Here is a 235,275-nt window from a genome sequence, read left to right on the forward strand (position 1 = left end):
CAATGGATGACTGAATTCAAACTGAAGCTTAATTCAGAAAAAACAAAATTTTTTGTTGCTTTGCCACACCCACTTGACACTAAAACATCACTGTGCATCATTAAACGTAGTTATCCCATCCAACCCACTATGAAGCTATTGGGTGTAACATTGGACCAGAGTCCAACCATGAAAGACCAGGTAGACTCCTTAGTTGGAAAGGGTTTTTTTACTCTCTGGAAGCTTATTAGAACACACACATTTAATAGTGAAGTGGAGGTTTTTTGATCGATGAAAGAAATCATACACCACAGTATGATAGGGAGAAAACATATATGTTCCCTAAGTGGTGAATCTGAGATCTTTTATTATCAACTTGTTGTAGTACGTGTTCAACTAGATTATTGCAATATCGCCTACCTGGAAATTTCCCAGAAGAATATGCGGCGATTACAATTGGTGCAAAATGCGGCAATCAAGCTAATTTTGGGGTTGAAGAAGTTCGTTCATATAACACCTTCCTACCATCTTCTACATTGGCTACTGATGCAGGCACGAGTGAAGTTTAAGTTTGGATGCTTTTGCTTTAAGGCATATTCGATTTAGCCCCTAAATATATAACTGACCTCTTCTCTTTCTCAAACAACAGACATAAGAGAAGCTCACACTCGAATTTTGTTTCCCCATCGGCTAAAGGATGTAAATTTAAAAAAACACCATCAACATCTTCTCTCACATCAAGCGGCATTATGGGGCAAAGATCTGGAACAATTGCTCACGCATACTACTTATGGGGAATTTAGGAAGCACCTAAAAACATACCTGTTCCTGAAGTATTTAGGCAACTCATCTGTACAATCCTACTCTACAATAACTGAGCTCTAGCGCTGTTAATAACTAGCTTCTAACCTTGTTAATTCTAATTAATGTGTAACATCTTTTAACCATTATAAACCGCATTGAACTTCACAGTCCTGTGGTATATAAACTGTTATTATTATTATTCTCTCCTACTTCATCACAACACCCCACCTGCCTCCGACCCCTCTCTCCTGTACATTTAATTAGATGGCTGACCAGAGGGATGCCTACTCCCTCTGGCCAGCTGGCCCGCCTTGTCCAAAATGGGCCTTCCCCTCCCGGTGCATAGGAGGGGCCTTATACAACCTAGGCCAATCAGAGCCTCAGGCCCCTCCCCGATGCATCCCAGAATGCACCGGGGAGGGGAAGGCTCATTTTGAAGAGGATCCTGCCATTTCCATGCTGTATAAAATATCATCTTTTCATTTCTATTGCAGCTTCAGAAGAGTAATCGGGGACATAAGAACATAAGAACTGCCCTCACTGAATCAGACGTTTGGTCCATCCAGTCTGGTGACCCGCACGCGCGGAGGCCAATCTAGGTGTTCCTTGATGGAGACCTAGGTGTTCCCTTATGATGACCATATTTAGCCGTATCCCTCAATGTGATTTGCAAGGAGGTGCGCATCCAACTTGCACTTGAATCCCATAATGGAGGTTTCCATCACAACCTCCTCCAGGAGAGCATTCCAAACGTCCACCACTCGCTGTGTGAAACAGAACTTCCTGACATTCGACCTGGGCCTGTCGCCCCTCAATTTCAGCCCGTGCCCTCTTGTCCGAGTCTCATTTGACAATGTGAATAACGATGCTTCCTGTTCTATTTTGTCGAGTCCTTTTAGTATTTTGAAAGTCTCTATCATATCCCCTCGCAGTCTTCTCTTCTCAAGGGTGAACAAGCTCAGTTTTCCCGAGGCATTCTTTGTAGCTCAAATTTCCCATACCCTTTACTAGCTTCGTGGCTCATCTCTGCACCCTCTCCAGCAGGGTTATATCCTTCTTTAGATGAGGAGACCAGTGTTGGACACAGTACTCCAGGTGTGGTCTGACCATTGCTCTGTAAAGCGGCATTATGACATCCGCCGATCTACTCGAGAGACCCTTCTTTATCATGCCCAACATCCTGTTGGCTTTCTTTGCCGCCGCTGCACATTGTGCCGACGGCTTCAGGGTCCTATCAGTACCCCCAGGTCTCTTTCTTGTTCGCTCTTGCCCGTCACACCTAACATTTTATATTCATGTTCCCTGTTCTTTGTGCCCAGGTGCATCACTTTACATTTGTCTATATTAAACTTCATCTGCCACTTTTCTGCCCACTTCTCTAGCTGGTTCAAATCTCTTTGGAGTTCTTCGCTGTCCATTTGTGACCCCACTGACTGACATAGTTTTGTGTCATCTGCGAACTCGATTATATTACTCGTTGTTTCCTCTTCCAAGTCATTTATGAATATATTAAATAAGATTGGCCCAAGAACTGAGCCCTTCCTGGCCACATTGCTGTATGTAGGACATACCCCTGAAAGTTCTTGTGTGTGCATGTAAGGTCGTCTTATGCTGTGAAAATCTTTACACTCTTAAAGCTTGACCTCCCCCCCTCCCCTTCTATTTAAACTGCTGAGATCCCCTCATTTCTGGGAGTAAACAGGGCTAGTGTAGCTTTTTCTGTAATTGGCTCCAATCATGGTCTCTGCCTCTAAATGGAAACAAAACAATTCTTATCTAATTTTCAGTATAAAAGTAGAAACGGATTCCAAAGACATTAGTTAGTTTTTATTATTATTACAGGTTTACTTTGTGCAATACAATATAAAAAATATTTTAATAAATAAGTTCCTTAGAATAGTTTAATACTGTATTAATGTCCATACCAGACAAACCACAGGAATATAATACTGCATTTCAGCTAAATCCAAGATCTCTTTCAGAGTGATTGGAAGCCAATTGTATAATTGTTCTGCTGATGTGGACAGGGCATTCCTGTGCTATATAGCAGACTCAGTCAGGGTCCTCCAGAGGAATCACATTTTCCCCGTGGGTTGGAAGGTTCTGTTAGATTTCTACTTTCAGTTTTGGTCGGGAGGGTTGCAGCTCTCTGTTCAGGGCTCTCAGTTCATTCTTTACCTGTTGGCTCAGTTGCTCATTCCCAAACAGCCTGCAGGAGAAAGAGAGGAGACAAAGGAGAGGAGGGTGTGAACATAGTCCCATAACTCCACACATGGGTTACAAGAGGAGACTATGGACGCTGTCTGCAGGAGCAAGACAGAGGAGAGAAAGGACAAGAGTGCATGAATATAGTCATAGTAGATGATGGCAGCTAACAACTTGTATGATCCATTCAGTCTATCCAACAATATAAACTCATAAGGTACTATATATACAGGGTGATACTACATATACAGGGCACTGACTGTAGAAGTCTGCTTGGCTCTGACCTTGTGCTCCAATTACTGAAGCTGCCATTGAAACCCTAGTCCAGCCCACCCAAATCTGTCCAGCCATGAAGAGACGGCTTGGGGGTGATATGATGGAGGTCTATAAAATAATGAGTGGAGTGGAAAGGGTAGATGTGAATCACTTGTTCACTCTTTCCTAAAATACTAGGACTAGAGGACATGTGATGAAGTTACTAAGTAGTAGATGTAAAACAAACTGGAGAAAATATTTCTTCACACAATGTGTAATTAAACTCTGAAATTCATTGCAGAGAATGTGGCGAAATCAGTTAGCTTAGTGGGGTTTAAAAAATGCTTGGATCCTAAAAGAGAAGTCCATAGGCCATTATTGAGATGGCTTGGGGAAATCCACTGTTTATTCCTAGGATAAGCAGCATAAAATCTGTTTTACCACTTGGGATCTAGCTAGGTACTTGGGACTTGGGTTGGCCACTGTTGGAAACGGGATATTGGGCATGATGGACCTTCAGTCTGTCTCAGTATGGCAAGTCTTATGTTCTTATGATCAGGGCCATAGAGGTCTGCCTGGCACTGGCTTTCCTTCCCAATTACTGGACTTGCCATCTAAACACTGCTAAGGTTTAGTTCTATTCTTTACATACACGATTCCTTTGTGTTTATCCCACACGTTTTTGAATTGTATAACTGTTTTCATCTCCACCACCTCCCACAAGAAGCTATTCCAAGTATCTACCACCTTCTCCATGAAAAGTACTTCCTACCATTATTCTTAAGATGGCCTCCTGCAACCTAACTTCATGTCCTCTGGTTCTACTGCTTCCTGTCTCTAGAAAAAGTTTGTTTGTAGATTACTATCTTTTAAATATTTGAATGTTTGTATCGTATCACTCTTCAGGCCATCAAGTTTCTTGTATGTCTTGTGGCACAAACCCCAAAAATTTTCTATACTTTTCTCTGAACTACTTTGGGCTAGATTCACTAACCTGACTCTCCGTGCAGGCCCGACCAATTCATGAAACAAAAAATTACAATGAGGGCGATTGGAGGAACGCCGCCCTCCGACTGCATGGATATGCTTTCCCTGTAGATCAGGGGTGTCGAAGTTCCTCCTTGAGGGCCGCAATCCAGTCAGGTTTTCAGGATTTCCCCAATGAATATGCATGAGATCTATTGACATGCACTGCTTTCATTGTATGCTAATAGATCTCATGCATATTCATGGGGAAATCCTGAAAACCTGACTGGATTGCAGCCCTCAAGGAGGGACTTTGACACTGTAGATGGTCTGTAGATGGTCTGTGTATGCGTTTAATGTCCATTTTTGCTGGGTTGTTGGGGTTTTTTTTTAAACTGGCCCTGACTCTCCTGCTGTCCCAGGGAAGGGCAATCCCCGGCGGCACCTTACATTATAGCAGGGGATTTAAAATCAGCCAATTACATTACTGACTTCTATTCCGCCTGTACCTTGCAGTTCTAGGCGGATTACATCAGAAGATAACTGACATTTCCAGGAAAAATTACAATTTAGGGAGCTGGTTACATAATTGAGTCTTGGGGAGAAATTATAAGATAGGTAGAAAATTGAGGATTACATCAGAAGAAAACTGGACATTTACAGGGAAATTACAGTTTAGGGGGCTGGTTACATAGTTGAGTCTTAGAGGGGAAATTGCAGGAGGAGTAGAGATTTGAGGGGGAAGGACAAGAGGGGAGTTAATATTAGTGTCAATTCGTGACTCTCCTGCTCTCTGCCGCCCTTCCCTGTTTTAAAACCACGGGCTCACACTGTGGGGAAAGGCGGCAGAGAAAAGGAAAGGCAGGATGGCAAGAGCAGGGCTTGGCTGGAAGGGGCAGAGAGCACAGCGGCATCACCACGTCATCAGCAGTGCACTGCCATGTTGGTGCTTCCATTGAGGACACAACAATCATTGAAGCCTGTGTCTACCACCAGAGCCTGGGCTCATTCCCCAGCACCATCAACCCTAGGTGCGACTCTCCTGCTCTCCTAGGGACGGGCGATCCCCAGCGGCACCTTACATTATAGCAGGGGACTTTTAAGAGCAGGTAATTGACTCTTCTGCTCTCTGCTGCCCTGCTTTAAAACCACAGGCTGGCATTGCGGGGAAGGGCGGCAGAGAGCAGGAGAGTCGAGGCAGCAACAGCAGGGCTCAGCTGGAAGGGGCAGAGAGCAGAGCGGCAGAGATGGGCTGCAGAGCTGGGATTTCAGGCCAAGGACAGTCGGAAAGGACATTTTCAACTGGTCCCCAGCAGTCGCTTCTTGGGTTGGTCGGCCAGCCCAGTCGGTTTCAAAGATTTCTTTTTTTTTAATTTATAAATTTATTGATTTGTTACAAAATAACAACTTAGACAATAAACAAATTAAAAAAATACATCACACTAAAAAGAAATTATCTTATCAAGTCCGCATTATTATGGGGGCTGATTGACCTGTAAGGGTCTCCAAGAAAATAAAGAAAAAAAAAGACAAAAACTAGATATATCTCATAACCTCCTAGGTCAGGCTAATAAACATTCTAATTTCAATCATTCTCAACCTCTGTATTAGTTACAGGCAATATATCTAATTTAGGTTTATCTTGAAGAAAAGTTTCTAAATGAGCTGGATCAACAAAAATATATCTAGTATTCTGATATGTCACCAAACACTTACATGGGAACTTAAGAAAAAATAAAGCTCCCACAGCTTGTATCGGGCGATGGTGCGTCCACATCTGGAGTACTGGGTCCAATATTGGTCGCCGTACCTTAAGAAGGATATGGCGTTACTCAAGAGGGTTCAGAGGAGAGCAACACGTCTGATAAAAGGTATGGAAAACCTTTCTTATGCTGAGAGATTGGAGAAGCTGGGTCTCTTTTCCCTGGAGAAAAGGAGACTTAGAGGGGATATGATTGAGACTTACAAGATCATGGAGGGCATAGAGAGAGTAGAGAGGGACAGATTATTCAAACTTTCAAAAAATAAAAGAACAAGAGGGCATTCGGAAAAGTTGAAAGGGGACAGATTCAAAACGAATGCTAGGAAGTTCTTCTTTACCCAACGTGTGGTGGACACCTGGAATGCGCTTCCAGAGAGCGTAATAGGGCAGAGTACGGTACTGGGGTTTAAGAAAGGATTGGACAATTTCCTGCTGGAAAAGAGGATAGAGGGGTATAGATAGATGATTACTGCACAGGTCCTGGACCTGTTGGGCCGCCGCGTGAGCGGACTGTTGGCCACGATGGACCACAGGTCTGACCCAGCGGGAGGCATTGCTTATGTTCTTATGTTCACAGCTAAGACTCGAGTCTTAAGTTGCAGAAACTGCTTTCTCCTGTGTTGCATCTGTTTTGAGACGTCTGGAAAGATATTAATCTGTTGACCACAAAACAAGGCATTTTTGTTTATAAAGTACAATTTAAGGATAGCTTGTTTTTCTATTTCAGTCCTAAAGGTGACCAATAATGTTGCTCTTTTGGCTATAAAGTCTTTTGATGACTCTAAGAATTGAGAAATATTTAAACTATCAGGTAACACTAACAGATCTTTTCCCCCCTCTTCTGAAAGCATTTTGGAACCACTAGGTATATAGTAAAGATTATCCGGAGAAAAAGTTTCTAACTGAGTATAACAAAGAATATCCTTCAAGTACGGTACATTTTTAGTAATTCCAATGGGGAAAGATAATGAGATATAGGAAAATTCAGAAATCTGAGGTTCCTAGATCTTATAGCATTTTCCATTTTTCCCATCTGTAAGTGTAATAAAGTATTATCCTTCACATTAGATACAGCACAAGATTGCATTACAGAGACAGATGCTTCCATTTTATCCAATTTCTGTTCCATTACTGCCAATTGAGAATCATACTCAGCCACCTTACTACTGTCCCCTGTAATGAATTCTAAATTCTATTCACTACTGTCCATACATCTTGAAGTGTAACAGTTTTATTGCCCAACTCGGGCCTAGTAATAGGCCCGGTAGGCATTGAAACAGGAGACACTGAAACAAGTTGTTTTCCCATTAAAGATTTTTGGGAATCCAGCTCAAAAAGTCGTGCAGAGGTTGAGTCTGAATCAGATATGGAAACAGAGTCATCCTTCTCTAATGTTAAAACAGGTTGAGGTGAAGGCATGGGTTCGCCAGATGAGAGGGAGGCAGATTGGGATTGCAAATCAATCTTACCTTCAACAAATGTTCCTAGAACCAGGCAAAGGTGGTGAGCCATTGGTCCTCTTATATTAGATGAAGGAATAATCTTAGCCATCCGTTTGCCCATACTTTCTCCCAACTGCTCCTTGCTCCTCCTGGCTCCGAAGGGGCTCCAAAGGGGCGTGTCCAAAAGAAAATTGGACTATGTTCCGCGGTTCACTCGGGTTTTAATCCTGGGAGAGAGGACCTCCCCTCCTGATCGGCAGGGGTGCCTGACTGAGAGGAGGAAACACCGGCAGGCTCAGTCAGCCCTCTGTTCTCTCAGCTCACTTGGGTTTTAATCCTGGGAGAGAGGACCTCCCCTCCCGATCAGCAGATGCCGGGTGGTGGCTGCAGGGGTGCCTGACTGAGAGGAGGAAACACCAGCAGGCTCAGTCAGCCCTTCAAAGATTTCTTTAGTGAATCATGTCCCTGCCTACTTTGCATGCCATTCCCCTCATTTGCATGCATGGATCGGAATCGGATTGGTACAGAGGTAAGTGAATCGGGCTGGAGTAAAATCGGGTCACAAACCGATCAGTACACGATTGGTTTGCTTAGTGAAACTAGCCCTTTGTGTTTTTACATCCTTAGCAAGATACAGCCTCCAACACTGAACACAATACTGCAAGGGGGCCTCACCACCAACTTGTACAGGGTCATCAATCCCTCCTTTCTTTTGCTTGTTGTCCTCTCTATGCAGCTCAGCGTACTTCTGGCTTTGACCTCAGCCTTGTCACATTGTTTCGTTAGCTTGAGATCCTCAGCCACCATCATCCCAAGGTCCCTCTCCTGATTTGTGCTTATTAATTTCTCACGTCTTAGCTTGTGTATCTCCTTTGGATTTCTGCATTTCATATATCACTCTACACTTCTTCGCACTAACTTCCCATACAAATTACAAAGAAGAGATAATAGGCGAAAGTCAAAGAAGAGAGACGGCAAGAGTAGTTTGGCTTCCTGGACTATGGGATGATTTTCCAAGGGCTGCTGAGCAGAGATGGTGTGCATCTATCAATGAAGAGAATAAGGCTCAGATTTTGTATAGGACACCTTATATAGAATCGGGCCTAAGGCTGCCTATAGTAAACCTGATTCTCTAACCGACGTCCATGTTACAGATGCCGGTTACAATATCGGGTAGTTGTAGATGCGGCTGCTAAGCTTATTGCGGCAAGCGATCTCCCTGCCATGATACATGCTGTGGCTGCCTGTCCCCCCCCCCCCGAACGTGGCAGGAGGGATACCCAATCTCTCCTACCTTGAACCCCCCATCCCTCTGAATGAAACCGGTAGGAGGGTGCCCAGTCCCTCCTGCTGGAAACCCCCATCCCCCCATAGATTCCATGGCCCCTCACTCCTCCTAATCTACTTTCCTCTCCGGACCCCCCTTCTAACCTGTAACAAAGGCCGGACGGATGGGTATTCCCACCATCCGGCTGGTCTGCCTCCGTCGGAATGAGGTGGGCCTGCCCCTCCCTGGTGCATTGTGGGAAGCACCGGGCAGGGGCCTAAGGCCTGATTGGCCCAGGCGCCTAAGGCCCTGCCCATAGGAGGGACTTTAGGCACTTGTGCCAACTAGAATCTTAGGTTGGCCCAGGATCCTAAGGTCTCGCCCATGGAAGGGGCCTTAGGCATGAGAAAACCTAAGATTCCGGTTGACCCAGGCACCTAAGGCCCCTCTTAAAGGCAAGTACAGTACTTAGACACCTGGGACAAACAGGCCTTAGGCCTCTCCCTGGTGCATCTCACAATACACCAGGGAGGGGCAGACCTGCCTCATTCTGATGGAGGTGGGTCTGCCGGCTGGCATCATTACAGGTTAGGGTAGGAGGTCTGGGGGGGTTGCGGAATCTACAGGGGGGTGGGCACCCTCCTGCCAGTTTTGTTCAGGGGGTGGGGGGTTCTGGGAAGGAGGGATTGGACATGCCTCCTGCCATATTTGCTGTGATGGGGGGACTGGTGGCTGCAGCTGTCGCCACTAAACTTATCACGGCTTTTCTCAAAAATGTAAGCCTCTCTCCAACTTTGGTATCCCAAGTCCTCAAAATCTCTTCATATCTGGCTTCCCTAGTCCTCTAAATATTCTTCATTCTTCGACCTCTAACCCTTTATTGTCGTTCCTTCCTATTACATCTCCTGTAAACCGTGCCGAGCTCCACGAACGTGAAGAAGATGCGGTATACAAACCTAAGGATTAGATTAGATTAGATTAGATCCCTTGCCATGATAAACTCAGCGGCTGCATCTATTTACAATGTAATCCAGCATTTTGCTGGTCTACATTGTAAGTGTCTCCCGCTAGCCTTTGGCGAAGTGTACGGCTGCCTAGGTTTACCTAAGGCTACTTTCGGGGAAAACAACGCCCACGCCTAGCCTTTGGCGAGCTTAGGTGGGCTTGCGGGCCTCCCTAGGCTCCTGGAGGCGCCGCCAATGTAGGTGGCCTGCCTCAGGAGCTTTTTTAAAAAAAACCTGTGTTCCGATTGGCTGGTTAGACAGCAGTACCGCTGCCTACAATCGGGACGCCATTTACAGACTCCAGGCCTAAGTGTCCAGCAACAGACTGGCTAGCCTACTATAGAGGGCTTTAAAGTAATCCTTGGGGCTGGGTGATCCATACACCAGGTAAACATAAGCCCTCAGGTAAGTGAAGCAGTAAATACCTGTACAGAAATGGGAAAAAGAGGCAACATCTGGAAAGCAGTTCCTACTAATGCCCATGGTATAGGACAGGGGTAGGCAATTCCGGTCCTCGAGAGCTGGAGTCAGGTCAGGTTTTCAGGATATCCACAATGAATATGTATGAGATGGATTTGCATCACTGCCTCCTTGATGCAAATCTATCTCATGCATATTTATTGTAGACTAGTCTTATAGCCCGTTACATTAACGGGTGCTAGAATATATGTGTGTGTCTGTCTTTATTTCTTTCTCTCTCTCTCCTTAGCCACTTTCTGTATGTCTGTCTGTTTTTCTTTTTCCTTGGCTGTCCACCACCACCCCTGGCCTGCTTCCCCTGTCCATTCTCCCTTCCTTTTACCTCCCCTGTGTCCACCACCACCCCGTCACTGCTCTCCTTATCCAGCAGCAGCCCTTCTCCCTTTGTTTTACCTCCCCCCTGTCCAGCAGCACCTCTTTCCTTTTCCCCATAGAACATAGAAACATAGAAATATAGAACATGATGGCAGAAAAGGGCCACGGCCCATCTAGTCTGCCCACACGGCCCACCCCCTAACTACCTCCATGAAGAGATCCCACATGCCAATCCCATCTTTTCTTAAAATCTGGCACACTGCTGGCCTCAATTACCTGTTGTGGAAGATTATTCCAGCGATCAACCACCCTTTCGGTGAAGAATATTTTCTGGTGTCGCCATGAAATTTCCCACCCCTAATTTTCAACAGATGCCCTCTTGTTGCCGTGGGTCCTTTAAGGAAAAAGAGATCCTCTTCCACCTCGATACGGCCTGTGACGTATTTGAACGTCTCGATCATGTCTCCCCTCTCTCTGCGTTCCTCGAGTGAGTACAGCTGCAACTTACTCAGTCGTTCCTCATACGGGAGATCCTTGAGTCCTGAGACCATCCTAGTGGCCATTTGCTGAACCGACTCAACTCTCCGCACATCTTTTTGATAATTCGGCCTCCAGAATTGTACACAGTATTCCCCGTGTCCAGCAGGCCTCCCTTCCTTTTTTTTCACTCCCCCCTGTCCATCAGCACCCCTTTCCTGCTCCCCCTGTCTAGCAGTAGGCCTCCCTTCCTTTTTCTTCCCCCCTCCTACACGGAAAGAACCCTATGCGCATACTCGCGCGTGCCTGAAACCGACTCCTCCTGGCAGCCGCCGCGCGGGCCTGAAACCGACAGCCGAAGGCATCCTGGAGTCCTTTGTAGCGCATGTGCACTCTTGCCGCCACAGCCCAACAGATCAGGGATCAGGGAACATGTGGCGAGAGTGCACATGCACGCTTAGCGTTTTATTATTATAGATATCCTGAAAACCTGACCTGGTTCCGGCTCTCAAGGACCGGAATTGCCTACCCCTGGTATAGGAAATAAGGTTCTGAATCTAGAGACTGATTTAGATTTAGGAGCAGTCAGAGACATGGTTAAGAATATAAGAACATAAGAATTGCCACTGCTGAGTCAGACCAGTGGTCCATCATGACCAGCAGTCCGCTCATGCGGCGGCCCTCTGGCGGACTGCTGGGCATGATAAGGATGGAAACACTTTGGGCTAGATGCACTAAAGATGATCGGTAAGATCGTGTGGGTCTGCTCCAATCCAATTTATGGCCGATTCAAAAAGAGCTATTCATATACTAAAAAGTTTGCTTGCAAATTATTCACGTGGAGGTTTGTCATAATTTCTGTTTCTCCTGACCGATTGATGGCTGTGGGAGCAATTCTCACACATGCACAGAGCCGGCAGGGGAAGCGCCCAAAGCAGCCTCCTGCCACTCAGCTGTTCAGAGCAGGAAACTTTTTTTTTATGGGCATAGATGCTATGCATGTTACACACACACACACAATATCTGCCCCATTACAAAAAAAGAAAAAAAAGCCCCCCCCCGATGATGGCTCTTCCTAACAAGCCCTGATGAATGCAGCACCAGGAATCTCCCCCCACGCTAGCGAAAATTGGCAGGAAGGATGCTCATTCCCTCCTGCTATGCCGCTTCCCCCGCATGAGAAAAATTGACAGGAGAGATGCCTGTCAATGACACGGTAATAACATGGCAGGAAGGATTCCCATTCCCTTCTGCCACCAAAGGACCACCATTGTGCCAGGTGCCCCTACCCTTCCCCCTTCCCTCCCCCAAAAAGGCAAGAGGGATGCCCACTCCCTCCTTCCACTGGAGATCTCCTGAAACCCCCCCAAACTCTCCCCCCTTATCTTTCAAGGAAGTTAGGAGTAGAGAGTTGCGCGGGGACAGAAATCCCACCCGTCCCCACCCGTCCCTGTGAGGAAACCCACCTGTCCCCACCCGTCCCCGTGAAGAATCCCCTCCGTCCCCATAAACTTCAGAAATAGTTATTTCATTTAATTATGCTACTGAATTAAAGGCTCTGGTAGAAACCCATTTACAAATAAGCAAAGAAACTTTATTAATTTGGAAATATTAATTGGGAAGAATACATACTTTGTAAACGGGTTTCTACCAGAGCCTCTAATGTTTATACATTTTTATCAACACAACTAATATACTACTTTATCCTGAAGCAAAAAAAAGAAAAAAATATAGAATTTTTTTCCTACCTTTGTTGCCTGGTTTCTGCTTTCCTCATGTTCTTATTCAATTCCTTCCATCCACTATCTCTCTTCATCTTCCATTTGCTCTATTACTGTGCCTCTCCCTTTCTCCCCCCCTTCCAAATTGGTCTGGCACCCATCTTCTTCCCTCCACTCCCTCCATAGTCTGGCATCTCTGTCTTCTTCCCTGCCAGCGTCTTCGCCCCACTCTCTCTTCCCCATTTCCCTTCAGCGTCTTTTCCCCACTCTCTCTTCTCCATTTCCCTTCAGCATCTTCTCCCCACTCTCTCTTCCCCATTTCCTTTCAGCGTCCTTCTCTCCCCCATCTTCCCCATGTCCTGTCAGCGTCCTTCTCCTCCCTCTGTCTTCCCCATGTGCTTTCAGTATCCTTCTCCCCCTCAGTCTTCCCCATGTCCTTTCAGCGTCCTTCTCCCCCCGTCTTCCCCATGTCCTTTCAGCATCCTTCTCCCCCCTCTGTCTTCCCCATGTCCTTTCAGCGTCCTTCTCCCCCCTCTGTCTTCCCCATTTCCTTTCAGCGTCCTTCTCCCCCCATTTTCCCCATGTCCTGTCAGCGTCCTTCTCCTCCCTCTATCTTCCCCATGTGCTTTCAGTATCCTTCTCCCCCCTCTGTCTTCCCCATGTCCATTCAGCGTCTTTCTCCCTCCTCAGTTTTACCCATTTCCCTTAAGCGTCTTTTCCTCTCCACTCCACCTTTCCTCCCTTTCTCCATCCCTGCCCCTTACCTTCATGGCACTTCCCCGCCCGACCAACAATAGAATAGGCCCGGTCCGACAAACCTCCCTGCCCTGAATCCAGCTGCCGTAAGAAGGTAATTTAGATTCGCGGCTACAGGGCAGGGAGTTTTGTCGGACCGGGCCTGTTGTCGGTCGGTCGGGGGAAAGTGCCACGAAGGTAAGGGGATCTTCTGGCCAGCTCTGCACCCCCTCTAAGGCTGCCCCAGGGCGGACCGCCCCCTCCCCCCCCACCCTTGGTGCGCCACTGCCTTTGAATTTTTCCTACCTGCCCTGCCGCAGCATACAGCCGACCGGAAGTCTTCCCGATGTCAGCGCTGACGTTGGAGGGAGGGCTTTGCTTAAGCCCTCCTTCCGACGTCAGCATCGTGGAAGACTTCCGGTTCGGCTGTGTGCTGCAGCAGGGCAGGTAGGGAAAAGAAGACAAGCCTCACGGCTCGAGTGCATCCAACCTCGCAGGAACCCCGCAACCCTAGGGTGCGTCCCCAAGGGATCCCTGCGATCCTAGGGGGCATCCCCACGGGATCCCCATGACCCAAAGGGGGAACCCGCAGGATCCCTGCGGGTCCCGTGGGATTCCCGTCATCCCCGTTCCCGTGCAGCTCTCTAGTTAGGAGCAGGAGTGATGCTCAATCCCTCCTACTCTGAGGGCCGCCCTCCCCGATGCATCATGTGATGCATGTGGAGGGGCCTAAGGCCCTGATTGGCTCAGATGCTCAGGGCCTTACAAAACCCAGACAAACTGCTGGGTTTTGGAAATCCCTCCAGGCCCCAGACAGTCATCTACAAATAGGACCTGTTCAGATTTTCCCGGGTGTCTGCTAACCCTAGAGATGTGTGAGTGTGTATGTTTACTAGTGCCATTTTGGACTGGTACGGCTCAATATGTTGGGGTATGCAGGATCCCTGTATAGAAACAGGATCACTCACGTTATCACCCTCAGATGAGAGCAGTTTCGGATCAGTTCAGTCAGGAAGGGCAGAGACAGATTGGTGAAGTTGTTCTTGGAAAGACCCAGGTATTTGAAGATTTTGTTGGAGCTGAGAGCAATGCTGAGATATTGCAGAGACAAATCTGTCAGATTATTTTCTCGCAGCCTAATAAAAGGGGGGAAAAAAGGAAGCATAAGAGCAGAGCAACACTCTGTGCACTCTTCCCTCCAATCTAAGCAACCCATTCTCCTTTTTTTGAGTACAACCTTTCTTCCATGTTCCTTCCTGGTGGTTAAAATCTTAACCGTCCTTTCCCTCTATGCCAGCAGCATTACATTACATTACAGTTCCTATATAATGCTAATATTCCCAGCAAGAACTGGGCATATACCATGATCCCCAGCAAAGTACATTCATTGATACACAAAACATTCTTCAAATGAAAAAGTTTTCAAAGATTTATGGAATAAACCATCTAATGCTCTAAGGCAGTGGTTCCCAACCCTGTCCTGGAGGAACACCAGGCCAATTGGGTTTTCAGGCTAGCCCTAATGAATATGCATGAAGCAAATTTGCATGCCTATCACTTCCATCATATGCAAATCTCTCTCATGCATATTCATTAGGGCTAGCCTGAAAACCCGATTGGCCTGGTGTTCCTCCAGGACAGGGTTGGGAATCACTGCTCTAAGGGGCTCATAATAATTTAAAAAAAAGTCTAAAAAATGGCCTAAATGGGTACTTGGACGATAAAAAAGACTGATCGTCCAAGTACCCATAATCAAAGCTGGTTTTAGACATATCTAAAACCAGCTTAGGCCTTTCCCCTGCCTCCAAATGCATAGAGCAAAAAAAGGCGTTTTTAGAGGCAGGGAAAGGGCGGGGTGGGCGGGCCGACCTACACCTAGGCGTACAGCAGGTATAACCAAATGTTTAGGCAGGCTGTCTAGTTGGTACTCTTATGTTTTTACTTAGACCAAGTCAAAACAGGTATAAGTGCCGAAAAAGGGGCCGCTGAGCTGATCGCTGCAGCTCAGCGGCCCTAGCAACCTGCCTACCGCCTACTGAAACTATCGTGGCAGGAGAGATGGCTCATCTCCCCTGATGGTGATCCTCACCCCAAAGTTCCGCGGTTCAGAGGGGGGTGGGCGATCACCATCACGGCAGGAGAGATGAGCCATCTCTCCTGCAGTGATCAGCTGTCCCCTGCAACTCGATCCGGGCAGGAAAGAGCCCAAGCCCTCCTGCCCGGAGACACTGCGAAACCCCGACTACGATCAGGGCAAGAGAGAGCCCAAGCCCTCTTGCCACGGTGACACTGCGAACCCCCGACTACGACTGGGGCAAAAGGGAGCCCAAAGCCTCTTGCCCCGGTGACACCACGAACCCCTGACTACGATCAGGGCAAGAGGGAGCCTTCAACCTCTCCCTTAGTACAGGCAGCGTCCCGTTGGACTGGAGGACGGCTAACGTCATTCCACTCCACAAGAAAGGCTCAAAGATGGAGACAGCAAACTACAGAATAGTGAGTCTAACATCGATAGTGAGCAAACTAATGGAAACTCTAATCAAACACCAATTGGATAAAATCCTGGATGAAAAGAATCTACGAGATCCCCGACAACATGGATTTACTAAGGGGAGATCATGCCAATCCAACCTGATCAGCTTCTTTGATTGGGTGACGGAGAAGCTGGATATTGGGGAGTCCCTAGACATCGTGTACCTGGACTTTAGAATTCCTATGAGCGCTGGAGCAGTTACCGTTGCTGCTGGCGCTAAAACCCGCGCTACGCATTAGGAAAGGAGGGGGACAATTACAGAGAATGGGGTAACAGAAAATCAGGAGGGTTCCAAAGAACAGAGGGAATTTAGGGACAATATTAAAAGCTAACAAATTATCATCGAGGAGAAATGTACAGATTCCGTGGCAGTGTCTCTAGGCAAACCAGATGGGACAAAGGGGGAGGGGAGCATAGTGGGGGAAGTCAAGCAGTGGTGTAATTTTATCCATATATAGCTGTTCATATGTCTGTACGTTATCATTCCTTCACTCTGAAAGATTAAATTAAAAAAGCACCACCAACTTGCCAGCTAAATTAGATTATCACCCCCTTACAGCATCTCCCGAACACATTTAAAAACCAACCTACTTGGAAGATGGCTCTCTCAATGTTCGTGACAATAACTCTGGATTGTAAAACCATTACAGAAGCTCTGAATTGACTCCTAGTCATTAGTTGCGGTATAGAAGCTTTCAATAAACAATCTCCTCCTAGTAATTATGTTCTTTTAATCTTTTGTAAATCCACTTTGAATCCCCTTAGAAATAAGGCAGAATAGAAGACATTTTTAGCATAACGTGGTACATAGACAAAAGCGCGCGATGACAAAGGCGGAAACACACCAAAGAAAAACAGTATTTTAAGGGGCTCCGATAGGGGGTGTTGGTGGGGAACCCCCCACTTTATTTAACAGAGATCGTGCTGGCGTTGTGGGGGGTTTGGGGGGTTGTAACCCCCCTCATTTACTGGAAACAACTTTTTCCATCTTTTTTAGGGAAAAAGTGAAGTTTTCAGTATAATATGGGGGGTTACAACCCCCCACAACGCCAGCGCGATCTCTATTAAGTAAAGTGGGGGGTTCCTTTAAAATGCTGTTTTTCTTCGGCACGCTTCCGCCTTGCGCTCAGTTGTCTGCGCTGGGTTGTCGGCGCGCCTTTATCGGCGCACGCTTTTGACCTGTCACCGTTAAAGCCATTATTGAATACATGTTCCTACTTATCTCTAGCAACCTGTTTTACAAAGTCACGCTAGCAGCTGCCGCGCGGCAACATTCCCAAAGCCCTTTAAATCTCTATGGGCTTCGGGCCTGTTACCGCACAGCAGCCGCTAGCGTAGCTTTGTAAAACCCAAACTCCTACCATCACTGAACTGAAAATCAAAAATACCAAATACCCAATACAACCCGAACTAAAACTCCTAGGAGTTACGATAGACAGATGTTGCACAATGCAGCCCCAGATCAACAAAACAACCCAGAAAGCTTTTCTAACCATGAGAAATCTCCGTAAAATCAGAAAATTCTTTGACCAAGCACAATTTAGACTAATCGTCCAATCCCTAGTCTTAGGTCTGCTGGATTATTGCAACTCCCTATATCTTCCTTGTCCAGCCACTATGATAAAACAACTCCAGACCATACAAAACACCGCCCTCAGATTGATCTACTCACTCAAAAAATATGATCACATAACAACTGCCTTCTTAGACTCTCACTGGCTACCCATACAAGCACGAATCCAATTCAAATTCTACTGCCTGATATTCAAAGCATTACACGGCTCTTCCCCCTCCTATCTAAATAACCGCTTAAACCAAATCTCCACCTCAAGACACAGAAGAACCTCGAACCCTTTCGCCTTCCCCCCACTCAAAGGCACACAACGCAAGAAAATGTTTGACAACCTTCTAGCAACACAAGCAGCAAAACTCAACCATTCCATCTCCAATCTTATGACAATATCAGACAACTTCAAAACATTCAGAAAAGAAATCAAAACCCTGCTTTTCAAAAAATTCATCCAAATATCTTAACCCCTCCTCTCTTACCTCCAGAAGATTCACCTACCTTCAGATAACCTTCCCCCAAATTACCCACCTTAACACCTTCCAATTAAACAAATACCATCAATAGATTGTAACCTACCCTCTCTAACTGCATTCCATATGTATTTTTCATACAGTTCTTCACAGTCAGTTTAATTTCCATCCTATAAGTTCATATAGAATTTTTCTTTTTTCAACCATCTTTATTTTCTCTTCTTTATTAATTTCCAGGTACTTTAGTTAGATTGTGAGCCTTCGGGACAGTAAGGGAATTTTTTAAGTACCTTCTTACTTCTCATTTATAATCTTAATGTATATTTTCTTCAAACCGCTTAGAACCTAACGGATGTAGCGGTATATAAGAAATAAATTACATTACATTACATTACATCTTAAGTTGGTCTCTAGAATATTTGCTCTTATATCCTTCCAGTTCAAAGATTTTTATTGATTTTAATAAACAACAAATGTAATAGAAATATAAATGTTAATTTCCTTGACAGGTGCTCTTATATCCTTTTTTCTGAGAAAAGGTAGCTAATTTGTTAGTTAATGGAACTGTATTGTCACTTATTAACTCCCTCTTTTCTAAGCCCAATAGCGCTGGCCAACGCATTAAATGCTCCAACGCCCACAGGAGCAACTTAGTAAAGGGGACCTTGGTTGTCTTATTTAAATCTGGGGTCCTATTACCTACCGGAGTAGAGCAATAGGTCTGCTTTGCGCTGATGTGTCTAATGATTGACCAATTTCTTCCTTATATCTATTTGCAACAGTTTTATTCTGCACTATCTGTAAGTTTCTAGGCGGATCACAGTTAGGTACTCAAGCATTTTTCCCCCTCTGTCCCAGGGGGCTCACACTCTATCTAATGTACCTGGGGACAATGGGAGATTAAGTGACTTGCCCAAGATCACAAGGAGCAGCTCGAGGTTTGAACCCCCAACCTCAGGGTGCTGCGGCTGTACCTTTAACCACTAAGCCACACACACCGTTAGACCCATTTCCCTTTTCGTATTCTGTAAACTTGTTTTAAACTACATACTTCTGATGTAAACTGAGAGGATTTATGTTCCCTAAAATTCCCTCTTCGAATTATAGCAGCTAATATTATTTCAATAATTAAGGGGAGAGAGAGTCTATTTATTCCACATGACAACTATTGAATTAACCTTCAACTAAAAGTAATCCCTATCAATTTTATCTGTTGTTCAAATTGATGATATAAATCTTTTTCTCTTTTTATATTACTTTTTCCATTAAATTGTGAATTGTAATAAATAATGATCCAACCATATTACTGGAGTCTACCCCAGGTCTTTATCTTCAATATTAAATTCCTGTTGCAAAGTACAAGCTAAAAAAAAAAATCAAGTTGATGCTCTTTCTCATGTAAACCCTAACTGAATGGCATTCAATACTATCAATATTTTGACAGTTGACCTACTATCGAATTTAACTAAGCCAATCAGGAAGAAGACATTTTCTCTTTTTTTCCTTTCATCAGGTGTAAGTATTGATGGTGATAATTGTATTATGTAGAATATAAGGGGGGTGGCATAACCAATACACTTTTAGTTAAGACTTTAAAAGACTAATATTATATGAAAGCTATAGCTGAATAATTCACACACAGCAAAGTATAAACAGCACAGCTAGCAAAGTACATATTTTTCCTTCATAGAACAAAATATTTTGGTTTAATGTCTGGAGCCATAACATAAGAGGCCCTGAAAATGAGCTAAAAGTCACACTAACGTATCTGTTTATAAAAACATTTTTTTTCCAGTAGTTTAGATGGTTTAGAGAGAAAAACACATCAAAAACATATTTTTCTTCCCTTTACATAGTTAGGGGAAATATTGATGAGTTGGAGTTATAGGAAATCATGTGATTGTTTCTGTAAACTATTCTGCAATAGAAGCGAACACGTCTGCAAGGTCAGCGTGACCTCAGTAAGCATGTTGTCCACTTCATTGCTGACAGGGGTGAGACAATAGTACGTGATGAGTTAAGCTATTGTTGCTAAGGAAGTAAAATTTAACCAGAAACCATATGACTTGCATAAAACCAATAGAATAGTATGTTTAATAATTTATTAATTCCTGTCATTATCCCCATAAAATGGCTAGTCACCGGCATTTGAGAAGTCTTTCTGACGTCCCATTATTTTGGAGGATGTAGAAATGCTTCTCAAAGCTTTGACTATTTAGCTACACTTGAGTGTAGAATTCTTTGATCTCCTCTGAGACAGAATTAAGAACTGAGGAATATATGGAAGATTTGGGAGGGGGGGCATGTATGTAGCCTGTCCACATAGTTTTCTCAGCCCAACAGTATTTCTGCAATCACAGTATGGCTGGAAAACATTGTCTCACCAAACCTGTTGCCCAGGTTACAGCTTCTGTCTCTGTGCAGACAGAAAATGTTACCCAAGCAGAGGGGGTGGTTCCAGTGGTGTAGTAAGGAGGACTGGGGGGAAGACCACCCAGGGCACCATCTTCACTGGAGACATTGAAAAGCCGCCTGTTTACGGCCTTCAATAACTGACCTCATCGAAACCCAATATGCTGGTATAATTAATATATATTTTATTAACAATCAATAACAGGTTACAAGAGCAAATCTTTACAGCATATGGAGCTGACAGATAGTATGCCTCAAGCCTGGATGCCTGTCCTCTTCTCATAGCCAAAAGAGCTATCTTTTATATGCTTCTGATAGCCCAAACCCACATGGGTGTTTATTACATTTTACATTTTCATTGGTCACTTACACACATCATTACATTTATTAGTTTATTAATTGGTCAACATTATCTGTGTCATACTGTACGCACACACTGTTTACTAAATTTACTACCTGTTCCCGTCAAATGCCATTTTAATATCAAATCATCAATTTTGAGCAAAGTTTCCAGTAAGGATCCGCCCATTTCAGGATGTATCTCGCAAATTCTGTATTTTTATATTCTTGGTCAGGACATGTCCTCATCCTTCTTATGTTCACTTCCCTGTTCTTATAGCACTACAGCAGAAGAGGTACCAGTTGCTATGTGAAAGTATAAGTTTCGCTTGACTTGCTTATTTTAGCATAAGTTTCGCTTAGCTTGCTGATTTCAGCAAGCATAGATTGTGCAAAGGCTAACAGCTTTGGCCAGAGCATTCTCAGCTATCTTAGGCCTTTGGTAGTGTTTATTGGCCTATTATTCTGGGGGATTTTCAGGGGGGGCTCTGTCTTCACCTCTAATCTCATAGAGGACTTAAAATCTTCACCTGTATACCTGTACAGGACTCTCTCTCTTCCCCCCCCTGCTTACCTCCTTAAACATTTGCCAGCACGAACAGCATCTTCCACTTGCTGCTCGCGCTGGCCTCAGCTCCCTTCTGATGTCACTGCCTGGACGCACCAGGATGTGATGTCAGAAGGGATCTGAGGCCAGTGGAAGATGCTGCTTCTGCTGGTGAACATTTCAAGAAGTATGTGGGGAAGAGTTTGGGTTGCATGACATGGCAATATAGAGTGCTACCACCCTGGCTACTAATCTCCCTCACTATACCACTAGGTGGTTTCATGTGCAAGATGTCTTCTGTTTGAATTCCTCATAAAGGAAGTGAAGGAACTGAGAGAGGAAGTGGCAAGGCTTAAAAGTATCTGCGGGAATGAGAAATACATTGATGAAATGTTTCATGAGGCATCAAAGATTTCTAGGCTATACTTTGTGCTAAACAGATGCCGTTAGCACAAGACCCGACAGGGAACTTCCATATTTCATTGGAGCTGCATCAGGGATCTTGTTTCAGCTAAAGCAAGATCCCTGACGCAGCTCCAGCAAAATACGGAAGTTCACTGTCGGGTCTTGTGCTAACGGCATCTATTTAGCACAAAGTATAGCCTGTGCTTGTTCCAGGTCTTTGGGGATATGGCAGCAACGGTAGCACTTTACAACAGCTAAGTGTTTGTGTTTTTTTGCCTCCAACTGCACTCTGCTGATTATGAACTGTGCCTTTGTGATATATTGAGTCTTTCCCAGCAATTGTTAAAACGGCTTTTTGCACCATTTGATTGGAAGAAGAAATAGCTGATTGTTTGAATATCATTTAAGGAAGTGGAGTTTTTTTTGAACCCATGAAGCCCATCTGAGGTTTTTTTCTCCACATTTTTCTTCTTCATGTTCTTTTCATTTATTTTTTGATGCATGATTGTGTGTGTGATTGGCCCTTATATATTTCTTCCTCTTCTGTGCATTTAGTAAATAGGGTTTGGGGGTAAGTGCATGGGGGGCTTATGGAAATTAGTGACTATAGCGTATTATGACAGGGACCTGCGGATGGCAGAGGGGAGACCCGTGCTCATTCCCACAATCACAAAAGTCAGGATGGTTATGTGGTCTTATTCCCAATTTCACTTCCCCCGGTATCTCCCCAGGCATGCCAGAACACTTGAGAAGGAAAATAAGACTGGTTTATTAGCATTTAAAAAAAAAAACCACTGACAATTTCTTTTTGTCAGGATATCAGGTTTTCAGGATTTTCACACATAAAGGCCAACAAGAAAACAAAGTCCAGCAAAACACTTTGCAAAAGAAATTCACAGAGTCCCTCTCTGCTTTAGCAAAATTACAGTTCTCAACCACCTGAGCAGAGCTCACACTTCTCAGTTCAATTGACTCTGTTATGGCAGACAGGTTTAAACCAAAGAAAAAAAAAAGTTTCACAAAAAAAATGCTTCTCTGTCTTTCCCAGCTCTGACCTTAGCAAGGCAGGCTTTTTGGCTATGTCAGCGTCCAGCACTACAGAGTCCTTACTGGTAGCTTTTAAACAGAGTAAAGTTTTCTTCAGAGAAAAAAAAAAACGTTTAGCAAAAAGTTCACAGGAAGCACAAAAGTTCCTTCCCTGGGCTTTATCCTTATCAGTTAATTAGCTTTAAACAGTCCTTTCACACAGTAAAGCAACAAATAAAAAATCATATCAGCTTCAGTCCTTTTACAAAAAAAAACCAACAACAATGTTACTCCCAGTCCTCCATCTTGTGACACTGTTCAAAAGTCCATGCTTTCCTCAGCATTATCCGGCAGTTCAAAAGCCGGCTGCCAGTCCATACTTTCCCCTTGTGGGTCACAGACATCCTTCTCTGAATCCAAGTCCAGCATTTCAATATCAGCAACTTCTACCAGCTCCTGCTTGCTCTCAAGCAATTTTCTTAGCAATTCCACGTTTGGCTTCCTGGGCTGGTCCCTTCCTCTTTGACTAGGTGCTGCTCCCCCTCTAGCAAGCAGGGCTGCCTCCTAATGTTCTGTTCTCCAGGGCCCTTCCCCCTCCCTCTGGCTGGGACAGGAGAAGATGTAAAGGGACCTGCACACTTAAACTGGGACTCAGCTTTTGCAGCCTTTAAAGGGGTAGTTTTCCCTCTAGCACTTCTAAATAGGTTCTGTCTTTCTTCCCTTTCTAAGCTGCCGGTAGGACAAGACTCATATTCCTGAGGTTCAGGCTTGGGGTTGGCAGAGTCCCTGTCACAGTATGTATATTGAATTCCTGGTGATTTAACTTACTCTCTCATGCTATTTTGATTTCAATTACCCCAACATTGACTGGTTTAATTTCACATCAGGGAGTGTTAGGAAGGTAAAATTCCTAGATGTCATAAATGACTGCTTCTTGGAGCAACTGGTCTGGGAACCAACAAGAAGGGGAGCTATTTTAGATTTGGGCCTTAGGAGTTAACTGTGTTGGGTCCACTTGGAAACAGTGATCATAACATGATCAAATTTGAGCTGATACCTGGAGTGACATCACAAAATAAATCTGCTGTAGAGGTATTTAATTTTCGAAAGGGAGACTATGATAAAATGAGGAAAATGGTTAAAAAGAAACTAAAAGGTTAGGACTGTAAATCAGGCTTGGATGTTATTTAAAAATACCAACATGGAAGCCCAGACCAGATGTATCCCATTTATTAGCAAAGGTGGAAAGAAGAGAAAACATGAGCCGGCATGGTTAAAAAGTGAAGTGAAAGAGGCTATTAAAGCCAAAAATACCATCCTTTAAAGAATAGAAAAAGGAACCAAATGAAGAAAATAAGAAGAAACACAAGCACTGGCAAGTTAGATGCAAAGCATTGATAAAGACAGCTAAGAAAGAATATGAAGAGAAACTTGTCAAAAGAGACAAAAACTCATAACATTTTTTTTAGGTACATCAGAAGCAGAAAACCTGTGAGGGAATTTGTGGAACCGTTAGATGATCAAGGAGCAAAAGGGATGCTCAGGGAGCATAAGACTGAATGAATTCTTTGTTTCGGTCTTTACAGAAAAAGATATAAGATGTAAGGGGTGCCCACACTTTCTTGGCTTGCGAGCTACTTTTAAAATGACCAAGTCAAAATGATCTACTAACAATAAAATTTAAAAAAAACCACAAAGCACACTGTACGCAGAGAAAATGTTAATTGTCATTTATATTTGGGGGGGTTTCAAAGAGGTGAAGGCAGATGACTTTAAAATATACAATGTCACTTCAGCAACAACTATACAAAAATAGACAAATATACCACCTTCCTTTTTACTAAACCGCGATAGTGGTTTTTAACAAAGGGAGCTGCGCTGAATGCCTAGTGCTGCTCCTGACGCTCATAGGCTCCCTGCGCTAAAAAATGCTATCGCGGTTTAGTAAAAGGGGGCCATTGTGCAAAATATAGACAGCAGATATAAATTCGGACACATTTTGATGACTAAATTTAAAATAAAATCATTTTTCCTACCTTTGCTGTCTGGTGATTTCATAAGTCTCTGGTTGCATTTCCTTCTTCTGACTGTAAATCCAATATTTCTTTCTTTCTGCCTCCAGACCTCATTCCATTCCCCAACCATTTCTCTCTGTCCCTCCATGAGTCCAACTTTTTCTTCCTCTCTCACTGCCCCTCCTCTTTCTTTTTTTTTTATTTTTATTTTAACAAGTTTTATTGAATTTTCACAATGGCAAATATACCAGATAGCCAAATCCCCACCCCAAAATATAAACAGTCATACTGGTACTCTTCAATATAAGGCAATACTCTCCAACCCAAAATTTCCCCCTCTCTTTCTTTCTCTCTCTCCCTGCCCCCCTTTCTTGCTTTCTTTCTTTCTGTCTTTTTTTCTCCCTGCCCCCTAAGCCACCGCCACCGATTTATTTATTTATTTATTCAATTTTTTTAGCCCATCCTCCCAAAGGACATCCATAAAATAATCCAGACAGAACAGAGATGACATAATTTACATAAATTACAATATAGATATGACAATAATTTATAATATAGACATGACAATAAAACATATGTACTAAGTAGCATCTGGTGAGATTAGTTGGTGTAGGTGTGTTGACTGAGTGGCATTTCTGGGTGAATGACTTTAAGGCGCTAGGTTAGTAAAGAGGAAGGTTTTCACGGTATTCCTGAAGTTCCAGAGTCCATCTAGTGATCTGAAAGATGAGGGGAGAATTGTGTGCCAAAGTTTGGGTATGAAATGTGAGTTGGAGCGTTTGCAGGCTGTTTCAGTTTTGAAGGAGTGGCCAGGAGGTATGGTCAGTTGTTTTTCTCCTTGAGACCTCAGTGGTCACTTTGGGAAGTAGATTTGTAGTTTAGTTTTCATGTAGTACAAAATTGTTTCATGGAAGGTTTTGAAAGCGAGGACCAGGGCCTTGAAGGTGCAGCATTTTTGAATAGGCAGCCAGTGCATGGAGCAGTGCATGGAAGCTAATGCAGGGGTAACATGGTTGCGGAGGCGATACGCTAGCCTCCAGCGACCACAACATGGTATGGTTCAACATCAAGATAGGCTTCACTAGATCAAACACAGCAATAAAGGTCCTCGACTTTCGGTGCACTGACTTTAAACGCATGGAAGACTTCGTCCATCAGGCGCTACAAAACCAAGCTGAAACCAATAATGTAGAGGCTATGTGGTCAATCCTGAAATGCACCTTGCATGAGGCAACAAACCGCTATACAAAAACAGTAAGCAAACGACGGAGGAAGAACAAGCCCCAGTGGTTCTCTGCAGAGATCTCGGATCTTGTCAAGGAAAAGAAAAAAGCTTTTATTTCCTACAAGCAAACAGGAAACAGGGTGACAAAAGAAGACTATCTGACCAGGTCTAAAGCAGTCAAAGCGGCAGTCAGAGAGGCCAAGATTCAAACAGAAGAACATCTAGCGAAAAACATTAAAAAAGGGGATAAATCCTTCTTCAGATACATTAGCGACAGGAAACAAAACACAGATGGGATAGTACGCCTCAGGAAAACAGACGGGACCTATGCAGAAATGGATTCTGATAAAGCCAAACTACTAAATGAATACTTTTGCTCAGTCTTTACCTGTGAGGCGCCGGGGACCGGTCCACAACTGCAGGCAAGGCAAACCTCGGAAGACCCGTTTCAAAATTTCAAGTTTACACCCAGCAGCGTCCATGGCGAGCTATCAAAACTCAAGGTGAACAAAGCCATGGGACCGGACAATCTACACCCCAGGATTCTTAGGGAGTTGTGTGATGTCCTAGCGGAACCGCTATCCGTGCTGTTCAGTCTTTCCCTAAGTACCGGAAAAGTCCCCATGGACTGGAAAACAGCTAACGTCATTCCATTGCACAAAAAAGGTTGCAGAACGGAGGCTGCGAATTACAGACCGGTGAGTCTCACCTCAATAGTGAGCAAACTCATGGAAAGACTTATTAAACACGAATTAGATACGATCCTGACCGAGGAGAATCTACAGGATCCCCACCAGCATGGATTCACAAAGGGAAGGTCCTGTCAATCCAATCTGATCAGCTTCTTTGACTGGGTTACAAGGAAACTGGATATGGGGAAGTCTCTGGACGTCGTGTACTTGGACTTCAGCAAAGCTTTTGATAGCGTCCCGCACCGCAGATTGTTGAGCAAGATGACTTCAATGGGATTGGGAGTGACATTGACGACATGGGTCAATGACTGGTTAAGCGGTAGAATCCAGAGGGTAGTGGTTAACGGTACCCCCTCCAATACATCGGAGGTGACCAGTGGAGTGCCACAGGGATCGGTCTTGGGACCGATCCTTTTCAACATATACATAAGAGACCTGACTCAAGGGCTTCAAGGTAAAATAACACTATTCGCCGACGCCGCCAAACTATGCAACATAGTAGATAACAGCACCTTGCCCGACAGTATGGAACAGGACCTGCTCTTATTGGAACATTGGTCCTCGACTTGGCAGCTAGGCTTTAATGCCAAAAAATGTAAGGTCATGCACCTTGGTAGCAGAAACCCGTGCAGAACTTATACTCTAAATGGTGAGACCTTAGCTAGGACTAGGGCAGAGCGTGATTTGGGAGTAATCATTAGTGAAGACATGAAAACTGCCAAGCAGGTGGAGAAAGCTGCATCCAAGGCTAGACAAATGGTGGGATGCATCCGTAGAGGTTTCGTCAGCCGGAGGCCCGAAGTCATAATGCCCCTGTACAGATCCATGGTGAGACCTCATCTTGAATATTGTGTTCAATTCTGGAGACCACATTATCAAAAAGATGTGCGGAGAATCGAGTCGGTTCAGCGAATGACCACCAGGATGGTCTCGGGACTCAAGAACCTCCCATATGAGGAAAGACTGAATAAACTGCAGCTATACTCGCTCGAGGAACGTAGAGAGAGGGGGGACATGATTGAGACTTTTAAATATATCACGGGCCGCATCGAGGTGGAAGATGATATCTTCTTTCTTAAAGGACTTCGACCACAAGAGGTCATCCGCTGAAAATCAAAGGCGGGCAATTTCATGGCGACGCCAGGAAGTATTTCTTCACCGAAAGGGTGGTCGATCATTGGAATGAACTTCCATTGCGGGTGATTAACGCCAGCAGCGTGCTCGATTTTAAAAAGAAATGGGATATGTATGTGGGATCTCTAGCCGGGTGAAGTCTGGGGGTGGGTCATTAGCGTGGGCAGACTTGATGGGCTACAGCCCTTTTCTGCCGTCATATTCTATGTTTCTATGTAGGTTTTTCAGAAGGCAGATTGCAGCGTTTTGCACCCTTTGGAGGCAGGAGAGAGTTTTGGTAGGCAGGCCCACTAGTAGAGTGTTACAATAGTCTACGCAGGATAGTACAAAAGCATAGAGTAGTTGGGCAAATTCAGGTTCTGAGAAGTATGCACATATGGTTTTTAGCTGGTGGAGGTAGTAGAAGGAAGATGATACTAGTTTGGACACGTGATCTGTCATTGATAAGTTAGAGTCATGAGTTACTCCTAGGCTTCGAATGTTGTCTTTGGGTGTAAGGGTGTTTGTGGCCCAAGAAAAGGACGGATGGGGGTATACACATAGATTTTTGTGGATCGAGAGAAGTTCTGTCTTGGATTCATTTAACTGTAACTTGTTCCCGGTCATCCAGGTCTTTATTTCAGTTAAACAAGATTGGAGGTTGTAGATTTGTGTATCTTGGTGACGGTCTAGGGGAAGATAGAATTGTAGGTCGTCAGCAGAGTGGATTCTGATTCGGTGTTTTCCTGCTATGTCCAGTACTGGTTTGACATAGAGGTTGAAGAGGAGAGGTGATAGTAAGGCTCCCTGAGGCACTCCATAGTGGAGTGGTTTGGGTTCAGATAAGGATTTTCCTAGTAGGACTCTCTGCGATCTGTCGGTCAGGAATGAAGAGAACCATTGAAGTGTGTTGTCACGGATTCCATTAGACTTTAGCCTGAACAAGAGGAGAGAGTGGTCGATGGTTTCAAAGGCAGCATTAAGGTCTAATAGTACCAGCAGTGCATCATTTCTGTCATCTAGGATTTTCCAGCAGTCATCTAGGATGTCCAAAAGCACAGTTTCTGTGTTGTGGTGTTTCCTGAAGCCCAATTGTAGAGGGTGGCGTTTGTCTCCATGAAGTCTTGCAATTGCGTGAGTCATGTCTTTTCCAATATTTTTGAGATGAATGGGAGGTTTGAGACAGGTCTGGGTTGTCTGGGTCCATGGTTGTTTTTTTCAGGAGTGGTTTTACTATGGCAGATTTCCAGTTCCGTGGAACTACACCTGTTGTAAGGGACTCGTTTATTAGGGATAGGATGGATTCCAGGAATACCTCATTTATGTTCAGGAGTGTAGTGGAAGGACATGGGTCCAGGATCGAGGTTGTGGGGCGTATGGAGTTGATTATGGTTTTGAGGTCGTTGTGGGAGATTGGTTTGAAACTGTTCAAGGTTTCCGTCTTGAGTGGATTGTCATCTTGGGTGGTCACTGGGATGTATGGGAGTGCTTTGGCCTCTGAGTCCAGATTTGCGCGTATCTTTGATATTTTGTCATGGAAGAAGATGGCGAGGGATTCGCAGTCTAGGTTCATTTGCTGGGAATACATTGGACCTTGGGATGAGAATAGGTTTTTCGTTATTGAAAAGATGGCCTTGGGACCTTAGGTAATAGAGCAGTGAAATGTGCTTTCTGTGATTCATGTGTGGCTAGGTTGTAATTTTGCAGCAAGTTTTTCCAGGAGAATTTGTCCTAGTCACTGAAAGTTTTGCGCCAAGTATTTGCTGCTTTTCTGACTCTCTTTTTTTGTACTCTCAGGTCTTCTGTAAACCAGGGTGAAGAGAATGGTCATAAGTTAGGTTGACTTTTGCTAGGTTCTCAGAGTGTTTTAATGCCTGAGTGTCAGGTCAGTACCTTCTCTTCTAGGGAGTTTGTGCTTAGTTGTAGTTTGGAGGTGCTGCGGGAAAATGTGGTTGGGTTTACTGACTTTGGGTCGAACGTAATTGTTTCCTGGGAATTTGTTCAGTCTGCTGCCTCTTTAACTCTGGTGTGCAGGCCGAACGTGATTATATGGTGGTCAGTCCAGGGGACCATGATGTTTGTCGGCGAGGATGTTTTCTGGTCAATTTGTGGGCCATCTGGGAGAAAGATTAGGTCCAGTGTGTTTCCAGAGGAATGAGTGGGAGAGATGACTTGAGTGAGTCCCTGATCTGACAGTGTTTTGATGAAATATCGTGGGGCGCCCATGACTTCTGGGTAGTCCGCGAAGTTGAGGTCTCCTAGGACTATGATTTGTTTATGGTTTACGGACAGGTTGCTTATAATGGTTAGCAGTTCGTCGAGCAAAGACATAGGAGAGGAGGGTTCTCTGTAGACTACTATGATCGTGATTTTTTTGTCGTGGCCTATTGAGAAAACGAGGCATTCTAGGTTTGGTAGTGTTATGGAGTGTATTTGGCATGGGTTTAACTTGGATTTTGTGATTGCTGCCACCCTTCCCCTCTCATGTTGGGACGGGAGCATGCCAGTACTTGGTAGCCTTGAGGGCATAATGCATCCAAGGTGGTTCCATCATTGTCTTTGAGCCATGTTTGTCACTAATAGGAGGTCCCAGTTGTACTCTGTGATGGTGTCTGTGAGAACGAGGTCTTTGTCGTTTACGGATCTGGCATTCACTAGGGCTGCTGAGATGTTGTGTGCAATGGGGGTGTATGTGTCAGTTTTGATCTTTATGAGGTTGTGGGTATTGATTGTTTTGGGCTTTGTGCGGTAGCAGCTTCTTAGGTCTCCATATCGGCCCTGGCCAGTGATGGTGGGTATGTGGTATACCATCACGGGGAATATGAGTGTGATGGCTAGAAGGGGGCAAGGTGTATTGACTTGATTGTGAGTGACACGGTCGAGTCTGAGCATGGTTTTTGGGCTGGTCCTCCTTGGGCCACACAAGGCCATGCAGATGGCCTTTGGGGGAGATGCACTTGCTTGGCTGCCCTTTTTAGGGCTGAAGGGGAAAGCACTGTGAGCTCTGGGGAAGAAGTGGAGAGAAGGAGTCAGGAGATGGATGTTAGGGAGATGAAGTCACGGTGCAATGAGGGGGACTGGCTTCCTTCCCCTCAATGTGTTGAAGAAGAAGGTGACTGCATGCTGCAACAGGAGCCCTGTGTCCATCGGTTCTCCAAACTCTGAGCACGGTATAGCTGGTCCCAACAGCAGTTCCTCTTCAGCCATTTCACAATCCTGCCCATGCTATGGTTTCTGAGGGGGTGCTTCCCCTCAGCTTCCTGTGGCTCCTCCTGCCTTCTGTTCTGACTCCCCTGTTGCTTCAAAGCTTTGTCCTTAAGTAATTCATTGTCCTACCTTTTATCACCTTGGACTCCAAGCACGGACCTCTCCTTAAAGGAACAGGCTCCATTTTAACATCTGGAACCTTAGCTGGTTTAGTACAAGTTTTATTCTGACAAGGGACATCCTGCCTAGTGGGACATTTTGGTGTCCTGAAGCGGTTGTCAGCATAGCTATTGCTAGCAATCAGCATTTTCAGTTGGCATAACTAATGTCAGCAAAGGCCTATGGGAAATTATATCAATCTGACTCTGGGTGAAAGTCTTTATATCAAATCTTGTTTTTTACCATCATTATCTCCTCTATATTTTAGGGTCGCAGTTTGCTATTTATAGTTTATTTACAGTACATTTGGGATAAGTGTGAATGCTCATTATTTCCATAAGCATTGTACATAAGATAGTTGGAGCACTACGGGGTGCTTCCGGGTTCAGGGTTGACATAATGATTGACAGTATGAGTGGGTTGGGAGCCTTAGTGTAATATCCTTACATGCTGACGTATCACGCTGATTGGCGCGTGATAACCTTTAAATAGTTCATTCGGCATGTAGTTGACGTTTGCACCATGAAGAAACCGGCTTCAGATAGCAAAAATTGCACATAAGTTTCAATGGTGAGCACCTTCCTCTAGATTGTACCATTCATAGATTTTTAATACAATAAAGTGAGTATCTTAATTATTTTTTATAATTGGTTTTGTAGTTTTCATGTATATTTATTTTCGTTTCAGAGCTTTCACCTCCAGTTTAACTGCTTCTGTTTGTCGGTTCCCTGACGCAGGTCCGAAACGTGGCACGTCGGAACCAGTTACCTTTTCTAAGTTAAGTGAAAGATTTTCAAAACTTTACAGTTACCATCAAGTTAAGCATAGCTGTAATAGCTAGCAGAATAACAGTTAAATTTAAATCTGGAGCAAATTCGTTTGAACACTGCAATGAATGGATGGTGAGGCGGAATATTATGCCTTCATGTCTCTGAGCAGAGTTTCATACGATATATGTATTGACAAGTACAATGTTTAAATTTCATGATTGGTTTTCATGAAGTGACCTTGAATGAAGTGACTTTCTTTTTATTCAAACATTGCTCCTTAGTCACTCAACAGTACTAATTCAGTGATTGAATTCTGCTACCCCTTCATTATATTTTTTGGCTGAGACCACATCCAGGTCGGCATTCCTCATTTCTGTTTCCAATTCCAGGATCTTGTTACCCAGACTATGGGCGTTGACGTACATAGCCTTCCATGTTGTGTGTTTGTTACGTCTCAGTGGGGATATTCCCGCTTTAGCAACTAGGACACCTTTAGCATTATTCGCAGTGGGCCCTCTCGACAATCAAGGAAAGAAAGGGGCAATTAAGGAGGATAAGCAAGTTGCCGATAAGTTAAATTCATTCTTTGCCTCTGTCTTCACAAATGAGGACATTTCAACAGTGCCAGACACAGGAAAGATATTTACCAAAGGCATAGAAGAAAGACTCAAAACAGTAAATGTAACGTTGGACATGATATACTTTCAGATTGACAAACTGAAAAGCGACAAATCCCCTGGACCGGATGGAATTCACCCGAGGGTATTAAAGGAACTTAAGGTCAAAATTGGTGAATTGCTACAATCTGTGGCTAATATGTCAATTAGAACTGGGCAAATACCAGAAGACTGGAGGATAGCAAATGTTATCCCAATTTTCAAAAAAGGATCAAGAGGTGATCCAAGGAACTATCGATCTGTGAGCCTCACTTTGGTTCCTGGGAAGATAATTGAAACACTGATTAAAGACAACATTGTACATCATTTGGAGGATTACAACCTAATAAGGGCTAGTCAACACGGATTCAGGAAAGGGAAGTCATGTTTGACAAATTTACTACAATTCTTTGAGAAAGTGAACAAACAAGTGGATAGTGGAGATTCAGTGGACATAGTTTACTTGGACTTCCAGAAAGCGTTTGACAAGGTTCTGCATGCAAGGCTTATGAAGAAACTACTAAGCCATGGAGTAGGAGGAGAAGTGCACAGATGGATCGGCAAGTGGTTGGAGAACAGAAAGCAGAGGGTTAACATAAATGGGAAATTTTCGGATTGGGAGAGGGTGACTAGCGGAGTGCCCCAGGGCTCGGTTATTGGGCCTATCTTGTTCAATATTTTTATAAATGACCTGGAGGAAGAAACAACTTGCAATATAATAAAGTTTGCAGACTATACAAAACTATGTCGGGCTGTTGACTCTCAAAGGGACTGCGAGGAACTCCAGAAGGATCTGTACAAGCTAGAAGCATGGGCAACAAAGTGGCAGATGAATTTTAACATAAACAAATGCAAGGTGATGCACCTAGGAAAAAAAACAAAGAACACGAGTATAAGATGTTGGGGGTGACATTAGCAAAATGTGAACAAGAAAGGGATTTGGGGGTACTGATTGACAAAACCCTAAAGCCTTCGGCACAATGTGCGGCGGCGGCGAAGAAAGCAAACAGGATGTTGGGCATGATTAAAAAGGGGATCACGAGTAGATCGGAAGATGTAATAATGCCACTTTATAGAGCAATGGTCAGACCGCAATTGGAATACTGTGTCCAACAATGGTCTCCATACCTCAAGAAAGATATAATTCTGCTGGAAAGGGTACAGAGGAGAGCCACGAAACTTGTCAAGCGATTGGAGAATTTGAGCTACAAAGAGCGCCTTAGGAAATTGGGATTGTTTACCCTCGAGCAGAGAAGACTGAGAGGGGATTTAATAGAGACTTTTAAAATAATAAAGGGATTTGATAAAATCGACCAAAAAGAAGCATTGCTGACTTTTTCGGATGTGACACGGACAAGAGGTCACAGACTGAAACTGAGTGGCAGCAGGTTCAGAACGAATGTCAGGAAGTTCCTTTTTACACAGCGCATGCTGGGAATTTGGAATGCTCTCCCGGAGGATGTTGTGACAGAGATTACTGTTCTGGGATTCAAGCGCAAGTTGGATGCACACCTTCTTGCAAATTGTATCGAGGGCTATGGTATAACCGGGTCTCCAATCAGGAGTACTTAAATGGGCCGCCGCGTGTGCAGATCACCGGACTGGATGGACCTCGGTCTGATCCGGTGAAAGCTTTTCTTATGTTCTTACCCTCCCTAGACCCAGAGCTACAGCATGTACCTGTCCCGGTCTCCCCAGACCCAGAGCTACAGCGTGCTCCTATCTCAGACTCGGAAATGTGTGTACCCTGTGGGGGTATTCCCGCTTGGGCTACTTGAACTCCTTTAGTACAATTTGCAATGTGTGTACTCTCGCTGGTCCCAGGATTACAATGTGTACTCCCCCTAGACCCAGATTTGCAAGGTGTACTCCCCCTAGACCCAGAATTACAATGTGACCTAGAATTATAATGTGACCCAGAATTATAGTGTTTATTTACCCCAGTATCAAAAGAGTATTGGCAGTTTAGCTCATCAGGTAGGTTGTTTGTGCCCGTACCCTCCCCCAACTTACCTAGTTTAAAGCCCTGTGAAGTAGGCGGGCTAGACGGTGTCCAAGGACGTTCTTCCCTCTTCTGGTCAGGTGTAACCCGTCTGGTCTCTGCAGTCCTTGCAGTGCCTCTCCATGGTCCAGGAACCCAAAGTTCATCTCCTTACACCATCCCTGCAGCCAGTCGTTCGCCCTCCGGTTGTGATCCTCCCTGGCACTGCCCTTGCCCCTCACTGGGAGGATCGAGGAGCAGATCACCTGCGCTTCCATCCTCCTCAGCTTCTCACCCAGGGCCCTGAAGTCTTCGGGTATTCTCTCCGGGGTGCTCCTGGCAGTGTCATTGGTTCCGACGTGGATGAGAATCATGGGGAAGTGGTCACGGGGTTTTAGTCAGGTACTAGTGACCTGGATTTGCCACCATGAGAACGGGCTACTGGGCTTGATGGACCATTGTTCTGACCCAGTAAGGCTATTCTTATGTTCTTAGATCTGGTTCAGTGGGTGTGAGTAGTTGCACATCACCAGCATACATATAGAATTTTGTGTCCACTGACTGAAGCAGCTCAGCCAGAGGCTTAAGGTAGATATTAAATAGAACAGGAAACAGTATGGACCCATGTGGCACCCCACAATTCAGCGCCCAAGTTAATGATGTGCTGTCGCTGAACAGACCTAGTTCTTGTCTATCTGGCAAACAGAATTTGAACCACTGATACCTGTTTCTTCCAGTCTTAGTATCGAGGTGTGTGTGTTTTTGCTGTACCCCTGAATTGTGATGATGGGGAGCCACAGTACCGTAGGTCTGGTGGGGGACTCAGAGAGTGAATAGGAAGGTCTATCTGCTACTGTTACTGCTTGTTATGAGTCATTTGCCCCTAATAAAATTGCTGGGCCATGTATAAACCAAAGAACCCAAAGGTTTGGAGGCAGGGAGAGGAACCCAAACATATAACAATATTTATTAGTATCCCACTGCGGAGTCCAACACTCACCCCAGTCTCTGCAGCTTGCACATGGGATTTCTGAGTGCCCCTGAGAGCAGCTGGATACCAGAATCTTCCAGCCTGTTCCTGTCAAGCCTGGCAAAAAGGAAAGAGAAGAACCTTTAGAGCCATCGGTGTCACAATCAACAACTCCTGAGCCACACGGGAAGGCTGTGCTCAGCAGGGACATGTTTTCTTGATCTTTACAGAAGATTTGGACAATTTCTTTGTACGTTAGGAACGTGAAACCAGGTGAGAAATCAAAGTTCAGTCATTAGCTTCACACCCAGCACTTTGTCCAGGTTTTGAATAGCTGTGTCGGGGCAGGGAGGAAATCCGCGCCTGTTCCGCTGTCGTGTGATGTCACCACATAGCATCCGCAATTCATAGACTTCCTCCCTGCTCGACAAGAGCAGGCAGCGGGGGCGTGGCTAGGGTGGGATTAGGGCAGGGATGGGTGGAACTAGGCGGGCCTAGGGGGCGGGGCTGGGGGGGTCACAATCCTACTGCTAGGGAATAGAGGAATTTGCCCTGGAAACCAGGAAGAGGAGAAATGCAGTTTTAATGGTTTGTTACTTCTATAACGGAGGAAATGGCAACCATGAGAGATGGAGGGGAAAGGTGAATAGGCCGCCCTAGTTCCTTTTTTTATAAATTTATATTCCACATATCCTACAATTCTATGCGGATTACAAATTATTCAGGTACTCAAGCATTATTCCCTACCTGTCCTGGCAGGCTCCCACTCTATCTAATGTACCTGTGGGGGTGTCCGGTCAAAAGCGCGCCGGGACAAAGGCGCGAGCAGACAATTGAGCGCAGCGCGGAGGCGCGCACCGAAGAAAATTACTGTTTTTAGGGCTCCAACGGGGGGGCGTGTGGGGGGGAACCTCCCCACTTTACTTAATACAAATCGCGCCGCGTTGTGGGGGGCTTGGGGGGTAACCCCCCAAATTTTACTGAAAACTTCACTTTTTCCCTGTTTTTAGGGAAAAAGTTAAGTTTACAGTAAAATGTGGGAGGTTACAACCCCCCAAACCCTCCACAACGCCGGCGCGATTTGTAGTAAGTAAACTGGGGGTGCTCCCCAACAAAAACCCCCATCAGAGCCCCTAAAAACAGTAATTTTCTTCGGCGCGCGCCTTTGTCTTCCGTGTTGTTGTCTATGAACCACCTGGGGGTAATGGGGATTAAGTGACTTGTCCAGAGTCACAAGGAGCAGTGCGGGATTCAAACTCACAACTTCAGGGTGCCAAGGCTATAGCTCTAACCACTTCGCCACACACTCCCACAAAGGAGAAACTCTGGGAAGGGTTTCCATGGTGTCTAATTATGGATATATATATAGAGAGAGAGAGTCTGCTGGAGGGGAAAAGAGTGTACCTCTCTCAGAACAGCTGCAGCTGAGAAAAGGGCTCCAGGTGGAATTCATGAGGAAAGACCCAGGGCACTGCAGTGAGAGCAGGAACAAGCTGACATGGTCACTAGCTGCTGCAACTTTTTCCTAAGGAATTTTTTTGCCATGTATCTTGAAACCTTAATTGCAATTTACTGATAATCCAAGTAATGAAGTCCAACTGCAGTCTTTGATTTTTGTTTGTGTAACAGGAAGAAAAAAATAATATATTTAAAGCAGAGAAATTGATGAGAAACATAGAAACATAGAAATAGACGGCAGATAAGGGCCCACGGCCCATCTAGTCTGCCCACCTTAATGTCCCTTCCCTACCTTTGCCCTGTGAATAGATCCCATGTGCCGATCCCATTTGGCCTTAAAATCAGGCACGCTGCTGGCCTCAATCACCTGTAGTGGAAAACTATTCCAGCGATCAACCACTCTTTCAGTGAAAAAGAATTTCCTGGTGTCACCTCGTAGTTTCCCGCCCCTGATTTTCAACGGATGCCCTCTTGTTGTCGTGGGACCCTTGAAAAAGAAGATATCTTCCTCCGCCTCGATGCAGCCCGTAAGATACTTGAACGTCTCGATCATGTCCCCCCTCTCTCTGCGCTCCTCGAGCGAGTATAGCTGTAATTTGTCAAGCCGTTTTTCGTATGGTAGATCCTTGAGTCCCGAGACCATCAGGGTGGCCATTCTTTGCACCGACTCCAGTCTCAGCACATCCTTGCGATAATGCGGCCTCCAGAATTCCACATAGTATTCCAGGTGGGGCCTCACCATGGATCTATACAATGGCATAATGACTTCCGCCTTACGACTGACGAAACCCCTTCGTATGCAGCTCATGATTTGTCTTGTCTTGGACGAAGCCTGCTCCACTTGATTGGCAGTCTTCATGTTCTCACTGACGATTACCCCCAAGTCTCGTTCTGCTACCGTTTTTGCTAGGATCTCGCCATTAAGGGTATAAGACTTGCATGGATTCTGGCTGCCCAGGTGCATAACTTTGCATTTTTTGGCATTGAAGTTGAGTTGCCATGTCCTAGACCATCGCTCCAGTAGGAGTAGGTCATGCATCATGTTGTCGGGCACTGAATCTTCGTCTGTTGTGCATTTGCCCACTACATTACTCAGTTTGGCGTCATCAGCGAATAATGTTATTTTACCTCGAAGCCCTTCTGCCAAGTCTCTTATAAAGATGTTGAATAGGATTGGGCCCAAGACTGAGCCCTGTGGTACTCCACTAATCACCTCCGTCATTTCGGAAGGGGTGCCGTTCACCACCACCCTTTGGAGCCTACCTCCAAGCCAGCTCCCAACCCATTTCGTCAATGTGTCACCTAATCCTATAGAACTTATCTTGCTCAGTAACCTGCGGTGTGGTACGCTATCGAATGCTTTGCTAAAGTCCAGGTACACGATGTCCAGGGACTCCCCAATATCCAGCTTCCCCGTTACCCAGTCAAAGAAGCTGATCAGGTTGGATTGGCAGGATCTCCCCTTAGTAAATCCATGTTGTCGGGGATCCCGTAGATTCTCCTCATCCAGGATCTTATCTAATTGGTGTTTGATTAGAGTTTCCATTAGTTTGCTCACTATCGATGTTAGACTCACTGGTCTGTAGTTTGCTGTCTCCATCTTTGAGCCTTTCTTGTGGAGTGGAATGACGTTAGCCGTCCTCCAGTCCAACGGGACGCTGCCTGTACTAAGGGAGAGGTTGAAGAGCGCGGACAGTGGCTCCGCCAAGACATCACTCAGCTCCCTAAGCACCCTGGGGTGCAGGTTGTCCGGCCCCATTGCCTTGCTAACCTTGAGCCTTGACAGCTCACCGTAGACACTGCTGGGCGTAAACTCAAAGTTACTAAACGGGTCAACTGAGCCAACCCTTGTCTGTAGCTGAGGGCCGAGCCCTGGCGCTTCTCGGGTGAAGACTGAGCAGAAGTATTCATTTAATAGTTGGGCTTTTTCCGAATCCTTTTCCACATAGTCTCCGTCTGGTTTCCTAAGACGTACAATCCTGCCTGAGTTTTTTCTTCTATCTTCTAGTGCTGAGGGGCTGCAGAGGTAATGGGCCCATCCATTGAACCTGTAGAGATGAAGGACAAAGTCTGCAGCAGGAAGCTTTGCACAGAACTGCAACTCTATCACTTAGAGAATTGTATGTGAGCTACAGGAGAGCAGAGAGCTTAAGGCATAGGATAACCAGACTAGAGAGTTGTGTGGGGACAGAAATACCACCCGTCCCCACCAGGATTCTCTCCGTCCCCACCCGTCCCTGCCAGGATCCTCTCCATCCCCACCCGTACCCGTCAGGATCTTCTCTGTCCCCACCCATCCCCGCAAGGAATTACCTCCATCCCCGCCCGTCCCCATAAAAAGCAGCAATTACTTCTGACAGGATCATCAATTCCACAGTTTCTTTTGTGTTTCTGCTGCTGTTTTCCTTGTGGAATCTGTTTGGTGGAACCCTTTTTTTGTTTTCTGTTCAGGTAATTAACTTATAAACCCTCTCTTTTACTAAGGCTGACATGTCCATTATATTATATGGATGAACCCTGCTTCCAAAGCCTTCCATCCCCATGGGAGTCCTGTGGGCCAGAGGGGGGTCCTCGTGGGATTCCGGGGGTTGGGAGGATTCCCGCAGAACCCGTGGGATTCCTGCAATCCCCATTTCCGTGCAGACCTCTAAACCAGACGTCGGGATATTCCCAGACATGTCCTCTTTTTAGAGGATTGTCTGGATGGCTTTTCAAAACCCAGCACTTTGTATGGGTTTTGAAAAGCTGTTTAGATCGGGGCCGAGTCTGGCGGGCATCTGCGCATGCGCGATGTGTTGATGTCACACACCTGCGCGCATGCATGCTACATCATCACATTGCATCTGCTAGACTTGGCCCAAAGAGACGAGATTTGTGTGGGACTGGGGGTGGGGCCAGGGGCAGAAATCGGGCAAGGTCACACATCCTCTTTTTCCAGATGCAAAATCTGGTAATGCTATTAAGGCAGCATCAGGAAATGGGGGCTGCTGAGTGAAAGTTTCTAGGTCTGCTCTGAAGTTTGTCTGTGTGTGTAAAGAATGGATATTTTTTTGAAGTAATATTTCCTGTAAATGTTTGATTTCATGAGAAATGCTGCAGATTAAACCTGCTTATGAGCTGTTGAGCTGAGGTGAGTACTGAGAAGACTGTGAAGGAGATTTCTAGAACTTTTAAAGTATTTCAGAATTTAAACTGGATTTTTGTGACTCATGTTGCTAAAAGGAGGTATTAAGTACAGTCATGGTAGATGGGCTTGCGCACTTCTGAGAAGTTTCATTACCAGCAGTGGAGATGTCAGACTAACAATGTACCACCCATCTGGGCAGTGTTGGAGGTGGAGGTTTGCGTTTGAAGTGACAATGATAACATCAAATTTATACTGTGCAGAAGAAAGGCCCAGCAATCTAGTTTTGTATTCTGCAAAGAAAACTTGATGATGATGATGATGATGAGACGACGGTCCCTACCAGGGAAGAGCTGACCATCACCCAGTATTTGTGAAACTGATGGATCAAAGCCACCAGGACGTCCTGATGCTGATGGATAGAAAAGGGAGATCAGAAGCTGTAAAGATATTCTCAAAATAGGAACGTGGAACATATGAATCATGAATCAACGAAAACTGGAAACTGTAAAAAAATCAAATGGAAGAACAACAAAATTGATTTGATAGGGATCAGTGAATTCAAATGGACTGGACAGGACAGGGCTATTTTCAATCAAACAAGCACTGGATCTATTACTCTGGTCATGAAACACATAGGAAAAATGGTGTGGCATCTGGGATTCTAGGACGATCACACATAAGAAAATGTCCCTTGGTCTTAGTAAATGTAACCCTGGCATAGAGCTTGATCAACTACAATGCTTGAATACCTGAATAATTTTTCGGATATGTGGAATATAAATAATTAGATAAAATTAAATAAATAGTGTGACAATGAGTAAGCTGTTGGGTATTTCATGCCGAAGCACAGGAGTGAGAGTTCTTTACATTGTTCCTGAGGAAGGACTGTAACAAAACATTTTGTCAGATGGAGAGTTTGGCTCACACAATCTAGATAAGTTCTTTACCTTTGGTCTTTGTCTTACAAAACATTTCTTTATATCATCATTATCTTTGTATTCGCACTAAATTTTCATTGAATTCTTCTTTGAATATTATCCCAGTCCGGAGAAGAACAACTAAAATGGTTAAAGGGCTGGAGGAGTTGCCGTACAGTGAGAGATTGGAGAAACTGGGCCTCTTCTTCCTTGAAAAGAGGAGACTGAGAGGGGACATGATCAAAACATTCATAATATTGAAGGGAATAGACTTAGCACAGAGATCTCAAAGTCCCTCCTTGAGGGCCGCAATCCAGTCAGGTTTTCAGGATTTCCCCAATGAATATGCATTGAAAGCAGTGCATACACAAAGATCTCATACATATTCATTGGGGAAATCCTGAAAACCCGACTGGATTACGGCCCTCAAGGAGGGACTTAGCAGATAAAGACAGGTTGTGTACCCTCTCTAAAGTAGGGAGAACGAGAGGACACTTGCTACAGCTGAAAGGGGATAGATTCCGTACAAACGTAAGGATGTTCTTCTTCACCCAGAGAGTGGTAGACAACTGGAACGCTCTTCCGAAGTCTGTTGTACGGGAATACAGCCTCCAGGGATTCAAGACAAAGTAGGACAAGTTCCTGCTAAACTGGAACGTACACAGGTGAGGCTGGACTTATTTAGAGCACTGGTCTTTGACCTAAGGGCCGCTGCGTGAGCGGACTGCTGGCCAAGATGGATCACTGGTCTGACCCAGCAGCGGCAATTCTTATGTTCTTATGGCTACATTTGGATACATTTAAAATGTTTGGGAAGTGGCTACACAATTGTATATTTATTTATTTCTTCCATTTGTGCGTCGCACATACCTATACAAGCTCTTGGCGACATTACAGAGGAAGGGGTTAGAAGAGGGTAACATAGAAACATAGAAATAGACAGCAGATAAGGGCCTCGGCCCATCTAGTCTGCCTACCCCAATGACCCTCCCCTACATTTCTCTGTGAATAGATCCCACGTGTCTATCCCATTTGGCCTTAAAATCAGGCACGCTGCTAGCCTCAATAACCTGAAGTGGAAGACTATTCCAGCGATCAACCACCCTTTCAGTGAAAAAGAATTTCCTGGTGTCCCTGTGCAGTTTCCCGCCCCTGATTTTCCACGGATGCCCCCTTGTTGCCGTGGGACCCTTGAAAAAGAAGATATCTTTTTCCACCTCAATGCAGCCCGTGAGATACTTGAATGTCTCGATCGTGTCACCCCTCTCTCTGCGTTCCTCGAGTGAGTACAGCTGCAACTTATCCAGCCGTTCCTCATACGGGAGATCTTTGAGTCTCGAGACCATCCAGGTGGCCATTCTCTGGACCGACTCCAGGCTCAGCACATCCTTACGGTAATGCGGCCTCCAGAATTGCACACAGTATTCCAGGTGGGGCCTCACCATGGATCTATACAATGGCATAATGACTTCAGGCTTACGGCTGACGAAACTCCTGCGTATGCAACCTATGATTTGCCTTGCCTTAGATGAAGCTTGCTCCACTTGATTGGCAGTCTTCATGTTCTCACTGACGATAACCCCTAAGTCTCGTTCTGCTTCAGTTCTTGTTAGGATCTCGCCATTAAGGGTGTAAGTCTTGCATGGATTTTGGCTGCCCAGGTGCATGACTTTGCATTTTTTGGCATTGAAGCTAAGTTGCTAGGACCTAGACTAGCGCTCCAGTAGGAATAGGTAGTGCATCATGTTGTCGGACATTGAATTTATGTCTGTTGTGCTTTTGCCCACTACATTGTTTAGTTTGGCGTCATCGGCGAATAATGTTATTTTACCTCACAGCCCTTCTGCCAAGTCACTTATAAAGATGTTGATTAGGATCGGGCCCAGGACCGAGCCCTGCGGCACTCCACTGATTACCTCCGTCATTTCAAAGGGAGTGCCGTTCACCACTACCCTCTGAAGCCCACCTCCAAGCCAGTTCCCAACCCATTTCGTCAATGTGTCGCCCAGTCCTATAGAACTCATCTTGCTCAGCAACCTGCAGTGTGGTACGCTATCGAATGCTTTACTGAAGTCCAGGTATACGATGTCCAGGGACCCTAGGGTGAATTCCGTCCAAGCCCGGAGATTTGTCAGTTTTTAATCTATCTATCTGCTTGTGTACGTCTTCAAGGCTTACCTCCATGGATGTTAATTTTTTTGCTTGATCTCCTTTGAAGATTTTTTCAGGTTCTGGCATGTTGGATGTCCTCTTTTGTAAATACTGATGAAAAGAACATGTTTAGTCTATCCGCCACTTCTTTTTCCTCCTTCACCACTCCTTTCCTATCTCCGTCATCCAGCGGTCCCACCTCCACCCTTGCCGGCTGCTTCCCTTTAACATATCTGAAGAATGGTTTGAAATTTCGTGCTAGCCTCTCTTCATAGGGAAGCTCTTGGAAACAAGAGCTCCTGGGCGGCCCTCGAAGGGAGGAATGCGGGCCTAGTGCCTAACCCTCGGTAAGCCTAAAACCCTCGTGGAGTATAAGAGCTCTGGTGGAACAGACACTCGGCTTATTCCCCGATAGGCGGTGAACGGACACTCGGCCTAACCCTTTGGGTAGGCGGTGCAGGGATCGTGACAGAGCTCCAGTGGAACGGACACTCAGCCTATTCCCCGATAGGCAGTGAATGGACACTCGGCCTAACCCTTTGGGTAGGCGGTGCAAGGAGCATGACAGCGCGCCTTAGTAAAAAAACCAACAGAGACAGAGGGTTCACAACAAATCACTCAGACAACTCAGAAGGGAAACAAGAAATGGAAGCCCAAGGAAGTCAGAAGATGAGCTTTCCAATCTTCTGTACCGGCTGCAATACATATGACTACCTCCCTTTGGGGATTCGGGCATACATTTGCAGTTGGTGCATGGAGCTGGATAACTTGAAACAGCAAGTCCGGCTACTAGAGGAGTGATGGAACTAAAAGAACTCCTCACCTTTGAAGATAGAATCCGCGAACAGAAGAAGTTGCTAGTGGAGTTCAGTGCAAACGAAGAGGTCAAGGAGGTAGAAAGATTCATCGAGGAAGCTCACCAGCAACATGTGGAGATCACAGGGCTGGAGAACTGTACCCAAGCAACCCAGGAAGCTGGCCTGGACAAGAGGGGAGAAGACACCCCTACAAATTCAGAAGAAACTAAAGCTGAGATAGGGGATGACCGTACATCAGGAGAAAGAGAAAGAACGCATGAAGACGTCCCCCCACACAAAGAGCCGAAAACAACTTCAAGCGTATCGCAGGAGGAAGAAGATTGGCCCTACACCATGGATGTGGATTTACGACCCCCAAGGAACCCTCGAATAAAGAAGATGGGGATCATCGTAGGAGACTCCATTATACATCATGTGGACAGCCACACCACAGGAGGGAGAGAGGATAGAATTGTCACCTGCCTGCCTGGAGCAAGAGTGAAAGATGTGGCCAACAGGATCTCCAGGATCATAGATAGCGCAGGGGGAGAGGACACTGTTGTGCTTATCCACGTGGGAACTAACGATGTGAGCGGACGGAAGTATGACAGGGAAGAGATGAAGGGCCAGCTCTGCTCACTCAGAAGAAAACTGAAGATCATGGAGGTGAAGGTGGCTTTCTCCAAGATCCTCCCGTTACCAAGAGTGGATGAAAAGAGAAAAGGGGAATTGCAAGCGATCAACACCTGGATGAGATGATGGTGCGAAGAGGAAGGCTTTGACTTTGTGCGTATCTGGACGGCGTTCTGGGGAAAAAGCAAGTACTACAGAAAGGACGGACTACATCTCAACAAGGAAGGAGCAAGAGTATTGGCAGGCAACATGAAGAGGGCCGTTGAGAAGGCTTTAAACTAAAGGACAGGGGAAATCCGACAGTCGACCACCAGTCGATGGCCCAGGAGACAGGATGCCCCGAAGAAGGAAATACGGACAACTACTCAGACACAGGAGGGGACGAACACAAAGTAAATAAGGGAGACAACACAGGAGCAGAAAAGAACACCGTGAAAGAAACAGTAGAGACTGCTAAGCTTAGAAAGTCCAAGAAGGTAACACAAAGGGAACTCAAATGTATGTATACCAATGCTAGAAGTCTGAGAAACAAAATAGGAGAACTAGAGACAATAACAAGACACGATGAACCGGAAATCATTGGCATAACAGAAACATGGTGGAATGATGAAAACCAATGGGACACAGTACTACAAGGATACAAACTATACAGAAGAGATAGAGTTGGGCAGAAAGGTGGAGGTATTGCCCTATATGTTCAGGAAGGAGTAGAATCTGTTAGAGAGGCTACGACAGAAAGGAAAGAGAAGCTGGAGTCCCTCTGGATCAAGATTCCTAAACACAATGGCGCAGACACAAAAATTGGCCTTTACTATCGACCCCCAGGACAGACAGAGGAGACAGACTCAGAAATGATAGAGGAAATTAAACAAGAATGTAAGACAGGTAATGTAATAATCATGGGAGACTTCAATTTCCCGGGGATAGACTGGAACCTGGGAACCTCGAACTGCGACAAGAAGGCCAAGTTCCTGGAGGCGCTAGGGGACTACTTCCTGGAACAAATGGTGGGAGAGCCGATAAGAGGAAACACCACCTTGGACTTGGTCCTAAATGGCATTACGGGACCGACAAAAGAAGTAGAAGTCACAGTCCCGCTGGGGACAAACGATCACAACATGATCAACTTTAAACTCGACATCGGGAAAGGGAAATGTACCAAAACCTTAACCACGACCTTAAACTTTAAAAAGGGAAAGTACAATAGCATGAGAGCCAAGGTGAAACAACTGCTCAAAAAAAGATGGACAAAGTTAAAACGGTATGGTCCCTACTGAAAAATACTATCACGGAAGCACAAAATCTCTACATTCCGCGGATTTCCAAAGAAAGGAAAACTAAAGGCAAAGGAGAACCAGCATGGAGAGGCGTTACAAGGACTTCTGGGACCAGACGGACTCCACTTGACCAGCAGAGGTAAGAACATCTTCGGACACCGACTAGCCCGCCTGCTTCGTAGGGCTTTAAACTAGGTAAGTTGGGGGAGGGTACCTACTCATGTACTGGTGCGGAAAGGAACTATCCTGATGGGATGAGTCGACACTCTGCTTCCAAGGTAAGGGCACACATAGCAAACAGTTCTCTAGGAGCCACACAGACTCAGGTTGAAAACGCCTTACAGCGACCTAGCAAACACAATGTGTGGAGGGCCATGTATATTAATGCTCACAGTTTAGGCAATAAAATTCTAGAGCTGGAAACTGAAATAAGGGATGCCAACCTAGACGTGGTGGCAATAACTGAAACATGGTTTACGGACTCACATGGGTGGGATATGACTATACCGGGATACAATCTACTTCGTCGTGACAGAGAGGGCAGGTTAGGTGGTGGGGTAGCACTATATATTAAAGAAGACATCAAAACCACCAGGATCACAGATGTCAAATACACCGGGGAGTCCCTCTGGGTTAACCTTGCAAGAGGTGGCAATAAATGCCTGTATCTTGGTGTGGTATACAGACCCCCAAGACAAATGGAAGACATGGACACGGAATTAATTGAGGACATAGAGAATATCACTCTACGGGGCGACACTGTACTGCTTGGGGACTTCAACATGCCTGATGCAGACTGGAACACATTTTCAGCAACCACCAGTAGCAGCAAGAGGCTTTTGGCCTCCATAAATGGTGCACAACTAAAACAGATGGTAACGGAGCCCACTAGGGCCCAGGCGATCCTTGACCTGGTACTCACCAATGGGGAAAGCGTCTCAGAGGTCTTGGTAGGAGATACGCTAGCCTCCAGCGACCATAACATGGTATGGTTCAACCTTAGGAAAGGATTCCCTAAATCAATCACAAAAACAAAGGTACTTAACTTCCGGGGCACCGACTTCACACGCATGGGAGATTTCGTCCATCAGACGCTGCAGGACCAAGCAGAGACCGGTAATGTGGAAGCTATGTGGTCGTACCTGAAATCATCCATACACAAAGCTACTAATCGCTACATAAAATCGGTAGACAAACGGCAAAGAAACAATAAACCCCAATGGTTCACTGAGGAGATCTCGCACTTCATTAAGGAGAAGAAAACAGCATTTCTTTCCTACAAACGTACGCAGAGAAGAGAAACTAAAGTAGAATATAAGACCAGGTCTGCAGCGGTCAAAACAACAGTTAGGGAGGCCAAACTTCGAGTGGAAGAAACTTTGGCAAAAAACATTAAAAAAGGGGACAAATCTTTCTTCAGGTATATTAGTGATAGGAAAAGGAACACAGACAGCATAGTACGCCTTAGAAGACCGGACGGAAACTACGCAGTGGCGGATTCTGAAAAAGCGAAATACTAAATGAATATTTCTGCTCAGTCTTCACCTGTGAGGCACCGGGACACGGACCACAGTTGAAGGCAAAACAAATTGCGGAAGACCCGTTTCAGAATTTTGAGTTCACACCTGAAGACGTCTACAGCGAGCTGACAAGGCTCAAGGAGAACAAGGCCATGGGACCGGACAATTTACACCCAAGAGTGCTTAGAGAATTGAGAGATGTTCTGGCGGAACCGTTGGCCGTGCTCTTCAATCTCTCACTAAGCACGGGGAAAGTTCCGTTGGACTGGAAAACAGCCAACGTCATTCCTCTGCATAAAAAGGGTTGCAAGGCTGAGGCTGCGAACTATAGACCGGTGATTCTCACTTCAATAGTGTGTAAACTCATGGAAACACTAATTAAGCATAAATTAGATACGGTCTTGAATGAGGTGAATCTCCGGGACCCCAGTCAACATGGATTCACCAAGGGTAGGTCCTGCCAGTCCAATCTTATCAACTTCTTTGACTGGGTAACAAGAAGGCTGGACTCGGGAGAGTCCTTAGACGTCGTATACCTTGACTTCAGCAAGGCTTTTGACAGCATCCCACACCGCAGACTGCTGAACAAGATGGAATCGATGGGATTAGGAGTAACACTAACTGCATGGGTTAAAGATTGGCTAAAGGGCAGACTTCAGAGGGTGATGGTTAACGGTACCCTCTCCAAATCATCGGAAGTGACCAGCGGAGTGCCGCAGGGCTCAGTCCTGGGTCCACTCCTCTTCAACATATTCATTAGGGATTTGACTCAAGGGCTTCAAGGTAAGGTAACCTTATTCGCTGATGATGGCAAACTATGCAATATCATATATGGCTACAATCTGCAGGATACTATGGAACAGGACCTCCGTACTTTAGAAAGTTGGTCCTCTGTCTGGCAGCTGGGCTTCAATGCCAAGAAATGTAAGGTCATGCATCTCGGAAATGGAAATCCATGCAGAACTTACACCTTGAATGGAGAAACTTTGACCAAGACTACGGCAGAACGAGACTTGGGAGTGATCATCAGTGCAGACATGAAGACTGCTACTCAAGTGGAGAAGGCTTCATCTAAGGCACGGCAGATGATGGGTTGTATCAAGAGAAGTTTCGTCAACAGGAAGCCTGAGGTCATGATGCCATTATACAGAGCCATGGTGAGACCTCATCTAGAATACTGTGTGCAATTTTGGAGGCCACATTACCGTAAAGATGTGCTCAGAATTGAGTCGGTTCAGCGGATGGCCACTAGGATGGTCTCGGGGCTAAAGGGTCTCTCGTACGAAGAGAGACTGAACAAATTGCAGCTCTATACTCTCGAGGAGCGTAGGGAGAGGGGAGACATGATTGAGACATTTAAGTACATCACGAGACGGGTCGAGGTGGAAGATGATATCTTTCTTCTCAAAGGACCCTCGAACACAAGAGGACATCCGCTCAAACTCAGGGGAGGGAAGTTTCGTGGAGACGTCAGGAAGTACTTCTTCATGGAACGAGTGATAGAGCATTGGAACAAGCTTCCAGTACAGGTGATCGAGGCCCGCAGTATCCCAGACTTCAAGAATAAATGGGATACCTATGTGGGATCACTGCGAGAGTCATATCAATGAATAGGGTCGCTAGGATATAGACTTAATAGAGCAGGTCAGTAGAGTTAAGGGGGCCAGTAGACTTAAAAGGGGGTCAATGGTATGGGCAGACTTGATGGGCTGTAGCCCTTATCTGCCGTCATCTTTCTATGTTTCTATGTTTCTACTAGAGAGGTGAAGGAAGCCAAAAAAGATAAGAAGGACTCTTTTAAAAAATGGAAACGCACGAAGACAACCGAAGCTTGGAACAAACACAAAGATGATCAGAAGAAATGTCACAAGGCGGTGAGGGAGGCCAAAAGGGACTATGAGGAGAAAATAGCACAAGAGGCCAAAAATTTCAAGCCCTTCTTTAGATAAGTAAAAGGGAAAAAACCCGCAAAAGATGTGGTGACCAGGGAAGAAAAGGGTACATCAAAGAAGACAAACAAATTGCAGACAGACTAAATCCTTCTTTGCGTCTTTCTTTACGAAGGATGATACCATAACAATACCAGAAGCAGTGAAAGTGTAATAGAGGATAGCCTCATCACAGTAGAGGTAGACTTGGACCAGATATACTACCAGATCGACAAACTTAAGTGACAATCCCCTGGATCCCCTGGATCCCCTGGATCGGATGGAATCCATCTGAGGGTCTTGAAAGAACTGAAGGTTGAAATCGGAGAACTATTGCAAAAACTTGCCAACCTGTAAATTAGAACTGGACAGATACCGGTCGACTGGAAGATAGCAAACGTCACGCCAATTTCCAAAAAGGATCAAGAGGAGAACCGGGCAACTACAGACTGTGAGTCTTACATCTGTCCCTGGAAAGATGGTTGAAGCACTGTCTTAAGATAGCATAGTCCGGCACTTGGATACACACGAACTGATAAGAGCCAGTCAACATGGCTTCAGGAAAGGGAAATCATGTTTGACGAATTTACTTCAATTTTTTGAGACCGTGAACAAACAAACTGATAGTGGAGAGCCGGTGGACATAATATACTTGGACTTCCAGAAAGCGTTCAACAAGGTTCCACATAAAAGAATTCTCAGGAAACTACAAAGCCATGGAACAGAGGGAGATATACTAAGATGGATAGGCAAATGGCTGGAGAACAGAAAGCAGAGAGTGGGCATAAATGGGAAGTTCTCAGACTGGGAGAAAGTGACTAGCAGTGTAACCCAGGGCTTAGTACTTGGGCCCATCTTATTTAATATTTTCATCAATGACCTAGAAGAAGGAACATCCAGTGAGATCATCAAGTTTGCAGATGACACAAAGCTATGCTGGGCAATCAGATCACAGAAGGATAGCGTGGAACTCCAGAGTGACTTATGTCAGTTAGAGAAATGGGCGGAGAAATGGCAGATGAAGTTTAATGTGGAAAAGTGCAGAGTAATGCATTTAGGAAGAAAGGAACACGAGTATAGAATGTCAGGAGCAACTCTGGGTAAGAGCGAACAAGAAAAGGACCTGGGTGTACTGATAGATAGGGCCCTGAAACCGTCGGCGCTATGTGCGGCAGCGGCAAAGAAAGCAAATAGAATGTTAGGCATGATAAAGAAAGGAATCACGAGTAGATCGGAGAAAGTTCTAATGCCACTTTATAGAGCAATGGTCAGACTACACTTGGAATACTGTGTCCAACATTGGGCTCCCAACCTAAAGAAGGATATAAAACTGCTGAAGAGGATGCAGAGATGAGCAATGAAGCTAATAAAAGGTATGGAGAACTTGGAATACGAGGAATGACTGAGTAGACTGGGATTGTTCTCCCTTGAGAAGAGGAGACTGCGGGGGATATGATCGAGACTTTCAAAATACTGAAAGGAATTGACAAAATAGAGCAGAAAAAAAAGTTATTTACAATGTTCAATGTGTCACGGACAAGAGGACATGGACTGAAGCTGAGGGGGGACAAGTCCAGGAAAAATATCAGGAAGTTCTGCTTCACGCAGCGAGTGGTGGACACCTGGAATGCTCTCCTGGAGGAGGTTATTGTGGAATCCACCGTTCCCGGATTTAAATGCAAACTAGATGAACATCTCCTTACGAGAGGTATAGAGGGATATGGGTGACTAGAATTATGCCAGGTGTACATCTGGCTGGGCCTCTGCGTGTGCAGATCGCCAGACTTGATGGACTGATGGTCTGATCCAGAGATGGCAGTTCTTATGTTCTTAAGACAATGGAGGGCAGGAAGATACAGGAGGAGAAGAGGATACAAGTGATTAGGTGTCAAATAGATGAGTTTTCAGTTTCTTCCAGAATTTGGTGTAATTAGGTTCCATCCTGGTCATTTCAATAAGGTCATTCCAAGTTTTTACGCCTAGAAAGGTGAGCACAGTTTATTTAATACACTAACATAGGGAAAGTGTTAATTGATGTACTAGATGGCGTGTGTTGACTTCAATCAGCCAGTTATAACACCGCTGAGAATTTATTTCCTCAGATTGGCAGAGATCTGCGACTGACTTCACTTCCCCTAATTCACATATTTATATTTATTCAATTATATTTACATTTTCATTCACTATATCATTGTGTGCCATCTCCCAATATACTTAGTGAGGATTTTATTTTGGTTTTGCAAATATTTTCCTCCCTACATTTAAGTGGTCTTTTTTTTGTACTAGCAAGGTATATGTCAAACCATGTATTTTAGACCTATTAACCCTGTCAGCTATCTTTCAAATCTGTCTGTTCTTTATGGCAACCTCGTGTTCTAATTTTCCTATTTTGGTAATAGCCTTATTCTGAACCATGTGCTCTTGAATAACTGTCAGCCTTGCCACACTTTCTACTTTAAGATATGCTGCTTGCCCCTGTCTCTTTGCTACTTGGGGTTCATCGCCCTTATTTTCTTGTACAACGCTTAGAACTTTATGATTAGTGTTTTATCAAATTTTTAATAAACTATGAAACTATAAATCTGGCTGCTCTTTGGGATTCTAGCAGATATGTGTGACCTGAATTGGCCACTGTTGGAAGTAGAGAATGACATGGGGATCGTTTACCACAGTAAACTGTGGTCACTGCAGTAAATCTGCAGTAATGGGGATATTTGCAACTGGTTTACTACAGGAATGGGGCCAAGACCTTTCACCGCCCCGTGGAAGCGGTGAAAAGTCTTGCTCCTGTGGTAAAAAAATTGCACCCATATTAGACTTGGCATCTCCTCCCAAGCTCATCTTGGGCCTATTTTATATTCAGGAGCCAGCCATGCCATGATGAAAACAGAAGGAACCCAAAACCAAAGCCTGAGACCAATGTAATTTGAAGAATAAAATTACCAATCAACAAAAGATAGAAAAAAAAATTATTTTATATTTTGTGATTAGAATATTTCAGATTTGAAATATGTATCCTGCTAGAGCTGGTATTAGACATAACTGGGGATCGCAAAGCCCAAGCTGTGCTTCTTTCGCTTCCAGCTGGCTTAGGGCTCTCTCTCTGACCAGTAGGCAGTTGCTCTAGTTGCTCTCCCCTAACACTATTCCTACCATGTGTGACTGAAATATTCTGTTAGCTTGATTTTTCTATGTAGCATTCTGTAGTAACTTGAAAGGGTCTAGAGAAGAGCGATTAAAATGGTTAAGGGGTTGGAGGAGTTGCCGTACAGTGAGAGATTAGAGAAGCTGGGCCTATTCTCCCTTGAAAAGAGGGGACATGATCTAAACATTCAAGATATTGAAGGGAATAGACTTAGTAGATAAAGACAGGTTGTTTACCCTCTCCAAGGTAGAGAGAACGAGAGAGCACTCTGTAAAGTTAAAAGGGGATAGATTCCGTACAAACGTAAGGAAGTTCTTCTTCACCCAGAGAGTGGTGGAGAACTGAAATGCTCTTCTGGAGTCTGTAATAGGGAAAAACACCCTCCAGGGATTCAAACAAGGTTGGACGAGTTCCTGCTGAACCAGAACGAACGCAGGTAGGGCTGGTCTCGGTTAGGGCACTGGTCTTTGATCTGGCGCGGACTGCTAGGGGCAATGGACCACTGGTCTGACCCAGCAGCGGCAATTCTTATGTTGCAAAGATCTGCAACATGACATAAACACGCTTGAGAAATGGGCTACGACATGGCAAATGAGGTTCAACGTGGATAAGTGTAAGGTGATGCATTTCGGTAATAAAAATCTTATACACGAATATAGGATGTCCAGGGTGTTACTTGGAGAGATTCCCCAGGAAAGAGACTTGGGTGTGCTAGTCAACAGGTCAATGAAGCCATCCGCACAATGTGCAGCGGCGGCAAAAAGGGCGAATAGAATGCTAGAAATGATTAAGAAGGGGATCACGAACAGATTAGAGAAGGTTATCATACCTGGAATACTGTGTCCAGCACTGGTCACTGTACATGAAGAAGGACACGGTACTACTCGAAAGGGTCCAGAGAAGAGCGACTAAAATGGTTAAGGGAATGGAAGAGTTGCTGTACAGCGAGAGATTAGAGAAACTGGGCCTCTTCTCCCTTGAAAAGAGGAGACTGAGAGGGGATATGATCAAAACATTCAAGATACTGAAGGGAATAGACTTAGTATAGACAGGTTGCGCACTCTCTCCAAAGTAGGGATAACGAGAGGGCAATCTCTAAAGTTAAAAGGGGATAGATCCGTACAAACGTAAGGAAGTTCTTCTTCACCTAGAAAGTTGTGGAAAACTGGAACGCTCTTCCGGAGGCTGTTATAGGGGATTCAAGACAAAGTTAGACAAGTTCCTGCTGAACCGGAACGTATGCAGGTAGGGCTGGTCTCAGTTAGGGCACTGGTCTTTGACCTAGGGGCCACCGTGGGAGCAGACTGCTGGGCATGATGGACCACTAGTCTGAACCAGCTGCAGCATTGTTATGTCCTTATACATGTGATACTCTATGCAGAAAACTGGATAGCCCCCATCTCACTGCTGGACTGCTGCCACCAGCATAATATTGGTAATTTGTTAATTAAGTGGCGATCACAAAGACATGGTTCACGGAGAACCATTGACTAGGATGTAGTTACTCCAGGCTCATCTGTTCAGGAAAGACAGGGTAGGAAGAAAAGGAGAGGGAGTAGCAGGGCCGCCATCAGGGCAGTACTACCAGTCCTGCATTCAGGGGCCCGGAACTGACAGGGGGCCCGGGCTCCCCCAGGGTCCTAGGCCACAGTCTAGGGAGGGGGCGGGCCGCCCCAGGTGCACAGGAGAGAGCTGGACGGTGAACCCGCGGAGTTCAATACATCTCGAGCCGCGAGGCTCGTCTTCTATTCCTACCTGCCCTGCCACTCACATATAGCCGATCGGAAGTGTTCCCCGATGTCAGCGCTGACGTCGGAGGGAGGGCTTAAGCAAAGCCTGCCCTCCGACATCAGCGCTGACGTCGGAGAATACTTCCGGTCGGCTATTTGTGCGCGATAGGGCAGGCAGGAAACAGAAGACAAGCCTCGCGGCTCGAGCTCCATTTTGCTGAGAAAATTGCAAAAATGGGCTGGGAGGCAAACGCGGAACACAAAAGGGGGGAGGGAGTGCGTTTTGGACACAAGGCATGAACTTGGGAGAGAGGAAGGGAGGGAAAGAGATGCTGAGGTGGGGGAGGGAATGTGTTTTTGGACACAAGGCATGGACTTGGGAGAGAGGAAGGGAGGGAAAGAAATGCTGAGGTGGGGGAGGGAATGGGTTTTTGGACACAGAAGGCATGGACTTGGGAGAGAGGAAGGGAGGGAAAGAGATGCTGAGGTGGGGGAGGGAATAGGTTTTTGGACACAGAAGGCATGGACTTGGGAGAGAGGAAGGGAGGGAAAGAGATGCTGAGGTGGGGGATGGAATGGGTTTTTGGACACAGAAGGCATGGACTTGGGAGAGAGGAAGGGAGGGAAAGAGATGCTGAGGTGGGGGAGGGAATGGGTTTTTGGACACAGAAGGCATGGACTTGGGAGAGAGGAAGGGAGGGAAAGAGATGCTGAGGTGGGGGGAGGGAATAGGTTTTTGGACACAGAAGGCATGGACTTGGGAGAGAGGAAGGGACGGAAAGAGATGCTGAGGTGGGGGATGGAATGGGTTTTTGGACACAGAAGGCATGGACTTGGGAGAGAGGAAGGGAGGGAAAGAGATGCTGAGGTGGGGGAAGGAATGTGTTTTTGGACACAGAAGGCATGGACTTGGGAGAGAGGAAGGGAGGGAAAGAGATGCTGAGGTGGGAGAGGGAATGGGTTTTTGGCACAGAAGGCATCGACTTGGGAGAGAGGAAGGGAGGGAAAGAGATGATAGTGTACACGGGGAATAGAAGAAAGGAGAATTTTTGGTCATAGGGAGAGAGTGAGGTACAGATAGTGGCATACCAAGGTGGGGGAGGGTGGGGGGGCGGTCCACCCTGCCCCGCCCCGGGTTTATGTCCCAAGGGGGTGCACAGCTGGCCACCCTCCAGTGTTCTCCCTAGGCCGGCAAACTGCGGCTCTTTAGCCACTTGAGTGCCACCGCCGCCATCGGGAACAGGCCGGCGCCGAGTTCTCCATGCTTTTCCCTGTGGGGCCGACCAACTCTCGCCACTTGTGTCAATTCTGACGTCAGAGAGGACGTTCTGGGCCAGCCAATCGCTGCCTGGATGGCCTAGAACGTCCTCTCCGACGTTAGAATTGACGTTGGGTGGCGAGAGTTGGTCGGCCCCGCGGGGAAGAGAAGCAGGGCAAACTCGGCGCCGGCCTGTTCCCGATAGTGGCAGTGGCAGCCTATTCCCCAGTGGCGGTGGCAGCATTTTCCCAATGGTGGTGGCATAGGGGAGGGCAGGGAGAAAGAAAGAAAGGGGGCAGGGTAAAACAAAGAAAAATGGGGCACGGAGAGAGAGAGAAAGACAGACATACAGAACGAAAGAGGGTGTGGAGAGAGAAAGAAAGAAGGGGGCAGGGTGAGAGAGAGAGAAAAACAGACATACAGATAGAAAGGGGGTATATAGAGAGAGAAAAAGAAAGAAGGGGCAGGGTGAAACAAAGAAAAAGTTTGGGGAGGGAATGAGGTCTGGAGGACAGGAAGTGCAACCAGAGACTGATGAAATTACCAAAGGTAGGAAAAATGATTTTATTTTCAATTTAGTGATGAAAATGTGTCTGCTTTGAGAATTTATATATGCTGTCTATATTTTGCACTATGGCCCCTTTTACTAAACCGCAATAGCGTTTTTTAGCGCAGGGAGTCTATGAGCGTTGAGAGCAGCGTGGGCATTCAGCGCAGCTCCCTGCGCTAAAAACCGCTATCGCGTTTTAGTAAAAAGGGAAGGGGAAAATTTGTCTATTTTTGTATAGTTGTTACTGAGGTGACATTGCATAAAGTCATCTGCCTTGACCTCTTTGAAAACCCGCAGAATATAAATGATAATTAACATTTTCTCTGCATACAGCGTGCTTTGTGTTTTTAAATTTTTATTGTTGGTAGATCATTTTGACTTGGCCACAAAGGTAAGGGGGAGGGAGGGGAGCTGCTGAAAGACATTTAGTAATCCTTGCAGGCTTGACTCTGCAGGGAATTATTTTTGTAAAATCATGTTTTGTTATGTGACTGGCATTATTTAGACTTTAATTTCTATGAATGAATAGAATGAAAATGATATAAATTACTTGCTTGTTTTTATGTGCGTGCGCTGAAGGAAAGTGGAGAGAGAGTGGGCTGAGGACGCTGAAGGGAAATGGGGAAGAGAGAGTGGGGAGAAGACGCTGATTTATAAATTGACAATTGTACAGAATATTGTTTCTTTTTTATATTCATCCATAGCTGCATGTTAATGATGTGCTCCTATGCACTTATTTATCATCATAACATATACATCATCATTAACATGCAGCTGTGGATGTGTAAGGACAGGCTGAGGAGGATGGATGGGAAGGAAGGAAGGTGCACATATTAACATATACATTTTTAACATGCATGATGCAGCTATAGGCAAGCTGAGGAGGATGGGATCATACAGATGTGTATGTTCAGATATGCGCTCAGATGTATAGTTTTTTCTGATATATTTATTAAGCTTACAGTATTTATAAAAACACATTTAATACTTGTTACAAAAAATATTGTGCAATTGTGATCTACTTCTGGCCTACAAAGGTCAAAAGAAATCCTTAACTGAGATTTTACATTCAAAAGTGAATTATAGCTACTAGCACTATTATTTATTAGTTATTTATTATGCAGATGTTTGTTAGTTTGTTATTAGTTCAGTATTAGACATATGTTAGTTTAGAATAGATAGGTATAGATTAGTTTAGTTTAGGTTAGGTTAGGGCCCTGCTGAAAGAGTCTACCTTGACGTGGTTGCAGGCTTACAAATATTTTGGTCAAAGAGTGCGGCGACAGAGAAAAGTATGTGTGTATTCGGCCCATAGAAGAAGGGGGGGAGGGGCGGGGGGGGGAAAGGGGTGCGTGGGGGGCCCAATAGGATTGCTCAGTAAGGGGCCCAGAAATTTCTGATGGCGGCCCTGGGGAGTAGCGCTATATGTTAAAGATCATATTAAAGCCACACAACTGCAGGATCTGCAGGGCACAGAAGAGGTACTGTGGATCAATTTGGAAAGAGGGAATGGTGAATATATTTACATTGGTGCGATATACAAGCCTCCTTCACAGATGGAAGATGTGGACAGAGATTTAATAGTAGACATTTAGAATATATCTAAAAAAGGGGAAGTTTTACTAATAGCTAATTTTAACATGCTGGATGTTGATTGGGTATCCCTATTGCGGGGTCCTCTAGAAATACAGAGATCCTGGATTCTCTACAAGGAGAACTGTTCCAGCAGTTGGTAACAAGAACCCACATGGGATGGGGTCATACTGGACTTAGTGCTTACAAATGGGGAAAGTGTTACAGTGGGTGATCATTTGGCATCCAGTGATCACTGCATAGATTGGAGCCCACCGGGACAGACAGGGAAAATGCTTGAGTACCTGATTGTAAAACCGCTTAGATAACCTTGATAGGCGGTATATAAAATCCTAATAAAACATGAAAAACATATTAAGATGGGTATAGAGAGAGCTCATTCAAAAGAAAAGGTTCTAAACTTTAAAAAAACTAACTTTGTTCGGATGGGGATTTTCATTAAGGAATTATTGTTTGGATGGGAACGTCTGGAAGGAGTGGAAATGTGGTGGGCGATAAACCTTTTTGTGAGGCAAGTAAGTAAAAGTAAGAGGAAAAGAAGGTTGCTTTAGTTCTCAAAAGTAGTAGCTGAGAAGGTAAAGAATAAGAGGTTAGCTTTCATAAACTACAAAAGAAGAAGGAAGACGGGAAAATATCTTGAAAAGTTAAGAAAGGCTGGTCATGTAGTCAGGAAAGCAAAGATACAAATGGAAGAAAAAATAGCTGACACAGTAAATCGGGAAGACAAGACAATTTTTAGATATATTAGTGATAGGAAGAAGTGCAAGTGTGGCATTGTGAGACTCAAAGGTGAAAGGAAGAAATATTTAGAAGCTGATAAAGAAAAGGCTGAATGCCTTTCGTTCCTAACCAAATTGTATTTCCTATCCAAATTGTATTTCTAACCTTATTTCCTTTTGTCTCCTGTCTGTCTGTCTGTCTCATTTATCCCTTTTTAATATGCCAATTATTAGTTGATGTTTCTTTGTAATTGCTTTCTTTTCATAAGTATTAATAGTATTGTTAATGGCATTTTTATTATGTTCATACTCTTTTATTATATATATTGTAAACTAGCTTAGAAATTAGATAAGCGATTAAATCAAATTTTAATAAAACCTTGAAACCTTAACAAATATTTCTGTTCTGTGTTCATGACTGAAGCGCCAGGAGCAGGACCATGACCACAGAAGACAAATATGAATAGGGATGAAGGACCCTGATTGATTTTCAGAGGGTTGTGTTTGTGAGGAGCTAGCTAAAATAAAGGTAGACAAAACGATGGGGCCGGATGGTGTACATCCGAGGGTGCTGAAAGAACTTAGAGAAGCTCTGGTGGCTCCGCTGACTGACCTTTTCAATGAGTCTCTAGAGTTGGGAGTGGTACTAGAGGACTAAGGGCAGAAGTGGTCCCTCTCCACAAAAGTAGAAGTAAGGAAGAAGTAGGGAATTATAGGCTGGTAAGTCTGACTTCTGTGGTAAGCAAATTAATGGAAATGCTTTTAAAACTGAGAATGGTGAAGTTTCTGGAATCTGGTGGATTACAGGACTGAAGGCAACATGAATTCGCTAGAGGTAGGTCTTGTCAGACAAATCTGATCAATTTCTTTGATTGGGTGACCAGAGAATTGGATAGAGGGAGTGCGCTAGATGTGGTGTATTATATTTTAGCAAAGCCTTTAACAGTGTTCCACACAGACGTCTAATAAATAAACTGAGTGCCCTCGGGATGGGTCCCAAAGTTACGGGCTGGGTGAAGAACTGATTGAATGGGAGATGACAGAGGGTAGTGATCAATGGAGATCACTCTGAGGAAAGAGATGTTACTAGTGGTATGCCTCAAGGTTCTTTTCTTGGGCCTGTTCTTTTTAACATTTTTATAAACAATATTGCTGAAGGGCTATCAGGTAAGTTTTGCCTCTTTGTGGATGATACCAAATCTACAATAGAGTAAACACCCAGGATGGTGTGAATAACATGAAAAAAGACCTGGCAAAGCTTGAAGAATGGTCTGAAATTTGGCAGCTAAAATTTGATTGTATGTAATGATCTTAAGGTGGCCAAACAGGTTGAAAAAGTGACGGTGAAAGCTAGAAGGATGCTAGGGTGCATAGGGCCAGTAGAAAAAAGGAGGTATTGATGCCCATATATAAGACTTTGGTGAGACCTCATTTAGAATATTGTGTACAATTCTGGAGGCCGCACCTTCAAAAAGATATAAAAAGGATGGAGTCATTCCAAAGGAAGTCTACTAAAATGCTGCGTGATCTTCATCATAAGGCGTATGGAAACAGACTTAAAGATCTCAATCTGTATACTTTGGAAGAAAGGCAGGAGAGGGGAGATATGATAGAAATGTTTAAATACCTACATGGCGTAAATGCGCATGAGTCAAGTCTCTTTCATTTGAAAGGAAGCTCTGGAATTAGAGAGTATAGGATGAAGTAATCTAAGGAAATACTTTTTTACAGAAAGGGTGATAGATGTGTAAGAGTTGATGGAGACAGAGACTGTGTCTGAATTCAAGAAGGTGTGGGATAGAGTCTCTTTCATTTGAACAAAAGCTCTGGAATGAGAGGGCATAGGATGAAGTTAAGAGGAGAAATCTAAAGAAATACTTTTTTTACAGAAAGGGTGGTAGATGTATGGAACAGTCTCCCGTAAGAGTTGGTGGAGAAAGAGACTGTGTCTGAATTCAAGAAGGCATGGGATAAGCATGTGGGATCTCTTAGAGAGAGGAAGAGATAATGGTTACTGTGGATGAGCAGACTGGATGGGCCATTTGGCCTCTCTCTGCCGTCATGTTTCTATGGTTTTAAGTTGCTGATGAAGTAGAGGTATGTATACTAAAGATTATAGTCAAATAATTTTTATTAAAGTCAAACAATCAAATACAACACAGATTCCATCAAACTTTTGTGGAAAGAAAAAATGGAACCCCCTATCCCTTCCCTCCCTCCCCCCTGTATACTAAAGATTATAAGGTTTTGCTCAAGGACCTAAAACACTCTATTGCTAAGAGCTAATTATTGGTGGATGAAGATGCCCTAACTAAACCTTCCATCCTCCTAATCTGTTTAAAAGCCTATAAATCAAAGCTAGGGCTGGGGAGGAGCAAATGAAATCAAACAGAGATTTATAGTAAGTGCTAGTTGTGCTCTTATCTGATGTTATCTGAAACAGTTCAGTTCAGTTAACTGCCTTGTTAGCAGATGAGCCATTCAGTCAAACTCACTGCAAATCCTGCAGGCTCTTCGAAGTCAGAATGAGATGAACAAAGCTGGATACAGACTGTGCCGTGAAGGCATTTCTGGAGAGGTCAAGCTTCAGAAGTGAGGTGTTGTCTTTGAGAGCGGCACAGAGCTCCTCCGCGCAGGCATCTGTCAGGCTATTATCCCAGAGACTGTCAAGAGAAGAACAGAAGCACAGTAAGGGGTGGGGGGCACAAGGAGGGCAGAGTGCCCTGGCGCCATTTTGGTGGAGGCACTGGCATCTCTCCTTTTCACCCAGGAAAGGTTCAGCCAGGATTAAAGAGGTATGGGGGCACAAGGCACAGCGATGCCATGCTCTTCTGCCCCAGACACAAACTCCCCTCACTACGCCACTGCTGACTATCCAGCTTCTTACCCAGGTTACCAGATTCAGAGTCCTGGCCTGTTTGTTTTGTAATTTTTTGATGAGTAGCTGGGAATTGAGCAGGGAGAAGATACACCTCATACTCTCTGGGCTGAGTGACCTTAGGAGAAAACATGTAGTCTCAGAGGCTAAAAATCTTTCTTTATATCCCCTGCTCAGTCTCTAGTAATTTGATCTTATTTATTTATGTAATTAAAATATTTATATCCTTCTCTACCTGACAGTTCTTCTCTGTTCTGTTTATTTTGACATCTAACTCTACACAGGTATTCACCTCCTACCCTTTATACTAGTCTTTTCTTCCTCTTCTGTTTATTCTAGCCTCTAACTCAGGGGTGCCCAAATGGTCGATCGCAATCAACCAATAGATCGCAAAGGCTATGCAATTCGATCGTGTTGCCTTTGCAATCTTGTTCTTCCTGCCTCCCCGAGCCAGGCCAGGCACATACAAGCGCCGGACCCATAAGCCTTCACCTCTGATGTCAATTCTGACATCAGAAAGGAAGTTCTGGGCCAGCCAATTACTGCCCGGCTGGCCTGGAACTTCCTCTCCGATGTCAGAATTGATGGATGCACCTATACACCACCCTCCTTGATTATGACATGAAAAGAACTATCTCTTCTGTCAGTTTCAATGAATTTAATAATAGATCCACTGCCAGAACACACAGATCTAACTTTTATTCTAGAAGAAGCTTCAAACCCAAACCTAACTTCCTACTTGTAGCTGTCCCACCTTCTGAAACACAACCTACACAGGTGGGAGGGATATTCCCAAACTTTATAAGCAAAAAACTATGGGTGGACACCACAGATTTCAATGTAACCTGGAATGGATGGATTCTAGCCACACAAGGTATTTCTGGCAATATTCCAGAAAAACTACAAATCAGACAAACCTTTTATTTTGCTGGAATGAACCCCAAATTTTAATTTTCTCTTTGTTACAAGGGGGGCTGCGCCCCCCTTGACCCCCCCCTAGGGCCTTTGGCCCCTAAGGTTAATAATCAACTCTGAACCCTATGAATTTCTGGGGACAGTGCTCAAATACCCCAGGGGGATTATTCCACCATATGTATTTGTTTATTCTTCTATGTAAAGCAGGCATTCTCTGCACTGCATTCTCAAATGTATACCATTCTTGTGCAAAACAATTACTTGTAATAAAAAGCCTCTTTGCAACAAATTCTGTAAAGCCTCCTTTTATGGGTACCTGGTGTGGGTATCTATCCCCCTTGTGTGTGTGTGTGGGGGGGGGGGGTAGGGGAAAGGCTTGTGGGCCCAGTGCTTGTACGTGCCAGGCCTGGCTCGATGAAACAAGATGAAATTGGCGTGCTGGCTTGAGGGAGGCAGGGAGAGAGAAAGAATTGGGGAAGTGGAGAAATCAGCGTGATGACTTGGGGGGCAGGGGGAGAGAGAGAGAAAGAAAGACAGGCAGGCAGGGGGAGAGAGAAAGAAAGACAGAAATCAAGAGGGGGCAGGGGGAGAGAGAAAGAAAGAAGACAGAAAGAAAAGGGGAGGGGCAGAAAGAAAGGCAGAAAAAAAAAGAAATATTGGATTTACAGAAGAAGGAAATGCAACCAGAGATTCATGAAATCACCAGACAAAAAGGTAGGAAAAATGATTTTATTTTCAATTTAGTGATCAAAATGTGTCCATTTTGAGAATTTATATCTGCTGTCTATATTTTGCACTGTGGCACCCTTTTACTACACCACGATAGTGTTTTTTAGCGCATCGAGAGCAGCGCAGGGCATTCAGTACAGCTCCCTGCACTATAAAACTGCTATCACGGTTTAGTAAAATGGGAGGGGGTATATTTGTCTATTTTTTGTGTAGTTGTTACTGAGGTGACATTGCATATTTTAAAGTCATCTGCCTTGACCTCTGAAAAAACCCCCGAATACAAATGATAATCAACATTTTCTCTGCATATAGTGTGCTTTGTGTTTTTTAAAATTTTATTGTTGGTAGATCATTTTGACTTGGTCATTTTAAAAGTAGCTCGCAAGCCAAGAAAGTGTGGGCACCCCTGCTCTAACTCTTTACCCTAGTGACTCCCCATTCCTAGACTCCCCTTCTTCTTCAGTCCTCTCTCCTCTGTTTAGTATGTCCTATCCCTTTACTTGGGTATTTATGCGCCTCTTATCTTAGCTGCTTCCTTCTTATTCAGGCCTCTTTGCTATGTTTATTCTGGCCACTAACTCTATCCCAGTATTCACCCTGCTCTTATCCTAGTTTCTCCCTTCTTCCTCGTATCTCTCTTCTGCTATTTCTGACCTTGAATTCTTTACCCAGGTATTTACCTCTCTCTTATGCTAGCTTCGCACTTCTTCTTTCGGTCCCTCTGTTCTGTTTATTCTGCTCTGTAATTCTATGTATTCACCTTCCCCTTCTTTTAAGGTTCCTCTCTACTCATTCTTACCGCAAGCTTTTTATTTTGCAATTGGGATGCCTCAATGCTTCCAGCATGCGTTTCACACCCAAGTCTCCAATCTGGTTGGATCCCAAGCTATATAAAGATAGACAAAATGAAAGCATGAGACGTAAACTGATAGTAATATATCTTTGACAGAGCAAAATAGAGGCACAATTCTCCCAACACAAAATGTAAATTAATCCATCTACAAACTTTTAGCCTATGTGAGCAAGTTTAGCATCATTTACCATTTAATTGTAAACCGCTTTAATTTTTGTGTAAAAGGCAGTATACCAAGTTTAAAATAAACTGTAAACTAACCATTAGGCCTACTCCTCCACTCTTTTGGGATCTTGCTAAGTATTTGTGACCTAGACTGGCTACTGTTGGAAATAGGATACTGAGCTTGGTTTGACTCCTCAGAGGAATTGCTATATCTGAATTTAAGAAGCATTGGGCAAACACAGACAAGTCAGTGTGTGTTCTAAAAGCTAGCCATAGTATTTAAATTAGGCAAGAATGCTCAGCATCTTTATCGAGACAGGGAGTATTGCTGAACGTCCACTGGAACCATCTGTTGATTTCTGGATACTCTGATGCTCAGGAGGTCTTGCAGCCCATCTGCATATTCCAGCATTCTCCAGGGTGACTCACAGGTCATCCTAATTCACTCAGGATCTCACTCTAGGTGCCCAGGGATCCCACCGGCCAATTCCCAAGTGCTGATGAGATCTTGCACCCTTCTGCATATCCTTCCTAGCATTTTCCAGAGTCCACGCCAATCCACTAGGGCCTATGCTCCAGGTGCCTGCATCAGAGGAAAGGCTTATGGGTCAGGGGGCCACATGTATGTGGCATGCTCCTTAAACTTATTGAGATTAGTGAATGTCTTATTATGCCCCCATTTTTGCTGAAGGGAGCAAAGTTGCTTTTTGATCAGGGTTAGCTTTGCAGAGTACCATGGGTTCCCCATTTAATTTTATTGAACGCTTACAATTTATGATTGGCGTTTTATCAAAATTTTAATAAACTTGGATAAATAGTAGTAGCAATAGCAGCTTGCCTTTGCACCATCCAGTCAGCCTGTAAAAATATTCAGTGGCATTATCCAGATAGAGCCTGATGAGCCCTGTCCTTCCGACACACCTAGCCAGTCAGACTTTTAGGATATCTACAATGAATATGTGTGAGGGAGATTTACATACCAGGAAGGTAGTGTAAGTAAGTGTCTCATGCATATTAATTGTGGAAATCCTGTAAACTTGACTCTCTGGCTGTATCCTGAGGACATGGTTGAGAACCCTGAGCCAATACAATTATCCAGATAACGGACACTTATATCCAGATAAATGCCAGGTACTGTTGACCTGAATTGGCCACCATGAAGTTGGGCTACTTGGGTAGATGGACCATTGGTATGACCCAATAGGGCTATTCATATGTTCTTAAATGCCTTTGAATGTCAGGCCCAGATGATCTCCAACTGAGAAGAAGGGATTGTAGAGCTAGGTAGTTTGTAATAATAATAATAATAATAATTTTATTTCTTATATACCGCTATACCATAAGTTCAAAACGGTTTACAACAAGAATCGTGCAGTGAGAGAATGCAGTGATTACAGCAAGAGACATGTTTACAACAAAATACATATGTTTGGAACAGGATACATAAGATTAGGGCGGCTTGCAAGAAGATACATGCAATGAGAACTCAGGATGTTTGCAACATGAAGCAAATGTTTTAGATCAGGTTACAGTACGAAATGGTTTAGAACAGTGTACAAGAGATCAAAGCTGTTTACAGGAAGATATTTGCAATGTGAATAAGAGAGGATTACAGCAATATACGTCGAATAGGGGAAGGGTGAAGGGAGAGAAAGGGCTTTCAGGGAGGTAAAATTGGCAGATGGGGAGAACTCAGGTTGCGTTAAAGAGACGGGTCTTCAGTGATTTTCTAAAGTCAGCGTATGATGTGGCCTCGAGTATTGGTTTTGCTAGCCATGTGTTCAGTTTAGCTGCCTGGAATGATAGCATTCTGTCTAGGTACTTCTTGTAGTGACATGATTTCAGAGATGGGTAATTAAAGAGGTTTGCTCTTCGAGAGGTCTTATTTGGGCAGTTGGTGAAGAATTGGAAGACGAGGTAAGTTGGTAGCATCCCGAAGACTGCTTTGTAGCTGATGCAGGCAAACTTGAAGAGTATTCTGGATTCTACCGGCAACCAGTGGAGTATTTGGAAGTATGGGGTGATATGTTCCCATTTTTTTAATCCGAAGATGAGTCGGACTGAAGTGTTTTGGATTAAGCTTAGCTTGTGAAGTGTCTTTTTATAAGCTCCCAGATATATGATGTTGCAGTAGTCCAGTGTACTCAAGATGGAAGCTTGTACGAGTAGTCGAAAGGATGATTCATCGAAGAATTTTTTGACGGTGCGGAGCTTCCATAGTGTTGAAATATTTTTTTTGAACATTAGATCTGTATGCTTTTCTAGGGTTAGATGTCTGTCAAGAGTAACTCCTAGTATTTTTATAGATTGGGCAATTTCGTAATCTCGGCCATTCACGTGAATCTTGTTGTCTTTTATCTGTTCATTGGGAGAAGTCAGGAAAAATTTAGTTTTTTCTGTGTTCAGTTTGAGTTTGAAGGCCTTCATCCAAAGTTCTATTTGGTTTAGGGTATTGGATAGGAGATTAATGAAATTCGGCGACAGATCGGATAGTGGTAGCACAACAGTGATATCGTCAGCGTACACGTGGAAGTTGAGATTTAAGCTCTGTAGCAGATGTTTCAATGAGATGAGGTAGATGTTGAAAAGGGTCGGTGACAACGGGGAGCCCTGGGGTAGTCCGCAGTTGTTATTCCAGCTGAAAGAGAATTTGTCTTCTTTGAATACTTGATAGGATCTGAGTTCGAGAAATCCCTGGAACCAATTGTGAGTGTTTCCTGTGATGCCTATTGATTCAAGACAGTTCAGCAAGATGGAGTGGTCAACTAGGTCGAAGGCACAGCTTAGGTCCAGTTGGAGAATCATTGCATTGGAGCCTTGACTGAGAAGGGAATGTAGATAGTTTAGAAGAGAGGCCATTATAGTTTCAGTGCTGAAGCCGGGTCTGAAACCAGATTGGTTATTATGCAGTAGATTGAATTTGTCTAGATAGGTATTTAGATCAGCATTTACCAGGCCTTCCATTAATTTGGCAGCCAGAGGGATGTTTGCGACGGGTCTGAAATTGGAAATGTTGTTGGATGCTTTTTTTTTGTTCTTTTTTATAGGAGTTATAACAATTTGGCCCAGGTCTTCTGGGAACTTGCCAGCGGATAGTTGTAGGTTGATCCAGTATAGAAGTTTGGCTTTGAAGTTAATGGGGGCAGATTTCATCACGTTTGGGGAGCAAGGGTCCAATCTGCAATATGATTTGGCGTATTTGTTGTAGTACTTGATGAACGTTTGCCAATCAGTCCTTGATGTTTGACCAACTCATGTCGGCTTTAGAAGAGTCAGGGTCCTGGGGGATAGCGTAGTTCCAGTGGGAGTCTTGGGTGCTTGGTAGGGCATGTCTTGATTTTGTTATTTTTGAGTTGAAAAAATCGGCCAGGTCGTCTGCTGTGATCGTGGATTCTTCTACTGGGTTTGTGTAAGGGTGGGTATCGTACAAGTCATTGACTAGTTTGAATAGTTTGTTGCTGTTTAAGGAGGTGTTACCTATAATGTGGGCGTAGAAAGTTTTTTTCTTCTTTATGATAGTGTTTTTGTAGTTTTTTAGCATTTGGCGCCAGGCATTTCTAGACTCTGGTGTTCCTAACTTTGTTCATTTCCTTTCTAATCTTCTTAGTTCTCTCTTTATCCCAAGGAGCTCTGGATCAAACCAGCCCGATAGGTTTCTAGGTCTAATCCTTCTTTTCTTCAGTGGGGCCATTTCATTTAGGATTTGGGTGCTGGTGGCGATCCAGGAGTTCATGAAGTGATTAGGATCCTCGTCATGGTTGTGGATAATATCGTAATGAGACCAGAATTCTATGGGACTGAACTTGCCTCTGCTTGTTTGAAATAGTGTGGATTTGTTCTTAGCTTTCATTGTAGTTGATATCTGTTGCCATTCCAGCTCGAAGTTTCATATTTTGTGGTCAGACCAAACAAAGTGAGTCTGACCAGGTTTCTGATATCCATCGGATCATAGGATTTGATGTGTTTATTGCGGTCAGTGATACTATGTCCAGTTGGTGGCCTTTTATGTGGGTTGATACCGGAGGAGAGTGAGTGAAGCCTAGTGAGGTTAGAAAGGACCAGAATTCAATGGTCTCTGGTAGATCTGGATTCTCTAGATGTAGGTTTAGATCTCCGCATAAGAGGTTGTAATGTCCTCTTAACGAATTGGTTAACAGGAACTCCTGAAATTCTTCTTTGGCTGAGGACCATTTTTGAGGGGGAATATATGCCAGAGTGATAGTTAGGGAGTGTGGATAAGCCGGCGCCTGTGGATATAGTAGGCTCCGGTTCAAGCACACAAATACTCACGCCGACGTGCTTCCATAAAGTTGGAAGTCCTGCTGGTCTCAATGTTCATTGGTAAAGCATGAAAACAGAAATTCAAAAGAGTCAGTTTTAAAGTTCATGCTACAAGTCACTTTTATTGTGGGCTTATATTGGGAGCCAACTTCCCTTCAGTCTGGACTCCAAGTCACCAATACAAGTTCCCAAAAACAAAACCAGAGTTGATGAAAAACAGTATGTCTCAGCTCTCATCTCCATACAGGTAAGTAGCCAAAACCCTTTACACAAACGTTTGTCATCAGTGGCCAAGATAAATCTTCAAAACAATACTGTTATCTTCAAAAAGAGAGGCAGTTAGCAAGGTTGCTATTAGCACTGCCTGTAGTGCTGTATCCAAGCCTGAGAGTAAAATAGGCTTGGCCCCAGCCAGCTCCAAAGGAGTTGGTGGGGGAGGGGAGTAAGCGAATCCACCAAAATATCTGCTAACACAGAATGCCCAAATGGCCCCACAATCCCATCCAGATGTACAGTGGATTCTCCCCACACTTACTTCCTCATTCTTCAGCATTCAAACATCAAAAGTAAACTTAACAGAGCAGATTTCTCCAATTAAAGAAAAACGTTTTTTCTTTTCAAAAGTTCCCTTACAGGGAGAAGTGCAGCACTGCTCTCTTTCTTCCCTCAAGTGCCAACAGCTGCTGTGAAGCAAACCAAACAATTTGCTCACCTGAGCTGGAAGAAAAAAAACCCAAAAGTTTCACAAACATGTATCCTATTATTCTTCCATAGGCATACCTTCAGGACAAACTGCAGATTCCTGGCAATCCATAAATTCAAGCTCTGCTTGCTGGTTAGTCTCAGGGTCAGTATCAAACTCTAGCATTTCCACATCAGTAGAGCTGTGAGGATCAGGAGCATTGTCCTGGATACCTCCTTCCTGAGCAGGCTCAGGGCAGACTAACTTTCTCCTCCTAATAGCAGCCTCTAAAGTGTTCAGCCGCCCACACCCTGCTCTCTGAGGGGGAGGAGCTGCCTGTACACTTTGCCTAGGTTTTCTCGGCTTGCTGATTATCTCCCTCAGCTGAGAGTTGGAGGAGGGAGGGAGGTTCCAAGGAGACTGCCCAGGGCCCTTCTCTTCACTTTCCTCTCCTCCCTTACAATCAGCATTTTCCAGTTTAAAGGGAAATGCAGCTATTTCCCTTCTCCTGGTCACAACCCTATCCCCATGATTCGCTCTCTGTATGACTGGGCTGGCTTTAGTGGGAGCCAAACCCGGTACAGGCAGAGCATCGGGGATAGGATTGTGACAGGAGTCAGCTAGAAGTTCTGAATGAAGCTTTAGAGAAAGGATTTCCAAGGTGGAGGAAGATTTAGAGCTTAGTATGGTGCAGTTTAAGTTATCCTTAAAGATTACAGCCAGTCCACCACCCCTGCCTCTTTCTCTTGCTAAGGAAAGAATTTTGAAGTTAGGGGGGAGGCATTCTTGGATGATAATGTCTTCGTCCGAGAGTAACCAAGTCTCCATTAGTATGACGAAGTCAGGGTCGATGTCGGTGAGCCAGTCGTGAATTAATTGGGATTTGTTCCTCATGGATCTTATATTTAGGTAGGAATCTCTGAGGTTAGAGTAGCATAGTGGGATAATGGGGGGGAGATGGGAAGGAGCTAAGTTTTTTAGTACTTGGGTTTTTTGGTATATGGTCTGGAAGGTCTGTGGAATGTGTCAGGATTGGGATCTCTGAAGGGGTGGGGTCTGGGTCATCAAGGGTTACCTTGATTTGTGTTGGTGAAGGTTTGGGCTTGAAGTTATGTGTAGAAGAGTAGGAGGTGGGGGGATGGAGTAGGTAGGGGGGGGCGGTTGCCTTGCATCTTGAACCAAGTAGGTATAAGGTAATAAGTAGTATGCACATGCTGTGGTGAAGGAGCACCATGTTGTTGCGGTAGAATTGCAGTAGTGCGAGAGCCGACTAGTGGCTTATTTGAGAGAGGGAGAGGGCGTGTTGGCGGGATACTGCAATAGTGCAGTGACTTACTTAGGAGTTGTGAATGAACAAGCTGATTCAACAGAATACCGGTTAAACGATAATACAGTAGTGAGTAATCTGCCGTGGAGACAGATGAACAATAATGTATTGTTTATAATCATACATAAGTCATGCCGCACTTGGCCGTCTTTTTGGCAGATAATTAGACATTGGTCATGTATCCAATAGGTTGTCCTTGAGTACCTAGATGTTTAAATAATAGTCATGCAGTGAAAAGATTGACAGTGAGTAGATATTTAGACATTTAACTGAGTAAGGAAATAAGAAATAGGTCGGGTTGCTGTCACCTGACTTGGAGTGCGACTGGAAAGGTCGGGAGTTCAGGAGATCAAGGAGTCATTAGATTCTTGTGGGCGCAGGCCGTTTCATTGTCATGCGCCTTCGTCGGCGCGCCGAACGACAGCGCGCCATTGGCGCTGGGCCTTTTTAGCCTTCTGTGTCCCGGCTGGTTCGGGGGGGGGCGGAGCAGGGCTCCCACGCTCCGAAGATGGCCCCAATCTAGCTGGCTGGTGGTGAGGTGCAGGCGCTGGGCCTTTTTAGCCTTCTGTGTCCTGGCTGGTTCGGGGGGAGGGGTGGAGCAGTGCTCCCACGCTCCGAAGATGGCCTCGATCTAGCTGGCTTGAGAAAAATGACCATTTAACCCTAACCTCAGTTTTCTATTCGATAATCAATTCTTTATCCACAACTGAACTTGAAGTACCAGTACCTGTATGTAAACTGCTTTCAGTGTAATAAAACTACAAAAAGGTGGTAAGCAAGGCCCAGTCCCTTTCCCTTTCAAAGTTTTGTGTGTTAGTACCAATATTTTATCTGTCTTTCCTATATATTACCATATTTTTCGGGCCATAAGATGCACTTTTTCCACCCCCAAAAAAGGGTGTGGAAAAGGGGGTACGTCTTATGGGCCGAATACACTGTGCCCTCCCCGGTACCTTTTGTAGTGGTGGTCCAGCGCGGTCTCCAGGACGGCTGCCTGTGTCTTTAGCTAGCAGAGCGCTGCAGGAGCACGACCTTTGCACTTCCTGCCTGGTCCCACGCCGCTCTGTGATTGGCTGCAGTCTGAACCAAATTTTTTTTACTTGGTTTTTCCTCCTTTACGGGTGGGTGTGTCTTAGGGTCCAGTGCGTCTTATGGTCCGAAAAATATGGTCATTTATTGTTACTATTAAGCAACCCCTCCCTGAGACTGTCGTAATTTGATTTTTATAATTCAGTATATAATTTTAGTCCTCCCTCCCCCACTCCCCTTAGCATTCTCCTTTCCTGTTGTACATCAACAATAGAAAAATTAAACAAATTATAGCCCTGCTTTCCACAAGATATAGCTTGAGCTGCCTCTGTACCCTTAATAAGCCCTGCATCACCCTTTCCTTCAGCCTTCAGAGAGCTTGTGATATATATATCATTATCTTTCAACAAAACCTTACTCTAACCAACAAAAAAATGTCTAGAGCTCCTTAAGAACCCGTCAAGTAGCCTTATTAAACAACAAATATCCCTATCTCAGCCAAATCCAACATCCTTCCACATACCAAACAATGCAGAACAATTTAATATCCCAACATACCACATTCCACAGTGTATATGAAACCCACAGATTCCACTGTCTACACACATCTCTGCCTTATCCTGCTTTGCCTACAGCCAGGGATAGTGCTCTCAGAGGTAGGGGACTGCCTACCTATGAAAAAGGCACCAGAGATGTAGTACTAGTCCCTTAAACCCTACATTTCTACCCACTGCTGGGGCTGGTCATTCAGGGCAATCATTTCCATGATGCACAAAGTCACCACTTTCAGTGCTGCCTATTACTTTCTATCAGTTGAGACGAATGCTTCTGCCATATGACTTTTGATCTGTGGCTCAAGCATTGCTACTAGCGTGACTTGATTATTGTAATATGCTCTATCTAGGTCTGCCTAAAGCTAAATGTAAAGCACTACAAAGCTGATGAATTCGGCGGCAAGACTGATTGTGGGAATACCAAGGATAGCGCATTCTTTGCCTTCCTCTCAATTAAAGGATGCACCCATAAGAGATTCATCAACAGACTCCTACCCTACCAAGCAGCCTCCAAAGATCCCTAATGGAGCCAACTGGTCCGAACATCAAACTCTTACATGCACTTCAGATCCTAAAAACGCTCCTCTTCCCTACACAGGACGACCCATCTTAAATTTTCCATGAAAAGACTCCCAACTCACTGACTCTCTATTCCACATAGTTGCTCTAAGACAGTGTCCCGCAAACTTTCTCAAGCTGCGACACAGTAAAGGTAGTGGTTGTCATTGGGGACTCTCTTCTACAGGGAACCGAAGGACCGGTATGCAGACCAGATCTACAATCAAGAGAGGTCTGCTGTCTACCAGGAGCCAGGATCCGGGATGTGACCACCTGCGTAGGAAAAATTATCAAGCCCCAAGACCACTATCCGATGCTCCTCATCCATGTTGGGACAAATGACACAGCCAGGAACTAACCAGAGAAGATACCGGAAGACTTTAGAACCCTAGGGGAGAAGCTGAAACAGATGGAAATACAAGTGGGTTTCTCCTCCATCCTACCAGTAAGAGACAAGGGAAGAGCTAGAGAAGAACGGATCAAGAGGGCAAACGAGTGGCTGTGGGAATGGTGCAAAAAAAATGAACTTTGCTTCTTGGACCACGGAGAGACACTGCAGGGACTGCAGGGACCAGATGGGCTACACCTAACCAGAAGAGGGAAGAACGTCCTGGGAAGACGTCAAGCTCACCTACTCCGGAAAGCTTTAAACTAGGTGAGCTGGGGGAGGGGACCCACTCTCACACTAGTAGGGTAAGTAACTCCATCTTGGAGCCTGAGGTAAGTAATCACGCGAGTACTGATAGGAATATTGAAAGGGACACAGGCAACACTAAGAGCGGCAAAGGCATGATTGAGGGGAACAAACTATCTAAGATGAAAAACACTCCAGGCAAACAGAAAGAGTGGACGGCCATGTACGCTAATGCCTGTAGCTTGGGCAATAAAATTCTGGAACTGGAAACAGAAATAAGAAACGCTGACCTTGATGTGGGGCAATATCAGAAACGTGGTTCTCGGAGTCCCATGGATGGGATATGGTTATACCAGGATATAACTTACTCCGTCACGATAGACAAGGCAAATCAGGAGGCGGAGTAGCTCTATACATTAGAGAGGACATCAAAGTTACTAAAATCACAGACATCAAGTATACAGGAGAATCCCTCTGGGTGAACCTTGCCAGGGGCAACAACAAATGCCTATATCTTGGTGTTGTGTATAGACCACCAAGACAAAAGGACGATGCGGACCAAGAACTAATTGAGGACATTGAGACCATCACACTGTGAGGTGAGATGGGAGACTTCAATATGCCTGATGTGGACTGGAACAAACTTTCCGCCACAACCAGCGGCAGCAAAAGGCTACTAACCTCCATACGAGGAGCACACCTCAAACAGATGATGTTTGAACCCACCAGGGATCAGGCGATCCTGGACCTGCTGCTCACCAACGGGGACAGTATCACAGAGGTATCAGTGGGAGAAGCTTTGGCCTCCAGTGACCACAACACAGTGTGGTTACACCTAAAGAAAGGAACCACTAGGTCAAATGCCTCGACTAAGGTCCTAAATTTTAAAGGAACTGACTTTCAGTGCATGGGGGACTATGTCTACAAAGCGCTGCAAAACCAGAGCACGACGGTCAGTGTGGAGGTACTATGGTCGGTTCTGAAATCCACCCTACAAGAAGCAACCAACATTTACATAAAATCCGTAAGCAAAAGGCGCAGAAAAAATAGACCACAGTGGTTCTCTGCGGAGATTTCAGAACTAACATAGTAACATAGTAACATAGTAGATGACGGCAGATAAAGACCCGAATGGTCCATCCAGTCTGCCCAACCTGATTCAATTTAAATTTTTATTTATTTTTTTTCTTCTTAGCTATTTCTGGGCGAGAATCCAAAGCTTTACCCGGTACTGTGCTTGGGTTCCAACTGCCGAAATCTCTGTTAAGACTTACTCCAGCTCATCTACACCCTCCCAGCCATTGAAGCCCTCCCCTGCCCATCCTCCTCCAAACGGCCATACACAGACACAGACCGTACAAGTCTGCCCAGTAACTGGCCTAGTTCAATCTTTAATGTTATTTTCTGATTCTAAATCTTCTGTGTTCATCCCACGCTTCTTTGAACTCAGTCACAGTTTTACTCTTCACCACTTCTCTCGGGAGCGCATTCCAGGCATCCACCACCCTCTCCGTAAAGTAGAATTTCCTAACAAGCAAAAGAAGAAAGCATTCATAACCTACAAACAATCGCAAAAGCTGGAAGCTAAAGAAACCTATCTGGCAAAATCTTGAAATGTTAAGACAGCAGTCAGGGAGGCCAAACTCCAGATGGAGGAAAATATAGCAAGACAGGTTAAAAAAGGGGATAAATCCTTTTTTAAGTACATTAGCGACAGGAAGAAGAACTCAAGCGGTATTGTGCGCCTAAAAAAACCTGATGGTAACTTAGTGGACAAAGCAGACAAAGCAGACAAAGCAGAACTACTCAATAACTACTTCTGCTCAGTCTTAACCTACGAAGCGCCAGGATCCGGACCTCAGCTACAGTCAAAGGGGTGCTCGGAGGACCCTTTCCGGGACTTTGTGTTTACCACGGGCAATGTCTACCACGAGCTATCCAAGCTAAAAGTGAACAAAGCTATGGGCCCAGATAATCTACACCCCAGAGTACTTCCAGAATTGAGAGATGTCCTAGCAGAACCATTAGCCGACCTTTTTAATCTTTCCCTAAGCAAGGGAAAAGTTCCCTTGGACTGGAAAACTGCCAATGTTATTCCACTCCATAAAAAGGGATGCAGGTCAGAGGCCGAAAATTACAGACCAGTGAGTTTCACATCAATAGTATGTAAACTTATGGAAACGTTGATCAAAAACAAATTGGACACGTTTCTGGTTGACGAAAGACTAAGGGATCCCCACCAACATGGATTTACTAAGGGAAGGTCTTGTCATTCCAATCTGATAAACTTCTTTGACTGGGTGACAAAAAAGCTGGATAAGTCCCTGGACATCGTGTATTTACATAAGAAGTGTCTCTGCTGGGTCAGACCAGAGATCCATCATGCCCAGCAGTCCGCTCGCACGGCAGCCCAACAGGTCCAGGACCTGTGTAGTAGTCCTCTATCTATACCCCTCTATCCCCTTTTCCTTCAGAAAATTATCCAATTCCTTCTTAAACCCTAATACCATACTCTGTCCTAATACGCCCTCTAGAGGCTCATTCTAGGTGTCCACCACCCGCTGGGTGAAGAAAAACTTCCTAGCATTGATTTTGAATCTGTCCCCTTTCAGCTTTTCCGAATGCCCTCTTGTTCTTGTAGATTTCAAAAGTTTGAAGAATCTGTCCCTCTCCACTTTCTCTATGCCCTTCATGATCTTGTAAGTCTCTATCATATCCCCTCTAATTCTCCTCTTCTCCAGGGAAAAGAGCCCCAGTTTCTCCAGTCTCTCAGTGTATGAAAGATTTTCCATACCCTTTATCAAACGTGTCACTCTCCTCTGAACCCTCTCGAGTATCGCCATATCCTTCTTAAGGTACGGCAACCAATATTGGACGCAGTACTCCAGATGCGGACGCACCATCGCCCGATACAATGGCACAATAATTTCTTTTGTTCTGGCTGTAATACCCTTCTTGATTATACCCAGCATTCTATTAGCGGCCGCTGAGCACTGTGCCGACGGCTTCATCGTCTTGTCCACTATTACCCCCAAGTCCCGTTCTTGGGTACTCTCAGTCAATAACATCCCTCCCATCGTATAGCTGTACCTCGGGTTTCTGCTTTCCACATGCAATACTTTACATTTCTCTATATTGAACTTCATCTGCCATCTCGTCGCCCATTCCCCTAGCTTGTTCAGGTCCCTTTGTAATTCTTCGCAGTCCTCTTTAGTCCGAGCAGCACTAAATAGTTTGGTGTCATCTGCACATTTTATTTGTTCGCAGTTCGTCCCTATTTCTATATCATTTATAAATATATTGAATAGCAGTGGTCCGAGCACCGACTCCTGCGGAACACCACTCGTGACCATCCTCCAGTCCGAGTAGTGGCCTTTCACTCCTACCCTCTGCTTCCTCCCCACCAACCAATTTCTGATCCATCTGTGTACGTCTCCTTCCACCTCATGGTTCTTCAGTTTCCGAAGTAGGCGTTCATGGGTTACCTTGTCAAAGGCTTTCTGGAAATCTAAATATACAATGTCTATTGGGTCCCCTTTGTCCATCCGTTTGTTAATTCCTTCAAAGAAGTGCAGTAAGTTCGTTAGGCATGATCTCCCCTTGCTTGTGGTTAGAAGTTTATTTCTTTCAAAATGCTCATCGATGCTGTCTTTTATCAGCGTTTCTGCCATTTTTCCCGGAACCGAGGTCAGACTCACCGGTCTGTAGTTCCCTGGGTCACCTCTCCATCCCTTTTTAAAGATGGGTGTAACATTGGCTATCTTCCAATCGTCCGGGATCACGCCTGTTTTCAGGGATAGATTGCAAACTTGCTGTACCACAGGGCTCGGTCTTGGGCCCGATCCTATTTAACATCTTCGTAAGAGACTTGGCTGAGGGGCTTCGAGGACAAAATTACATTATTCGCCAATGATGCCAAACTATGCAACATGGTAGGCAACCGCACAACAGATAAAAGCACAGTGCCCGACAAAAGCTCAATGCCCGACAGTATGACGCAGGACCTACTCCTGCTGGAGCAATTGTCAAAGACTTAGCTGCAAAAATCCATGCAGGACTTACACCCTAAATGGTGAGATCCTAGCAAGGACTGTAGCAGAACGTGACTTGGGGGTGATCATTAGCGAAGACATGAAGACTGCCAATCAAGTGGAGAAAGCTTCATCCAGGGCTAGACAAATCATGGGCTGTATCCGTAGAAGTTTCGTCAGCCGTAAGCCTGAGGTCATAATGCCGTTGTACAGATCCATGGTGAGACCCCATCTGGAATACTGTGTACAATTCTGGAGGCCGCATTATCAAAAAGATGTGTGGAGAGTTGAGTCAGTTCAGCGAATGGCCACCAAGATGGTCTCAGGACTCAAGGATCTCCCGTATGAGGAACGACTGGGTAAGTTGCAGCTGTACTCACTCGAGGAACGCAGAGAGAGGGGAGACATGATCGAGACGTTCAAATATGTCACAGGCCGTATTGAGGTGGAAGAAGATCTCTTTTTTCTTAAAGGACCCATGGCAACAAGAGGGCATCCATTGAAAATCAGGGATGGGAAATTTCATGGCAACACCAGAAAATATTTCTTCACCAAAAGGGTGGTTGATCGCTGGAATAATCTTCCACAACAGGTAATTGAGGCAAGCATCGTGCCAGATTTTAAGAAAAGATGGGATTGGCATGTGGGATCTCTTCATTGAGGTAGTTAGGGGGTGGGCCATTAGTGTGGGCAGACTAGATAGGCTGTGGCCCTTTTCTGCCGTCATGTTCTATGTTTCTAGGGCTATTCCTCCTCCTTTCTGACCTGTCCTGGTGATAAAGTTTGTACCCCGGCAGTGCTGTATCCCATTTGTTTTATTCATTCCACCATGTTTCGGAAACCCCAATGATGTCTATGTTCTCAGTTTTGGCCATGACTTCTAATTCCCCCATTTTGTTCCTTAGACTCCTTGCATTAGTATATATGCAATTTAGGTCCTGGTATTTTTTTTGTTTTCACTTCCTTTCGCTGTGCTTCGAATTTTATTTTCTTCTCCTGTGCTGCAATCCTTTTATCCTCCTCTTCTGAGTTAGTCAACTCCTGTGTTTTGCCCTTTGTCTCTTCCCAGCATTTTTCCGCCTTAGTATCTTCACGGGATACCTTCTTCCGAATCGTCGACACTTGGTCAACTGTCGGCTTTCCCCTTCTACTTAGTTTAAAGCCTGTTCTATTCCTCTCCTGATGTTGTTTGCTAGAAGTCTAGTTCCCGCCTCGCTCAGGTGCAGTCCATCTCTCCTGAAGAGCTTGCTCTTACCCAAAACGTTGTCCAGTTCTTCACGAAGTGGAACCCCTCTACTTCACACCATCTCCTCATCCATGCATTTATTGATTGTAGTTCCGTCTGCCTCTTCACATCAGCCCTCGGTACTGGTAGGATCTCTGAGAACGCTATCTTCTGGGTCCTCATCTTCAACTTCCTTCCCAGGATCTTGAACTGTTCTATTAGTGCACTTCTTCTGTAGTCTCTCCTGCTGACATCATTTGTCCCGATGTGGATCATTATTGCAGTCTCTGACGTCTCTGCTCCTTCCAGGATCTCTCCAATTTTGTCCACGATGTCCTTTGTTCTCGCTCCTGGGAGACAGGTCACTAGTCGATCCTCTCTCCCACCTGCTATGTGGCTGTCTACATTCCTTAGGATTGAGTCTCCAACTAGGATCGCAGACTTTCCCTTCTTCAATTTTCGCTTCAGTCGCAGGTCTGTGTCCTCGGAGCGCTTTACCGCTTCCTCCCCTTCCTGTGGAGTTCTTCTATGGGCTTATTCTTCCTTGGAGTCCAGCTGCTCTTGTCCTCTATTCCATGCGGGTGTATCTTCGTCCTTCCTACGATGTTCTTGTTCTTCCACCCTCCTGTAGGCCTCTTCGATGGACTCCTTGAGCTCCCTGACTTGTTCCTCGATGTGCCTCTCTCTCTCTGGGTCTTCAGCTGTCCTGAGCGGGTCTTCTGTCCTGAACGTGTCTTCCGTGATGTAAAGTCCCTCCAGTTCTTGAATACTGTACTTCAGTCGACTAACCTCCTTCTTCAAGCTTCTCAGTTCCTTACATCGACTGCATATATACGACTGCCTCCCAGAGGGGAGGTAATCGTACATATAGCAGTCCGTGCAGTACACTGGGAAGCTCATCTTCTGGATTCTATCTCTAATTAATGTATCAGTGCCTTTTGCTCATGTGTGGGTGTGCTCTCTTCTGTACCTGTTTCTTCCTTGTGTGTGTGTGCTCCTTCTGTGCTTGCCTCCCCCTTACCTTCTGTGCCTGTCGCTTCCTTGCCTTGCTGCCTTTTGGTTGTGTGTGCTGTCTTAGCTTTACCTTACCTTTCCTGTGTGTGTGTGCTCCTTCTGTGCCTGCCTCCCCCCTTACCTTTAGTGTCTGCCGCTTCCTTACCTTGCTGGTCTGCCCTGGTGTCCTTGATGACTTGGCCTTTCTTGAGGCCCTTCGAAAAGGCACTCTTGCTAAGGCGAGCGCCTTTGCTGCTTGCCTTTGCCGCTCGCCTTTGCCACGCGCCGAACGGCTGTACGCCGTTGGCTCCTTCCTTTTTAAGGGGGAGCTAGGCTTCCGCGTTCTGGTGATGTCGGAGGGGTGGGTGGAGCTATCTCTCGCCTCTGCCCCTCTCTGTCTCCTGCCTGCCTCGCTCTCCGCTCTCCTTATCCTGACTCTCCACTCCTGATCCCGACTCCCCGCTACTGTTCAACCGCCTCCCGACTCTCCTCTCCTTCTCACAGCCTTCACCTCGCCGTTGGCTCCTTCCCTTTTAAGGGGGAGCTGGGCTTCCGAGTATATAAAGATTTATGTTATGTATTAAAGCAATTACATTGGCTTACAATACCACAAATAATTTGTCATAAAGTGTTATCTATGGTGCATCAGACCTTATATGGGTCAATTCCTTTAAGTTTCCACATGCTCTGGAAGATATATCAGCCCGGTAGAAAATTGAGATTTGAAGGAGGGATGAGAATGATCTCCATGAAGGAAAATAATGTTTGGTATGTAAGATCTAGAGCAGAGGTAGGCATTTCCGGTCCTCAAGAGCCACAGGCAGGTCAGGTTCTCAGGATATCCATAATGAATATATATGAGATGGATTTGCATACACTGCCTCCTTGAGATGCAAATCTGTCTCATGCATATTTATTGTGGATATCCTGAGGACCGGAATTGCCTACCCCTGATCTAGAGCATCAATGCTTTCCATAGCTGGGGTGAGACTTTGGAATTCCCTCCCTGTTCGTTTCCTGAGGAAGGGGCTATTGCCCTGAAACCCTGCCGTGTTGAAAGAGGACAGCACCTTAACTTTGGTCTTTGATCCAAAAAAAGCTGGACTCTGCTTGCTACTATTTGACTACAGAACCTTTATTCAGCTAAGTAACTGGAGGGACACGTGACTAATTTTTTCATTCTCTGGTCAGGTCAGTGGGTTAGGCATTCGGGGCATTGCAGGACAGTGAACCTTTTGTCTTCCACTTTTATATATATTTATTTATTGCACATTGTTTGCACTTGACTTGCACTTTAAAGCACACAGGAGCACCCAGATGATGGTGTGCGGCTGGCAGTGAGTGGTAATCTCTGCTCAGTGGCCACCCAGATGGTCTCAGGACTCAGGGATCTCCCGTATGAAGAAGGACTGGATAAATTGCAGCTCTACACACTCGAGGAATGCAGAGAGAGGGGAGACGTGATCGAGACGTTCAAATACCTCACGGGCCGTATCCAGGTAGAGGAGGATATCTTCTTTTTTAAGGTCCCACGGCAACAAGAGGGCATCCGTGGAAAATTAGGGGTGGGAAATTGCATAGCAACACCAGGAAATACTTCTTCACCGAGAGGGTGGTTGATCGATGGAATAGTCTTCCACTACAGGTAATTGAGGCCAGCAGCGTGCCTGATTTTAAGACTAAATGGGATCGACACGTGGGATCTTTTCACAGAGAAAGGTAAGGGAGGGTCATTGGTGTGGGCAGACTAGATGGGCCGTGGCCCTTATCTGCCGTCACTTTCTATGTTTCTATGTAGTTTCAAGTTTAATCAAGTTTAATTTTCATTTGATGAATCGCTTATAACAATATCTAAGCGATGTACAATTTAAAAAACCATCAGAATGTGGTAGTACATTTAATTTACAAAGGTTAGACAATAGACAAACAGATTGGACAAACGGGAAAGAGTGGGAAGGAGGGGGAAAGTTACAATTTCGTTATTTGTTAGAATTTTACATCAAAAGGAAAGCACATTGGGTAATAATGGGGCAAGATAAGAAAAAAGAAAAGAAAAGAAAAAAGGATGAAAGAACCTAAGATGTTACGTTTCATGAATCAAATGCATGTTGAAATAAATATGTTTTTAAAATTTTCTTAAAAGAGACGAGGTCTTTTTCGCTTTTAATAAAATTTGGAAGAGAGTTCCACAGTGTGGGGGCTTTCACGGAGAACATATCATTACGTCTTGTGCCTATGATTCTCAGCGAGGGGACTGGCTTTGCTATTCTAAGCACTAGAGCTGCTCTTTGAGTCAAGTTTCAAGTTTATTACCTTTTTAATATACCGACCATCAACAGGTATCTGGCTGGTTCACAGTAAAATTATTAGAAAGAGAAAAGAGTCATAAATATATAAGGACGATGGGTGAACATCAAAAACATAACTTGACAGACATGAAAGTGAGGGTAAGAGGGAAAGGAGGGGAAAAATTACAGTCGTTCTTTAAAGCTTTCAAACTCACCCTGAGGGTGCTCCTTATCTTAAAAATTTAGATTAGAGTTTTATATATTTTTTGTGGAGCATAGGGAGTTAACTTTCCTGCAATGTCTTAGAGCACACCCAAATGATATTTTGATGTTTATGTGTGAGACATGAAGGGATTTTAAACTTGATGTTATGTTGAGCATAATTTATTAGAGTGTAAATAGAAATAACATGTGCAATGTATATTATTTGATGAAATATTTTTTTATGTTTTGTATGGAACCTGCTTAGGTTTAAGCAGTCTAGAAATTAAAAAAAGTAATAATAATACTTGGTCCAAAATACTGATACTGTACTGTAACTTCCTTAGAGGGGCCTCGGGGCTGCTTATCTGCCATGTGGGTGATGGAAGAGGCTATGGTATCGGCCTGAGAAATGGGCTTCCTCTTTTCTGTGGGTTTCCTGCTGCTGCTACTTCTTGTGTAGCTTGCCATCTCCATCCTTAGAGAGACATGAGAGGCAGATCTCTGATGATTCAGGGGTAGGAGGGAGAAGGGAGCTATGATAGAGACGTTTAAATACCTATGTAATGTCTCTTTCATTTGAAAGGAAACTTTGCAACGAGGGGGCATAGGATGAAGTTAAGAGGTGAGAGGCTCCGGAGTACCGTATTTTCACGCAAATAACACGCACCCGTATAAAACGCGCACACGGATATAGCGCGCAGAAATCACGATGATTTGCACAAAAACTTTGATATACCGCGCTCACGGGTATACCGCGCATGCTGCCCGACGCTCCTTTCGCCCGCCCTGACTTTCCGTGCGCTGTCCCGACTCTCCGTTCACCCCCCCTGACTTCCGTGCACTGTCCCCCCTTGAAGGTCTGTCCCCATCCTGAAAGCCTGATGCCCCCCCCCCCCCCCCGACGTCCGATACATCCCTCCCCCCCCCCCCCGAAGGACCGCCGACTCCCCAACAATATCGGGCCAGGAGGGAGCCCAAATCCTCCTGGCCACGGCGACCCCCTAACCCCACCCCGCACTACATTACGGGCAGGAGGGATCCCAGGCCCTCCTGCCCTCGACGCAAACCCCCCTCCCCCCCAAGAACCTCCGACCGCCCCCCAGCCGACCCGCGATCCCCCTGGCGACCCCCACGACCCCCCCACCCCCCTTCCCCGTACCTTTGGTAGTTGGGCCAGAAGGGAGCCCAAACCCTCCTGGCCACGGCGACCCCCTAACCCCACCCCGCACTACATTACGGGCAGGAGGGATCCCAGGCCCTCCTGCCCTCGACGCAAACCCCCCTCCCCCCCAAGAACCTCCGACCACCCCCCAGCCGACCCGCGATCCCCCTGGCGACCCCCACGACCCCCCCACCCCCCTTCCCCGTACCTTTAGTAGTTGGCCGGACAGACGGGAGCCAAACCCGCCTGTCCGGCAGGCAGCCAACGAAGGAATGAGGCCGGATTGGCCCATCCATCCTAAAGCTCCGCCTACTGGTGGGGCCTAAGGCGCGTGGGCCAATCAGAATAGGCCCTGGAGCCTTAGGTCCCACCTGGGGGCGCGGCCTGAGGCACATGGGCCCAACCCGACCATGTGCCTCAGGCCGCGCCCCCAGGTGGGACCTAAGGCTCCAGGGCCTATTCTGATTGGCCCACGCGCCTTAGGCCCCACCAGTAGGCGGAGCTTTAGGATGGATGGGCCAATCCGGCCTCATTCCTTCGTTGGCTGCCTGCCGGACAGGCGGGTTTGGCTCCCGTCTGTCCGGCCAACTACTAAAGGTACGGGGAAGGGGGGTGGGGGGGTCGTGGGGGTCGCCAGGGGGATCGCGGGTCGGCTGGGGGGCGGTCGGAGGTTCTTGGGGGGGAGGGGGGTTTGCGTCGAGGGCAGGAGGGCCTGGGATCCCTCCTGCCCGTAATGTAGTGCGGGGTGGGGTTAGGGGGTCGCCGTGGCCAGGAGGGTTTGGGCTCCCTTCTGGCCCAACTACCAAAGGTACGGGGAAGGGGGGTGGGGGGGTCGTGGGGGTCGCCAGGGGGATCGCGGGTCGGCTGGGAGGCGGTCGGAGGTTCTTGGGGGGGAGGGGGGTTTGCGTCGAGGGCAGGAGGGCCTGGGATCCCTCCTGCCCGTAATGTAGTGCGGGGTGGGGTTAGGGGGTCGCCGTGGCCAGGAGGGTTTGGGCTCCCTTCTGGCCCGATATTGTCGGGAAGTCGGCGGTCGTTCGGGGTGGGGGTGCGAGTGGTCCTGCCGGGGGGGGGGGATGTATCGGACGTCGGGGAGTCGGCCGGGCAAGAGGGCTTGGGCTCCCTCTTGCTCCGATCGTGGATGCGGGTGTGGGTGGGAGCGCGTGCGAGCGGTCGTTCGGGGTGGGGGTGCGAGTGGTCCTGCCGGGGGGGGGGGATGTATCGGACGTCGGGGAGTCGGCCGGGCAAGAGGGCTTGGGCTCCCTCTTGCTCCGATCGTGGATGCGGGTGCGGATGGGAGCGCGTGCGAGCGGTCGTTCGGGGTGGGGGTGCGAGCGGTCCTGCTGGGGGGGTGAATCGGGCGTCGGGCGGGGTGGGAACTATGTTTTAAAACTTTGGTATACCGCGCTCACGCATATAACGCGCGAGGGGTATGCGCGGTAGGTAAAAACGCGTATAACGCGCGCGTTATATGCGTGAAAATACTGAGGAAATACTTTTTTACAGAAAGGGTGGTAGATGCATGGAACAGTCTCCCAGAAGAGGTGGTGGAAACAGAGACTGTGTCTGAATTCAAGAGGACCTGGGATAGGCACGTGGGATCTCTCAGACAGAGAAAGATATCATGATTACTGTGGATGGGCAGACTAGATGGGCCATTTGGTCTTTATCTGCCATCATCTTTCTATGTTTCTATTAGGCACGTGGGATCTCTCGGAGAGAGAAAGAGATAATGGTTACTGCAGATGGGCAGACTAGATGGGCCATTTGGTCTTTATCTGCCGTCATGTTTCTATGTTTCTATTAGGCACGTGGGATCTCTCGGAGAGAGAAAGAGATAATGGTTACTGCGGATGGGCAGACTAGATGGGCCATTTGGTCTTTATCTGCCGTCATGTTTCTATGTTTCTATTAGGCACGTGGGATCTCTGGGAGAGAGAAAGAGATAATGGTTACTGCAGATGGGCAGACTGGATGGGCCATTTGGCCTTTATCTGACGTCATGTTTCTATGTTTCTATTAGGCACGTGGGATCTCTCGGAGAGAGAAAGAGATAATGGTTACTGCAGATGGGCAGACTGGATGGGCTAACTGGCCTTTATCAACCGTCATGTTTCCATTAGGCATGTGGGATCTCTGAGACAGAGAAAGAGATAATGGTTACTGTGGATGGGCAGACTAGATGGGCCATTTGGTCTTTATCTGCCGTCATGTTTCTATGTTTCTATTAGGCACGTGGGATCTCTCGGAGAGAGAAAGAGATAATGGTTACTGCAGATGGGCAGACTGGATGGGCTAATTGGCCTTTATCAACCGTCATGTTTCCATTAGGCATGTGGGATCTCTGAGAGAAAGAGATAATGGTTACTGTGGATGGGCAGACTAGATGGGCCATTTGGTCTTTATCTGCCGTCATGTTTCTATGTTTCTATTAGGCACGTGGGATCTCTGGGAGAGAGAAAGAGATAATGGTTACTGCAGATGGGCAGACTGGATGGGCCATTTGGCCTTTATCTGACGTCATGTTTCTATGTTTCTATTAGGCACGTGGGATCTCTCGGAGAGAGAAAGAGATAATGGTTACTGCGGATGGGCAGACTAGATGGGCCATTTGGTCTTTATCTGCCGTCATGTTTCTATGTTTCTATTAGGCACGTGGGATCTCTGGGAGAGAGAAAGAGATAATGGTTACTGCAGATGGGCAGACTGGATGGGCCATTTGGCCTTTATCTGACGTCATGTTTCTATGTTTCTATTAGGCACGTGGGATCTCTCGGAGAGAGAAAGAGATAATGGTTACTGCAGATGGGCAGACTGGATGGGCTAACTGGCCTTTATCAACCGTCATGTTTCCATTAGGCATGTGGGATCTCTGAGACAGAGAAAGAGATAATGGTTACTGTGGATGGGCAGACTAGATGGGCCATTTGGTCTTTATCTGCCATCATGTTTCTATGTTTCTATTAGGCACGTGGGATCTCTCAGAGAGAGAAAGAGATAATGGTTACTGCAGATGGGCAGACTGGATGGGCTAACTGGCCTTTATCAACCGTCATGTTTCCATTAGGCATGTGGGATCTCTGAGACAGAGAAAGAGATAATGGTTACTGTGGATGGGCAGACTAGATGGGCCATTTGGTCTTTATCTGCCGTCATGTTTCTATGTTTTCTATTAGGCACGTGGGATCTCTCGGAGAGAGAAAGAGATAATGGTTACTGCAGATGGGCAGACTGGATGGGCTAACTGGCCTTTATCAACCGTCATGTTTCCATTAGGCATGTGGGATCTCTGAGACAGAGAAAGAGATAATGGTTACTGTGGATGGGCAGACTAGATGGGCCATTTGGTCTTTATCTGCCGTCATGTTTCTATGTTTCTATTAGGCACGTGGGATCTCTCGGAGAGAGAAAGAGATAATGGTTACTGCAGATGGGCAGACTGGATGGGCTAATTGGCCTTTATCAACCGTCATGTTTCCATTAGGCACGTGGGATCTCTGAGAGAAAGAGATAATGGTTACTGCAGATGGGCAGACGAGATGGGCCATTTGGTCTTTATCTGCCGTCATGTTTCTATGTTTCTATTAGGCACGTGGGATCTCTTGGAGAGAGAAAGAGATAATGGTTACTGCAGATGGGCAGACTGGATGGGCTAACTGGCCTTTATCAACCGTCATGTTTCCATTAGGCATGTGGGATCTCTGAGACAGAGAAAGAGATAATGGTTACTGTGGATGGGCAGACTAGATGGGCCATTTGGTCTTTATCTGCCGTCATGTTTCTATGTTTCTATTAGGCACGTGGGATCTCTCGGAGAGAGAAAGAGATAATGGTTACTGCAGATGGGCAGACTGGATGGGCTAACTGGCCTTTATCAACCGTCATGTTTCCATTAGGCATGTGGGATCTCTGAGAGAAAGAGATAATGGTTACTGTGGATGGGCAGACTAGATGGGCCATTTGGTCTTTATGTGCCGTCATGTTTCTATGTTTCTAAGTATATGGAGCCACATCAGAGGCAAAACTAGAGAGGAAAACCAGCTTCTCTCTAGTGTAACATGAAGTGCAGTGGTGTAGGGAGGATAGGAGGGCCTGGGGCGGTGACACAGCCCTGCCCCTCACCCCTCCCCTGTCCTTTCCCAGCCCCCATGCCACACTTGCACCCTCCTTTCCCCCTGTACCCCTTTAAATCTTTGCCAGCATGTAGCTTCTCCTGCTGGCTGCTCGCTCTAGTGTTGGCTTTCCCTCTGATGCCACTTCCTGGCCTTGCAACCCAGAAGTGATTTTAGAGGGGCGCCAAGCCGGCGCGAGCAACAGACTGGAGAAGTTGCCAACATTGGCAAAGATTTAAAGAAGTACGGGGGAAGAGAGAGCACAAGTGTGGCATAGTGAGGCGGAGAGGTGCCGGCACCCCCCCAAGATGGTGCCCAGGGCGGTCCGCCCACCGCCACTGAGCAGGACTGCTGCTGCTGAATTTTTGTACCAGTGAGAAGTGTATTCTTTGTGTTTGAATACTCTAGATTATTTGGTAAGCTGTTACACTAGAGTAAAATATTACAAAAGCCGTGGCAGGTTCCAGGTGTGCCGCAAGATGCCAGGGAGGAGGAGAGGCATCAGTTGACTGTTCACAGGAAGTGCCTCTCATAGCGAGAGTCAGTCAGCCTACGCCTGCACCTCTCCATCTGCAGCAACCCCCAAAGGTGTTAATGGGAGGCTCAGGGCTGCAGCTGGAGGTCATCACATTGACATCCACTCATTTCCAGGTACCCCGAGATTAGTGTGCCACAGCTTTAAAAGTTTGCAACCTACTGCACTATTTATTCTATAGCGCTGAAAGCGTACATAGTGCTGTACATTTTAACATACAATAGACAGTCCCTGCTCAGAAGAGCTTGCAATCTAATTTTGACAGGAACATTTCAGGGTTGGGGAGCTGGGTAAACTCTTGCAGAGTGCCGCAGGGCTCTCCTCTATCCCCAATATTGTTTAACATTTACCTTCCCTCATTGGGGAACTTATTGCAAAGCTTAAAAGTCAAATTTTATATCTATGCAAACGATATCACTATAGTCATTCCCCTTACAACCCTGTCCTCTGAAACAAAGAATCATCTGTCATTCATTTTTAAAGCAAATTGAATTATGGATGACCGAATTGAAATTAAAACTCAACTCAGACAAAACCAATTTTTTCTTGGTAAGCCCAAATGATAAAATTAAAGACTCAATGATTTTTGTGAAAGGACAGACCTTCCCTATTGACTATTCCATAAAAATTCTGGGAGTGACTCTGGACTAACACCTTACCCTAAATGTACACACGGATTTATTGGTTAGGAAATGCTTCTCGATATTATGGAAACTCAGAACCATCAGAAAATATTTTGATGCAGTATCATTCCGCTTATTAGTTCAATCTTCCATTTTAAGCATACTTGACTATTGTAACATCATTTATTTGGGAACCTTAAAAAAAAAAACCTCCAAAGACTCTGAGTTATTCAAAATTCGGCAGTTCGACTGATTTTTGGGCTGAAAAAATGGGAACACATAAGTCCCTATTATCAAAAACTTCACTGGCTGCCCCTGGAAGCATGAGTTTTGTTTACATTTTTTTGCCTTTGTTATAAATCAGTATTTGGCCTGGCCCCTATATACTTGGTTTCTCCATTTAATCTGGACTCACTCGCAGAATCCAACATTGAAGGACTGCCGCTACACAAGAGTTCCTGGACAGAACTGGCTGGGTAACATTATCATGCATTCCTCATCCTACTTCAGTTTTAGAAAATCAGTAAAAACGATTTGTAACCTAAGAATCTTATAGTGTTTCATTCCGTAACCTTTTATTTGATGACCACTTCGCTGATTGTTGTAAACGGCCTCGAACTTTCATGGCTTTGGCAGTATATAAAAATAAAATAGTTATTATTATAGTGGGTTTATGTATCTGACAGCAGTAAGTGAGGCTTAAGAGTTGAAAGCAGTTTCAAAAAAGTGGGCCTTTAGCTTGGATTTGAACACTGCCAGGGTCGGAGACGGCCTATTGAAACGTGGCCATGTCAGGCATATGTTACATTCAATTTCTTTTTGCTCCATATACTCATTTGGTCTGCTTTTTGTTGTATCACTCTCCTTTAATCATACCTGTTGTATCTGCAAATTATGTTCATTCAAACCACTGAGAAGTGTTGCAAGCTTTGGCGGTATATCAAGTTTTAATCCACATAACCACATGGGATAGACTCCGAGAACATTGAGAGATAAGGGATTGGGATTTGTATACTGCCTTTTTCTAGTTTTACAACCACACTCAAAGCAGTTTATATACAGGTACTTCAAGCATTTTCCCTGTCTGTCCCGGTGGGCTCACAATGCAGTTGGGACAGTGGAGGATTAAGTGACTTGCCCAGGGTCACAGTTTGAACCCACAACCTCCTCCACTCTCTATTAAGACAGCTGCCTGTCATAGTTTTCTGGAAATGCAGGAATCACTTACAAGATGTCGGTCAGGTTACCACATCCTAGAATAATGCGGCTCAAACTCAGGACAAAGGTGCTGGTGAACCCATTCTGGGACAAGATCAGCTGTTTCAGGCACTGGTTGTTGGAAACTGAATCTGCCAACACAGGCGCAGAAGCATCTGTCAGATTATTAGAGGCCAACCTGTGGCGTGAAAAGAGAAAGAGAGAAGGACGTATGACTTTTAGAGTAGGTCTTCAAGTGTTATACAATAAAGAGAGTACATTAGGTGGTATGACAAACAAAACACCATCAATGGTAAAGAAAACCTGAGAAAATGATGCCAGATAAAGAACATATAGTTCTGTGGAGTAAAATGAACTTCCCATGGCTTCTGCTGCTATCAATTATCATTTCTATAGTGCTACTAGATGCATGCAGTGCTGTACACTTTTTTTTTTTTTTTTTAGTATTGCCGCTGCTGTGTCAGACCACTGGTCCATCGTGCCCAGCAGTCCGCTCACGTGGCGGCCTTTTGGTCAAAGACCAGTGATCTAAATGAGTCCAGCTTCACTTGCGTACGTTCCAGTTTAGCAGGAACTTGTCCAACTTTATCTTGAATCCCTGGAGGGTGTTTTTCCCTATAACTGGAAGAGTGTTCCAGTTTTCTCCCACTCTCTGGGTGAAGAAAAACTTCCTTATGTTTATACGGAGTCTATCCCCTTTCAACTTTAGAGCATGCCCTCTCGTTCTCCCTACCTTGGAGAGGGTGAACAACCTGTCTTTATCTACTAAGTCTATTCCCTTCAGTATTTTGAATGTTTTGATCATGTCCCCTCTCAGTCTCCTCTTTTCAAGGGAGAAGAGGCCCAGTTTCTCCAATCTTTCACTGTACAGCAATGCCTCCAGCCCCTTAACCATTTTTAATTGCTCTTCTCTGGATCCTTTCGAGTAGTACCGTGTCCTTCTTCATGTGCTGGATGCAGTACTCCAGGTGAGGCCCGGTACAGTGCTGGATGCAGTACTCCAGGTGATGCAGTACTCCAGGTGATGGCCCGGTACAGCGGCATGATAACCTTCTCCGATCTGTTCGTGATCCCCTTCTTAATCATTCCTAGCATTCTGTTCGCCCTTTTCGCTGCCACTGCGCATTACGCAGACGGCTTCATTGACTTGTCGATCAGAACTCCTAAGTCTCTTTCCTGGGAGGTCTCTCCAAGTATTGCCCTGGACATCCCGTATTCGTGTATGAGATTTTTGTTACCGACATGCATCACTTTACACTTATCCACGATGAACTTCATTTGCCATGTCGCTGCCCATTTCTCGAGCTTGATTATGTCACATTGCACATCATTGCAATGCCCCTGTGTCTTCACTACTTTGAATAACTTCGTATCGTCCGCAAATTTAATCACCTCATTCATCGTACCAATGTCCAGATCGTTTATAAAGATGTTGAAGAGCACGGGTCCAAGCACCGAGCCCTGCGGCACCCCACTGGTGACGCTCTTCCAGTCTGAGTATTGTCCATTTACCCCCACTCTCTGTTTCCTATCCTCCAGCCAGTTTTTAATCCACGTGAGTATTTTACCCTCGATTCCATGGCTCACAATTTTCCAAAGTAGTCGTTCATGCGGAACCTTGTTGAACGCCTTCTGAAAATCCAGATATACAGATATACAATGTCAACTGGGTCACCCTTGTCTATCTGCCTGTTTACTCCCTTGAAGAAGTACAGCAAGTTCGTCAAACAGGATCTGCCTTTGCTGAAGCTGTGCTGGCTGGTCATCAGATTGTGTCCGTCAAGGTGATTTTATGTGAGTACTTTCTCCTTAGAAGGGGAGCATAAAGAACTCTAGTGAGCTCCCAATCCAAGTTGTTTGTACCTGGAGCAATGGAGGGTTAGGAGCTGCCATGGGAATTGAAACCAGTCCCTAGCATCTCAGCCCTCTGCACTAACCATCTATTACTTCCCCTTTCTAATCTTCTATTCTACATTTTCAGCAGTCTACATCTGCTCATACCTCTTTTGAAAAGCACCTTTTGTTTATGACCGTCTTGCCTGATTGACTTTTCCAAAATGTTTCTCAGCTGATCCTAATTTTGCACCCTTTCTATAGCTCATTTTCCAGATCTGTTGAGAATTCAGAGGCAACAAATTGATCAGTTTGCTTGGAATGATCTTACTTAAATTACAATTTAAGCTGTATAGAAAGCCCTAAATTACATCTGAATATTTATTTGCCAGGTAGTATTGGGCTTGAAGGACCTTTGATCTGTTTCAGTCTGGCGATGCTTATGTTCTTATGTTCTCATGGCATTTCCTTTTGGCTTTTCTAAGCAGGACAATATTGTGAGATATGCTAATACTACTTATCAGACTTACTAGTCTGTAATTCCCTTCTTCCTTATTTTTCGGACTGGAAGAGTGTCACCAGTGGGATGCCGCAGGGCTCGGTGCTTGGACCCATGCTCTTCAACATCTTTATAAATGATCTGGACATAGGTACGATGAATGAGATGATTAAATTTACAGTCGATACGAAGTTATTCAGAGTAGTGAAGACACAAGGGGATTGCGAAGATCTGCAACGTGATATAATCAGGCTCGAAGAATGGGCATCAACATGACAGATGAGGTTCAACATGGATAAGTGTAAAGTGATGCATGTAGGTAACAAAAATCTCATGCACGAATACAGGATACGGGGCGGTACTTGGAGAAACCTCCCAGAAAAGGGACTTAGGAGTTTTGATCGACAAGTCGATGAAGCCGTCCGTGCAATGTGTGGTGGTGGCGAAAAGGGCGAACAGAATGCAAGGAATGATAAAGAAGGGGATCATGAACAGATCGGAGAAGGTTATCCTGCCGCTGTACCGGGCCATAGTGCGCCGTCACCTGGAGTATTGTGTCCAGCACTGGTCACCGTACATGAAGAAGGACACTGTATTGCTCAAAAGGGTCCAGAGAAGAGCGACAAAGATGGTTAAGGGGCTAGAGGAAGCTGACGCTTTTTAAGCAGGAGGGGGCTTGGGCCTCCCGGATGTCCGTGCCCATAATGTGGTGGCTCTAATGCGCTTCATTCATGAAGGTGTGACGGGGGTGGCTAGATTCTCCCCGCTGGGATGGATGGCGGGCTGGAGTGCACCATTTACTTTTCTGAATCTTGTGCATGCACCTAGTGGTGTGGGAGGCGAGGTACTCTCCAAATTGAAGTTTTTGCGTCCTTTTTGTCAGGCTTGGCGGTGGTGGCATCGGAGGCAGGTGCGATCTCCATGGGCTTCGTCTTTTTTGCAACGTCAGGGTAATCCGGACTTTCCCCCAGGTTTAGGCCGTTCCCTTTTGCTACTTGGGCTTCTCAGGGGGCTTTGACTCTTTCTCATATGCTAGACAGGGATACGGGTGTCTTTGCTTCCTTTGCCCAATTTCAGAACAGGTGGGACATTCCCAAAACTCAATTCTTTGCCTATTTACAAGCTCGTCATTACTATCAGAGTCTTTGTTTGCAGCTTGGCGAGGAGTGGACTTGTGGCCCCCTTGATGGGTATTTACTGAGCATACTGGCTGCCTTAAGCTCCCTGTCGGTTTGGTACCAGTTGGTTCGATCTTCTGCATCTCGGGGGCCGCTAATTTTGTTATGCAATACATGGAACCGGGATCTGGCTACACAGTATACTCTTAACTCTTCTGGCGCTTTTTCACACTTTGTATGCGTTCGTGAAATCCGCAGCTTGGCAGAAGACCCAATTTAAAATCATTCATAGGGCTTACATCACAATGGAAAGGGATGCTCGCATGGGTTTGTGGGAGGAACCTGTGTGTATCAAATGCAGAGGCGCCCCTGGGACGTTATTACATTCCTTTTTGGAGTGTTCTGAGCTCTCCTTATGGAACTTCTCCTTTGTGCAGCTTCGCTTAGTTCTGCAACGCACTATCGAGTGGGAGTATAAAACGTTGCTTCTCGGCGACCAGACCCTGTTGGAAGAGCAAGGCCTCACTGTTCCTCAGAGGCGATTTATTTATTTGACCTTCTTGATAGTTAAACAATATTACAATCTTGGACTCAAGCAGGACCCATCCCATTGGATAGTTGGATTCATCAGATGACTGAACTGGCCCACTTTGAGCTTGGCTATCATACTCGTTCCTCTAATCCTGAGGTGCTGGCATATTTAGCCCTGTGGCGGGTGTTCTTACGGTTACCTCTGGTCTCCAGTAGTCTTGGGAGTACGGGGGGGGAGTGATTGACGGGGGGGGGGGGGGGTGTTTGGTGTCTGTTAGCGAGTGTGGCTGGTGTACTTGGTACGGTGTGTGTGCAGTCCTTTGAGTAGGCGATTTCTGGGGTGGGTATGTTATGTTCTACTAAACAAAATTGTTTGGAGCTGAGCGGGAGACGTATTGTTCTTGCTGTTGGATACTTCTGTGTTTTCTTGCAGTGCTTAATGTTTTTGTTAGTGTACATTGAATTCTTCTTGATGGATGCTTTTTCATTTTATCCATGTATTTCGCTTGTTTCCCTTGTTGACTCCTTAATAAAAATGATTAAAAAAAAAAAAAAAAGGGGCTGGGGGAATTGGCCTACAGCGAAAGATTCGAGAAACTGGGCCTTTTCTCCCTCGAACAGAGGAGATTGAGGGGGGACCTGATCGAACCATTCAAGGTACTGAAGGGCAAAGGTTGTTCACCCTCTCCAAGGTAGGGAAAATGAGAGGGCACTCTCTAAAATTGAACATAAGGAAGTTTTTCTTCACCCAGAGAATGGTAGAAAACTGGAATGCTCTTCTGGAGTCTGTCATAGGGGAAAACATCCTCCAGGGATTCAAGACAAAGTTAGACAAGTTCCTGCTGAACCAGAACGTATGGAGGTAGGGCTAGTCTTAGTTAGGGCGCTGGTCTTTGACCAGAGGGCCGCCGCGTGAGCGGACTGCTGGGCACAATGGACCACTGGTCTGACCCAGCAGTGGCAATTCTTATGTTTCTTATGTTCCACTTTTGTGGAGAGGGACCACATCCATAATTCTCCAGTCCTTCAGTACCACTCCTGACTCTAAAGACTCACTGAAAAAGTCAGTCAGCGGAGCCACCAGAACTTTCTTAAATTCCTTCAGTACCCTCACATGTACACCATCCAGCCCCATTGCTTTGTCTATCTTTAATCTAGCTAGAGAGAGGGGTGGGGGGGGGGGGAAATGATAAAACAGATATGGGTACTTTACAAGTGAGTGGGAATTAGGAATTAAAAGCAGGGCTTGACATACTGACTCAGAAAGTCTGTTCCAGGCATGTGGAGCAGAAAGATAGAAGAGATGGAGTCTGGAGTTGATAAAGGAGAAGGGTACAGATAAGAGAGACTTACCCAATGAATGGAGTTCCTGAGGAGAAGTATTGAGGAGCTGTAGAGTGATTGCTTTTATAAGTTAATAAGAGAAGTTTGAATTGTAAGCAGAAATGGATAGGGAGACAATGAAGTGACTGCCACAGTTTAGACTTTAAAGTTTAATTGGGATGAGTCTTGTGTTAGTTTGTCTTCAAGTATTTCTTGAATAGCATGGTTTTTATTTCTTTTCTGAAAGATTTGTAATCTGGGGTCATTATCAGTAAATTGGAGAGTCTAGTCTAGTTGGTTGTTTTTATATTGCTGTTGATCACAAACCCCGGGATTTGGCCAGGTCCTTTCTGTCAGGTAGTTGTGGAAACAGGCTACTATTGATCAGACCCAGTATGGCTAGTCTTATGTTTGTATGGATTCTGTAGATGGTGCTTTGAGTTGCATGTGTACAATTTGTGTATACAATTCAATTACTGTCAATTAGCATTGACAATTGACATTCTAATAGCTGGCTGATGTCTCTTCTCTAGGATGTCCTGCCCCTGAGGAAACAGGAAGTAACAATAAATGGGTCAAGACACAGTAAAGAGATGGTTTGCGGCAGGCTGAAAATGCAAACCAGTGCCTGGTGACTGCTACTGGAGTCAACATGCTAGACAATCAGACAGAGGAAAGAAAGGAATGATATTGGACTTAAGGGAGGAAAGAGAGAGGGAAAAAAAACTATGGGGAGGATGACAAGGAAGAGAAAGAGAGATGCTGGGCCATGGGAGGTGACAGGATGAAAAAGAGATGGGACAGGGACATGTCAGGCTTCAATGGTATGGGAAGGAAAGGAGAGGGAGGAAATGCTGGTCTAGAAGGCTAAGGGATAGGGAAAGGAGATACCAAGAATGGTGGAAACCATGTGGAAAAGGCCAAGGGGGTATCAAGGAGATGAGTGAGAGGAGAATAGTACCGAGAATAGAAATATGGTAATGGGAAATAGGTGAAAGATAAATGGGAATAGAAGGCTGGGGAAAGGACGAGATGAGAAATGGGAGAGCTCTAGGGGGTGAGAGGAAGAGGAGGAAGACAAGAGAGACAATAAACAAAAGTCTGCAGAACAAGAAGGGGACGGAAAGGAAAATGGATCGCAAGGGAAACCAACAAGAAAACAAATCCATCGAGACTGTAGCGTGGCCGGTCCTCAGAGCTCGCAGTAACCGGCTCACGCTCACAATATTCTCCCCAGCGTGCTTCCCCAAGATGGAGGAAGTCCCTGTTGTGCAAAACTTATCTTATGAGTTTAATCAGAATGGCCTCACACAGGTAAGTTACAAAAATCAAATTTATTGTTCAATTCACAAGTCCAAGCAAAAAATATGAAAAGAACATGAATTCCAAAAGGTCTTGGTTATAAACATGAAAACAAAATAATATGCAGGTCACCAGCCTGGTCTGGATAACTTTCTCCAAGTTCAACTATCAATGTCCCAGGTATCACAAAGTCTCTGGCAGTCTTATTTGAAAATTGACAAACAATTATGTTATACTGCACTGTGCAGCGCTGCCCTTTCAAAAACAGAGGCATAAGGCAGGCAGATTTATCAAAGCGGCTCCTTGCTATCAAGGGCAAAATAAATTGCAAACCATTCACTAAGGTGCTGGGTAAATCCTGTTCCAGCTATCAGGATGTTTACCTCTTATGAAAAGAAAATGTTGAGGTTCTTTTCATAGCAGCCATCTTGGCAAAAGAAAAAAAAACTTCCCATTAAAGCAAACACATTTTTACTAGCATACATCCCTTTAACTAGCATGCTTACCAAAAAACCTTATGCCCAGCAGAATTGGAAATATTCACAACTTAATTCCAAAAAAAAACCAATTCCAAACTAACTGATTTCCATTGCTTCATGCAATCCCACCTCTGGTGAAACACTGTAATCCATATCTTCACATTCTGGATTTACCAAGGTTGTTTCCGCTGGTTCAGAGTCCAACATTTCCACATCCCGTGGCTCTGGAGGAATTGGAAGCTCCTTCCACCTGAGAGCTTCTCCAGTCTTCTTTTTTCTCTTGGTCAGCCAGCTCTCTAAATGCTGCCAAGCTGCTGTACCACGCCCAGCCCTACTCCGGGGCTGAACTTCCTTCAGCTGTGTTTGCCTTTTCCCCTGCTTAGCCAGCTTTCCACAAAATGGAGGATTTAAAGGGGCCTTACCAGATTTCACCAGGCTGTGTTCTGCATCAGGTCTGAACACAGCCTGTGCTTTCTGGTCTTGTTCCTGCCTATCAGGGACACAGTGATTAGCCCGGACCAGTTTCAGGGGATGTTTTCTTTCATTCTTTTCTGGCACAAGGCCGGCATTGGACTCGGGCTTGTGACAAGACTTAAACTGTATGTACACTAATGCAAGAAGCCTGACAAACAAAATGGGGGAACTAGAAACCAGGGCCAAAGATGAGAACCTAGACATCATAGCAATCACGGAAACATGGTGGAACGAGGACAACAAATGGGACACAGCACTACCAGGGTACAAGCTCTACCGAAGAGACAGGACACATCAGAAAGGAGGAGGAATAGCACTTTATGTAACGGATACAATTCAATCGACCAGAGTGGACACACCAACAATTAATGAACAACTGGAATCAATATGGGTTAAAATACCAGGAAGAAAGGGAACCGAGATAAAGATGGGGCTGTACTACCGCCCGCCCGGACAAACAGAAGCAATAGATGAAGAACTGAGAGCTGAGTTGAGGCGAGAATGTAAAAACGCTAACACCATAGTTATGGGAGATTTCAACTACCCAGGGATAGACTGGAGCCATGGAGTTTCCAATTGTTCAAAGGAATTGGAGTTCCTAGAGGCTGTAGGGGACTGTTACTTGGAACAGCTCGTCAAAGAACCAACGAGAGGGGCAGCTATTCTGGATTTAATCCTTAATGGGCTGAGAGGACCTGCCCAAGAAGTGGAAGTAGCGGGACCTTTAGGGAACAGTGACCACAACACGATCCAATTCAAAGTGGAACTAAGTATGCCAAAGGGGAGGAGAACCACTGTAACAACGTTCAACTTCAAGAAAGGGAACTATGATGCCATGAGACACATGGTAAAGAGAAAACTCAAGAACAGCACCAGAAAGGCACTGACGGTGGACCAAGCCTGGACCCTTTTTAAAGACACAGTGAACGAGGCGCAAAGCCGATATATACCCAGATTTAGAAAAGGGGGCAGAAAGAATCAAGCAAAGGACCCAGCATGGTTAACAAGAGAAGTTAAGAAGGTGGTAGGAGATAAGAAAAAATCCTTCAGGACTTGGAAAAAGGATAAAACTGAGGAAAATTGGAAAAAGCACAGGAAGCACCAAAAAGAATGCCACCGCGTAGTCAGAACAGCAAAGAGAGAATATGAAGAGAAACTTGCAAAGGAGGCACGGAACTTTAAACCTTTCTTTCGATATGTGAAAGGGAAACAGCCGGTGAGGGAGGAAGTGGGACCCCTGGATGAGGGGGATAGGAAAGGAGTGGTAAAGGAGGAAAAGGAAGTGGCGGACAGACTAAACACGTTCTTCTCGTCGGTCTTCACAAAAGAGGACACATCCAATGTTCCGGAACCGGAAAAATTCTTCAAGGGGGACCAAGAGGAAAAATTATCGTGCATGGAGGTAAGCCTCGAAGACGTACTCAAACAGATAGATAGGCTAAAAACTGACAAATCGCCAGGCCCGGACGGAATTCACCCAAGAATACTAAGAGAACTTAGAAACGAAATAGCGGAGTTACTGCAACAGATTTGTAACCTATCCCTGAAAACAGGGGTAATACCGGAAGACTGGAGGATAGCAAATGTTACACCTATCTTCAAGAAAGGAACCAGAGGCGACCCGGGGAATTATAGACCGGTCAGCTTGACCTCAGTTCCGGGGAAGATGGCCGAATCATTGATCAAGAACAGTATCATTGAGCACATAGAAAAAAATAAGCTGATGAGAACAAGCCAGCATGGTTTCTGTACTGGAAGATCCTGCCAAACAAACCTACTGCACTTCTTCGAGGGGATAAGCGGACATTTGGACAAAGGTGACCCCATAGATATAGTATACCTAGACTTCCAGAAAGCCTTCGACAAGGTACCTCATGAGCGCCTTCTAAGGAAACTGTGGAACCACGGGGTGGAAGGGGACATACACAGATGGATCAAAAACTGGTTGGCAAACAGGAATCAGAGGGTAGGAGTAAAGGGACACTATTCTGACTGGAAAGGGGTCACAAGTGGCGTCCCACAAGGGTCAGTGCTGGGACCGCTGCTATTCAATATATTTATTAATGACTTGGAAACAGGGACAAAGTGTGAAGTTATAAAATTTGCGGATGACACAAAACTCTCCGGTAAGGTTAGATCTGTAGAGGAATGTAAAAAACTCCAAAGGGATCTGGACAAACTGAGTGAGTGGGCAGATAAATGGCAGATGAGTTTTAATGTGGAGAAATGTAAAGTTATGCACATAGGGAAAGGGAACCTGATGTACAACTACATGATGGGGGGGATGACATTGGGAAAAGGCAACCTAGAAAAGGACTTGGGGGTTTTGGTGGATAAAACAATGAAACCGGCAGCACAATGCGCAGCGGCCTCAAAAAAGGCGAACAGAATGTTGGGCATTATCAAAAAAGGTATCACTACCAGAACCAAGGAAGTTATCCTCCCGCTGTACAGGGCAATGGTGCGACCGCATCTGGAGTACTGCGTCCAGTACTGGTCGCCGTACCTAAAGAAAGATATGGCGATACTCGAGAGGGTCCAGAGAAGAGCAACAAAAATGATAAAGGGCATGGAAAACCTCTCGTATGCTGAGAGGCTGGAGAAGTTGGGGCTCTTTTCCCTAGAAAAGAGGAGACTTAGAGGGGATATGATAGAAACTTATAAGATCATGAAGGGTATAGTGTAGGTAGAGAGAGACAGATTTTTCAGACTGGCGGGGGCAACAAGAACTAGAGGACACTCAAAAAAATTGAAGGGAGATAGTTTTAGAACAAATGCTAGGAAGTTCTTCTTTACCCAGAGGGTGGTGGACACCTGGAATGCGCTTCCAGAGGGGGTGGTTGAGCAGAGTACGGTTTTGGGTTTCAAAAAGGGATTGGACGAATTCCTGAGGGGTAAGGGAATCCAGGGGTACAATTAGAGGGTTACTATACAAGACAAAATGCTCTTGAGTAATAGATCACTACAGGTCATTGACCTGGGGGGCCGCCGCGGGAGCGGACTGCTGGGCATGATGGACCTATGGTCTGACTCGGCAGAGGCCATGCTTATGTGCTTATGTGCTTAAAAAGTAGAAAGGAGTCAGGTGAAATTTGAGTGGACAAAGGGAAAAAAATTTTTTAAAAGAAGGAAAGAGTTAAAAAGGAAACATCAGTATGTCAGAGACAGATATATTGAGGGAACAAGGTAGGAAGAGGGAGGAGAACTGAAAAAGAGAAAACTGCCACAGAAGAAAGACAGGAAAGCATATGGTATTAGAACATGAAACCATCCAGAAAATAAAGGTAAAAAAAAGTGTTTTATTTGGAATTTATTAATTGAAATATGTTAGCATTGGGAAATATTAATTGAAGATATCTTTGTACTGTGACAAACCCAAGCCCATTTTGGGTCCTTTCTATGACAAACCCAAGTCCAGTCCGGGTTTTGCCACAGGGATTAGGAAGAAATACAATATTCCCCTTTGTAAAAGAGCTGATCAGGTAGTGTCCCCGACTTTGGACTCAGCTGACTATTGCTCAGACCTGGAAGTAGAATCAGATGAGGCAGAGCAGGAAAGGTTGCAGCAGAAAACCTGCACAAGGTTTAAACCTGTCCCCAAGTCTGCTAGGGGATTACTTCCTTTCCAGCAGCCAGTCCAGGCAAGAGTTAAAGCTGGAAATGATCCTGCACTTAGGCAGATGGAACAAGCCTGTGTGTGGAAGGCCCCTCCCCCACCTAGTCTGAGTGAGAGGGTCCCTCCACAGCTTAAAATGAGTCAGTTTAGAACCCTAAGGGGGAGAAGCAGCCTGGAGGCATACCACTCTCTCTGCACCCGGAGAGAACCATCCACTCTCTCTGCACCCCGAGGAGGCAGGTTCTGCAAACTGGCAGATGATGGACACAGAGGAGCTTACTGTTGACCCTGAGAGTGAGGAAGGAACCCCAGGAGAACCCATGGAGACACAAAAGAGGCTGGTAGAACCAGAGGTTGTGCCCATGGATGTTGACATGCAGTAAGGAATATGAATATTGACTGTAATGAAGCCCTCAGTGATACCAATGTTTGTTTGAAGGGGTTTTGTATGTCTCTCCCTTCAGATAGTGAACTTTGAGCTATTGCTAGAAAGCTTTATTTATGAGGCTAGCAAATGTTTTTCCCTGCTAGCTGCTAAGCTGAGCCAGGAGTGTTCTTTCACACAGCTGTGCATAATTGATTAACTGAACGGCACAGCAGGGAGCTGTGCTGAGAGCCCTGCACGTTCCCGAGCTAGGGCTAAACAGAAAGAAAACTCCTTCACAGCCTGAGATGTGCTGAGTGTGCCTTTTGGAAACCTGTACAAATGAAGAATCTGTCTTGCAGAGCAACAGTGTGTGAGAGGAAACGTTAAGCTGGGGAAACCGTGTGACATGCTGGCCAGGTTTCTCGTTGCTCAGTTTTGTTGTTAAAGTTTGTTTTCATTTTATGGGATTTACCTACCTTTGAACTGATACAGCTGCTGGAGCTGAAGCAGCTCAGTTAATGTTTCTAAAACCAAACTGCCCTGGTGAAAAGGACTGTATAAAGTTTTGCTAAGAAAGTCCAGAGGCAAGAGACTGTATGTTAAGGTGGGACACTGGATTTGAAGCTTTTGCCTTGTTTGAGCAACTTGTGTTTGCCTCATAGTATTGAGTGCCTGTTTTGAAACCTGCTGAGCTGAAGCCTATTTCTTTTGTTGAATGAAACCAGTGATCACAATAAAACCTTTTGATTTGCTACACCCTGTCTGAGACTCTTGCCTTGCATGCCCTTATTAGGCTGGCAGGAAGCCAAGCCAAGTCCTTGGTAGTAGGGGACACGCTGGGCCAGAGTATTGTGTCACGATCCTGGGGCTCGCAACGCAGCGCCAGAGCGCGGGTGTGACAGTACTGTATTAGGTTTTATATTTCACCTTCTGCTCACGCTTGCCTCAGCTCCCTTCTGAAGAGCCCTAACCCTTTTAGTCTTTCCTCATACGAGAGGCATTCCATCCCCTTTATCATCTTGGTCACTCTTTGAACCTTTTCTAGCATCACTATATCTTTCTTGAGATAAGGAGACCAGAACTGAATGCAATACTCAAGGTGAGGTTGCACCATTGAGTGATACAGAAGCATTGTTAACCATCCCTTTTTTAATAATTCCTAGCATTTTGTTTGCTTTTTTGGACGCTGCCGCACATTGGGCGGAAGGTTTCAGTGTATTCTTACCGATGACACCTAGATCTTTTTCTTGAATGCCAACCCCGAAAGTGGACCCTAGCATCCAGTAACTGTGATTTGGGTTATTCTTCTCAATATGCATCGCTTTGCATTTGTCTACATTAAATTTTATCTGCTATTTGGACACCCGGTCTTCTAATTTCCTAAGGTCTTCCTGTAGTTTTTCACAGTCCACATATGTTTTAACAACTTTGAACAGTTTAGTGTCATCTGCAAATTTAATCACTTCACTCATCATTTATAAATAATTTAAATAGCACTGATCCCAGTACAGATCCCTGTGCCACTCCACTGTTTACTCCTCCATTGAGAATAATGACCATATAACCCTACCCTGTTTTCTATCTGATAACCAATTCTTAATCCATATTTGAATATTGTCTCCTATCCCATGACTCTTTAATTTTCTCAAGAGCTTCTCATGAGGAACTTTGTCAAAAGCTTTCTGAAAATCTAGATATATTACATCAACTGATTCAACTTTATTCATATGTTTATTTACACCTTCAAAGAAGTCAAGCAAAATCTCCCTCGGCTGAACCCATGCTGACTCTGTCTCATTAAATCATATGTTTGTCTACATATTCCATCATTTTATTTTTTATAATTGTTTCCACCATTTTACCTGGTACTGAAGTCAGGTTTACTTATGTGACCTGAATGCAACAGAAGCAAATTGCTGAACAGATATAACAAAAGAGATAAGACAGTTGTCAGCCCTAGCATTGCTAGCAATCAGCAGTTTTGGTTGCCCTAACCAATGTCAGCAAAGGCCTCTGGGAAATTATATCAATCTGACTCTGGAATGTTGATGCAGATAGACCCTATATTCTCCTGCACAGAATTCACATCCATTAAGCATCCAGCCAGACTGGATTGTTTATCAAGAAGATAGGCTGCTTGAATGGGACAAAGAAGCCAGAGACTAATCCCATCTACCACGCCTGCAAGTATCGCACCTTCCTTAACCATTGTTTCAAACAGTTTACAAATTCTAAACAGAAAGATACTGGGAAATACAATAGTTTCTATATTTAAAAATAAGATTCCAAGCTATAAAAGGCTCTTCTCTACAACACCCCCCTCTCTTGCTCCTCCGGCTCCTTTTGCTCCTCTTGCTCTCTTGTCTATCTCTGGGACCCGAAGCTTAGACCATCACCCCCATCCTCCTTTCTCTCTCTCTCTGCCTATCCCTGGAACTTCACGCTTCTCTCTGGACTCTGTAAGGCAGGGAAACTGCTTTGCTCTCTCCTTAATTGTAATGCTTATGAATATATAGACAATGGTCTATTAATTTTAAACTGAAATTCAACTCAGAAAAGACAAAAATCTTCATGGCAAGCCCAAAAAACAAAATCAACACAACAACAATACACTTAAATGGTCATGATCATCTAATATCCAAAACTATAAAAATACTAGGAGTCACCCTAGACACCCACCTGACCTTGATCGAACACACAAACTCGGTGACCATAAAATGCTTCCACATACTTTGGAAATTAAAAACCATAAAAAAATATTTCGACCCTCCATCTTTTAGACTACTGGTTCAGTCACTGATCCTATCCACTTTAGACTACTGCAATATCATCTATGTGGGTACACCCAAAAAAAACTTTGAGAAAATTAAGGATAGTGCAAAACACGGCTAAAGAAAAGTGACCACATTAGCCCCTACTATAAACTGCTGCACTGGTTGCCAATTGTGATAAACCCAGGTCTATTTCGGGTCTTACCCACAATAAACCCGGATCCGTTCCTGGTTTTGCCCCAGTGAGCAGGAATGTGCACAAGCCACCTAGGTGCAGGAGAGCGGATCAGGTGACTGACCAATTAATTAACTAAGCTGACTCTAGCTCTGACTGGGAAATGGAAATAGCAGAAACAGGGCAGGGTAAGTGTGAAAGTTTCACTCTAGGCAAACCTCATCCTGACACTGTTAAATACCTCAGGAAATTTGAACAGCCAGTTAAAACCAGGGCTAGAAAGTATCCCGTTTGTGAAAGCAGGAAGCAAGTCAGTGGGTAGAAAACCCTTCCCCCACAGTCTCAGAAGGGGAGTGGTTTCCCACCAGATATAATGAGCCTGCTGAGAACAGAGAGGGGGAGGCAGCCAAGGGAAGGCAGACTCACGAGGCACCCGGGAGAGGAATACCCAGGAGGGTATGAAGCTGGAGAGAGCCAGACTCTCTCAGACTGAGATGATGCAGCTCATATCAGGGAGCCTTGGGAGCAGCCAGAGGAGGAAGCAATGGACACCCAGGCAAGCCAGGCATGCACAGCATATTTACCCATGGAAATATAGTGAGTTTAAACCTGGATGTTTTCTCATTCCTCTGTGCTGCTAGAGAATCTGAAAGCTTAGATACTTCAGTTTAAAACTCTCCCTGAAAGCTTAAATGCAGAAGTTTTCTTTAAAGCCCTGAATTATATACCGTGGTATGAGTGTTTGTACTTCCTGGCTGATTGCCAAGCTGAGCCAGCACGTTGTTTTCTCTCAGCTGTGGCTAATCCCAAATGCACTATTGCAGAGAAGGGAAACGTACATGTGATATTGAAGACTTGTGATATATCAATGATTTTTGAACATAACAATAAGCTGTTTGGTCCAAAAGAATATTGATTTTGAATACTGATTCTGGTGAAGAGAACTGAGACCCATAAGCTGGCAAGCCCAGAAGCAGGGACTGTTTCTAATTACAGTGTTATTCAAGTTTTGTTTTTGGAACCTTTATGAGTTTGATGTCATGTGCTGTGAATGCATACTGCACTGCAAGGCTGATGCCTGAATGTTTTTGGAATTATGTTACCATTACTGAAATAAAGCTATTTTTGGTTTTTCACATTCTGACTGAAACCTATATTCCTTGCATGCATGCCTAAAAGTAAGACCTGGAGGATCCCTTAGTAGAAAGGGACACGTGGGACTGAAATTTTGGTCATTTTCCTGGGGCTTGCAACATCGGCAAGAACCCGGGGTGTGACACAATTGAGGCACGGACTTTATTCAAGTTTTTCTGTTTTTGCTATAAACTGGTGTGGGGAATGGCCCCAATTTACCTATTACCTCACTTCGAACTTTACACCCCCACAAGGACAACCAGAAATCGCAACCTCTTTGCCTACCCAAAGATCATAGGTTGCAAATACAGAACCTTTCTGGATAGAACTTTTAAGTTTCAAGCTGCCAGACAGCAAACCTGGCTAGGCAACTTCACCAACAAAACCAGGCAGACCTATGGCGCCTTTCGGAAAGAAATCAAGACCGCTCTATTCAATAGATTTATTTCCCAACCAGACAACGCCCCCCCCCCCCCATCCTAAAACCTTTCTCTTTACATTGATACTACACTTCTTCACAAATGTATTCTGTTTTTCTCTTGACTATTCAGTGTCTTCCTCACCACCTGTATTCTGTAATTCGCTGACCATCCAGCCCCTTTGATGTAAAATGCTTAAGATTATACTATAATCTATTTGTAACCTGTAAACTCTGATTACTCAGTGACTTCCTACCTGTTCTCACCTTGTAATTCGCTGATTGTACATCTCTCTATCACTGTAAAGCGCCTAGAAGTCGCAAGATTATGGCGGTTTAGAAAAAATAAAGTTATTATTATTATTACTTTTCTGTAAGCCTATTTCTCTAATATATTCTTTATGCAATCACCTCTGGCTGTGCTTCTCATTTGATTCTATTCCTGGTGAATCTTCTGTGAGGGAATTGAACCTGGGACCTGTGGTTTGTAAGGGCGCCTAACATAACCCGTACAACCTCACATTGTGGGGGCCACTACAATCCTTACAAACAGGACATATAAGGGTTAGGAAGTTTCTCGCAGAGAGAACAGTAAGATGGACCTAGGTATCTTATGGTGAGTGGGAGTGTATCACGTCCCATCCCATTTTCCCTTCAGAAGAATTACATGAACCAGGAATGTAATTATTACTTACACTAGTTTCTGAATTCTGCAGTCTGGTCTCCTCAGGGCCTGAGACAGGATATTTATTCCCTCATCCCCCATGTTCACATTGAGCAGCCTGAACAAGAAAGCACAAAAATTTACAAAGCCGTAAGAACATATCAAAGGTCATTTTAGAAGAGCTAAACAGTAGGGTCACAAACTGTAGGTGTCTCTCTATGTCTGAGCAGCAAGTTTAGATGAAGCCATTGCTTAGACATGGATATTGGTGGCTCGTGCCCTTTTGAAGGGGGTCTGAATGGGCCTGAGAAATATGTATGAGCGTTTCCTATTTTCTAGCAGCACTAAATAGACAGAGGCCAATAGAAAGTAGAAGAAATAAAAGTCAGAATGATGATGAGGGCTGGGCCAATGGCAACCAGATCTTGCATTGAAGAACACTGGTCTAAATAATTGTTTAGGAAAACCTAAAAAAAGCCTGTTTCAGGAAGGATTCAAAAGAATATACAATCTACACTCTATGATAAATATTTTTTAAAATAAGCTTTCAGAGACAAAGAATGTATTTTTCTTTTAAGAAATTATTCAAATCTTTTTAAACCCTGCTAAGCTAACTGCTTTTACCGCATTCTTTGACAAAAAAATCCTGATTTAATTATACATTGAGACCCAAATCTATATATATAAAATCGGATGTATGTATGTATGTGCCGCGATTACGCAAAAACGGCTTGACCGATTTGAACGAAACTTGGTATGCAGATCCCTCACTACCCGGGATGATATGTTCTGGGGGTCTCGCGGCCCACCTGCACACGTGGGCGGAGCTACAAACAGATAATCAGATTTCACCCATTCATGTCAATGGAAAAAATGTAAAGAGCTGCCAACGCAAAAACGGCTTGCCCGATTTGAACGAAACTTGGTATGCCGATCCCTCACTACCTGGGGTGATATGTTCTGGGGGTCTCACGGCCCACCTGCACATGTGGGCGGAGCTACAAACATAAAATCAGATTTCACCCATTCATGTCAATGGAAAAAATGTAAAAAGCTGCCATTCTCACAGTAAATCAAAAACGTCTTGACCAATTTGAACGAAACTTGGTATACAGATCCCTCACTACCTGGGGTGATATGTTCTTGGGGTCTCGCGACCCCCTTGCACACGTGGGCGGAGCTACAAACAGAAAATCGGATTTCACCCATTCATGTCAATGGAAAAAATGTAAAAAGCTGCCATTCTCACAGTAATTCACAAACGGCTTGACCGATTTGAACGAAACTTGGTATGCAGATCCCTCACTACCTGGGATGATATGTTCTGGGGGTCTCGCGGCCCACCTGCACATGTGGGCGGAGCTACAAACAGAAAATCAGATTTCACCCATTCATGTCAATGGAAAAAATGTAAAAAGCTGCCATTCTCACAGTAATTCAAAAACGGCTTGACCGATTTGAACGAAACTTGGTATGCAGATCCCTCACTACCTGGGATGATATGTTCTGGGGGTCTCGCGGCCCACCTGCACATGTGGGCGGAGCTACAAACAGAAAATCAGATTTCACCCATTCATGTCAATGGAAAAAATGTAAAAAGCTGCCATTCTCACAGTAATTCAAAAACGGCTTGACCGATTTGAACGAAACTTGGTATGCAGATCCCTCACTACCTGGGATGATATGTTCTGGGGGTCTCGCGGCCCACCTGCACATGTGGGCGGAGCTACAAACAGAAAATCAGATTTCTCCCGGCTAGGGAGGATGTGGGACCGCTAGACGATGGTGACAAGAAGGGAGTGGTGAAGGAGGAGAAAGAAGTGGCAGAAAGACTTAACGCGTTCTTTTCATCTGTATTTACAAACGAAGACACATCCAGCATTCCGGAACCTGAACAATTCTTCAATGGAAATCAGGCAGAAAAATTAACAACCATGGAAGTGAGCCTTGAAGATGTACACAGGCAGATAGATAAATTAAAAACAGACAAATCCCCGGGTCCGGACGGAATCCATCCAAGGGTTCTGAAGGAATTAAAGGAGGAGATAGCGGAATTACTGCAGCAAATTTGCAATCTATCCCTGAAAACAGGCGTGATCCCGGAGGACTGGAAGATAGCCAATGTTACGCCCATCTTTAAAAAGGGATCAAAAGGTGACCCAGGAAATTACAGACCGGTGAGTCTGACCTCGGTACCGGGGAAAATGGCAGAAACACTGATAAAAGAAAAAATTGATGAACATTTTGAAAGAAACGAACTTCTGATAACCAGCCAACACGGTTTCTGCAAGGGAAGATCTTGCCTAACTAACTTATTGCACTTCTTCGAAGGAATTAACAAACGGATGGACAATGGAGACCCCATAGACATCATATATCTTGATTTCCAAAAAGCCTTTGACAAGGTGCCCCATGAACGCCTACTCCGGAAACTGAAGAACCATGGGGTGGAAGGAGATGTACATAGATGGATCAGAAGCTGGTTGGCGGGTAGGAGACAGAGGGTGGGAGTGAAGGGCCACTACTCGGACTGGAGGAAGGTCACGAGTGGGGTCCCGCAGGGCTCAGTACTAGGGCCGCTGCTATTTAATGTATTCATAAATGATCTGGAAACAGGGACGAAGTGTGAGATAATAAAATTTGCAGATGACACTAAACTATTTAGTAGAGCTCGGACTAAAGAAGACTGTGAAAAACTGCAAAGGGACTTGAACAAACTAGGGGAATGGGCAACAAGATGGCAGATGAAGTTCAATGTTGAGAAATGTAAAGTATTACATGTGGGAAACAGAAACCCGAGGTACAACTATACGATGGGAGGGATGTTTTTAAATGAGAGTACCCAAGAAAGGGACCTGGGGGTGATGGTGGACTTGACAATGAAGCCGTCAGCACAGTGCGCAGCGGCTGCTAAGAAGGCAAATAGAATGCTAGGCATCATCAAAAAGGGTATTACAACCAGAACGAAAGAAGTTATCTTGCCATTGTATCGAGCGATGGTGCGTCCGCATCTGGAGTACTGCGTCCAATATTGGTCGCCGTACCTTAAGAAGGATATGGCGATACTCGAGAGGGTTCAGAGGAGAGCGACACGTCTGATAAAAGGGATGGAAAACCTTTCATACGCTGAGAGATTGGAAAAACTGGGACTTTTTTCCCTGGAGAAGAGAAGACTTAGAGGGGATATGATAGAGACTTACAAGATCATGAAGGGCATAGAGAGAGTAGAGAGGGACAGATTCTTCACACTTTCAAAAAATAAAAGAACAAGAGGGCATTCAGAAAAGTTGAAAGGGGACAGATTCAGAACGAATGCTAGGAAGTTCTTCTTTACCCAGCGTGTGGTGGACACCTGGAATGCGCTTCCAGAGGGCGTGATAGGGCAGAGTACGGTACTGGGGTTCAAGAGGGAATTGGACAACTTTCTGCTGGAAAAGGGAATAGAGGGGTATAGATAGAGGATTACTGCACAGGTCCTGGACCTGTTGGGCCACCATGTGAGCGGACTGCTGGGCACGATGGACCTCAGGTCTGACCCAGTAGAGGCATTTCTTATGTTCTTATGTTCTTATGTCAATGGAAAAAATGTAAAAAGCTGCCATTCTCACTGTGACCAATTTGGACGAAACTTGGTATGCCGATCCCTCACTACCTGGGGTGATATGTTCTGGGGGTCTCGCGGCCCACCTGCACATGTGGGCGGAGCTACAAACAGAAAATCAGATTTCACCCATTCATGTCAATGGAAAAAATGTAAAAAGCTGCCATTCTCACAGTAATTCAAAAACGGCTTGACCGATTTGAACGAAACTTGGTATGCAGATCCCTCACTACCTGGGATGATATGTTCTGGGGGTCTCGCGGCCCACCTGCACATGTGGGCGGAGCTACAAACAGAAAATCAGATTTCACCCATTCATGTCAATGGAAAAAATGTAAAAAGCTGCCATTCTCACTGTGACCAATTTGGACGAAACTTGGTATGCAGATCCCTCACTACCTGGGGTGATATGTTCTGGGGGGTCTCGCGGCCCACCTGCACACGTGGGCAGAGCTACAAACTGAAAATCAGATTTCACCCATTCATGTCAATGGAAAAAATGTAAAAAGCTGCCATTCTCACAGTAATTCACAAACGGCTTGACCGATTTGAACGAAACTTGGTATGCAGATCCCTCACTACCTGGGGTGATATGTTCTGGGGGTCTCGCGGCCCACAACTCTATGTTGCTTGCTCAAGGGTGGGTTCACCCAAGAATTTATATGTTCTTGCTCCTGGAGGTGAAACTAAAATTGTTGTTTATAATCAAGTTTTGCGTTAGTTGTATTGTATTCATTTTGTCAAATATTTCACATTATAATTTGAATATATGTGTGTGTGTGTATGTATGTATGTTCCAGCATAACTCTTCAATGCATGGACAGATTTCAACCAAACTTGACATACACATTACTTACTATCTGAGGACAAACACTGTGGGGGTGGGAAGGGGGGATATGTAAAAATGATTGAAAATGACAGATTTTAGTATCTACCCCATAGTGTTTTCGGGCTCACACATGAATACTCAGCATAACTCTGAAACGCATGGAGAGATTTCAACCAAACTTGGTACACATATGACTTACTATCTGGGGAAAAATATTGTGCAGGTGGGACGGGGTAAAATACTGTGGGGGTGGGAAGGGGGTGATATGTTAAAATTATCAAAAGCGACAGATATTAATGTCCAACCCATAGTTTTCGGGCTCGCAGATGCCGTTTAAGTCTAAGTTCAGCCCCATAGAGAGGGACATTCCTTTGGGACATGTGGAGGGTAGGGGGTTGGGACATGGGGGTGGGGCATATGGGACATGTGAGGGGGTAACGTGGGGGGTGGGACATGTGGGACATAGGGGGGTGGGACATGTAGGGGGTTGGACATTTTGGGATAAATAAATATCCGGGCAACGCCGGGTTATCAGCTAGTTCTATATATAATGCATCTAAAGTTATGCACCTACATTGGTGCTTGTAGTTGATATAGGCACACAACTGATTAATAGTCTTAATCGGCATTGATATTAGCAATTAACAACTCACAACTGAAGCTAATAGGAGTTATTTGAAAGTTAGGTGCACAAATTGTTAGATGCCTACCACAAAGTAGTATGTGCCTACTCCAAGGTATCTTCTAAGCACTGGCAAGTTAGATACAAAGCATTGATAAAGACAGCTAAGAAAGAATATGAAGAGAAACTTGCAAAAGAGGCAAAAACTCATAGCAATTTTTTTAGGTACATCAGAAACAGAAAACCTGTGAGGGAATCTGTGGGACCGTTGGATGATCAAGGAGCGAAAGGGGTGCACAGGGAGGATAAGGCCATAGCGGAAAGACTAAATAAATTATTTGCTTCGGACTTTACGGAAGATGATGTAAGAGATCTACCTGAACCAGAAATGGTTTTCAAGGGCGATAATGCAGAGGAACTGAAAGAAATCTTGGTGAATCTGGAAGATGTACTAAGCCAAATTGACAAGTTAAAAAGTGATAAATCGCCAGGACCGGATGGTGTACACCCCAGGGCATTAAAAGAACTCAAAAATGAAATTGCTGACCTGCTGTTAGTTATCTGTAATCTGTCACTAAAATTGTCTGTAGTACCTGAAGATTGGAGGATGGCCAATGTTACGCCAATTTTTAAAAAGGGCTCCGGGGAGATCCGGGAAATTACAAACCAGGTAACCACTTCAGTGCTGGGCAAAATGGTAGAAATGATTATAAAAAAAAAAATTGTGGAACACATAGACAAACATGATATAATGAGACGGAGTCAGCATGGGTTCAGCCGAGGGAGATCTTGCATCACAAATTTGCTTGACGTCTTTGAAGGTGTGAATAAACAAGTGGATAAGGTTAGCCAGTTGATATAGTGTATCTAGATTTTCAGAAAGTTTTTGATAAAGTTGCTCACGAGAGGCTCCTGAGAAAATTAAAGAGTCATGGGATAGGTGGCAAAGTTCAGTTGTGGATTAGGAATTGGTTATCGGATAGAAAACAGAGGGTAGGGTTAAATGGTAATTTTTCTCAATGGAGAAGAATAAATAGTGGACTGCCGCAGGGGTCTGAACTGAAACCGGTGCTATTTAACTTATTTATAAATGATCTAGAATTTGGAACGACGAGTGAGGTGATTAAATTTGCAGATGACACTAAACTGTTCAAAGTTGTTAAAATCCATGCGTATTGTGAAAAATTGCAGACGGACCTTAGGAAATTGGAAGACTGGGTGTCCAAATGGCAGATGAAATTTAATGTGGACAAAGGCAAAGTGATGCACATTGGGAAGAATAACCTGACTCACAGTTACCGGATGCTAGGGTCCACCTTGGGGATTAGCGCCCAAGAAAAGGATCTGGGTGTCATCATAGACAATACGATGAAATCTTCCACCAAATGTGCGGTGGCGGCGGCCAAAAAAGCAAATAGGATGCTAGGAATTATTAAAAAAGGGATGGTTAACAAGACTAAGAATGTTATAATGCCCCTGTATTGCTCCATGGTGCAACCTCATCTGGAGTATTTCATTCAATTCTGGTCTCCATATCTCAAGAAAGATATAGTAGTGCTTGAAAAGGTTCAAAGAAGAGCGACCAAGATGGTAAAGGGGATGGAACGCCTCTCGTATGAGGAAAGACTAAAACGGTTAGGGCTCTTCAGCTTGGAAGAGAGACGGCTGAGGGGAGATATGATTGAAGTCTACAAAATCCTGAGTGGAGTAGAACGGGCACAAATGGATCGATTTTTCACTCCGTCAAAAATTACAAAGACTAGGGGACATAAGAACATAAGAATTGCCTCTGCCGGGTCAGACCAGGGGTCCATCGTGCCCGGCAGTCCGCTCTCGCGGCGGCCCCCCAGGTCCATGACCTGTAAGTGTTCCCTACCTAACCTAAAACGTCCATACCCTGTTTGCTTAATGTCCTGTAAGGTAAACCTCTATCTGTACCCTGTTATCCCCTTCGCTTCGATGAAGTTACAGGGAAATACTTTTAAAACCAATAGGAGGAAATTTTTTTTCACTCAGAGAATAGTTAAGCTCTGGAACACGTTGCCAGGAGATATAGCAAATACTCAGAACTCCTCAGCACTCTACTCCATTGTCTGTTCATTCTCTCTATACACCGGAAGACCAATCTCCAATTCAAATCGATCTACAGTGCAAGAACTACAGTGCAAGGGAAATACTTTTAAAACCAATTGGAGGAAATTTTTTTTCACTCAGAGAATAGTTAAGTTCTGGAACCGTTTGCCAGAGGATGTGGTAAGAGTGGATAGCATAACTGTTTTTAAGAAAGGTTTGGGCAAGTTCCTGGAGGAAAAGTCCATAGTCTGTTATTGAGAAAGACACGGGGGAAGCCACTACTTGCCCTGTATTGATAGCATGGAAACTGGTTGGTGGACAGACACCAGAGAGTGGCGATTAATGGAATTCACTTGGAGGAAGGAAAGGTGAGTAGTGGAGTCCTTCAAGGATCATTGCTGGGGCCAATCCTGTTCAATATGTTTATGAGTGACATTGCTGAAGGGTTGGATGGAAAGATTTGCCTTTTTGCGGATTATACCAAGATTTGTAACAGAGTGGACACTAAGGAGGAATAAAATATTCAGTTGTGGATTACGAACTGGTTATCAGGCAGAAAACAGAGGGTAGGGTTAAATGGCCATTTTTCTCAGTGGAGGAGGGTAAATAGAGGAATGCCACAGGGATATGTTCTGGGACCTGTGCTACTTAACTTATTTATAAATGATATGGAAATTGGAAGAACAAGTGCAGTGATTAAATTTGCAGTTGACACTAAACTGTTCAAAGTTGATAAAACATTTACAGACTGTGAAAGGTTGCAGGTAGACCTTAGGAAATTAGAAGATTGGGTGTCCAAATGGCAGATGAGATTTAACGTGGACAAATGCAAAATGATGCACTTTGAGAAGAATAACCCAAATCCTAGTTACCAGATGCTAGGATCTACCTTGGGAGTTAGCACCCATGAAAAAGATCTGGATGTCATTGTAGACAATACGCGAGTCCTATTAAAGACTTGTTCAACAAATCTCTGGAGACGGGAGTGATTCCTGGGGATTGGAGGAGAGCGGATGTGGTCCCTATTCATAAAAGTGGTCACAGGGATGAAGCAGGAAACTACAGGCCGGTGAGCCTCACTTCAGTTGTTGGAAAAATAATGGAAGTGTTGCTGAAAGAAAGGATAGTGTATTTCCTTGAATCTAATGGGTTACAGGATCCGAGGCAACATGGCTTTACAAAAGGTAAATCGTGCCAAACGAACCTGATTGAATTTTTTGATTGGGTGACCAGAGAGCTGGATCGAGGACATATGCTAGATGTAATTTACTTGGATTTCAGCAAAGCCTTTGATACAGTTCCTCATAGGAGGCTGTTGAACAAACTTGAAGGGCTGAAGTTAGGACCCAAAGTGGTGAACTGGGTCAGAAACTGGCTGTCGGACAGACGCCAGAGGGTGGTGGTTAATGGAAGTCGCTCGAAGGAAGGAAAGGTGACTAGTGGAGTCCCTCAGGGTTCGGTGCTGGGGCCAATCCTGTTCAATATGTATGTAAGTGACATTTCTGAAGGGTTAGAAGGAAAAGTGTGCCTTTTTGCAGATGATACCAAGATTTGTAACAGAGTAGACACCGAAGAGGGAGTGGAAAATATGAAAAAGGATCTGCAAAAGTTAGAGGAATGGTCTAATGCCTGGCAACTAAAATTCAATGCAAAGAAATGCAGAGTAATGCATTTGGGGATTAATAATAGGAAGGAACCGTATATGCTGGGAGGAGAGAAGCTGATATGCACGGACAGGGAGAGGGACCTTGGGGTGATAGTGTCCGAAGATCTAAAGGCGAAAAAACAGTGTGACAAGGCAGTGGCTGCTGCCAGAAGGATTCTGGGCTGTATAAAGAGAGGCGTAGTCAGTAGAAGGAAGAAGGTGCTGATGCCCCTGTACAGGTCATTGGTGAGACCCCACTTGGAGTATTGTGTTCAGTTTTGGAGACCGTATCTGGCGAAAGACGTAAGAAGACTTGAGGCGGTCCAGAGGAGGGCGACGAAAATGATAGGAGGCTTGCGCCAGAAGACGTATGAGGAGAGACTGGAAGCCCTGAATATGTATACCCTAGAGGAAAGGAGAGACAGGGGAGATATGATTCAGACGTTCAAATACTTAAAGGGTATTAACGTAGAACAAAATCTTTTCCAGAGAAAGGAAAATGGTAAAACCAGAGGACATAATTTGAGGTTGAGGGGTGGTAGATTCAGGGGCAATGTTAGGAAATTCTACTTTACGGAGAGGGTGGTGGATGCCTGGAATGCGCTCCCAAGAGAGGTGGTGGAGAGTAAAACTGTGACTGAGTTCAAAGAAGCGTGGGATGAACACAGAAGATTTAGAATCAGAAAATAATATTAAAGATTGAACTAGGCCAGTTACTGGGCAGACTTGCACGGTCTGTGTCTGTGTATGGCCGTTTGATGGAGGATGGGCAGGGGAGGACTTCAATGGCTGGGAGGGTGTAGATGGGCTGGAGTAAGTCTTAACAGAGATTTCGGCAGTTGGAACCCAAGCACAGTACCGGGTAAAGCTTTGGATTCTCGCCCAGAAATAGCTAAGAAGAAAAAAAAAAAAAATTTAAATTGAATCAGGTTGGGCAGACTGGATGGACCATTCGGGTCTTTATCTGCCGTCATATACTATGTTACTATGTTACTATGTATGAAACCTTTTGCCCAATGTGTGGCTAGGAAGTATTAGAAAAGGGATGGTAAACAAGACTAAGAATACTCTAATGCTTCTATATCGATCCATGAAATAGAGAATGGAGGAAGGGGAGAGACGTGTTTAGGAGGAAAGATAAAGGGTTGAGTCTTAGCCATGTTTAATTTTAGATGGCAGTGAGATATCCAGGTAGCAATGTCAAATAGGCAGGCTGAGAATCGTGCCTGGATTCCTGTAAAAATTTCAGGTATAGAGAGATAGATTTACGAGTCATCAGCATAGAGGTAATATTGGAAGCCATGGGAGGAGATTAGAGCACCAAGAAAAGTGTACAGTAGATGGAGAAAAGAAGAAGTCCCAGGAATGAGTCCTAAGGTACACCAATAGATAGTGGAATGGCGGCAGAGGAAGATTGTCCAAAATGTATGCTAAAGGTGTGATGGGAAAGATAGGAAGAAACCAATGAGATAACAGAGCCCTGAAACCCAAGTGAGGACAGCATATCAATGTGTAGGCGATGATCTACATTGTCAAAAGCCATAGATAGATGAAGCAGGATAAAAATGGAGTAGAGGCCATTGGATTTGGCTAGGAGCAGGCCATTGGAGACTCTAGTATGAGCAATTTCAGTAGAATAAAGAGGGAAAAAGCCCGACTGAAGCAGGATAGCTCAAGACAAAAGAAAGTCAAAACAATGGCAGTGAACAACACATTCAAGTATCTTGGATAAAAAGGGGAGGAGGGAGATGGGTTAAAGAAATAACTGCTGTCAGGTAATTACTGGTAAGAATGGGAAACCCTAAAAGACATTGTATTTAAGGCTTAGTACATCTTACGAGATATACAATATGTGAGTATGTTTACTTGTATACTTGAGATTTGAAAATCATTCACTTGACGTCTTACCATAACTCAGAACACTTGTGAAGCACAGGAACCAGCCTTCTCAAGCTCTCAGCTGTGATCTGACAGTACTGCAGGTTGAGGATCCCAATCAGCTCACAGAGTTCAAAGGCCCAGGCTAACAAGTAACAGTCCACAGGGCTCAGGCTTGTCTTGCTGAAGTTAATGTTCCTGATCTTAGTGACTATGGCCTGTGTCAGTCCTTTATTCTGACACTCATACAGACAGTGAAAGGCATTCAACAGCTTCCTCTTGTTTCTCATCTTCTTCAGCAACCTCTTTCCCACCCAGTCAATGACTCTGCAGGTAGTGGCATGGGGTAGTTCCCCAAAAAATGGCTCAAGCTTTTGATACCATGGGCAGGACAGGCCAGCAAAGAAGCGGAGGAAGATTTCAAATTTGCCATCTTTGATGCTGCTAGCCCTGTCCAGGAGCTGTGTGACCTTATCAGGAGGAGTGCATATGAAACGAGTCAGAGCAGCAATGAACTCCTGGACAGTGAGATGGAAGAAGGAATAGGCCTCTCTTTGCAGGGAATGTTCTGTCTGCAGGAACTCCATAAGGAAGCCAGAGAGGAACTGGGAGGGCTGCAGTGAATGCTCTTGCAGGTGGCTCTCACTGAAGACAATGACTCGTTCAGATATTCCCTGATAAGCCATGTCTCCTAACCGGAGTAGGACATCCTGCGAGTTGCTCTGTTCTCGAGTGTGATTCTGCAGAATGTTATAGATGTAGTTGGAGAAGAGTTCAGTGATGGTCCTGGGGCGCTGAAGATGCTCCCCAGCAGCCTCCTTGAAAGTATGCTGCAGGGAGCAGCAGATGATCCAGCAGTATGAGGGGTTATAACACATGGTGTACAGAATGTCATTTTGCTCCACATAGCGGAAAGCTTCTTCTCCAATTACTTCTGTATCATAGAAATTCAGAAAGTATTGTTTCCTTTGCTCAGCACTGAAGCCCAATATCTCTGCATGAAGGTGGATGACAGATTTCTTCAGGGATTTTAGCACTGTGGGGCGGGTAGTGATCAGCACTGAACTTCCGTTTAGCACCTTCCCTTGGATAAGACAACGCACAATGTCAGCAATGGGGCAGAGGGTCACAGGGTCAGGACACAAGCTGACACCTGGATTACAGCCAGAGGAATCTATAAAGCTAATCGAAGTCCTGAACTCATCCAAACCATCAAATATAAACAGCAGGTTGGAGGGGTCCTGCAGGATCATGTCCAGGTCCCTGCCAAGGTATGGGTAACAGTCCAGAATCAGAGTCCTGATATTGGTGCTGCCATAAGAGTTCAGATCCCTGAATTTGAAATGAAAAATGAAATGGAACTGAGGATAAATCTTGTCCATGGCCCAATCATAGACAATTTTCTGTAGTAAGGTAGTCTTCCCAATACCAGCTACCCCACTGATAGCCACTGAGGTAGATCTACTTTCAATCCCAAAGCAGCTTCTGAAGATCTGATGATGCTTGAGGGTCTCTAGCTCTTTCTTAATCACCTGTTGTCGCCACCGCTCATGGTCTCGGCCCCTAACCAGCAGCTCATGCTCTACCACCCTCATCTCTCGTAGTGAGGAGATCACAACCAGGTCAGTATAGTGATCCTCCAGCAGGAAGCTCTGTACCTTTTCTCGGCCACCTATTGAATTCATCACCAGTTTCTGGTTTCTATCCCTTAGAGTTTTCTTGTGAAACCGATGAGCTTCTAAAACATAATAGAGATATCTGAGCATCTGAAATATATACAGTCTAACAGTGCATTCAGCATATCATTCTTTCTAGAGTACAGCATTTTTAAGGTTAAGGGGCTCATTTTCAAAGCGCATGGATGACTCAAAATGGTCTAAAAAAAGTCCATCTTCCAAAAGCATCCAGATTGTGATTTTGGAATGAGAGAATTTGGATATCCTACACTGCAGCTCCCTGACCAAAAACTGCTTTTATAAACTCAGTCTAATTCGTTCCATAAACTCAGTCTTAGAACCCATCTCTATTCAAATTCAAATTCAGTCTTTGATCATTTCAAATATAGACTATTATAATTCACTCTACCATGGAATAACCCAAAAAGAAATCTGCTGAATGCAATTAATTCAAAATACAGCGATTAAACTCATCAACGCCAAGAAATGTAAGGAAATCTCGGAAGCGGTAATCCATGCAAAGCCTACACCTTGAATGGAGAAACTTTAACCAGGACTACAGCAGAACGAGATTTAGGAGTAATCATCAGTGCAGACATGAAAACTGCCACTCAAGTGGAGAAGGCTTCATCTAAGGCATGGCAGATGATAGGTTGTATCAAGAGAAGCTTTGTCAGCAGGAAACCTGAAGTCATAATGCCATTGTACAGAGCCATGGTGAGACCTCATCTGGAATACTTTGTGCAATTCTGGAGGCCACACTACCGTAAAGATGTGCTCAGAATTGAATCGGTTCAGCGGATGGCCACCAGGATGGTCTCGGGGCTCAAGGGTCTCACGTACGAAGAAAGACTGAACAAACTGCAGCTCTACACCCTCGAAGAGCGTAGGGAAAGGGGAGACATGATTGAGACAGTTAAGTACATCACGGGACGTGTCGAGGTGGAAGATGATATCTTTCTTCTCATAGGACCCTCGACCACAAGGGGACATCCGCTCAAACACAGGGGAGGGAAGTTTCGTGGAGACGCCAGGAAGTACTTCTTCACGGAAAGAGTGATTGAGCATTGGAACAAGCTTCCAGTGCAGATGATTGAGGCCAGCAGCATCCCAGACTTTAAGAATAAATGGGATACCTATGTGGATTCCCTACAAAGGTCAAGTCAAGGAATAGGGTCGCTAGGATATAGACTTGAAGGAGCGGGTCAGTAGAGTGGCTGTATGATTAAGGGGGTCAGTAGACTTAAAGGGGTGGGTCAATAGAGTGGGCAGACTTGATGGGCTATAGCCCTTATCTGCCGTCATCTTTCTATGTTTCTATGTTTCTATCCATAAAGCTAAAAAATATGACCATGTCACCCCCCTACTTTGAGATTCTCAATGGTTACCAGTCTCTCATAGGACAACTTATAAGATTCTTCTCTTAGTCTTTAAGATCAAGATTTCTCATCTGCCTGCCTTCCTAGATAAATATATTATCCCACATACCCTTCCAGGGCCTTCAGGTCCACTAACCAGAATCTATTAACAGTTCCTTCAATCAAGGATTTATATTATACTAGAAACACAATTTTCTCTGTTGTTGCGCCCTCTCTGGAATGCAATGCCATCGAACCTTTGCTCTGAAAATTCCCTAAACAAGTCTAAAACACACCTTAAAACATTCCTCTTTAAAGACGCTTATCAAAATTCCAACTGAATTCCCAAATAAAACGGTAAAATTAAAACGCTTTCAGGAAGCAATACCCCATTTCTTCCTCTTATTCTATCCTTCCCTTCTTCCCTTCCTTTTATTTTTATTTATACCATGTATTTTAAAAAACTCTCTCTCCCCCTTTCTTTCCTTTTGTCCCATACCCATTGTAATCAAATCTATGTTTTGATCTCAATCCCATTTTTATTTAAACTTTTTTTTTTATATATACATAATTTTAATATTTTAAATAATTTTCTTACTTTTTATTATTGTAAACCAACCATCTTTCTCCTTACATACTCTCTGACATCTCAACCTTTCTCTTTACAGAAATAAATCCCTCTAACTTGGAAATGGCAGGGAGGACACGGAGTACCAAAGCTACTATCAAGAACGACACTCAAGCATCCGGAGGGACCCAGGGGATGGTCGAGGTCTGTACACAGAAGGCAGAGGGCGACAAGGATCAGAGGGCAGAGGTCTCAGTGCAGACCGAGACCTTCCCCCCCCCCCTCCCAAAGTGCACTACAGTCTCTACGCAGACAGAGGAGCTGGGAAACTTAGGCGAGGATATCTTGCAGGAACTACTGAGCCTCGGGGAGGAGGTAAAGTGCCTGAGGAGCATAAGGGATGACGAGGCCTTCATCGATGACGCCATCCTGGAACTGTCACACATCACAGAGAGAACCCACGACAGGTCCATCCTCGACACGCCCAAACCTACAGCACTAAACACAACGATTGGAGTACAGGAGATGATTGGAGATGCTGGCCCCTGGCAACTAGTAACCTCCTCTAAGGGCAAGCGAAATAAACCCACCTCATTCTCACTCTCTTCTTCTTTTTCTCTTCAACAGGATAGCCCTTCATCAATACCACAGCTAACTCTCAGAAATAGATTTCAGATCTTACAGGATGGAACCACCGAGGAAATAGCAGAAGAGGCTCATGAGGATACCCAGCTCACAACGTCAAATCCAGAGCACGCAGACCGGCCCCCTCGGAAGGAACGAAGAGTGGTAGTCATTGGTGACTCCATGCTAAAGGGCACCGAGGGACCAATTTGCAGGCCTAATTTGCAGTCAAGAAAGGTCTGCTGTCTCCCTGGAGCCAGGATCCAAGATATTACCACTAGCCTAGACAAAATTCTAAAGCCTAATGATCATTTTCCCATGTTTCTCATCCATATAGGCACAAACGACACTGCTAGGAATGCCACAGAGAACATCCCCAGAGATTTTGGAGCGCTGGGAAAGAAGTTGAAGCAGATAGGAGCACAGGTGGTCTTTTCATCAATTCTTCCAGTAAGAAACAAAGGCAGAGCTAGAGAAGAGCGTATTCAACGGAATAACGAATGGCTCAGAGAATGGTGCATAGAAATGAACTTTGGATTCCTAAACCACGGCGAGACGCTCCAGGGACTACAAGGACCAGACGGACTCCACCTAACCAGAAGAGGTAGAAACGTATTTGGACATCGATTGGCCCGCCTACTCCATAGGGCTTTAAACTAGGTAAGTTGGGGGAGGGTACATGGCAACTCAACTTCAATACCAAAAAATGCAAAGTTATGCACCTGGGCAGCCAGAATCCATGCAAGTCTTATACCCTTAATGGCGAGATCCTAGCAAAAACGGTAGCAGAACGAGACTTGGGGGTAATCGTCAGTGAGGACATGAAGTCTGCCAATCAAGTGGAGCAGGCTTCGTCCAAGGCAAGACAAATCATGGGCTGCATACGAAGGGGTTTCGTCAGTCGTAAGGCGGAAGTCATTATGCCATTGTATAGATCCATGGTGAGGCCCCACCTGGAATACTGTGTGCAATTCTGGAGGCCGCATTATCGCAAGGATGTGCTGAGACTGGAGTCGGTGCAAAGAATGGCCACCCGGATGGTCTCGTGACTCAAGAATCTACCATACGAAAAACGGCTTGACAAATTACAGCTATACTCGCTCGAGGAGCGCAGAGAGAGGGGGGACATGATCGAGACGTTCAAGTATCTTACGGGCCGCATCAAGGCGGAGGAAGATATCTTCTTTTTCAAGGGTCCCACGACAACAAGAGGGCATCCGTTGAAAATCAGGGGCGGGAAACTACGAGGTGACACCAGGAAATTCTTTTTCACTGAAAGAGTGGTTGATCGCTGGAATAGTCTTCCACTACAGATGATTGAGGCCAGCAGCGTGCCTGATTTTAAGGCCAAATGGGATCGGCACATGGGATCTCTTCACAGGGCAAAGGTAGGGGAGGGACATTAAGGTGGGCAGACTAGATGGGCCGTGGGCCCTTATCTGCCGTCTATTTCTATGTTTCTATGTTACATACTTATATCCCAGAGCAGTAAGAAACCACCCTGAGGAGGCAAGTCACACTCACACTACCAAGTCTAAGGTAAGTACCAATGATATCCACAATAATTCAGGGAGAAATATCACTGATAATTTAGGAGCCACACTAACTCATAAAGTAAACCCTTCACAGATATGGAGGGCTATGTATGTTAATGCATACAGCTTGGGAAATAAAATTCTAGAATTAGAGACTGAGATAACAAACGCCGATCTTGACGTGATAGCGATATCCGAAACCTGGTTCATGGAATCGCATGGGTGGGATATGGTTATACCAGGGTACAACCTACTTCGTTGCGACCGAGTGGGTAAATTGGGAGGAGGAGTAGCGCTATACACTAAGGAAAGTATCAAAACCACCAGAATCACAGATGTTAGATACACCGGGGAAATCCCTCTGGGTGAACCTGGCCAGAGGGAATGAAAAATGCCTATACCTTGGGGTGATACATAGACCTCCCAGGCAACAGGAGGACAAAGACATGGAATTAATCGAGGACATAGAGAATATCACACTGCGCGGGGACTCAGTAATGCTAGGAGACTTCAACATGCCAGATGCAGATTGGAACACACTCTCTGCGACTACGGAAGGAAAAGTGACTAGTGGAGTCCCTCAGGATTCGGTGCTGTGGCCAATCCTGTTCAATATGTTTGTGAGTGACATTGCTGAAGGGTTAGAAGGAAAAGTGTGCCTTTTTGCAGATGATACCAAGATTTGTAACAGAGTAGACACCGAAGAGGGAGTGGAAAATATGAAAAAGGATCTGCAAAAGTTAGAGGAATGGTCTAATGCCTGGCAACTAAAATTCAATGCAAAGAAATGCAGAGTAATGTATTTGGGGATTAATAATAGGAAGGAACTGTATATGCTGGGAGGAGAGAAGCTGATATGCACGGACGGGGAGAGGGACCTTGGGGTTATAGTGTCCGAAGATCTAAAGGCGAAAAAACAGTGTGACAAGGCAGTGGCTGCTGCCAGAAGGATGCTGGGCTGTATAAAGAGAGGCGTAGTCAGTAGAAGGAAGAAAGTGTTGATGCCCCTGTACAGGTCATTGGTGAGGCCCCACTTGGAGTATTGTGTTCAGTTTTGGAGACCGTATCTGGCGAAAGACGTAAGAAGACTTGAGACGGTCCAGAGGAGGGAGACGAAAATGATAGGGCTTGCGCCAGAAGACATATGAGGAGAGACTGGAAGCCCTGAATATGTATATCCTAGAGGAAATGAGAGACAGGGGAGATATGATTCAGATGTTCAAATACTTGAAGGGTATTAACGTAGAACAAAATCTTTTCCAGAGAAAGGAAAATGGTAAAACCAGAGGACATAATTTGAGGTTGAGGGGTGGTAGATTCAGGGGCAATGTTAGGAAATTCTACTTTACAGAGAGGGTAGTGGATGCCTGGAATGCGCTCCCGAGAGAGGTGGTGGAGAGTAAAACTGTGACTGAGTTCAAAGAAGCGTGGGATGAACACAGAGGATTTAGAATCAGAAAATAATATTAAATATTGAACTAGGCCAGTTACTGGGCAGACTTGCACGGTCTGTGTCTGTGTATGGCCGTTTGATGGAGGATGGGCAGGGGAGGACTTCAATGGCTGGGAGGGTGTAGATGGGCTGGAGTAAGTCTTAACAGAGATTTCGGCAGTTGGAACCCAAGCACAGTACCGGGTAAAGCTTTGGATTCTCGCCCAGAAATAGCTAAGAAGAAAAAAAAAAAAAAATTTAAATTGAATCAGGTTGGGCAGACTGGATGGACCATTCGGGTCTTTATCTGCCGTCATCTACTATGTTACTATATAAGAACATAAGAACTGCCGCTGCTGGTTCAGACCAGTGGTCCATCGTGCCCAGCAGTCCGCTCATGCGGCTGCCCTCTGCTCAAAGACCAGTGCCCTAACTGAGACTAGCTCTACCTGCGTACGTTCTGATTCTGCAGGAACTTGTCTAACTTTGTTTTGAATCCCCTATGTTCCCCTATGACAGACTCCAGAAGAGCGTTCCAGTTTTCTACCACTCTCTGGGTGAAGAAGAACTTCCTTACGTTCGTACGGAATCTATCCCCTTTCAATTTTAGAGCATGCCCTCTCGTTCTCTCTACCTTGGAGAGGGTGAACAACCTGTCCTTATCTACTAAGTCTATTCCCTTCAGTACGTTGAATGTTTCAATCATGTCCCCTCTCAATCTCCTCTGTTCGAGGGAGAAAAGGCCCAGTTTCTCTAATTTTTCACTGTACGGCAACTCCTCCAGCCCCTTAACCTTAGTCACTCTTCTCTGGACCCTGTCGAGTAGTACCGGGCCCTTCTTCATGTACGGTGACCAGTGCTGGACGAAGTACTCCAGGTGAGGACGCACCATGGCCTGGTACAGCGGCATGATAACCTTCTCTGACCTGTTCGTGATCCCCTTGTTTATCATTCCTAGCATTCTGTTTGCCCTTTTCGCCACCGCCGTACATTGCGCGGACGGCTTCATCAACTTGTCAATCAGAACTCCCAAGTTTCTTTCCTGGGAGATCTCTCCAAGTACCACCCTCGATTCCATGGCTCTCAATCTTCCAAAGTAGTCGTTCATGCGGAACCTTGTCGAACGCCTTCTGAAAATCCAGATAGACAATGTCGACCGGGTCACCCTTGTCTATCTGCCTGTTTACTCCCTCAAAGAAGTGCAGTAAGTTTGTCAAACAAGATCTGCCTTTGCTGAAACCATACTGGCTGATCCTCATCAGACCGTGTCTGTCAAGGTGATCAATGATGCAATCCTTTATCAGCGCCTCTACCAGCTTTCTCAGTACCGAGGTCAGACTTACCGGTTTATAGTTTCCTGGATCTCCCCTCGAACCTTTTTTGAAGATTGGCGTAACATTCGCCACCTTCCAGTCTTCCAGAATCTTTCCCGATTTTATCAACAGATTGGCTATTAGTTGAAGCAGTTCAGCTATAGTCCCTTTCAGTTCCCTGTTGACCCTCAGATGGATGCCATCCGGTCCCAGGGATTTATCGCACTTGAGCCTATTGATCTGCCTGCATACCGCTTCTAGACTGACCGTCAACCCTGTTAGTTTCCCATCTTTATTTCCAGCATATAGCCTGATGGGTTCCGGTATGCTGTGTATATCCTCTTCGGTAAATACAGATGCAAAAAATGTGTTCAGTTTGTCAGCGATGGCGTTATCCTCCTTTAGCACTCCCTTTAGTCATTGGTCATCCAACGGTCCCACCACTTCCTTCGCAGGTCGTTTTCCCTTAATATATCGAAAGAACGGCTTGAAGTTTTTTGCCTCCTTGGCTAATTCCTTATTAAAAGGGGCATATCTTAAGGACATAAGGCGTCTTCAACTTATACAAAACACAGCAATAAAAATAATTTCAGGTTCAAAAAAATTTGACCACGTTACACCTTTGTTGCAAAGAGCTCACTGGTTGCCAATAACATATAGGATTACTTATAAAATAGCCCTTTTAGTCTTCAAGACAATAAAGACCAACACACCAGCATTTATAGACAGGCTTCTGATTCCATATAGTTCATCAAGAGTTCTTAGATCATCCTCCCAGTTTACCCTTAATGTTCCCTCCTTAAAAATTATCGGAACACGCCGTGCTACTATTTTTTCTGTAACAGCTCCAATGATTTGGAATTCTCTTCCATTATACTTAAGACTCGAACAAGACTTGCAGAAATTTAAAAGTAGCTTAAAGTGTCTTCTTTTTAAAGAAGCCTTTAACTGAAAAAAAAAAAATAACAATAAAGTTCATTGCAGCTGTAATACCTTAAGATTACTATCTTCCCCTAAAACTAGATTACTAACAGCCTTTCCTTTGATCCTTCTTCTGCCATTAATACTCTTCCCCCTACTCTCCTATTGTACTTCCCTTTTATGTACTTTTTCTTCAAAAATTGTATTTCTACCCCTCTTTCCAGCAAATGTCACGCCCATTTTTAAGAAGGGATCAAGGGGTGACCCGGGAAACTACAGGCCTGTGAGCTTGACCTCAGTTCCGGGAAAGATGATGGAAGCAATGGTAAAGGACACAATCTGCGAACACATAGAAAAAAATGGACAACTGAAGGCGAGCCAGCATGGCTTCTGCAAGGGAAGGCCGTGCCTCACAAACTTGCTGTACTTCTTCGAGGGAATAAACAGCCAGATGGATAAGGGGGAATCCATAGACATCATTTACCTTGACTTCCAAAAAGCCTTCGACAAGGTACCTCACGAACGGCTACTAAAAAAGTTGTGGAACCACGGGGTGCAAGGGGATATCTACCGATGGATCAAACACTGGTTGGCAGGCAGGAAACAGAGGGTTGGAGTAAAGGGCCAATACTCAGACTGGCAATGGGTACGAGCGGAGTTCCACAGGGGTCGGTGCTAGGACCTCTATTGTTCAATATATTTATTGACGATCTGGAGACGGGGACAAAATGTGAGGTTATCATATTTGCTGATGACACCAAACTCTGCAGCAGGGTTAGGAACACGGAAGACTGTGAAAACCTGCAAAGGGACCTAACGAGACTGGAAGACTGGGCAAATAAGTGGCAAATGAGTTTTAACGTAGAGAAATGCAAAGTCATGCATGTAGGGAAAAAGAACCCGATGTTCAACTACAAAATGGGGGGAATACCACTAGGGGTGAGTAACTTTGAAAGGGATCTGGGGGTGATGGTTGACACATCACTGAAACCATCGGCGCAATGTGCGACAGCCTCAAAGAAAGCAAACAGAATGCTGGGCATCATCAAAAAGGGTATCACAACCAGGACGAAGGAAGTCATCATGCCGCTGTATCGCGCAATGGTGCGCCCGCACCTGGAGTACTGTGTTCAATACTGGTCGCCGTACCTCAGAAAGGACATGGCGGTACTCGAGGGAGTGCAGAGGAGGGCGACTAAACTGATAAAAGGTATGGAAAATTTCTCTTACGCTGACAGGTTAAAAACGCTGAGGCTGTTCTCTCTGGAGAAGAGGAGACTTAGAGGGGACATGATAGAAACCTTCAAAATCCTAAAGGGCATAGAGAAAGTGAATAAGAACAGATTCTTCAAACTGTGGGGAGCCACAAGCACTAGGGGTCACTCAGAGAAATTGAAAGGGGACAGGTTTAGAACAAATGCTAGGAAGTTCTTTTTTACCCAGAGGGTGGTGGACACATGGAACAAGCTTCCGGAGGAGGTGATAAGCCAGAACTCTGTACAGGGGTTCAAGGAAGGTTTGGATAGGTTCCTGGAGGATAAGGGGATAGAGGGGTACAGATAGAAGTGGTAGGTTATAGAAGTGGTCAGTAAACACTTCACAGGTCGCGGACCTGATGGGCCGCCGCGGGAGCGGACCGCTGGGCAGGATGGACCTCTGGTCTGACCCAGTGGAGGCAACTTCTTATGTTCTTATGTTCTTATGTTTCCTATTGTTTCCCGTGGTTTTAAAGTCAATTACCCTGTAGGTCTGATTAATATATTATGTATATTGTGATTTCTTTATGAAAAGTATGTTTTATTAAATTTTCAGTACAGAACACAAACTCAAGAACACAGTGTATGATACCATAGACCAAATGAGTACAACAATCCATACCAAAAACACTCCCATCCCCCCAACCCACCCACCCAATTCCTCAAATGATAATTCACCCAATGTGTCATATACCAGTGGAGATCAAACATTCAACAAGTGGCTTCGAGCTCTAGGTGTCAAGGTGTTCCAGAATGGCTCCCAACATGAACAGTATGCTTTCCCCATCACTGAGTCCCAGGAAGAGAAGCGTAAGCGCTCCATTGAAGCATGTTGGAGCATCAATACACGCCAATGTGTCAGCGTAGGTGTGTCCGAAGATATCCAGCAATGAAGCACCACTTTCTTCCCCAAAAGGATGGCGCGGTCCAAAAAATTCCTGAAACCCCTCGGAGCAGCTCTGGGAAGGGACTCCAATGTGAACAGCATTATTGGAGAAAAGAGATAATTATAGCTCCACATTCCCGCTATGTGGCGATGTACATGGTACCAAAATCGCTGCACCCTCTCACAAGACCAAAATTGGTGTCCAAGCGTAGCTGGGGAATGATGACATTTTAAGCAGCAGTCAGAGTCACTCAAAGACGCTCGATACATGTAAGAAGGCGATCTGTAGAGTCTCAGCAGAAACTTATAATTCATTTCAATGAGTGTCACTTGTGGAGTCAAACGTGCTGTTTTGTGAAGACTTCTCTGTATGACTGATCCAGAGATTTCACAGGATAAATCCATCGACCATTTACTGGCATAAAAGTCATATGAAAGTTCGCCCAAGCACTCCTGCAGATGATGATGATGAAAGCGAAGCGGAATCTGCACCTGGGCTGACAGACTCAAAGCTTCAGAGATCAATTCCATGCACCTATCAGTGAGACAGTCCCTCGGCAGTGTGCGTACATATGAGGACAATTGATGATAAGAATACCATGACTGTGGAGTCCAGTGAGTATCTCTTTGAAGAGAATCTAGCGTTCTCAATTCTCCATTAGAGCGAACCATTTGAAATAAGTAGCAATTAGAGGGCCGAGACCAAATAGAAGCCGGCCCAGAGAAAAGTCCAGGAAGAAAGTCTTCGTTGCCCCGCAAAGGCAGATATGGTGTTACAGTGGATGAAATAGGAATATGTCGACAGAGAATCTTCCACAGACGTCTCAACGGCTGAAGAAAAAGGCGCCAGGCCGCCAATGACTTTCGAGGTAAACGTTTGGTATGTAGCAGATAGCTAAAGTGATAGGGGTCACAAAGAGATAATTCCTGAGTTGTCGCTGAAAAATGATGGGTACCACGAAACCAATCGTTCAAATGTCTCATCTGACAAGCCTGCGATAGCAGACGGAGACTTCGCAATCCCAAGCCTCCCCTGTCTCTTGGTCGAGTCATATGAGATAAAGACATCCTCGCCCTCTTCCCATTCCACAGATAAAGTTGTAAGTGTTTCCCCACCTCTTTATCATGTTTGACCGAAAGCAACACAGGCAACATTTGAAATACATACAGCCATTGAGGCACCAATACCATGTTATATAATGCTATCCGCCCCAGCAAGGAAAGCGGGTACACCCTCCAATTGTGCAGTTTTTGCTTCGTGACAGTTAAAAGAGGTTCTATATTCAAAGAGTATAGTTGAGTAAGGTCAGGAGAAATAAGTATTCCCAAGTATTTCAGACATCCCGATGCCCACGTAAGAGGAAAGGGTCCCCTCCAATCTATCGGGATGTCCGAAGATAATGGCAACACCATTGATTTTTGTTTGTTTAGGATCAAGCCAGAGTACATGCTGTATTCATCCAGAAGATCCAAAGCCCGTTTAAGAGATCTTTGTGGATCACCCAATGTCAGTAAGAGGTCATCCGCAAAGGCCAAAACTCGTAACTGGGAGTCACCCTCTGGCAGGCCCTGTAAATCAGCGTCACAGAGAAGGGAACGTAAAAAGGGATCCAGATAGAGAAGAAAAAGAAGAGGGGAAAGCGGACTACCCTGACGAGTACCCCTGGCTATTGGAAATGTGGACGTTCGAGTTCCGTTAATCAGTATGCTAGCAGTAGGGTCTTTATATAACAAGCGGACCATCTCATAATACCAACCCTCAATTCCCATGTAGGAGAGCACCTGGAAAAGAAAATTCCAATTGACCTGATCGAAAGCCTTAGCAGCATCAAGGCCTACCAGAATTCCCTTAACGCCCTGGTCTTGCGCACGCTGTATCGCAGTTAACAACCGGCGAACGTTAAGAACAGAATGACGCTGCTTCACAAAGCCAACCTGTTCCGGGACAATCAGATGTGGTAATAAATGCGCCAGCCTATTGGCCAATATTTTGTCCAATATCTTGAGATCTACATTAATAAGAGAAATCGGACGATACGATTCAAGGTCTCCCTCCGGCTTTCCCGGCTTTGGTATTAAGGTTATATGTGCATGGTTCGCACCAGCAGGGAACCCGCCCCCCTCCAAGGCCGCCGTGTAATAGGCTGCTAACGGCCCACATATTGAGGGAAATAAAAGTTTATAAAATTCGGGAGAATACCCGTCCGGCCCCGGAGAGGTGCCTTGTTTAAGTTGTTTCACCGCTTCCTGGAGTTCCTTCCCCTGTATAGGCCTATTCAAGTGTAGACGATCCTGAGAGGATAACCTGGGCACACCCGCATCTACCAAATAATCCATAACCTCTGGGCCCTCTAACGTTTCCCTTGTAGCGTAAAAGGAGGCATAATAGGCGCGAAAGCCCTCCGCTATCTCAGGTGTTGTAGTCACCTCTGCTCCCGAGGGAAGGAGGATGCGAGAGATATGGCGATTAGGTCGCTGTGTCCTAGTCAACGCTGCCAGTAGTCTACCATGCTTATTTCCAAAAGAGTAATAATGAAATTTAGCATGAGAAAGGTATCGCTGCGTACGTTCATGCAAGAGCGTATTCAAAGCAATATGCGCTGCGGTCATCGCCTCTCTCGATAGAGAAGAGGGATGAGCTAGGTATGTCCGCTTAGACGCACGATATTCCTTTTCCAATCTCAAAATCCCTTAAGAAATTCTTTTTCTCTGAGCCGCGACATAGGATATGATGTCCCCTCTAAGGACCGATTTAGCTGCCTCCCAAAACAATAATGGTGTGTCAACGTGTGGTGCATTAAAGTGGACATAGTCATCCCATTTAGTCTGAAGGTAAGCAATAAAGTCAGCATGTTTAGTCATATAAGAGGGAAAGCGCCATAACCCCCGGGATGTAAAGCCATCACCATGAAGAATGTCGACCCAAATAGGACAATGGTCCGACACAGAAAGCGGTCCAATCTCCGCCAAATGAACCTGCGAGAAAGAGGTTGTAGATAGCAATATGTAGTCTATTCGAGAGAATGTATTGTGGGCCCTTGATTGGTGTGTAAAATCGTGTTCCATAGGGTGTAAAAGACGCCAGGGGTCGGACAGAGCCAAAGTGTCACACAAGTAAGGAACCCCCCTAGTTATGCTAGATGACTGAGAAGTACCCGGTCCCGTTCTATCTAAGTCTGGGTCCATGACTTGATTTAAATCTCCCAGTAATATCAGAGGAGTGTCTGGGTCCCGAAGCCCATGGTGAACCAGAGAAGAAAAGAAAGCGTGATCATAATGATTCGGGGCATACACCACCAACAGGTGATAAGAGCAGCCAGACATGGTAAGTTTACACAAAAGGGTTCTCCCCGCTTCATCTCCAAATATACGTTCCACCCTGCCCGGGAATCCCTTCCTTATCAATAGTGCCACCCCTGCCTTCTTATTAGGCGAGGAAACGGAGATTACCTGCCCCACCCACCCCTTCTGTAATTTTGCATGTTCCAATTCCATAAGTCTGGTTTCCTGCAGACATGCCAGGTCAGCGTGATGATGTTTAAGGCGCTGAAGTAGCTTCGTTCTTTTTATTGGGGACGTGATACCACCCACGTTCCACGACACTATCCGAAAAGTTTTACCCCCCATTTACCACAAAGAATGCACCATTAGAAGCAGAGTCACCATATATTCCTCTCGGGCACCCAGCCCTCACCCAAGAGGAAAGAGGAAAATCCCCACCAGGTATTGCAGAAAAAAAATACCACTCAAAAAAACAAAGACACACTGGAATGTACTGTGAATAATCCCCCTTTTCCCTTCCCATCCCCCCAACCCCAACCCCAATTCCTCTCCCTCCCAACAAACCCCCCAAACCCCCACCTCTGCCCATCCCAAACACTACTAAAGTTCCTAATGCCAACCGGGCAATAGGAAGGGAGATCACACATATGAAGCCATCAAAACCCCCCCCCTTACAGTAAACAAGTAATCAGATATAGAGACATAAACTTCAGCCAGCCCTGTGCTGCAAACCTGGAACCACCTTTTTAGGTCAGTTAGTGCTAGAAACCAGCATGTCCAGAGTGTTCAAGGTGGAGAAGAGGAGGAGGGCTCCAGGTGATTAATAAAGTCTCCAGCTAAAGGTGCAGAGTCGAAAACGTGCCATTTTCCGTTGTGTTGAATTTTTAATACTGCCGGATATAAAAACATAAAGCGTCGTTTTTGTTCAACCAGTTGAGCACAGAGGGGGTGAAACGCCCTCCGCTTATCCGTTAAGGCCGCTGAATAGTCCTGGCCAATCCGCACTGGATGGGATTCGTAGGTCAAGGAGGCTCTCTTTGAGCGGTAGGCTCTCAGCAGTTCAACTTTGTGCCGGTAATTATGAAGTTTCCCGATCACCACTCTCGGCCGCTGGTCCGCCCCAACACGGGAGCCCACCCGATGTACCCGCTCAAACCGTGCGGGGCCCAGAGATGCAGGCATCGGCAGCTCACTGGCCAGCCACGACTCCACTACAGAGAGAAGTACAGAATCAGAAATTTGCTCCGGTAAGCCTATAAATCGTAAGTTGTCTCTGCGCGATCTGTTCTCCAGATCCTCGAGTTTTTCCTGGTGGGTATGTAGCTGGGCTTTAAGCGTCGCGACATCAGACGCCATGGAGGTGGCCTCGTCCTCTACCGTCGAAACTCTGGTTTCTAAAGCTGTAACTCGCATGGAGTGATCTTCCAATAGCGACTCTAATTTATTAAGTTGTAGTGAAATCTGCTCCATGCGAGGATCCAAAGCTTGCAGTATGACTTGTTGAAATTCCGTGCGCATTTCAGATGTAAACATCGGGTTAGTTGCACGAGGCTCCTCCGCCATTTTTTCCTCTCCAGCTTTGGCCTTCTCGCGGTCTTTTTTAGCGGTTTTGGAGGTCATGGCAGGCTGCGATCTCGCCAAAAATCTGTCCATGTAATAACAAGCCAGAAAGCTGATAAAAATTTTAGTATTCCCGCCGAGTTTGTCTCAAATTATGATTGCTGAGGGAACAGGGCTCTGGAGCTGGCGAGAGGTGCTACCGACCAGCTCACAGCATCACGTGATCTCCCCTTTGTGATTTCTTTAAAAATCATATTTTTATCTTTTGTACAACGCTTTGTAATTTGGAAAAGCGTTCAATCAAATATCATGAATAAACTATTTTTTCCTTGTAGTCTCTTTTGGACCCTCTTACTGCCTTTATGGCACCTGCATTGGTGCTGTTTGTGCTTATTCCAGTTTTTGTTCATTCTTGACCTTTTCCATTCCTTAAACAAAGTTTTCTTGTCTCAGATCGCTTCCTTCACCTCTACAGTGAGCCATGCCGATTCCTTGTTCTTTTTCCTCTTGGATCCCTTGTTCATACTGTGGCCGGGCCTGTCCCCAAGTAGATGGGAAAACCCGGCTCGAACCACAGGTCAGATTTATGTTGTGCCTTTTATATGGCTGGTTGCAGGAAAAACCCGGACAACGGACTTTCCCAGAAAGTTTCACCAGGTTTATTAATGTCCAAAAAAAATAAAAACGTTTAAACTGGGTAATTATTCCTCAAAGGCCACTCAGGACACTTGCACTGGCCTTTGGTTTGGGCACCTGACAATTCTTGTCAATCACAAAACAAAAAGTCATATTCAAGACAGTAACTCAAACGTGCCCTTAATTTATTTACTGTCCCATATTCCCTCTTGAGGATTACTGGCTTCTCCCTCAGCCACCGTTCCTTCTCACATCCAGCTGGACACGGCCAGTGCCAGCTCTAGGACTCCTTACATATTGCTTCAGTCCAAGTATTTAAAAAAATACAAACTTTTCTTTTCCTTGATTCTTCCTTTACCACGCTGTCCCCTCGAAGGACGTGCACAGCTCTGCCTGTCAAGCTGTGCGGGGCAAGCCTCCCTATGTTAAGGTCTTCAGTCCCAACCAATTATGCCCCTATCTTCCTTCAGGTTCAACTATTAGGGAAACTTGGCAAAAAGGAAGTTTGCAGAAATATTATCCCTTAATTAGGCAGGACGGTTTCAGCCTTGCTCATTGCCCTGCTGTGGCTCAGGTTTGAAATAACCCAGATTGGATTTCTTATAGGGAAGGATGGGATTCTCATACCTCACTCCCTCCTGTATCCATGCCCTCTTCAAACCACCCTTCCTCAGGAACACTACTCATCTCCCATTCAGCGTCTAGGGACTCAGGGCTGTTCCCCCAGACATTCAAATCAGGCTGTTCCTCCCATCCCCCTCTTTGCCTGCCTGCCAGCTCTCTTGAAACGTTTTCTCTCTAAGGGTAACCTCCCAGCCCTTCCTCCCAAGGCTTACTGGGCAAGGTACTATACCTCCTGGGGATTACATTTCCCCCCCTGCTGGGCTAGCCTCCTGGCAACGTTCCTGGATGGGGATTAGGAACCCTGTGGAAGCTGTGATCACGGTGTGTTGCTGGGCTCTCCCAATCAGAGCCAGCTGAGCCTCCTCCCCTCCTCTGCTGGGTTACCTTTTGAGGCTGCTTAGCCTGCAAACCCCGAGGGCTGACTCCACCCCCTTCTAAATTGGTTTCATGTTTCCTAGCTTGGGGAACGGAGTAATAGAGGAAATAGTTAGTTTTCAGTGCCCTCCCTGCCTGACTTTTGGGCTGTGACACAACCTGCCTTTTCTCTTTTCTCTCTTCTCTCTGGCTGGGCCAGCAGTTCTTTCTCTCTATCAGTGCTTGCAGGGTTAAGACTAGCACTCTGGATGGGTCTAGCCCTCTTTTGGATCGTGACAGGAGCTTCCCTGTCACAATACGCTGTATATACAGATTTTGGGTGACTGTGTCCTTAAAAAGGGACCACGCTTGCTCTAGTGTTTTTACAGTGCTTATCGTCTTCTTAATCTTCTTCCCCACCATGAGTCTCGTCCCATTGTAATTCCATTTTCAGAAGTTCAGTGCCATGGCCATCATTTTGGACCTATGTTTCGCCCCTGTGTCCAGGTTGAAGCGGATCATGTTGTGATCACTGTTTCCCAGCGTCCCTTCTACTTCTACACCTTGTGCCAGTCCTCGCAGTCCATTTAGAATTAAGTCCAGAATTGCATTTCCTCTCGTGATTTCCTTGGCAAGTTGTTCCAGGAAGCAATTGCTACAGTTTCCAGGAACTTGGTCTCTCTAGCACAGCTGGAGGAGCTCAGGTTCCATTCTATCCCCAGATAGTTGAAGTCACCCATGATAACTGCGTTGCCTCTCTTGCAGTTGCGTTTAATCTCGTCCGTCATTTCTCCATCAATTTCTTCAGACTATCCTGGGGGTCGGTAGTAGATGCTGATCTTCATTTCCAGTCCATTTGTTCCCAGAATTTTGACCCATAGAGACTCTAACTTATCCATCTGTTGTGGCATGTTCTCTCCAGTAGATTCAATTCCCTCTTTGACGTATATGGCAATGCCCCCACCTATTAATAAACTTGAAACTAAGTAGCAAGGGGGCATATTGTGGGTGTATTTTGGGCAGGACTAGGGAGACCCCAAAATTAGCACATCCAACAGTGATAATTGAATGGGAAGAAACGTTTTATTTAGACCAGTTTCAGTCATGCCCTGGATCTGACTAAGCAGCTGGAGGTATTAAGGCAAAAACCCCTCATGAATCCCCCAGTGACTGTTGTCCCTCCTCCTCTCCTGAAAGTGAAACCAGAAAGAAATAACAGGATCTATGACAGCATCGGGTATTTTGGGCATTCTGAATAAAGCAGAAAGCAGGTCTGAGCAGTAGCCTTGTGGTCAGTGTAGTAAATTGTGAACCATGGGATCCTAGTTCAATTCCCACTTAAACTAAAGCACCACAATGATTTCACTGAATGAAATTCATCTTGATTGGTTGGAAGTTTGATTGACTGGGGTGCAAAAAGAGTCGAACAAAAGATCCGGCGTGGATAACTAAAATAGTGAAGGAAGCGATAGGCAATAAGAAAAATTCACTCAGGAAATGGGAAAAGGACAAAACTGAGGGGAACTGGAAAGAGCACAGGAAGTATCAAAAAGAATGTCACTGAGTGGTTCGAAAAGCCAAAAGAGAGTATGAAGAGAGGCTAGCCAGGGAAGCACGAAATTTCAAACCATTCTTTAGATATGTTAAAGGGAAGCAACCGGATAGGGAGGAGGTGGGACCGCTGGACGACGGAGACAGGAATGGAGTGGTGAAGGAGGAGAAAGAAGTGGCAGAAAGACTTAACATGTTCTTTTTGTCTGTATTCACAAACGAAGACACATCCAACATACTGGAACCTGAGCAATTCTTCAATGGAAATCAAGCAGAAAAATTAACATCCATGGAAGTGAGCCTTGAAGATGTACGCAGGCAGATAGAAAAACTAAAAACTGACAAATCCCCCGGTCCGGACGGAATCCATCCAAGGGTTCTGAAGGAATTAAAGGAGGAAATAGCGGAACTACTGCAGCAAATTTGCAATTTATCCCTGAAAACAGGCATGATGCCGGAGGACTGGAAGATAGCCAACGTTACGCCCATCTTTAAAAAGGGATCAAGAGGTGACCCGGGAAACTACAGACCGGTGAATCTGACTTGGTTCCGTGGAAAATGGCGGAAGCACTGATAAAAGAAAACATCGATGAACATTTTGAAAAAAACAAACTTCTGATAACCAGCCAACATGGTTTCTGCAAGGGGAGATCGTGCCTAACGAACTTATTGCACTTCTTCGAAGGAATTAACAAACGGATGGACAAAGGAGACCCCATAGACATCATATATCTGGATTTCCAAAAAACCTTTGACAAGGTGCCCCATGAACGCCTACTTCGGAAACTGAAGAACCATGGGGTGGAAGGAGACGTACATAGATGGATCAGAAACTGGTTGGCGGGTAGGAAACAGAGGGTAGGAATGAAGGGCCACTCCTTGGACTGGAGGAGGGTCACGAGTGGTGTCCCGCAGGAGTCGGTGCTTGGGCCACTGCTATTTAATATATTTATAAATGATCTAGAAACAGGGACGAAGTGTGAGATAATAAAATTTGCGGACGACACCAAACTATTTAGTGGAGCTCGGACCAAAGAGGACTGCGAAGAATTGCAAAGGGACTTGAACAAACTAGGGGAATGGGCGACAAGATGGCAAATGAAATTCAATGTTGAGAAATGTAAAGTATTACATGTGGGAAGCAGAAACCCGAGGTACAACTATACTATGGGAGGGATGTTATTAAATGAGAGTACCCAAGAAAGGGACTTGGGGGTAATGGTGGACATGACAATGAAGCCGTCGGCACAGTGCGCAGCGGCCGCTAAGAAGGCAAACAGAATGCTAGGCATAATCAAGAAGGGTGATCCAAGATGGCCGACGGGACAGCTAGCTGAGCATCCCGTTTAGAACCGAGAGCGAGTACCTGGTTGTTTTTCTTCCTTTGCGGTGTTCACCTTCATCTAGTAATGCCGAAGAGAAGGGGACGAAGTGCCGCTGTAGCCTTGCGGCGCCCTGACCCCGCTAGACTCGGCAACATCGAGGAACTAATACGCCGGATGCAGAAGTGTCGGCGGTGGCGTCGGCTTCCCCGTCGGGAGCACTCGGTGGTGAGCAGGATGTGGTCTCCCCGGGCTTGGAAATATCGTTAAGCCCCGACTCCAGAACTTCACCCCCTCTTCCTCAGCATACCAGCTCCCCTCGGACAGTAGAGCCATCGGAGGTTGGTGAGCTCCTGTCCAGTGAGGCTATGGTCACCGGACAGGGGAGAATGGATGTGGACTCCTGTGTTGTGTGTCCGGTAACGGCTGAGGCTCAGAGCAGCAAGAGAGAATGCAGCTTCCAGGAGAACAGCATGCAGGAGGAAAGGTCAGCTATAGCTAATTTTCCTATTCAAAAAGAACAATTTGTTGAAATAGAGAAACCCAGAGAAATAACTCTTGAGGCGATATGGGATCTGGTGGCAGATTTGGCAAAATCTATAAAACCCCAAATTTCCCAAATTGAATCAAAGCTAAATATCCATGAAACAAATATTAAAGGCTTACAAACAGATTTTCAGGACCTTAAAAATTCAAATGTTGCCACCAAACAACTTAATGAAACGTTAATGAAAGACAATATAAATATGAGAAGAAAATTGGAAGCTTTAGATAATCTTTCTCATAATAATAATCTCAGGCTGATTAATTTTCCTAAAGTGCCAACAATATCCCCGAGAGAGATGATAAAAAGATATATGGTAGAAATTTTGGATATATCAGAAGAACTGCTTCCACCTTTAACTCAGGCTTATTATCTGCCTATTCGGAAAATTGAAGGACAACATCAACAATATCAAGAACCACAACAACTACCTATAGAGGTCCAACAGAATTTAAATGTTTCACTGATATTAGAACAGTCGGATAAGGAAATTGTGACACCAGCAACTTTATTTCTCACTGTTGCCTTGGCACCGGATAAAAACTGGTTGCTGAGACTTTACTTCAAAAATAAGTCAAAATAATTTTTGGGATTTAAAATACAAATATTTCCGGATCTGGCTCGAGATACCCAAAGGCGTCGTCGTGAATTTCTGATTTTGAAGCCGGGAGTTATCGCTCTTGGAGCCTCTTTCTTCTTAAGACACCCATGTAAATGTGTGATATTATATCAAAAGCAAAAATATGTTTTCTTTGAGCCTATACAACTGACAACCTTTCTGTCAGCTGCACACCTGAAAGCTGGGATTAATACAACATGAGTGTTCATTATTTGATTAGGTCACTTCCTTCAGCTAACTGTGTTCCTGTTTTTCTTCTTATTGATATATTACTAAGACTTTTGTAAGGCTCACCGTTTTACATCTTGGATCCATAATATGAGGACTTAAGGAGGAGATTAAGATTATTTTTCCTTTGATTACAATTATTGATTTGCTTGGAATGTGTTCTTTAATGCCTCTCCTTTCTGTACAAGTGTATACTTGATTGTTTATTTGAAAATTGATAAATAAATAATAATTAAAAAAAATAATCAAGAAGGGTATTACAACCAGAACGAAATAAGTTATCCTGCCGTTGTATCGGGCGATGGTGCGTCCGCATCTGGAGTACTGCGTCCAGTATTGGTCGCCGTACCTTAAGAAGGACATGGCGTTACTCGAGAGGGTTCAGAGGAGAGTGACGCGTCTGATAAAGGGGATGGAAAACCTTTCATACACTGAGAGACTGGAGAAACTGGGTCTCTTTTCCCTGGAGAAGAGGAGACTTAGAGGGAATATGATAGAGACTTACAAGATCATGAAGGGCATAGAGAAAATGCAGAGGGACAGATTCTTCAAACTTTCGAATAATAAAAGAACAAGAGGGCATTCAGAAAAGTTGAAAGGGGACAGATTCAAAACGAATGCTAGGAAGTTCTTCTTTACCCAACGTGTGGTGGACACCTGGAATGCACTTCCAAGAGAGCGTAATAGGGCAGAGTACAGTACTGGGGTTCAAGAAAGGATTGGACAATTTCCTTCTGGAAAAGGGGATAGAGGGTATAGATAGAGGATTACTGCACAGGTCCTGGACCTGTTGGGCCGCCGCATGAGCGGACTGCTGGGCATGATGGACCACAGGTCTGATCCAGCAGAGGCATTGCTTATGTTCTTGATTACTGGGCTGTCTATTTATGAATTGCAAACTCTGGGATGGGTGGGGTGTGGGGAAGGTGGGAGGAAGTAAAGTTCCAGTGAGTCGGCAAGATCTCTATAGCAGTGGTTCCCAACCCTGTCCTGGAGGAACACCAGGCCAATTGGGTTTTCAGGCTAGCCCTAATGAATATGCATGAAGCAAATTTGCATGCCTATCACTTCCATCATATGTAAATCTCTCTCATGCATATTCATTAGGGCTAGCCTGAAAACCCGATTGGCCTGGTGTTCCTCCAGGACAGGGTTGGGAATCACTGCTCTATAGGACAGTGGCCTCAAACTTGCGGCCCAGGGGCAACATGCAGCCCGCCAGGTACTATTTTGAGGCCCTCGGTATGTTTATCATAATCACAAAAGTAAAATAAAACAGTTTCTTGATCATATGTCTCTTTAGCTATAAACGACAATATTATTATTAAGACTTAGCCAAAAGGAAAGATTTATAAACTATAAAGAGTTTTACCTCATGCAAAATTGTCATTTCTTTAATAAGACATTAACTGTTTTTTTCTGAGGCCCTCCAAGTACTTGCAAATCCAAAATGTGGCCCTACAAAGGGTTTGAGTTTGAGACCACTGCTATAGGAGGACCTAGCAATTGAGAACCTATGATACAAATTATGCTGGAATCTACCTTTTTTCCCTTTTATTTAATTCTAAATATTCCCAATAAATCTAGCTAGCAGTTTCTGTGCTTTAATCTCCAAGTTTTGGATTCTTGCCCAGAAATAGCTAAGAAGAAAAAATTAAAAAATTTAAATTGAATCAGGTTGGGCAGACTGGATGGACCATTCGGGTCTTTATCTGCCGTCATCTACTATGTTACTATGTTAACTACAGATTAAGCAAGCCTTAAAGCTGCTTTCTGTTCTGACTTGCTATGTAAAATAAATCTTGCCTGCAGTAGGAAAGATAAGAGTTAGACAGAAGTGTTTATCTCCTCTAATGACAAAGCTAAGTAGAAAAAGAAGAGAAAGAAAAAGGAGGGAAGGCTTTTTTTGTTTATTTGTTTGTTTTTAGGTGTGTGTGTGGGGGGGGGTAGGTAGAAGACAGAGGAGTTACACAACATTATAGACAAACAGTCATTTAAGTTTATGTCCCAATAATTAAATAAATAATAAAGTCTGTGCTCAAGTCTAGAAAAACACAGTCAACAGTTTTAAACCTCTAAATTAAATAAATAGTAAGTTTTGTGCTCAAGTCCGGTGAAACAGCAGTTTTAAATCCTAATAATTTAAATATTAAAGTCAATGATCAATTCTAGAGTAAAAATATTTCAAGTAGCAAAATCTATTTCCAGTCAGTTGAGATATTTAAGAATAAAAACAAGGCACTTAGCAATTTTTCAGTTCAGCTCCTACATTTTGCACCGACATAGGCATCCATATCCCCTTATGATGGGTTTTGGATGTGTTTCTTGTTTGAAAATGAGCCCCTTAATGAACCGAGTATGCTGCAGCCAAAATTATAAAACCACTCTTTCAAGATTGCAGTCCATAGACCTGTGTGGCAAATTACCAAGTGCCCTGATTGTGATGTCAGTGTGGCAGAAGTGGCTCTGGTTGCCGTGTTGGACTGTGTGGATCGTTATCTGCTGTCGATTACTTGCTTACTTTATTTCTATCAAATATAATCACCCCTAGGACCTACTCATCTTTTGTGCAGGACTTCTCACAAAAAAGGAGTGCGAGTTTGCATAATGCTGTAGGAGTCTGATAGATACACAGAAATCAGAACTTACCTTTCAGATCTTCCTGAACACCTTCACTTTCCAAAGCTTTTAAAGTGATTTCCTCAAGTAAAACTGAACCTGCAGCGATTTGACAGAATTCTACATTTAGTACCAGGAAAATTTCATATCCAGTACAAGAAACAAATTTTGTCCAGCAACTTTCAAGTTTGCTCAGCACTGTTTTCTTGGTCTCAGAAAGCAGCGTGTTAGAACCACTGATCACATATGAATTTTCTACAAAAACATTGCCACAAGATTCAGTAATCAACAACTATGCAAATTACTGCTGTGTTCAAACTGTGGCAGTTATCCACAGCTCATGGCTCTATCTCTGTAAGTTCTTTTGGACGTTGATCTTTCTGGTGTTGTGTAGTATAATGATACTGAAAGCACTTTCAGTTGACTCTCTCTCTCTGTCTCTGATACGAGGTGTGGAATGATGGGTAAGCATTTTTGCTGATTTCTCTGGAGGAATTGCACCCTAAGTACTTTGGTGGCTCACTCTTTCTGGTACTAGGTGCGAAATGATGTATAAATACTTTGTGGGCTGTCTGGTTAGTAGAATTGTACTCACTCTCTCTGATGTTTAGTGGTACAAAGAAGTGCAGAGTGATGCATTTGGGGAGTAGCAATCCAAGGGAGCTGTATGTGCTAGGAGGTGAGAGGCTGATATGCAAGGATGGGGAGAGGGATCTTGGGGTGATAATGTCCTAGGATCTAAAAGTGATGAAACTGTGTGACAAGACAGTGGCTGTAGTCAGAAGGAGAGGCTGTATAGAGAGAGGCATAACCAGCAGAAGAATGGAGGTTTTGATGCCACTGTACAAGTTGTTGGTGAGGCCCCACTTTGAGTATTGTGTTCAGTTTTGGAGGCTGTATCTGGCTAAGGTTGTAAAAAGACTTGAAGCAGTCCAGATGAAGGCAATGAAAATGGTATGGGACTTGCAGCAAAAGGCGTACATGAAGAGACTGGAAGACCTTTATATGTATATTCTAGAGGAGAGGAGAGAAAGGGGAGATATGATACAACATTTAAATACTTGAAAGGTATTAATCTAGAAACAAATCTTTCCAGAGAAGGAAAAATGGTAAAACGAGGGCATGAATTGAGGTTGCAGGATGGTAGACTTAGGAGAAATGTTAGGAAATTATTTTTCATGGAGAGGGTGGTTGATGCCTTGAATGACCTCCCGAGGGAGGTGGTGGATATGAAAACATTTATGGAATTCAAAAAAGTGTGGGATGAACAAAAAGAGGATCTTTAATTAGATAATGAATGTTATAAAATGAAGAACTAAAGCTGGTACTGAGGAGACTTGCACATGTCTCTTATTTGGCAATTCAGTTTAGGATGGGCTGGGGAGAGTTTTGACAGTTTAGGGTGGGCTCGGGAGGGCTTTGATGGAAATTCCAGTAATTTGGAACATGACGACAGTGCTGGGCAGACTTTTATGGCCTGTATCCTGCAAATTACAAGATGATTTGGATGTCAACTGCATGGAACCTAAGGACGGTACTAGGTTGACTCCTATAGTCTATGTCCCAGAAATATCAAGGAAAAAAAGACAATTTAATCATGACTATATAATGCGTGTGACTGGATGAACCATTCAGGTCTTTTATTTGTTCATTTTCTATGTTACTATGAAAGAGTATGCCAATGAAAAACAGAAAAGGTCTCTACGCCAATAATTCAACCAAAGAAAGAGCAGAGATGACCAAAGAATCAAGCTGGCAAATAAAGGTTTGGATGCTTTCTTCACTATAACATCCACCCAGTCCATTTATGTTATAGTGAAACTGTGTCTTTGAAGAGAGCATTCGACCCTTTATTCTACATTTTCATGCTATTATTTCTGCAATTGCATTGTTGACCCGGTTTATGAAGCGTGTACTTTAAGATGATATTGGACCCCTGTGTCAGGTCTTTGCCTTTTTAATTTGATCTACATGTATCGATTTTATTTGCCAGCTTGATTCTTTGGTCATCTCTGGTGGTGGAATGAACCATAAATACAGCAGATACTGCACCTTTGGCATGAATTTCACTGAGGATGCTCTTCAGCTTCTGGCATTGAGGGTTGTGTTGGAAGTTGATCAGCTCCTCCCACATTGCTCTCCCAGCTCTTGCATCCTCCTTTTCAAGAACCACTTTGCATAGAAATTCTGAGGATGCCATCTTCTGATGGATGTCATGCAACCTTTTCATTTCCTTGGGGAGAATTACACAGGCATCAGATGAAAGTGGAAGTTAGAGCCACCTCCCTTCTCAGATATTTTCCCATTGCTATGCAATTTCTTCATGCTGGTGACCTAATTCACTATGAGTCTGCTTTTCAAATAGCCAGTCACTTTAGCCTGTAACTTCCTTCTTGACAGTCCTACCTGCCCACCAGTTCTATCTTCCATTCTGCCAACTGTATCGTCCTACAATTCCATCTTCCATCCTTCCTACCAATCGACCTTCCTGCCAGCCCTACCTTGCTGCTCATAGAACACTTTTACTTGTATTCTCTGTCTCCTGTTATCCCTGAGTTGTGGCTCACTGATAGAGCTGCTGCCTCTGCACCAAGAGGTATAGGCTCAAATCCTGGTGCTGCTACTTGTGACCCTGGGCAAGTCACTTAATCTTCGGGAGCCCACCACTTTGAATGTCAAAGCTACAAAATGGTGGTATAAAAGTCCCCATTCCCTTCTCTTCCAGTCATTCATTTCTTATGGCTTTGATTCTAGTTTGCTGGAGCTCATTTTATTGTCCTTCTGAATTTTCTTTAGTAAATGTGAATTGAAGTCATGCCAAGCTACACCCAACGGATTTCAAAATAAGTTCACAGGATCTTGACAGGGCCATGTTTTGATTTTGTTGACTGCATCTGGAGTCCATAAAGCTAAAATTTATACACCTTTTTATATGATCACAGTAATTTTTGAAGTGGAAGAGTGGCCTAGTGGTATAATGGAGGAGAAGCCTTGTGGTTAGAGCAGCCTGAGGTTGTGAGTTTGATTCCCACAACAGCTCCTTGTGACTCTTGGCAAGTCACGTCCACTGCACAGATACAAATTAAATATCTGATACAGAAAAAGCAGTAGATCAAGTCCCATCCCCCCCACCCCTTTTAAACTTTATTGACTCATGCAGTCAACAAATTGGCCTATTGTCAATAAAGGACACTTTTGTTCAGCTGGTTTCCGAACCCTCTTTTGGCTAGCCCTACTGGACTTTTTTTTCAACATTTTATTGGTTTTTCAATATATTATTTATTTAAAAATTTATTACTCACAATCATCCTACAATTCTTTTTATTTTATTAACTGAATTCTATTGTTCAATGGTTCCTCCCTTCTATTCCTTTTTACATATTACTTTAATTCATTTAGATATCATTTACATAGATGGTGCTCCTATCTATAAAGTTAGGAATTTCTATGAAATATTCTACATTCTTCTCTCCTCTCCACTCCTTCCTGCCCTGCATAGTTATCCCTACCCTCTTCTAACCCCTTCCTCTGTAATGTCACCTAGAGCTTGTATAGGTATGTGTGACACACAAATGGAAGAAATAAAATAAAAATAAATTCTGAGCAAGTTACAGTAGAAACATATATAATAACTACATAGCACTACATTACATCATAAAAATAAATTCACAGTGAGAAAACAGTAAAACTGTAACATAAAACCAGATAAAAACAACTCTGCCATTCAAGAGAAAGATTTCTTAAATAACATAGTTTTAACCAATTTCTTGAATTGAAGTAAACTGGGCACGCTTTTTATTTACACCAGCAAAGAATTTCACTGTTAACATTGATTGACAATTGCCCATTAATTTCACACATTTCAAAGAAGGAACCTCCAAACAAATCTTATGTTCAGAATATAATGCTCGAGATGGATGGTTTATCTGCAATAAAGAACGTAACACTGTTGGGAAATTGTCATTCAACAGCTTAAATATCAAACATACAGCTTTAAACTCAATACGATAAGCAACCGGCAACCAGTGAAGATCACGCAAAATTGGAGTAATATGATCAAATCTGAGGTGCCTGTAATCATATGCATGACAGCATTCTGTGCCAATTATAATGCTTGAACCATGTACTTAGGCAAGAACATATAAAGGGAATTGCAGTAGTCAAAAATAATAACTAATAACTGTTTGAAAATTCCCAAGAGAAAGATAGTCCCTCAGTTTTCGAAATAATTGAAGTTTTAAAAAGACATTGGAGAATACCATCTTCACTTGTGGCTTGAAAGATAAAGTCGAATCAAGCAGAATACCCAAATACTTACATTGACTATACAGTATACAGAAACTGCTATATTATCTAGTATAATCTCAGAAGGAAATAGCGCTACCTGTTTTCACGACCTACACACAGAATTTCAGTTTTTGCGATATTCAATTTCAATTGATTCTCACTCATCCACTTCTTAATGACCCGAAAACAAGTATCGGTCTGATACCAGAAACTGAATATCATCAACACAGAGTCATACTGTCACCGCCATCCCTTTCAACTCTTGACACAATGGTAGTAAACAGATGTTAAACAAGACAGCTGATAAAGCAGAGCACTGGGGAACCCCACTCATAAGGACTGACCGACTCTGACCCACCACAGCGCAAAAAGTCCGATCTGACAAAAAATACTCCAACCACTTCAACACCTGACCACCAATGTCCAATAATTGTAATCTTATCAAAAGAATCTGATGATTCACAGTATCAAACGCAGATGATATATCTTAAAAGATCATGAAGAACCAATCTCCCTTATCTAAACCTGTAACATAAGAACATAAGAATTGCAGCTGCTGGGTCAGACCAGTGGTTCATCGTGCCCAGCAGTCCGCTAATGCAGCGGCCCCCAGGTCAAAGACAAGTCCAGCCTCACCTGCATATGTTCCAGTTTAGCAGGAACTTATCCAACTTTGTCTTGAATCCCTGGAGGGTGTTTTCCCCTATAACAGACTCTGGAAGAACGTTCCAGTTTTCTACCTCTATCTGGATGAAGAAAAACTTCCTTATGCTTGTTCGGAATCTATCCCCTTTCAACTTTAGAGAGTGCCCTCTCGTTCTTCCTATCTTGGAAAGGGTGAACAATCTGTCTTTATCTGCTAAGTCTATTCCCTTCAGTATCTTGAATGTTTCGATAAGAACATAATAACATAAGAAATGCCGCTGCTGGGTCAGACCAGTGGTCCACCACGCCCAGCAGTCCGCTCACGCAAAGGCCCTTTGGTCAAAGACCAGCGCCCTAACTGAGACTAGCCCTACCATCGTACGTCCTTGTTCAGCAGGAACTTGTCTAACATTGTCTTGAATCCCTGGAGGGTGTTTTCCCTTATAACAGACTCGTGAAGTGCATTCCAGTTTTCTACCACTATCTGGGTAAAGAAGAACTTCCTTATGTTTGTATGGAATCTATCCCCTTTCAACTTTAAAGAGTGCCCTCTCGTTCTCCCTATCTTGGAGAGGGTGAACAACCTGTCCTTATTTACTAAGTCTATCCCCTTCAGTACCTTGAATATTTCAATCATGTCCCCTCTCAATCTCCTCTGTTCGAAGGAGAAGAGGCCCAGTTTCTCTAATCTTACGCTGTACGGCAGCTCCTCCAACTCTTTAACCATCTTAGTCGCTCTTCTCTGGACCCTTTCAAGTAGTACCGTGTCCTTCTTTATGTACAGCGACTAGTGCTGTACGCAGTACTCCAGGTGAGGGCGCACCATTGTCTGGGACAGCGGCATGATAATCTTCTCTGATCTGTTCGTGATCCCCTTCTTTATCATTCCTAGAATTCTGTTCGCCCTTTACGCCGCCACCGCATATTGCATGTTCGGCTTCATCGACTTGTCAATCAGAAATCCCAAGTCCCTTTCCTGGGAGGTCTCTCCAAGTACCGCCCTGGACATCCTGTATTCGTGCATGAGATTTTTGTTACCGACATGCATCACTTTACACTTATCCACGTTGAACCTCATCTGCCATGTCGATGGCCATTCCTCGAGCCTGATTATGTCACGTTGCAGATCTTCGCAATCTCCCTGCATCTTCACTACTCTGAATAACTTGTATCGTCCGCAAATTTAATCACCTCACTCATCATACCTATGTTCAGATCGTTTATAAAGATGTTGAAGAGCACGGGTCCAAGCACCGAGCCCTGCGGCACCTCACTGGTAATTCTCTTCCAGTCCGAGAAATGTCCATTTATCCCCACTCTCTGTTTCCTATGCTCCAGCCAGTTTTTTTTATCTACATGAGTATTTCACTCTCGATTCCATGACTCACAATTTCTCGAAGTACATTACATTACATTACATTACATTACGGATTTCTATTCCGCCTATACCTTGCAGTTCAAGGCGGATTACAAAAGATTTGACTGGACATTTCCAGTGATGATCACATTACAGAGGATTTTACTGGACATTTTCCAGTGAGGATACAAATTTTTTTTTTTTTCTTGGGGAACTTATGGGTTGGATAGAGAACTAACAGTGCTTAGCAGTGTGATATTAGCAAATGGAACACAGTTAGAGTAGGCAAGATTACAATCTTTTTATGGTCTGTTTACTTGAAGGGTGATTAGGTGTGATACTTGGGGGAGGAATGACTGATGGTAGATGAGTTCTGTCGAGGTAGGTGAATTATCTGGAGGTAGGTGAACTTAGCTGGAGGTAGGTGAAGTGGTTTAAGGTTTTTGGATGAATTTTTTAAAAAGCAGGGTTTTGATTTCTTTACGGAATGTTTTGAAGTCGTCCGATGTTGTCAGCAGGTTGGAGATGGAGTGGTTGAGTTTTGCTGCTTGTGTTGCCAGAAGGTTGTCAAACATTTTCTTGCGTTGTGTGCCTTTGAGTGGAGGGAAGGCAAAAGGATTTGGGGTTCTTCTTTGTCTTGTGGTGGAGATCTGGTTTAAGCGGTTGTTTAGGTAGGATGGGGAAGAGCCTTGTATTGCTTTGAATAATAGGCAGAGGAATTTGAATTGAATTCGTGCTTGTATGGGTAGCCAGTGGGAGTCTAAGAAGGCGGTTGTTATGTGATCATATTTTCTAAGTGAGTAGATCAGTCTGAGGGCGGTGTTTTGTATGGTCTGGAGTTGCTTTATCATAATGGCTGGACAAGGAAGATAAAGGGAGTTGCAATAGTCCAGCAGACCTAAGACTAGGGATTGTACGACTAGTCTGAATTGTGTTTGGTTGAAGAATTTTCTGATTTTGCGTAGGTTTCTCATGGTTAGGAAAGCTTTCTGGGTCGTCTTGTTGATTTGGGACTGCATTGTGCAACATCTGTCTATGGTGACTCCTAGTAGTTTTAGTTCGGGTTGTATTGGGTATTTGGTATTTTTGATTATCAGTTCTGTGATGGTAGGAGATTTGGCTTTTTCGAGCAGGAGGAATTTTGTTTTTTCTGAGTTTAGTTTTAGTTTATGATCCATCATCCATTTTTCTACTGTATCTAGGGTTGTTTCCAGCTTTGCGGTGGTGGTGGGCTCTGAAGGGTCGAAGGGGAGGAGTATGGTGATGTCGTCTGCGTAGCTAAAGGATGTGACATTTAGGTTATCTAAGGTGGCTCCTAGGGAGGAGATAAAGAGGTTGAAGAGTGTAGGTGAGAGAGGTGATCCTTGTGGAACTCCGCAGGGATTTGCCCATGGCTCTGATTTGATATCATTGTATTTTACCCTATAGGTTGTTGATTTGAGGAACCCTTGAAACCAATTGTAAACTTTGCCAGAGATCCCTATGGCGTCGAGTATCTGTAGTAATATGGTGTGGTCAACTAGGTCAAATGCAGCAGAGAGGTCAAGTTGTATTAGTATCATCTTTTTTCCTTTACTGATGTGTTGCCGGGCTGTATCTAGAAGAGAGACAAGTAGTGTTTCTGTACTATGGTTGGTTCGAAATCCTGATTGTGAGGGGTGGAGTAGGTTATGTTTTTCCAGGTAGGTTGTGAGGTATTGTGTGACTAGGCCTTCTATTATTTTGACGTATATTGGAATTGAAGCGATAGGTCTGTAGTTGGAGGGGCTATCTATTGGGCCTTTGTGATCTTTCATGATTGGGGTGATTAAGATCTCTCCTAAGTCCTGTGGGAATTGGCCTTCTGTTAGTGTGGTTTGAATCCATAACATAAAGTTGGTTTTGAATGTGGTGGAGGCGTTTGATAACAGGTAGGTGGGGCAATTATTTAGTTCGCTGGAGGCATGGCTGTATTTGTTGTAGAGTCGGTTCATATCCGACCAAAGTAGGATTGGGAAGTTGGACCAGCTTCTGTCTGCTACGATGGCTTCGTCTGTTATTGGGTTTGTTGTTATATTTTCGAGATGGGTGGGTGTATCGATGAATGCAGTTCTGATGTTAGTGATTTTGTTTTTGAAGTAGTCTGCTAGGTGGATGGCTGTCGGTGGGTGGGTACCTTGAGTGGCAAGATAAGGTTTAGTATCAGTGAGGTTCTTTACTAGGTTGAATAGCTTTTTTGTGTCTGGGATTTTTGTGCCTATCATTTTGGAGTAGTAGGCTTTCCGTTTTTCCTTGAGTTTGGTTTTATATTGGTTAATTTGATTTCTCCATGCAGTTTTAGTGTGTTTTAAGCTCTTATTTTTTTTCCAGTCTCTCTCTAGTTGTCTGCAGAGCTTTTTTGATTGGAGGAGTTCGGAGTCGAACCATTTATCAGAAGGTCTACATATTTTAAATTTTAATTTTTCTGGGGCTAGTTCATTCAGGATGGTTTCGCTTATGGTTCGCCATTGGGATATGAATTCGTTGGGGGCTGTGTTGGTGATGGAGTGGTCTGCTTTGTCCCAGAATGTGGGGGGTTCAATTTTTTGGCGTGTTTTGAAGGAGGTTTTTTTTGGCGGTTGTTTGTTGATGCTTTGAGGCCAGTTGATGTTAAAGGTGTATTCATAGTGGTCTGACCAGAGTGAAGGGTGCCAGGCCCCATTTGAGATATGGATTTCGGGTTTGTGGGGGTGTTGGGTCATGTAAGCAGCGACATCTAGTTGGTGGCCTTTTTCGTGTGTGGGTTGGGGGTCAAGGATCTGGTAGTTCAGTGCTTTGAGGTATGAGAGTAAATTTATTACTTGTTTAGAGGTGTGATCTTCAAGATGGAGGTTTATATCTCCTAGGATTAGATTATGAGGTGAGGTTAGGGAGTTCTGGTAAATAAATTCTTCGATATCTTGTTTGTTGTCATTCCATTTTCCTGGTGTTGAGTAACAGAGGATGCATGTTAGTGTTCCTGTGAGAGAATCATCGGATAGTTGACAGGCTAGGAGATCTAGGTGAGGGGTGGTGTGTTTGTCTAGGGTCTTTATATTGATGTTGTTTTTGAGTATGATGGCTAGACCTCCACCACGTTTTTTTTTCCTGCAGATCAGTTCTATTTTGTAACCTATAGGGCATAGTTCTGTGATGGTGGGATCGGATTCCGAGGTTAGCCAGGTTTCGGATAGGAATAAGCAGCTTAGTTGCTTTTTAACTATCCAGTCCTTAATGAGGTCTGCTTTTGTGCTTATTGATCTGATGTTCATGTATGCGCAGGATAATGAGATGTTGAGAGTTTGGGGAGTGGGTGAGCGGTTTGGGTGGAGGAGATTTTCTTTGGTTTGTGGATGATGGTTGCGGTTTTCTGGCTTTGGTTTTGGAGGTGGTCTTTTTCCCCAGCTGGTTGGTATGCTGATGTGGTTGAGTGAGGAGCAATCTATCAGGTTTCTGGGTGAATGGAGTTTTCTGGTAGGTAGTGGGAACCTTTGGGATTCTGTTAAGGTTGGGATAGAGGATGTGTGATAACCTTCTGTTTTTCTGTTGGTTAGGAGTAGGAAGAGTAGTAGATGTAGGAGTGCGTTTGTTGAGAATTTGGGAGGCATGGTGATGTTTGTGTAGGGTGCAGGAGGTTCTGCTGTTTGGTAACTGGTGTGATGTGCAGGTTGGGAGGTGTGGGGAGGTTAGGGGAGGAGGAGGCGTTTTTATTTTATTTTTTTCCCTTTTGTTCTGTAGCGTCTGTGACCTTCAGTGGTGAGTTCAGAGATGGGTGAGTTTTCTTCCCACTGTTGTGAGAAGTGGAGCTCTTCTTTGAATTGTGAGGGTCCCTACTGGTTCGGGGGAATACTATCAAAGTTAAGTAGGAATGGGAAGAACAAACGAAGAGTGTCAGCTATAGCAGTTTGTCTGTGCTTGTCAGGATTTAGGGGATAGACAGTACTAGTAACTTATCAGACTATAAGGAGGACGTATGGATTGTTTTGGGGCTAAACAGTAACTATCAACTTATCCGTCTGTATAGGTTCTTATGGAGATAAACATTACTAACAACTTATCAGTCTGTATAGGTTCTTATGGAGATAAACAGTACTAACAACTTATCAGTCTGTATAGGTTCTTATGGAGATAAACAGTACTAACAACTTATCAGTCTGTATAGGTTCTTATGGAGATAAACAGTACTAACAACTTATCAGTTTGTATAGGTTCTTATGGGGATAAACAGTATTAACAACTTATCAGTCTGTATAGGTTCTTATGGAGATAAACAGTACTAACAACTTATCAGTTTGTATAGGTTCTTATGGAGATAAACAGTACTAACAACTTATCAGTCTGTATAGGTTCTTATGGAGATAAACAGTACTAACAACTTATCAGTTTGTATAGGTTCTTATGGAGATAAACAGTATTAACAACTTATCAGTCTGTATAGGTTCTTATGGAGATAAACAGTACTAACAACTTATCAGTTTGTATAGGTTCTTATGGAGATAAACAGTACTAACAAATTATCATGTTATACAGGTTATTTTGAGGATTTCAAGGGATGTCGCTTCAACAAGTGTCGCTTCACAAAGGCGCGCCGTTGGCGCTGCTCGCTTTTTAAGAGTAGGCCCTCGCTGGATTCGGGGGGGGGGGGGGGCGGAAACGGCTCAACGCCCCTGCAGGATCGGGCTCCTGCCTCGATTCCTGCCTGCCCGCTTGATCGGCGGTTTTAAATGCAGCTTCCACGCTGTTCGCTTTGTAAGAGTAGGCCCTCGCTGGATTCGGGGGGGGGGGGGGCGGAAACGGCTCAACGCCCCTGCAGGATCGGGCTCCTGCCTCGATTCCTGCCTGCCCGCTGGATCGGTGGTTTTAAATGCAGCTTCCACGCTGCTCGCTTTGTAAGAGTAGGCCCCCGCTGGATTCGGGGGGGGGGGGCGGAAACGGCTCAACGCCCCTGCAGGATCGGGCTCCTGCCTCGATTCCTGCCTGCCCGCTGGATCGGCGGTTTTAAATGCAGCTTCCACGCTGCTCGCTTTGTAAGAGTAGGCCCCCGCTGGATTCGGGGGGGGGGGGGGCGGAAACGGCTCAACGCCCCTGCAGGATCGGGCTCCTGCCTCGATTCCTGCCTGCCCGCTGGATCGGCGGTTTTAAATGCAGCTTCCACGCTGCTCGCTTTGTAAGAGTAGGCCCTCGCTGGATTCGGGGGGGGGGGGGCGGAAACGGCTCAACGCCCCTGCAGGATCGGGCTCCTGCCTCGATTCCTGCCTGCCCGCTGGATCGGTGGTTTTAAATGCAGCTTCCACGCTGCTCGCTTTGTAAGAGTAGGCCCCCGCTGGATTCGGGGGGGGGGGGGCGGAAACGGCTCAACGCCCCTGCAGGATCGGGCTCCTGCCTCGATTCCTGCCTGCCCGCTGGATCGGCGGTTTTAAATGCAGCTTCCACGCTGCTCGCTTTGTAAGAGTAGGCCCCCGCTGGATTCGGGGGGGGGGGGGGGGCGGAAACGGCTCAACGCCCCTGCAGGATCGGGCTCCTGCCTCGATTCCTGCCTGCCCGCTGGATCGGCGTGATGAAGTAGTCGTTCATGTAGAACCTTGTCAAATGCCTTCTGAAAAGCCAGATATACAATGTCGACCGGGTCGCCCTTGTCTATCTGCCTGTTTACTCCCTCAAAGAAGTGCAGCAAGTTCGTCAAACAAGATCTGCCTTTGCTGAAACCGTGCTGGCTGGTCCTCATCAGACCGTGTCCGTCAAGGTGATCAATGATGCAGTCCTTTATCAGTGCCTCTACCATCTTTCCTGGTACTGAGATCAGACTCACCGGTCTGTAGTTTCCCGGATCTCCCTTCAAATCTTTTTTTAAGATCGGCATAACATTCGCCACCTTCTAGTCTTCCGGAATCTTTCCCGATTTGATCGACAGATTGGCTATTAGTTGAAGCAGTTCAGCCAGTTCCTTTCAGTTCCTTGATGACCCGCAAATGGATGCCATCTGGTCCTGGGGATTTATCGCACTTAAGCCTATCGATCTGCCTGCATACGTCTTTTAGCATGGAGATCAACAAGTGCTCAGTAGAGTGTTTGGCTCTGAACCCAAACTGGCTTGGAGGTAGGCTTCAGAGGGTAGTGGAGAACGGCACCCCCTCTGGCACCCCCTCCGAAATGACGGAGGTAATCAGTGGAGTGCCGCAGGGCTCGGTCCTGGGCCCGATCCTATTCAACATCTTTATAAGAGACGTGGCAGAAGGGCTGTGAGGTAAAATAACATTATTCGACGATGACGCCAAACTAAGCAATGTAGTGGGAAAAAGCACAACAGATGTAAATTCAATGTCCGACAACATGATGCACGACCTACTCCTACTGGAGCGCTGGTCTAGGTCCTGGCAACTCAGCTTCAATGCCAAAAAATGCAAAGTCATGCACCTGGGCAGCCAAAATCCATGCAAGACTTACACCTTAATGGCGACATCCTAACAAGAACTGAAGCAGAACGAGACTTAGGGGTGATCGTCAGTGAGAACATGAAGACTGCCAATCAAGTGGAGCAAGCTTCATCCAAGGCAAGGCAAATCATAGGTTGCATACTGTCACAACCCTAGCCCTAAGGCTCGGCTTGTGGCAGAAAAGGCTTTGCCTAACCCTAGCCTGGCTGTTAAAAGGGCTAATCAGTGTGACAGAGCAAACCATACTAGAAAGTTAGGCTCTGAGTTGCCTCTTAGTTCCCAGCTTGCAGAACCCTGGGGAGGTGAGGACTATGAGGGTAACAGCCAGGAACAGCCTCAGAAACATTCTACTCACTCAGCTAACTCCCAGCTGCAGGGTTTAATGAGGAGCACTGGGAAACATAGGCAGAAGCTGCAGGCTGCCCTCCCCCTCTTAGAACAGGACGTGGCCGCCTCAATGCTCTTGAGGCTGCACTGAGGAGGAAGCAGTTAGTCTGCCCTGGGCCAGCCCAGGAAGGAGGCTTTCAGGACTGCTCTCCTGAGCCTCACCACTATCAGGACGTTGAGATGGTGGAACCAGCCCCTGACCCTGAAGCCAACCAGCTAGCTGAACCAGAGCCCATGGACTGTCTAGAAACTGCCATGAATACAGAGGCTTTCCCTATGGAAGAGAGCTAAGTACTGGTTTTCTTTTCCTTTTTGTATGCTCAAGCTAGCAATATTTTGGGCTTCTTTCTGGGGAACCTGTTTGCACCTGTGAGAAGTAAAGGAGCAGTGCTGAGCTCCTTGAAAGGTGCCTGGAACTGGAAACCTTTTTGTTAGGTTTAATTGTGCTGGACTGTTTAGTTTATTTTTTTGTTTTTGAAAGCAAGAAAAGCTGCAATTGTGATTGTGTACCTGGGAGTTAGTTTGGGGAAGAATCCACATAATATCCTAGGTTGGGATTGTGGGGCCATTTGTGGCATTCTGTTTCTTACAAAGTAAAATTAGTGGATTCGGCTACTCCCCTCCCCCACCAACTACTGTTAAGTTGGCTGGGGTCAAGCCAGCTTCAATCTAGGCTTGGACACAACACTGTCTTTATTTATAAAGGAAGTGTGATAGTTTGTTACTGCCTGTTTGCCAAAGGCAGAACAATTAAGACTGCACTCGGTTACTTACCTGCGACACCGGCAAGAAAGGTGTGAGTTGTTTGTTTTTCAACTCAATTTTACTTTTTCCTGTTTGCTTATGTTTATGGAAAAGAATGACCTGAACCCTGTTCAAGATTGATTTCCACAATAAAGTGGGACTTTATTTTCATTTGAAATTGACTGTTTTGAATCCTTTTGCTTCTTCATTGAACTGTGGGATCAGCAGGACTTCCAGCCTTCTCTGGAAGCACGTCGGACGCAGGCTGTTCTGAGCGCTGTCGGGAGCCCAGTGTATACACGGGCACCGGCAACGCCACAATACGCAGGAGTTTCGTCAGCCGTAAGCCTGAAGTCATTATGCCATTGTATAGATCCATGGTGAGGCCCCACCTGGAATACTGTGTGCAATTCTGGAGGCCGCATTACCGTAAGGATGTGCTGAGATTGGAGTCGGTCCAGAGAATGGCCACCCAGATGGTCTCGGACTCAAGGATCTCCCGTACGAGGAACGGCTGGATAAGTTGCAGCTGTACTCACTCGAGGAACGCAGAGAGAGGGGTGACATGATCGAGACATTCAAGTATTTCACGGGCCGCATCAAGGTGAAAGAAGATATCTTCTTTTTCAAGGGTCCCGCGGCAACAAGGGGGCATCCGTGGAAAATCAGGGGCGGGAAACTGCACGGGGACACCAGGAAATTATTTTTCACTGAAAGGGTGGTTGATCGCTGGAATAGTCTTCCACTTCAGGTTATTGAGGCCAGCAGCGTGCCTGATTTTAAGGCCAAATGGGATAGACACGTGGGATCTATTCACAGAGAAAGGTAGGGGAGGGTCATTGGGGTGGGCAGACTAGATGGGCCCTGGCCCTTATCTGCCATCTATTTCTATGTTTCTATGAGTTATCCAAAATGGAAAAGCTCTCTAAAAATTCCTGTAACTGAACAAGCACAATCTTTTCCAATACCTTCGCCAGAAAGTTCAATGAAGAAATAGGATGGTAATGGTCTATTTTACTGCCATCCAATCAATTCTCCAATAGCGGCTGAACAATTGCTTTTTCAGGCTAACTGGGACCTAACTTTCCTGTAAAGAACGAGAAACTAAACTATGCTAAACCTTAAGTTTATATACTGCACCCTCTCCATAATTATAGAGCTTGGCTCGGTTTACAAGAGCTTAATATAGGAAGGAATAACATAATGGGTTTGGAGGTTGAGTACAGGGGGGCGGAGAGTATTACATTTTTGTGAAAAGCCTAGTTTTTCAGGTGCTTACAGAATAGTTTGCAGGAGGCCTGATTCCGTAGTGAGGCAGTAAGATTATTCCAAAGCCCTGTGATTCTGAAGAAGAGAGATTTTCCCAATTTTCCCGCATAGAGGATGCCTTTTAGCGAGGGGAAGGATAGTTTAAATTTTTGGGTGGGCCTGGAGGAGTTCCAAGATAGTGGGATTAGGGGAGGGAGGATGCCGTGTAGGATCTTAATAGCTAAGTATGCGCTTTTAAAATGAACCCTGGAAATTACTGGGAGTCAGTGGAGTTTGGACAGAAGTGGGGAAACATGATCAAATTTGCATTTTGTAAAGATGAACTTGACCTCAGTGTTCTGAATTAGTTGAAGTCTTTGAAGACTTTTTTTTAGTTAGACTTAGATAGATGGAATTACAATAGACTAGTCTGGAGAGGATGATGGATTGAACAAGGATGGCAAATGTTGTTGGCAGAAGCAGGATCTCACTTTCCTCAGCATGTGGAGGCTAAAAAAGCATGATTTTACCAAGGAGTTGAGGTGGTCGTTGAAGGAAAGAGAAGAGTCGATAATGATGCCTAGAACTTTGCTTGAGAACTCAAGCTGCAGTGTGGCGCCAGAAGGCAGTGTGAAGAGGTTAGGCAGCTGTTCTAATTTTGGGCCGAGCCAGAGGAGTTTCATTTTGGACTCGTTCAGTTTCATTTGAACTGAGAGGGACCATGGAATAGGAGGAGAAGTGCACAGATGGATCGGTAAATGGCTAGAGAACAGAATGCAAAGGGTTAACATAAAAGGGAAATTCTCAGACTGGGTGAAAGTGACTAGTGGAGTGCCCCAGGGCTCGGTTCTTGGACCTATTTTGTTCAATATTTTTATAAACGATCTTGAGGAGGAAACAAATGCAATATAATAAAGTTTGCCGATGATACAAAACTATGTTGGGCGGTTGGCTCTCAAAGGGACTGCGAGGAGCTCCAGAAGGATCTAAGACAGCTGGAAACGTGGGCGACAAAGTGGCAGATGAATTTTAACATAAATAAATGCAAGGTGATGCATCTAGGAAAGAAGAACAATGAACACGAGTATAGAATGTTGGGGGTGACATTAGCAAAATGCGAACAAGAAAGGGATTTGGGGGTACTGATTGACAGAACCCTGAAGCCATCGACGTAATGTGCGGTGGCGGCGAAGAAAGCGAACAGGATGGTGGGCATGATTAAGAACGGGATCACGAGTAGATCAGAAGAAGTCATAATGCCACTTTATAGAGCAATGGTCAGACCACATTTAGAATACTGTGTCCAACACTGGTCTCCTTACCTCAAGAAGGACATAACTCTGTTGGAGAGGGTGCAAAGGCGAGCCACGAAACTAGTTAAAGGAATGGAGAATTTGAGCTACGAAGAACGCCTCAGGAAACTGGGACTGTTTACACTCGAGAGGAGAAGACTGAGAGGCGATTTGATAGAGACTTTTAAAATATTAAAAGGTTTTGATAAAATAGACCAAGAAGCAGCATTACTAACATTTTCAGATGTGACACGGACAAGAGGTCACAGCCTGAAACTGTGTGGCAGCAGGTTCAAGTTAAATGTCAGGAAGTTTTGTTTCACACAACGAGTGGTGGACGCTTGGAATTCTCTTCCGGAGGAAGTTGTGGCGGAGACTACTCTACTGGGTTTCAAGCGCAAGTTGGATATACACCTTCTTGAAAATCATATTGGGGGATACGGTAATTTCAGGTCTCCAAAATGGAGAACCTAAGTGGGCTGCCGCGTGAGCGGATCGCCGGACTTGATGGACCTTGGTCTGATCTGGTGAAGGCATTTCTTATGTTCTTATGACCAGGATTGGAGTTTTGTTATGCAAACTGTTATGTTCTCAGAGAGGTTGGTAAGGTTTGAGTATGTCTCGAGAAGGACAAGGATGTCATCAGCATATGTATAGATTGTTTCAAGGGAAGATAAATGGAAGAGTTTCAGGGAAGACATGTAGATGTTGAAGAGAATAGGGGATGGGGTGATACCTGGGGACACCGCAAGTTAGTTTCCAAGGAGCGGACATGGTGCCATTTGTGTTGACAGTGTAGGAGCAGGAACGTAAGACGTTCGAGAACCACTCTAAGACTGAAGTCAATGCCTATTTCAGAAAGTTGATAAATTAGAATATCGTGGTGGAGAGAGATAGAATTGTAATAGGACAGCTGCAGAGAGATAGAATTGTAATAGGACAGCAAACTTATTACGAGAGTGTAATTGTTGCACATTTGAAATTAATGAGACTAGTAGGGATTCGGTGCTGAAGTTGGGTCTGAACCGTATTGGTAAGGTAAGAGAATGGAGAATCTCTCTAGGTAAAATGAGAGCTGGGTGGAAATGATGGCCTCTAGCATTTTAGTCAGGAGAGGGATATTTGCTATGGGACGGTAGTTAGAAGGTGAGGAAGGATCAAGATGAGCTTTTTTCAGTAATGGGGACAAGGCAATATGTCCCATTTCTGTGGAGAATAGGCCCGATAGTAAAGCAGAGTTTATAAGTCTGGTGAGGGATAAGATGGCTGGTTGGCCCAAGTGCCTAAGGCCCTGCCCATAGGAGGGATTGGACACCCTCCTGCCAGTGATCGCACAGGGGGGGTTGTTTGGCAGGAGGGAGGGGGGTTGTCCTGCAGGAGGGATTGGGCACCCTCCTGCTAGGGAGATTCGGCAGTGGCAGGACTGATTAGGCATCTCTCCTGCCATGATCGTTGCCGGTGCTTGGGGATGGGTTGCATGGGCCGCTGAGCTGATCACGGCAGCTGCGATCAGCTCAGTGGCCCGATTCAGAATTTATACCTCTTTTGACTTGGTCGAAGTCAAAACGTATAAGTTCTGTCTGGCAACCTGTCAGACACTTTTGATTATGGCTGCCAGACAACCTAAGTCAAGGTTGGCCCACATCCCGCCCACTTCCTGCCCTAGCCACTCCTCCAAAACGTCCCTTTTTACTCTGGGCATACAGAGGCAGTGAAAAGGCCTAAGCTGGTTTTAGATACGTCTAAAACCAGTTTTGATTATCGGTACATGGACAATCTGTCTTTTTGATCATCAAAGTATCAACTTAGGTCACTTTTTGGATAGTTTTGTTTTTATTATGAGCCTCATAGCTTTCAGAAGTTTCCAAGGCAGTCTTTTTTCCTTAGCAGTGTCCCAGAAAATGCAGTCACCTTAGTAAATCCCGGCCCTTGCCTTCTAACACCTAATCAGACAGACACAATGGCTGAAACTAAACTAAACTAAACCTTAAGTTTGTATACCGCATCATCTCCATAAAGATAGAGCTTGTCGCGGTTTACAGGTGAAAGGTCACTTTGGGCAGCCACAAAACGTAGAGACTTGAAGAAAGCAACAGGTTTTATTAGCATACGTATAGACAGGCATAGACAGGGGGTGGGTAAGCAGAGTGGACAGACTTGATGGGCTTTAGCCCTTTTCTGCCATCATCTTCTATGTTTTTATGTTTACGTATGTGACTCCTGAGCCCCCAAGCTGGCTTCAGAAGTCCCGAAACCAGGACGTTACAGAGATATTTATACATTCTTCTGGCTATACAACTGAATTCTAGAAAAAACTTTTCACGTGTTACTTTTCTTAACAATCATTGGTCCTAAGCTCACACTAGCAGGTCACTTATCTAAGCCCTGCAGTCTTTCTGTTACATATCCAGGAGGGTGGAATACAATATCGTATGCTGAGATAGCCATAAGAAGCTAGAATGCCCAAGCTAAAACACCCAGTGCAGGCAGGCTAGAACATGAGATAAGTTAGGTCTGCAATGAAACATAATTCAGCATTTTATTAAAGAGAAAACTTAGTTCAACACTTAGGAAAACCAGTCCCAGACTCCTTCACAGGTAATTCAATAAATGAGGGAAGGACATAATAAGAAATTAGAGGTTATGAAGAAGATAGCTAGCTTTACATTTTAAATAGATAGCTTTATGTTTTGGAGAAAAGCCAGGTTTTCAGATGCTTTCAGAATAATTGAAATGAGCCTAGGTTCCGCTGTGGGGCAGGGAGTTTATTCCAAAGCTCAGTGAATTTGAAGAAAAGTGATTTCCCTAATTTACCTGCATACATGATGCTTTTTAACGAGGGAAAAGATAGTTTAAGTTTGTGGACGGATCTGGTAGTGTCAGGTCTCGAAGAATTCCAGGATAGTGGAATTAGGGGAGGAAAAAAGCCATGTAGGATCTTGAATATTAGGCAGGTACATTTAAAGTGAATCCTAGAAATCACCAGAAGCCAGTGGAGGAGGAAGACAGAGATGCAGAGGACACCATCGAGGAAGAAGTCTGGGAGCTGGAGAACTTCATAGAAGAGGCATACAGGGAGGCCGTGGAAAAACACCAGCAACAGTGGAACTGCCGGGATACACCTACAGATAATGCGGACCACCAGACGGACAGCCACCAGGAGGAAATTAGTGACACAGCAGCAAGATCTGGAAACAGCGGAGGGAACCCACAAGAAGACAAACGCCAGGATGAGAGGAAATGGATGGGAACGAAGGACAAGGACCAACGGCTGGAGAGACGGACATACACCAGGGACACGGACCAGCGGCTGGAGAATCAAGAGAAGATGGAGAGGACAGCAATCATCGTGGGGGACTCCATCATCAAACAAGTCGACAGCCACATTGCTGGAGGAAGACTGGATTGGCTGGTGACCTGCCTACCTGGAGCCAAGGTAGAAGACATAGTGAGCCGCATCAGCAAGATCATCGACAATGTGGAGGAAGAAGATACGGAGGTAGTGATCCATGTGGGGAAGAACAACATGGGCAACAGAAACTACAGCAGAGAAGTACTGAAGGGCCAGTTCCGAATGCTAGGAAGGAAGCTGAAGACCAGAACGCAGAGGATAGCATTCTCGGAGATTCTGCCGGTACCCAGGGCAGACGAGAAGAGACAGATGGAGCTGCAAGCAGTCAACATATGGATGCGGCGCAGGTGTGAGGAAGAACGATTACACTTCGTGCGCAACTGGTCAACGTTCTGGGGAAAGAGCAAGCTATTCAGGAAGGATGGATTCCACCTCAGCAGAGACGGAACGAGGCTACTTGCCAGCAACATCAAGAGAGAAATTGAGAAGCTTTTAAACTAGGAAGAAGGGGAAAGCCGACAGTCGACTGAGAGAGCGAGTCGATGGTTCCTCAAATCCTTTAATTTTAGGGGATTTCAACATCCATTTCGATGATCAAAATAACAATTTCACCAAAACTGTTCTTTCCTATATCAATCAATTAGACCTGTATTCATTAATAACCCAACCAACACATCAAGCAGGTCACACCATTGACACAGTATTAATTCCAATTTCGGCAAAGAACAATTTTTCCTTAAATTGTTGTCATTCAGTTCCCTGGTCTGATCACTTTTTTATTTCATTAACATATGTTAGCTTTTTTACCAGACCTAATTCTACACGTCAAACAATTTCATACAGGAATTTTAAGGATCTCTCATATGATTCAATTCAATCTACGTTTCAACTAGATTTTTCAAAATCAACTACTACTTCAATTGATGATCTAACCAACTTATGGAATAATGCCATTCAAACTACTTTAAATAAACTTGCTCCAATACAAAAAAAAATAATTTCTGCTCGAAAATTTAGTAATCCTTGGTTTACCACAGATCTTTTACTCCTTAAGAAACAATTAAGATCTCTTGAACGGAGATGGAGGAAGGATAAATCCCAGGAAAATCTCTTGACATACAGGGACCATATGAAATTTTATAAAACAAAAATTAATCAAACTAAAATGAAATACTATTCTGAAAAGATTTTTAAAGCTAAAAATCCTTCAATGCTTTATAACATTCTTAACAAAATAACATCTCATAAAGTACAAAATGATTCCAATGGCATAGTCCCAACAGCCCAGGAAATTGCTGACTACCTTACAGAGAAAATTACTAATATTAGGAAGTCATTTACAAATCTCTCACTTATAAGTGATTCTGAACAGACCAATTCAGATTTGCTATCCTCTAAATGTTCGAAATTCAAAATGCCTAGTTTAAATGAGATAGAAATTGTTCTAAAAACTCTGAATTGCAAAAGTTCAAAAGCTGACCTAATACCACCATTACTTCTTAAACAATATTTTAAAATCTTTGGACCTCTGATTCATATATTAGTTATAGAAAGTTTAAATCAACATACGGTTCCCCTAAATTGGAAAAAATCATATATCCGTCCAATTATTAAGGATAAAAATGTAGGTCAAGATGAACTCTCCAATTATAGACCAATATCCACTATCCCATTCTTGGCTAAATTAACAGAAAAAATTGTTTTCAATCAGATATCTGAGTTTATAGAACAAACTAATGTGTTACATCCGAATCAAACAGGTTTTAGAAAACATCATAACACGGAACACTCTCTTCTTGGAATGACAACTTCAATTCAATATTTCCTAGATCACCATCAATCGGTGCTGTTAGTTTCTCTTGATCTGTCAGCAGCGTTTGATACAATTGATCACCAATTACTCCTTGCTAGACTTCAATCTATTGGGGTTAGAGATGAAGTTCTAGCTTGGTTCACATCTTACTTTAGTGAGCGTTCTTCAATAGTTAATTTCAATAATTCTTCATCTCTTCCATCTCAGATTTCTCATGGGGTTCCACAAGGATCTATTCTCTCACCCTTACTTTTTAATATCTTTCTAGCTCCATTAATGACATTATGCCAATCAGTAGGATTTCATGTTTTTGCATATGCTGATGATATACAATTATTACACCCTCTAAATAATAATAATATAGTTGAAATTTCATCTATTAATGAGAAACTTGATCATGTATATCATTGGCTAGACAAAAACAGATTGGCTCTCAATATTAAAAAAAACAATGTTATGTTATTTCCTTGGAAAGAGAATTTTTCTCTTGTTCATCCGATTTCAATTCATAATGTTCCCCTACAATTAGTTAAAAATATAAAAATTTTAGGTGTAATTTTTGATAACAAACTAAATTTCCATGATCATATCAGCAACATTGTGAAAATCACCTTTTATAGATTACATAAAATTCGTTCCATCTCGAAATTCCTTTGTGCTAAATCACTCACTATACTGATTCACTCTTTGGTGATTTCTAAACTTGATTACTGCAACTCTTTATTCAAAGGAATTGCACAATATGAAATAAAACGATTACAAATTATACAGAATACAGCAATAAAATTAATAAATAATTCCAAGAAATTTGATCATGTAACACCACTTCTCAAAGAGGCTCATTGGCTTCCTGTTAATTACAGAATCACTTATAAGTTATGTGTAATTATCTTTAAAACTTTGATCAATAAGACCCCTGCTTTTTTATATAGATCGCTTATTCCATATTCTGCAAAGAGAATTTTACGTTCTAGCAAACAAAATCTGCTATCGATCCCATCATTAAAAATTATTAATACAAGGAGGCAACTTATTTTTTCTTGTACGGCACCTCAAACATGGAACGCCCTCCCTATTACTTTACGGGAGGAGAAAGACCTTGGAAAATTTAAAACTGAGTTAAAAACTTTTCTTTTTAAAGATGCCTTTTCTACATAATTTTATACTTCATGAATTATATTTATTTGGTTGAATCTGTTTAACTATGTCCCTTTTGTATTTGCCCTTAATATTTCTTCTTTACTTTAAAATTATATTTCATCCCTCCTTTCCCATTGTTTAATAATGTTCAAATTTAGTGTATTTTAGCCATTATTTAAATTGTATGTATTATTATGTATTGCATTGTTATTGTTCTTTGATTTTACATTGTAAATTTTAAATGTAAATCGCTTAGAATATTCGATTAAGCGATTTATCAAGTCCCATAATAAACTTGAAACTTAAAACTTGAGAATACCGTACAGGAAGATAAGGGGAAGACTCACCAGATCGCAAGCAAAACATACCGAAAGGGACACAAGAGGGAAGGACATGCAAGAAGGAAACAGGCTGCAAACTCAAGTGCATGTACACGAACGCAAGGAGCCTTAGAGATAAGATGGGTGAATTAGAAGCTGTGGAACAAAAGGATAACGTTGACATCATCGGCATCACAGAAACATGGTGGCCAAGGAAAATGCCTGGGACACAGTGCTACCGGGATATAAACTATACCGCAGAGACAGAGTGGCTCAAAAAGGTGGGGGCCTTGCCTTATACGTCAAAGAGGGAATTGAATCTACTGGAGAGAACATGCCACAACAGACAGATAAGTTAGAGTCTCTTTGGGTCAAAATTCCAGGAACAAATGGACCAAAAATGAAGATCGACATCTGCTACCGACCCCCAGGGCAGTCCAAGGAAATTGATGGAGAAATGACGGACGAGATTAAACACAACTGCAAGGGAGGCAACGTAGTTATCATGGGCGACTTCAACTATCTGGAGATATATTGGAACCCAGGCACCTCCAGCTGCACTAGAGAGACCAAGTTCTTGGATGCTGTAGGCAATTGCTTCCTGGAACAACCTGTCAAGGAAAATACAAGAGGAAACTCAATTCTGGACTTAATTCTAAATGGACTGCAAGGACCAGCACAAGATGTAGAAGTAGAAGGGACACTAGGAAACAGCGATCACAACATATGGATGACTTCGACCTGGACGCAGGGGTGAAACATCGGTCCAGCATCACGGCCACGGCACTGAACTTCCATAAAGGGAATTACGAAGGGATGAGACGCATGGTAGGGAAGAAGATTAAGAAGAGGATGAACACTATAAAAACGCTAGAACAAGTTTGGTTCCTTTTTAAGGATACAGTCACCGAGGCACAAAATCTTTATATACCGCATATCAACAAGGGATTAAAAAAGAACAAAGAACCGGCGTGGCTCACTATAGAGGTAAAGGAAGCGATCAGAGACAAGAAGACGTCGATTAAGGAATGGAAAAGGTCAAAAATGGATGAAAATTGGAATAAGCACAAACAACATCAACGTAGGTGCCATAAGGCGGTAAAAGGGGCCAAAAGAGACTACGAGTAGAAAATAGCCAAGGAGGCGAAAAACTTCAAACCGTTCTTTCAATATATTAAGGGGAAATGACCTGCGAAGGAAGCGGTGGGACCGCTGGATGACCAAGGAACAAAGGGAGCACTAAAGGAAGACAAAGCAATCGCTGACAAAATGAACACAATTTTTTGCATCTGTATGTACCGAAGAGGATATACACAGCATACCGGAACCCATCAGGCTATATGCTGGAAGCGAAAAAGGGAAACTGACAGGGTTAACGGTCAGTCTAGAAGAGGTATGCAGGCAGATAGATAGGCTTAAGAGCGATAAATCCCTGGGACCGGATGGTATCCATCCGAGGGTCATCAAGGAACTGAAAGGGACTATAGCAGAACTGCTTCAGCTAATAGCCAATCTGTCGATCAAATTGGGAAAGATTCCAGAGGACTGGAAGGTGGCAAATGTTACAACGATCTTCAAAAAAGGTTTGAGGGGAGACCCGGGAAACTACAGACTGGTGAGTGGCATCGGTACCGGAAAAAATGGTAGAGGCGCTGATAAAGGACCGCATCATTGATCACCTTGACGGACACGGTCTGATGAGGGCCAGCCAGCACGGTTTCAGCAAAGGCAGATCTTGTTTGACAAACTTGCTGCACTTCTTCGAGGGAATAAACAAGCAGATAGACAAGGGCGACCCGGTCGACAATGTATATCTGGATTTCCAGAAGGCGTTTGACAAGGTTCTGCATGAACGACTACTTCGGGAAATTGCGAGTCATGGAATCGAGGATGAAATACTCACGTGGATAAAAAACTGGCTGGAGCATAGGAAACAGAGAGTGGGATTAAATGGACATTTCTTGGACTGGAAGAGCGTCACCAGTGGGGTGCCGCAGGGCTTGGTGCTTGGACCCGTGCTCTTCAACATCTTTATAAACGATCTGGACATAGGTACGACGAGTGAGGTGATTAAATTTACAGACAATACAAAGTTATTCAGAGTAGTGAAGACACAGGGGGATTGCGAAGATCTGCAACGTGACATAATCAGGCTCGAGGAATGGGCAACGACATGGCAGATGAGGTTCAACGTGGATAAATGTAAAGCGATGCATGTCGGTAACAAAAATCTCATGCACAAATACAGGCTGTCTGTGGCGGTATTTGGAGAGACCTCCCAGGAAAGAGACTTGGGAGTTCTGATCAATAAGTCGATGAAGCCGTCCATGCAATGTGCGGTGGCAGCGAAAAGGGCAAACAGAATGTTAGGAATGATAAAGAAGGGATCGTGAACAGATTGGAGAAGGTTATCATGCCACTGTACTGGGCCATGGTGCGCCCTCACCTGGAGTACTGCGTCCAGCACTGGTCACCGTACATGAAGAAGGACACGATATTATTCGAAAAGATCCAAAAAAAAAGCAACTAAGATGGTTAAGGGGCTGGAGGAGCTGCCTTAAAGCGAAAGATTAGAGAAACTGGGCCACTTCTCCCTCGAGCAGAAGAGATTGAGAGGGGACATGATCGAAACATTCAAGGTACTGAAGGGTATAGACTTAGTAGATAAGGACAGGTTGTTCACTTTCTCCAAGGTGGGGAGAATGAGGGGGCACTCTCTAAAGTTGAAAGGGGATAGATTCCGTACGAATGTAAGGAAGTTCTTCTTCACCCAGAGAGTGGTGGAAAACTGGAACGCTCTTCCAGAGACTGTCATAGGAGAAAACATCCCACAGAGATTCAAGACAAAGCTGGACAAGTTCCTGCTGAACCAGAACGTGCGCAGATTGGGCTAGTCTCAGTTAGGACGCTGGTCTTTGACCAGAGGGCTGCCGCGTGAGCGGACTGCTGGGCACGATGGACCACTGGTCTGACTCAGCAGCAATAATTCTTATGTTCTTAAGGTTTGACAGAAGCGGGAAAACATGATCGAATTTGCTTTTTGCAAAGATCAACCTAGCCGTAGTGTTCTGGATCCGCTGAAGTCTTTGAAGATTTTTCTTGGTTAGACTTAGATAGATTTAGTTACAATAGTTCAGTCTGGAAAGAATGATTGATTGAACAAGGACAGCAAAATGTTGTTGGCAGAAGCAGGATCTCACTTTCTTCAACATGTGAAGACTAAAAAAACATTTTTTTACCAGAGAGTTGAGATGATCATTGAAGGAAAGTGTAGAGTCAATAATGATGCCCAAAACTTTGCTTGAGAATTCGATCTGCAGTGTGGGACAAGAAGGTAGTAGAATGAGCGTGGGTAACTGATCTAATTTTGGGCCAAGCCAGCTTCAATTGTACAGTGAGGGCCCAGGGTTGGAGTTTCGTTATGCAAGCTGTTATATTTTCAGTGAGGTTATTAAGGTTCGAATCTATCTCGAGAAGGACAAGGATGTCATCTGCATATGTAAATAGAGTTTCAAAGGGAGATAGACTAGTAACTGAACTAAGGTTCAGAAATATAGGTTTTATACCAAATCAGTAGCTACCCTAAAACACAGGATTTAAAATACAGGATTTTCCCCACTTGAGTCTCCCTGATTTAAACCATCAAACTGGTCTAGTTATGAAGTAAGGATAAAGCAGTAAGGACATAACCGTCTAACAAGGAAGGAACAAAAGGGGGAATACTTATCATCTAAAGGTCCAGTCTGTATGGCCCAGTTCAGGTGATAAAAACGTCCACAGGAGATCAGTAACCAGACTTCTAGTCCTGCCAGTTGCTTCACAGTGGCGCTTCATGAAGGCGCGTACTAAGGCGCACGCGCCTTTGCCGTGCGCCTTTGCCGGTACACCGAACAGCAGTGCGCCATTGGTGCTGTTCCTCTAAAAGGAGGCCCCCTGCTGGTTTGGGGAGGGTGGGTCGGCTCGCGCGCACCAAGCGCCTCGCAGGATCGGGCTCCTGCCTCTTCGCGGCCTGCCTGCCTGGATGAGAAGCATAGGATAGTGGTCTTGGGGCTTGATCAGTCTTCCTAAGTTGGTGGTCATGCCCTGGATCCTGGCTCCTGGCAGACAACAAACCTCTCTTGATTGTGGATCTGGTCTACATATTGGTCCCTCGGTGCCCCGCAGCAGGGAGTCCCCAATGACTACCACTCTGCGCTTCTTCGGGAAGAGATGATCCATTGCCCCCGGAGCAGGAGTCATCTGCTGAAAATCTTCCTGAGAGTCGTCTTGAAAGTCGCTGGCTGGTCCTTCCTGTAGAAGCTGGAACCTGTTCTTCAGGATGATCTGTGGGGTTGATGTGAAGCTACTCTGTTTGCTTGAAGAATAGGAAGGTCTTCTGTATTTGCTTGTAGAGGTAACCAGCTGCCAGGAGTCAACATCTCTAGCCTCTTCTTGTACCCCAACCGTTACTTCCAAAGCTGCAGGTCTGGTCTGGGTTGAGTACCAACTTACAAATGACACACCTGACATGGGTCCCGTTACCTTTTGGTACGCTTCTAAGGCTATGCTTCGTGGGCACATCATCGCCTACATTGCGGGTCAACGAAAGAAGTGGGAGGGGGAGCTCTTGCGGCTCTCCAGGAGGCTTCATGATCTTAAATGGTCTCATATTCGAACGCTATCGGAGACTGATCGTGCGGAGCTTCGGGCAATCCGGGGTCATCTGGAGGAACTTCTTAACAAACACATGGGGCACTCTCTGTACTATCAGCAGTTTCAAGCTTTATCGATGGGGAGGAAAAACGGGGAAATTGTTGGCCAACCTAATTCGCCCGCACAAAAAACATCAGATTATCACCACTATTAAAGATACCGGGGTGTGCGCCACGTGGGGGAGCAGAATATCGCCTCGCAGTTTGTCCAGTACTACCGATCTCTTTATGGGCGGCAACCCCTGGATAGACCTGCAGCTTTGGAAGTAACGGTTGGGGTACAAGAAGAGGCTAGAGATGTCGACTCCTGGCAGCTGGTTACCTCTACAAGGATAGGGAGGCTCTGACCACTTTTTTCGCAGAGTTGGGTTTGCCTCGGTTGACCGCTGACCAGGTGGCAGCTTTGAGTGCGCCCCTTGAGGTGGAGGAGATGTCTACCATGATAGGTTCCCTTACTCTGGTTAAGGCGCCAGGTCCAGATGGGTTGGGTCTGGAATATTACCGGCTGCTCCAAGACTTAGTGGCCGCCCCATTGAGCCGAATGTGCAACGTCATGGTGACCAATGCAGGTCAGTTTCCCAAGAATTTAGCATATATCGTCCTGCTGCCGAAACCGGAGAAGGACCCAGAGCTGGTGGGCTCCTTCCATCCCATATTTCTCCTGGACCAAGATGTCAAACTGCTAGCTATGACCTTGGCGCGCCATCTCAACTATTTTCTGCCGGGTTGATCCACCCGGACCAAGTAGGTTTTGTGGCTGGGCAGCCTGCGTCGATGAACCTGATGAAAGTTTTGGGGGCTATCCAAGGGTAAAGGGGGACAATCTGCAGTAGCGGGATTGGACATGGAGAAGGCGTTTGATAGTGTTTCCTGGGAGTATTTATTTTGAACCTTGGAGGGCTATGGATTTACGGGGCTTTTCCATGAGGGTTAGGGCCCTGTATACTCAGCCTAGGGCCAAGTTGCTCATTAATGGGGGAATGACGGAGGCGTTTGAGTTGCGGGTGACTAGGTAGGGCTGTCCGCTCTCGCCACTTTTATTTCTCTTAGCGATTCGCCTTGCTCTATCTGGACCAGGCCCCAATCCACTTGACTGAGGCCCTGGGGATAGTGTGGGACTTTGGGACACTGTCGGGCCTGCAGGTTAATTGTGGCAAGTCCGAGCTTCTGCTGCTGGCTGGAGGCTCCATGGATCCGTGGCATGCTTTACTTCCTATTCCTCCCTCGGCTACACCGGTGCGTTATCTTGGGATTTATTTGACCACTAACCCGGTTCCTTTTATTCCATGAATGTTCTTCGCCATCTCGATAATATCGGTAAACTGTGTCAGGCATGGCAGGATCTTCCTTTGGGTCTGTTTGGCCGTGTGGCTTTAGTGAAGATGGTCCTGCTACCTAAACTACTTTATCCCCTCCAAACGGTGCCACTTTGGTTTTGCTGCCAAGATGAGCTTCATTTTAAATCCCTCATCTCTCGGTTCATCTGGAGGTCCAGGGCCCCTCGTGTGGCCTTGGCTAAATTGACTTTGGTTAAAGGAGCTGGTGGGCTGAATGTTCCTGATATACGCCTATATAATGTTGCTGCATTACTGCGATGGATCCACAAGGGCTTCACGGGACAGGATCGGTATTTTCCCCCGGGGTGGGTCGACGGTTGGAGCCAACCTTTTCAATTCTACAATCTACTACACTCTCAGCCGGACCACATTGCTTGATCTGGAGGGTCTCTCTCGGTTTCTGATGCCCTTCCGGAGGGCTTGGCAGTAATGGCGATGTCGCCAGGGTTTACCGCCTGCGGATTCTCCTTACTTACTGTTCGAGGGCAACTTGGGGTTCTTGCCTGGCTGGGGTCGATCGGTATTTTGAGAGTGGGCACAGCGTGGTTGTCGATTTATGGTGCAGGGGCTGAACCTGTCGGAGGCTTCTTTTCCCTCCTTTCAGCAGGTCCAGACGGCATGGCAGCTTCCTCATAAGTTTCTGTTCTCTTACTTTCAGCTGCGACATTACTGGTCCTCTGTCCACTGGGAGATTGAGGGTGGCTGGGCCGCGAGGCCTTTGGACCAGATCTTTGCGGCTATTCTGCCTGTGCTCAACCGGCTGTCCCACTGATATGGGGCTCTGCAGCTCTCCTCCCGGGTTCCAGGGATGTGAAAACTACGGGAGCAGTGGGAGGGGGATCTGAGCCAGGACATTTCAGAATCTCAATTCCTGGACTGTTTCTGGAACCTTTACCTCTTTTCTAAATTGGCCGATTATCAGGAAAGGCAGAGCTTATCTCACTAGACATAAGGGGGCTCAGATTGGGCTGTGGAGCAGCGACCTTTGTGGTAAGTGTAAGTGTAAGCCTGGAACCTATCTGCACTCGTTTCTCAAGTGTACTGAGATCTCTTTGGCAGGAGCTCCTGGGCCTTCTGGATTCTGTTCTCCACAGATCCATAGAGTGGAATTATGGCACCCTCCTTCTAGGTTTTCAGGGGTTCCTACGTGAGCAAGGTTTTATTCCCTCTCAATGTAGATTCCTGTACTATATTGCCTTGGCGACGAAAAAATTGATTCTGACCTATTGGACATCTGAGGACCTCCACCTCCTGCCCAATGGCACTGCAAGCTGAGAGAGATGGCGCAATTTGAGATTCATTCCTATGATAAGTCGCCCAAATTAGACATGCGACATTATGTTGTCTTATGGAGGAGCTTATTGGACTTACTTCCTCCCTGAGGTCTCTACTTATGCTGCCTGCATCTGCTCTTCTGGACCCCTTGGCTAGAGTATTTTTTTGCTTCCCTGCCTGTGCTCCGAGGGCGGGGGTGATTTTGTATGGGTGGTCGGTTTGGGATGGATGTAGTGGTGGATGTTGGGTGCCTGTTGAGCGAGTGGTGGGTGGTGTGGGCCGAGTAGGTTGCTACTTGTTTGCCTGTGCTTTGGTGTGTCCTACCAGTTTACAAAAGTTATGGCAGATGGCCCTGTTTGGTCTTACCCCAGTGAGGCAGAGGTGACCTGCTGGGTTTCTTTTTTTCTTCTGATGGACTCTGCCTTGCCTTCACGGGGACTATATTCTCCCACAGGGAGATATCCTTCTTGTTCTTTCATCTTTGTTGTATTTGCTCTTTCTGTATTGCTCTTTTGATGAGTGTACATTTTTCTATGAGCCATTTGCCATTCTCAATAAAAATATACTTAAAAAAAAAAAAGTAAACTGCTTTGTCAATATAGTATAGCAAACCCTTTCACATGATAAAAACAGATGGGGTATCTGAGACTCTCTCCTACATACCCCCTCTGTCAGGGCTCCCTTAACTGATGCTCTGTTCTGAGAGTCCCAAATGCATCCATCCCTCATTCTCTGTAAAGACTCTTTTTTAATGATCTTCACTCTCATTACCTGATGCTCAGTCTCTGTGATGAGCTTCTTCTGGTGAAGAATTGCCGATACTGTGGAACAGATTTCAGTCATTGCTTGTTGCAATCTCGGCTGATATAAAGCTGTAATCCTGCGAAGGTCTGTGTCATCATAGGAGGTGAGAGTATGCCTCACTTCACCATCTGAAGTTGAAAATTAGAGCATGAGATGGTTTGGATAGGCTGGAGTGAGCTTCAACAGCAACTGCAGTACCGGGTGGACTTCTAAGGTCTACGGCCCAGTAATAACAAAGAAAGAAAGACATTTTAATGTAATCATGAAATTGAACAAACTGGATGGACCATTCAGGTCTTTAACTGCTGTCATTTACTATGGGGCTCATAACCAAAACTTAAACACGTCTAAAAACCCGCCCAAGTCAGCACTTGGATGACCTAAAGACAGGTAGTCCAAGTGCTGATAATCAATCCGAGTTTCTGAACGTATCGAGGGACTATTTAGGTCTCTAAATGCTGCTGCGCACCCAGAGTTGAAAGGGGTGTATCTGGAGGAGTGGTGAGGGCGATATTTGGGTGGGATGTGGGCTGACCTAGACTTAGTTGACCTGCAGGGATAATCAAATGTTTTACTAGACTTCCTGGACAAAACTTATACGTTGTGAGTTAGATGATGTAGAAACAGGGGTGACCAGTCAAAACTGCGCGAGACAATTGAGTGTGGACAATGCCAGCAAGACAATCGCATGCAGGATGTCAGTGCCCTGGATTAAAACAGTATTTTAAAGCGCTCCGAGGGGGTTTGTAGGTGGGGAAACACCCCCCACACACACTTTACTTAGAACTGTTGGTGCTCCTGTTGGGGTGGGGGTAATTTTTCCCTAAAAAATAGGGAAAAAGGCTGTTTCCCCACCCACACACCCCCTTGGAGTGCTTTAAAATACTGTTTTAATCCAGCGCGCTGACGTCCTGCGCGCGATTGTCTCGCGCAGTTTAGTCTATGAACCAAAAATAGGTATAAGCGCCAAAAAGGACACAAACCGTGCAAGTCTGCCCAGTACTGGCCTTAGTTCTTCAATATTTACCATTATTTTCTGATTCATTCCATGCTTGTTTGAACTCTGTTACCATTTTCTTCTCCACTACCTCCCTCGGGAGCGCATTTCATGCATCAACCACCCTCGCCATAAAGAAGAATTTACTTACATTACTCTTGAGTCTACCACCCCTCAACCTCAAATTATGGCCTCAGGATTTACCATTTTCCTTTCTCAGGAAAAGATTTTGTTCTATGTTAATACGCTAATATCTCCCCTGTCCCTCCTTTCCTCTAGGGCAGGGGTAGGAAATTCCAATCCTCGAGAACCTGAGCCAGGTCAGGTATTCAGGATATCCACAATAAATATGCATGAGATAGATTTGCATCTCAAGGAGGCAGTGCATGCAAATCCATCTCATACATATTCATGCTGGAGATCCTGAAAACCTGACCTGGCTCCGGCTCTCGAGGACCGGAATTGCCTACCCCTGCTCTAGGATATACATATTCAGGGCTTCCAGTCTCTCCTCAGTCTTTTGGCACAAACCTCCTACCATTTTCGTCGCCCCCCCTATGGACCATTTCAAGTCTTCTTATGTCTTGCCAGATATGGTCTCCAAAACTGAACACAATACTCCAAGTGAGGCCTCAATAACGACCTGTACAGGGGCATCAACGCCTTCTTTCTTCTACTGGCTACTCTTCTCTTTATACAGCCCAGCATCCTTCTGGCAACAGCCACTGCCTTGTCACACTGTTTCTTTGCCTTTAGATCTTCGGACACTATCACCCCACTACATTTAAGGTGAAACATATGCATCTACCCACCCCCCACCAAACTCTACTCAACTTCCATAGAGGTAGCCCCTGCAGCCAAAAGGGGTTGTAGACAGGTGAGTATAGTGGGTTTAGTGGATGTTTTGGGAAGCTCACCATAACCTATAAGGGAGTTCTGGTGAGATGTTTATCTGGCACCCTTTTTTGTGAAGTTCACAGCAGGGCCCTTTAAGGTGCCCCACTGCTCTGTTGTCATGTCTGGCTAGCCAGTTCATCACAATGCTGGCTACGTACAAATGGTCTTGTTCTGGACTTTGGCACTTGGACAAATTTTTGGTCGATAATGTGGTATAATGTTGGACTATTGCAACTCTATCTACTTAAGCCTAACTAAGAAAAACCTCCACAGACTCCAACGGATTCAGAATGCCGCGGCCAAGCTCATCTTCACTAAAAGTAAATTTGGCCATGTCTCCCCACTCCTGGCCAAGCTCCACTGGCTTCCGATAATCGCCAGGGTCCACTATAAATGCGCCTGTTTAACTTTCAAAATCCTATATGGTATCCTCCCTCCCTTTATCCCTCTTTCTTGGAATTCCTCAAACCCTAATACCACCAGATCCTCCCAGAAATTAAAACTATCCTTCCCCTCGCTAAAAGGCATTTCCCACACAGGAAAGCTAGGGACCTCCCTCCACTTCAAAATCACTGAGCTCTGGAACAACCTTACCTCCCCTCTTCGGAACTTGAGCTCTCTCCAAGTTTTCTGCAAACATCTGAAAACCTGACTTTTCTCAAAAAATGTAAGTCTCCCTCCAACTTAGGAATCAAGGAAACTCTTATATCTTGCCATCCCAAGTCCTGTAAATTTTCTTCCCACTTCTACCTCTAACCCTCTGTTGTAGTTCCTTCCTATTTCTCCTACTGTAAACCGCATCGAGCTCTACGAACGTGGAGATGATGCGGTATACAAACCTAAGGATTAGATTAGATTAGATTAGATAAAGATAGATGTACTGGTGGTCTGGATGAACAATAGACTGGACATCTAGATAAGACAATTTTTAAAAATATATATTTTGGACATATAGAGGGGCATAATCAAAAGAAACATCTAAGTCCAATTTGGACGAAGGGCATTCTCGAAAAGTATTTCCAAAATATTTTTTTTCCGAAATAGTCTACTTCTACATCCAGCCATTTAAATGTCCAGAACGCTAGTATGTCTATCACCCTCCCCTCCCCCCAAGCCTACTTAAGCCATCTCTGTGCAGCTCTACTAGGCTTTCCTATGCCAGGTGCTGATGTTCCAGAGGCAGGTATGTACATTTTTATTTTGAACTTTGTAGAGGTGTGAGATGATCAGTGAAAATGGGGGGGGGGGGGTCTTTACTTTGTCTCGGCAGTGGTTATCTGGTCATTTTGGGTACCTTTTGCACAATTATACCCAATTTTAGATCACCAAAAGTCACAACGTATAAGTTCAATCTAGGAAGTCTCGTCAAACTTTTGATTATCACTGCAGGTGACTAAGTCTAGGTTGGTCCACATCCAGCCCAAATTACGCCCTCACCAGTCCTCCAAAATCGCCCCTTTGAGCTCTGGGCGCACAACGGAATTCAGAGGCCTAAGAAGTCTCTGGAAACATCTAAAAACCCATTTCGATTATCAGCACTTGGACAACGACACAAAAATCCATACGAAAAAGGAGATTATCGATAAAAAATAGCTGGAAAGCGATGACCACAAATGCTCGCAGTCTAAGCAACAAAGTTCATGATCTGCAATCCCTGATGTTAGAGGCAGATCTAGATATTGTTGCTATCACAGAGACATGGTTCAGTGAATCACATGGATGGGATGCAAACATACCGGGATATAATTCTCCCAGTAAGAGGCAAAGGCAGAGACAGGGAAGAGCCTATCCATTGGACCAACGAGTGGCTTCGCGAATGGTGTTTGGAGATGAACTTTGGATTCCTGGACCATGGAGAGGCGCTACAAGGACTACAGAGACCTGACGGACTACACCTGACCAAGAAAGAAAAGAAAGTATTTGGACATCGACTAGCCCGCCTACTTCGGAAGGCTTTAAACTAGGTAAGTTGGGGGAGGGTACATACACACATTCCAGAGCAACAAGGATCCACCCTGGGGAAGCAAGTAGCACCCACACTTCTGAGCCTAGGGTAAGTACCCATAGTATACACAAAAAAATAGGAGCCACACTAAAAGGGACAGGCGTCTCTTCACAGGTTTGGAGAGCTATGTATGTTAACGCACACAGCTTGGGCAACAAAATCCAGGAACTAGAAACAGAGATAAGGAATGCTGACCTTGACGTAGTAGCGATATCCGAGACCTGGTTCACAGACTCGCATGGGTGGGATATGGTTATACCAGGCTACAATCTACTTCGTCGAGACAGAGAGGGCAAGTTAGGAGGGGGGGGGGTAGCACTATACACTAAGGATAATATAAAAACTACCAGAATCACAGAGGTTAGATACACAGGGGAATCACTTTGGGTAAACCTTGCCAGAGGGAATGAAAAATGCCTTTACCTCGGTGTGGTATACAGACCCCCAAGACAACAGGAAGAAAAAGACAAGGAATTGATTGAAGACATAGAGAACATCACTTTGCGTGGTGACACAGTACTGTTAGGGGACTTCAATATGCCAGATGCAGATTGGAACACACTCTCCGCGACTACGAGTGGTAGCAGAAGAATATTAACCTCCATTAAGGGTGCACAACTCAAACAAATGGTATTAGAGCCCACAAGGGAACAGACAATACTGGACCTGGTACTCACCAATGGAGACAGTGTCTCAGAGGTATCAGTAGGAGACACGTTGGCCTCCAGTGACCACAACATGGTATGGCTCAACCTCAGGAAAGGCTTCTCTAAATCAAACACAGCAACGAGGGTCCTCAACTTTAGGGGTGCAGACTTCGACCACATGAGAGACTTTGTCCATCAAGAGCTGCAAAACCATGCAGAAACTGACAATCCGGAAACTATGTGGTCAAATCTGAAATCCATCCTGAACGAAGCAACTAACCGCTACATTAATACAGTAAGCAAACGCCGGAGAAACAAAAGACCACAATGGTTCAGCAAGGAAATTTCGGACCTCATTAAAAAGAAAAAAGAAGCATTTATCACCTACAAACATCTTGGAGAGAGGGAGGCAAAGGAAGACTATCTGGTCAGATTGAAAGCTGTCAAAAAGGCAGTCAGAGAGGCCAAACTACGAACTGAAGAAGATCTAGCACGGAACATTAAAAAAGGGAATAAATCCTTCTTCAGGTACATTAGCAACAGGAAGAGAAACAAGGATGGGATAGAGCGCCTTAGGCAGTCAGATGGAAACTACGCGGAATCTGATTCTACCAAGGCAGAACTACTAAACGAATACTTCTGCTCAGTATTCACCTGTGAAGCACCTGGAGCTGGTCCGCAACTACAGACAAGAGACAGCCAAAAAGACCTGTTTCAAGATTTCGAGTTTACACCCAGTAGCGTCTACTACGAACTTTCAAGACTCAAAGTAGACAAAGCCATGGGACCAGACAATCTACACCCCAGGGTGCTCAGAGAGCTGTGTGAAGTTCTAGCTGAACCACTATCCGTGCTCTTCAATCTTTCCATGCGCACGGGAAGAGTACCCCTGGACTGGAAAACAGCTAACGTAATTCCACTCCACAAAAAGGGCTGCAGAACAGAAACAGAAAATTACAGACCGGTGAGTCTCACATCCATAGTGTGCAAACTCATGGAAACACTGATCAAACAGAAACTCGACCAAATACTAGACGAAGAAAATCTACGTGATCCACACCAACACGGATTTACCAGGGGAAGGTCCTGCCAATCTAATCTGATTGACTTCTTTGACTGGGTGACTAGCCATCTGGATGCCGGGGAGTCCCTGGACGTGATTTATTTGGACTTCAGCAAAGCTTTTGATAGCATCCCACACCACAGGCTGTTAAACAAACTAAAATCTATGGGATTAGGGGATACACTCACTACATGGGTTAGGGATTGGCTAAGCGGTAGGCTTCAAAGGGTGATGGTAAACAGTACCCCCTCCAAAACGTCAGCAGTGACAAGTGGAGTACCACAGGGCTCCGTCTTAGAGCCGATTCTATTCAATTTATTCATAGGAGATATGACCCAAGGGCTTAGAGGAAAAGTATCACTGTTTGCCGACGACACCAAACTATGCAACATAGTAGGTAAAAGCAGTGTGCCTGACATTATGACGCAGGACCTATGGCAGCTGGAACAGTGGTCGTCAACTTGGCAGCTAAGCTTCAATGCTAAAAAATGTAAAGTGATGCACCTAGGTAAAAAAAATCCACACAGAACTTACACACTAAATGGTGAAACCTTGTCCAGGACCACGGCAGAACGTGATTTAGGAGTGATCATTAGTGATGATATGAAGGCTGCCAATCAGGTGGAGAAGGCTTCGTCCAAGGCAAGACAAATGATGGGCTGCATCCGTAGGGGTTTTGTCAGCAGAAAACCTGAAGTCATAATGCCATTGTACAGATCCATGGTGAGACCTCATCTGGAGTATTGTGTTCAATTCTGGAGACCGCACTACAGGAAAGATGTGTTGAGAATTGAGTCGGTTCAGCGAATGGCTACCAGGATGGTCTTGGGGCTCAGGGAACTCACTTACGAAGAAAGGCTAAAAAAACTGCGGATGTACTCGCTGGAAGAACAAAGAGAGAGGGGAGACATGATTGAGACCTTTAAGTATATTACGGGACGTATAGAGGTGAAAGATGCTATCTTCTGTCTTACAGGGCCTTCGGTTACAAGAGGGCACTCGCTGAAAGTCAGGGGAGGGAAATTTCATGGTGATACCAGGAAGTACTTCTTCACCGAAAGGGTAATCGATCATTGGAACGAGCTACAGATTTTAAGAGAAAATGGGATATTCACGTGGGATCTTTAGGGGAATAAAAGTTAGGGAGTGGGTCATTGGTGTGGGCAGACTTGATGGGCTAAGGCCCTTTTCTGCCGTCAATTTCTATGTTTCTATGTTTCTATGACAGGAGATGGTCAAAAAGGTGGAGGAGTAGCGAGGAAGAAGCGATATGGATTGCTCTGAAAAGAGAAGATGGAACTTCTATCTACGTGGGTGTAGTCTACAGACCTCCGACTCAATCGCAGCAAATTGACAAAGATCTGATTGTGGATATCCAAAAGTTTGGAAGGAAAGAGGAGGTTCTGCTGTTGTGAGATTTCAACCTGCCGGATGCGGACTGGAATGTTCCATCTGCGGAATCGGAAAGAAGTAGGGAGATTGTGGATGCCTTTCAAGAGGCTCTGCTCAGACAAATGGTGACGGAACCCACAAGGGAAAAAGCGATATTGGATCTGGTCCTCACAAATGGAGAGAGCATCTCTATTGTTCGAGTGGGTGCTCACCTGGGAAGTAGCGATCATCAAACGGGTTGGTTTGATATAACGGCTAAAGTGGAGAGCGGCCGCACGATACTTAAAGTCCTAGATTTCAAACGTATGGACTTTAATGCAATGGGAAAGTACCTGAAGAAAGAGCTGTTAGGATGGGAGGACATAAGAGAAGTGGAAAGACAGTGGTCTAAGCTGAAAGGAGCGATAAAAATGGCTACGGACCTTTATGTGAAGAAAATCAATAAAAACAAGAGAAAAAGGAAGCCGATATGGTTCTCCAACCTAGTGGCTGAGAAAATAAAGGCGATAGAGTTGGCGTTCATGAAATATAAAAAAAAACCAAGAAGAGGAGAGCAGAAAGGACTACAGGGTGAAACTGAAAGAATCCAAGAGAGAGATACGTTTGGCAAAGGCACAGGCGGAAGAACAAATGGCTAAAAATGTAAAAAAGGGAGATAAAAATTTTTTCAGATATATTAGTGAAAGGAGGAAGATAAAAAATGGAATTGCTAGGCTAAAAGATGCTGGGAACAAATATGTGGAGAGTGATGAGGAGAAAGCAAATGTGCTAAACAAATACTTTCGTTCTGTGTTCACAGAAGAAAATCCTGGAGAAGGACCGAGATTGTCTGGCAAATTACACGAGAAAATGGAGTAGATTCTGCGCCGTTCACGGAGGAGGGTGTTTATGAGCAACTTGAAAAATTGAAGGTGGACAAAGCGATGGGACCAAACGGGATCCATCCCAGGATACTAAGGGAGCTCAGAGAGGTTCTGGCGAGTCCTATTAAAGACTTGTTCAACAAATCTCTGGAGACGGGAGTGATTCCTGGGGATTGGAAGAGAGCGGATGTGGTCCCTATTCATAAAAGTGGTCACAGGGATGAAGCAGGAAACTACAGGCCAGTGAGCCTCACTTCAGTTGTTGGAAAAATAATGGAAGTGTTGCTGAAAGAAAGGATAGTGTACTTCCTTGAATCTAATGGGTTACAGGATCCAAGGCAACATGGCTTTACAAAAGGTAAATCGTGCCAAACGAACCTGATTGAATTTTTTGATTGGGTGACCAGAGAGCTGGATCGAGGACATATGCTAGATGTAATTTACTTGGATTTCAGCAAAGCCTTTGATACAGTTCCTCATAGGAGGCTGTTGAACAAACTTGAAGGGCTGAAGTTAGGACCCAAATTGGTGAACTGGGTCAGAAACTGGCTGTCGGACAGACGCCAGAGAGTGGTGGTTAATGGAAGTCGCTCGAAGGAAGGAAAGGTGACTAGTGGAGTCCCTCAGGGTTCGGTGCTGGGGCCAATCCTGTTCAATATGTTTGTGAGTGACATTGCTGAAGGGTTAGAAGGAAAAGTGTGCCTTTTTGCAGATGATACCAAGATTTGTAACAGAGTAGACACCGAAGAGGGAGTGGAAAATATGAAAAAGGATCTGCAAAAGTTAGAGGAATGGTCCTGGCAACTAAAATTCAATGCAAAGAAATGCAGAGTAATGCATTTGGGGATTAATAATAGGAAGGAACCGTATATGCTGGGAGGAGAGAAGCTGATATGCACGGACGGGGAGAGGGACCTTGGGGTTATAGTGTCCGAGGATCTAAAGGCGAAAAAACAGTGTGACAAGGCAGTGGCTGCTTCCAGAAGGATGCTGGGCTGTATAAAGAGAGGCGTAGTCAGTAGAAGGAAGAAGGTGTTGATGCCCCTGTACAGGTCATTGGTGAGGCCCCACTTGGAGTATTGTGTTCAGTTTTGGAGACCGTATCTGGCGAAAGATGTAAGAAGACTTGAGGCGGTCCAGAGGAGGGCAACGAAAATGATAGGAGGCTTACGCCAGAAGACTTATGAGGAGAGACTGGAAGCCCTGAATATTTATACCCTAGAGGAAAGGAGAGACAGGGGAGATATGATCCAGACGTTCAAATACTTGAAGGGTATTAACGTAGAACAAAATCTTTTCCAGAGAAAGGAAATGGTAAAACCAGAGGACATAATTTGAGGTTGAGGGGTGGTAGATTCAGGGGCAATGTTAGGAAATTCTACTTTACGGAGAGGGTAGTGGATGCCTGGAATGCGCTCCTGAGAGAGGTGGTGAAGAGTAAAACTGTGACTGAGTTCAAAGAAGCGTGGGATGAACACAGAAGATTTAGAATCAGAAAATAATATTAAATATTGAACTAGGCCAGTTACTGGGCAGACTTGCATGGTCTGTGTCTGTGTATGACCGTTTGGTGGAGGATGGGCAGGGGAGGGCTTCAATGGCTGGGAGGGTGTAGATGGGCTGGAGTAAGTCTTAACTGAGATTTCGGCAGTTGGAACCCAAGCACAGTACCGGGTAAAGCTTTGGATTGTTGCCCAGAAATAGCTAAGAAGAAAAAATTAAAAAAAAAAAAAAATTTAAATTGAATCAGGTTTGGCAGACTGGATGGACCATTCGGGTCTTTATCTGCCGTCAACTACTATGTTACTATGTTAGGTCATCCAAGTGCCGACTTGGGTGGATCTTTTGATATATTTTTGATTTATGAACCCCGTAATGATTTGCCTTTCGAGAATGGACATTTTCCCACTGCCAACGTTGGGTGTTTAGCATCATATGTCCAAATCGGACTTAGATGTTATGTTTTGCTTATGCCCCTCCAAGTTACTATGTAAGCATTGCCATATTGGGACAGGACAAAGGTCCAACAAGCCCATAATCCTCATTCCAACTCTGGCCAATACAAGTGTAACCCGGCATCAGTGCAACTAACCCTTAGGCACTGCAGGATTTTCAGGCATAGAGGTGATGTATGGGCAGGCAGCTAATTGCAGTAGGTATGCATTGAAATTACAGGACTCTGTAAGTTACACACCTACTTGAGAGCCCCATCTGTGTCCTACCATAAGAATATAAGAATTGGCCTACGTGCTGTGGAAATTGAGCCAGTGGTCTCCTACGCACAGCCCCCAAAGGCCTCCCTTGCGGCCCTCATACAGTTGGCTGAAATGTTCTTCAGATCCTGTAAATTGCGACAAACCGGCTGGATCCTCAAGGTTAGTCAGAGAGAAATATAGAAAGATATACAAACCCAGGTGCAGAAGGACTAACCAAGTCAGGGTCCGGGGGAGTAGATCAGCTGACTATCCTGTAGAAAGCGAGGAAGAAATGGAAATAGAACCAAGAAGTTGTAACTTTCCTGATGCAGTCCTAAAGCCAGGCAGGAAAGTTCTGCCTTGTTATGGTCCAGTGCCTATTAGGCAGGAGGCAGATCAGCAGAGTGTCCAGAAAGAGCTAATGAGGACGGAGGAGGGGCTGGGCTGGAGAGTCCCGGGAAGAAAAGCTGTGCAGGGACAGAGAGTCCAGCGTGAGGCTGCCCTACCTGAGGAACAACCAGGTCTGGGATTGCAGTCTGACTGGGATATGATAGAAGAGCCAGTAGTGAACTCTGCCCTGGAACCCAGTGGTATGGAGCCCATGTTAACAGAGGAAAGTAATGATCCAGGTGAATGCCAACCTGAACCCATGGAGACAGCATAACCCTGTGAGTTTTAAGGGAATGTTTTTGTTCTTACCTTATTGTTCCTCCATGGCTTGCTTTGAGAGGTGAATGCATGTTTAGGACAGAGACTGTAGGATTAAAAGGGGCAAAGTTTACTGTCCGTATAGCACCAGTGCAGATATCAGTGCTTGAGTGTATCTCAGCTTAGCTAAACAACGCCGAGCAGGAAGAACAGCTGAAGAACCTCAGTTCCGGGGAAAATGACGGAAGCATTGATAAAAGAAAACTTCGATGAACATCTTGAAAAAAAAGAACTTCTGATAACCAGCCAACATGGTTTCTGCAAGGGGAGATCGTGCCTAACGAACTTATTGCACTTCTTCGAAGGAATTAACAAACAGATGGACAAAGGAGACCCCATAGACATCATATATCTAGATTTCCCAAAAAGCTTTGATAAGGTGCCCCATGAATGCCTACTCCAGAAACTGAAGAACCATGGGGTGGAAGGAGACGTACATAGATGGATCAGAAACTGGTTGGCGGGTAGGAAACAGAGGGTAGGAGTGAAGGGCTACTACTCGGACTGGAGGAGGGTCACGAGTGGGGTCCCGCAGGGCTCGGTGCTTGGGCCGCTGCTATTTAATATATTCATAAATGATCTAGAAACAGGGACGAAGTGCGAAATAATAAAATTTGCAGACGACACCAAACTATTTAGTGGAGCTCGGACTAAAGAGGACTGCGAAGAATTGCAAAGGGACTTGAACAAACTAGGGGAATGGGCAACGAGATGGCAGAAGAAGTTCAACGTTGAGAAATGTAAAGTATTACATGTGGGAAACAGAAATCCGAGGTACAACTATACGATGGGAGGGATGTTATTAAATGAGAGTACCCAAGAAAGGGACTTGGGGGTAATGGTGGACATGACAATGAAGCCGACGGCACAGTGCGCAGCGGCCGCTAAGAAGGCAAACAGAATGCTAGGCATAATCAAGAAGGGTATTACAACCAGAACGAAATAAGTTATCCTGCCGTTGTATCGGGCGATGGTGCGTCCGCATCTGGAGTACTGCGTCCAATATTGGTCACCGTACCTTAAGAAGGACATGGCGTTACTCGAGAGGGTTCAGAGGAGAGCGACGCATCTGATAAAGGGGATGGAAAACCTTTCATACACTGAGAGACTGGAGAAACTGGGTCTCTTTTCCCTGGAGAAGAAGAGACTTAGAGGGGCTATGATAGAGACTTACAAGATCATGAAGGGCATAGAGAAAATGCAGAGGGACAGATTCTTCAAACTTTCGAATAATAAAAGAACAAGAGGGCATTCAGAAAAGTTGAAAGGGGACAGATTCAAAATAAATGCTAGGAAGTTCTTTACCCAACGTATGGTGGACACCTGGAATGCGCTTCCAGAGAGCGTAATAGGGCAGAGTACGGTACTGGGGTTCAAGAAAGGATTGGACAATTTCCTGCTGGAAAAGGGGATAGAAGGGTATAGATAGAGGATTACTGCACAGGTCCTGGACCTGTTGGGCTGCCGCGTGAGTGGACTGCTGGCCACGATGGACCTCAGGTCTGATCCAGCAGAGGCATTGCTTATGTTCTTATGTTATGTTCTTAACTGTGGTGTCAGGTTACCAAACCTCCGTGCCTGTTCACAGCTGCAGTTCAATGTAAAGTAATTAAGGCTGCCTGCTTGAGCAGTCTTGAGGGAGAACGCTGAATTGAAGATTCCTCCGTGGCACTGTGAAAACTCAGGTTGGCCTGACTGCCTAAGTCCAGTTAGCCAGTTTGCACTGAACAAGAATAAACTGTCAGAACTGTTGCTCTAATAGCAAATGACTTAAGCCAATATCTAACTCTGGTGAAGAGGACGGTTGGGATTATGTTGTATGCTGTGCTAAAGTCCAGAGCAAAGAAGTTTATATTTTGTGCTTTGAGAAAGTTCTTTTGTATTCCTGTGAATGTAAATTCATGTCACCAGAAGTACTTGGTGGGCATGGGAGTGCTGTGAGCAAGGCTGTGAGCAAGCTCAGTATTTCATCTTGAGGAGCTCATGAGTAGGGAACAGGCCGAAAAATTGGAGCACATAGAGGTAAGTAAGGAGGATGTCCTCAAACAGATAGACAGGTTAAAATGCGGTAAATCACCGGGCCCGGACAGGATTCACCTAAGGGTTCTGAAGGAACTAAGACAAGAAATAGCGGGCACAATCCAGCATGTTTGCAACCTATCCTTGAAAACTGGTGAGGTACCAGAGGACTGGAAATTGGCGAATGTCACACCTATCTTCAAGAAGGGATCGAGGGGTGACCCCGGGAACTACAGGCCGATGAGCCTGACTTCAATTATAGGGAAGATGGTGGAAGCTATGATCAAGGACGGCATTTGCGAGCACATCGAGAGGAATGGCCTACTGAGAACAAGCCAGCATGGATTCTGTAAGGGAAGGTCGTGCCTAACGAACCTTCTGTACTTCTTTGAGGGAATAAGCAGTTGGGTGGACAATGGGGAACCCATAGACATCATTTACCTCGATTTTCAAAAGGCTTTCGACAAGGTGCCACATGAAAGGCTGCTTAGGAAGCTGTGGAACCACGGGGTGGGAGGGGATGTGCACAGATGGATCAAGCACTGGTTGTCGGGTAGACTGCAGAGGGTCGGAGTGAAGGGCCAATATTCTGACTGGCGGGGAGTCACGAGCGGTGTGCCACAGGGATCGGTGCTGGGGCCGTTACTCTTCAATATATTTATCAATGACCTGGGAAAGGAGGCAAAGTGCGAGGTTATAAAATTTGCAGACGATACCAAACTGTGCGGTAGAGTTAGGTCCAGGGAGGAGTGTGAGGACCTGCAAAGGGACCTGGACAAGCTGGAAGACTGGGCAAACAAATGGCAAATGCGCTTTAACGTGGAAAAATGCAAGGTCATGCATATAGGGAAAAAGAACCCGTTGTTCAACTACAAATTGGGGAGGGGCATTGTTGGGAGACAGCAGACTTGAGAGAGACTTGGGTGTGCTGGTGGATGCATCACTGAAGCCATCTGCACAGTGTGCAGCAGCCTCGAAAAAAGCCAACAGGATGCTGGGCATCATAAAGAGGGGCATAACAACCAGGACGCGGGAAGTCATCATGCCATTGTATCGAGCGATGGTGCATCCACATCTGGAATACTGCGTTCAGTATTGGTCGCCACACCTCAAGAAGGACATGGCGGTACTTGAGAGCGTCCAAAGGAGAGCAACGAAACTGGTAAAAGGGCTGGAACACTGCCCATACGCCGAGAGGTTGGATAGGCTGGGGCTCTTCTCTGGAAAAAAGGAGGCTCAGGGGAGATATGATAGAGACCTTCAAGATCATGAGGGGCATAGAGAGGGTGGATAGGGACAGATTCTTCAGACTGAAGGGGACAACAAGTACGAGGGGGCATTCGGAGAAACTGAAGGGAGATAGGTTCAAAACAAATGCAAGGAAGTTTTTTTTCACCCAAAGGGTCGTGGACACTTGGAATGCGCTACCGGAGGAAGTGATCAGGCAGAGTACGGTACAGGGATTCAAACAGGGATTGGACGAATTCCTGAGGGATAAAGGGATCGTGGGATACTGAGGGAGGAGCTGGGATGTAACACAAGTATAGAAAGCTAATAAGTATAGAAACCCAACCAGGTCGTGCATGCGCAAGACCAGAGGGTTAGGACTTCGATGGGAAGATAGGACTTCAATGAGAAACCAAGGTGGCAAGGGAGCCCCTTCTGGTGATTCAGACAGGTCGTGACCTGTTTGGGCCGCCGCGGGAGCGGACTGCCGGGCAGGATGGACCTATGGTCTGACCCGGCGGAGGCACTGCTTATGTTCTTATGTTTAACCCTCCTGACTGTTGGTTTTCCTTAGGAACCCGCACAGAAGTTCTGCTAGTGAGCAAATCCAGGTATCCCAGTGGAAAGGTTTCCCCTACTTTAAAGGGGGCTCGCGCCAGTAGTTGAACGTATGTTGCTACCTGGCTACCTAAAACCGCTCGGCCAAAGCATAAGTGGTGACAAAATGCATTAATTTCAATCTTGTCCACTTGATGTGGAGGGGCCTTTTCGACAGGATGTCTAAATCCGATTTTGGACATTTGAGAAAAATGTCCAAAAATTGGGGGTGCGGGGATGGGAAATTTAGATTTTCGTACCCACAAGATACCTATCCTTTTTTTAAATGAAAATAGCCCAGCTAGACATTTTGTCCAGCTAGATGTCTTTTTTATCCCATTATCGAAAAAAGGTCCAAATTAAGAATGTCCAAAACAAGCTATTTGCATGTAGGAGGGGCCAGAAGTTTTAATGGACTGGCCACACAAACATGCCAGCAGAGCAGTGGGGCACCCCAGGAAGCACTGCTGTGAACTTCACATTAAGTGAGCCAGGTACACATCTCACCATAACCCCTATACCAGGAGTGCTCACACTTTTTGGGCTTGCGAGCTACTTTTAAAATGACCAAGTCAAAATGATCTACCAACAATAAAATAACCCCCCCTCCCCCCAAAAAAAACACACTGTACGCAGAGAAAATGTTAATTATCATTTATATTCCAGGGTTTTTTCAAAGAGGTCAATGCAGATGACTCTATGCAATGTCACCTTAGTAACAACTATACAAAAATAGACAAATATACCCCCTCCCTTTTTACTAAACCGCAGGGAGCTGCGCTGAATGCCCCGCACTGCTCTCAACGCTCATAGGCTCCTTATGCTAAAAAACGCTATTGTGGTTTAGTAAAAGGGGGCCATAGTGCAAAATATAGACAGCAGGTATAAATTCTCAAAACAGACACATTTTGATCACTAAATTGAAAATAAAATCATTTTTCCAACCTTTGTTGTCTGGTGATTTCATGAGTCTCTGGTTGCACTTTCTTCTTCTGACTGTGCATCCAATATTTTTTCCCTTCTTTCAGCTTTCTGTATGCTTCCTCTCTTCCAGACCTCATTCCCTCCCCCAACTTTTTCTTTCTCTCTCCCTGCCTCCTCTCCTTTCTTTCTTTCTTCCTGTCCCCCTTCTTTCTTTCTGTCTCCCTGCCTCCATTTCTTTCTCTTTCCATGCTCCCTTTCTTTCTTTCTGTCTCCCTGTCCTCCCTTTCTTTCTTTCTGTTTCCATTCTATCTTTCTGTCTCCCCTTTCTTTCTTTCTGTTTCCCTTCTTTCTTTCTGTCTCCCTGCCCCCCTTTTTCTGTCTCCCTGCCTGCCCCCTTTCTTTCTTTCTCCCTGCCCTCCCCCAAGCCAAGCCACTGCCACCCCAAACTCTCCCTGCTTCCCATTGCAGAAGCATCGGGCCGACCAGCATTCCTCTCCCTTACATCAATTCTGACGTCAGAGAGGAAGTTCCAGGCCAGCCAGGACTTGCGAGAACTGACTGCAACCATTCAGAAAGCGGGGCGGGCAAACAATGCGCTCTTGCCGGCCCATACACCGCTTCTACTGGGGAAATTAAAGGGCTTGTTTTATTGTACTACCCTTTCTGGAAGAGCGCGGCTGATGGAAACAGAGCCAGATGAGCATGCGGCATGGAGCGCATTGTGTGATAAGTCGGCTGTGTGTGCCTGCTCATGTTTCAAGTTTATTAAGATTTTGATTTACACGCAATATCAAATATTTTCAATGCGTATTACAAAAATTAAAATTTGGGGAAATAAATTATTTAAACAATAGACATAAAAACATTGGACTACTGTAACATACTCTTCCTTCCATGTCCTGCAACTACGATAAGACAACTCCAAACAATCCAAAATACAGCTTTGAGACTCATCTACTCATTGAAAAAACATGACCACATCACTGAAGCCTTCATCAACTCACACTGGCTCCCAATCCAAGAAAGAATCCAATTCAAATTCTACTGCATATTATTTAAAACCCTACACGGAGACAGCCCATCATACCTGAACAATCGCCTCATCCAAGCACCCAGTACCAGACACAGAAAAACGCACTCCCCATTCATACCCCCCCCAATCAAGGAAGTAAAAAGAACAAAACTACACGACGGCCTCCTAGCCACTCAAGCCGCAAGACTGGACAACCAGATCTCCAACCTTCTGATGACCACCCCAGACTATAGGACGTTCAGAAAAGAAATAAAAACCACACTTTTCAAGAAATTCCTGAAACAGCAATAACAACACGACCTCTAAATGCTCTTAAGATCTACAACTTACCTCTCTAGCTAATCATTGTAATTCTGTCTTTTTAAATTAACCTTTTGTAATCCGCCTTGAACCGCAAGGTAATGGCGGAATAGAAATCCCTAATGTAATGTAATGTAATGTAATATCCATAGACAATAAAAAGTACATAAGGATTACTAGGATAAAATTACATTTGTTTAAAAAAAAAAAAAAAACATTTTAGGGATGAACAACATCAGGAAAGGTATGGATAGGGGAAGAAAAGGGAAAAAAAAGAAAAGATTATCTAATTTAAGAATCAAATGCTTGAGGGGGCGGGCTCAACACGAAGATGAAAGGTGGGGGCACTAAAATGGGGCTAGCTCAGTTCAGTGATGGGGCAAAGATGGTATAGTAAGGAGATAGGATGCGTCTGTTGTGTAGAGGACGTAACAAGGAATAGGGTAGCACAAGGAAATGATGGTGATGGAGGGATTCAGGAAGGCAGTGGGGTGATGGAGTTGAAATTACAGGTTGAAGATGGGATGAAAGAGAGGATTAGTGCAACTGCAAGAATGTGCAAGGAGCAGATGGGAAGAGGGTACAGGGCAGGGCGGTGGGACAGGATACAGAGCCTAATAGGGAGGGGGGAAAGGTTGCAGAGCCTGGCAGGGAGTGAGGGAGGCTGGGGGCACAATTTGGTTCAGAATGTTTTTTTTCTTGTTTTCCTACTCTAAATCTAGGGTGCGTCTTATGGTCTGGTGCTTCTTATGGAGCGAAAAATACGGTATGTCAAATTGTAACCTGTTAACTGTATTATGTATGTTTAATCTGTAACCCATTCTGAGCTCTTTGGGGATAGAAAACAAATTAAATAAATAAATAACATTAACCTACCACTGGCTGGACTCAGTGCACCTGAGCTACAGGTGTCTCGCAGAGGGGGCCCTTGAGGGAGAGGTCCCCTGTGCCTTGTGCCTGACTCCATTTCACAGGTCCTACTGTCCAGCTTTCTGCAGCTTCACAACCTGAAACATAACACACAAAACACAGTTTAAGAGCAGAGCTTGTCCTTCGACTTCTCTCCCACACTCACCCATTCTCTCTCTTCCAGAGTCTGTCATAGAGGAAAACACCCTCCAGGGATTCAAGGCAAAGTTAGACAAGTTCCTGCTAAATAAGGGCGTACGCTGGTAGGGCTAGTCTCAGTAGGGTGCTGGTCTTTGACCAGAGGGCCGCCGCGTGAGCAGACTGCTGGGCATGATGGACCACTGGTCTGACCCAGCAGCGGCAACTCTTATGTTCACTCTTCTTCCCAAATCTAAACTCTGCTCCTATTTCCCCCCGCTCACGTCTTAATTTCTCATTTGACAATGCCTTCATAGACCTAGTCTCTCTCCTTCTGTATATTCTTCCTCCCCAACTCTACATGTTTCACCTTCTCTCATTATTTGTCAATGCATTTATTTAGCCAGTTTAGGAATAACTGAAAAGTCCTTTATTGGTTAAATCTACTTTTTTTAGATTACGCCAAATTCGTTCTGTTGCAAAATTCTTATGCGCAAAATCTTTAAATATCTTAATACATTCCCTAATCATTTCTAAACTAGATTATTGTAATGCTTTGTTCATGGGCATATCCCAAAAAGAAATCAGACGCCTTCAAATCATACAGAACGCTTCCATAAAAATAATTCATAAAGCAAAGAAATTCGACCATGTCACTCCTTTACTTAAAGAATCCCACTGGCTTCCCGTTGTACATCGTATTTTATATAAAATATGTTTGCTTACGTTCAAATCAATAATGTCTCAAACCCCAGCTTTCATTTTCAGAGTGTTAATTCCTTATATAACTATAAGAACACTGAGATCTCAGGATCAACATCTATTGGCTATTCCCTCATTGAAAGTTATTAACACTAGACGGCTTACTATTTTCTCAGTGACCGCCCCACAATCTTGGAATAATCTCCCTATCTATATAAGAGAAGAAAAGAACTTAGCTAATTTCAAGACTAAGCTTAAAAGTTTCCTTTTCAATGACGTTTTTAGTTAATAAATAACTTTACACTCCTTCTTAACTTTTTATTTTCTTATTTGAGCTTTTATTCCCTCCCTATTGTTGTAATCCTGAAATATAGAATTTGATACAGAATGTAACCCATTAAATATAGTTTTCCTAGTGTCTCATGATTGTAAGTTTTTGTAATTATATAATATTATTTGTCTATGTAATAATTACCCCAAGTTTTTATTTATTCATTATTGTTTGTATATCGCCTAGAATGTAGAATAGGCGATTAATCAAATTGCATAATAAACTTAAAACTTGAAACTTTAATACATGGCAGTTTCAAATTAGATAAGGTTAGATGTTTCTACTTGGGCCATGCATGAGTCATGAGTACCATGGGGATTGGCTCTATCAGCCACACTCTTTAAATTCCTCTCCTATTTAGATCCAAATTACAAACTATATGCAGATGATTTTAAGTACATCAAAAATTAAAAAATCATCTAACACGTCTTGTCCATTCAATACACCAAAGCCATCCCATCTCTCTCTCTGTCTCTCCTTTTGTTCTTCCATACTTTTTCTTCTTTCCTACTCCCTTTTCTCTTTCACTCTCTCCTCCATATCACATTCACCATTTTCTCTCTGGATTCCTTTGCTGACATTGGTTAGGGCAACCAAGTTAGGCTGACAGTTACCAAAAAAAAAAAAAAAAAAAAATCCACAATTAAAATATAGATTAAAATTAAGACATATAAAGAATGAAACTGTGATGAAATAGGCTTTAACTTTCTTGTGATATGTGATAAGATCTAAAAGAGACCCTTTTCCTTAAATTTCCATGAAAGTGATCAATCGGAATTTATGGATCCTACTCAGTTAGAAGATTTCCTTAAAGATAAACCCTTACAGAAAGTTTCATAAATAATTTTTTGGTTGAGGATAACTAGTGACAAGTAATAAAATGGTCAAATATGCCTGTTTCCGATAGAGAATCTGATTTGTTTTGAAAAAATTACTTTTGTTTAGGGTATCAAGTGGCTCCAATAATGTGGACTGTATCAGTGCAAAGTTTTAATTTCCTTTTTCTTGTTTATTATCAGGTGATAATTTTCTTGTATTTTGTTATCTCTGTATGAAAGAAATATGAAATAAAGTATTAAAAAATAAAAAAGGATCAGAAAGAGACTATAAATCACTTGTAAACTGATTACAAAGACTTTGAAAGCTGTCTGAGCCTCCTCTCCCACTTGGTCTACTCTGGGATGGAGGAAGCAGAAGCAGTGGCGGCTTCTCTCCTTGGGGCAAAAGAAAGAGTCTCCAACTTGGATGTCTGCCCTGGAGGCCTCTGACTAACTTCTGAACTGGATGTCAGGGACTGCAATGCAATCTCTGATGCAAGAAAGGAGCTCGTCTCCATCACTCTGTCCAGGTAGAGCAGCTCCACTTAAAGAGCTTGATCTCTCTGACATGTGCAGAATAAGGCAGGGTGTGAGGAGGAATGGAAATGGGCTGCAGGCAGGATGCTTGCACTCTGCTGCAGCATATGAGACCAGGAAACTGCAGAAAAGAAGAAATTAGAAATTGAACTCAAGATTTATTTGATTTTTAGCCTATTCTCCCAAAGAAGCTCAGAACGGGTTACAAATCAAGTACTCAAGCATTTACCCTCTTTATCCTGGTGGGCTCACAATCTATCTTATGTGCCTGGGGCAATGGGGGGATTAAGTGACTTGCCTAGGGTCACAAGGAACAGCACAGGGTTTGAACCCACACAACCTTAGGATGCTGAGGCTGTAGCTCTAACCATTATGTCACACTCTCTGACTTCTTTGAAATTGAAGAGTAAAAAATAAAACTAACTCACTTACCAGCCTGCTATCCTTCAGATGAACAGGATGGAAGTATTTTGCCTCATCCTTCTCCGCTGGCTACTAACTAGAGCCCCAGCTGAAAGAGAAAAGCAGCCCCCCTTGGCCCAGCATGCAGGGGGAATTCAGTTTCTACGAAATACAAGAGGGAGGTTTCTGAATTCTGGCAGGCGTTGCTACTCCTTCAGTTCCTGTTTAAAGCTGAAAATGAAGAGAGTCTCAGGAGGCATCATGTGACTTCTCTGAACTCAGCTATGCTTTGCCAGTGTATTTGCTCTTTATACACTGTTCCAAATTAGTCACAGTAACGAATCAGCTCAATATATTTTAAACCTTCCCTCAAAAAACAAATAAACCCAAAAACAAAACCTTCAAAACCAGCTTCTCAGACAGCTGAAGACATAAAACCTCAGAACCCAGGAATTTGTGACAGCTGAGGCACTGCCAGGGTCCCAAGATCCGGGTGGTCACCACAGCTGGAGCAATCCCAAATCCCCATAGACTGCATGCTTGTCACAGGTAACATGTTGCCATGGTCTCAGGACTAAGGGCTTACTACAGTTGTAGCAGTGCAGAGCCCAGGAATTTACTGGGCCCTGGGGACAGAGTGGTCACAAGGACAGCATTGCAAGGTCCTTGGTGTCTGTGTGTTCTCTACAGATATTCTAGTGCCAGGGTCTTAGGGTCTGGGAGACCAGTATAGGTGGGGCAGTGCCAGTTTTGGGTAATCAATACAGTAGCAGTGATATTGGAGCTCTGAAATCACAGAGCTAGAATGTATATAAATTTGTATAAGAAATGAAAACATGGATAAAAGTTGGCACATGATGAATGGGATGTCTGATGCCTGGATTATCGTTCTGCTGCACTTTCATTAATTAAGAAACTTTTTCCATTCACCAATTCAAAAAAATTATTTCACTACATAAGAATAGCCTTATTGGGTCAAATCAATGGTCCATCTAGCCCAGTATCATAGAAACAAAGAAACAAGATGGCAGATAAAGGCCAAATGGCCCATCCACAGCATCCACTATCTCCTCTCCCTATGATATCCCATGTGCCTGTCCTATGCTTTCTTGAATTCAGACAGTTTTTGTCTCCACTACCTCTACTGTGAGCCTATTCCACGCACCTACCACCTTTTCTGTAAAAAAGTATTTCCTTAGATTATTCCTGATCCTATCGCCTCTCATTCCATAGGTCCCTTTCAAATGAAAGAGACTCACCTGCGAAAGAGAGGCGAGGGAGAGGAAGGAGACACGAGAGAGAGCACTGAGGAGCACGAGGAGTGCAGGGAGAGCGGGAGGAGCGCGCAGGAGGCTGATTTTTGCATCGGGGCAGCGGTGAGAGTAACTCCGCCCCCCCACCGCGTCAGCAGTAGGCGCCCGAGCCCCTCCATAAAAGGAGGCAAGCCAACAGAGGTAAACTGCGGGAGAGAGATGAGGGAGAGGAAGGAGTCATGAGAGAGAGCACTGAGGAGCATGAGGAGTGCAGGGAGAGTGGGAGGAGAGCGCAGGAGGCTGATTTTTGCATCTGGGCAGCGGCGAGAGTAACCCTGTCTCCCCACCGCGTCAGCAGTAGGCGCCCGAGCCCCTCCATAAAAGGAGGTGAGCCAACAGCGCACAGCGAAGGCGAGCGGCAAAGGCGCTCGACTTAGCGAGAGCGCCTTTGTGAGAGCGCCTTTGCGGAGGAGCCTTAAGAATGAGCCAGGAGATCAGGCCACCCAGCGGATTCACCTAGAACCTAGCTGCACGCCGGGCACCACTTCCACACATCACACACACCGAGAGACTAAAGAAAGGAGAAAAAAAAATGGAGGCAGCAGGCACCCAGCGGAGCTTCCCAGTATTCTGCACGGAGTGCCATATGTACGACTACCTCCCCTCCGGGAGGCGGGCATACATATGCGGTCGGTGTCAGGAACTGGAAAGCCTGAAGAAGGAGGTCGAGAGACTGCAGGTCAAGGTCCAGGAGCTGGAGGGACTCTGCGCTTCAGAAGAACCGTGCTGGGCAATTGAGGACCCCACCAGAGAGAGCCACATTGCGGAGCAAGTTAGGGAGCTTGAGAGATTCATCGAGGAGGCCTGCAGGATGGTGGAGGTACAGGATCACCAGCAATACGGACAGGAACCAACTGATGAAAGACAGAATCCACCAGACGTCCTGGGAGAGAAACCAACAGATGGAGGACGGAATCCACCAGACGCCGGGGGAGAAGGACCTTGTGGAAGAGCCAAGCAGACAGAGGAGGCCAAGATCCATGAGAACCCTGAGGGAGAAGTAGAGGACCACACCAAAGATACAGACTTGAGACTGAAAAGGAAGCTGAAGAAGGGGAAATCTGCAGTCGTAGTGGGAGACTCAATCCTGAGAGAAGTGGACAGTCACATAGCAGGAGGGAGAGAGGACTGGCTAGTGACATGTCTCCCAGGGGCAAGAACGAAGGAAATTACCGACAGAATCGAGAGGATCCTGGAAGGAGCAGAGACGGAGGAGACAGCGGTGATAATCCACATTGGAACAACGATGTCAGCAGAAGAAATTACAACAGGACTGCACTAACCGAGCAGTTCCAGATCCTGGGAAGGAAATTGAAGCTGAGGACACGGAAGATAGCTTTCTCAGAGATCCTGCCAGTACCGAGGGCGGATATGAGGAGGCAGACCGAGCTGCAAGCGATAAACGCATGGCTGAGGAGATGGTGCGAAGAGGAAGGTTTCCACTTTGTTAGGAACTGGTCAACTTTTTGGGGAAAGAACAAGCTCTACAGGAGGGACGGACTGCACCTGAGCATGACAGGAACAAGAATGCTGGCGAATAACTTCAAGAGCGCAATAGACAAGGCTTTAAACTGAGGAGAGGGGGAAAGCCGACAGTCGATCTGGTGTCAACGCTTCGGACAGGAGTATCAAAGGAAGATACAGAACGGGAAAAATGCAAAGTATGCCTCAAAGACAAACGGGAAAAATACGAAGAAGGACTCAAAGACGAACTACAGGGGTCCAAGGAACAAGTGAAAATAGAGAGCAAAAAGAAGGAAAAACAGCAGGAACTAGAAGGACATGCAGAAATAAGGAAGCTGGCTGAGGACGAAGAAAACACACCACGGGAAGGGGAAGAACAAAATGGAACTCAGGGGCTGGCAGCTCAGGAGGGGGATGACAAGAGAATCAAACCACGAAGAAACGCAGCAGGGAAAGTAAAAAAACAAAACTTAAATTGCTTGTACACCAATGCAAGGAGTCTAAGGACCAAAATGGGAGAGCTAGAAGTCATGGCCAACAAAGAGGACCTAGACATAATTGGAATCACAGAAACATGGTGGTCTGAGGACAACAAATGGGACATAGGGCATAAACTCTATAGGAAAGACAGGACGTGCAAGAAGGGTGGAGGAATAGCGCTATACATAAAAGACTCCATTCACTCGACCAGGATGGATACGGCGACGAGGGCAGAAGGTTTGGAATCACTATGGGTTAAGTTACCAGGAAGAAAGGGAGCTGATGCAAAATTGGGACACAGGAGGGGACGACCTCACAGCAAATAAGGGAGATAAGGCAGGAAGGGACAACTCGGACACAGGAGGGGATAACCACACAGCAAATAAGGGAGACAACACAGGAGCGGTAAAGGACACCGTGAAAGAAACAGTAGAGACAGCCAACAGTAGAAAGTCCAAAAAGGTAACACAAAGAGAACTCAAATGTATGTACAGTGGTGCCTCGCACAGCGAACGCCTCGCACAGCGAACGCTGCGCACAACGAACTTTATGTCTTGATTCGTACAACGGACTTCGTTTCACACAACGAAGTCCGGGGTTCCTGCGGGGTTGGATCGCAGCGGGGTTGGTCGAGCCGCGAGGGTAGTCTCCTTCTCCTTACCTGCCCTGTCGCAGCACACAGCCGAACGGAAATCTTCCCAATGTCAGCGCTGACGTCGGAGGGAGGGCTTAAGCAAAGCCCTCCCTTCCTCCGACGTCAGCGCTGACATCAGGAAGACTTCCGTTCGGCTGTGTGCGGCTGCGGCAGGGCAGGTAGGAAGAAGGCAATGGCGAACGAAAGAGGGGGGAGGGGGCGGTCCGCCCCGAAGAATGTGCACAGCTGGTCAGGTCCCCCGATCGACCGACAACAGGCCCGGCCGACAAACCTCCCTGCCCTGTAGCCGCGAATCTAAATTACCTCTTACAGCAGCTTCAATAATCCAGCTGCTGTAAGAAGGTAATTTAGATTCGCGGCTACAGGACAGGGAGATTTGTCCGACCGGGCCTGTTCTGTTGTCGGTCGGGTGCAAAAGCGCCACAAAGGTGGAGGCAGGGAGGGAGGAAAGGTGGAGTGGAGAAGAAAAGACGCTTAATGGGGGAGAAGGCCGCTGAAAGCACATGTTGGAGCAGGGGATGAGAGGGAGGGAGAGAAGGGGAAATATTGGACAAGGGCAGAAGGGATGCTAAATCATAGGGTGACAGGCAGAGAGAACAACAGGAAAAAGAGTGGAAGCAATCTTGAACCCTGAGGGTGAGGGCAGAGAGAGGTGGTGAGATGATTGATCATGGGGAGAGGGACAAAAGGGAATAGAGATGGGATAGGAAGATAGTGGAAGTAAAAGGACAGGGAGATGTATGTTTTTAGATGTATCTAAATAAAAATAATAACAAAAAATTTATCTTTTTTATGTCATCTTAGCATATTTTATGCTGCAGAACGAATTATTTTTTTTTACATGTATTCCTATGGGAAAACGCGTTTCACATAACGAACGTTTCACATAACAAACTTGCTCCTGGAACCAATTAAGTTCGTTGTGTGAGGCACCACTGTATACAAATGCTAGAAGTCTAGGAAACAAAATGGGGGAACTAGAGACAATACAAATTGAAGACATGACAAATTGGAAATCATTGGCATAACAGAAACATGGTGGAATGAAGAAAACAATTGGGACACAGTACTACAGGGATACAAGCTATACAGAAGAGATCGAGTAGGGCAGAAAGGTGGAGGTATTGCCCTATATGTTCAGGAAGGAGTAGAATCTGTTGGAGTGGCCACGACGGAAATGAAAGAGAAGCTGGAATCCCTCTGGATCAAGATTCCTAGTCAAAACAGCGCAGACACAAAAATTGGCTTTTACTATCGTACCCAAGGACAGGCGGAGGAAACTGACTCGGAAATGATAGAGGAAATCAAACAAGAATGCAAGACAGGCAATGTAATAATATTGGGAGACTTCAATTTCCCGGAGATAGACTGGAAACTAGGAACCTCCAACTGTGGCAAGGAGGCAAAGTTCCTGGAGGCGCTAGGGGATTGCTTCCTGGAACAAATGGTAAAAGAGCCGACAAGAGGCAACGCCACCTTGGACTTGGGCCTAAATGGCCTCACGGGACCGACAAAAGAAGTAGAAATCATGGTCCCGCTGGGGACGAGCGATCACAATGTGATCAACTTTAAACTTGACATCAGGAAAGGGAAACGTACCAAAACCTTAACCACAATCTTAAACTTTAAAAAGGGTAAATATGATCACATGAGAGCCATGGTAGACCAACGACTCAAGAAAAAGGTGGACAAACCTGAAACGGTAGAACAGGCATGGGCCCTACTGAAAAATACTATCACAGAAGCACAAAATCTCTACATTCCGCGGATTGCCAAAGAACGGAGAACAAAAGGCAAAGGAGAACCGGCATGGCTTACCAGACAGGTGAAGGAAGCCATAAAAGAAAAGAAAGACTCTTTCAAAAAATGGAAACGCATGAAAACAACCGAAGCTTGGAACAAACATAAAGATGATCAGAAGAAATGTCACAAGGCGGTGAGGGATGCCAAAAAAGGATTATGAGGAAAAAATAGTGCAAGAGGCCAAAAACTTCAAGCCCTTCTTTAGATACGTGAAGGGGAAAAACCCCGCAAGAGAGGCATTGGGACCCCTGGACAACCAGAGAAGAAAGGGGTACATCAAGGAAGATAAACAAATTGCAGACAAACTAAATTCCTTCTTTGCGTCCGTCTTTAAGAAAGAGGACACCGCAACAATACCAGAAGCGGTGAAAGTGTTTAGAGGAGTAATAGAAGACAGCCTCACCACAGTTGAAGTGGACTTGGACCAGATATACTACCAGATTGACAAACTTAAAAGTGACAAATCCCCTGGACCGGATGGAATTCACCCGAGAGTCTTAAAGGAATTGAAGGTTGAAATCGGAGAATTATTGCATAAACTTGCCAACCTGACAATCTGGACAGATACCGGACAACTGGAAGATAGTGAATGTCACACCAATTTTCAAAAAAGGATCAAGAGGAGAACCGGGCAACTACAGACCTGTGAGCCTTACGTCTGTCCCTGGAAAGATGGTTGAAGCACTCATCAAGGATAGCATAGTCTGGCACTTGGATACACACGACTTGATGAAACCCAGTCAACATGGCTTCAGGAAAGGGAAATCATGTTTAACGAATTTACTTCAATTTTTTGAGACTGTGAACGAACAAATTGATAGTGGAAAACCGGTGGACATAATATACTTGGACTTCCAGAAAGCGTTCGACAAAGTTCCACACGAAAGACTTCTCAGGAAACTACAAAGCCAAGGAATAGAGGGAGATATACAAAGATGGATAGGCAAATGGCTGGAAAACAGAAAGCAGAGAGTGGGTATAAATGGGAAGTTCTCTGACTGGGAGAAAGTGACTAGCGGTGTACCCCAGGGCTCGGTACTTGGGCCGATCCTATTTAATATTTATATCAACGACCTGGAAGAAGGAACATCCAGTGAGATCATCAAGTTTGCAGACGACACAAAGCTATGCCGGGCAATCAGATCACAGGAAGATAGCGAGGAACTCCAGAGTGACTTGTATCAGTTGAGAAATGGGCAGAGAAATGGCAGATGAAGTTCAACGTGGAGAAATGCAAAGTAATGCATTTAGGCAGTAAGAATAAGGAACACGAGTATAGAATGTCAGGTGCAACTCTGGGTAAGAGCGAACAAGAAAAGGATCTGAGTGTACTGATAGATAGGACCATGAAGCCGTCAGCCCAGGCCCAGACGGAATCCACCCAAGGGTACTAAAAGAACTGAGGACGGAAATAGCGGACACACTCCGACAAATCTGTAATCTATCCTTAAGCACTGGGAAGGTACCGGAGGACTGGAAGCTAGCGAATGTCACACCTATCTTCAAAAAGGGATCGAGGGGTGACCCGGGGAACTACAGACCGGTGAGCTTGATTTCGATTCCGGGCAAGATGATGGAAGCATTAATAAAGGATAGCATCTGTGAACACATAGAAAGAAATGGACAGTTGAAACTGAGCCAACATGGCTTCTGCAAGGGAAGATCGTGCCAAACAAACCTATTGCACTTCTTTGAAGGGATAAACAGCCAGATGGACAAAGGGGAATCCATAGATATCATTTATCTCAACTTCCAAAAAGCCTTTGATAAGATCCCCCATGAGCGGCTACTTAAGAAATTGTCGAACCACGGTGTGGGAGGGGATGTACACAGATGGATCAGGCACTGGTTGGCCGGAAAAACCAAAGGGTTGGAGTGAAGGGTTAATACTCCGACTGGCAGAGGGTCACAAGTGGTGTTCCGCAGGGGTCGGTGCTGGGACCACTGCTGTTCAATATATTTATCAACGACTTGGAAACGGGTACGAGGTGTGAAGTTATAAAATTTGCTGATGACACCAAACTCTGCAGCAGAGTTAGGAACACAAAGGAATGCAAAGGGACCTAAGCAAACTGGAAGAATGGGCAAACAAATGGCAAATGTGCTTTAACATAGAAAAATGTAAGGTCATGCATATAGGGAAAAGGAACCCAAGGTACAGCTACAAAATGGGGGGAACATTGCTGGGGGAGAGTAATCTTGAAAAAGACTTGGGTGTGCTGGTGGATACAACCATGAAATCATCAGTGCAATGTGCAGCGGCCTCGAAGAAAGCTAACAGAATGCTGGGCATCATTAAGAAGGGAATTACAACCAGGACGAAGGAAATCATCATACCACTGTATCGTGCAATGGTGCGCCCGCAGCTAGAGTACTGCGTCCAATATTGGTCGCCATACCTCAAGAAAGACATGGCGATACTTGAGAGGGTCCAGAGAAGAGCTACGAAAATGATAAATGGCATGGAGGACTGTTCATACGCTGACAGGCTGGACAAGTTGGGACTCTTCTCCCTGGAAAAGAGGAGGCTTAGGGGAGACATGATAGAAACTTTCAAGATCATGAGGGGCATGGAAAAGGTAGACAAGTATAGATTCTTCAAACTACGGGGAACTACAGGCACAAGAGGGCACTCGGAGAAACTGGAAGGGGACAAGTTTAGAACCAATGCCAGGAGGTTCTTCTTCACACAGAGGGTTGTGGACACATGGAACGCGCTCCCGGAGGAAGTGGTCGGGCAGAGTATTCAAAGAGGGATTCAAAGAGGGGATTCAAAGAGGGATTGGATGGATTCCTGAAGGATAGGGGGATTGAGGGATACAGATAAGGGTAGATAAGAGTATGGAAAGAGTAAAGATAAAAACAAGGGAGCTATAGGGCTAAATCAAGTAAACATGACAGGTCATGGACCTGATAGGCCGCCGCGGGTGCGGACTGCTGGGCACGATGGACCTCTGGTCTGACCCAGTGGAGGCAAATTCTTATGTTCTTATGAAAAAGAAGGGAATCACGAATAGATCGGAGAGGGTTATAATGCCGTTTTATAGAGCAATGGTCAGACCCCACTTGGAATACTGCATCCAACATTGGTCTCCCAACCTAAAGAAGGATATAAAACTGCTGGAGAGGGTGCAGAGGTGAGCAACAAAACTAGTAATGGGTATGGAGAAACTGGAATATGAGGATCGACTTATGAGACTGGGATTGCTCTCCCTTGAGAAGAGGAGACTGCGAGGGGATATGATCGAGACCTTCAAAATACTGAAAGGAATCGACAAAATAGAGCAGAAAAAAACTATTTACATTGTCCAATTTGACATGGACAAGAGGACACGGAATGAAGCTGGGGGACAAGTTCAGGACGAATATCAGGAAGTTCTGCTTCACGCAGAGAGTGGTGGATACCTGGAATGCTCTCCCCAATGAGGTTATTGTAGAATCGACCGTCCTAGGATTTAAAAGCAAACTAGCTGCACATCTCCTTATGAGGGGTATAGAAGGATATGGGTGACTATAAATTATGCCAGGTGTACACCTGGGAGGGCCTCCGCGTGTGCGGATCACCGGACTTGATGGACAGTAGGTCTGATCCGGAGATGGCACTTCTTATGTTCTTATGTACTTTACTATCGCCCACCTGGACAGCCAGAAGCAAGCGACAATGACCTAGAAACAAAATTGAGGCAGGAATGCAAAAGCGGAAGGGTGACGGTTATGGGGGATTTCAACCATCTTGGATAGATTGGAGTATTGGACACTCCAGCAGCACGAGGGAAACCAAGTTCCTAGTGTGAGGGACTGCTTCATATAACAGCTGGTTAAGGAACCAACACGAGGAGATGCAACTCTCGACCTAATCCTCAAAGGACTAGGGGGACCCACAAAGGAGATGGTAGTAGTAGGGCCACTAGGAAACAGCGATCACAACATAATCCAGTATAAATTAGAAACAGAAACATCAAAAGTGAAGAGAACCACAGCGACAGCACTCAACTTTAGAAAAGGGAACTACGATGCTATGAGGAAAATGGTGAGAAAGAGATTCAGAAACAGCTCACGGAAGATGGAGACCGTAGAGAAAGCCTGGTCCCTACTCAAGGACACGGTGCAAAAAGCACAAAACCTGTACGTCCCCAGGTTTAGGAAAGGGTACAAACAAAATCGAACAAAAAACCCGGTGTGGATAACAAAGGAAGTGAAGAAGGCGATAGGCGACAATAAAACATCGTTCAGAAAATGGAAAAAGGACCAAACTGAGGAAAACCAGAAGGAACACAAAAAACACCAGAAAGAATGTCACCGAGTGGTTAGGAAAGCAAAAAGAGAATATGAAGAGAAGCTGGCTCGGGAAGCGAGAAACTTCAAACTGTTCTTCAGGTACGTGAAGGGGAAGCAACCGGCGAGGGAGGAAATGGGACCGTTGGATGATGGAGACAGAAAGGGAGTGGTAAAGGAGGAAAAAGAGGTAGCGGACAGGTTAAACAAGTTCTTCTCGTCGGTCTTCACGAGTGAAGACACATCCAATGTACCAGAACCCGAGGAGATCATAAGTGGGGATCAAGATGAAAAGCTGGAGCGAATAGAGGTAAGCCACGAGGACATCCTCCGACAGATAGATTGAAAAGCAACAAATCATCGGGCCCAGACGGAATCCACCCAAGGGTACTAAAAGAACTGAGAAAGGAAATAGAGGAAACACTCCGGCAAATATGTAACCTATCATTGAAAACTGGGGAGATCCCGGAGGACTGGAAAATAGCAAATATCACGCCTATCTTTAAGAAGGGATCGAGAGGTGACCCGGGAAACTACAGGCCTGTGAGCTTGACTTCGGTTCCGGGTAAGATGATGGAAGCACTGATTAAGGACAGCATCTGCAAGCACATAGAAAAAAATGGGCAGCTGAGGGCGAGCCAGCATGGCTTCTGCAAGGGAAGATCATGCCTCACAAACTTACTACACTTCTTTGAGGGAATAAACAGCCAGATGGACAAGGGGGAACCCATAGACATCATTTGCCTCGACTTCCAAAAAGCCTTCGACAAGGTACCCCACGAACGGCTGCTTAAGAAGCTGTGGAACCACGGGGTGGAGGGGGGATGTATACCGATGGATTAAACACTGGTTGGCGGGCAGAAAACAGAGGGTTGGAGTGAAGGGCCAATACTCAGACTGGCAATGGGTCACGAGCGGAGTTCCACAGGGGTCGGTGTTGGGACCACTCCTGTTCAATATATTTATAAACGATCTGGAGACAGGGACAAAATGTGAGGTTATCAAATTTGCAGATGACACCAAACTCTGCAGCAGGGTCAGAACCAAGGAAGACTGTGAGGAACTGCAAAGGGACCTAACGAAACTGGAAGAGTGGGCAAAAAAGTGGCAGATGCGCTTTAATATAGAGAAATGCAAGGTCATGCATGTTGGGAAAAAGAACCCGATGTTCAGCTATACAATGGGGGGATCATTGCTAGGGGTAAGTACCCTTGAAAGAGACCTGGGTGTGCTGGTGGATACAACAATGAAAGCATCGCACAATGTGCGACAGCCTCAAAGAAAGCAAACAGAATGCTGGGTATCATCAAGAAGGGTATCACAACCAGGACAAAGGAAGTCATCATACCACTGTATCGTGCAATGGTATGCCCACATCTGGAGTACTGAAGAAGGATATAGTGAAGCTTGAAGAATGGTCTGAAATTTGGCAGCAATGATTTAATGCTAAGTAATGCACTCTTTGATTGAACTCTTGATTGAACTTTTGAGTGTTCTTTGTGGCTCTCCTAGCTATGATTTTTATCTTTGCTCATATATGGTATATTTAATTTGTCTGTGTTGTCTTTGTGTTTGTTTGTTGATAGGGGTTTGTTGTTTTAGAAATTGATTGTGATATTGTTATAATTTATTTAATTAATAAAGATGTACAACATTTAATTGATATTGAATTGAGTACATTACTCTGATATTATATTGTGAATTGTTTATATTATATTTTGGGAATTCTTTGTGTTTCATTTTGAGGCTTTATCCTTGTATCCCTTTGCTTTTTTGTTTTAGCTCTCAGTTATATTTTTGTTTTAAAGAAGTAAGTTTGTCACAAAATCCATATTCCTAAATATTTTATACCCTCTTCTTTCCAAAGAAAAGGGAACTGATCACCTTCAGGACATAATTTGAGGTTGAGGGGTGGTAGACTCAAGAGCAATGTAAGGAAATTCTTCTTTACGGAGAGGGTGGTGGATGCCTGGAATGCGTTCCCGAGAGAGGTGATGAAAACGTTGATGGAGTTCTAAAGCGTGGGATGAACACAGAGGATCTAGAATCAGAAAATAATAGTAAATATTGAAGAACTAAGGCCAGTACTGGGCAGACTTGCACGGTCTGTGTCTGTATATGGCCGTTTGAGGGAGGATGGTCTGGGGAGGGCTTTAATGGCTGGGAGGGTGTACATGAACTGGAGTGAGTTTTGACAGAGACTTCAGTAGTTGTAACCTAAGAACAGTACTGGGCAGAGCTTTGGATTCTTGCTAAGAAATAGTTATGAAGAAGACAAAAACCTAACAAATTTTTAGATTGAGTCAGGTTGGGCAGACTAGATGGACCATTCGGGTTTTTATGTTACTATGTCTACTCTATTGCAGCTTTTGGTATCATCTGCAAAGAGGAAAATCTTATCAGACAGCCCTTCAGCAATATCGTTCACAAATTTTTTTTATTTTATTTTTTTTAATAATCTCTTTATTAAGCAAGAGGAGAGTAACATACAAGAAAGCACTCAGTAAAAATACAGAAAGTTCAAACAGCTGAACTCCACGTGAGCAAGGCAGCCAAAAACAAGTGCAGAACAGAAGCAAAATGTAAAACACCAATTGCCAAACAACAAAGATTTCATTTTTCTCCCACAGCCCCCATCCCAACCTCCCCTCCCCGAGTGGATAACACTGAAAGGTTAAACTAACCTACACAAAATAGAGAGTGTGAGGTCTAGGCTAGTGTCAAGGACAAAGAAAAATAGGAAAAGATAATAAGAAGAAAAAGAACAGAAGAAGTAAAAGAACAGAGGAGGAGAAGAAAAAGAGAAGCCCAAGAGATGTACCCTGGCCCATACTAGGAGTTAAGCAACAAACTCCTCGTCCTATGGGGTAGAGAAACCTCCCAAATATCCTGGAATCTATCCCATCCACACAGCACCCTACCCGAAACCGTTCTACGCTCAAGTAGAGCCAGTTCAAAAAGAAACTGTTTCCATTGACCCACTGAAGGAGTAGCAGCCATCCTCCAATATACCAATATTACCCGTTTAGCCAACAATAAGGCCTTAAACACAAAAAGTCAGTGCTCCCCAGTCATACCACCCAAGTTACTGGCAGCGCAGAAAAGAGCCAGCTGAGGAGAGCAGACAGGCAAAGATGACAAAAAAGACCCAAGAAAAGTCCACGCCCGAGTCCAAAAGAGTTGTATTTTAGGACAGGCCCAAAACATATGCCCCAACGTAGCACAGAATGGCCACACTTAGGGCAGGCGTCCTGCTCAGCAAATCCCGCTCTAAATGCCCGCCATGGAGAGATAAAGGCTCTATGTAAGAACTTATATTCCTGTTCCCAGTGAACCATACTCCAAGACACCGTCGCTATGTGTACAAACCCATGGGAAATATCAGCAGGCTCTAGTTCCACCTGCAGATCCACACTCCATGCCCGTGCCAATTGACAAGACTGATTATCCAGACTAAGGTTCAAGAGAATAGAGGTATAATATCCCAACTGAGGGGCCACCTGCTCCCACATAGCCAGACACAAGCCCAACCGCTCAGAAATATCGACCGTCAAAGCAGACACAGCCAAACCTGACACATAATGTTGTAACTGAAAGTACCAGAGAAAACCAAAAAAGCTCTGTGGAGTGACGATGTTCCAAAATGAACTTTATTTGAAAGTGTCAAAGTTCCAAAGGTACACTGAAATCATCCACATAAAATAAATTCATCCACATAAAAATAGGTTATCCACATAAAAGCCTTAAAGGATGATTTCAGTGTACCTTTGAAACGTTGACACTTTCAAATAAAGTTCATTTTGGAACATCGTCACTCCACAGAGCTTTTTTGGTTTTCTCTGGATTTTCTTCTCTGTGGATATTTCAGGGTCAATTCCTTTGTTTTTTGTAACTGTAAGTACCCAAACATATCCAGGGAGTCTAGATCATACAGAGACATAAGTTCCGAAGGAGTAAGAATGCGACCTGTTTAATATCCTGTGCACGCCAGGCATGAAAGGTACGAGTCTCACTCCCCAGGCCAAAATCCAGATTTCCCACAATGGGTAAAAAAGGGGACACACTAAAATTCATATGTAACTTCTTGCACAATAGTTTCCAACCCCAACGCATATATGCTCAAACAATATGGTCTTGCAAGAATGCAGTTAAGCGAGAAGAGGGAGTGTGGAGAACATACAACCCGGAAAGCAGCGGTAACAGGTCCCATTCAAGCGAAAAATTCATAGTCACAGACGTTTCAAGGCACCAATCTCGTAGCACCCGCAACCCACAGGCTAAATTATAAATCCTAAGGTCTATAGCATCATAGTAACATAGTAGATGACGGCAGATAAAGACCCGAATGGTCCATCCAGTCTGCCCAACCTGATTCAATTTAAATTTTTTAAAAATGTTTTTCTTCTTAGTTATTTCTGGGCAAGAATCCAAAGCTCTACCTGGTACTGTGCTTGGGTTCCAACTGCTGAAATCTCCGTTAAAACCTACTCCAGTCCATCTATACTCTCCCAGCCATTGAAGTCTTCTCCAGCCCATCTTCCCCCAAACTGCCATATACAGACCGTGCAAGTCTGGCCAGTACTGGCCTTAGTTCAATTTTTAATATTATTTTCTGATTCTAGATCCTCTGTGTTCATCCCACGCTTCTTTGAACTCAGTCACAGTTTTACTCTCCACCACCTCTCTCAGAAGCATATTCCAGGCATCCACCACCCTCTTTGTAAAGTAGAATTTCCTAACATTGCCTTTGAATCTACCACCCATCAACAAATGTAAAGACAAGCGAAGCCGCTTACCCCCCCAAAAAAAAACACACAAAGCTCTTTATATAGGGTATCTAGATCATGATGCTTCAACCATATGGGCAAAGTCTGCAAGAGATACAACCAGCGGGGGACCAGCATCATATTATAGAGATAAATGTGCCCTGCCAGCAAAATGGAGAGAGCGCCCCAGAGCCGCAGAAGCTCTACAAATTTCTTAAGTAACGGTCCCACATTAGTTTCATACAACCTACTCAAGGTCGAAGGAACATAAACCCCCAAGTATTTGACCTGAATAGGGGCCTCTTTCAAAGGGAAAGTATGCCAAACTGCGGAGATAGTGAGGTGTAAAGCCAGAGCCTCCGATTTAGAAACATTGAGCTTCAAACCAGAAATTGCACCAAAGCTACAAAACAGATCCAATAAAGTTGACAAGGCACTCTCCGGCCGGGTGAGCAGCACCATTATATCATCTGTGAAGTCCAAGCAACAGATCAAGGAGCCGCCTACCTCCACCCCCGACATGGATTCTGTCTAATCTATATCAGTAAGGGTTCCAAAAACAAAATGTATAAGAGAGGAGAGAGCAGGCAGCCCTGCCATGTCCCTCGCCTCAAAAGAAACACCGGAGAAGCATGACCATTGACCAGCACTGCTGCTGCGGGATTACAATACAAGATTGCACAGCTTATAGAAAAAACCCTGATATCCCAAAACATTCTAACAAAGGAAAAAGAAAGGCCCACTCGACCCGGTCAAAGGCCTTCTCTGAGTCAAAACTAATGGCCAGAGAAGGTATACGATGAGACTCACAATGAGCCATGGCCAATAACAACTTACGTACATTGTGACGACCCTGTACAAAACCAACTTGATCTTCTCTCACCAGTGCTGGGATAAGAGGAGCCTGGCGGTCTGCCAATATTTTTGCCAAAATTTTTAAGTCAACATTAATTAAGGAAATAGGGCGATACGATTCAACCAGACTATGATCTTTGCCTAGTTTGCCAGAACAGTGATTAAAGCCTGATTAGCCTCTGCAGGAAACTGCCCCCTTTCAATAGCCTGCTGATAATATTGACAAAGCGGGTCAGCAACATATCCACAAAGGAGCCGAAAAAACTCATCACTAAACCCATCGGGGGCCCAGCAATTTACCAAGAGGTAACCGTTTAATGACCCTATGAACCTCGTCCCGTGATATAGGAAGGCTCAGGGAGGCGACATCAGCAGTAGCCAACTGAGGTAGACCCAAAGAGTCAAGAAAGCCCTCAATTAAGCAGCTACAGAGAGAGGCAGAGGGAGAGAGAAGCCAAAGGGGGAAAAAGCAGATAAAACAGCAGGAGAGAGAAGCAGAGGCAGGAGACCAAGAGGGGAATCGGTGAGAGTTAGCTCCACCCCCCCCCGACATCCACCACCGAAGCTCCGCCTTAAAAGGGGAAGGGGCAATGGAGAAGAGTTGATCTGAGCAGGAGAAAAGTAGCTACAGAGAGAGGCAGAGGGAGAGAGAAGCCAAAGGGGGAAAAAGCAGATAAAACAGCAGGAAAGAGAAGCAGAGGCAGGAGACCAAGAGGGGAATCGGTGAGAGTTAGCTCCCCCCCCTCCCCCCCCGACATCCACCACCGAAGCTCCGCCTTAAAAGGGGAAGGGGCAATGGAGAAGAGTTGATCTGAGCAGGAGAAAAGTAGCTACAGAGAGAGGCAGAGGGAGAGAGAAGCCAAAGGGGGAAAAAGCAGATAAAACAGCAGGAGAGAGAAGCAGAGGCAGGAGACCAAGAGGGGAATCGGTGAGAGTTAGCTCCACCCCCCCCGACATCCACCACCGAAGCTCCGCCTTAAAAGGGGAAGGGGCAATGGAGAAGAGTTGATCTGAGCAGGAGAAAAGTAGCTACAGAGAGAGGCAGAGGGAGAGAGAAGCCAAAGGGGGAAAAAGCAGATAAAACAGCAGGAAAGAGAAGCAGAGGCAGGAGACCAAGAGGGGAATCGGTGAGAGTTAGCTCCACCCCCCCCCCGACGTCCACCACCGAAGCTCCGCTTTAAAAGGGGAGGGGCCAACGGAGCAGAGTTGATCTGAGCAGGAGAAAAGCAGCTGCAGAGAGAGGCAGAGGGAGAAAGAAGCCAAAGGGGGAAAAAGCAGATAAAACAGCAGCAAGGTCGTACTGATGGTATGCATGGCCTCAGTTTAAAACTCAGAGTCATTTTATGTCACATAGATTTAATCAATGGGGTTACCCAGCCGGGGTGATCAAGCGTGCAGTGAAACGTGCATCTCACGCTGATCATCATTGGTTGTTTCAACCTAAATCTCCATATTATGTTCCAGATTGCAGGATCACGTGTGTTTTACCGTTTTCCCCTTTGTCCTCTCAAGTTCAGAATATCATCAATTGTCACTGGCATTTATTAAATTATCATCATGAATGTTCTAACAAACCCAGGTTTGCTTTCAAACGGGGAAAAAATTTGTGAGAATGTCTTAAGCATCATGGCCCCGCTCCAGATTTTACCAACGCTGAGCGGGGTCATACGGCTTGTGGTCAATGCCAGTACTGTCAGTATTCTCTATGCACTGATAAGATTTTCATTCCCAATGTTAACATTTGGTTTTATTTACAACATAAAACATTTGGTTTTATTTACAATTCAACTCAGGTTGTGTATGGGATTTTCTGTCCATGTCAGAAACTTTACATTGGTCAAACTAAAAGGGCCATTAAATTACGAATTGCTGAGCATCTCAGCTGCATCAGAACTCTGAAACATGAGGCCCTTTAGTAGACCACTGGGTACAATTTAATCATAGTCTCTCTAATTTACGTTTTTGTGTTCTCAAACAATTTGTTGCCAACTCTGGGGGGATATTTCTCGTTTGCTGACTTACCAGGAGCAACGTCTGATTTTTGCATGGCAGACTGTCATTCCTAATGGTCTCAATAAAGAGATAGAGTGGTTGATGCTGCATTGAGCATGATTTGTCTGTTTATAAATCTTTCTGCATTTATTAAAGTTTTTCTTGTTGTGACCTTAGATGCTATTTATTGCTCTGCCCACTCTCTGCCGCCATACTGCTTGTGTGGCATCTGTGAGCTCAGCATTGCTCCCTACATCAATAGTGTGCAAACTAATGGAAACTCTAATCAAACGCCAATTGGATACGATCCTGAACAAGGAGAATCTACGGGATCCCCGTCAACATGGATTTACTAAGGGGAGATCCTGCCAATCCAACCTGATCAGCTTCTTTGACTGGGTGATGAGGAAGCTGGATGTTGGGGAGTCCCTGGACATCGTGTACCTGGACTTCAGTAAAGCATTCGATAGCGTACTACACTGCAGGTTGCTGAGTAAGATGAGTTCTATAGGATTGGGCGACACATTGACGAAATGGGTTGGGAACTGGCTTGGAGGTAGGCTTCAGAGGGTAGTGGTGAACGGCACCCCCTCCGAAATGACGGAGGTAATCAGTCCTGGGCCCGATCCTATTCAACATCTTTATAAGAGGCTTGGCAGAAGGGCTGCGAGGTAAAATAACATTATTCGCCGATGACGCCAAACTAAGCAATGTAGTGGGCAAAAGCACAACAGACATAAATTCAATGTCCGACAACATGATGCACGACCTACTCCTACTGGAGCGCTGGTCTAGGTCCTGGCAACACAGCTTCAATGCCAAAAAATGCAAAGTCATGCACCTGGGCAGCCAAAATCCATGCAAGACTTACACCCTTAATGGCGAGATCCTAACAAGAACTGAAGCAGAACGAGACTTAGGGGTGATTGTCAGTGAGAACATGAAGACTGCCAATCAAGTGGGGCAGCCTCAGTCAAAAAATATATAGAAGGGGTTCTGCTTGCACCATTTGCCAATATAGTGTCAGATTAACAGACATTCAGGTTCCTGAATGGGTTAAAAAGCGTAGATCTGTAAGAGCAACCAACTGTAACACAAAGGAGGTGGTGTATGTTGTCGAGTGCCCATGCCAGCTGCTGTATGTAGGTCACACTATTAGAAGTATACGAACTAGAATAGGCGAACACATCAGTAGATTAGGCAACGAAGTGTTGGAAGCCCCTCTTACCCATCACTGGCTTTCAGCTAGACATCCTATATCCTCATTGCGTTTTTCTATCCTTGATGTGCCTATTCTGCCTAGAGATGGTAATTTGAAAGCTAGGCTATACACTTCAGAACAGAAGTGGATTTATACCTTAGGCACTCTGTCTCCACAGGGATTGCATAATGAGTTAGAGTGGAGGGCTTTCCTGTAAGTCCTTCTTCGTTATCCAAATAGGGATTTTTTCAGTAAAATGGCTCCTTAGTTGTTAAATGATCATGCATTCTATGTATTTTTGGTTCCAATTTTAATGATCACATTTGCTTCGTGCTTTTAACGTAGTAAGTCAAACATATTGCATTGATTTTGGGTTATATGCCGACGTCATGTTTTGACGCAACAGGTCGAGAGGGTCAAGAGTCATATACGTAATATACGTAATATTCACGTAGTCACGTTCGGTTTTTCCGACGTGCATTAGAATTTAAATAGTCTATCCGGGGTGCTGTCCTCTGTTTACACCTTTAGAGAAACAGCACTAATTGGCACAGTGAAATCGCGGTCTATTTTTCATGGTGAGGTCCTTCCTTTAGATTGTTTCATTCATAAATTGCAAAGTTTTTAAAATTATATATTTAGTAACTTTTGAATTAAAGCTTGTAGTTTTAAATTTATGTTGTCTCTATTTCAGAGCTTTCACCTCCATTGTAACCACTTTTGTTGTCGGTTCCCTGACGCAGGGTCGAAACGTGGCACGTCGGAACCAGCTACATTTCCAAGTTAAATTTTTCAAAACAAAATTTTTTATATACTTATTACTTGGATAATAGGCTAAGCATAGCTGTAGTAGCTAGCAACATAACAGTCAGAGCAAGTTTACATTTATTGAACACTACAATGATTGGGTGGTGAGGCGGAACAAATTGCCTTCATGTCTCTGAGCAGAGTTCTATCAGATGTCAATTGAATAACATAGTAACATAGTTTGTGACTATAATGTAGTGACTTTTTTCATTTATGTAATCAAGTGGAGCAAGCTTCATCCAAGGCAAGGCAAATCATAGGTTGCATACGCAGGAGTTTCGTCAACTGTAAGCCTGAAGTCATTATGCCATTGTATAGATCCATGGTGAGGCCCCACCTGGAATACTGTGTGCAATTCTGGAGGCCCCATTTCTGTAAGGATGTGCTGAGACTGGAGTCGGTCCAGAGAATGGCCACCCAGATGGTCTCGGGACTCAAGGATCTCCCGTACGAGGAACGGCTGGATAAGTTGCAGCTGTACTCACTCGAGGAACGCAGATAGAGGGGTGATATGATCGAGACATTCAATTATTTCACGGGCTGCATCGAGGTGGAAGAAGATATCTTCTTTTTCAAGGGTCCCGCAGCAACAAGGGGGCATCCGTGGAAAATCAGGGGCGGGAAACTGCACGGGGACACCAGGAAATTCTTTTTCACTGAAAGGGTGGTTGATCGCTGGAATAGTCTTCCACTTCAGGTTATTGAGGCCAGCAGCGTGCCTGATTTTAAGGCCAAATGGGATAGACACGTGGGATCTATTCACAGAGAAAGGTAGGGGAGGGTCATTGGGGTGGGCAGACTAGATGGGCCGTGGCCCTTATCTGCCATCTATTTCAGGTAGGGGAGAGACATTAGGGTGGGCAGACTAGATGGGCCGTGGCCCTTATCTGCCATCAATTTCTATGTTCCTATGTTTCTATGGACAATACTCAGACTGGAAAAGCGTCACGAGTGGAGTGCCGCAGGATTCGGTGCTTGGACCCATGCTTTTCAACATATTTATAAATGACCTGGAAATTGGTATGACAAGCGAGGTGATTAAATTTGTGGACAATACAAAGCTATTCAGAGTAATGAAGACGAAGAAGGATTGCGAAGACCTGCAATGAGATGAGAAATAAGCCACGACATGGTAAATGAGGTTTAATGTGGATAAGTGTAAGGTGATGCATGTTGGTAACAAAAATCTTATACACGAATACAGGATGTCTGGTGCGGTACTCGGAGACAACCCTCCAGGAAAGAGACTTGGGAGTACTACCGTATTTTCGCGGATATAACGCGCGCGTTATACGCGTTTTTACCTACCGCGCATACCCCTCGCGCGTTATATGTCTGAGCGCGGTATACAAAAGTTTTAAAACATAGTTCCCACCCCGCCCGATTCACCCCCCCAGCAGGACCGCTCGCACCCCCACCCCGAACGACCGCTCGCACGCGCTCCCACCCGCACCCGCATCCACGATCGGAGCAAGAGGGAGCCCAAGCCCTCTTGCCCGGCCGACTCCCCGACGTCCGATACATCCCCCCCCCCGGCAGGACCACTCGCACCCCCACCCCGAAGGACCGCCGACTTCCCGACAATATCGGGCCAGAAGGGAGCCCAAACCCTCCTGGCCACGGCGACCCCTTAACCCCACCCCGCACTACATTACGGGCAGGAGGGATCCCAGGCCCTCCTGCCCTCGACGCAAACCCCCCTCCCCCCCCAACGACCGCCCCCCCCAAGAACCTCCGACCGCCCCCCCAGCCGACCCGCGACCCCCCTGGCCGACCCCCACGACCCCCCCACCCCCCTTCCCCGTACCTTTGGTAGTTGGCCGGACAGACGGGAGCCAAACCCGCCTGTCCGGCAGGCAGCCAACGAAGGAATGAGGCCGGATTGGCCCATCCGTCCTAAAGCTCCGCCTACTGGTGGGGCCTAAGGCGCGTGGGCCAATCAGAATAGGCCCTGGAGCCTTAGGTCCCACCTGGGGGCGCGGCCTGAGGCACATGGGCCCAACCCGACCATGTGCCTCAGGCCGCGCCCCCAGGTGGGACCTAAGGCTCCAGGGCCTATTCTGATTGGCCCACGCGCCTTAGGCCCCACCAGTAGGCGGAGCTTTAGGACGGATGGGCCAATCCGGCCTCATTCCTTCGTTGGCTGCCTGCCGGATAGGCGGGTTTGGCTCCCGTCTGTCCGGCCAACTACCAAAGGTACGGGGAAGGGGGGTGGGGGGGTCGTGGGGGTCGCGGGTCAGCTGGGGGGGCGGTCGGAGGTTCTTGGGGGGGGGGCGGTCGTTGGGGGGGGAGGGGGGTTTGCGTCGAGGGCAGGAGGGCCTGGGATCCCTCCTGCCCGTAATGTAGTGCGGGGTGGGGTTAGGGGGTCGCCGTGGCCAGGAGGGTTTGGGCTCCCTCCTGGCCCGATATTGTTGGGGAGTCGGCGGTCCTTCGGGGTGGGGGTGCGAGTGGTCCTGCCGGGGGGGGATGTGTCGGGGGGGGGCATCAGGCTTTCAGGATGGGGACAGACCTTCAAGGGGGGACAGGACTTCAAGGGGGGACAGTGCACGGAAAGTCAGGGGGGGTGAACGGAGAGTCGGGACAGCGCACGGAAAGTCAGGGCAGTGCACGGAAGTCAGGGGGGGTGATCGGAGAGTCGGGACAGCGCACGGAAAGTCAGGGCAGTGCACGGAAGTCAGGGGGGGTGAACGGAGAGTCGGGACAGCGCACGGAAAGTCAGGGCGGGCGAAAGGAGCGTCGGGCATCATGCGCGGTATACCCGTGAGCGCGGTATACAAAAGTTTTTGTACATATCATCGTGATTTCTGCGCGCTATACCCGTGTGCGCGTTTTACACGGGTGCGCGTTATATCCGCGAAAATACGGTAGTAGACAAGTCGATGAAGCCATCCTCGCAATGAGCAAGGGCGAACAGAATGCTAGGAATGATTAAGAAGGGGATCACAAACAGATCAGAGAAGGTTATTATGCCGCTGTACCGGGCCATGGTATGCCCCCCACCTGGAATACTGCATCCAGCACTGGTCACCGTACATGAAGATGGACACGGTAGTACTCAAAAGGGTCCAGAGAAGAGCGACTAAAATAGTTAAGGGGCTGAAGGAGTTGCTGTACAGCGAGAGATTAGAGAAACTAGGCCTCTTCTCCCTTGAAAAGAGGAGGCTGAGAGGGGACATGATCAAAACATTCATGATAATGAAGGGAATAGACTTAGTAGATAGAGACAGGTTGTTCACCCTCTCCAAGGTAGGAAGAACGAGAGGGCACTCTCTAAAGTTAAAAGGGGATAGATTCCGTACAAGCGTAAGGAAGTTGTTCTTCACCCAGAGAGTGGTGGAAAACTGGAATGATCTTCCAGAGGCTGTTATAGGGGAAAACACCCTCCAGGGATTCAAGACAAAGTTAGACAAGTTCCTGCTGAACCGGAACATACACAGGTAGGGCTGATCTCAGCTAGGGCACTGGTCTTTGACCTAGGGGCCGCCACGAGAGCGAACTGCTGGGCACGATGGACCTCTGGTCTGAGCCAGCAGCGGCAATTCTTATGTTCTTTCATAAACTATAAAAGATTGCAGAAAGAGGAAGACAGGCAAAAATATCTGGAAAAGTTAAGAGATGCTGGTTGTGTACTCAGCAAAGCAAAGATGCAAATGTAAGAAAAAACAGCTGACATGGTAAAATGAGGAAAGACATTTTTTAGACATATCAGTGATAGGAAAACGTGCAAAAGTGTTATTTTGCAACTCAAAAGTTAAGGGGAAGAATATGTACAAGCTGATAAAGAAAAGGTTGAATTGTTTAACAAATATTTCTGTTCTGTGTTCAAGGTTGAAGCGCCAGGAACAGAACTGTAGAAGACAAACACGAATAGGAATGGAGGAGTGGTAGACCCTGATTGATTTTCAGAGGGTTGTATTCGTGAGGAGCTAGCTAAATTAAAGGTAGACAAAGTGATGGGGCCGGATGGTATATATCTGAGGGTGCTGAAGGAACTTAGGAAAGTTCTGGTGGCTCCGCTGACTGACCTTTTCAATAGTTCTCTAGAGTTGGGAGTGGTACCAGAGGACTGGAGAAGGGTGGAAGTGGTCCCTCTACACAAAAGTGGAAGTAAAGAAGAAATATGGAATTACAGGCCAGTAAGTCTGACTTTTGTGGTAAGCAAATTAATGGAAATGCTTTTAAAACAGAGAATGGTCAAGTTTCTGGAATCCGGTGGATTACAATACCAGAGGCAACATGGAATCACTAGAGCAGGGGTAGGGAACTCCGGTCCTCGAGAGCCGTATTTTCAGGATTTCCCCAATGAATATGCATTGAAAGCAGTGCATGCAAACAGATCTCAGGCATATTCATTGGGGAAATCCTGAAAACCCGACTGGAATATGGCTCTCGAGGACCGGAGTTCCCTACCCCTGCACTAGAGGTAGGTCTTGTCAGACAAATCTGATCAATTTCTTTGACTGGGTGGCCAGAGAATTGGATGGAGGGAGTGCACTAGATGTGGTGTATTTAGATTTTAGGAAATCCTTTGACAGTTCCACACTGACATCTAATAAATAAACTGTGTGCCCTCGAGATGGGCCCCAAGGTGAAAGGCTGGGTCAAGAACTGGTTGAGTGGTTGTCTTAGTGCTATGGTCTCAAACTCAAACCCTCTGCAGGGCCACAGTTTGGATTTGTAGGTACTTGGAGGGGCTCAGAAAAAAATAGTTAATGTCTTATTAAAGAAATGAAGAACAAAAAAGAAATCCAACAAAATCTGCAGTGGTTTTAAAGAAATGATAATTTTGCATGAGGTATAAACTCTTTATAGTTTATAAATCTTTCCTTTTGGCTAACTCTTAATAATAATATTGTAATTTATAATTAAAGAGACATATGATCAAGAAACGGTTTTATTTTACTTTTGTGGTTATGATAAACATATTGAGGGCCTCAAAATAGTACCTGGCGGGCCACGAGTTTGAGTCCACTGTCTTAGTGGAACTTGTCCCATTAAGTAGTGACTTGTAAGAACTGCGGTCAATTATCCTAAATCATGATAAACTTTGGTTCCCTCTATTGTACTTTATGATATTCACAGCAATGATTTGCCATATCTGAGGCCTGTATGTACAGAGAGGCTTCCTTCATCTTACACAAGCTTGTACTAATGCTGGGTGTAGCACTGCACAGCCATTTGTAAGAACAAGAGCCTAATATCTGTCACCTATGCCTATCTATCAGTGTGGTCACACCCTGTGTTCTCAGCACATAATATACGTGTTTGTCCATTGCCTCAGTACTGTAGTATTGCCAGACAGATTCAGTATACTCTATGCTGACTCACTAGTTACACAAGAATGCCAGCACTTCCTGATACAATGAATTATATGGAAATCAGCTGATTATCACGTGAACCCTTATCCCTATAATAACCATGACTTCTATAAAGAGAGAATATTTTAATGCCTCACACCTGTAAAAATAACTGCCACATAACATAGCTACCAAATTAAATCATTAAAGCACAATTCTATAGCTATGAAAAAGATATCCATTTATGAGATTAAAATATTCAGAGGTAGCTGTGGTTAAAAATAACCAGCTTTAACATGAATATTGACAGATAGTGAAAGGTCACTTTGGGCAGCCACAAATCTTAGAGACTTGAAGAAAGCACAGATGTTTATTCAGCATATGCGGGCCTCTGAGCCCCAAGCTGGCTTCAGAAGTCCATAAACCAGGAAGTTACAGAGATATAGATATATATATATTCTTCTGGCTATACAACTGAATTCTAGAAAAAACTTTTCACATTTTACTTTTCTTAACAATCACAGGTCACTTATCTAAGCCCTGCAGTCTTTCTGTTACATGTCGTTTATGCTGAGATAGCCATAAGAAGCCAAAATGCCCAAGCTAAAATACCCAGAGCAGGCAGGCTAGAACATGAGATAAGTTAGGTCTGCAGCTAAACATAATTCAGCATTTTATGAAAGAGATAACTTAGTTCAACACTTAGGAAAACTAGTCCCAGACTCCTTCAATAGCAGCAGCTATCCTCCAGGCTATAAGAACATAAGAATTGCTATACTGGGACAGACCAAAGGTCCATCAAGCCCAGTATCCTGTTTACAACAGTGGCCAACCCAGGTCCTAAGTACTTAGCTAGATCCCAAGTAATAAAACAGATTTTATGCTGCTTATCCTAGGAATAAGCAGTGGGTTTCCCCAAGCCATCTCAATAATGACTTATAGACATCTCTTTTAGAAAATTATCCAAACCTTTTTTTAAGCTAAGCTAACTGATTTCACCACATTCTCTGGCAACAAATTCTAGAGTTTAATTACACGTTGTGTGAAGAAATATTTTGTCCAGTTTATTTTAAATCTTCATTGCATTCCCCTAGTCTTAGTATTTTGGGCTATGAGATATGTGGCTCCCCAAATAGGCTGGCATTGAGAAAAAAGATGCTTAAAAGTTTCTCAATTAATGTGTGTCAAATTAGGTGGTTGCTAGCTCATTAGCAAATGGGATATCCAGTTGTATTTAAAAACTTAAGCGACGGGGGGCGTAGCCATGCAGTGAGCTGGGAAGCTGTGTTTTTCCTGAGCTCCTTAGCTCTCCCTTTCCCCTGCTTATTTTGATCGAAAATCTGCACTGAATCTGGACCCGACTCTGCTCTATTGGGATTGTGAACCTATATGGACAAGTTTGTCTGAAAATCCGGAGCCGCTATGACATCTAAAAGTGGCAAGAAAGACAGGACACGTGGCAGGGCCCAGGCGTCTGCTGAGAGCATGGTGGGCGTTGCCGAGGAACCCGACTCTGCTTGTGAACCGCTGGTGGTAAAAATCACGGAGGCTGTGGTGCTTGCGCTTGGCACACGGCTCAACAAGGTAACTGAGAACTTGGCGACTTTATCCACGGTGGTGCATGAGTTTAATGCCAGAATGAATGAGGTGGAACAGAGAGTGAGCTCCGCGGAAGATTTGATGGCTGCGGTGCAGACGGAGCTTGCTAAGCTGCGCGGCAAGGTGTCTGCCTGCGAGGCTAAACTGGATGATTTGGAAAATCGTTCCCGTAGGAACAATTTGCACCTGGTGGGCATCCCGGAGGTGGTACCTGATGCTACTCTGGCAGTGGTCCTGGAGAAGTGGCTTTCAACTGAGCTTCTGGACACTGCAGCCCTGGGACCCGTGAGGATAAAATGGGCTCATCGGCTGAGTAAAAAGCAGGACGGTGCTGCTAACCGCGCATAGTTATCCTGCGCCTGCTCAACTTTGCCATCAAAGATCAGATTATGAAATCTTATTGGAAGCGGAAGGATCTTACTTTCCAGAATCAGAAGATTCTTATCTTCCAGGATTACTCAGCTCAGGTGGCCTCGCTCCGGAGAGGATTTTCTCCTACAGTTTCCAGCCCAGCTCCGTGTGCTCTACAATGGCCAGTCTCATGTATTTGACACGTGTGAAGCGGCTCAAGCGCAATTGCTCCAGTGGTTCCCGCTGCCGGATGGCCCTGCCTGATTTGTTCCTCTGAGTGGGGTTTGACTGGTTGATGCTGGCAGTCTACCTGCCCTTTTGTTTCCTGGGGCCTTTGGAGTCGCATGTGGCTTGGAGTTTGAGAGACTAGTGTGCAACATACTGCTGGTCTTCTCTCGGCCTGTGACTTTCGGTCCACTGCTAGTGTGTTTGTATGTTTTTGGACTCTGGTTTTGTTGTGTTGTTTTTTCTTGTACTACTGTTTCTCTATTTCTGGTTCTTAGTTATACGGGTCTGCTGTATTAGGCAGGGGGAGGGGGGTTACTGGCATGGGGACACCCTCGATATGTTTGGTTTGGTGGATGGCGGACTGACTATGGGGAGAGGGCTGGGAGGGGGAGGGATAGGTGGGTTAGGGGGGTTGGGTTTGTGGGGTGGGGAGTGAATATGCATGTAACTTGGGTGAGTGTGTTCTTGTTGCGCATCTGCCGGGGTGAAGGCTGGGCGCCCTGGCAGAGGTTTTTGAAGGTTCTGCATGTACTTCTTTTTTGCAGGGCCCCTGACCTCTAAGCGGGGTCGTCGCTGTGTCTCCTGGAATGTTTCCGGGATTAATTCTCCTGTTAAGCGGGCTAAGATTCTTCAGTGTCTGGCTCGTCACAAGGCAGGAGACCAAACTTTCTGCGCTCGAACATGATAAATTAAAACAATCGTGGGTTGGACAATGTTATCATGCCTCCTCGTCTAAAGCCAAGGCAGGGGTGGCTCTCATATTCATATTCATAAATCTGTCCCGTTTACTATGACTAACGGGACTATCTGTCCCATTTACTAAGGTTATTTCTGACCCGGAGGGATGCTATGTGCTGGTTCAGGGCGTGCTTTACCAGAAAAGGATCCTCCTGGCTGCTATTTATGCCCCTAATACAGCGCAGCGCTCCTTTTTCAAGAGGCTTCTGGGTATTCTTCTGCCTTTACAGTCTGAGCCCTTGACACCTATGGTACTTATGGGGGATTTTAACTCTGTTCTGGTCCCCAGCCTGGATTGCTCCGGGGGGTCCTCGCGCATCTCCCCTAGGTCTGATAATGGTCTGTCGGTTTTTCTGCAGACCCTTGACCTTTTGGACGTGTGGCGTACCTTGCATCCAGGGGACCGGGATTTTACCCATGTTTCTAAGGTACATCTTACTTCCTCAAGGATAGACTATATTTTTCTTTCTAGTTCTTCTTTCCACTGTGTCTCTGGGGCTGATATTGAGGTCTTGGCTGTCTCTGATCATGCACCTATATGGCTGGACTTGGTGATGGGTGGTGGGGTGGTGAGTAGTAGGAGTAGATGGAGATTCCCTGCAGCTCTTTATCATGACCCTGACTTTTCTTCTTTTCTGGTGCAACAATGGAAGGATTTTGTCTCTTAACGAGGGGCACATGGATGAGGGAGAGCTTTTTTGGTGCACGGCTAAGGCGGTGTTGCGGGGGACAATTATAGAGTATAGCTCTCGGAAGCGTTAAGATCTTAGTGCATAGGATCTTGGAGTTGGAGGGGAAGGTCAAGAGCAGTCACTGCCTGTTTCTCCGCTCCCCTACTTTACAGCACCGGCATGATTTTTTTGCCGTGCAGTCAGTTTATAATACCCTATTACATGACCGGGTGCGGAGCTCGCTATTTTCCTCTCAGTACAGATTCCATCGGTTTGGTAATAGACCTGGTCTCTTGCTTGCAAATCTGACTAAAGGTTGGAAGGGCCCCTCCCGGATTTCTTCTCTGCGCTCGGCGACTGGACAGATTGTAACCCAGCAGTCGCAGCTTGAGGCTCTCTTTGTACAATATTATCATAAACTATATACAGCGGAGGTGGTAGATAAGGACCAGAGGATAGAGGGTTTTCTTGATTCCCTGGGGTTACCTACCTTACCTGCTGCTGTTGTTGAGGCTCTGAACCTTCCTATCTCTAGGGAAGAGGTCCTCTGAATAGTTAAGAGGCTTCCGCTTGGCAAATCACCGGGACCCGATGGTTTTAGTGGGGAATTCTTTCGGCTTCTTTCTGGCTATATTACTGATCCGCTTTGTCGCTATTATTCCCAGGCTATCGAACAGGGTCACTTCCCTGAGGTGGCCAATCGGGCTCTTATTACTGTATTGCCTAAACCGGGCAAAGACCATACCCTGGTGGAATCGTACCGTCCTATTTCCCTCATTAATGTGGATTTGAAAATCTTAGCTAAATTACTGGCTAAATTACTTAGCTAAATTACTCATCTGCCCGACTTAGTGCAGGAGGACCAAGTCAGTTTTGTGCCAGGTAGGCAAGCAGGTCTTAATGTCCGCAAATTATTGTTGGCTATGGCACATTGTGACTCTCATAGGATTCCTTGCCTGGTCATTAGTTTTGACTCGGAGAAGGCATTCGATCGGGTCGAATGGGCATTCCTATTCCCATTATTAACTCGATATGGGATCTCGGGGTTCTTTATGCAAGCCATCCGATCGTTGTACTGTAACCCAGCTGCTGCGGTATTGGTTAATGGTTGTTCTTCTTCCGTGTTTCGGCTGGGCAGGGGTACCAGGCAGGGCTGTCCGCTCTCCCCGCTCCTATATATTTTGTTCTTGGAACCCTTGTTGACTTGGCTTCGACTACACCCGGACTTGTCGGGAGTGCGGATGGGGGGGTCGTCGATTCGTTGCATGGCCTTCGCAGATGATATTATGGTGATTCTCACTGAGCCGGAACGGGCGCTAGTTCCCTTATTGGATCTTTTTCGTAGTTTTGGTGAACGCTCTGGCTTGAAACTTAATGTTTCTAAGTCGGAAGCTATGGCTCTCCATCTTGAGATGGCCCGGGTGTGGCCTGCCTTCCCTTTGAAGGAGACGCCTATACAGGTCAAATATTTAGGAGTTTATATCCCTTCGTCGTTGGGCAAGTTGTATGAGTTTAATGTCGGGCTCTTACTTAAAACCACTGTTGAACTCCTTCGTTTGTGGAGTGCTCTCCCTATTTCGTTGTCAGGGCATATTTATTTGTATAATATGATGCTAGTACCCCGTTTGTTGTATATTTTACAGACTCTCCCTATCTGGTTGAAGCGCCGTGATCTCGACGTCTTGTATAAGGCACTCCGTGGGTTCTTGTGGGGAGGCAGACGACCCCGTATTCTGCTCCATGTGTTGATGTTACCTGTCTCACATGGTGGGTTTGGTCTGCTTGACCTTCAGCTTTATAATTTAGCTTGTGGGTTGCGGGTTTTGTGTTATTGGTGCCTTGAAAGTTCTGTGACCCTGAACTACTCCCTGGAGCGGGAATTGTTGGGCTCCGTGGCGGGATTGTATGTCCTTCATGCCCCCTTGGCGCGTTTACCTTTGGCTCTACGGAACCATATTGTTTGGGCTTATATGCGGTGGGGATGGAAATTGTGTAAAAAGTTTTCCTTGAACTTTAGTGTGACTCCTTTCCTCCCCCTTGTTGGGAATTTGGACTTTGCTCTTGGGACGGAGACTCGTATTTTCCAAGCTTGGCATGCCTGGGGCATTAAACGGGTGGGTGACCTTATGCTCAGAATTAAAGATAGTTTTCACAGCGGGTGGTACCGTTCTTAAATGGCTTAATTCATATTTGATAAACCACTCTTTTCAAGTAAGAAATGGGAATAAGATCTCGAGTAAATTTCAGGTGAAGAGTGGAGTCCCCCAGGGATTGTCGCTTTTAGTGTTAATATTCAATATTTATATGGCCACAATTGGTCAGTTGTTCCAATCTTTAGGGGTTAAATACCACATATATGCGGATAATATCATCTTCTTCTTTCCAATGTGTGTATGGGGTGATGGGTTAGAGAAATTGATGAGTAATTATATGAGTGAAATTACTGGATGGATGGAAAGGCAAGGTTTGAGATTGAATGTAGAAAAGCCAGAGGTAATGTTTGTGGGGAAATCTGACCAGGTCAATTGGCCAAAAACATTAAAAGTGTTAGACGATGATGTGGTAAGAGCAGATAGCATAGCTGGTTTTAAGAAAGGTTTGGACAAGTTCCTGGAGGAAAAGTCCATAGTCTGTTATTGAGAAAGACATGGGGGAAACCATTGCTTGCCCTGTATCATTAAGCATGGAATATTGCTACTCCTTGGGTTTGGGCCAGGTACTAGTGACCTGGATTGGCCACCGTGAAAATGGGCTACTGGGCTTGATGAACCATTGGTCTGACTCAGTAAGGCTACTTTTATTTTCTTATTGCTGGTGAGGGAGTCGATAGTCCTGGGAGTAAAACTGGACCCAGGACTTACAATGAGTTGCCAAGTGGTAAAGACAGTGCAAGTATGTTTAGCGCAGAATCATTTATTGTATCACTTAAAACCAATGCTATCACCAGTTGACTTTCGTGCTGTTGTACAAGCAATGATTTTGTTGCGGCTGGACTACTGCAACGTCCTGTACCTGGTAATAACTAAAACCAGGTGCAGGGCATTGCAGGTGAGCCAGAATGCTGCAGCTAGATTGATAACTGGAACGCCAAGATATGAGCATATAACTCCATATCTCCAATAACTGAATTGGCTGCCAGTTGTATTTAGAATCTAATATAAAGCAATGTCACCAATTTCTATATGGCATGATCCCTGAATTGTTTAAGAGTTTGATGTCTGGTTACCAACCATCAAGATCATTGCATTCTGTTGAAAAACAAAGGCCAATCCTAAATATGTGGAAACAAATGTTATGACCTTTTCATGTGCAGGAGTGAAGTTGTGGAATAGCCTTGTTGGCCAAATTCAAAAATGTACTGATAGTTCATTCAGGAAACTGTTGAAAACACATTATTTGTTGATGAATTTCTTTGAGCATTGACCTTTTGTAAGGATTGAATCTTTCTGCTTTTGCTCCTAATTGTTCGGATCTGTTTTAATTATTATTATTATTATTATTCTTTATTCTTATATACCGCCATACCCAGTGAGTTCTAGGCGGTTTACATCAATTAGCAAATGATCTGCATTGACAAGCAGATTTACAACAAAATTTGAAGCAGATTTACGATAAATTACAACGATTTACAATAGTCAGCAGTGAAATTACAGCGATTTACAACTGTCTGCAATGAGGGGAAGATTTACATCAGTATAACAGATATCTTATGTATGTAACCTTTTTGTAAACTGTTTTTGAATAAAACGGTATAGAAATTTTAAATAAATAAATAAACCTGTGAACTACTGTCTGGGAAAGGTAAACTTGGGTTTCAGTAGGTTATATCATTGTAGTTCTCTTTCCTAGCTCAGCAAAATCAGTTAGGCAATAGTGACGCCTTTAGAGTCTCTGTTAGGGTTTAATACAAATCTGTGTTGTAGCCTAGATTAGTGTTTTAGGTTGCTTTAAGAACATTCTGCTGGGTCAGACCAGTGGTTCATCGTGCCCAGCAGTTCGCTCGCACTGTGGCCCTTAGGTCAAAGACCAGTGCCCTATTTGAGTCTAGCCTTACTTGCGTACGTTCTGGTTCAGCAAGGACTTATCTAACCTTTTCTTGAATCCCTGGATGGTGCTTTCCCCTATAACAGCCTCTGGAAGAGCGTTCCAGATTTCTACCACTTTCTGGGTGTAGAAGAACTTCCTTACGTTTGTACGGAATCTATCCCCTTTTAACTTTAGAGAGTGCCTTCTCGTTCTTTCCACCTTGGAGAGGATGAACAATCTCTCTTTCTCTATGAATTCAATTCCTTTCAATATCTTGAATGTTTTGATCAGTCTCCTCTTTTCAAGGGAGAAGAGACCCAGTTTCTCTAGCCTCTCATTGTACAGAAATTCTCCAGGCCCTTAACTATTTTAGTTGCTCTTCTCTAGACCCTTTCGAGTAGTACTATGTCCTTTTTCATGTACTGTGACTAGTGTTGGACGCAGTATTCTAGGTGGGGTGCACCATGGCCCGGTACAGCAGCATGATAACTTTCTCAGATCTGTTTGTGATCCTCTTCTTGATCATTACTAGCATTCTGTTCGCCCTTTTTGCCGCCACCGCACATTGCGCGGACGGCTTCATTGACTTGTCTGCAAGTACTTCCAAGTCCCTTTTTCCTGGAGGCTCTCTCCGAGTACAGCACTGGACATCCTGTGTTCGTGCATATGATTTTTGTTACCGACATGCATCACCTTGCACTTATTCATGTTGAACCTTATTTGCCATTTCGCGGCCCATTCCTCGAGTGTGTTTATGTCTTGTTGTAGGTCTTCGCAATCCTTCTGTGTCATCACTACTATGAATAACTTTTATCATCCGCAAGTTTAATCACCTCACTCGTACCAATTTCCAGGTCATTTGTAAGGGGGAGAGTGTGGCGCAGTGGTTAAAGCTACAGCTTCAGCACCCTGGGGTTGTGGGTTCAAACCCATGCTGATCCTTGTGTGTAGGGATGCCATTCTGAAACAGGGCGAGATAGGCACACTGATTTCACCGCCCCTGTGAAAGAATTATGAGTCCCTGTGAAAGAATTATGAATTATTCCCATTCCCTCTCCCCTCATTAAGCAAGAAAAGTGTTAGCACTTTGTGATAGAATGCTGAGGCATTCCCCCCTCCTTTCTTGTCACAAGACCCTTAGAAACATAGAAACATAGATGACGGCAGAAAAGGGCTACAGCCCAGCAAGTCTGCCCACTCTGCTTACCCACCCCCTGTCTATGCCCTAATGACCCAATTTCCTTATCTTGACCCTCGTAGGGATCCCACATGGGTATCCCATTTATTCTTAAAGTCCGGCACGCTGTCTGCCTCTATCACCTGCACTGGAAGCTTGTTCCAATGATCAACCACTCTCTCTGTGAAGAAATACTTTCTGGTGTCGCCATGAAATTTTCCGTCCCTGAGTTTGAGCGGGTGACCTCTTGTGACCAAGGGTCCCTTGAGAAAGAAAATATCATCTTCCACTTCGACACGTCCCGTGAGGTATTTAAATGTTTCGATCATGTCTCCCCTCTCCCTACGTTCCTCGAGAGTGTAGAGCAGCAATTTTTTTCAGTCTTTCTTCGTACGAGAGACCCTTGAGCCCCGAGATCATCCTGGTGGCCTTCCACTAAACCGATTCAATTCTGCGCACATCTTTACTGTAATGTGGCCTCCAGAATTGCACACAGTACTCCCTTGTCACATATTAACCCTTATCTTAATCAAGCAGTCATTATTTGGAAAGGACATCAGCTGATAGGCATTGAGGACATGCAAAGACTCAGGTTCTGTCCACGTGTTAATCAGGCCCTTGTCTAAGTGCTGAGTTGGAGGGTGATCACGAGGTAAAGCACGAGGCAAAGGGCAGGTGATCAAGATGTAAAAGCATATACCTGTGTTTCCACCAATGTAAAAGCATGTACCTTTGTATCCACCAATAATTAGGTGTGTAAACGAGGGAGTTACTATGATGTCATTAGCTTAGAAGCATAATAAAAGGGACTCAGAGCTAGCACCTGGCAGCGTCTCCATCCCGACTCTTAGACTGCGTGTGTGTGTTTCCTGTGTATATATATCACAAAGTGGGAAATATCACTTATACTGCTGGATAATGTAAACGTATATTTCTAAAATCTCAGCTTTATTAAGTACTCTTTGTTAAAAACAATGTTGTATTGAATGTCCTTAAAAATTAGTAAAGTGCTCAGTCCATATAGCCATTGGTGCTATAAAAATAACATGCTACAGTGGTTAAACTGGGGCTTTCATAAGCTTTGCTACCCCGTTACCAACCTCCTACCAGATACTGAAACACAGAAATGTTTTGCTTATCTGGAGTCTCTTCTCGGGTTGGATATTTAACATAACCACTGGACATAAATAGAAAGTGAAGTTGTGCAAAAAGTGCTATGGTGCTGTAAACATAACTCCTTTAGCGTTCTTCTACCCCCCGACTCGAGTTTTGGACTTGTCTTCGTCAGGAGGGGTATTTTTCTAGCAGTTCAGGCGACCACGTTAGGAGAAAGGGAAAGAGTAGGAAGTGAAAGCTTGAACTCTTTTGTCCTTGGCTGGCACGGGAAAACACGCTAAAGAATGCTAAAGGAGTTATGTTTACAGCACCATAGCACTTTTTGCACAACTTCACTTTCTATTTATGTCCAGTGGTTACGTTAAATATCCAACCCGAGAAGAGACTCCAGATAAGCAAAACATTTCTGTGTTTCAGTATCTGGTAGGAGGTTGGTAACGGGGTAGCAAAGCTTATGAAAGCCCCAGTTTAACCACTGTAGCATGTTATTTTTATAGCACCAATGGTTATATGGACTGAGCACTTTACTAATTTATAAGGACATTCAATACAACATTGTTTTTAACAAAGAATACTTAATAAAGCTGAGATTTTAGAAATATGTGTTTCCTGTGTGACATCCCTACACTTGTAACCCTGGGTAAGTTACTTAATCCCCCATTGCCCCAGGTACAGTAGAAAGATTGTGAACCCACTGGGACAACAGGGAAAAATGCTCGAGTACCTGAATATATTCATGTAAACCATTCTGAGCTCCCCTGGGAAAACGGTATAGAAAATTGAAATTGAATTAAATATGTTGAAGAGCACCAAACAATGCGGCACTCCACTTGTGATGCTTCTCCAGTCCGAGTATTGTCCATTTACTCCCACTCTCTGTTTCCTATCCGCCAACTAAATTCCTTCTTTGCGTCTGTCTTTACGAAGGAGGACACCACAACAATACCAGAAGCAGTGAAAGTGTTCAAAGGAGTAATAGAGGACAGCCTCACCACAGTACAAGTAGACTTGGACCAGATATACTATCAGATCGACATACTTAAAAGCGACAAATCCCCTGGACCAGATGGAATCCACCTGAGAGTCTTAAAAGAACTGAAGGTTGAAATCGGAGAGCTATTGCAAAAACTTGCCGACCTGACAATTAGAACTTGTCACAACCCGCGGGCTCCTGATCCTTGCAGCGAGCCGGGACCTCCGTGACTGTACCTGCACACAGCGTGTTCCCTCTAACCAGGGAATCCTTCAGGCCTTCCTAGGCAGCTGCCTAAGGTAAAAACCAATAGGTTCCAATGTCCTTGAAAAAATCAGGCAAGGGAAACAAAAAGACACACCACTGCAAGCATGTCCAGAAAACAATAAGGACAAATTTTATTCCTATACCTCTGATTTTTTCTTGCCAAGGTATTTGTAATGAATAGCAATATTTTCAATGCAAAGGTTTAGTGAAACATAAAACTTCAGGCCAATCTGGCCCATTCTGGCTTTACAAATCTCAGCTTAGCTCTGATTTTCAAAAATACTAAATTAAATAAACCCTTTAGGCTGGACTCTAGTCTTTTATATCACAGTCCTCTTCACCAGCCTTCTGGGTGTTAGTATAACCTCAGCAGAATTCCCTCCAACAGCACAAAGGTAGAAGGTAGGAACAGAAATAACGTTCTTGTAATCAAAGCAGAAATACAGTTTTCCCCAACATGACAAAAAAAAACTGCTAAGGTTGTAGCCCTGCTACGAAGTGCCTGGAGATAAGGAACTTCCGTTTACAAAGGAGCTCTCCTGTGCTTGCCATTCGGGAGAGTGAAAAGACAAACGCTCCGTGGTTTGCAATGCTAGTCAGTATAATGTCCCGGATCAAGCATTGCAGTGCTTTAAAGATTAGCTTTGCTAAGCTCCCAGCATTTGGCATACAAGCACTGTTTCACTCAAACTTTTAAGCAAAAAAAAAACAACAGGTAGGAAACAAAACAAAACCACACATTCCCCACCTTTGCTCAATCAAGGTTCATGGCCTCAAAACTCTCGCTGGGCAGACTTGAAACTCCAAGGTCCATGGGTTCACCACTTTGGACTTGTCTCTCTGCTTCAATCTCCAGCACATCAGACATCTTCACCATGTCACAATCAGGGCTAAGTTCCCCACACCTCCATGGAGGAGCAGTGTGCTCTCCTGCCTCCTGGGCTCCTCCCCTTTTCTGTCTCAGCTGCTCACTTTTAACCTCATTCAACTCGCCCCTCCCTGCTCTGAAAAGGGGGAAGGGAGAGAAATCTTTCTGCAGCTGAGCTTGCCTCAGTGACAACTTCCTGTGCTGAGGCTAGCCTTCTGGGAGCTGTAGTTTCCTAACATCCTGAGCTAGCCCAAGTGAAGTCAGCGCTTTCAGCAAACCACGGAGCCAAACTGGACAACTCTCCTGCCTCAGGGTTTCCTGCTCTTCTTCCCTAAATCCTGTGCCAAAGCTAGGAAGAGAGCTAGATTTGTCACAAACTGGACAGATACCGGACGACTGGAAGATAGCGAACGTCACGCCAATTTTCAAAAAAGGATGAAGAGGAGAACCGGGCAACTACAGACCTGTGAGTTTTACGTCTGTCCCTGGCAAGATGGTTGAAGCACTGATTAAAGATAGCATAGTCTAGCACTTGGATACACACAACCTGATGAGAGCCAGTCAACATGGCTTCAGGAAAGGGAAATCATGTTTGATGAATCTACTTCAATTTTTTGAGACCATGAACAAACAAATTGATAGTGGAGAACTGGTGGACATAATATACTTGGACTTCCAAAAAGCGTTTGACAAAGTTCCACATGAAAGACTTCTCAGGAAACTATAAAGCCATGGAATAGAGGGGGATATACAAAGATGGATAGGCAAATGGCTGAAGAACAGAAAGCAGAGTGGGGATAAATGGGAAGTTCTCAGACTAGTGGTGTGCCCCAGGGCTCGGTACTTGGGCCCATCTTATTTAATATTTTCATCAATGACCTGGAAGAAGGAACATCCAGTGAGATCATCAAGTTTGCGGACGACACAAAGTTATGCCGGGCAATCAGATCACAGAAGGATAGCGAGGAACTCCAGAGTGACTTGTGCCAGTTAGAGAAATGGGCGGAGAAATGGCAGATGAAGTTTAATGTGGAAAAGTGCAAAGTGATGCATTTAGACAGAAAGAACAAGGAACCCGAGTATAGAATGTCAGGTGCTGCTCTGGGTAAGAGCGAACAAGAAAAGGACCTGGGTGTACTGATAGATAGGACCCTGAAACCATCGGCACAATGCGCGGCAGCGGCAAAGAAAGCAAATAGAATGTTAGGCATGATAAAAAATGGAATCACAAGTAGATTGGAGAAAGTTATAATGCCGCTTTATAGAGCGATGGTTAGACAACACTTGGAATACTGTGTCCAACATTGGTCTCCCAACCTTAAGAAGGATATAAAACTGCTGGAGAGGGTGCAGAGAAGGGCAACAAAGCTAGTAAAAGGTATGGATAATCTGGAATATGAGGAACGACTTAAGAGACTGGGATTGTTCTCCCTTGAGAAAAGGAGACTGCGAGGGGATATGATCGAGACCTTCAAAATACTGAAAGGAATCAACAAAATAGAGCAGGAAGAAAAATTATTTACAATGTCCAATGTGACACGGACAAGAGGACACGGACTGAAGCGGAGGGGGTGACAAGTCCAGGACAAATATCAGGAAGTTCTGCTTTACGCAGCGAGTGGTGGACACCTGGAATGCTCTCCCAGAGGTTATTTTGGAATCGACCATTCTAGGATTTAAAAGCAAACTAAACGCACATCTCCTTACGAAAGGCATAGAGGGATATGGGTGATTAAAATTGCACCAGGTGTACACCTGGCTGGGCTTCCGCGTATGCGGATCGTCGGACTTGATAGATCGAAGGTCTGATCCGGATGGCAGTTCTTATGTTCTTATCCCCGGATAATTGAAGTCACCCATGATAACTGTGTTGCCTCCCTTATATTCGTGTTTAATCTCGTCCATCATTTCTCCATCAGTGTCTTGGGACTATCCTGGAGGTACCATGGTTAGCAGATCATGCTATGCAGATAGGACCCTTTCAAGTTTGACCCATTGAAAATAAAAGATGGAAAATCTAATTTCTTAGACGAAGCTGAGCTTCTGAAATGGTCAGAAGTGAAGGATAAACACTGCTATACACAAATAATAAAAATTCAAACAAGTGACACAATAATCAGAGAAGTCATGTCTAATACAATAATTTTATTAATAGTCAAATGCTTCTACAAGACAAAACCATGCATTAGAGAGAGAGGTAACATGGAAGACTGCAATAAGTCATTCAAACAATTAAATCTCATTATGTATGATCAGAGAGACAGCTAGAGAGAAGTAACATGGGAAATAGAATAATTTAATTCCTCTGATTTCAATGTGAAAGAAAGTGTTAAAACAAAAAGGAGTTGACTGAATCTTCTGTAGATCACGACAGAGATTTAATTCAAAAGGGACCAAATCAGAAAAGTTCCAAGGAACAGAGGATGGTGTTATACTGGAAAAGAAACAAAAAAAGAAGGTCAATCATAAAAAGAGCCAGAAATTATACCCTGTTCCCTCCAAAACACAGGCCAAATCACTAGGGGCAAATTCTATAACTGAGCATCTACAATTAGATATCAAGGAAGGCATGTGGTGGGAACCTATTTTGTGAAGGATCTAAGCATATCCTTTTCTTTCAAGAACACAGTACTAGAGTCTCAATACATAGGCATCAGAATGGGGAGCCATGGGGCATGTACAGGCCAGAGAAAATGATCTGCTATTTGAATTGGAAATATTTATTCAGATGTGAAATTTTTATCAAATACACACTTAGACTTAGACATCCAATCGAAAAAGCCCCGCCATTCCTCTTGCATGCCCTCAAGACCAATGTTCCCTCTAAGGATTGATGAGGTGTGTGCAAAAAAAAATATGCATGAGCGACAAATTACATACTCCACATATTTATGAGCAGGTGCGGAGGACGCATTTTTAAACAAATGTAGTTTATCCTTGTACTCCTTATGTATTTTTAATCATCTATGGATATGTTTGTATGTTTATTGTTCAAATGGTTTTATTTATTTCCCCAAATTTATTTTTGTTATACGCATTGATATTGCGTTTAAATCAAAATCTCAATAAACTTGAAACGAGTGCCCGTAAGATTGTGGGAGGGTTAAATACTCAAAACTTAGAAGAATAACAATTTACTTAAAGTTTTTGCTTCGCCAGCTTTCTGGTATCTTTACATACAGTGGCATACCTAGCATATGTAACACCCGGGGCCCATCATTTTTTGGCACCCCCCCCCCCATCTGTACGAAAAACATGATTTTTAGTAACAAGCCACATCACACATGAGTACCTAGGAAAAGGCAGCATCTTACATATTGCAGTGAGCAGTACATCAATACACCCATTGTAAAACTAAACAAGCCAGACCAGCACAGATCAATCCTACACCGTCAATCCTAACAGAAAACCATGTCTTTCGAACACACAGAACACAGAAAACACCTTCGCCTAGTATGGAATATGTCATCACAAACTAACCCCTCCCCCTTTTACAAAACTGTAGTGTGGATTTTAGGCATGGTGGTAACAGCTCTGACGCTCATAGAATTCTGAGCATCAGAGCTGCTACCACCACGGCTGGCGCTAAAAAACGCTCCACAGTTTTGTAAAAGGGGGGATAAAATAGAAATACACAGCTTCAACGCTCTAGCTCAGGGGTGCCCAAACTTTTTGGGCTTGCGAGCTACTTTAAAATGACCAAGTCAAAATGATCTACCAACAATAAAATTAAAAAACACAAAGCACACTATACGCTGAGAAAATGTTAATTATCATTCCTATTCTGGGTTTTTTTCAAAGAAGTCAAGGCAGATGACTCTATGCATTGTCACCTCAGTAACAACCATTCAAAAATATACAAATATACCCCCCTTCCTTTTTATTAAACCACAATAGCAGTTTTTAGCGCAGGGAACTGCGCTAAATGCCCAGCGCTGCTCTCGACGCTCAGAGGCTCCCTGCGCTAAAAAACACTATTGCGGTTTAGTAAAAGGGTCCATAGTGCAAAATATAGACAGCATATATAAATTCAGACACATTTTGATCACTAAATTTAAAATAAAATCATTTTTCCTACCTTGTCTGGTGATTTCATGAGTCTCTGGTTGCACTTTCATCTTCTGACTGTGCATCCAATCTTTCTTCCCTTCTTTCAGCCTGTATGCTTCCTCTCCTCCAGACCTCATTCCCTCCCCCAACTTTTTCTTCCTCTCTTCTTGCCCTTTCTTTCTTTTTTTTCCTCTTGATGCCCCCTTTCTTTTTTTCTGTTTCCCTTCTGTCTCCCTGCCTGCCCCCTTTATTGCTCCCTACCCTCCACAAAGCCACTGCTGCCACCATCGGGGGAAACAGGCCCCAAAGCCACCGCCGCAACCATCGGAGGGAAAACAGGCCCCAAAGCCGCCACCACCGCAACCATCGGGGGAAACAGGCCCCAAAACCACCGCCGCAACCATCGGGGGGAAAGAGGCCCCAAAGCCACCGCCGCGGCTGCCCCAAGCTCTCTCTGCTTCCCCCGACGTCAATTCTGCCGTCGGAGAGGAAGTTCCGCCCAGCAAGGCAGTGATTGGCTGGCCCGAACTTCCTCTCCGACTGCAGCCTTAGGGGATGTGCACAGCCGGAGCGGACCTTCCCCCCTTGGTAGCCACTGAAGACGTGGCAGCGGCTCCTCTCACGAAGTCCAATGCAGTCGGGGATCTTGAGAGGAGCCGCCGCTGCATCTTTCAACTTTGGAAAATGCTGCCGCTGCTTCCTCTCACCTCCCTCGAGTGAGCGACAGGGGAAAGCGTATGAGCGACGCCACTGAAAATAGTGAGCGATCGCTCATGCGCTCACCTTAGAGGGAACACTGCTCAAGACTGCAGATGGACAGCATAGATATCCATCTAGAAAATAGGTTTCAAAAATAGCAAATTGGAAAGGTTTACTACTACTACTACTTATCAATTATATAGTGCTGAAAGGCGTACA

At 44.9% G+C, this 235,275-nt stretch overlaps 1 protein-coding gene across 4 annotated transcripts; it reads right to left on the bottom strand.

Moving 5' to 3' along the window:
* Nucleotides 1–2,491: 2,491 nt before the first annotated feature.
* LOC117357318 (NACHT, LRR and PYD domains-containing protein 3-like) lies at nt 2,492–193,568 on the bottom strand. 4 transcript variants are annotated; one of them, XM_033937695.1, is made up of 13 exons: nt 193,416–193,568; nt 190,425–190,555; nt 172,649–172,809; nt 143,611–143,791; nt 141,589–141,657; nt 116,681–118,388; nt 106,034–106,120; nt 89,309–89,476; nt 63,627–63,713; nt 60,801–60,968; nt 35,533–35,619; nt 14,381–14,548; nt 2,492–2,992 (listed from the first exon to the last, which is right to left on the bottom strand). In XM_033937695.1, exons 2-13 carry the CDS (start codon nt 190,513–190,515, stop codon nt 2,890–2,892), a joined length of 3,078 nt encoding a protein of 1,025 aa, XP_033793586.1. In that variant the 5' UTR covers nt 190,516–190,555; nt 193,416–193,568; the 3' UTR covers nt 2,492–2,889. The 4 variants fall into 4 exon arrangements, with proteins under 4 accessions (XP_033793586.1, XP_033793595.1, XP_033793602.1 ...); XM_033937704.1 differs by lacking the exon at nt 89,309–89,476; XM_033937711.1 differs by lacking the exon at nt 14,381–14,548.
* Between the last annotated feature and the right edge of the window lie 41,707 nt (nt 193,569–235,275).

This window comes from Geotrypetes seraphini, chromosome 1, assembly GCF_902459505.1.
Source record: "Geotrypetes seraphini chromosome 1, aGeoSer1.1, whole genome shotgun sequence".
In the NCBI taxonomy this organism is placed as follows: Eukaryota; Metazoa; Chordata; class Amphibia; order Gymnophiona; family Dermophiidae; genus Geotrypetes; species Geotrypetes seraphini.

What these genes read in the sequence shown, in the direction of transcription:
- LOC117357318 (XM_033937695.1), bottom strand. Translation starts at nt 190,515, where the DNA reads ATGGAGTCAGGCACAAGGCACAGGGGACCTCTCCCTCAAGGGCCCCCT. An exon ending in CAGTGAAATTCATGCCAAAG is followed by an intron (nt 141,658 to 143,610) that starts GTGCAGTATCTG and finishes AAATCGCTGCAG; the next exon opens with GTTCAGTTTTACTTGAGGAA. An exon ending in CACAAGTGTTCTGAGTTATG is followed by an intron (nt 106,121 to 116,680) that starts GTAAGACGTCAA and finishes TTTCTTGTTCAG; the next exon opens with GCTGCTCAATGTGAACATGG.